This window comes from Coturnix japonica, chromosome 22 (assembly GCF_001577835.2).
Source record: "Coturnix japonica isolate 7356 chromosome 22, Coturnix japonica 2.1, whole genome shotgun sequence".
Lineage (NCBI taxonomy): Eukaryota > Metazoa > Chordata > Aves > Galliformes > Phasianidae > Coturnix > Coturnix japonica.
In genome coordinates, this window is record NC_029537.1 from 3,176,026 (window position 1) to 3,464,383 (window position 288,358).

Below are 288,358 nucleotides of genomic sequence, written 5' to 3' on the forward strand. Positions count from 1 at the left end.
GTCAAAGTAAAGAAACTGCTGTGTTCCAGTTCTCTCTTCTTGCTTTTATTTCACAAAAGATCATTAAAATTAGAGGTATGTGCAACTCCTTCTTCCTCGTGTCCTAAAAAATATTGGCTGCGTTTAGAAAAGCAAACATAGGCACTTTGCTTTGTAATGAGGTTTTTGGAAAATATATTTAAGAAACTATAATCTCCCAGGAGTTAATTCATATTAAAGTTTGTATTTCTCCTGGTAATAAATTGTAGGAAAGGAAGAAAACTTTCCACAGTCCAACAGGACTGAGCAGCTCCTCTTTTTCTCTGCTCCCACTTTCAGCACAGAGCTGCAACTGCTTGCTGCAGGTGTGACCCCAGAGAGATAAGGGATTTCACTGGAGCAGGATTTTCATTCTATCCTCCCACTGTGATCTAACAGAGTTTGTTTAATAACGTTCCTTTTGTTCTGGCAGATAATCATGGGCTGGCCCAGATAGCATCACAAATTTGCTCCTTTCTGATAATAGGATCTTATCAGGGTTTCAGCAGCATATAGCATTTTACAGGATATGGCTTTAATTAAAATGACAATATGGAACAGCAGAGGTTAGATTTCCTAGTCTGGCATCTCTGTAACATCAGACTGGAAAAGGACAAGGTAATAAATGTCTTTCATCTGGTGCCAGAGAAAAGGTAGAGAACTATTTTGATGACATATTAATCATCTGCTGGCTGGAGTAACTGAACTTGGGAGTTCCAAGGTAAGCTGTCTGTTGAAGATGTACAGTACCTATGGACATTGCTGGGAGGTCCTCAAACAGGTTAAAGCTGAAATAGCAGGGGCTGTGTCTTGCTTTTTGTTTGTTAGTCTTGGGAATCCCTGTGTGGAAACCTCAGGTTTTGCAGTGTGGGACATAAGATGATCAGGGTTCATTACAACAATACGATGACTTCTGTTTGAGAGAGGATTTGGGTCAGACCTGGGCACGCTATTATAAGAGAACTGACTGCTGTGAGCAGAAGTCTTCAGATAAAGGGCTGGTATAGAAAATGCAAACATCCCCTTTGCATAGTTCAACAGCTTGGCAATTCAGAGTTCATGAAAGACTGAAGCCTGGCCTCGCCCTGAGAAACAACTTTTACTGTAGGGAAGCATCTCCTCTCCACTATACAGTGCATGTTACCCAAGGAAGTTTATAACTTGAAGCTAGTTCTTCAGTATCTTGCACCAGATTAGTGCTGGTGCTGAGTGCTTACGTAGATGGGAAGCTTTTGGCAGCTCTCTGAACACACTCTTCTATACCCCATGTGGAGTCAAAGCTCCAACTTCAAAGTTCACGTATCAGAATTCGCAGATCAATAGTAGCCCCCAGCCAGCCAGGTTCCTTATCTCTGTGCTGCTCCCTGGTAGCGCAATAAGGGAAGGGATAGTGAGTCCTGCCTTATCTGTATTAAAGGCTGGCTATCAAAAAAAATCTGCTGTTTGCAGAGCTTTGCTTTCTCTTCCATCTGCCATCTTAGCAACTCTCTGCAGTCCCTGTTCCTACTCACCAATTCAGTTTCATATTGACAATAACCTGTTCTCCCTCAGCCTCTCCATCAAAGATCACCAGGAGATCACACTGTAGTGGTGGCTGTAGGACATATTCAGGTACTGATAATGGCAATGGATGGTGAAAGGGGAGGATGTTTTCCAGTGAGAATTCCCTATAAGAACAGGTTGAATTATCACAACCCAGCTTTCTAAGGGGCAGCAAAGGAGACCACGTGCTTATGCAGGACTTGAAGTCAAGGCTCATTTTCAAAGTTGCACATCACTAACTTCTACTTCTGGAAGTTCTCTCCCTTTGAAGGTACAGCTGTGACACAGCAACACATCAAAGCAGGCATCTACCTTGAAGCAAGTTAACGTACCCAGAGTTTTCAAGTACTAAGCATCTTCTAAATGGGAATTTCATTCTCTTAACACCGTAACACAATAAAGGAGAGTTACAGGATGGCCTAAATAACAAGGGATGACAATGGATGAAAAGAGAGATCAGCTGACTTAAGGGAAAAGAATTACTCTTATTCAGCAAGGCTGAAGTTAGAATTCCTGAATTGTTGAATTCCCCATTAAAAACCTTCTGAAAGAGAGGAAATTTTCTCGTTAATTTCTGTGCTTTTCTTTGTTTTATCCTTTCTTGTATTTTGTAGCTTTTAAAAGCTGAACAAAAGTGTTTTATAACCTGTCACTGCTGGCTTTGATACCAGAGGAAAAGAAAATCATCCATTGTGATTCTTTTCCTGACTTTATGATGGTGCCATGTTCTGAATGCCTGATAGGACAGTTGGCTTTGAGGATATGATGTCATCCACGACGTGCTCTTTTGATCTGTACGTGTCGTTGTCACTTGCAACGCACTTTTCCTTTACACTGATAGAAATGGGTTTATGCTTTACTCTGCAAAATTCCTGGGCTCTCTATGATGTCTGTTTAACTGCTGTGAACTGAAGCACCACAGACTCCCTGTTACAGTGGGAACTTTCTAGGAAGTCACAGCTCGCTTCTAATTCAAGCGGTAATATTAGCCTAGTGTCACACTCCCCATTAGAAAATATAGTACCTGGCTTAAAAGTCTGACATCCTTTTATTGCGGTTCATTACAACTACCCTTTAAATAATTGGTAATTACTATCCTTTAACCTTTAGTTCTTTCTTGAAACAGCAATTAATTTTATTTTATCTTAAGCACTGAGGAAAGACAAAATCTGTATTTCAAAGCTGTGTGGGTTTGTATCGTGTGATGTGTGCTTTTAATAACGCCATAATTATTGTTGTGGGCTCTGTCCTATTCTGCCTCACTTTCTCATAAACTTTCTTTATAGCGTGATCAAGGAATTGTGGACTTCAGCTGTTTGTGTGGCAGAAAGAACTCCAAGAGCCTGGAGACTGAAGGAAAAGCTCCATGGTAAGTGCTGCACCAAATAACACCGAACCTGAGTTTTAAGCTGAACTCCTGTGCTAAGGGAAATCACATCCAGATAGAACACAGGATCTGTGTGAAGTACTTCAGATATATTGTAAGCAAAACATTTCCTCCTATGCTTGACAATTTCCATGCATTAACACAGTTGCAACTGAATCCTTAAGACGCCTTGAAGATCAGAGGAAACTGTTTTGAGTAAGATTCCATGTAAAACATCAACATATCAATTGAGGCCTTGATAAATAAAGCCAAACAATCAAACAAAAATGCAACAAACAAACGATAATCCTGAGTTCTACTTGTCCATTTTCAGAGGTTGCTCTTCTCCCTGTAGCCAGAGAAAACTCTCCTTTATCTTGCATGGAAGGGCCACTTCGACTGAGCTACCGACTTCATGGTCTCTTGTGTGATTACTTATGACAGAGTTCATTGTATTTTGTTTGAGAACATAATTAAGTCCTTAGTGCATGACAGCGGGCTGGCTGTCACTGTTACGGTGCTTGCTGCTTCCCTCTACTGCACACAACTGGAACTGCGGGACCCGCTACATAGAGACAGCAGTGACCGGGGATGGAGGTGAGGGTGTACCTGAAGGCAGTGATGGGGTCTAGTGGTTCATTAACCCGTGGGTTAATTGGACTGACCGTGGCTGCTCCCATCAGCACTGCACTGTATTTGGAACTGCCTTGCCTGTGTCTCAGTGCTTCATTATGGTCATTTGGCATGAATTTGATTCCACTTCAAGACAAAGCCCCCCAGGAGAGGTCCTATTTACACAAGCTGCTCCTGGTGTGGGTAATACAGTGTTCTCATCAGCAGGGTTCTGTTGTAGCTCTCTGAGCAGACCGTTGGATCTGCACACTGCAGGGATGGGCTCAGCTGGGCTGGCTGTCACTTGGGAGCATTTATACCCGTACTGTGTATGAAGACTGCTCTTATCACACCGGGGGTCCCATTTGTGCTTCAGTCTGCCAGGTGATGCCGCAGTAATACAAACGTAAGGAACCTTTTGGAGGTGGTGAAAAAGCAGCTGGTGCTTGGTGCTGTTTGCAGGAGAGGTTACTTAATTCCGTGCAGCCAACTCCTTTTATCAATTTTCACTGTAATGTGTGTGTCAAACCTTGGTAAAGCATTTATAGGACTTGTTCTTGACAGGTGAAATAGGTTAATTCATCTGAGAAAGAAGCTATGTTTTTCTTGATGGTAAAGGGATTATTGAAATGCTGAACAGGCTCTTTTCTCCATTCTTTCCTATGGGCTGCGTTTCTGATGCTGCAGGTTGTAACACTAAACTCTATGCTGGTTATTATCAAATGCAAGTATAGGTTAGTGGTTTCCCCTTGTCCACACCTGCTGAAAATAAAAAGAAAGCACATTAAGCAGCCTCTAAACACTCCTGGCTGATAGGGGATATACAGTGGGATTCACCTCCGCTTTAAGCTAAATTACCCAAACGTAGTGAAGTGAATCCAAGACGAATTGGGCTGAAACCATGTGACAGGTTTGTTAGCTGGAGCATCAAGGTGCTGTTCTTCCTAACAGTATTGAGAGCATCGTGCATGGGAGGCAGGGAATGTTGGGTTGGGTTGAAAATGCAAACACTGGCAAAACAGCCCATTAAATCAATGAGTATCACTTTCTTTTTTTATGAGTATATGAGAACATGAAGCTGATACATGCAGATCAGTGGTTGAGCAGTCTGTGTCTATTAGCAGAGGGCATGCTCTCATTCCAAATGGGTAAAGCTAATGTCTGAACAGTTCGTCTTGCTGGAATCTCCCCACAGTGCAGGAATCGGTTGCAATGTTTTTGTAGCTCTTATCTCTCCCTTCACAATCGCATCCCTTGCTCAGTTCCTTTAAGTCTCTTGTCTTTTGCAACAACTGCCTCATCACTGCCACGGAGCGCTTGTTCATCTCTTGCTGGAGTTATACAGATCCTTTGATGTGCTCTTTAAATTACAGTTGTCTGAGATACTTAGTTCTTTTTTTTTTAATCAACGACTCTGAGATTCTTGAGTTTCTCTTCAAAATATTCGAGTGATTGTAGATGTGAGTGGATGGCTGTTATCTGCCATCCTTCCTCCATTGCATCCACACAAGCTGCTCCTCCATCTTTGCGGGTGTAACTGAGTTGGAATAAGGCAAAATCTTCCTGGCAAGCCCTGTGTATCACAGCAAATCCTGGTTAGCACCACAGCAGGACATGTCACAGGGCATCGTTTCTCTGCTAAGTTTGACCTCCACCTGGGAATGATTTATTAGAGTTCATGCTTCTCTGCTGCAGTCACCAGAGCAGAGCACAGGAGGCTGCTCTGCCTTTATGCAGCCCAAGAAGCATCACCAGGGGTCACGCACAGAGCTGCAGAAACATGTCCAGCCATCTCCTAATGGTGGGGTTATCAGGGGGTGGCAAGAGGTGAGCAAAATTGTGTCAGGAGAACGGTGGGAGCTGCCAATAACTCAGCTCTTTGCCGCTTAATCACACGAAGTGGGGAGAAGAGTTTATCTGGTTGTTTGGTGTTTGATTGATGAATGTCAACCGGCATTTCTCAGAAAATGATATAACTTGCACCCGAGTGCTCTCCTATTGTTCCTCTGCTTTGTTGCTGAAATGATGCTTTAATGGTTGAGGAACTGCTGTTGTCTTTCATTCACACCTGAGATCATCGAACAGTTGAGTTTCACATTGTGTTGGTAATTATGAGTAATTCAGAGCAGTAGTTACTGGGTGGTCACCCTCTGCTTTTCTGCCGGAGATTAAGATGAAAATAATAATGCAAAGAGTTCTCTTCCTCTTTTCCTCTCGTTACTGAAGAGTTATTATTATCTGACCATTTCAAAGGCATAATTAGGTAACTTAATAACGTGACACCTGCGTATTTCCAGGCCTGTCAAAATTGTACTTAATTAGGGCAAAAATAATCTCTCATGACTCACTGTGAGGCTTTGGTGCATCAGTTAGGAAAATGGAGAGAAGGGAACAGTGTATGATTAGTCCAATGCATTCAGCAAATCAAAGCAGGGTGAAGTGTCCCTAATCAAGGCAAACATGTTTGCAATGCAAATGCCTGGTGCCTGCTTCATCCTTTCCAGAGTGCAGGAAGCATGTGGCAACGTTTGGGCTAAAGCTCAGACCACCTCATCAGAGCAGAGCATCAGCCTCCCATCTTTCTGGTTAGCAGGTGTTGTTTTTGTTTCTCAGGTTTCATATTAAAAAGTTTCAGAGTTTTTCTGGTTTTATCTTTTTTTACTACTCTCCAGTTATAAAGCTCCTGTATGGGTTTCCATTGTCTTAGGACCTGTGACTGTATCCATCCATATCTCATTACAGAGCTGCTATCATGTACAATCACCAAGCATCCATCAGCATCTCTGACTAATTGCCCCAGGAAGTAATCTGTGAATTTAACTTTCCAGTGCTGTGTAAGTTTGGATGAAAAAAGTGGCAGTAACTTCCCATTTGATGTGAAGATTCCAGACTGGCTCGGTAACAGAGTTTTGAGAGCTACAGCACCTCTGACTGAGGCTGAAGTAGCTCACACCATTCACAATCTTTCTTCCTCAAAGGCAGAGCAGAACCAGGCTCATGGGACGAGTCCCATCCCTTTAACTGTATAACTGTATATCTATATCCCGACCCTCCGACAGCAGCACCTCCCCCTCCAGCTCTGAGCTGCTCTGTGCTCTGGACAGCAGCATTATGATGTTCTAAAGAAGCTGATTTGCAAAGTCCCTTGACTTGAATGTACCCTTTTTCCTTTTTGCTTAACCACAAATTACAAATTACTGAGAGACTGAATTGCTTGTCTGCTGCTTTTGAATGCCTTTGTTTGCTCTCCAAGCATGCATTCTAATCCAAGCACGTCTCATCCTTACATCATCTATTTCTTGTTGTGCCCCTCCCAGCCCAAGTAAAAGTTCAGAGAGGAAGATCTGAGCCAAGATGCTAAATCTGGAATAGATATTTAGTGAGTGACTGTAAGGGATGGGGAGTACAGGTGATGGACACTTTCTATTTGCAGTCTGAGCTCTTCCTACAGAGGTTGGAGCAGGCTGAGGAGCTGTCTGCCTGTAACCCAGCAGCAGTCACAGCAGAAAGGCCTGGATGTGTGACAAGGGAATGTAGGAGGGATTTGATTTATTAATTTTGGTGGAGAAATCTAAAAGGGCACAGAAATAACAGCAATTAATGCTGAAGTAGGAATTCTTTGCCCAGTTGCAGGAAATTCTGCAGGTAACTCTTCAGGTGTAACTAATTTCTCCATATTATGTCTCAAGGAGTGAATTAAGTATTAAGATTATGACATTTTCCAAATGCCTATTTCTTACAATCTTCACATTGATTATTAAAGTTCAGATGTTCGTCCCCATCCCTCCAGTATGTGAATCTACAGTGTTAATGTTCTCATATTCTGATGGTGTTCTTCAGTATTTATTTATTAATTTTTGAATGCATAAGTACAGGAAAATGCAAATAGTTTCATCGTGTCACATCTTAGATTAATTGATTGGTAAATATAGATTTTAACTCATCAGAAATAATGGCTTTTGGCAACTCAAACGGTGACTCCACTGTAAGGAAGTGGGATGGAATCATTTAAAGAAGCATTGTGGGCTTTCCAAGATGTATTTTTTTCCCCATCAGTGAGAATGCTGATGTTTGTTGTTTGGAATGAAAGGATTTTTATTAATGTGGAAACAAAATGCCAAAGTGTGAGAGTGGTATCATAGCAGAAATGCTGAGTTATGGCCTGAAGCAGGGATGGAGCACCTGGTGGGAAGGCAGAGCCAACCCAGGGGAGCTCAGCTGCATGCAATGTAATGTAATGCAATGCAATGCAATGCACCTGATTGACCTGAAGGGCTGGAGCCAGGATCCACCCCTTCCCAGCCCTCATTTAAGGGTTGGCAGTGGAGGCAAGGGGATCTTGCTGGAGATCCCTGTGTACCTGAGGCCTTCTGGAGGTAAGCAGCTTTTTTTCCTTTATTTCTCACTTGCTGCTGCTTGGGATTTTGTTGCCCTGCTCTTGTTGCTGTGTTTTCCATTGTGTTACAGCATTACAAGTATTATCATTTTAAGTTAATGGAGACATAGAATAAGAGAAATAAGTGCACTGTAAAGAGTAAGGCTGCACTATGAAGCAAAGGTAAGCATAATGCTCTGTTATCTTGATGAAAGCTGAAGTAGAAATTGATACGTGTGCCTGCCACTTTCTTTATACTTGCACTTGAGAGCACTCCATTGAGTGATGAGTTGGGGTTGTATCATAGAGCACAATCATACAGCAATCCTGAGATTCTCTTAGAAAGCTTTGGAAAAGTAGATATGGGCTTCTAGACAAGGGATCAGAACAGTGTATTCAGGTATGTGTGTACATACAGTAAATTATTTAGCCACTAGATGTCCTAATGCACAGAGCTGCAAATCCACTATGAGCAGTGGTGTACAGAGATTACAAACCTGGGGCTCAGTGCCATGTATTTGTAGCCCATGGATTTGCAATTCTTGGAATGCTGCTGAAGGGACTCTAAAGCACAACCACAAATGAGACTATTGACAGCAGGTTTGCATGCAGGCTGTGACTGGCTGATTAATTGCCATCATACACGTAGGTTATGCTTTTATACCAGTTTAGCAGATCCTATACCTACTCTGTTAGGGATTGTTTCTTAGTACCATGTGGTCGGATCCAGTTCTGCATCTTACTGCTAAATGTTGTTGCTCTTCCAGTATTAGATCAAATTAGTTTGTGAGACTTGACAAGTTCATAGAAATATGGGTCTATTGCTAAAGGAAACGTAGCACTGAAGTCCTGACCTTATGTAGAGGAGTGAGAGATGTTACAGGAGAGGAAAAGAAAATGATGAAACTTAGCTGACTTTTTAATTCTCGTGTTATAAGCAGTGGAAATGCCATGCCCTTGTCTTGCAGCTACTCTCTCTGCCTGTGATAAACCCCAGCCATTTGCCTGCAAGATGTGTACAGTGAAATTGCACATTGCAGAGAGGGTGTTATGTGCTTAGGAAGAGCTTTTTGAGCCAGCTCTTGTTGTAGAGATGGAGAAATGGCCAGGCAGAAGGAGCACCCAGCTGTTGTTTTTATTGCTGGCTTAACTGTGTGCTGATCAAGCAGGGTTGGGTTGTGGGGCTGTGTTCTTTGACTATCAAGTGGTCCAAAGCTCCTCACTCATATGAATCCCTGAACTGGGATGAGAAAGTTCTGTAGAGTTGCTGATAGAGTCAAACATAAACTTGAAGCCAAAGGATCAGGATGGATTTCAGCTGTGTTTCTACATATTGGTGTCTCATGGAAGGCTGCACTCGGCTGTTACCTCCTACTGGTTCACCTGCCCTGGAACTGTCTGAGAGAAGCAGTGGATGCTGAGGCAAAGCATAGCATTCTTTTGGAGCTTTTATCTTCATCAATTTTCAGATCTGATTTTGTTTGGAGGATTGTTGCGTGTGAGAGAAGGGGAAGGATAAGTAACCAAATATACAGAGAGTAAATAGGGCTTTTATTGGCTTCTGTGTGGTTACAGCAGAGCCCATTCAGAGCGCTTACTGTAATTTCATTAGTGATTTGTTGTTACAGTTGGCAGTTCTTGCCTGCTCATGAATTATTTACTTGTTGTACAGGTGTGAATATTTGCATTAGAGCCAACTGGTGCATGTGTAATGTTCTTTGTGAAGTACATCAATGGGTTGGGTGCATTTATTCTCCTTGTATCATTACATCCATTATGCATACAGTTGTATACTTACACCTGAGGTGGCATTTGAATATGGAATGTTTTTTAGTTGCAAGGGCTGCAAAATGAGGCCGCTTTCTTTCCACCTATTCCTGAGAGTGTTCCAGCAGTGACCCCCCACCCCCAGCCTATTGTCTGACCCCAGGTGATGTGAATTCTGATTTAATTCAGATCACCTGTGGGCTCCTCCAGGGCTGTACATCAAATAAACAAAACGTCATCACCTGCTGCAAACTTCTGTGCTGTGCTTGGGGAGAAAGAAAGAGGGATGGGAGCCCCTTTGCAAACTCAGCTGGAACGTTTTGCTGAGCTGCTGCTGTGGAAGAGGAGTTGTTAATTTTTTCCTTCAGGCTGCAGTTGTATGGTTTATTGGAAATTATTGGGGTATTGACTTATACCAGGGAGAAAACCTTCCTTTGCAGTTGTTTAATAAGTTTGTGTGGTTGAAGGCTAGAAATCCATGGACTCTTCAGCTGCCTCCATGGTGTGGAATGAGGTGCAACCTGAGCTGAAGAGATGTGGAAAAACCACTCTGAGTGTGGTGGTAGAACTCATGGCTGTGGATTCTATCCTTCTGGACAGTGCTTTTGTGCTGTCTGTGTGGCTGGAATCATTCAGAAGGGTTCCTTTGCTTTGTTCCTTTTTGCTTTTTGTTTTTCTTGGTCAGCAGAAGCATCAAAGTTCTTTGAAAGTGTGGGAAGCCAAATGTGAAATATGGACTGTGTTAGAAAACAAATATTACTGCTGAGCTTAAATGCAACGGATGAACAGATTTCTTCCTTCCAGCATTCTCAGCTTCTCCATTAGTGTTTCTCCCACTTCCCCCAGTAATGCCATTGAATCCCCTCTGGCTGAACTCCAGATGCACCTTTCCTTCTTGTTCACTCCCTGGTATCAAAAGGCAGATCCTCCCTTCCCCTCCAACTTCCCTCTGGTTAAACCTCACTGTGAATTGCAACTGTATTTCTAACAGAGGTGGCTCATTGGGCTGCCAGAGGAGATTTAGAGCTTTGTTTCTGTAAGGTGCTGTACTTCCAGTGTGCATCAGTGCTTAAAGAACGCAAGGTTTCATCTGCAGCTCAGTTTCACCAGATCAGAGGTAGCTGCGTTCTCCACATTGAGGTTTCTTGTATAACACTTTGCATCTTTGTATATCAAGTGCTCTGATTGAAGTTACCAGCTGCTGCCCTTCTCTGATTATGGTCTCTTCTTCCCCATCCTAATAGTTCTATAAACTGAGAACTTGATATTTTAATCCAAAGTGCCAAACCCTGACTCAGTGGCACAGGGGGACAAGCAGTCTATGAGCTGAGCTCAGAGCACGTGGCTGTACAGTGTGGATGTCCTTGGAGGTAGGGTTGTGCTGTCAACATGCAAAGGCTTTAAAGAAGTATAGGAGATGCTGTCATGTACAAAACCATTCCTGTGTGCCTTCCTGGCTGTGTTCCTTTGTGGTGTTGTTTGTTATTGTTTGGAGCCCATTGGCCATGGAGATGACCCTCGGCTGTTGAAGAAAATGTATCTTTCATGCATTCGCTCTCAGCCTTCACCACTCTGCTCTTCATTGTGGTCTGGCAAACACAAGACAGAAAAGGAATAAGAGATCTTCTGATGTGATGTTCTCAGATATTGATTTCTTTTTTTCCTCTTAAAATTCTGTTTACAAATTCCTTTTGCTTTAATTATTTGTTTCCAGCTGAAAGCAGTACAAAGCTCGCCTGCAGGACCAATTGGCAAGCCTTCATTTTAAGCCCATGTAACTAATCCCTTTGTATTTCTCCAAAACTCACTGGTCAGGGATTTCTGAGCACTTTGACAGGTGCAGCTGAGCACCTTTAGCATGTGATGCAGGTGGAATAGTGTGAGGTTAATAGATGAATTAGAAAATGAAGAAGGGAATACAGTCCCCCTGCTGACTCCTGTGCTCCTGTTGCCTAATGCAAATAGGGCTCATCTCCAAAAGAACGGAAAACAAAGAACAAATACGTTATCTTAGATTTTGTCTTTTGCTCACTGATGCAACGTTGTGATGCAAAGACCTGCTTGGCTTCCTCAAATAGAATTCAGAGTCACGGTGGTATGAATCCAATCCCTTTACCCTTACCTCTAGTTGTGTATGAGCCTCGCAGTGTGTTAGCATCGCTGTGCTCTATACATCTCCTTTTGTACCCCCGCGGCTGCACCGAGTCCTGAAATGATATCGTGCAGCCGACACGCCGCTTTGCACCTCTTAGTGCTCAAGGAAGGCAGAGCGGCTGTACCTGAGCACACCTGGGCTTGTTGGTCCCTCTCCTCCGTACCGAAATAGGTTGAGCGAACCGGGGAGGAGGAGGAGGGTGCGTGTAACAGTGCCCCCCGCGGCAAGGAGAAGCTGGCTTGCTCCCAGGGCCGGGCACTGTTACTAAAGATGGAACAAACGCTGTTTGCTTCGGGCTGCTCCCCGAGCACCTGTTAAGGGCGGGTGCTTTGCTAAGGGGAGTGGGGAGTGGGGATGGGGATGGGGGGGGGTGCAGGATGCGCTCCAACCCCCTCCTCTCCCCGCTCAGCCCCGAATACCGGAGCGCTGTGGGGGTGCTCAGCGCGTTGCCCAACGCACCTGGCCCCGCCCTACGTGCTGCTAATTAGCGGTGGAGGAGGGGCGGCTCATTAGGGATGCGGGAGTGCGCGGCGCCTCGGCGGCAGTCGGCAGGAGGAGCGGCGGCAGAGCGGGGCTACGGGCACAGCTCCGGCTCAGTGCGTACGAGGGGGGACGAGGGGAGGGGAGGAAAACAGGAGGAGGAAAAAAAAATATAGCCCGGAAAGCGACTTCTCCCTTCACCTGCGGCTCCGGTGGAGGTTTTCAGCCTCAGCTCCGGTCGGGGAAGGAGCGGAGTTGCGAGGCCAGCATGGGCGGAGGGGCTGAAAGGGGCGGCTGCGCCCCGCGCCTGGAGCTGCTGCTGTTCCTGGGGCTGTGCGGCCGCGCTGCAGCGCTGAGAGGTAAGCGGGACCCCCAGCCCATTCCTCCCCGGCAAGTTTACAGCCGGAGCACCGAGCACCGGTTGCTTCTGTGCATGAACAGCCCCCCTTCAGAACCCGACGGGATCGCGGTGGGAGTGGATGTGCCCCGTGTTGGGGTAGGGGGGATGCAGCCCTGCGGGATGGAAACGGGCGCCGGGGGGTGGGGGGGATGCAGCTCGGCACTGCGGGCTTCGGGCTGCGGAACATCCTCGGGAATGCGGTGTGTGCGGAGCTGCGGACAGCATTGGGGTAACCGCTGCGGTCGCGGGGAGTGGTAGAGCCGTCCCGAAATGATGGGGATGCGAGATCGTGGCCTGTTCTGGTAGCGAGAGATTCCAACACCTGGCAGACAATTCGAGTGTCTGCTCTTAGGTTGCGCGTACACGCGGTGTTATTGATGTACGTGTGATATCGGGGTCCGTCCCCACCTCGAGCCTGGCGCTGCGGGCTGCACAGTGTGTGTGTTCCCCCTTCTGTTGTGGTTTTACAGAGCAATCCTGCAGCAGCCTTTGTAGATCCGAGTAGATCCCTCTCTCTGACGGCTCTCAGTTCCTCCGCGGAGGTTTCTCCCCTCGTGCCCACCGGGGCTGCGCCTCCATCTGCTGCTATGGGTTATAGCCGGTGGGTCCGGCACGGGGCTGGGCCACAGGTGGCTGCTGGGCAAAAGAACCCCTTATAGAACTGTAAACTTAACGATGAGAAGGCTGATATTACTTAGTATTTCTTTCCAAAGGTGTTTGTGACCGTAAGGGATGGCATGTGTATTTAAATCTGTGCTGAGGTCGTGCTTTGCTCTATGCATGTGGTAGAACTCTGGCGTGGATCTCACATTGGGATGTGTGGTTGGGATCGGGCCCGGCGAGCCCCAGAAGTGTCACTGCCAACCATGTGGGGTATATCAGGGTTGTTGCTGTTAAGGAGTTTTAGTTGTTCAACTAAAATTTCCCATCTAGGAAATTTCAGGCTGAAAAAGGATGGTTTGGTTTAGATGTTATGAGAAAGCACGGGGTATCCTTGGGATCAGTTGGTGGCTATGGGTTCTGAGCCGTGATGTGCTGTGTTTGGTTGTGGCTTCGGCTGAAGCAGTGAACCCCAATCACCGACCCGCTGAGCTGGAAGGGTTTGGCAGATGAAGTTGTCTTCAAGCCTCCTCTGAAACAAATGACATTCCAGGATTCAGTCTCGAACTGAGTTTAAAGAAAAATGAAATGATTGTAGATAACCTTCACGCTGCATTTGTCTGTTGGAATGAATGTCTGAGCATAGCTTTGGGCTTTTATGTTACAGCAAACAACACATGGGCACTGTGGGAATAGGAAAATGAGATGGAAGTTGCTAATATTTTTATCTCATTGATATATTGAAACTAATTTTAGGCTGCGTGTGTCCAAATAAAGATGCCTCTAAAATGTGAACGCTGGTAGTGCTCTGCAGCTTAATATTAAAGCCTAAAGCTACATGTTTCATCGTGTTCCTACATCTGTGTTGTAAATAAGCACCATTTAGGGATTTTCCTTCTCCTGTTGTAGCGGTACCCGTGCAGTCACCGCGCTGCTTGGCAGCCGCTGCATCTCACTACTGGTTTTATTAGGATAAATGCTCCACTAAGCGCAGGGCACGGCTGAGCAGTGAGCCATAAGAGCTGGTGTCTTAGTTTGGAATTTGGGGATTTTTCTTATTTGCCTTTCTTTTTTTCTTCTTCTTTCTTAATATCACCCAAAATACGCGGTCCAGAGAGCTGTGAATTTAAGGCATTGCTCTGATGTGAGAACCCAGCAGACAAACCAGGTTCTGGGTAACAGAGCTCTTGGAGGAATAACGCTTTAGGAAAATAAAAGCAGCCAATTCTATTGATGCTGAACTGAATCCGATGGCAGAGATAGGACTGATGGGCAAGTTGTGTCCTGGTTGTACCTTTTGTCTGGAATTTAATGCCATCCTTGTGCAAATTAGATGAGCTTATGTTTGCTTCATTACGAATGAGCTTGGAATTTCATTTGTGTATCTAGATTCTCTCCATATTTGCAGTGTACTTCATTGCCACCAGCTTAGAGCAGTGCGAGAGCCACCGCTGATGCTTTATTTGCAGAGCGATGTCGATTTGCTGCGCTGCATTCAGGGAACAGGGAGGTTTTTTGTGTCCTGATTTCTGCATCTGAGAGGAGGTGTGTTACGCCTGGTGTTGCATTAGTTTGTCTCCAGTTCTCATTCTCTGCTCCTTGCACCCTGCTGAGTGTAAAGCAGTTTGATTATTTATTACTACGTTCGCCAGTTTACTACCTGGAATATGTCTCATGTGCCGACCTCAATTGAACAGACACTGTCAGTGTGTGGATTTATGTGATCTTAAATACAAATGTCATCAGGATCTCAGCAAAGTGGAGAGGTGAAATATTAACTGATGCAGGCTAAACAATTGAGGCTGTACGTCTCCACTGTGACTGTATTGACTGTGTTCAGATCACGTAGTTTTGCTGTGTGAAGAAAAAGCATTCATTCAAACAAGAAATCCCATCTCTGCTCTGAACAGTTCTTCTGCTCACCACACCTTTGTTTCTCTGCCAGTGTTTGCATCTACTTCTCAGCTGCCCAGGGAAGAAACTTCTTTGACTTGGGACTGCGGTTACTGAGTAGTTTGTTGCTTCTCTCTCATCTCCGTGAAGATACAAGCTTGTTTTGCTTGTGCTGAGGTCTTGTATTGTTTGTATAGGAGGAGAGAGGAAGGTTTGAGAGATGGGGAAGCCTGGGGGCTCACAAAGCAGCATTTTAATGCTGCCATTACTACTTAGAAGTTGTTGTACTTTGGGACTGATAGCATCAGTGCATGTATTTTAAGTCACTGTTAAGCGTAGAGTTGGCTTCCAGTCAGTCCTGCTCTTCTCTGCATCTATTGCTGTGCTCATCTGTTGTAATGTAGTTCATGAGATAAGGTGGGATAGGTGAAGCGTTTCTTCTGAGTGTAAGGTTGACTTCAGACTCACTGTAGTTCACTGGTCCTTATTAGGATTGTTTTAATTTGTTCTCTGATGGTACTTGGGCATATTACTGCGTTGCTCCTAGCGCGCTGCATTTCCTGCAACCCTTGGATCAGCACAGCAGCCAATGTAGGTGCCAAATGCTGCTCAGATAGAAAGCTGAGGGGCTGCACATAGGATCCCATGTTGGAATTGTGGTGCACACATCTCCATCATGAGCTTCCCTTCAGATGTGTGTATCTCCGGGTGATATTTCATTTTTGGGAAGACAGGAGGGCACCCCTTTGCTGCAGAGCAGCGTGTTGCTGTGCTGCTTCTCATCGTACACATGTGCTTCTCCTTACCCACGCTGTAGAGCTGTGCAATTCCTTTCTGTTCTGATGCAGAGAGTGAAGTTCAAGCTCTATGAGGATGAAATGAGCTTTCCAAACTATGAAAGAAAACGTCCATCTTCACAGAGGCAGGGGACCCTGTATCAGGATGAATTGGAAGCAACGAAGAAGAGAAGCTAATCTGATGGTGGTTTCACAGCGAATTACAGAATGCAAACATCAACAGCCTGATACAAGCCTAGATGGAAAATTACTTATGGTGCAAAGGATCCCGCAGGGCCATCTGATGTATGTTCTCTGTATTTTCAGTCCTGCTTTCTGGGGGAAGGTGGAGTCAGAGGGAAGGAGCAGAATGTTAACACCAGAGGCTGCTGTTTCTGTTGTTTTCAGCAGCTGCCGCTGTTGCAGTGAAGCAGATGGTCAGCTTCGTTTCTATGTAATGGTTTAGTTTTTCAGTTTCTACTTTTAAAGATCCTTAATTGCCGCACTGTATCACAGCACCTCACCTTATAACGTGAATATCTTTAAGTATGCCATTTCTTATACTTTGTTATATCATACGTGGTCCATAAATCGCACTGGAGAGCATCCAGACAAGTAGGCGTTGGTAGCTTTTAACTTATATAGGTGGTTTGGTGATGTCGGCCTCAAAATTCTACCTCCATCATTTTGGTTTGTGGTTTTTGTCCATCTCTCCTTTCCCACCTCCTTTATGAGGTGTTTTTTTAAGCACCAGCCAAGAACAGAAGTAATAAAATGCTCATTGTGGTGCAGTTCCATCTGTATGGGTTAAGGGCAGCTCCCAGAGCCCTCAGTGGGTTCAGGTGTGTGTTTGTAGAAGCCTTCAGTACTTTGAAGGTGCTTTTCTACATAAAATGGTGCAATAAAAGAGCATGGCATATCTATAGATGAAGCCTATTGAGTATGTCTGCAGATAAGCAGCGTAATCAAAATGTGTGCAGTAGGAAGTAGTGTTGGTGGGTGAGTTTTGTTCTTGTAGTTCTTTATATCAGTGCTTGTTGTAACAACAGGAAAACATGAAAATCAGAAGCTTTTTTTATTATTATTCCTGTGCAAAATGTCCAAACTTTGCAGCTGTCAGGAAGCACAGGACACGCAGCACATCTGCTCCTACCTTTATGCTTATGGGCAGTTGCTTCAAGTGGGATGTATATCTATTTTTTCCCAGCAATAAATGCTTCTGTGGATCTCTGTTTCTTCTGATGTTTCTGCACATGGAATTAAATTGCTCGAGTCCTGGCGGACAGTGGATATGAAAGGAGCGAATGTGGGGTTGTCTTATAAGTGCTGAATGGTTACTCACAGAATGGCTTCCATGCTTACAGTGCTCCCAATAATAGATTGCATTACAGAAAAACAAATTTGCTCTATTAATTGAATTCATCTGTCATATAAAACTGCATCTGATCTGCAGTTCAACAGATGTGTCTGTGACTTTTATGGTGACAAATGCTTCAGGTTAGCTGTGTTCTGTGCCAGATTTAAAACCACTGAGGGTCCGTGGTAAGCCATTACCCTTTGAAATATTAATTTCGACTTCCAATTCCAAGGTATTTGCTGCCATTGATTTATTGCGAGATATTTGCTGCTGCTGACATAGATAACAATGGGCTTGAGTTGGAACTTTTTATATTCTAACTTGACTGTAGAGAACGTGGGCTTTTTGCACAGAGTATAGAAGAGTGATGCTGGGTTGCAGCTTGCAGTGCTTTCCCTATCACAGCTGTTGTGCAGCTCAATGAGAAGCGGCTGCAGGATGCTGGGTGGTGCATGTTCTTACTGCGTCCCAGTGAAGCTCTGTGTGTTGTGCTCTTGTGATTCTCAGAGCTAAGTGATCCTGGAGAAATACCCATACATCAAAGTAGCTTTCTCATTTTGAAATTTAATTATTTTTCCTTGATGTTTATGTGTTTTTTAAAGACTTTTATGAGCTGCTTGATATGGCTCATAGGCAAATGACTGGTAATTTCCTATTTGTAAGAGGAAAAGTAGCTGAAAAATGTTTAAGGAATAAACAAAAGTGGAAATAAAAACCCACCACCCCTATTTATCATTATATACAATGGAGCTACATCACGTTTATAGATCTAACCTCGAGTACCGTGATTTAACTTGTGCTAAATGAGGCCACTCACGTTGGGATGCTGCAGATCTATCTCGTGTTTCTGCCTGCTTTGTCCATCTGTGCTCATTCCTTGAGGCAGAAGCGAGGAGGGGCTGCATGGAGCTGCTCCAGAGACGCACCATCCTGACACAAGGAGGTTGGCTGCATGTGTCACCCTGTTATTTAACCACGTATTATGAGGAAAAGGTACTTACTCCTCCATTCCTTTTGTTGTCAGTTCTTCAGCTTTTCCTGATAGGAGCAACTTCAGTGATAGTTTAGTTTCTAAGAAGCAGCGGTGTTGTGTTAAGAGAAGAAACAAGTCATTTTCCTCTAGCTGTCATTTGGTAACAGCTTATGGCTGTACTGAGTACCTAAAGGCTTCTGTTAATACCAAATTTGCTACAGTAACAGCCGAACTCCCTCAGCTCCCACTACATTAAAAACGTAGGACTTATTTTGTGTCAAATGAGCTAACAAAATAAAAGATGAATTTAGAGTATTTAATCTGTCAGCATCAATGAATCTGAGAGGATTATCATTCCATTACTGCTAATAGATTTTTTTCCACAGATAACTCTGCCACTTGACTTGCCTATTTCTGTGAAGATTTTTACAGATCTAATTTTGACTATGACTTAAATATTCCTGCTCTATTTTGATTTGAATGCGAGATAGTAATGTGGTACCTGACTTGTCTTGAGCTCAGGAACTTCACCTCAATGAGAGCATCTTTAATTCTCAATCAAGATTGTGGGGTGTTTTCAGATTTGAGTCATGCTAAGTGGGATCTAACAGTTGGAGCTGACTTCTCCCTTCCTGAGGAATGGCAAAACAAATAGCATTGCCCTTATGATGGATATCAAAAGGACTGATGCAGACCTGCTGCTTACCCATGTGTAGGTAAAGACCCCAAGAATGGGGATTCTTATTCCTATTCCCAAGGTCTTTTAGTGGTCTTTTTGGAGACAAATAAGGGTGACATCATTTGTTACCTTTAAGAATTAGAAAGGGAGCAAATGTGTCTTCCTTCCACCGCCCCCAGCAAGCTGTGGGTAGGAGGAAGAGGAGTATGTGGCAGAGAAACTTCCTGACTCTAGATGGAGCCCAGGCTGTAGGATTTGATTTCATTAACTGCAGTAATGCCCTCACAAAGGTCCTGCAGTCCAATGGTCAGATGTACTGCAGTGAAAGGAGTCCACACCATGTTTGCCACTTGTTCTGCTTGTCAGAGTGAGACCCCTTCACTAGTCCATCATAGATGGAGTACTGTAGGAGGGGTGAGGGGTGGTAGGGCATTGTGAATTGTACCTGAGAGCCCCTAATATCATAGATAAAAGCAATAATTAATGTTTCATAGCTGGATTCAGAGTGCTGCAGCTGGTCAGTGCAGTGGTATCTGGCCATCCTGCAGCCCTGTAAATGAGATCGTAGCCACTAACAACTTGGCAGGGCTGTTCTTGAGAGATTTTTGTGCCTTTGGAATGTCATTTATAGTTAAAGTCCCCTTGGTCCTGTAGGGACAAAGGATACACTTCTTGTGATGGAAACAAATAACAAGCTGTGGTCCCCTTGTGTTTGGCTGCACTGTCATGCAGCCTGCAATATTCCATCATCTGAGTCTGTCATGCTTAACCTCTAAAGCAGCTTAACATGAGAAAGTAGGAGAAGCTGTGAGTGGGGAAATAGAGCTGGGTCTGATGTTGGTTCATAGTTTTAACCTTTACTTTCCTAGAGAGTATACACCATAACCCCCCCCCCCCCACAGAATGTTACTAGCTCACACCAAGATGTTTTTAATCGTGTGGAAGTTCTGTATTTAAAATGCTTTATTAAAGGTATAAAGTATTTTCTATGGAGCTGAACCATTTTTCATAGTGGGAAGATAGGAAGAGACTTCAATAACACAGGAGTTTGTTATGAAGGGAAGTAGAAGGAGGGATTTCTTTTTTTCAGTGCATGATTTCTTTCACAGCTGTGAATAAAACAAAACCCAACAACCCCAGTAACTGCTTTGAGACATTTGGTCCCAGAATAAAGTGTGATGTGTCCAGCCAAGGAGACTGCCTTGTAAATGTAGGGCTGCAATTTGCTTCCCACTGGTTTTTGTTTTTATTTTGCCTTATATGTTGCAGAAGAAAACAGAAGGGTAGCTAAGACATCTGACTCGACCTCAAATGAGACCAATAGGAATCAACTTTGATCAAAGCATGAGGCCCCTGGTCTCTGTGTTGGTTTCTGATGACTTTAGATGGGGCCAAGCTTTGTGTGGGCATTCAGAGATGTTCCAGTTGCAAAGACATCTGAAAGTTGGGGCGAGCAAAATGCACCAGTGTTCCTAGAGCAGCTTAGCCATATTCTTCCTAATTTAGACTCCAGTGTCCTGCAAGAAGGCTGTATTTCTTCATGCAGAAAGCTCACAATTAAGATTTAGCTGATGACGATGATGTGTGGTAATGGCTTGTGATGCTTCTCGTGGGTTAGGCTGATGCAGCAAGTAGCTTCAAATTCATGTCTGTCGTCAGCTGTGAAACTTATTTCAAGCCCAAGCTGTTCTTCTTGCACTTCTGTATATTTTAAATCTCCTACCATTGTGGAAAGCAGTAGGAGAAATCCTCTTGATGGCTGCTTAAAATCTCATCTCAATGGTTTTCAGTAAAACAGATCCAGTGTTAATAAAGACCGAGACTGTTCCATGAATAGGTTCCTATTCAGAGCGCTGAGATGATGTGCTGTGTTTATGAAAACAGGTTTTGACCTCTAGGTTGTCATTAAACAATTTCTGCTGGAGATCAGCAAATCTCTGGAGGTTATTACTGTCTTGGTAACCTGTCCCACTAGTCTGACACTACAGATTTTTTGGTAACATCAGAAAGTAAATTGTTTCAATATAGAGAAGCCTATAATGATGTGACTATGCCAATGCCATTTCATCACATCAGGGGTCCATAAGACTTCACAGGTAGCTGTATTGGCTGCCTACGTGCATCCTACATTCAGTTTAGCCATCAGAAGAGGATAGAGGGATAGGCCAGGAATTATTCAATTGCTGTACGTTGCTTCTGAGATGCTTCCAAAAGAGGTTTGAGTTTTCAGCACTGATATTTGAAACAATACACGTAGTTGAATTTATAGCATCGTCACATATAGTACAGTTGTATTTCTTCTAATCTTTTTGTTTTTTTCCAAATGATAGACATGATTCTTGGTTGTAATATTTCTCTTTGTAGGCTTCTCGTTGTTAAGTAAAATTTGTGTGTCTGCTACAGTGAGCAATCCTGAGTTTACAGTCAGTAGCTGCTATCCCTAATTCAGTGTCTACTTTCCATGCTTGAAGTAGTAACTGAGATGCTGCTGTGAGAATACACAATCTGCTTAGTTGCAAAGAGAAATTAGCATTTACACAGAGAAATCCCATTTAGCCTCCTCTTAGCCAGATTTCTGCCTCATAACCTAAAAATCAGTGCATCTGGATCTGCTCTGATGTGGCTTTTCAGTTTGTTGGGTTCAGCTTACACAGGAGACTTTGGACCACCTTCAGTGGGACACGCAGAGCTCTGTGACAGCCTTTATGGCTGTAAGCCTTTATGGCTTGCCTGAGCTCCAGGAAAGTGCGATGAATTCCCCCACGTCTCAGCTACTTCCTTGTGCATCTCCTTTATTTGTTAGCAATGCAGGGGTAAAAAGCAAAACAAAACAGATCTGATTCCCCAACAGTTTGGCCAAGCTGTATGCTTGTTGGGTCACTTGTTATTCCCAAAGAATGACAACCAACAAATCCTTATGCTGATAAAGAAATGCATTTTGTTGCCCCTCTGAGTGAACTGGGAAGCTGTGGGGCTGATGAAGCATTGAAAGTGGGGGTGGTGTGGCTGCTCTCTGACTTGGCTTCTCCCTTGGACTATTGCTCTAACAGTAGATCACTGTAAGCTACTTGCCTTAGCCTCCATTTCAAGCACAGTGGAAACGGAACAGGGGAGCAAGTTACTTTAACAAGTATTGACTTGTATTCCAGTTCTTTTTTGTTTGTATTTATGTTATGGAAGGAGGCTATTGAAGCATTTGTGACCATGTATCCTACGTGGCATTCATAGGGGAGGCTCAGGAATTGGTTCCATGGGCAGCTGTTGGTGGGAAATTGAAAGCAAGTGTTAAGTAAAAGCAGTAGGCACTTATTTATGGTGTAAGGAAACACCGCACATTGCTTATCTGCTCTGAAAGAGGGAAGCAGGAAAAACACCACCATGTTCGCATAGACCTGTGCTTGTAATACGAACACAAGAGCATAAAAGTCCTCAGTTTCTGGTAGCCTGGAAATGCTCCTAGCATACATTGCACTTGGCCAAACGCAGAACAGTTGATTTAGCTCTGTCACAGCAATGACTAATGAGCAAAGGTGTTGGGTTTGAATGGTGCCACCTCCTTTCTGTCACTTTATAGCAGTTAATAACCTGGAGCATCTCACTGCGCGGGGGTCCCTCCTCCTTCCCCCCCAATTTATTTGCATCTTGCAAGAATGACCTTGTTATATTTCAAAAAGACAAATCCTAGTGAAGGCAGAGTCAGGCTGCCATAGCTGCTGGCTTTCCCATCGGCAGAGTTCTCTAACTCCTAATTAGTTGCAGAAGAAATCTAGCTGACAAAGAAATAAAAGATGGAATTCACATACTCAGCTTTATGTACCAAGGCATAAACAACTCCAGAATATGCATCACCAGGGTCAGCAAGAATGGTTGTATTTTATATTTGGTGGACAAGGAGTGCTACTCTATGGAAATGTGGGAGATGTTCACACAGCCCAATTCTATGCATGAACTAGAATATGATTTTGCCCTATGTTGCTGAGCACCCCCTCTAGAATCCCAGCTGTGTGGGAAGATGAAATACTCTGAATTATTGCACCTCATTCTGTGTTATTTCATCCTGAGTTTTGACCCTTCCCTCTAGGTTCACTGCATGAGTTTGGCTGTGTTGCATGGACTGAATCCATAACAGGTTCATTTGAGTCTGTCACAATGACCTTACATCTGCCTGTTCATGCATGGCATTTCTTTCAGAAACCCTCTTTCTGCTTTTCTCCTTTATCAGAGAACTTGGTGGAAAAGTAATTTCCATTGATACCATAAGGAGGTTATGTGGTAATTTCTTATTCTTTTTAATGCTATATCAGCATCTTGTTCAGCGTTCGCTTTTAGCTGTGGTTTGGCTGTATGTGATGAGGTGCAGTGAGGTGCTTCTGGTGTTGAGAGTTGCAGGGCACTGTTCTAGATAGAATTCAGGCTGTGATGAGAAGACAGGTGAGAGTAATTACTGTTTTGTGCTGTATTCTGAAAGGCATTATCTATAAATATCTGCCATGTTACTACATTCTCTTCCTAAAAATAATTGTTATCTGGAGCAAAGACTTTACAGAAACTTAGTGCTGAAATGACCTTCATGCCACGGTCAGGGTGGTTTCTTTACCATCCTTGTGCATTGGTTCCCATAGTGCTGTGCAGGAGGCAGGATGCTGCCCTGTGCTTACTACACCCAGTCTGTGTTTTGTCCTCTTTTGCCTTAAATTTAGCCCCAATGACACGATGGTCAGGTTTGGTTTACTTTCTGATGTTACCAAGTGTAATGGTGGGGCCTCCTTGGCACACTGATAAATTACGTAGTGTTTTACCAAAAATAATTCAGCTCTTGAAGGCAAGCAGAACAGATGACCTAAATAGGTAGCTACATTTTGCCTATGGATACCCCCATCAGTTCTTTGTATTAGTCTGGCTGGGGAGGACACAAACTGGTGCCAGCTCACATGAGGTTTGGGGAATTCTTAGTAATGCTCTGAGCCGATGAATTATTGCTTATCAGGAATATGAACGTCGTGTCTCAATGCCTGTATCTTTAAAAGAAACTTCCAAAGAATATCTTTGTCTCTCAGATTCTCCAGTTTTTTGTAAAAGGCTGAAAAACATTTTTTAGAACCTTAAACTGCCATTTCCTCTCAAATCTGTCCTGACAACTGTTTAATGGTTTTATCATCACAAATGGACTTCACCAGTGTTGGAGTTATCTGAGCAATTCTAAATGGCATTGGAGTTCGTGTAGGCTTGCTGCCTAGAGAAGAGCTAGATTAAAGGCTAAATGTGTCTGGTGTGCTGTGATGTATCTGATATGGTGAGTGGGAGTATTATAGTCCACAAGCTGAAGTGAGTAGACTTAAGATGGATAGCAAACAGTGCTAAAGACTTCCAATCTGTTGGGATGGATGCTTCAAGGCATTAAAAGACGATCCAGAAGCATGAGTTCAATTTCTGATCAGCGATTTCTGACCAGCATGATTCCTGCAAAATGAGCCTCTGGTTGCTTTTACAAGCTCTTAACTTTTCCCACCACAAGCTTTTGGGACAGGATTTGAGTGCCTCAGGGGAGAAAGGATGCGTGTAATTCCCTCAAATCTTATTCCTGAAATCACTCCATCTCTTGGGCAGCTGCTTTAGAGCTGACTTGGAGTGGGCTGTGAGTGATGCAGGTGGTGGTTGCCTGGTGGTTGTGTGGACATGAGTATGATGCTGGCAATGGAGCAGGTTCCTGTATGCTGCCCAGTGCTGTGACTGGCAGTGATTGACTTCTCTCAATAGGTTTTCCTTTGAAATAGGCCATTTCCGTACAACTGCATAAACTTTATGCCTGACGTGATCTAGGACAGTATGTGAGAAGTTTATTAGCTGTCCTGGTCAGACTTTGTGTTGCAGCCTTAGATCTCTTAACTCTTATGTGCCTTGCTTCATTTAAACCACAGAAATGGCCCACAGAATGTACAGTTTTCCTTAACTGTGTTGTCTTCCAAACCCAAAGAAGGGCTCAGCTCTCCTGCCCTGTGGGCTCTTTCCTTTATCTCATGGTCTGCACTCATTGCTGTGGATCCAAATACATGAACCATTTAACTCTATTCTTTCTGCATTTAATGAACAGACAGGAGACAGTAGCTGTTACAGACCAGGTGCTATGGGCCACCATCTCCTCTGTGGCATTCAGAAAGGTGATGTGAGCTCTGTTGATGCTGTGGGGAAGGGCATTACCTGGAGTTCTAGTAGTGACTCATAGGACTCAGAGTACAGGATCCTCTTTCCTGTTTCTAGAAGGTGAGGGTAGCTTATTGAACACCTCTGCTAATCCTTGATAGTAAGGGTTGGGTGCTGGTAGCAGCCAGTTGCTCTGCACTGATGTTTCTGATGTGAATTCTGCACCTTTATGTGATCTGAAGTCCTGCCTTTTGGTTGCCCTGTTTGTTGGGCCTGTAGATAATTTCATACAAGTGAAGCAGGATGTTTCTAATTGCTATAATGCAGAAGGAGGACAAATGGTCAGATGAACAACTTTTTAAACAAAAAATATGCTTTCATGCTTTGTTAGTATGTGATGTCTATCCTTGTCTTTGCCTTTCTCCCATTAAAACAAAGGCTATTAGTTTGCCTTTCTCAAGGGGGGGAGTGCTGATCTACTCACGAGGAGGTCTGGCTTACAAAGCTTGTGAAATCCAGAGGAAATCCTTTGATTGGCAGCAAAAATTGCCACGGTGTTGACTTAGTGTGCTGCAGCCTCACCAGAGATCTGCTTTGATGCTGCCTTGTTTCCTGCTAACATGAAAACAAAAAGTTGCTGCGCTCCCAGTTCCTGCTTTAGCTGTTGTAAACACGGCCCCTGGGGAAGGTGTTTGCTTGGAAATGATTTGCATGTTTGACAGCACCTTCTTCTCCCTGTGTTAAAAATGTAGGGCATTGTCTGTTAGCAGCAGAAGTCCTCTCTTCGTTTTCCCTTCTTTTCTATGGGAGGATAATTACGTTTGTGGGTCCATAGGAAAAAAATCTGCTGGGATGCAGGCAATTGGCGTTAATTTTGTAATAACTTAATCTGTGCCAAGGAACATAAAATAGATCAAAACCTAAATGTGAATGACTTTAAAAATGATAACAGAATACAGCAAGGCTCCAGTGTGTTATCATTCAAACTTGGGAAGCTGTTAAAGTTGGAGTGTTGTGGTCCATCTCAAAGGGACTGTTTTAGTTTAATATGTTAAATTGCATTAAAGTATAAAAATAGCCTCTCCTAAATTACATCTGCAGCACTGATTTCTCAGACCTATTTACTTTATTTTAATCCTACTGAAGTTATGACTGAAAAATAAGCTTTTCTATTATATACATGATGAAAACCAATTAGTCTTGCAATGCTGGGCCTGGGATCCTGCTGGGGTAATGCACTCAGTCGTGAACAAAAGAAAGTTATTAGGATCATTTGCAGCAGGATGCTCTGGAAGCCACTGAAATATGTTTGATTCATTGAAGGTGGTTTCTGGGAAGGTCCAGTGCTGTATTTCTTCCCCTTCAGGTCCTCCTTGTGAGAACAGGAAAACTCTGGCCCTGTAAATTGGCTGTGTCAGATTGAACAAGGGAACGTTTTGGATAAAAGGGGCTCTTATCAGAAGCGATGGGGAATCTGTATGCAGTGCAGCCCACACCTTGGTTGACCACAATGTGAGCGTTGGGAGGGCTGACTGGGACTGAGTTCTTGAAGTGTGAGTTTATCAGCTGTGTGTGGCACAGGAAGCAGTGGAACAGCTATTAAATGTTCAGCCCTGCCTTGCTAAGGGGATGTGTGCTTAGGGACGCAGCCAATTGCAGCTCTATATCTGCTGCTTTGACCCTCTTTCAGGACACTATTTTGTTTTCTTTCCCCTCTCCAATGACATCCCCAATCCCTGGGGGTTGGTGCTGATTTTGCATGGTGTAATGGCACAGATTCCGGCCTCATTATTTCTTACCTTAAAGTTCTGAACTCATTCTGAGCAGATGAATGGTTGGAGGCTGCGGCAGCTGCCTTCTCCTTGAAGGAGAGCAGCTCTGCAAGGGAACTTTGGGGTTCTGATAGACCCTGACCGGTACCAGATCCTGCCTCTAGTAAATGATTGTCATCCCACTGAGTAACAGGAAAGTGGAAGGATATTTGGTCCCAGCAGTAAATTACAGAAGCATTTGCTGAAAGAGCATAGTTCTGCTGTTTTCCATTTAAATAATGATTTAATTGCATGTGAAATAAGTTGGTTGGTTTTTTTAGACAAATTACTGCTGTCAATGAATTTTATAAACCGTGACCTCTACTCTGCAACCTTCTCTCAAAGGCTTGGAAAAATATTCAGGCTGCTTAACCATGATGCCAACTGTCAAATATGTCACTGTGCTTTGCCTGCCCAAAGCATTTGCTGTCACTTAGGGATGGCAGGAACTTCTCCTGTTGGCTATGCAGGCATTTACTCTCTGTCCACAGGACCTTCTTTGCTTGATCAAACAACTTTAGCCTGATGTGTGAGTGTTGTCTGATGACAAAGGATCGTATCATTCAGCATCCATATGACCTCTGAATCCCTTTACAGCGCTCTTGAATCATTGTGTGGAATTGGATGTAGGATGCTGTATAAGAATTCAGGATGGGAGCTGTCATAATATGTAATTAGAAAGGGCTTTTAGCAGATTATCTGAAGTTGGGAATAATTGGTTGCTTCCCCAGTATAAACATACACCATGATGGCACATCAGAGGGTGTGACTGTCTGGTATCAGGCTGCTCCATCAGTGCACTTAACCTTATGTCCTGATTTGATAGTGAAGTTGCTCTTTTAAGCATAACTGTTAATTAGAAGCAGATTGTTTACTGAGGTCACGTCAGTCACTGCTGTTAAACAATGAGTGCCAAAACCTTTTTTTGGAGACACGTGGGAGATCCCAGCAGTCCCATGCCTGCCTTGTATTTAGCAGCTCGCCCTCCCTGTCTGCTGGCACCCCGAGGTGCTGAGGCACCCATCACAGCTCTGCCTGCGATGCTGTAAGGAGAGGTGTGGATGGCACTTCCATGTCTGTGAAAACACAACTCTGCTGACAGCTGTGCCATTCAGATCTGTCTTTTAAAAATGTATTTTCAGAGCGGTGCTCTTTCTTCCTTGAAAGCAGAAATGCTGATGTGTGACAAAAGACTTCTAAATGGCAGGTTAAGAAATATCTGAGCCCATGTCTGGGCCCTGATGTTCCTTCCTCCATAATAGTTGAGCAACAAGGAGTGGCTGTATGTGACAGTGCAGGGCTGTGGGGTTTGCTGCTTATCCCAACCAAGCTACAGTTCTTGATTTAGTCAATGTAAGAGTTTTGCTCTAAGCAGATTTTCCCTACTGTGGTATTTTTATGTGCACTAACTGGGCAGAGACACTCCTGGCTGCTGCTTCTGATGTCTGTAGTAATCTTGAGTCACTGAAAGTGGCCAAAGAGCTGATCCAGCACTGAGACCTCATGTTCTGCAGTGCTTCAGGAGCTCTGCGCCCCATCTGCACTGCTGTGTGCTGAGACCGAGGGCTGTAAGCAGCCATCCCTGATGGGGAGAGAGGGTATGGAATGGTTTAAGAACCATAACATAGAAAGATTAAGTTGAACCCATCAGGATAAAGCGAAGGGGCTGTTCTGTGGGTGTCATCTTAGAGAGCTCTTTCTGAACTGCCTCTTAGCTTTACCTTTCTGCTGTGGTTTAACCAGTGGTACAGAACCACTGCTATGTTAAGACTTCGAGATGCAAATGTGAAAGCAAGCAGAGCAATGCTTAGTTTTCTGCTCTGCTAAAAGAAGTGTGTTGTTTTTTTTTCTCCTCACACAGCTCCATTTTCTCTCTTTTTAGCGACACACACGTGGTATTTTAGAGAATCCTTAAAAAAGAACTCCTTGCAAGAAGGGCGCTTCGCAGCGTAGCTTTGAAATATAGAGGTAGAAGGAGCCATATGTCACTTGATTAAAACGTTGCGCTGCGATTTGGATCTGCTTCTGTAGATTTGACAAAGACCTCAGGCAGAAGTTTTGCCGTTGTGTGACTCGATTAATCTGAGCGAGGTAAATCTTCCCGGCATGTGCCATCACTCAGCTCAGTGACAAATCTCCCTCCGAGAGCAGCGTGGTGGGGAGTTGGGCTCCAAACAGCTCTGCTGAAGGGTTTGCTTAAATGCATGTTTTGTTAAAAATGTTTTGGAGGTGTTGGCAGTGACTGTGGTTTTTTTTACAGCTTCGTATGAGTGTACGTGATATTGGTTTCCACTCTTCTTTATTCAATGTAAAGCTCTTGGAAGCTGTCCCAAAGGATGCACGTGGTCAGACTCTCAGGAGACTGATGAGAGGAAAATGTTTAGGAAGCTGAAAATCTGGCAATTTTTGGCAATCTTTTTAAAGAAGTTCTGTCTGTTTTATTTAGCAGCAGCTACAGAGGGCTGTGCGTGGAGTTACCCTCAGAGCCTTCAACAGGAGCTCAAGTTGTTTCCAAATGCACTGTAAAATCTCCATTACTGAGGGCATGCTCCATGTTTAAAGCTCCTGTAAGTGGGGCTTTCCCTGGCCAGTGATATTCAGGTTGTTCCCAGGAGCTTCTGCATGAACAGTTATTTAGAATATACGATAATAATAATCTGCACTATTTGAAGCAGCACTATAGGATCAGAAAAACAACCGTACTTTTCCTATGGTGCATTACTGTGTCTGTTCTGCTTAGCAGGGCATGAAGTTCTGCTTCTGTACCTCCACAAACAGCTTTCAGGAATCCTGTTTTAGGAACATCTGGCCTTCCTGAATAGAAGCATTAGAACTCTGGAGCTGTTTTGGGTATTAATGCAATAAATGTTAGTTGGAGTCAAAAATACTCAAAGCAAGACGTGAATCTGTGCAACAAAATACATGACATCATCACTTATTTTGGAGCTATAAGGAGAAAAGACTGCAATTGCATGGTGATATGCAGTCACTAAAACCATCTAGATGCAGCACAGAGCGCCCTGAGGCCCTTATAGCAGATGGCAGCCCTGGACCTGCACAGCACCACCTGGGAGCAGCCCAGGATTACTGCATTCATTGTTTCAGCAGTAACTAATGCAGAGTAATTCCATTAAGATCTAATCTGAAATAGTTTTTCAAGCTCGGTGTGTTGTGAAGGAAAAGGTCCAGATAAGTTCTGCCTGACTTGTGTTTTGAAGGTGGGAAATATGCCTGGGAGAAGGGATTGTTGGAGTTGTGATTCCCATACAGTGATTGTGCTGCAGGCTCCAGTATAAAAGCCTCTGGAAATTGAACTTGATGTGACCCGTGACTCGTTCAATGTGCTGATGCTTCAGCTTTCTCTTTTATTTTCTTTCACTTTATTATACAAAATGGGGATGAAGTGATAAGTGTGCTTAAAAATTATGGCTGAAGTGTGGTGCAGTGTCATCCCATAAAGCTTTTAGCCTGAGGGAGCAGAACATGGGTTGGTATGTGTTATTCCTTCACTTGGAAGCACTGTTTTCTGCAGTTGCTTTTTCCTTGAAGCCATTCTTCCTTTCTTTCTCTAAATCTTGCTGTTCTAAATAGTGGTACGTTGTGAGCTGGTAAGAGGAAGAGAAACACAACTTTGAATATAAAAATATAAAGACAGGCTGAGTATTTGGGATCTTTCATTTTGTCTGTGGTATGAACCAATTGCTCAGGTCAAGATCAATGCTAGAGCTGGCTCTTGCAATAGGGAAGACAGCAGCTAGTCTTGAATCTTTGCCTCTGTGTCCACCTTTGTTTTCTTGTCTTTATTCTGAGAAATCAATCAGCATGTATAAATTAGACAGGTATGAGTGCTTGTTGATTTCCTAAATGATTATTTACTCAAATTATAACTAGAAAATTGTCTTTAAATTAAATAATCTTCTAGGAGAAGGTGCATGAAACAGTGGCTTCATTGGCAACGATTCTGAAGTCCAATGTCAGTCCAAGCTTAGATTTTTGAGCTCTGTTAATTGAGAGTGATATTAAAAACAGCAAAAACAGGAAAAAATCAAGCCCCACCACCACACTGTGAAGCATTGACTTCATTCTGGTATGTGATGTGCTGTGATATAATGCTCTCTCAGTAAAGGTTTGTTAGAAGCCTAGGAACAAAGCCCTTGACTTAATGTCTTTGAAGCACAAAGCATCTTTAATATTGGAGGATCAAAAAAGGAAAAAAAAAAACGCAGAGTCTGTGCAAAAGAATTTGCTGATGAATATATTAATATAGAGCCTTGCTGGTTTGCATTTGGCTTTTGATGAAGCACCCTCTGAATGTTCTGCTTGAGCTCTGTTTGTATGGCGTGGCTGGGGTGGGTCTGTAAGGAGAGGTGGATCAATGAGGAGTGACCAAAATCATACTGTAATCTATTTCTGATGGAAATAATGTCTTTGCAGCATGGTTGGTTTTGAAGGAAGAGATGCATGGAGAGGGAACTGCTTATGGTTGTTTTTGGCATTTCATTGTGCTTTATTCTTTGGGCTGTGCTTTAGTAGTTCTTGTATTTACCTAAAGGTGAATGATAGCTCCGTGTCTACCTATTAAAACGTGACCTTCAGAAAGGTGTTCGAGATCAAATAATTGAGTGAGATTCTCAGCATCTGTAACTTCTTTTGCTAAAATTGGTGGGGTTGCATGGGTGCATACTGCCAAAGGTGCTGACCTCTATTGACTAACACAGCAATGATTAAGAAGTAGGATTGAGGATATCCAGGTCCTCCTTTGTTTTCTTCTGTATGTCTTTTACTTTGATTAAATCTTCTGATATTTATTCACAAGTAGGATGGTTTTTCCCTATTCCAGCTGGGTTTTGAGCAAGGGAAAGTGAGAGGTGATAGGATCAATGAATACATCACTGTAAGTGATTTTTTTGAATAAGACAAGTGTTATCAGATGGTTGTTTGCTTTTTTTTCCCAAGACCTATTAAGCATCCGGCAGTTCTTGTTAAGAACAAGTGAGAGCACGAGAACACTTGAAGGCTGACCCATGTCATTCGAGACAGCTAATTGGAAGGCAAGGTTTTCTTAGAATCCCTGGGTGTTGATTGCAGCCATGAAAATCTGATGTCTGTATAATGTAAGTTGGAAAGAAGTTTCCACACCTTTCACAGAATATAGAGTATAAGTTTTTCCTTGAACCAAGAAAAAAATCTGTCTGCTGTTGCTATGTCAGTGCTTCGTGCTGATTGATTTCTTTTAAGCCCAGGTTCTGTGAAGCAATACGCAGTAATGGCCATTGAATTCAAGTCCTACAATTTCTGTCTCGTAGACTGCATTGTTGTATGTTCAGATGTATTCAGAGGATGGGAAGATATGTGCTGTGAATGCTTCAAAGTAGAGCACTGTGCTAAACGTGAGCAGAGATTGCAGTTTCTATGCTGTTGTTGGGTAAATATAAGAATCTTCATTGATTTCATGAATGCCTTTATAGCACTGGGTTTAAAACAAGCTATTCCTAAGCTGTTGCTATACAGAAAAATAGGAGAAGAATTTCTATGAAGCCCCTTGGGGCAGAGTGTGGTAGGGTGAAAAAAAACACAGGCAGGTGGGCAGGAACAGGAAGAACTCGCCCTCAAAACAAAGCAACATACAGCAATTTGCATCAGCAATGCAATGAAACTAACTGTTACTATAGAGAGGGGTTTAATTGTAAATTGAAACCGCCTTGGGACATCATCACAATTGAGTTTCTGTTTAGAATCGTAGGTTTTGAATGGCTGCAGCTCTGCCAAATGATAGAAGATGCACATCTTTGCAGAAAGACGTGTTTCTCCCCTCAAACGTATAACGCTGCTGGATTTCTTTTTGATGTCTTCTTCCAAAGAAATAAAATGAGATAAATTTCCTTGTTTTTCTGCAGCTGCTTACTGAGTTGATTTTGCTTCTGGCAAAGTCAAACTGAGTAGAAAGAAATGGAAGGGAAAAAAGGAGCTGGATGCTGACAGGGTTAGCAGCGTCGCTTGGGAGATGATGGATAAATGTTTCATGGGATGGCACTGGACAGGCTGCCCAGAGAAGATAGGGATGTCCCATTCCCCACTGGAAATGCTCAGTTTTGGGTTGGTGGGGCTTTGAGCAGCCTCAGTGTGTAAGGCTGGCCCTGTCTGTGGCAAAGGGGATAGAGCTCAGTGTTCTTTAGGGTTCCTTTCCACCCAAATGTTTATATTGATATCATTACATTTCTCTGCATTCCCTAATCGCTTTACTTTTGAACCTTGCCTCTCCTGTTCTATGCTTTTTCTTTTGGCTTTCCCTTTGTCTCCATGTGAAAGTGAATTATTGGGCTGGTAGCATAACTCATGAAAAAATAGCCTGTGGAATCACCTGGAGAGCCAATCATTTATCCTTATTTGATGCATGTAGATTCTTTAATACATTCTAGAGGAGTTTGTCTTACCTGTGTCAAGATTTTCTTGGCAAAAAGCCATTTCCATAGGAATAAATGTACACTTAAAACACATGTTTTGCAGCTTACAGTGTTCATTTGCCTATATTAAGAAGCTGAGTGTCTGTATGCAGGAGCCTGTCAATTTGTTGGTGTTTTCTGTCCCTGCCATTGCCTTCAATGCCAGTTGTCCATGCTGATATGGGCACTTCCATGCCTTTCTCATCAAGAACTTATCCGTGGTTTAACCTTGGGTACGTGGAAGCTGTTTTCCTGTGTGCTGCATATGAGGTGCTGTAACCTGCTGGTTTTGATCTACGTTATCAATATGTTGATTGAAAACCTGACATTAAGCAGCTGATGGTTCAGATGCCAAAGTGTGGGGAAACACTCTGCATGCGGCCACAACGTGCTGAATTTCATGGAATCAGAGAATGGTTTGGGTTGGAAGGGACTTTAAAACTGAAATCAATGATGGGAATGTTGAAGGACAAATGTAGATACACCCAAATCTACGATTCCAGGCTGTGTGCTTATCCAGACAATTGAAGTTGCAATGGTTTGATGCACAGAACCATCTCCTGATACTCAGCTTGATAGCAACCAACGTTCAGTGGTACTACAATTAAGTAGAGGAAATGTTCAGTTTTCCTTCAACAAATGTTGACCAAACCTATCAGAAAGGTAGAAAACACCCATTGCACATCACTGACCGTGCATTGAGGCATATGGAATATTCACATGTACACAACTACAAGTAGGAGACAGCGCAGAGACCCAAAGGTTTGAGCATTTCTACACTTTCTGTGCACTGAAAAGTTTGTAATGCTTAGAAACACAGAGTGCATTACAAGCCTTAATGCTACCTGAGTTATTAAACCTTTTGAACAGCCATGGCCTTTTGTTTTCTCATTATTTATGTCAGGTAAGGCTATATCTGTTCAGGTAATCATGCTATGTAACTACAGAGGAATGTAAATGATGCGTCTCGGTACACTGAATAGCAGACGTGGAATATAAATGATATTTATGAGGAAGTTGGGAGTGCTTTAAATATTGTGAAACCACTTAGTTTGACACATTGGGGATAATGATGCTGAAACAGTAGATGCTTTGTAAACTGGTTAATGGCAACAATTTTCTAAATCAAAGCGATCTGCACTTTCCCATTTACAATTTCATTCCTAAGTGCTGAAGTCTCATAAAAGGGTTTACAGCATCGAATCTGCTGTGAACGCTTACCTGGCACTGTGGCAGCAGCATTATCTGCAAAGCATTTTAATAATTTATTTTTAACATTTTCGGGGTGTTTTTTTTCTTGGCTCTCTTTTCATGCAGGAGTAGAATTCTACCATGCAAACATAATGTTCTGTTGCAAAGAAATAACATTATTTGCTCGTATCTGCAGCAGTGTGCTGTGCTGCCTGTTGGCACTAAGAATGCAGTGAGCCCAATCTATTCTACTCAGACATTTAGCAGAGCAGCTTGGTGTTTGGTCTGCTGAGGCTTCTCTATGAGGGTCCATTTCAAGTTCTCCTGAATAGAAACAGGGAATATAAAGCATGCATCATATTGATCAGTATAAGACAAATGGGTGTATATGGGTGTTGTGTAAAGGTTTAGAGGTGCAGGGTTATGTCTCTGAGTCCCCTTTGCCCTCACTGCATCTGTTTGTTTCTTCTTAATTTCTGTGTTTAGTGTTTGTGAGGACTTGTGATGAACATAAGCATCACCTAACTGAAACCTGTGTGTTTAGTAGCGCCCTCAGTATGATATAAAGGTATAAATGCAATCCTCCAACCACTCCTGTTCCATGAAGGGGTTCAGGCAGCTGCCATAGGGTGACTTGCATGCAGGCAGGTTTCCATTCAGCTGGCTGTGCAGTGGTGTTTGACTTCCTGCTGCCTCAATAGGTGGTTTTGCTGGCAAGGAGTGTTACACCTTCCATTAGATTTTGGAATAAGAAGCTGTGGCAGTGCAGGTGTGGAACTGCTGTTTTTAAAGTAACAAGAATGGATGGGGATCTCTGTGCAGGTGACCTGGCATTGGTTTCCATTCATACCTCTAAGTGAGCCCCAGGGTACCCAGCCTTATTGGCTGCATGTCAGCTTGGATATTAGAAAGTTTCCTGGGCCTTGGCAAGGTGAATGAGAAGTAAGAAGTTCTCTGAGGGGTTTTCTTGGGTTCTGTGTTGTGGGAGGTGTAACACGTGGTGTTGTGTTGGCTGGAGTTACTGCCCATTCCTTATGGAATGCTGCCTCCATCTCCAGGGAGCCCCATGCAGTGCTGTGCCCACTCCTATCCTGGCACTGTGTGATGCTGTCCCAGCTGGGAGCTTCTTGCAGCCCACACGTCGCACATGTGCTGGTCTGTGCTTCTCCAAGGAGAATCATCATCATTTACATTTCAGTTACTTTGAAAATCAGCGTGTGAGTATGTATGAACTTGATAGCACCATTAAAACAAAGCAAACAGAGCACAGGTGTGTTAAAGGATGTTACAGCAACTTTGGGTGTATTATACATTCTTCTCTGGTGTGTGGCAGACAGGAGCAAATGAACTTTAATCACTTCAGATTAATGGAAATGATTTTCTCAGCTCGTGTCATAACAGAGCACATTAGCAATCATGCATACTTCATCACGTTGCAAGGAGGAGAGCTGTAGGAAAGTAATGGAAGATGTTCAGATTGTCTGCAGTGCCTTTACTTCTACTGTGATGAAATGGAGACTTTTAAAGGGAGACAGTTCTTTCTTTCCTCAGGTTTTTGAAACAGCAGTAAGCACAAATAGCCATGTGGTGTTAGAACAGACGTGGTGTATTATACAAACTCATGTTAGAACCTTAACATGGCCTGGGCCTCTTAACAAAGCCAAGATGTGTGTTGTGCTGCACTGAGAGCTCAGTGTTGGTGTCCGATCCTAAACACAGCTTTGAGGGGCTCCTATCCCATGGCATATGGCGACACTGAGATAAAGAAATAAAGGTAATTTATGGTAACAGATGGTTTTGAACTCTTCTTGGATCTGTTGAGTACTTTTTAATTTTTAATTTACAATGAATCTTTCATACAACATTTAACCAACGCTTCTGCTGTCTCCTTTTAAAGAATATGAAACATTTTTGATGCAATTGTTGGGGAAATTTCATGTGGATGCTGTGTGCTTAAAATTAAACAGTTGTTAGAATATGAAGCAAAGTAATTTCACTGACATCTTGATGCTCGTTTCTTGCTGTTCAGGATGTTGCATTTAAGAACAAGAAATTACAGCATGTTACGTTGTTAACACAATCCGTGTCAACAAAGCAAACCTCCAAGCTCAAATGACAGCACAAGAAGCAGCTTCTGAGATACTTGTGCTTCTTTGCTCTGAATTGCATTTGTGATTCCATCAGGTGTTCCATGAATTACGGTCCTTTACCTCCAGTTCCAACCTGCATTGTTTGGCCTAGTGGATGGTGCTTCCCAGCTCATGGCATTGTGCATCCCTGATGCTCAGCCCTGCTCTGTGGGTTGTGGCTGTGGAATCCAACTCCACAACAACGTTCTCCTAATGTCCATCCTGGGGAATTTAGTCCAGATTTGTCTGGAATTTTAATGCACAAAATAATGCAGCTATTGCTTTCTCTTGAACTAATTGCTGTGCAGATTGATCACAATAAAATTATCGCTTAAAATCTTAAGTGATGCACAAAAGCCAGTCGCTCAAAGCTGGATTTGAACGATTGTTTTAATCTCCCATCTGTTGGCTGGGGTCCTTATTAGCTCTGGGAATGTCATCCCAGCTGAAGCTGTCTGTTCTCCTTCCGGAGGTGGACGGTGGCTATTCTGGATAAAGCAAAGTGTCAGACCTACTTAAGTTGTATCTACTGCTCTGAGATGTGGCAGGAATGCTCATGTAGGAACACCTATGACATTCCAAGTTATGCTTCTTTTTCCTTTTATGTAAGCTGGCTTACACCATATCATTGGTGTATCATTGTTGGAAGCAACACCTGAATCAAGGGGCCATACTTATTTCTGGGTTAAGAGCTGCATCTCTTTGCAAGACCTGAAAGAAAAAAGATACCGTGTTGATAGCATGAAAAATAATAGAAAGTTTCCAAACTGTTGTTCAATTCATTCTGTGCTAGTTGGGCCCAAGAGAACATCCACTGCCTCCTTCAGTTGATTATGCAAATATGAATAAATATGTGAATACCTATTCCTACTTTTTATCCTCTGTAATCTAATGTGTCCCCTGACAAAATGCTCTCAAATTATCTTCAGTGAGTAATGACTTGCATTTAGTATTTTATTCCTAACTGTCATATAGATCATTTTTCTGTAATACTTTACATAAATTAGGAAGCCTCCCCCATGGTATACATAGGGCTGCCAGAGAGTTGTTACCAGATTAAAAGTGCAAACAACACAATTCTTGTGTAATTTGGAAACATGCAAACAGAATGAGATGATAAACTTGGAGGTTATGATGAATTACAGTGCCGTCAGTCGGAACAGCTTTGGGAAGCATTTGGCTTTCCCAGAATACAGTTACTTTCTTTGGTGCTCAGTGGTACCTGACAGCCCTTGCCCTGTCCAAAGGCTGTTCAGAAGCTGATGGAGGCCTTGGGCTGGGAGCTGGCAGTCAGATGGCTGCAGCACATCTCATTTGGGGGCACACTCAGTACTTAATGGAATGGGAGGTCTGCAGCCATTGGGTTGCACCGTACTGCTATGGAAGTTCTCTGTAGGCTGTAGTGATGGGAGGTACTGATGGGTATCCCCAAGGAGGAGCATGTGAGGAGGAGACTAGCAAGCCATCCTGCTGTCAGCTCCCCTATTTATCACATTGCTTTTCAGGGCCCCTGTTTAATGCACTTGAAGGCAGCTCTGTAGGATTAGTGTATGTGCAGTTTGTTCCCTGACTGCAGTGTCCTAAGGAGAACAGTTGCTATCACAGCCTGTACCTGCCCCAGGGTGCAATGTCACAAGTGAGTGGTTTATTTCATTCCTGATGACCAGAGGGTGATGGAAGTATTTCTGAAGTTTGAAAAATGCCTTTGCTTGTCTCCATTTTGGACTAATGAATATCAGAGGCAGCAACTCTTACATGCTTTTCGCTCTTGTGCTCCCATCCTTTCTCTCATCCCCACTCAATAGCTCTCAGCTCTTAACCTGGTGCTGGGAGGGCTTTATGACCTGTGTGTCCTCAGCAGGAGGTGATGTTTCACAGTGATAATACAGTTGCCATAAAATATGACTTTTAGAAAACAAATCAGGCCAGGCTTTCTAACTTCTCCTAACAGCAAACGTGGTTAGCTTTTCCTCCTGAAATCACTATAGAGGAAGAGATAATAAAAGAATTATATTGCTTTTTGAAAGAGATAAAAGTACTGTGATTGCTTTCCAGGGGGCAGCAAGGAGGGGGAATAGCACAGTTTTATGGGGTGGAAGGACAAACAGAAGGCAGAGGAAGGCTCTGTGGAGCAGCAGGAGTGGATGTATGGTGGGAGGGAAGGAACTTTGAGTGCACTTGGGGAGGAAATCTGTCATTCTAACCCTGAGTTGCCAATCAAGGCTATGCATTTTCTCAGAACTGTTTGTGTTGTCTACAAAACAGTGAATCCTGTGTTAAACACAAGAACTATTTGGTAGCTGTATCTGACCCCTGGTGCTTGGGCTGAGCTGCCCAGCACTGATGGCAGCGTCTGAAGGGCTCTGAGATGACATTACAAACGAATGGCAAAGAGATTATGTCAATGCAAGGTGAGTTCAGGCCTTGGAACACTGACCTGCAGTGTTTTGAAGTCAAATCTATTTCCTCTCCTCCTCACCTGGAATACTTTTTGTTCCCCTCTCATTCAATTCCTATTTCATTGGTTGTATAACATCAAATAGGTTCGATTGGAATAGTCCAACAGAGAGGGAAGCAAAGCCCATTCCTGACCCAGAAATTGCAGCCTCAACAGATCAGTGTTTTCAGAAGTTCCCCCACAAGCACACGTGTATTTCACAGTCACTGTGCTCAGCGTCTGAAGGGGCAGAGGTGCATCTTACGTTTTTTGACCTGATCTTTCAGATCAGGTTTTATAGCCTCAGCTGTTCTGACTTCAATATTGAAGACCTTTATAAAGCAGTCTGTGCCTGCTCAGTAGGTTTTGTGAGAGAGGTTATAAAGACACAGCAGCTCGCTCAGCCAGGAGATGGGATGATTCCGTTTTTATTCTTCGTGTCTTCAAAATATACACCTCTCACTCTATAGAAGATGGAAGTTGTGCTCAGGTGCAAATGCCATCCTTGGAGCAGAGGTGTGATGAGGAAGGTTCAGTGCTCATTGAATCAGGTGTAACAGTGAATGTGAGCGTGACTGCCTCCGTTCCAAACAAAGTGCTTGAGATTGATTAAAAAACCTGGAGTTCAAATTGAAAAGTAACAAAAATGAGGACAGGATTTGTTAACAAGGTTCTGCTTTCGTATCAGGAACAGCGTGTTGTTGCCTTGAGAAATTGAGTTCTGATCAAGTTTTATATTTGCAGATTTATTTATTCATTTATGATTAATTGGAATCTCGCTGCCTTACTCTTGAAGGCTTTGGCTGCAGACCAGAAGGACCTCATTAAAGACTGCTGAGCAGTTTTTTTCCCTCATTTTGCTACTTCCCTACTGATAGTTTTATTACTTTTCCCTATGGTGCTTGACAATGCATATGCTTTGTGTAGTGCATTACTAAGCATAATAGCAAAGCATGTGGGGAATAAAAAGAAGTTTTTCTTGAAGCATCCATAACATCAGCTAATTTATGTATGAAATCTGCCAGCAGTATAAAGAACTGAAGCAGTTGTGTGTTTTCAAAGACGCTTCTGCATTTTGGGTCTGCAATTCTAGAAAGATATCCTTATCTCGTTGCTTGACAGGGCCAGAAGCAGCTGCAGTGTGATAGTAAGAATGCTTACGCTGTGGTGGGTTATGCTACTCAGCTGTAGCAATGTCTCAGATAAATCCGTGCCTTGATAGTGCTGCTGTTTCCCCATGTGGTCTCTTTGGCGTTTGTCTGGTGCCCTTTGCTCTATTACAGGAGTGTATGTGCTCTGTTGGGGGGTGTAGTCCTGGTGGCTGATAGCAAACCCCCTCCTGTGACAACAGGGCTATAACTTTGCAAATAAACCATCTCTACCCTAGGAATTAGATTATAGTTATGCTGTTAATACCAGGAGAGATCTGCTTTCATACCCAGCGTTGCAACCAAATCCAAAATTTACTTACTGCTTGCGCAGTGATCACTGTTTAATAAGTGGCAGAGATAATGGGGCTTCCATCACATCTGTGCATTCTGTCCTCTGTACAGATTGCTCGCTGGTCTCCTTGCATTAGGATGAGCCCTTGTGGTCTACAGGGAAACCTGCACTTGTCTTATCCGCCCTCCGGAGATGCACTGAGGCATTCTGGCACCCAAAGAGCTTTTGTGAAGAGTCCACGTGCTGTGGTTAATTATGCAGTATTACACCAGACATGAATTGGAGGCAAGAATTAGTAAAAATGGTAAAGGTCATTTAAATGGCAGGGAAGAAGATTCCACGAATAGTGCATGGCTGTCAGCTTTGTTGTGCCTGCCTCTGAATGAGTTGGTGCTAAAAGCTGGCAGGGCGTCCATCTAAATCTATGAATTCAGTACAGAAATCCCTCACTGACTCGTTATGTGCATTCACCGTTGCTGACTTCTTTGCATGATGTCCTCTGTTTCTCCTGAAGTGCAAAATCGCATTTGAAACAATCACATGCATCTATTGGAAGATAAGTTCTCAGCTGTCAGCATCTTCCTTTTATTTGTGCTTGCTGAATTCAAGTTGGAAGAGAAATGCAATCGTTTTCTTTTACCATTCTTTCTCCCCCATCATTTCTTTATTCAAATAAATGATTTTATTTGAGAGGCTCTCGCTGCTGTCGTGTTTTGGCTGATGGAGGTTAAAGTCAACTTCTTCTGTAACACTTTGCATGTTAATTTCTGGGCTCCTCTGTGTTTTCTTGCTCAGTTCTGATGTTTCGCCACTGTGACTGCAGTGAACAAGTGAACTAAAATCTTCATAGCTTTTATCATCACAGCAACCATGACTTGCTAAGGCTGAATATCTTGAGTTTAGGTTGGTTGTGCCCAGACTCATGGCTGGTTTGCTCCAAGCAGTGCCTATACCTGACTCTACCCAATGGTAATTCATTGTTTTTAGGGTCGGTTGATTTGGTTTGGTGTAGCAGAGCTCAGTATCACCTTCAAAGGCAGCATTGAAGTGCTTCTGGGCATGGGGTCTCTGTGCATCCCTTGTGCTGCTTTCCTTTGTTTTGAGGGTAAACAGTTTCAATATAACAAAAACGGAAGCATTTGCCACATAGAATGTGTTACTTACAAAAGCAATAAAAGGTGACCAGAATGGCACATCCTCACAATGATGTAAGAACTCCTTTACCAGAGCTGCTTTTCTTTTCCTATGCTGCTTATTTTCATACATGCTGATTTCACTGTGGTGTTTTTTTATATTATTCTTAATTAAGCCTCAGAAGAAGAGACAGAACGCGTCTTTGGGGGCTAAACTTAATTTAATTAACAATATATTCTATCAGATTTTTTTAAAATATATTATTACACTTTTGCTTCTTGCCTGTAAAACACACATCCCTTGTTTGTATAGCGAAGAGATTAAATAAAACCGTAAAAAGAATTATATTTTCACTCCAGAGTTTCCTTACCCCCACGTGCCCCTCTTAATGTTTGGAATTAAGCAGCAGGGAGATTTAAGGCAGCATTTCAAGGCCGTTACAGTTAGCTATACCTTTGAGATCAATTCAGCAACGCAATGCTCACAGAGCACTTAATCTACGTCACAGCAAAGGCTCCAGGGTGCTGCCCAATGGAAGGCATCTATTTACCAAATTAAAAGCACAGCAAGGAAAGGCCTGGGCGGTATTTAAGCATATTTTATCGACCTATTCTGCTTCTGTTTAGAGAAGTTCTTGCTGATGGAAGATGATGGATGAGCTGATTGCTCGGCTTTCCAAAAGAAATAAGTCTTCTCTGATGTATTCCTCTTACGTTGATAGAACAACTGTGGTGTAAGTGGAGGCTGGCCAAGTCTGGCTGGATGCACAGCACGGGTGGCTCCTATCACTGCTGCTGTGCTCTCACCTTTGTGAATGTCACATAATGGAGGTCCTGTCAGCTTTTGGGTTTAATGTCAAGTCTGGTATTAAAGCCAATTATATTTAAATCTTCAAGTGTGTTTGTGAACAGTAAGATTCAGGTATTCAGTTCTTCACTAAAATGAAACAGTGCAAATTTACACCAAAGAGATCTGATGCATAATTTCTGTGCACGTGATATATAGTTATGTACCCAAAGAACAGATATCACCCGAATCTGATCTATTAAAAGTACTCAATGTGTAACATTCCTTTGGATGCATGCACTGCATTTTGTGTGTTGTGAATCTGTAGTCATTTTTCTTCAGTGGTTGTATTTGCTTTTGATCAGATGCTGATTTAGTTGAGCTGTTCTGGACATGGAGTGGCCCATTGGTTTGATATTTTTCAGCATGTTTTACAGTTGTTCTTGATGAAGAAGATCCTTAAACTACAGCACTGTGGCCATGTGCTCCAGTTTATCAGATAGAGGGCTTGTTTGTCTGAACTCATGTGTTTAAGTTCAACCTTAGGGAGCACCACTGAGTTTACTGCACTGCAAGAGCAAAGACTGCTGCTCATCTCTTACATTAGATGTCTGCCTGTTGAGTTTTCAAGCTCTAAAATAAAGGATACGTAGATGGATTTTAGATGCGAGTTTCTGCATGAAGAACATAAAGCCTATGTTAAACATGATTGAGCATTTCATTCTTTCACAGGACTTTATCTTTCTAGTGAGTCTTTTTCTTACATGGAAATAAGGGTTTCTATCCAGATACCTGGTTTGTCTCCTCCTCAGTTCAAGTATCAGACCTCACCAAGATTCTAGTTGCCTGTTAGGGCTCAGGGCTTCATAAATTCCTCCTCAGACACTGATGTTCACTCCAAGGCTGCACCAGAGCTGTCAGACTTGACAAATACATCTTCCAAGTCCTGGAACAAAAAGCCTTTCAATCACCGAACTGTGATAAACATACTAGATTAATAATGCTGCTTTTCTTGGGGAGAAGATGATTCAAACAGCGTTGAAGTAACAAGTGGTTTTTATCATCTTGCAGATATGAAAAGAATATTGTTCATAGACATTTGAACACAGTTCCTGAATAATCTCCTCACCTTATTGCTTTTCATATAAAGCAGGGGGAAGACATAGTGAATGTGGCTGACTGATCTCTGGGCAGCCCCAAACCACTTCGTGAGCATCTCCTAAACACAAGATACCAGGTTCAGTGTGTGGATATATATCCTTAACTATAGGAAGGTAATTATAGGCTGTCAGCTTCCAGGAGATGCTGTTTCTTCCTTCCTGATGTTGAATTTGACTGCAAGCAAGAGCTCAGTTCTGGGTGCTACATGTTTTTATCTAGTTGGCAAAGCATGTTTAGTAGTACTCTGTTTTCTTTTATTCTTCCTATCACAAAATCCTTAATTTAATGACTTCTCTAAAAGGCTGCAGTGCTGCAATCAGGCTCATGTAAAACTCCCTTCCCTTCAGTTCCCCTTTCTGCTCATGCTACCCATGTTGTGCAGAATGAACCACACACAGCTCCTGCCTGGGAGCTCTTAGCTAACTGCTTAACCCCACTCCCTGATGGGATATGGGGGAAGAAACAGGAGACAGATGGACAAACATCTGCTGGAGGTCAGCTGTTGTGTCATCCTTGGACTTAGCTCAGCGAGTCGTGTACCTGTGCTGTGTTAACAGCCTTTACTCATTACAGCAATAGCAGCCAATGTGAGACTTTAGGGGATCAGCTGGCACTTGGAAGGAAGAGAACAATCTTTATGCTTTCTTATGGCTTAGGGAAGTAGGAAGGCTAAGGATGCTTTTGTCTTGACAAGCAATCTAGATTTGAGCCAAGGCATTGTACATTATTAATGAAAAGACTGTGATCAATATAATTTTCTTTTCCCAGCTCCCCGTGTGAGTACTTGTTGGTTTTGTAGAACCTCTGTTTTTGCGGTTGTGACAAAATTGCAGAGGTTCTTAAGCATCAGAACAAATTTGTCATGCTTTCGTGGTACTTATTTGTCTGTTTGAATGTATTTTATATAGTTGTGAGCTTGGATTTGTGTGTTTATCCCAGCTTGATTCTCATAGCACTGCTCTCTTTAATTTCTACAGTGTCTGTAAATGATCTGACTTGAACCAAGGAGTTTGTTCAAGCCCCCAATGTCCTTAGTTCCTAAAAGCAAAGCAAGAAGTTGCTGTTGGTGAGTGACTATTGGGTGTGCGTTAGAGAAGGGTAAAACCATTCTGATGTGCAAGCCTTGTTGCTTCACATTGTTTCCTCTCCTATAGATCAATGGGATCAAGCTGGGCAGCTATAAGAGGTGCCACAGCATGGACAGGTTGCAGGGAGTCTGTTTCATCAGTGCAGTTGTCCATACTGTGCACGCTAAGGCAATGAGTTAAGCTTAAGTTGTAAGGCTAGTACATGCTTGTATGTGATCAGCTTCTTAAAAGCAATAGGAGTGCAGTATTGGAAATGCATCTTCACTGTCAACTGTTCAAATTTATTTTTAGCTGTTCACACAGGGTCAGGAAAAGGAGGTTCTAGACAGATTATGGATAGGTAGGGCTCGAATCGGAGCACAGACATCATCTTCGCAGGGAATAAATGATGTGTTATGGCTTTAAATGGTAAAGGAATGTGTCAAGGGCATATTGTTGGATCAGCTTTCTGCTTTGTGTTGTGTCACCCCCAGGTTGTTGCTTTACCTGCCCGTGGAGGGCTCAGCAGGTGAGATATGGCAGCCACAGCTGCACAGGGCTTCAGTGGGAACAGCTGTCAGCTGTATCTTATCCATCACAGTGCTAACCAAATGTGGGCATTTATCACAGCTGCTAAAGCACCACGTCTCCTCACAGAGAGAAATCCAGCTAACATATCATGTTTGTGGAGTTTAAAGGAGATGGATTTTAATATCATACTCCATAGCTTTTGACACGCTGGAAAAAATGGGATCCTGCTGGGTTGTTATTGCAGCTTTTTGCTCTAAGAGTGGCTGCTGAGTTGTGAGTGTGTCAATGCAGCCACTTACCCCTCTTCCCCTATAACCAGGTTGAAAATTCCTTGCAGTTTGTTGTTGTGTAAAGTTTCTCTTTATGGATTACGTGTGCCTGTTGTGAAAATATACTGTATTCAGCACAAGTCTGCATTGCAGACTTGTTGATTTAGTCCAGTACTTCTGTTTGCAGACTGTATGACACACAACAGCAGTGCCTCTCACACCACCAAGCAGCTGCCATTGCAGACCTGAAATGGTCCAACTCCCATTGGCATGAAAAGTTGTAAAGCTTTACTGAGTGACTTGACTTGTTCAACCTAATACCGAGCAGCCACTTGAGGGTAAGTTAAAGAGTGCCATGTATTGTTGGACCAGAAATAGATATCAGGTGGGGAATGGATCAGTGGCTGAAGCTTAAGGCACTGTTGGCTTCTTGAGCATCTATGAAGAGATGACATTCACTTTTCAGTAAAGAAGCAGAGCAAGTTCTTCGGCTGTAACTGAAAACTGCATATGTCTGGGTATTTAATGATGTTCTCTGGCATTTATCTGGTGGTATATATACAATAACCTCAGGAGGGGAAAAATATGGTGACTTCTGTAATCTGTGAATAACTTGAAGCCAAAATCCACAGAGAAGATCTATTAAGAGTTGTTTCTGACCTCTTTAGTTTACTTCCCTTCATGGATGTGGCTGCAGTTTGAAATGTAGGAACGTATTTCTGCTTTTTAAAGTAGTCATACTGTTATTTCAATAACGTTAATTGCAGTACAGCCTTTGTACTGAACTTGTGCTAACTCTGAGATGTGCAGCAGGTCCAGCCCTGCTGCTGCCATATTGGTTGGCCTCTGTCTGTGGGACATCTGGTGTTTGGGGTCAGATCTTGAAATCACAAAGCCTTGAATGTCAAACAATGCACTGAAGAAGGAACTGTGAAGTTGATGGAAGCCAACCCCAACTCAACCTCTCACAGTCACCTTTGCATTATTATTATTCATCAGAGTACAGAAGATGTTGTTTAATTTAGTATGCCGGGCATTCTTAATGCTTTATTATCTTAGTGTGGGAATATCCTGTTACAAACATGAACCTTCCTATTGGATTGGAGGGCACTTATTTTGTTATTTGATGCTGTGAGCTTTTGTTATCATCAGTATTGTGATGTGAGTGGGCTCTTGATCTGATTGTCCTGCTCCCTCCTCGGAGATGGGATGTGTGGTATGAGATGATGCCATTATAGAAACTCACACCCTTGTGGATCATTTATTCCACCTGGGCTCCTGAAAATCAAGATTCTTCTGTCAATGCAGAAAAGAGATATTGGTTGTTAATTAAATAGTAACATATAACATTCTAATCTTGTGGAATCTGAAAAATAAAAAGCAAATAAATCCCTCTAAAAAAATCAATGAAAAGTCCCATTTGGAAGCTTGTTTCCGCTGTTGTGTGGAGGATAAGTGAGGGATGCTCTCAGGGCTTACACTTCCTTACCCAAACACAGCAAGGTTTAACATAACGAAGCAGTCTACAGTTTCAGAGCCTGCATTCAATTGCAGTCTGCTTGAAGCTCCTTTGTAAAGCATTCTGTATAATAGAAGATCAGAAAATGCAGTATTTAGTAAAATTGCTTGGAAACCCCCTAGGCAAACAAGGTTAAAATCGATGGAATTCACGCAAGGGTAAACTCTAACACTGGTGAATGCCTTAAGTGGTCTGAAGGGTGGAAGAGGAGAAGGGTGGATGAGCTTTTATTACTTCAAGGTGTGCTTTGTAGATAGGTTTCAGGACAAGAGGGTTTAGGCTGATGCACATAATGGGATAAGCTATTCAAATACAGTGAGATTGCCATTCTCACCCGACGTGTGCATTTCTCGCATGAGCAACTGCTGCAGAGCCAACAGCTGTACGTCTTTCCAGGTCTTAAATATGACAAAAGCTTAAAATGCCCTTTCTCCTTGAAAGGCAGCATTCTGGAGAGCGTAGAAAAGATTTTTCATGTGATTCAGATGGAAAAATGTCAGGTTTTGAACATTATTAAATCTTTGTGCTACACAAATTTGTCAGCTGAAGGGGCGTTTGGTGTAGGAGGTTCTTGAGAGACAGTATTTCCAAATTGATCTTTTTTTGTGTGTGTGTTTTTTATTCCCTTTTTGCTTTGTTTTGGAGTTCTTTGTTTCTCCCCCAGCAGCAGCTGCACAAAGGGGCAGGTGATCAGGACAGCAGCCGCCAGGTAGTGAAAGTGTTGGGAGAACTAATTTGCTGTAAAGGAAAATGCAAGGAAAAAACTATTTAAGCCATTGGTAGGCAGCTGAATGAGGAATCACCCCATGCCATGAGATGACACCTTTCCAGAGCTGTCTAGAATTGCTGTGATTCGGCAACTCTCAGGTTGTTTCTTATTACATGAATAGTTTTGCCTGTGTTGCGCAGCACAGTGGCTGTTGGTGAATGGTATTTCAGTTCTTCCCTTTGAAGGACCTTTTAAGATTGGCTCTCTGAAGAACGTTCTTAGTGTAGGTAAGATGTAGGGTGACTTAAATTCTGCCCTGGTTTAGGAAAAGGTGTTTGGAAGGAAAAGAATGAAGAATTGCAGGTGTATTAAGCTCTGCAGGGAGCTTATCACGTTCTAGCACAGAGAATGTCTTACACAAGCTGCAGTAACACAAATGAATTGAAATACCTCACAGGTCTGTCACTATACAACATTACAGGGTGCTCGAATATCTCACCATTTCAGTTTTAGTTGCACGGATGTTAGGATGGCAATTCTAAAAGGGAGTGACAGTAACACATTATATAATCATAAGTGCATATTTCTTTTTCCTTTGCAACCTATAAAGTTTTCCTCTGTATTTGTTTCGTGTCCACTCTTTGTGTGACTCAGTATTTTGCAATCCTGTATGAATGATGTTTCATAAGTTTGTTTCTTATTAAATCACGTACACGCACCCTATGGAGGTTAGTTCTTTTATTAGGATCTTTTGCAAGCTTTAAGCTTTATAGGTTAGGAAAATAGCCCCTATTATTCCTTGAATTTCACTCAGGTATTAAAGTAGCAAATATTCCTTTGCAGGAAATCATAAATGTGCAGAATGTGTGCTCACTGTAAGCTTACTCAAATCAACCAATAAAAACTCACATGGTATCTTCAGCAGAATAGTAAAAAACAGAGCAGCGTAAGATTATCCTTTGAAAACAGTGATGTTAAGGTGTGTAAAGAAATCTATTCCTTTGGCATTTAACTGCACCCGTTTTCAATCTGTTACCTGGTTGCATTTTTTAGGAAGCACATGGATATAAAAGCTGTCTTTCTCGAGAGATGAGGTTCTATAATACTTAGGAGTCAGAAGGAGGTGTGCAGGGATCCAAGCTTTCAGCTCCAGGTGAAGCTGATATAGCAGCAAATAAGAGCGAAGGCTACAGGTTAATTGGGTTCCATTTGCTTTGGGACATTAAGAAACTGCCAGATGTTGTTGAATCTATCATTTACAGCAGATGTGGCTTTGGAAAACCAGTCTGGTTTTGAGATTATATTGTGTATTTTTTCACTTTACAATTGAGTGTGGATAACTTGATGCGCTACTTTGAAATCTGAGCGATAACTGTGTGGTGTGTTCTTCCTCCAGCTATTCGTCTCTTCTTTCTCTTTGTGTTCTCTGATCTTTTCTTCCCTCTTATGCCCAACTCGGTGAATTCATTTCTTTAATTGAAGAGGGATCACAGAAGTACATGAGTGTGTTTTTTGTGTCTGGATTGTCCTTTGGGATTCTCATCTCAACTGTAATGCAAATTCTGAAGCAGCAGCACTTCCATGGGTGCATGCAGAGCATCAGGGGTGATGCTGCTGCAGACCAATAATGACCAATATGTGACAGGTGGGTTAATAAACTGCCCAGTCTGCAGTGCCATTACACCAAGAGGCTGTAAAACACGTTAGCTTTACCATCTCCCTGTCCTACTTCTCCCTCTGTGGTTATTTCGTTTAGCTGTTGCAATTGGTTTTATGTCTGTTTCATAAAGTGTTTGAATCAGAGGTTTACCTTGAAAAAGCAGATAGAAGGTTAATGGCCAACTCACACATATCCTTTCTGTAGGAGCACAAGTGCCCATCACTCTGGCTTTCTGTTTTTTTCCTTTGTTATTTTAAATATGGTTACTGCAAATACGTCCATAAAAATATTTGTTAATATAAATGTCACATTGCTTTGATTGGTATTTACAGAAAGATTAAAAAAAAACACCTGAGACTCGAGTCTCTCTTAATTACACAGAACCTATCTACTAATTGGATCTTTCCTCTGCTGTGGGATAATGCATACTTCATAAGCTCAGTTATATTGGAAATGCCCAATGCACAGTAGAGTCACAGAATGGTTTAGGATGGGCAGGACCCTTAAAGTCGAATTAAATTTAACGTGTCTCTATTGAGTTGAGTTTAATTTGTGTGAAGTGTGACAAGGAATGAAAACACTTGTGAAGAAAAATTAACGTATGATTTTAATTGTGTTTTATGTGAATTAGGAAATGCAGTGCTCTCATCTGAACTCACTGTTCTGAAGTGCGTGCTCTGTGTTATGGATAGAATGATGTCTATCAATGCCTAATGTTAGGTATTTTCTTAGGTTATTATGTTTGAGATATCCGAAGGAGCACAAATAACTACGGTGTTCTTCAGTCCAGTTTTTAATTAGATCATTAGGGATTTAGAAGACAGTTGCTAAGAATTACACTGTTTTCTCTACTGTTGGCTATTGGATGCCTCATGATACGTGTGACAGCAATGTCTCAAAGCCTGCCAGGAGGAAAAGAAGCTCTTGCTTTCATAGTTCATGGGTTTTGCAAATGAATACTTGCATGTTGTCTTGGTAATTAAGGTCACCTGAACTCAGGTCTCATCATAGGCATAACAGTCTTATCCTACATCGTTTCAGGAGCAGATGAGGCAGTTCAGTGAGCTCTCTTCCTTCCTTGTGTCTTGGTCCATCTCTTCCAGAAGTATTTTAGAGCACAAGAGACATATTTGATATTAGTGAGAATGTAACCCAACCCCCCCCAAAAAGGGGGGAACAGTTTGTGTACTGAAGACTCTGTGCTTATTTCCTTTATGTGACCTGTGGAACTTCATATGATTTGTGAGCTGAAATGTACTTTCCCTTCTCTTGGGATGAATTACTAGCGGTAACGTTGGTTTATGCAGTGAGAACCGCAGGGATAGGAATTAACATGGAATAACTGCACGTAGATATGACTATTAGTACAGTTTGGGATAAAGTGGACTCTAAGAGGTCATGTTTGCTAGCTTGAGAGCAGCTCTGTTTGTAAAGGCAAGGGAAGAAATATGACCTCTTATTTCTCTTGTTGTTGACTTTCTTGCCAAGTGAAGTATAACTGTGCTTCACTGCAGGCCAGGTTCTGGTTTTAATTTAGTTTATACATTTATAAAAGGAATATTTAAGCCCAAAGAAGCCCAATGATTCATGTTTTGTTCTGCTTGTGCATTTGGTAATGAGCTTTGGCAAATAAAGGAATAGGTGAGAGGGGGAAGTTCTTTTTGTATTTGGAATTGTGATAATGTCTATTCAGGTAGGAGTGATTTAAATGTCATGTGCCGTACTGTAATTTACCTCTGACAGTGACTGATATTTGAGTTTGATTCACAGCAAGGTTCCCGTATAAGGCAAAAAAAATAAATGTGCCAACTTTTCCAGTGGGAAAGATATTTTAGGTGATACTATGATTAGAGCTTATGAGCATAAGAGCTATTTCTGACCAGAATACAAGTCAGCATGCTTACATTGCTCTCTGCACACCCCTCAGGATCCTTGTCATCTCTGGTTATCACAGCTCTCATACAGACTGGAATCCCTGGGGCACTGGATGTTTTGGTGCTTGGGATCAGACCGTGACCTTGTGAGGGTCGAAGGCCAAAGCACATTTTTCCCTGAATTTCAAAGCTCTTTGACTTGATGGTGAATGTTTACAACCTACAGGTTGATTTTTGCTCTGAGTTCTACTTCAGATCTCAATCTCTTGAGTAAATAAGGATTCTCTGATACTTCTGTTTCTGTCTCAAAGGCAATATATGTTGCCTTGGTGTGCATTTGGGTTTTCTTTGCTCCCTTCTTAATATATTATCAGCAAATGTACAACAGGCTTATTACTTGCTTGCAAACAAAACAAAGCTCTTCTTGAAGCAGAATGCCAATGGCTCTGCAGTGAGCATCTCCTCCTGCAGCTGCATTGGCTGCTGGGCCCATCAAAACCTTGAACCTTAATAATGACAATGGATGTGTGAGCTGAGTTTATGGAAGGAGCTCTGGTGGCTCATTCAGTAAATGCTGCTGCAGCTCAGAGTGAGCGTTGTACCACAGGTGTGATTATGAACTGGGTACAAGTTTATTATATTTATTATTGCTCTGCCGCTGAGCTGCAAGTGCCTGCATCAGCAGGTGCTGCGTTTTGACCCAGGGCTTGATAAGCAGCTGTGTTAAGTCAATAATTGTACTTGAGAGAAGTCTATTCCTAGAGCGGAAGACCAGACTACTAAGAAATATGCGTAGCTTTCAAGGTAAATGTGAGGTATCTACACACATCAGAATCCAAGTGAGGCTCTTCAGAGAAGTCTGCCTTCACTTCCTCCTCTCATGCTTTGTCATGTGCTTCTGTGCTGAAGTTTTCCAGCTGCCTTAAAGACCTGTTCCATAGTGTAGGAGCTGTAAATAAATACTGACATTGTGATGGCAACCATCGCACTTGGCAGTGATATGAGGCACGTGTAACATCAGCTAACCAAATGATGCGGGTTAATTTATTTACAGTGTATTTGTTATCTTAAAACAGGCCAAGTATCCCAGGCAACAGCAGAGCCTGAACCTTCAGCCCAATCTGCTGAGCCCAGAGGTGTAGCACATCTGGTGGTCCTAAGGCACCATCTGGAGATGTGAGATGAAGTATCCTCCACCTCCTACAACCCACTGACAAGTATAATGTGTTTCCAGGGAGTTCTTAATGTTTATGTAACTGATGCTATTGCCACTGAAGCTGACATCTGTCTGATCAGCGTGTTACAGTAGCTGTGTTGTACCTAGGAAGGTTTTAGGTGTGTTTTGGTCATTCAGCACCCTGGTGAGGCCGTGGTGTTTTCAGGCTGACTGTTAACTAAATACACAGCAGTTGTCCTCATCCATTTGATTCTCTGTATGCATACAGTCTGGTATTACCATGTGTATTCCCATATTCCTTTCAAAGTTGTTTTTTTTTTCCCCGTTTCTTTTTGTTTGCTGTTCTTCACACATTGCATTTGTGTCACTGATTTGTCTCTTTAGAATGCTAGGAGTCTTTCTTCCTTTAAAGATTGGCATTCCTTGCTAATGCATAAAGAAAAGAATGTGCATGTTAAATGTATGAAAGATTCCTCAAGTTGTAATCCACTCAATTTCTAATAAATGGAATATATCATTTAAATATATATATATGTGTAGCATTGATAGGTTTAGAATACATAAAGGTTGTGATAGTGACATTAATCTCTGTTGGCACCTGAAAGACCACTAATGTTTCATCAACGTATTAATTGTTATTGATGGAAACATATGCAGTGCCCTCCCGTCACCCATTAAAAATGTTTCTAGGAACTTACTGCTATGAGTTGTGTGCAACAGTAGGGATGGAGGGACAGCACAAAGTCAGCTGAACATGAAATTCATGGGGAAAAGAGGTGTTACTGAAATAGACTTGATCGAGGGAAAGAGAAATGGAATAAAGGAGGATTGAGGAGATGGCCTGGGTCACATTGGCACACAAAGTCTTCTCAGTGAAAGCCATTGTGCTCACTTACAGAGCGCTACTTCAGAGGCTTTTATTGTTGCAGCAAAATGCTGTTGACATGGTAGGGTTTCTTTCAAATGGATTCTGTGAGAAAGGCATTTGGATTACAGTGTTGTTACTGTTGTTTGGTGAGAAGTGGGGGAAAGAGGGGATTGTTCAGAGAAATGTAAGAAATAGGATCTTGTAAGGAAGGGTTCCCACGTGTTTCTTGTTGGCTGGTTCAGATCAAAGTGTTGGCTCGTCCTCCAGCAGACACAGGCAGTTCTTGTGGGTTTTCTCACCACGAAGCAGTGAATTATTAAAGTTGGCTCAGTTGCTTCCAAGTGCTGCAGGTTGTTCTGTCATTCTCCTGAGAGTTCCACTCTTCACTCCTGAGCCCATAGATAACCTTCTGCGTACAACAGGACTTTCTCTTAGTGTCTGTTTTATCACTGCTGGAAAAAGCATTGAACCTTAACAGCTTTCTAGATGTAGAGTTGGTTACATAAGGAGGGAATGTTAAAGCAAATAGATGAATAGATGTTTGCCTTGATTTTGAATCTTGTTGAAGACAACGTGTTTCCTGACTTTCATTCTCCTTTTCTGCTCACGAGGCCATGATGTCATCCAAAGCCTTCTGAACTACAAAGAAGTATCATATGTAGCTTAGCATGGTTTTAACAGAATGGGAACTTGGGTCAGTGGCAATGGGCTGTTGGCTGCATTGCTGGCTTGTAGTCACAACATCCATTTGTAGACTGACCGCTCACCTTTCTGGAAACTGAAACTACCAATGTTTCGTGCCCAGATTTGTTCTCAGACTTCGTGATGATTTAAAAGGGGTGATCAAAGAAGCCACAGTGCTGTCAGAGTGAAATGGAGAAAAACCAACACAGAAATAGGTGTAAAATGAAGCTCCAAGTGGAAGCATCCAACCTAGCACCCGGTCCTATGCTAAAGAAATAGAGTTCTTTGCAATTCAGATAAGTGAGGTTTGTTTGCAGCTAAAGATTTTGAGCACATTGCTTTTGTGTGATAATATTTTAGATTTATTTCCACAACTTATTGCACATTCGTTTTTTTTTTGGAGTTTTCATTGCAGAAAATTGCCAGGAGGGATGAATTTTGTCTTCCTTCAGCTGGCAGAACAATTTTCCACCTGTCGCCCAAATATTTGATGGGGGAGGATTATGGTACAGCTGCTGGAAGTTTATACTTTATATCCATAGGAAGGCTCAGTGTCTCACATGCTGCCACCTGAGGTTGGTCTCTGAGACATGCCTTGCACTTGTGACTTCCAACGTGTGCTGTTAAGATGGGAAACCCCACAGTGGCTGCATGGCACGTTTGTAAGCAATGCCTGACTCGCTTTTGGATACATTCCTTCAGTGGGAAGCAGTTTTTGTAACTAAACTGGGGCCATTAGTTGGAAAAGCAACTTCAGTGTGATTTGTCTTCATTCTTTTAACCATCTGACCCCACCATGTATGCAGCGATGTGGGGTTTTTGGCAGCCACGCAGACATTGATGGAAATACGAGATTTTGTTGCCTGTGTGAAATCCTTTAATGCCTTTGTTATTTCCTCTGCCACATGGATTTACTGAAGTCTATAGGGACATGGTATTTAGCAAAGACTGACAGAGCAGGAAACAGAGAGAGCGGTCAGTAGTCAAACATGCATGCTGATGAGTCTCACCGCATAATTCTTCTTCAAACTCTATACATTGAAAGTGAATCCAATTATTACTTATTCAGCACCGCTGGTAAATGATACAGAACTACTTAATTAGTATGAGTGCCACACAGGGATTGCATTTGGTAGTTGTGTCCTGTCATTCACTGTTGTGGTGGAACAACTGCCTTCCTTTGAGTATGTATGGCTGAACCTTGAAGGCTGACAGTTATAAATTAAAAGCTGCAATAACTTGAAATCAAAACCCTTATAAAGTTCCAATGGGCTTTAGATGAATGTTAAAACAAGTAAGGTTCTGTTGAAAGAAAAACAGGAAAGAAAGATGTTAAATAAAAAAGCACAAGTAGTAAATGAGTGGTGTCTGTTGTTTGCAGGTGTTTGTCAGTAACCCAATAATACCATGGCTGTGTGTTGCTGTTAAGTCCCAACCCCACCTGTGAGCAGAATTATGCCCTTCATTTCAGCACAGTTTAGGTTTTATCCTTTGTATCTCTCTCCAAACAGCAAATTTAGGGGCTCCCATTGTGCTGTTCAGAGTTCTCTGACCAAAGGGATCCCTGTAAAGTTGTTCACTATTCTTCCCAGTCTTCCACTATTCTTCCTATCTCTGGCAGTGCCCAAAGCCACAGATGGGTCCCTATACAGCCCAATGGAGGATGGATGGGAGTGGTGGGCTTGGAGGTTCCTTCTGTCCCAGCCTTAACCCACACAAAGTCATTGCTGCCTTGTGAAGCACTCAAAGAATTGATGGCAGCGTGGGATTCCTGTGCCTCTCCAAATTCTTAGGAAATAGCAAAAGTGTCATTCTATAAAGCATGGATTTAATAAGGCCTGCAGGGACGCCGTATTACTGAAGATTGACAAGATGAAAATTGACATAACTGTTCGGTAGTAAAACGCTAAGAATTATGATAATATTTTATAAAGTACACTAAAAATGTAGTTTAAAACATTGTGAAAAATGGAAGTCTCTTGGTTTTACTCAGAAATAAAATCATCTCCCACCATGTACATGGCATATAATTTCAAATACAGATACAGAGTGTTAAGCGGGGTTATTCCTATTACAAATTGATGTCATGGGCTTATTATTGTCCCTGAGTGCTTCTGTGTTTGCATCAGCAGAGAAATTGAGAAAGTAGGGTGTGCTGATTGAGTGCCTTTGGATCTTCCTGCCCGTGGTGCAGCCTTACCCCCTGCAGGCTGTAGCCCTACAGGTGCCATTTTACAACTACAGCACCTTCAAGGGCTGCAGGAAGGTGGGATCAGTGTAGGATCCTGCTGAGCATTTCCTCTGAGTGGGTTTGGAAACACAGTTTGCTTATGTCACTGTTGGAGTGCTGCAGTAACACTGCTCACATCAGTATGTTTCTCCGCTCTGAGCCCTTTTAAATGTGCAGCAGCTGTTTGAAGGAAGGTCAGCATTGAAAAGAAAAGGAGCTTTGGTGGTTACAGCTCTGAATGCTGCTCAAGGGAATCAAGTTCAGTTCACCTTCTTCCATGGACATCTTGTGTGATCTGTGGTGACCCATTTAGTCTTTATGAGCCCATCTATAAGACCTGGCAGTACGGATCATGTCCTGGAAGTTCTTCCATTATTGTTTTGTCTTCTTGTGTGCCAAGATTATTGGAAAGAAGCACAGTCCTGACAACTATTGCATTCTCCAAGTTTTTCTTTAATAAAATTAATTTCTAATAAGATATAGAAGTGGTTTATGCTTGGTTTGCAGCCAAAGCAACACATAAAATGTGTTTTTTTTGTCTTTCTGTCCCTTTCAGGAAATGATAACAGCGAAGCCCTTCCCGAGTCCATCCCATCTGCTCCTGGAACACTGCCTCACTTTATGGAGGAACCAGATGATGCCTACATTATCAAAAGCAACCCCATCGTCTTACGCTGCAAAGCCATGCCGGCCATGCAGATTTTCTTCAAGTGCAATGGTGAATGGGTCCACCAAAACGAGCACGTGTCGGAGGAAAGCATGGATGAGACAACAGGTAAAGGCTGTGTCCTTGGGGAGGTGTGATAATGTGGTGTCTGTCAGCACTGTGTACAGCAGAACACATTGTGAGGGGTACAAAAAGAACTGGGGGTGTAACACAGCTCCATGGCAGAGAGCTGTAGGGTGCGCTGAGCTGAAGGCATAGTTGTTTGCTAAGTAACAAAGTTCAGCAGGAGGAATCTATTGTGTGAAAGCGTCTCACTAAAGGAAGGGAAATAAGAAGGGAGAAAGTTGAAAGCGATCAACAGATTTTATCATGCTTCCAGCACACCCTTTATCTTTTCTCATTTAGAAGCATCTTGATAAGTATTGCAAACCAATTTAATGCTGCGCTGTCTTGTAATTTCACAATTCAGTTTTGTTATTGCTTTCCTCCTCTTTTTAAATTCCACCATTGCTAGGCAACTCAATGTGTTGGAAATAGCAGCGTAGGCACAACATCCTCTCCATCAATACAAGAAATTCCTCTTTAAGAGGGGAAAAAAAACCCTCCACGTTTAAAAAAAGAAGAGCCATCTCCTAAAGTGACAGTGGTGTTTGGCATTCACTTTAAGTGACACATTCTGAAGGAATTTCATCCTAACAGCTTTTTGTAATTGCTAATCTGGGTGAGTTCTAATTTCTACAGTTACCTTTTCAAAAGGAATTTAATAGGCGTAACCTTTACTTCTCAAGGCACTGCTGAATCAATATAGAAGAAATGTCGTTCCTAAATGTTTTTCCCTCCATATGGTTAATGAAAAGCTGTCTTGTGAATACTGCAATTATGTTTTGTAAGCCTTGGATTAATAATAGAATAAAAAAAGATGAAGCAACATTAGGTGGTAGGTTTTCTGTTTTGCTTTTAAATAACACCCGGTAACACTGAGTTTTGAGACATGGAGGCACAGGCTTAGCAAATGGGATCTGGAATATAAATGATGCAGATTTGAATTTAGCCCAAGGGCAGAGCTAGCACTAAAAGTATTGTTTGCTGTCTGCACACGGGCGTGATCCCAATAGTTAATGTGTTCTAAAAGCAGCCGTGATGATCCTCAGCATGCAGGAAGGCGCAAGGAATGGCTACGTTGGGTGAGCTGTGAAGGACAGGCCTGGATGCCGTTCTCTCCCAGGGTGTATCCATATCCCCAGACTGCTTCAGAACCTTTCCTCTGCCTTCAGTAAACATCAGATATGAGGTTTTTTGAGGGGAATAAATGAGTGCTCTGACAGTCCTCTCATCTCTGGAGCCAAATCTGGGGAATAAACATTTCTGCTACCCAACACTCCATGTTCTGTACTCTGCGTGGGCTCCATCTGTGAGGAACTGCACTCAGTTTATGGCACAAGTGGTGCCTCTGGTTAATGAGTGTTCACCAAAAGGAAGTCACGCCGCATGAAAATGGGGCTGCCCTTTTCCACTCTTTGGTATGTGATGGAAATCCAGAGAGGAATTGTAGAATAGAAGTGAAGAAAATAGAAATGAAGAAGTGAGGAAAACACACATCTCTGCAAATTCCTGCCTTTGTGTTCTTAGCCAGGCTGTGTATGGAGTGTGTGTGACAAGAGCCAGTATGTGAACCTGAGGAATAGGAGCAACGTGAGAGGAAGGGCATCAATTCTGTAGCTAGTAAGGTTTGTATTTAAACACTGTGATGACGCATGCTGGCTGCCTGAGGGTCTACAAAGGGTTCTATGGGGCTGATGGTTTGCATCTCAGTCTGTGCTTTGGTGGCTTTGCTGATGCAGGAGGTCAGGGCAGGTAAGGCAGCGTGTGCCATGGCTGATGGATGCACTGCCATGGTCCACTGCTCAGTTACAAACTCAATTATTTCATCTTCTACCTTACTAGAGCTACAAAAAGGGCACAGCGATGCATGGTCTGCCTTTTTTTGTTCATTCCATAAGCAATGCAGTGGGGGAACTTTGTTCACTCTATGTGCTTAGAAAATAAGAGCCTGGGCTAATAGACCCTACTGTGATAAGAATATAATAGGTATGGTTTGATGTATTTCCTTCTGCTTTTCTTCACTGTCTTTTTTTCTTCCTGAATGTTGAGGACTGCACCTCCAAATTGGTTTACAAATATCTCAACTTTGGTCTTACTGCAGGATCAGACCACTAAAAGTAACTCGAGTTTTCTTGTCTGATAAATAAAAGGATTACAGCAATAACTGCTGTCAGCGTTTTTCTCATTTAAACAAATAAAGCTGACAAATGCTGAAGTTCTGTGCAGCTCTGTTATGTTTAGTACATGGAGAGCAATTATTCATCTGCTGCCAACATTAGTCTATCTGCAGCTAAACCACCCAATGGTGCAGAAAGCTTATTAGCATCTCAGTACCACAGTCATAATTTTATATTCTGTAAGGCTGTGCTGTGTAACAAAAGATGATGGTTATAATTTGCACAATAATTTAAAGGGTTGACTTGCAGCGCTTATTAGAGTTATTCAAGTTACAGGTAAAATGTTGTTCTTGTTTATGATGTGCCTGTTTATATTTGCCTGGGTATTTTTTTTCTCTGTGTCATTTCCTATGAATGTTTTCTCTGGCATTTTTGAGACACAGATGGTGAGTGAATATATCTGCTGGTGAAATGCAGCGATGAGAAATGAAGAATATATGCTTCTGTTCCCCTGTGGGTTTGCTTTCTGCAGTTGCTTCTAAAATAAGTGAAAATAGGTGTACTTTCTCCATAGACAACACACAAACAACTTTCCCCAAAGAGTGGATGTCCTCTGGAGGTCCCCTCAACCTCAGTTCTATTATGTTGGATGCATCCATTTCATAAGTTGACAAAGCTGGGGCTTGAATTCCTGTCCTGCTTCTCCCTTCCTTATGGCACCTCTCAAAATCTTGTGCTGTTTGGCTGCCTGATTCAAAGCTCATTAAGTGTTGCTTCAGGCTGACATATATCAATTAATATTAATTAACGTGTCTGTGAAAGGAAGAGCTGGGCTGGAGAGCATTCTACATTAACAACCCCAAATCTGTGGATGACTTTATTCAGTGATGACTGTCCAGTGTTGCACAGCATCAGTGAGCCTAGAAATGGTTCCTGCTCTTCCACACCATGATGATTTTCCAGGTTGGTATCAGTAAAGGCTCTGTTGCTTGCACCACCAGCAGCATAATGTGCAGTTCACAACTCTTCCTTTTTATTCACTGCTTCCAAAAGTTCCTTGAATATCTTAGAAACTGGGAGTGTTGAGAAGAGATGGAGTGTATCGAAACCAGGTGGGGAATGGTCAGTGAGGTAGGAGCTAATGGTGGTGAGGGGATGAGTGGGTTTTCCCCAGGAAGATGCTATTTGAGGTCATGGTGGGAATAAGCTGATTGTGGGAGGTACTTGGGTACAGCAGGATGCCATGTAAACTTCTTACCTCTGTAAGTGCATTCAGGTCACAGCACCTTCATGGCAGTACATAGAGCAGCATTGTTTGTAGGCAGCACGGACTCAGGCTGATAGGATGTACGTGGTTGCACAGCAGTGTGCATCAGCTAATTGAGCGCTGGGTGAGTGATCCCTGACCGGAGACAGCCATCTCAGAAAGGTCACTTGTTTGTCAGGGACTGATTGTTTTTCATCCTTGTCAAAGAAGTCTTTAAGTAGATGGGTTGTAACCTCGTTGGATGTGGCTGCAAATTAGCTTGGATTTGGAGGCTTGAGCTTTTGAGGCTCTGGAGCTTTGAAAGCATCCAGGGATTGTGTGCAGCTTGATTTGTCATGGGTACAGTATCAGTAAAATATGTCTGTCAGTGTTATCCAGCATGACAGAATGAAAGATGTTCAGCCACTGGGACCTGCTGTGTCAGGTCACCAGGACTCCAAGGGTCTCTAATGGAATGTACTGTGGCTGTTCTTGTCACCAGCCCATAAACATCACTCTACAGGAAGGTTGTATGGCTGAAAACTTGGGGATTCATTGCTCTCGGAGCAGCCTGCGTGCTTACTTTGGGATAGTGTGGTTTCATTGTACGTCTTATAGCCCATGTCAGCAGGGAGAGGGGGTTTCCAACAGAACTGCTGGATTCTGCAAGTGATGTGTTCATCATTACAGGAAACAAAGGGAAACTTTTGTAAACAGTTTTGTTGAAAAATGCATCAACACAGTAAAAACAAAAGCACAAATAGAAACAACCAGGAAAGCTGTTTATTTATTACAGCATGGATAAATATTTGAGCTACTAAAATGATCTTCAAGGCAACTGAGGAAGCTCTTGGAGGTTTGGCCGTATCTTAAGATGTCCTTGGGAAATATGACAAGAAATGAAAAGAAATAATTTGCCTATTGCTGGAAACATAACAAGAATGTTGTACTGCTTTATAGCATTTAAAGCTTCTCTGCCCTTCCCCACTGCTCTCCAGTGAGCATCCCCAGTGGCCTCAGCTCTTGCTTGTCAGAGGACCAGGCTGAGTTTCTTCCTGATGCCTTCCCAAAGCATATAACCCAGCCATTTGTTAATGATGCCTGAGATTAAGTGTAAGCCAATTTTGATGGAGTTCAGGTTTAGGAACTTCTTGGTGCTTTATAAATTCACAGGCATGAAATATTTTAAGATTGAGTTTTCATTCGTTTCCAGTGAAGGGGAAATAAGTGCCTTGGGACTGCACCAAAGGAGAGAAGGAAGAAAGTAGTAGGCATGATACATATATATTTTTCTTCAATTTCTTTCAAATTAATGCTTTTTTGACTAGCTCTCCTAAGTGATTCTTAATGCCTCTTTTAACAGTGATTTGGATTATATTTCCTCTCCCCAGCGTTGTCATACAAAGGTAGTTACAGATTTAGCATACAGATATAGCAAACATTGCGAGTGTGTAAAACAAGGTTGGAAAGCATCCATTCTTGTTATCTTCTGCTCTGAAGGGCAATGCTGCTGAATGTTGGCTGTGTATGGGGAGTTCTGGAGATGGCAGCAGGAGACTTTTCCCACTGTTACTCCTGGTTTGCCTTCATTATTCCATGAGATTCCTTTCTGAGTTATTTAGATGAACCTGTTTAATTCCTGTCACTTATGCATAGTTCTGGTTGTTTGACTTCACTGGGGGTAATGGATGGGCCCACCAGGGTCCTTCAGAAAGAGTTTCAAGTGCACTGAGTGTGGTAAATGGGAATACAATTTCACTGTATGTTATAGGATGCAGAGTGACAAAAGGCACAAGAGAAAAGGTTTCTGAAGTGTTATGTTCTTGCAAAGGCCACAGTGGGTGGGTAATTCATTTCATTTGATGCATTATGACCTACTCAGCTTTTAGGATTTAATTAATGATAATATGTTATTGTCAAAGTAATTAAAGCTTTGCCTTGATTAAAAATGGAATTGTTTAATTAAAAGAAAAGCGTCGGCTAACCTCAGCTTTATGCCTAAGGAGGACAGCTCGTATCACTTAATTTTCTGTATCTTTCCCCTTCAGGCCTGAAGGTTCGGGAGGTGTTCATCAATGTGACAAGGCAGCAGGTGGAGGACTTTCATGGGCCAGAAGATTATTGGTGTCAGTGCGTAGCATGGAGCCATCTGGGGACCTCGAAGAGTAGGAAGGCGTCCGTCCGCATCGCTTGTGAGTAGAATAAACCTTCTGCTGTTCTTGGATGTGTTGGAGTTGTAATGAATTCTTGTATTCAACTCTGCAGATTTAAGGAAAAACTTTGAGCAAGACCCCCAAGGGAAGGAGGTTCCTATTGAAGGGATGATTGTTCTGCACTGCCGGCCCCCTGAGGGTGTCCCTGCTGCTGAGGTGAGCTTCCTGCATGAGACATCAACAAGACCCAATGTTGATGGCAATGCTCCCAACTGCAAGAGGTTGGGGCTGTGCGTGAGCCGGGCTCTACACGGGGGAACAATGTGTATTGTTCCATATCAACTATTTTGGGGATTTGAGTTATTTTGCTTTCGTTATTACTTCTAAAAAATACAACGTTTAGAGGTGATCGGAGAGTTTTCAGATGCTTTGCATGCTCTTTGAGATCCAAAGAAACAAGCAGTGTGTAAACCTGTTACCTGTTGAGTAAATAGGTGAATATCTACTCAAGCATGGTTTGCTGAGCTGATTACCTGCATTTGTCTGGTTTTCAACATATACATGGTTTAATGTCCATAGAAAACTGACCTTGCTGGAATTTAAGGAAAAAAATCATGAGCACTCTTTAATTTTTACTGAGAATTTTAGATATCAAAAAGCCCTGATTTACTGATGCTGATGGTAAGATTGTTATTACTGCTAATAAAGCCTGTGTATTGTAACAGGTCATATTTGCTCTGGACAATAAAATCTCATATAGAGCCTTCACATAAAGGATTCAAGGCTAATTCTATGCTCATCAAGGTAAACTGTCTTCTGAAAATAATTAAGTGCTCAAATGAGTAATGGTTCTGGTCTGTGGCAGTAAGCTCCATGTTATAAACTCATTTGGTATTTTCAAGTTATTGAGAAATCTACCCTGTTAAGTATGTGGATTAGAAGTAACAGAACCCATAAGGTTTGCTTAATAATTGTTGGGTGTGTGTGGTACCAAGAAACATAGAATGGTGTAAAACCTGAGGCTGGCAATGGTGTGGAAGAGTTTGGATGAAGTCCTAGGTGGTCAGCCTTGAAGTAACTGTGGATGAGGCTGTGGATGTTGGTTTCAGTAGATGTAAAATAGATGCTAACTGTGGTATGGGGAAATTGAACAAGAGACTCTCACCCCATTTGTGTTACTGTGCCAATATCTGTCTGAACCCCTTGGAGAAGATTCTGATTATTCTATTCATCCAGTGCAGCAGTGCCATTATTTCCCCAAAGAACACACAGTTCTCTGCCTGCCATAGGAACAAATTAATCCACCTATGTAGGCTCTCCTCAAATATTTTCACCCAAGTACTTTCAACCAGAGTAGTGATATTTCCTTTCCTAAAGCCGAGTGTAGTGACTGTCAGGATAGTTCTTAGTGTGGCACCATTGTGAGGTTGGTGTCGCCAGGTGTATTTCTGCACCATCAGTGGCCCCTTACTGTGCTTTTGTGCAAGAGAAGATGTTTAAGCAGCAGCATTTGGGTCCACATTGGGGAACTGCTGAGATGTCCCCACAGTCAGCATCTCTGCCAATGGCTCCTCAGTATTACATCTGTATTTTGGGGGTGAGATGACAGTGATGAAGACCAAGCCTTACAGAGATGCGCTCCAGAGAGAATTCATTTAGATCGAGTTTGGCTTTATTAAGAGAAATTTCTACTTTTACACTGTTCCAAAATTAATATGGCTTCAATATCTCATCATTGGTAGCAGTGAAAGTATCTGGATTAAGGTTTCTTATTACTATTACTTTCAGTGTATGAAAAAGGAGGCAGTAGAGTATGGATTAAAGATTTGGTTCTATAGTTGTAATGTATCCAGACTATACATGACATAAGCCCTGGCCTATTTATTAATTTACTAATAGCAGGAGCCAGCGTAACGTCGTCAGTGCTGTGTGCTCACACGGTTCACTTGTAAATAGTCTTTAAGACAGATAACACATTAGTGAAAACAAACAAGCAAGGAGGATTACAAATAAGGAATTGCAGTATTCTAATTCAGCTTTAATGTCACACGGGCACGAATCAAGAGCTCCAAATCCTGCTGAGGCAAGCTCCGGATTTAATGCTGCTTTGAAACGCTCTGTGCTGTCTTGACTCATTTAGCAGCAAATTGCAGTTGCTTGTGTCAGCTGGGTCTGAAGTAAAAGACATATAGAAAAGGATCTCTCTAAATCTGCTTTCTCTTTCCAAGAATGTGATTACTGTCTTCATGGAGCCAAAGTTCATCTCTAGTGCATGAAATGCTATTGAAAGTGTCCAACTGTTACCGCTAATGAACATTCATGCGTTAATACCACATTCGATGCTCTTTAGAGCACCCAGATCAGTGCACCTTGCTACTAGGATGCTCAACCTCTCAGTTTGTGTGCAGGCCCAAGAAGTAGCTGCTGTCAGCCCCATAGACCAGCCTGTATTTCTGCCTCTGCTGCCTTTTCTAGGTTGCCCACCTCTAGAGTTTGCTCCTGTAAGTAGAGGAATGTAAGGAAGTTCTGCTTTGGGAGGTTGCTGAGTGCGTTCATTGCCACAGCAGTATGAATAAGAAAACCCAAATCCTGACACTGGGAGTTATTGCAGAAAGGTTTAAAATCATCTTCTCATGCATTTGCATAGCAAGCAAAACAGAGCTGGTGAGCAGCTGTGCTTGCAGGCATCGGCACCCAACCCAAATAAATTCCTTATTTATTTATTTATTTACAAGTTAAATAACAAAACAATAAAAAGAAAATCCAGCCTTTCAAGTAGAGCATCCGATAGTCCCCTGCTGTGGCAAATGTTGGTTTAAATGTAACAATCTCTGCTGGCACAGACTGGATGGGACCAGAGCCATTTCTTTCACAATTGATGCAGTGTTGGCCCAGAGAAGAGACAGCTCTGGCTCACAATCCCCATAAGAGATTCTCCCCATAGATGTGTTTATTAATTGTCTGCAACAGAGGCTCCATTTAGCTCAGGGTGTGTGCAGTGCTGCAGTTGTGGTGCAGCACAGGAGTTGGAAAGGCTGATAAACCCACATCTGCTGGGAGCTACCAGGCGGGTGCTCAGCCTCAGGTCTGCTGCCACATTTGGTGAGAAAGAACCCTTTGTGTGTTTATGAAGATGTAAAGGAGTTAAACCCAGGTCCCTAAGCCTCATTGCTCTCTTTTTACAAGTCTTGGCTTTAGATCAGTGCAAAGCAAAGGAGGGGCAAGCTTCTGAAATGGATGCTAAGCCCTCATCGTCAAGAAGTATGTGCTTACTGCTCCTTTCTGTGTATTACAGCCACACTATTAACGTGATCTAGTTCGTTCATACCTACTGTTGTGACTATATAAAGCAACTTGGGTAAGGTTTCACATCCATAATGTTGGCTGGTCAGTATCCATTACTGTCATGCCTGGATGTTTTCCTCTTCTCTTGCCATATTTTATTAATTTTAAGAACATACAGAGCATTGGACTCAATGCATCTCAGTAGCACATTCATTTACTTTAGAAGTGGAAATAATGAAGAATTGAACAACTTGATTCTGTCTTTCTGTGCAAGACTGTACCAGTTGGGCTGCATCTGGAATCAATATTACTAATAGATTCTGGTGCTTTCCACAGGATCCTGGAGTCAGCAAACAGAATAAATTACAGCCTTCTCTCTGGTTCATTGATGGCATTTCTTTCCTGTCTGCTTCTTGATGGTGGCGACATTGCACTCTGTGATGGTCATTGAACTGGAGCCTGGAAAAGACTTGGTCAATATGCATGTAGTGAAGTTTAGGATAAATCTCTGTTCTGTATATTTTACGTTCTCAGTGCATCAGAGAGTGGAATTTGGGGTGTGGGATCAAATTAAAACATACCTTTGTAGCTGGTTTTTGCTAGTAATCTTTCCAGGCGTCTAAGTTCACTTCGCTGTTATAGTCAGGGGGCTGTGTTGGGGTGTGGCCACACTAGTGATGAGTCTTTGAACATGATACTAGAGATGAGTAGAAAAACAAACCAACCCTTTTGCTTTCTGGATTCTGCTCACCTTTGCCAGAGCAGTGCTGCAGTGCTTGCGCTGCTAAATGGCAGAGCTGTGGTTCTGTGTTGCATATAGTGTTAGAATGGGGAGCCAAGTCCCAACTGGAAGCGCTGGATGGGGAGTGCTGATAAAGTCAATTGGAGCAGAAGTTGGCTTTGAGATTTACTCTGAATCTGTTTTATTATAAGTGAGATTAAATCTCTGAATAGTTCATATTTGGGTATCAATGACTTGCAGATCCTTCTGCATCTGTTGTGCTGAACTGTTGGTGATGAGTGTGAACTCGTCTTGAGAGCCCTGCAGAGGTCTGCAGAATACTCTAAAATATCTCTACTATTTATATCCAAATGTATATTTAAGGTTTAAATGGGGCTGTATCCAGATAGTTCTTCAAATTTTTAACGCAGATTTTGACACTTTAATGGACTGCTGTAGAAGTTCCACTGAATGTCTGCATGAGGTTCTGATGGCTTATTTACTGCTAAAGCTTTTAATGGAAATATAAAATAATATCTCTTCTGGGTAGCATCCATCCTGCTACAAACACATCAACTAAATGCAAAACCCACATCAAATTCACAAGCTGCAGAGTTCAGAAAGCAGTGAGAGTCATTGCTGCCTATTTTACATAGGCTTGTGTATTTATGGGACTTGCACGCATACTGTAAAACGTAATATGGCAGGATAATGGGATTGTAGTAAAACACTATGGCAAAAAAGGCTGCTGAATTATTGTCTTCAATGAATCTTGTTTCTAGTTACACAGAACAGTGTATGATTACTAAATGCAAACAGCACGCGTCGTATAGTTTGTTATAGATCTTCGACCCTGTGTCTGAGAGATCAATCTCTGCTTTGCTTTTAAGGCGTGTTGGTTACAAATAACAACACGTGCATTTCATTTGATGCTGAAAACGTTTCACTTTTAAGACTGAGCACGGCATGTGTGATGCATCTCAGTGATTATTCATCTCTTCTTAAAGACTGATTTCACTTCAGCAACTACTGCCAACATCCATTTCCTTAAAATCATAAAATGATGGGGAACAGTAAGAAATTCAGTACTTAACTTAGGCATGATGAAATTACACATGGTTGTATTTAGAACGGTGAAACAAGTTCTTTTTGCTTTATGAAGGAATTATGCAAATTCCTCATTCTTAATGTGAACAGTGACAAATAGATTTCAACACTTCGGAGCTCCTGAGTGTTTCCTGCATGTGCTGGAGACACACGCACACACACACACACACACACACACACACATATACAGGGTTCAGTGGGTGCATCCCACGTACTGTTGCTCTGCAGGAAGGATGTCTCAGCTTTAAATCTTCAGGCTGAAGCAGAACTCCAAACTGCTGCAGAGGGAAGATAGTAAAATCACTAATAGGGTCTTCCGAGGTGCTACACATACCATAAGGTGTATGTAACCTTCTGCTAATTTGTTTGCAAAGCCAGCTGATCCATGCAAGACCTTCAGATTCCGAATGGAGGATTTGTTTTGGTACAGATACCCTCTGGAATTTCTGCTTATGAATTATACCATAAAATGCTGATAAATTTCAGGAGGTGGGAGGGGGAGCAGTTTTAGAAAACAATGTTTTAAGGACAGCACTTTACTTGTGGCAGAGATGGAAACCTGTGCTGTAAGTGGGGGTGATGCACGGCACCCTGATCTGTGTTCAGAACGTAGTCCTGTGTAGGCCTCCTACTGCAGGTCCTTATTCCATACAACTCTTGCTCAACTAAGCCTTTGTGTTCCACAGAAGCATGGACAACACAAAAACAGAATAAAGGGTCTGTCTGCTTAATATGCTGTTTCATCTTTGCTCAAGTCCTGTATTCATTCCTTCCCTTCAGCACCCAACCTCTGTGAGCCAAGTGCTGCCTTGTTATCTTTCTGCTAGTTTTTGGTGTCTTTTTTTTCTTCCCTGAAGCTCTTCATCTTCAATCTCCTGAACATTGATTTTCTTTTTTTTGTATTATTATTATTATTATTCTGTAACCTAGATCATGGATGAGGTATTACAACAGCAGCTGTAATGCACAGAGCCTGGAGTCATACTCTTTCCATGTTCAAACAAAGAATAGTTTTCAAAAGCAAAAAAGGCTTCTGATTATCAGCACTTGTAAGAACCACTTTAATGCTATTGCTCAGTACGTAAAAATGAAAAGCCTTACATTTCACTGTTATTCTGTAAAAGTGGGGAATTAAAAAGGACGTGGTTTTGCATACTGGTGGTTTTCCTTCAATCCATTGCAAACGTTATAGAGGGGTTTGTTGGCTGTGGATGTTTCAGTGCATCACAGCCTTTGTGGTTTGCAGCTGAAATGTTAAGGAGAACCCACACTGTTAACTCAATAGTTTTGCCTTGTTGTCCTCTGATGCTTATCCACTTTTCTGCTCCATGTAGCTGACCTGCAAATCAGCATCCCCTGTTAAGGTGTAGCACAGGGAATGGATGGAGCAGTGGCTGTGCTGTGTGGGCTGCACAGAGATGGTTGCTGGGCCTCTGCATACACAGTGTGGTTTGAGATTTTGACCATCTTCTGTTGTAAGCACCAGAGTTAATAGCATTTCTCTCCACTCTTAAGAGAAAATTGAGCTTCTTGTAGGGAAACTCTGAATGCTTTTCATGTATTGAGCATTGCTACTTGTCATAAAAGATCTGCTTATCTCTATAGGCTCTCATAGCTGTCCAAAATGAGTATCTGTGTTGGATTTCAAGCAAGCAGCTGAGCTGGTTTGTTTTCCTCTTGTAGAAAACATGCTTTATTTCCTTCTGAGGTCTGACTTGTGTTCTAAGTATGTCAGTGTGCCCAGGAGCAACAGGCAGAGGTCATGAAACAGAAATGCTGAAGCAAACAGATGTTAGAATGAGGGGGGAAATGTGAGAGAACCTGAACAGAATTGAGTTCCTCTGAATAGGTAATTCCTTTTTCTAAAGACCTCCGCTCTGGGGCTTTTCTTTTTTGAGGTAACGTTTTGCAGCAGTAAATGTATTTCTGGTTCTGTTTTCAGAAATGTGTTCAATTTGAATGTTTAGACGTGAACATAAGGCTGTATCATTATGTTTAGAATCATAAATGATAAAACTGTGTGCAAGGTTCCTAACAAGGATTTTGAAACTTGAGTGCAGTGCATGTTTCTGTGAGCAGAATGATCAGACCTGTTTGGTAGAAGACTTATTAGAATCGTCATAGAATGGCCTGGGTTGAAAAGGACCATAAAGCTCATCTCATTCCAACCCCCTGCTGTGTGCAGGGTCACCAACCAGCAGCCCAGGCTGCCCAGAGCCACATCCAGCCTGGCCTTGAATGCCTGCAGGGATGGGGCATCCACATCCTCCTTGGGCAACCTGTTCCAGTGCATCACCACCCTCTGGGTGAAAAACCTCCTCCTAAGATCCAACCTAAACCTCCTCTGTCTCAGTTTAAAACCATTCCCCCTTGTCCTATCGCTTGTAAGCAGCCATTCCCCCTCCTGTTTCTATGCTTATTGCCCCTGACTGGTGTTTTATTTACCTACATCTACAAAGATGAGACTATCTCAAATGGGCTACTGGGCTGTGAATGGAAGAGCAGGGAAGGGAAGAGCCCCTTGGAAGGAGGGTGTCTCCCAGACCTCCCCTTCATGTGCTCGCAGAAACAGGTGAGAGGTATAGCTGCAAGAACTTAGAATTTAGGACAAAATGCTTGTTGTGGTTACAGCTTGCATGAAGTATAACAGACTGCACTTGCAATTTTCCGTCCACTCACATTAATGCCCATTTTGGTAAATTACACTCTCAAAATCATAGCAAGAGCAGCTGGTTTATTGTCAGTTGTGACTAGTGCTGTAATTGGAAGGGGGAGGTGGGCAGGCAAAATGTGAGATTCCTCTGGAGTGGTATATTTCCCCATCTACTGCATTTCAGTGCAGATTCAAAAATCATCTGCTAGAATGTGTCTTGTGATGAAGTGTAACCCATATGCACGAGGTTTTTCACTGCCTCTGATGCTCTTCCTTCCTATTTTTTGTGACTTCTTTGCAACTGAATTTTCCTTTTACATCAAAGGAAGCTCCTCCCCTCCGTAGTCAGGAACCCCCATATATTTTGATCCATCTTCCACAAGCAAAGGAGATGTGTATATGCCCCAATGATCAGTTTTTGCAGTTCGTTCCCCTGTTTCTGTCTGAATCTTCCATCTAATTGTGTATTTCCAGGCATTTCTATTCCCTGAATCTCATCACTTAACACACATACTGAATGCAGTCCTAATGCAAACACATATTTTCCTTTCATTATGTGTAGATGTGTGTAGTTACAGTGCAGTTGAACTTTGATGTGTATCACAATGAGATCAAAGGAAAGCAGAACAGCACAGTGACTATAAGATGTTGTGTGCTGCTGTACTCAGAACACTGTTGTGCTGTTTCAGAGGTGAAAAGATTGTTAGGAGGCTGAAACATTCAACCTATCCAGCTAAGCTGGTATGAGAAAATTCCCCCTGGCAGGTATCTTGAATGGTTTACAACTTCAAAGCAGCAGCTGCATTTGTTATTGCGCTTTCTAGTTGTGTTTCTTTCTCACAACACGCCTTTTTGTCTAAGCTAACGATTGTTCTCTCTGTTCAGGTTCTGCTGGTGCAATATACTCATGCTAGTCACTTCATCATCTGAAATGAGTATCACTGAAGTACTGTGAGACTGGTACCGTATAACATCACAGGTCCCAGCAATGTTTTACCACTCTAAACATATAGGTAAACATTTAACGTAGTAAGTTGTGTTGCAGGTCTGCTTGGCTGTGCTCAGTGGCACAGCATGAGTAGCTTGTTTGTTAACAATTGTATTTCTTCATATAGAGAGAGTTGGGTTTTAAATACATTTTTAGCTTGTAGAACAGGAGGGTTCAGTAGTGGATAAAAAGGGGTTTCTCTTAGAGATATCTCACAGTTATCACATTCTGGAAGTTGTTGTATCTGAAGGGCACCTCTTACAAAAATGACTGGTATTAGTGTGATTGTGAACACAACATCAGTGCTGTGGGCTCTTTGTTTCCTTCTAAACATCCCACATCACAGCACTGAGGAACGCACACTTTGTGCAGCACGCTTGTAAAACAACATCTGTGGATTGTTATATTCCCTTAGATTTTGTGTTATCTAGAAAAAAGAAAAGCTCTGGCCTTACTAGTTCTGATTCTTTTATTATGAACCATCAAACAAGATACCATTAGCAGTAGTGCATTTAGCAACGTATGTTCTTAGCAGTGGTTTAAAATAGCATGTCTGAGTCAACCTATTGCTCACCTTTGTCTTTAGCATTACAAGTAGAGAAGCACATACAAGCTGGTTATTTTTAGCATCACAGTTATACAAGAGTGTACATGAAATACATGTTTATTTTCTTACTTTCCTTGACACATGAGCCCTTTTCCCCCTCCAGGATTATTCACCATTATCAGTTTTTGGTTGAGGTTGCAATCACACAAACAAAAATGCTTGCTTCATTGCAGATTAGATGTGGCTCTGAGGGTGGGTTCCACAAGAGAAGACAGCAGTGGTGTCTGGCCTGCATGGGAGGACAGCCTCCATGGACTTCATTTGCTGTTTGAGTCTTACCCTCCTTGCAAAGCACCTGGAACAAAACAGGCTGAAAGGAAACACATTAGCAGCACGCTGCCCTTGAGGTTTTTTGCAACCACTGAGAGCATCTCTTCAAAGAGAAGGTTCCTGTGCAGTTGCCACATTGCCAACAAGAGTGCAAGCTGATTTATGAGTTGGTCGGTGTGTCAGATTCATGTAACGAGATTATATATTCAACCTAATGAAGGAAAAATATGCTTACCAGAACAGCATGACAGCACTGTGATTAAATGATTTGGTAACAGTGTTCTCTTGGTGGATTAATTTAAAAACCTTCAGCAGGTAGTTGACCTGCTGCTGCCTGTGTGTTTCTGCAGGTAGGCTCCTTGCAAGGAAGATCAATGCTTTTTGATTGTGTTGATAAAATAGAATGTGGTCATGAAGGTAGATGTGAATTGCTTGGATCCTGCAAATGGGCTTTTGTGGTTATTAATCTCCCACAATGGCTTATGCTGATGGGAGGTTTCTCCTTTGTATCTGTGTGAGTTTTAGGGTAGAAAGCAAAACAAACTAGATCAAAAATCTGTTGCCATCTTAGTGCATCACTATTAGCAGAGAAACTGCCCTGTTTATCCTCATCCATTCTCACTGTAGTGCTAAGGAAGGTTTTCTAAGGTAGACACTTGCATTTTTAGGAGTATAAATTTCATGCTAGATCAAGCTCAGTCTTGAAGGGAATGGATTTCACTGCCTTCCATAAAACACTGTAGGTCACAGTAAAAGCCATTTTTAGTAAGGCTCTTAAAGATTTGGGAATATGAGACCTAAATCAGTGATAAGTTAGAATGCTAGCCTAGTGCTGTAGTCTCCCAAGGTGTGCTCTGGAGTCAGCAGAGAAAAGTGTTGGAAGCCTTCCAGGCCTTCCCTTCATCTTGATGTGCAGGAGAACCTATTGCAAACCTTTTTTTATTAAAAGAAACTTATTTGGAGAGAAGAATTCATCTTTACTTCTAACACATTATATTCTCCTGTTGAAGAAAAGCTGTAAACTGTCTACACTCTAAAAAACGTTTGTGCTGCCTTTAGTCGGGTGTTGACCTTTTCCCATCTTAAAATCATGAAGCATTTATCTAGCATACAGAAAGCAATTGATTCTCTCTTCAAGAGGAGCTGACATTCTAACTATATTATGTCTGATATATGTGTACTCAGGTTATTGACCACACGAGAAAGTCAGATGTTGTGTTTAAAGGGCAGGATAGTATAATCTACAGGCAGGAATACTAAGGTCTTTCATCTTCTGACCTATAAAATTATCGTGTGTGCCCAAAGATCTCTTGAGCTGTATTGCTTCTTCTGGGTGTTAAATCTCTTTGTATTCCCAAGCAAAATACCCTAAAAAGAATAGAAGATGCAGTGATGGGAAGCCAGCTGGCTCTTGGGATGCTTCAATTGTAGCAGATGATGAAGAAGCCTTAAGGCACCAAATCATGACATGAGATGCTTCTCATCTACTGCCTTTTCTCCAAGGTTTAACTGTTAAGTTGGGTATTAGAAACAACAACAAAAGCGAGTAGTTTCTATTAATGTAAATAAGAACTGTGTAAATTTATGCTCCCATAGAATCCACAGCTGTAGCCAAGGCAGCTGGAAAGAGGTGTTCCCATAGAAGCTGTATGGATATATCTGTCGATGAGGATGATATACATTCTGTGTTTATATTTCATATAGCGCAGTAAGACTCCCATCACCTGCAGCAACCCAAATGTTCCTGTGATGTGGAGCTATCAGGCTTTTATGTACTCTATGCAATAGAGAGAAATACAGATGAGTTGTGATCAGCTTAACTTCTGAAAAGGTACAGAAATAAGAAAGGTTTCATTAACTCCCATGGTAACCTACCTGGGATTTGGTGTACTCAACTGATTTCATTTTTATAGGGCTGTAAGCTGGTCTTTGATAATTGCTTTCTGTAATTAGAATAATTTATGATTATGCTAATTCATCTGCTGCCACCCAATACGTGGTAGCTGAATTAATCCATATCTGCCCCTGCACTTCTTCAGGAGATCATTACATGATTAGCCTTTGTTACTAATTGATGGCAGTGTTTGAGTTCTGAGCAGATCTATTTCAGGAGGCAAAAAAAAAAAAAAAAGATGTTTTTATAAGCAGTTATTGACAGGCATCTGAAGTCTAGTTCAAGATATAAACACGTAAGGACTTAAGACAGACTAATGCTTACAAAGAAATGTATTTTGAAATGTTATGAGCAACTGTATGACCTCCACTGGTGGAAAATTGAGGCAAGTTAAATACCAATAGGTTCCAAGTCTGCAGTTCAGAGATGACAGGTTGGCAGTTCAGCCCACGTACCTCATTTCCACACGAAGATGCAGTAACTTCCTTTGTTGCCTTTCTTTGCTTGATTATTTTGTGTGTTGGTTCTGCATATGTTTGTGTGATGAAATGGCTGCACCACTGCAAGTATCAGCAACCTGCTGGCATTGTGAGGCCTTTACAGTTATCAGATCTTCCTCATCTCTTGGCTTTCCATCTTTGAAGGCATTCATCTGCTGAGGTCGAAGCACTCTTTTTCTCTTTGAGCACTGGAATTAGCGATGTGTATTCATGGTGCCATCAGGCCTCCAGATAAGAAGCAAAAGGCAACGCATGCCCCTGTTTACAGATCACTTTTGATCGCGCATCTCTCAACGCCTCCACGTTTACATTCTGTCTGTTTAATGTTCTCCCTTCACGGTGAACATCATTCTTTTAAATGCTTTACATTAACGTAAACATTTTTCATCCACCAAATGTTGCAGTCCTGCATGCAATAAAGAATGGATCAGGATTCATTCTCTCCTGGAAAAGCTCTATAAGAACACAGAGCTAGAGACAAACATCTTACATGCTTACTGGAAGCTCTGATTATAGTTTTCTGGTTTTGTTATATATTCTTGCCTAATTGCACATTGAGAAAAGAGTATATGGAGCAAAAATCTGCTTTCTGCCTGAAATAACACACATCATACTCAGCTCATGCTTCTTTTGACAGGTGAGTAAAATAATCCCTTTATTTACTCCCAGTGTCACTGTGTAAGGCAACGGTACCACAAAGCCCAGCTCATGTCAAGGGAAGCCCCCAGTGTGAGCTGCCCCAGATGTGAGAAGCAGTGGACAGGTCCCAGCTACCAAATGGCTGATGCTACTGGAAGGGAAACCTGCTGTCTGGCATGAATTCTAATTGGCTTTGATGGTCAGCTTTTGCTGATTTGTTTATAAATTGGGCAGTCTACAAATTGCAGGCCATCTGCACAGAACAGTGTGCTAATGAATGTCTGTAGCCAGCAAATCCATAAGCTCATTACCAGGAAGTTACGGGTCCTTCTGCAAGTTCCCAAATGAATTTATTCATGTGAAGGGTGTTCAACTTCAGGTTATGGCCATACCTCCTTCAGGTCTGGAATAACTATTGAAGTGAGTCACATTTGTTCAGTCTTCCAGTAGATTCTGCTTCTATTTTAGTTTTTCAGTTCTGTTACAGCAGCTTACCTTGCCTTCGATATTTGGTTCAGATGTTTCAAATAGAGCAATGCTTTGTGGACAGTTCTGGGTCTGCTCAGAAATGTGCTGATTAGTGAACCAGAGATGTGCTGAAGTGCATTGTACACAGTATTTCACAGTATTTATGTGCCTTGAAAACAAATGCTAATGTTCTCTTAGTTTTGTAGTGTTTATTTAAATTGAGTCAGTGTATTTGCAGTTTGTGAGCTTTAATTGTGAATTATTTGAATGGCGAATGTCATTGCTTGGATTGATATCAAGCTTACGTAGTATTAAGTTTAACTGATCATTGTTCAATGGTTTGAACATGTAAAGTGCTGTGTTCTGCAATGTAATTGTAAATAACTGTTCTTTCCCCCATCCTCTTCTTTCTCATCTTCTTTTTTTCCAAGTAGAACAAACATTTCTTTTTCTTTATAACCCACATCCTTATGAGTCTAAACCAGCTCTCTGCCATTTTCTTTTTGCTCTTACTTTATTTGTTAATTCAGTATTTCAATTGCTGCGTCTTTGCTAATTAGCTCCAGGCTCTTCAGTTAAGGACTGTTTTTTCTCCTTGACCTTGTGAATGCCTGCTTTGTTGGGAAATCTCATCCTACCTTATTTCTATTCCGCTGTTTATAAGAAAGATTGAAGTACCATTTAATAATGAAGTCACTGAAAGATAACTTTGGACTTACTGTTTCCATCCTTTCGTGTGTCATATTATGTTTTCTCCTTCCCTTTCCAGGTGGAATGGCTGAAGAATGAGGAGCCCATAGATTCCAACCTGGATGAGAACATTGACACCAGAGCAGACCACAACCTGATCATCCGTCAGGCACGTCTGTCCGACTCTGGGAACTATACCTGCATGGCTGCCAACATTGTTGCCAAGAGGAGGAGCATGTCTGCTACAGTTGTGGTTTATGGTTGGTGGAAATGCGATAATTATATATTGATTATGGAAAAGCCTGAAGTCTGTACTTTTACTGCCTGCAGTTGTATTTTTAACGCACAACTGGTTCTAAATCAAATGGCTGATCACACTCCTGTTATATTTATTTCTGCTGCTCGAGGCTGAGGTCGCGCCTGTTGTTACAGCGGTTGGAATGATGACTTTCCTGTTTGTGATGGACGGTTCCCAGAAGTTCTGTCAGTACTAAGAGTCTGCATTCCATATACCAATAAGCTAATTCTGCTTATGAATGAAGCAATCTAAGCAGATTTGTTGTTTAGTGTCTCTTAGAGCACTTTGCAGCACCTCAATCACAGTTCTATGTTGCAGTTAACGGCGGCTGGTCATCGTGGACTGAATGGTCCAACTGCAATGCGCGGTGTGGTCGGGGCTGGCAGAAGCGAACGCGGACCTGCACCAACCCTGCCCCGCTCAACGGAGGGGCGTTCTGCGAAGGAATGTCTGTACAGAAGATCACCTGCACTTCACTTTGCCCTGGTGAGACATGCAGAGTCCTGTAAGGAATCACGTTAAATGGCACACTTCACCTAGACCTTTTTCTTTCTGGAATGTTTTGTAGACTGTTGTGCTTTTACTAGCCTACTGAGGTTAAAAGAAACAAAGCAAAAAGAGGCACTTGTATCTGTTGCAAGTGAACAGAGCTGCCTTTACCTAATTCTGGAGTCTCTGCTTCACAATTATTGCTATTTAGTAGGATTGTACGCATTCAAGTTTGAAGACCTAGTTTGCCTGGGGTCACAGCAACAGACCCTTTGGCTCTTAGCAAATCTCTCTTCTAGCTTTGGAGTTTTTGTTACAACGTGTTCTGAATTGGCATTTAAAAAAAATAATATTTTCTATACTTGTCTCTGTGTTAATTTGATTATTCTTCAGTCTTTTGCATGAGAAAAAATGGAGACTCTGGAATCCCTTCTCTTTAGAGACAGGGTCAGGCACAGCCACATATCAGCCAGCAAAGCACCATACTGATCCATTGTGTTGCACAGGGCATTAGTTGGAGATCTGCAAGGCTGGCTGTGCTTTTTGTGTCAGTGTCAGCATCGTTTCTCTGGTAGGTTAATGTGCAGCCTCTTTGCATCAGCCTGTTTTAAGGTGGAATTGGCATTGAAGCGTTAGAAGCTAATAGGTAGGTGGCACCAGAAATGTTTCCTCCTGCGGTTTTAATTGACTACATTTGCAGAGTATTGTACACTGGTGCTATTCTAAAAGCTTCTACGTTGCCCATTTAAGGCGGTACACTGCTATAATGCTGCATTTTAACTTCACATCTGATGCTGTAGAACTCTTGAGAAATAAATACAGCCTTGTGTTCTACTTGGTGCAACATGAGGGGAGATATAAAACAAGTTTTCTTTGTAGGGAAGTTGGAACTACACCACTTTGGTAAGCAATAACAACATTTGCCTTTCTTTTCCCCTCCCCATTCAGTGGATGGAAACTGGGAGGTGTGGAGTGAATGGTCTGTGTGCAGCCCGGAGTGTGAGCATTTGAGGGTTCGGGAATGTATTGCACCAGCTCCTCGAAATGGAGGAAAGTACTGCGAGGGCCTGAGCCAGGAGTCAGAGAACTGCACCGAAGGGCTTTGCATTCAAGGTGGGTAACAGTTTGTGCTCCGTGGCCCAACGCAGATAGAAAATGCAGGTACTGCGGTGGATCTGCCTCACATCTGTGTCAGCAGAGCTCCTGTGGGTGGTTTCGCGGTGTTTTGTAGCATGTTCTTTACCTATTCATTATCAGATGACTGAAAATACAAGTAAAGGTTTTCTGCGATGTGTAATTGTGACCATCTGCTGCAACATATTTCATAGAAAGTACTCCTGAGCTCCCTACTTTTTCATGCAAGGAAATTGGCAAAGCACCAATGTGAATGTGCTTGGTGCAAGAGCTGTTTTGGGTCAAAGTTGACTTCCAGTTTCTTGCAAGTAAAAAACAAAGGCAAACCTACTTGACAGCCAGTTCATTACCTGGGATAGGATTTGCCCTTCTGGAAAGCATCTCATTCATAAAAGGAGGTCTCATTTAGGTCATGTTTCCAAGGAAGGCCTTAATGATGCTGCAAGGTGGTGAAGACCACCTGTTCTTCTCTGAGGGTGATATGCTTGCATGTTGTGTGGTTGCATGTCAGTTCTGCGTTCCTCTGCTATGCTGTGCTTATGCTTTAGCGGCAAAGGAACAAATATGGCATTATGCTCATTCTGGTAACCTGAAAGGAGCATATGGCCTGAGGAAAAGCCATGCTTGTTAAGCACTGAGATGGATGATTTACGTTTTACCTGACGGAGCAGGCTTCATTCCGTGGCAGCAGTCACTGAAACTCCCTGAGTCCTTGTAGCACAGTTTGTTTCAGATACAGACCAGGCCTCTGGGCACTGCTGTGGTATCAGAAACACAGGCTTTTCCTGGCAGCTTCTCCAGCTCAGCTTCTCTGCTTCTGAGCTCATCCAGGCAGGTTTTGGAATGCTCCTATGTCAGCCTCTGCAGTGTTTGTTATAACTTCAGTATCAGCTCCACTTGCTCTCTGATGTTACAGAAGTGCAGTGGGTCAATGTGCTATGCTAGGCAGCTCTCTTTCAAGGACCAGCTCTTCTATTTAATGCTGATTCCATTGAATCCAGTGAATTTTCAGCAAGTATTTTAGGACAAAAGTCTCTGAAGCTTTTTGTATGAACAGAGGTTTCATGCGCTGATCAAATCTCTATCCGTGATACTGCAGGTAGAGGAGAAGGACATAGTGCTTGGAATTCCACTCACAAGCCTGGTACCAACCCACAGTAATTTGGTGTTGAGAACCTTCTCAGTATTTATACACAACAGACTTTCACTGGGACTTGAACAGCATAAGAGGAAGCCAAAGCCCTGTGACACAGAAGCTGTTGCTCCTCCTTTTGCTGGGCAGTAGCAGAGAGAACGAGCTGGCTCTGAAACTTCCATGTGCATTCAATTAGACTATAGTATTGAATGTCTCATTTCTTTCATCTTTGAGCATGATACCATTCCTCCTTTATGGGTCGTGCTGTATACATATACTGGTGTCAAATTATTTTTAGGAGCATAATTGCTTTCTCAGCTAATAGGAATTGATGCAATTACCCTATTTTTTGAATTCTTTTCCCCTGCTCATCTTCCGATATGTTCCTTTCCTTCTCTGCTTTTCATCCCACTGGGAATTGCAAAGGAAATGCAGTGCAGTGCTTCAGATAACTAATCTCTAGGAGGTTATTTATCAGGCACAACTTGTTAACTTTGTTCCTTTCATGAGGCAAAAATAGAAATGAAATATTCCTCTGGTTAACGAGGATGAAGTCGAATGAAAGTAAAGGGAAGAACATCAGATGCTGGAGATACGTGGCCCTGTACGGAACAAGCAGGAACAGTTTTAATCCCCATCATGAATTTTATGACCTAGAGTCAATGAATGAAACAGCCATAAACTGGGGGCTCTGCATTCTCAGGTTATCCCTTCTTCAGTCCCTGACCAGAGAGGCTGGGATTAACAGAAAGAAGGCATCCTTTCAGTCCCAGGAATGCTGCTTTTTCTTGATTCTTGCTTTGGTTTTTGACTGACCATGGATGGATCCAGATAGCTCAGTCCACATTTTACTGCTGAAAACCGCAGCTTGATAATTTCACATCTGTAAATACATGCTTACACGTTCAAGTAGTGCATTGGTTCTGTATGTTATTTTTATACACGTGTAGGTGTCAATAGTTTTGTGTATTTAATAGAGACACAAATATGAGTATATTGGACGTATTGAGGGAGAATACATTTTTAAAATGCCACTAACTTTTTCATATATCAAGCGTACAAAGAAAGAAATCATAACTGAACTATCAAGTGATCCATTTCCATGTATTGAACTTCCTTGTTGGACGCGTTGTGTTCTAAATAAGAGCATCCAAAAAGAAGCTAACAAATACTTAAATTAACCAAGTGAGAAATGACTGCAAAAGAACTTCCTGAAAGAGATTTAGAAAAAGAAGATGAAGGGAAGAAAATATGGACAATGTAAAATATTCATACTGTCAGCTAACACAGAGAAAATGTTTCATTTATAGAGCTAGACAGACGCGATGCAGGAAATAGATATTCTCCATGTAAATTTATTAAGTGCAACTTTCTCTCTCTCTCTCTCTCTCTCTCTGTCTCTTTCTTTCTCTAGATAAAAAACCTCTTCATGAAATAAAATCTCAAAGTAAGTTATTTTCTTTCCTCTTGTAAATATGATTTTTCTCATCTTCTCTGCCATTCTGTTTTATTTGTTTAGAAACTGAATACAGCTGAAGGTTATATGAAAGGCTTTCATATCTACTGAAAGCATCTTTTTAGCAGCCTGGTGATCATAGCTTTTGGACTAACTATAAAAGGAGTGACTGTTCTTCAGTAATTTTGTGTCTTGCTGAGCCCTGCGTATCTTCACATCAATCTCTTGAGGACTTGTGATTAGGGGGAAACTAATAAGGTAATATAGGAGTTTGGCCTTCTTGGTTCCAGTCTGTCTCCACTACTTGCTCTGCTCACTCGATTTATCACTGGTGAAGGGTGTTTGTGTGCTTTACTACTTACCATTTGTATACTGCTTTTCAGGAGCTCCTATCCTGCATAGTTTCTCAGTTTTCTGTTGATTTCAGTGGAATTTTAGTTAAAATAAGAGTGGTGCCTTTGGTTTGGATTGATTAATCTTCCATCAAAGCCACAACCTCGATGAAGCCTGTCCTCTTTTAAAGCTGTTGCTTTTATCTTATAAACCTTATACAACATTTTGAGGATTACTCACTGCTTAATTTTCAACAAAATTTCTTATAATTTTGACTAATAAATAAATAGGTTAATAAATACATTTTTTTGCTTTACTCTTTTGAAGGACTTAGTGTAAGAATCCATTTGTCCTGTGCATCCAATGTAGTGAGTTCTATTGTTTGCATCTCCTTTAAAGAGGGATCCTTCTATGATGTATATGAGTTGTGTGTTTGCCACGGGGATCCCATTATTTGGGATTTCATGGGAGGTGCATCCCATGTCTGTGTTCCTGGAGCTGCCTCCTGCTGGGTCGCAACAACCCATCTGTTGAATGCAACTGACACATTTTTGTATATCCGTGCTGTTCCCATTTAATTAGAGAATCTTGAAAGAGCATTAGTTAAATTGCTTTAATTTCTGATTTATTTAAAAAAAAAACCAGAACCTTAATGGCATTGATTTTAGCACATAAGGTTCCTTGGAGAATTAAATGGTTTCTTTAGCTGTGGGGTTAGAAACATGTCGTACAGCTTGCTGCTATTCAGTGAAACAGGAACTTCATTTAAGACTACATGAATCATCACTGATGCAAAATCAAAGTCAATTATGAAGATAATTGAGAAACAACCTGTTCTACTAACTAGCCTTTACATTATGCTCTGACTTTTGGTTCTTACTCTCAAGGTTTAGCTGAGTGAAGCAATGGATTTCAAGTTGCTAAGGGGCATCAAAAGTAAGAGAGGTGGAAAATAAGGGAGGATGGGAAGCCAAACGAATCTTTCCCATCTCCTAGCAAACTCTAATGGGAGACTGGGGGAAATACATGCCTTGCATATCTCCTGGAAAGCACTTATTGTAAATGAGATAATTTAATCAATTACATTTCCTAATGTACTAAACCAAATGTTTCATTTTCTGCTCCTGCACATCTTAAATTATCTTCAGGTGCTGTAGGAAACTTAATCATAGTTAATAGAAACTTCATTACCATCAAATGTGCTTTCAATAAATGTTGTGTAACAGTGTCAGAAGGTGGAGTGAAATATAGGCTGTGATTACCACAAACATGTGCCCTGTAACTGAAATGTGTGAAAGTTGGAGCCCTTTGCAAAGCAGTCACCACCTCCTTGGGGCTGGGAGGATGCAGTTCTTTAACCCATCTTTAGCCAAGTTGGTGGCGGAGTATCACAGTTAATTCCCTGTAACAACAAAATAGATTGGAAATAGAAAATTGGAAGGATAGAAACATAATTTCTGTGCGTGATGCTAGAGAATAAAATGGAGGTAAAGCAGTGTGTGATTGAAGCACTGGATTGGGATTCAAGTATTCTTGGTTTGAGGTATTTCCCGGGTCTCCCTTTGTACCCTGGTCTTCTTGTGTTTACATTTTCCACCTGAAATAAGAGAATAGAGGCAACTCCCTTTGTTAGTCTGATATGTTTCCGTTGCCAACAAAAAGCTTACTTTCTGCAATTAAAAAGTGCAGAATGCTGCAGGGAAAAACAAAGATATCTTTTTCCCAGTAATTCATTTGGAAGAAGCTTGTTGTAATTGTGAATTTGGATCTGAGCTGTTTACTTCCAAGGTTTCTCAGTTGTGATTACTTGTCGTGAGAGGCCGCAGTGGATGGATGTCTCCTGGAAGCTGATATTTGCACAAACTGAAGCTCGGTGATGTTTTTTGTTGTTGTTTTTCCTTTTCAGCAGATTGCAAATATGTTAAAAATTGGAACGTTTTTCAGTACAAGGTTATTTGAGAACAGCCTCAGCCTACTTAAGAGCAGTGTTTTCCTACTCTGTTTCCTTGCTGCTGCAATTCATATGGCATTTTTACTTGCGTTAGAGTACAGCTGAACTTGATGATTGCGTTTGGCAGCTGCTGTGCCTTCCCAGGAAGTTCAGCTTTGCGTTGTTGTCAGCCATGTAGTTTATGTAGGAAACTGGTGAGCCACAAACACTGGCTTTTCAAGTGCTGCCCATAGGTCATAATTTCCTTCACTTCAGTGGTTTGTGGTTTCATGTTCGTTTTAAAAGTTCAGCTAAAATAAAGTTATCTGACTCCTAGAGAAAAGGATGCACAAGAGAAGGCTCCTCCCATTTATTAAGCAGTTTCACTAATTATTTACGTATGTTGAATTTGACTTCCTGCCATATATATTCACTGGTACTGAGTAGTCTGTTTTTCCTGGTTATTTTTTGTCTCTGTCATTTGTTATAAATGCGTGTTTTGTACCAACGTGCTCCTCACCTGATAGCAGGAAGCAACGTGGAGTGAGATAGCAGGTGATGCACGGGGTGAATGTACAACATTATCTCTTCCTCTAAGCTGGAGTTTGGCATTAAGGGAGCTGTTGAAGGACCCACTATGTACACTTCCAAGTAGTTTAATTTCATGGTACATGGTCCTAAATCCCTGTAGATCTAGAATAGCAGGACTGGATAATTCAATTGCATAATATTGCAGGTTTTATTTGGATTCATTCTTTCAAATAAAGAAATCCCTCTTCTTTGCTGTAAAAAGTTTGAAGTCTTAGGAAAGTTGGTTGTAAGCTTAAAGTGTGGATGTGGTCAGAGGAAAGGCTTTGGGTTCCAGCCTGTTTCCAACACCAGGATTCCACCAAGATATGCAGGGTATTGTCAACCATTCTCCAAGCTTTGAGAGAGTGGATTGTTCGTTCTTAAGCTAAAGCTCGCACAAAAAATAAAGAGGGGAGGAAGGGAAAATCTCCACTAAGAGTTTTTTCAGAGGATTTATGACATCCTGGATTAGTTCTAGAATTGAAAACAAGAAACTTATGTGTCCCTGGAAGCCATCAGTGAATGAGAATCCTGCAGTACATAAAACAACTCTCCCTGGCTTCAGTTCTTCCACGTTCTCCCCTCTAAGGGCTGCATTACCATACTTTAATGATCTCCACTGGGCAAGAATGGGAGAGGACGGCATACCTGAGTGCACAGCCTGAGCTAGCAGCGTGTGCTAAGGAGAGAAGGTATTTAGTAGTAAGCACTCTGCTTCTGGCTGCTACAAGTCCAACTATCCCACTTCAAGAAAACCTCAAATACCACGATGCAGCTCCTAAATCAATATAAGCTTACCACATGGAATGAGGCACCAGGAAATTTGTTCATGCTTTCAAATGCTTGCTCCTCAGTATTCTATCCTGCTGTGATCTGTCCCAAGTTTATGCCTCGAGCTTTACTCCTCTGGCCATGTGTCTGTGGCTGCATACAATCCTCGCTGCTGGGAACACTCCAGGCATTTTCAAGAGCATTTCTGACTCGGTATCCACTTTTTCTCCTTCAGATATAGAGACAGCCAGTGACATTGCCCTGTACTCTGGCCTGGGAGCAGCAGTCATTGCTGTAGCTGTGCTGGTGGTTGGTGTTACCCTTTACAGACGGAGTCAGAGTGAGTACGGCGTGGATGTGATTGATTCATCTGCACTGACAGGAGGCTTCCAGACATTTAATTTTAAAACAGTCAGACAAGGTTAGTGTTGTGATTTCATTTTCTTCTCTCCAGAGCCCCTACTACAAAGAGATACCGAGCTCATATGTGATGACTGGCTGCAGGAGGGCATTCCAGCATAATGCTAAGCAGACAGATCTGGAGCCAGGGAAGGGCAGATCTGCTACATAGAGTGGGATCGGGGGATTGAACCATGATGTAGTCTCTGCTACTGATTTATCACAGCAACTTGGGTGTATAGTCTTTCTTGACGATGCTCTAAGCGCTTCAGAAATACTGTCATTAGATTCTATGCTGATGTTTGTGACTTATAGGAAGTTTTTGAGCTTGAATGCTCCTAGATGGACAGCTGTGATATTTCTCCCTGTATTAGTCTTGTCCCACTTTCAACCAGCCTTCCCTCAAGCACAAAGCTGTCCTTTTCTGCAAGCTCACCAAAAAGTTCTACCCGATGGGTTGTAATTAAAAACAAAAGCATGCACACTGAACCAAATCCAAAACAAAACAGAAGTTCCTTCATGGGTTTATGCATGTTGGAATTGCCTGAAGTACAAAATACAGCGATCGAGTTCCTGATAGATCTTCTGCACTGTTTCATCTCGGTCTCAACATCACCCTCTTTGATTTTAAGGCATGAGGCTGCCAGGAAAGAAGAGCAAATCAAAAAGGAAATGATTGTGAGGTCAAGAAGAGTTGTCTGATGCAAAAGGAATTAAAGCTCAGTTATGTAAATTTCCAGTGCTTACTTTGGTACTTTTATATTGCATAGAATAGAACGAGGAGAGCTTTTACTCTCCAAATACAATTATTTTTCCCAGAGCTGCAGTATGTGCTGAGTGCATCAAACAAGTTAGCATTAGATGCACATCAGCTAGATCTCTTAAGTCTTACCTGTCTAGCTCCAATTTATAGATGGGGAAATCAAAGTGCAGCTGAGTACTGTTTAGGATTTACAAATGCATCTAATGGTTCACTGAAAGTGACAGTGAAATACAGGCCTGACTTTTTATTTGCAGGCAGCTCTCGAGTGCAGAGTGATTTAAGCTTCAGTCATTGCTAAGGAGGGAGGAATTAGCTGCAGTGTGCTTAGTGGCACAGTGCAGGCTGGAACTCGGTCTGGGCTAATGGGGCACTAAGGCAGGTGTGCATGGATTATCATACAGTAGGTAAACAGCTCCAGTGCTGTTTAATAAAAGAAAACACACCACCACCAATCACGATACATGAATCAGATGTAAGTCATGGATCTTAGAATGCTTAAACCCATATATCTATTATTTTTCACTTCTCAATGTAAATGCAGCTCTTGTAACCTAAGGACATAGTTAAAATCAAAGAGATTTATTCATTTCAGGACTGTAACTCGAATTACTGCACGATTAGGAATGCAGTCCAGGATTCCAAATTCATAAAGCACTTCTCTGTGCTTTATGAAGATCCACATAAGTCGGATGGAATGCTCCCTATCCACAGTATCATTTCTTCAGCGATGTGTTATCTAGGTGCATTATTCAGCTTCACTGCACACTCTACAATACAGTAACTAACTGCCTGATCCACTTCATTTCACCAGGTAACTCCCTGCTTTTGAATTCATCCATGCAGCCTGACTTGACAGTGAGCAGAACGTACAGTGGACCAATCTGCCTGCAGGATCCAATGGACAAGGAGCTAATGACAGAGTCTTCACTGTTTAACCCGTTGTCAGACATCAAAGTCAAAGTTCAGAGTTCGTTCATGGTTTCCTTAGGGGTGACAGAGAGGGCTGAATATCACGGAAAGGCACATTCTGGAACTTTTCCCCATGGGAATGCTAGAGGCTTTGGAACAATACAGGCTAGAAACAAGGCTGCGTATATTCAGAACCTGTCTTCTATTTCAACAAGAAATGAGCTGAAGACAACCGCCATCTTTGGACACCTGGGAGGTCGTTTAGTGGTTCCAAACACAGGTGAGCAGATCCTTTTTTATTAATGAAACATAATTGTACATGAAACTCATTTTGCTTGAATGCAGCATTTTATCCATTCATTCTATAAATTAAATACATAAAAAGTAGGAGTTACTGTAATGCAAATTCTGGGAAGTAGAGCATCTTGCCCACGCAGGAGGGGTGACTATGATCAAAACAAAGCTTAGGATTAGGAGTAAAGAGGTATTATGCCTATTTGAACTGCTACAAATTACCACCTCTCTTGATGCCTTTAAGCATGAAAGTTATATTAATCAAAGCTGTAGCTCACTTGGATCCTGATCTAAATGAAGCATTCCCTGGAAAGGAAATTGCTATTGGATCAGGATCTCTGATAACGGGGTCAAATTCAAAGCAGAGTCTACATACATCAGCACCTGACCGCATTAACACTGTCAGACTTAATATGATTGAAGTCTCCAGCACGTAACAATTAATGTGTCTCAGGAGAAATAGGAAAACTCTAGCATGAGTTTCATTACTGTGTTCCTGGCTTTCTGGTTTTCTCTTGCCTTGAGATGAGCAGTTTGACAGATTTCTGTAGTAATCTTTATCAGGGTTCCCTTTAAACTCAGCTTTATATCCAGGTAACTTCATCCTTTGCTCTGTTGTAGGAGTCAGTCTGTTGGTGCCACATGGAGCAATTCCTGAAGAGAGTTCATGGGAAATCTATCTTGCCATCAACTCAAGAGAGTCCAGGTAAGACATATGTAAAAAGCCCACATTAGTAGCACAAAGAATGTGTGGAAGTGGCTAATTTCATTGATTGCATGTTAAGATTATCTAAAAGAATGGCATATCTCTCTTCAGTGGCGCTGGTATGGCCACTCTGCCATGACATACCATGTGCTCATATCAATGACGGAGGTGGCTTCCCAAGGTTCTCCACACTTCAGCTCTGTTGTATGTATGTACTTCAAAGAGAAGAAGGAGAAAAGAAAACAAATACAAGAAGAAATGGGTTTTTGATGAATGCAGGCCATTTTATTCTTGTTGGTGCTTCAAGTGTGTGTGGTAATTGTCATTCCTACAAAAGAAAGCTAGCTGCTTTCCAGATACCCTTACAAGTAGGTACTCCATTAAATACATGGCTTTAAATTCTCTTGCCAGCAGCAGCTGTGAGTGTTTTCATCAATTCTGCTGCAATCACTTCACTGGCCTTCATTCTGTGTTAGAAGGCTGAGGGATTTTGGCCCCACGTCAAACACTTGGGAATGAATCTTCTCCTTTTCTTTTATGAAAAAGCACAGTCAGAGAAGCAGATTATTTTAGGGGTTTTTGATAGTCATTCCCACAAAAAAAGTTGACATCTCAGTGGCTTTTAGCTGCCAGGATTGGTGCAACACGGTCTTCATATTTAGACATGGTGCAGCTTTAGTTTTGTAGTGGGATTTTGGTGTTGGTTTTGTTTTGTGAGGTAAACTTTAAGAAATGCAATTGAAGAGAGCAAAGTGAATCATCCAAAGCTGCCTATGAATTTTAAAGCTTGGAACTCTTTTCCAAAACTTAATCTATTTTAATTTTTCTTCCCTCTGATATCAGAGATCCTTTGTGAGAACTTTCTTATTCCATCCCCATCTGCTGCTATAGGTTTTTTATCACTCCCAGTGGAATATTAAGATATGTGAAAGGAAAGGAAGAAGTAGGAAAAAAAAAAACAACCCCAAACCCACAGCTGTTTTATCTGCAATGGTTCTGCAGAAGTGAGTTAAAATAGGTTAATTAAATACAAGCAGCAAATTTTGCCTACTGCTTTTCCTTTTTGTCGTGGGCAGAAACGGAGGTAGGAAACCCAACTGAAAATTATCACAGGGAGACTGTTTTGCTTCCAGTTGAGGCAATGTTTGATACATCTTTTGCCCATCTGAACTGAGGGAGAGAACAGCTGTGTTGTACCCCACCAGCAGCAGATGTATAACCATTAAAAATACAGAAACATATAAGAATGGAGATTTCTGTAGTTCTTGTAAGGATTTGAGGCCACTATGGAATGTGTTGGAGAGAACAAGGATTATGTTGTTCTGATTTAGGTTATTTGGGAATGGTTTAGCTGTCACTTATTCTCATCTTTGTTCAGATGTTGTAGTAGTTTGGTATGATATATCATGTTGAACAGTGTAGTGATAGGAGGAGAGGTTATGGGGGGAGCTGTTTACATATGCACTGTTTTATTTCATTCCTGAGCCTTGAAAAATCGGCACTGTTTTTGATAGGAATCGTCACCAATGGCACAACTTAACGAAAACTCTGTATTCACATCTCCTATAGGGAAATATTGCCTCCACTACTGTGAAAATATTGTTAATGACATTTTCTGCAGGCAGAATTAGATGGTAGCACTACCAGCTGGGGCACAACACAAGGCTTACTTGCATAGAGTAGTTTCCAGCATTTCATTTTGTTTAAGCAAATCAAAATGTATTTTAAAGACCAGAACCCAAAATGCCAGCCAATGATTTAAGTACATGTGGCCCAATAGTTCTGTTTCACTTCCTACTACCAAATCCTTATGAACATTAGTGCTCTAGTTGGCTTGCTCATCATTTCTGTAACAGATGAACAAAGCATTTATTTGGATTTTTAACTAAAACATTTAAACTTTATATTGCAATAACTGTGAATACGTTTTCACTCATTAAAAAGGCCCTAAGATGTTATTATTTACCTACAGCCTACAGCCAGAAAGCCCAGATGTCCTCCTAGGACCAGAAGTGACGTGTGGCCCTTCGGATGTCTCCGTCAGCTCTCCATTTGCCTTGACTATACCACACTGTGCAGAAGTAAATTCAGAGCACTGGAATATCCACTTGAAGAAAAGGACACAGCAAGGAAAATGGGAGGTGCGTTCATGCTTCTGCTCCCACTTACAGGTTATATACACTAAATGAAAACACAATTGCTGTTAATTATGCAGGTGTTGAAGATGGTACAAGGGACAGAATGATCAGGCATTTTGAAGGAAACATCTTATCTCTAGGCAAAAATCAAACAGAGGTTTTGCATTTTGTTCTGAAGTAGCTGAACTCTGTTCAAGTGCTAAACTAAAAGACAGAGAAAAGGGTCAATGCTTCATTGTGCTGCCGCTGGTGGAACTGTTTGATTCCTTGCATTGTAAAGAAAACAAACAGTCACTAAAACACTTGTGGATACCTTGACTTTATCCTTTTCCTCCTGTAAGCCACCATATTGCTGTGGCTCTTGTTGAAACCATTTCAAATTCAGCTTCATTTTCCTTGTAAAATTCATTCAGTTTTCTGTCAGCTCCATTGGTGTCAGTTACAAGCAGCCCAGAATTAATGAGGAATGTAACACCAGGCTGTAGATTGCTCAGATACCTCATCTTTAATGATGCTGTAATGCAGAACTAAGCATGAAATACGAAAGAGTGGGTTAGGTAGCTTTTTGATGAAGGTAAGCAACTGTAATGGATGTTCTGAAAGGATGTCAAATACCTACTATTGTTCAAGGTTTGCTTATTGACTTCAATCTTCGAAAGTAATTTCTTACCTTGACATTGGGAAAAAATTAGATAGAAAGTCAAGAACACTTGAAAAAAGAAGCTAAAATTGCCTAGGCGTTGTTGTTATTGTTATTATATGCTGTATGCACTGAATTCTGTACAATGTATTGCTAGAAATCTTCCATTTAGGCTTGAGGCAGTAAGAGACTATTCACTTGCATAGGTAGTCTATGTAAGACATTCCTTATTCTGAGATCAACATGAGTTTTAAGGATGTGGAGCTGGCTCCTTGGGAGTGACTTTGCATTCCAGTTGAATATAAATAACCAAATGACATCATGACATCTTATTATCAAGGCCTGTTTTTTGGTGTTTGTTTTGTTGTTGTTTTTTTAACTTGAATTTCATTTTGCAGGAAGTGATGTCTGTGGAAGAGGAAACTACTTCCTGCTACTGCCTGCTGGATCCTTATGCCTGTCACATTCTCTTAAACAGCTTTGGAACTTATGCACTTATTGGAGAACCCATTTCTGAGTGCGCTGTCCGACAGATGAAAGTAGCGGTTTTTGGCTGCCTATCTTGCAATTCTCTGGATTACAATCTAAGAGTGTATTGCATGGATAACACACCTTGTGCATTCCAGGTACGTGGCTATTATGGTTTTGATTCCTTTTCCCCACAGCATATTGACATTCATTTATTCCTAGGGCTACAGCAGCAGTTTAGAACTGTTTGGTGTTCAGTGCTTATCATGTTCATTACCCTTAGCTGTCATTATTCACTTGAGGGATTCTTCTTACAATATGAGCAAGAAGGAAGAGATTGTATTGTTACCTTTTTATTTTTTACAAGAATTATAATTGTGCATTTCTCCTTTAAAAAAGTAAAATAATAATAATCCCCAAGTGTAAACTTCAATTAGTATCACTTTGCTGCATGGCATTTCAAGGCAAAACAATAAGATTTATCAGCTGTTGTAGCCATGATGAATCAAGAAGCTTCACAAAGTGTTTCTCTTTTGAGAGCTGAAATGGAGATGGTTGTAACCAAATTTTTGCTTCCTCTTCCTATTGCACAGAATGAAGACAGATCTTAAGGGAGCTAACATCTTTGAGCTCTAATAAAAGCAAAGGCACTGAAAGGATGGTTAAAGATTTACTATAGCTTTATAATTTAATCCTTTGAATCATTCACACAATTGACGGGCTAGAAGTATTTTCCTGGATGTGCCTGCCTGAAATTCAGAGGCCCAAATTCCTTCTTCGGGTATTTGTTGAGTGTATAAAAGGAACTCTGGCTCATATGTTCACAGTTCAGTGACTCAGCATTGGTTAATGAATAAGCCCTAGCTGCAATCATTTAGTATTCTGTAGCAGTTTTATAGCATTTCATAAAAATGAAATTCTAAGTATAAATTTTATGTTTTGATTTGTTTTTAGTTAACGCTTAATGTATGATTTTATAATGTCCTACAATTTCGGAACTGGATAAAAATCATCTTGTTTCTCAAACTATTGTGGTGTTCAGCAGATCCATCAGAGTTACTTGCAGTGGAAAATCCCACCCTCAACTTGAAACTCTGAAGTACAAAGACAAGCATTAATGAGCTGTAATACCCCTGTGGTTTCCACCTCAATTACTGCAGTCCTAGGGAAGTTGTGTTGGTATTGATACTCAGAGAGTCAAGAAAGTAATCCTCGGTGTAGCATCAAGGACAGCAAAAGAGTTGACATCCCTTTGGCATCCCTGGACCTCCTGTGGTGGAACACAAATGGCAGTGCCCACTCTGTGACAGAAACATTCCACTGCTGCAAATGGACTCGGCACCTTTCACAAAGATGAACTTTCAGCACATTTGATATTTGTTTCTAATAGTAAATAATTCTTTTCTCCTCTGCCATTACAGGAAGTGGTTTTGGATGAAAGGATCCAAGGAGGACAATTACTGGACGAACCCAAACTTCTGCATTTCAAAGGGAATACCTTCAGTCTGCAGATATCTGTCCTCGATATCCCTCCTTTCCTTTGGAGGATCAAACCATTCACTGCCTGTCAGGTAGCTGCTCATTTTATTTCATTGCATTATGATTTTGTCAAAAACAGGATGAAACATTTCAAATGAAGAAGACTTAACATGTATCTCCTAATGGAAAGCAAGCTTGTGCTTTTCCTTATTTAAATTACTTCTTGAGGAAGGCCTATATGCTTGTTATAATTTGTTGCTACAGAAAATGTTTTTGATATTTGTCATTCCAGTTTCAATACAATTAGGAATATATGGCTGAAAATGAGAGGATATATGTCAGTATTTAAATGTCATGAGTTCCAATTACAGCACGTACTTTGTTAGAACTGATGAAGAGCAAATTGTTTTTCCTGTAAGATGTTAATTAGAGAGGCTGTTGAAGGTGGGAAAGCATAGTAAAACATAAGATGAATTTCTGAATGTATTGGTTACTGGAACCAATAAGCCAACTGCTGGCAAATAGAGTGAGGTGGTGTTTTAAAATACAGATGTCTTTCATGTTGAATTTTAGCTAAAACAAATCTTCAATGTAGTGAAGTGGAAGGTTTCCATTAATGCAACAAATCAGGTTTTGCCTCAAGCCATATTATAAAAACAGCCCCTTACTTCACTGCCTTTTGATTTGTCGTTCAATCCTTGAACGCTTTGGGGCTGCATTTGCTTTAAGGAAGGCTTTGGTCACAGCAAGGACTTGAGGTTTCTGAGAGGGGTGTGCAGATCCACTGCTGGCAGAACAATGCCACCATGCTGATACTGAAGCCTAATAAACATTTGCATTTTATAATTGAGTAACATTTGAATGGCAGCTGAGGAAGATGATGATGGTTTCTTAAACAGAAACTGCTGGCTAACTTGTACTGGCTCAGTGAAATGTTTTTTGCTGTATTTACTCATTTCTCTCCCACTTACCACCGCTTTAAGTTTGGGTTGTCTGGAACAACTGAAAGAGCTGATGCAATGAAACCATTGTCAGGAACTACCATGAGGAAAGATTTATGTTAATCATTTCTCAAATTAGCAAAATTCATTTCAAGGCTTGAAGACACAAATCAGCAGCATGTAAAAGTGCAGCGTTAAAGCAGTTCATGGCAGGTGGCAAAGCCCACATAAATTGTTAGTGTCTTTGTAAGTAGGGGGAGCCCTTAAGAACTGGGCTGGTAGAGCAGGAAAGGGTGAGCATGGTGAGGACCAAAGGCACTGCTCGGGGATAAGAGCAGCCATTTTCCTTGCATCTTCACTTATTGGAGGATCCAGCAACTCACTCCCATTCCCCCATTCTTGTTGGATGTTTCTCTCCCAGGAGGTCCCATTCTCCCGTGTGTGGTGCAGTAACCAGAAGCCGCTGCACTGTGCCTTCTCCTTGGAGCGTTACACTCCTGCAACCACACAGCTGTCCTGCAAGATCTGCGTCCGGCAAGTCAAGGGGCACGAGCAAATCCTACAGATCCAGACATCCATCCTCGAGGTGAAGCATCCTTTCCCTTTTTATTTTCCTCAAGCTGTGTAGCATGAGGCAAACTATGCCCTGTTTTTGCCCCTTCTACCTCATTGGCATTTCTCATGCCCTGTTTAATGCTGCAACAAGCACAGAGCATTCAGTTCTATTTCTAGCAGAAATCAAAGGAAGCATTTACTGAGATTCTAGAGCACTAAAAATAATTTGTATGTGAGATGATGGTGATATTTTTCTTGTGGAAAGTTTTTGAGTATCTTAAGAGTTTAAATAAAGGGCAGCTTGCTTGGGTGCTGTTTGGCCACATCTATAGCAATGGTGTTATACAGGCAATGCCTCCAATGGCAAAGGGAACTTCACTACTTAGGTACATGAGCATCTTTGATTGTTTAAAAGGTATCCAGAAACTTCTGGATTAAAGGGGCTACATCTGTGTGCTAACAGCACCATGCAGAAAATATAGATCTTAATAAGAAAACCTCAAAGATAATTCAGGTAAAAACATAGGGACCTACCTGTCCACATGGCCTCAGTGTCACAATTGTGTCCTCAACCAGTCACAGAGAGCTTTGCCATGGCTCTGAAAAAGCAAGGGAAGGAGTGAGGATAATTAGACTGTAAATATATATAATCAACAACTGAGTATTCAAATAGTTCACTGCAGCAAACTAACCAGGTAGCAGCAGCTTATCTCACAAGTGCAGGGTATGAAACCTACCATTGTTCTGCAGGTTTAATTTGAACAGTCAGGCATTGTGATATATCTGCAGCACTACTATTACTCTGCGTGGATGACTTTTGGAATGTGTCATAAATGTTATATGAAGGGACTATAGCATCACTGTTATTTAATATTTATGCCACATTGCACTGAAACGAGTAATGCATGGAAATGGGACTGTTACACAAGACTTGGTATAATTTCGTAGGAACAGAACAGGCCCAGTCTACAAAAAGGACCTGGGTTCCACAGAGCTTTTTGATGTGGAAAAAGCAATAAAATTAAAAGAATTGAGGTGTCTGTCTTGTAGGCTTATGGAACCGACCAGTCATTGCTCCACTGTACACTTAGGTGTAGCAGCATGTGTATATAGACATGTATGTATGTAGACAGGCCTTGCTTGCAGGCTGATCCCTGCAGAAGAGTGTATTCCCAGTACTCTCATACTGAAGGAGCCATGCAAAACTCATGTCTCAGTTCCAGGCTCCTTAACAGGACCATTGATGGTACTGTTTCTGCAATGGAGAGCTGCCTGCAGACCTCTAGATCAGCACAGAACCCGGTGCTGCACTAAACTGCTCTGCTTTTATCTTCTGTATAGAATGAAAGAGAAACCATTGCTTTCTTTGCACATGATGACAGCAACTTCCCTGCACAGATGGGTGCAAAAGCATTTAAAATCCCATACTCCATCAGACAAAGAATCTGCGCAACGTTCGACACACCCAATGCCAAAGGCAAAGACTGGCAGATGCTAGCACAGAAAAACAGCATCAGCAGGTAATGGGAAGCAATTTTAAAAGGTGAACATTTACATGCACAACAAGAATAATCTGCTGCTATTTTGTTATGGGGTTTTTTTTTATTTGCTGATGTTAAGGATGCATGAATAGTAATTGCCTTTCTTACTCTTGAGGATAAACTGTAGTTCGTATATTCTTTTATATCCTACTAGTGACTGAAAGCAGAACCTGCCTTCCACTCTGAATAAACCCATCCCGCCTGCTGTCATCTTCTAAGCTCAGATTGGAACCCACAATAGTGGGGTTGGTCAGTACAGGGCTCAAATGATTGTGAACACAGCAGCTGTTGTGTGGCTGCCATCCCCAATGCTTCACTCCAAACTGAATTATGGGTTTTACAGATTTTTCTAAGGAAAAGGCATGTTTCAAAAGAAAGTTATGCTCTGCTGTTCGGAGCAATAACATTATGATTATTAAAACCGAAAGGCACTATAAAAACTCATTTACTGCTTACTTTGCATTTTCTACTCAGCTAAATGGAATTGGGAAAGGCATTTGACTCAGAAATATGTTCTGATTAGCACTATCTCCATAAGCGTGTGCCCAGGAGGAGAGAGGATGAAGCAAAACAGCTTCCTATTGACAAGTTTCTTTTCACAGGCTTGTCAATAAACCAAAACCGAACCAAAGAAGAGAATTAAGTTACAGGCAGGCAGCAGTGAGTCACAGCACTGTGCTTTATCTACCGGTGTTTGCTATGCACTGTCATGCTCTTCAATCCTGAGGAGTTTTTGCTTTCTCAGGAAACTGAAGGACAGTGCAGAATAGAGATTACAACGGTTTGTGCAAGACTGAGCTTGTGACAGTTCTTCAACTTCTGATTCTCCCTTGGATGCAGCTGGATGATGCAGCATGCATTTCTATAAGTCAAATTCAGTGGTAGAAAAAGAACATTCTCGAGCAGTTTAACCTGAAATGATATGATAAAATGTAGAGGGTAGAGCAAAAATGATGACTGGACTGATTTTCATCTACCTGCAATTTATTAACATCATATTTCCCCATCTACTTAAGAATAATAATACAAAAATGGGCCACTGCCATCATTGTTGTTCTGCTGACTTGACAGGAGCGATATTCTGGCTTTAAGTCCTCATTCTTTCACAGTTCTGAAAGTGGCAGGAGCTTTGCTATAAGTGACTTCTACAAAGCTAGACTTGTACTGCACACACACATACACACATCCACTAGGATTCCCTCTATTCATCCAATTAGATCTTGCTGCAGGTTTCTCATTCTAATCAGTCTGTTCCACCTTTCCCTACCCCCCTCAGGAATCTCTCCTATTTTGCCACACAAAGCAGCCCATCTGCAGTCATTCTGGACCTCTGGGAAGCTCGACACCAACATGACGGTGACCTCGACTCCCTCGCCTGTGCCCTGGAAGAAATAGGAAGGACACACTCTAAAATCTCAGACATAACAGAAACTGAGATGGAGGAGCCTGATTTCAACTACAGCAGACAGAATGGACTTTAGTCCTTCCTTTCCATTGAAGAACCGATGGCCAGCTGACTTTCACACCTGAAAATCTCTTTGGCAGGGAGGAAATAAGGGTTTCTGCACACTGCCCAAAGAAGCAGACGCGTCTCCACAGTGCCGTTTTCAGTTGGAGGAGCAGAAGAAGCCCTATTAAAAATCATCTCCGTAATAAGGAAAACAAGCTGTCCCTGTGCTACAGTCCTCTTTCATTTAAAATTCATGGTTCAGATTCAAAAACAAGACTGCAACATCAATCATTCCCAGGGGCAAGAAGGAGCGAGGTACAGAGCTGTGCAAGGTAAATATTATGACATCCTCTATTTAGAAAACAGTGATGCTAAAGAAGAATACAATGCCTACTAAAATGCAATGCCTAGTGCTAAGCAGTGGATATTTAGAGCCACTAGAGGTTAATCTCGGTGTAAGGGTTTGTGTTCTTGGGGCCCTGAGTCCCCTTTGTGCTGTGTTTCCAACTTAACACACCTGAAAAGTGGATGTAAATGCCGTTTGCTAGCAACGTGTTGACTCTGTGCATTTGCTGTAACTTAGCTAAAGGACAGCTGAAAATCTGACCTTCTCCTGTTCAGAGATTTGAGGAATGAATAGATTGTATAACTATTTAACAGATATCAGTTGTCACCCAAACAATTCCTTTTACAAGTTCAGTCAATGAATGTAGCCTTGCTGCAGATTCTTCTTCCCGTTCTAATAACAAAAGCAGAACGAAGCCCTTCTCTGTGCAATCCATGTATAACCAATGCCCTAAGGATCTCCACTTGTAGAATTTCACTAGGTCCAAACTTGTTTCTTTGGTTGTTTAAATCCAGCTCCAAATAGAATGCAGGAGATTGCCAGCCCTGCTTTAGCAGGCTTACACTGAACTGAAAGCTGGAGGCGAATTCAATCTGCGCAGCTTAATTCTGGTTTAGGTTCAGACCAACAGAATAACCCCCACCTACTGCTGCCAGAAATTGGCCTGATTTACTGTATAGTTTGTGTGTTGTGCAGGAGATAGAGCTGGCTGCATTACCTTTGGCCTGTTTACCACCACATCCAGAACAAAGCAGGTGAATTCTCATCGCTTTTTACCCATCTCATGCAAATATAATTTATTACTTCAACTGAACCAAAAAAGAGCTGTCACTGTGAGTCAGCATCCCGGCACAACTGGTACCAAACCAAATACAACCAGTGTTTGCACTCGTGTAGTCTTTGAGAATTACCCATAGTACTTGTATTGGGCTGAGAGCAACATGACAGGGCAGGTAGTTAGTGGGGAAAACCATATTTATCCAAAATCATTTCTTCATCTGGGATCCCAGATCTGAACAGTACAATCAATAGCCCTCAATGGCCAATTCCATGGCTTTCCCAGCTTGGCAGGCTGTGCAGTCAGACTGACTTACAAACACTTGGACTTTCCCAACCATTTTTTAACGTTAGGATTTCATGCAGTCTGACATCAGCACTCCTGTTTGCAACGTGAACCCATAACTGCTGCAAGCATATTTAAGACTGAGACAAAAATACCAGCTAAGCTGGCAGCAAGCTGTCACTTTCCTCAGCAGCACATGGCTCTGTCTTTGAATTATATTTGTAGTGACTTCCATTCCTCCTCCCCAGAAACTTATTTTTCATTGGACAAAACATCATGAATAAGAAAAAAATAAATAGAGAATGGCATCCATAGAAAAGCAATGGAATTTTAGTGAGCTGCAGTTGTCTGGGAAACCCACTACAGTCTCTCTCCAGCAGTTAATTTGTTCTCAGCTTCTCCTCAGATGCAGTTTGAATTTGGTCACTGCTTTTTCAATCTAACTCCCATTTGCTACCCCAACAAAGTCCCTGTGCATCCCCTACAGAGCTCTGTGTGGGTCTGCTGAGCCACACGTGGGGGTCAAACACTGCAGAGCTCAGCCCTTAGAGCATCACTCAATGCTTGCATCCTGGATTGGGGTAGATGTGAGAAACCACCCAGCTCTGCCTGCCCTGTACTTGTGCAGCAGAGAGAAGCCAGATTTGTCCAGGCTGATTTCTTCCAACCTGCAGATGGGTTGTATACCAAAATCCACATCCAACCCCCAACTCCTATGAAGTCTCCCCTCTGAGTTACGCACTGAAAGGAATAAATGTCACTTTTTTACAATGCTGGAACAAAAGCTGTTCAGTTTTGGGCCCCGAGGTAAGATTTCAATTTTGCTTTACTCAACAGAGAGCTGTTGTTCTGTTTCCTGGCTATTGTTCAGTTATACCAAAGCAGATTCTTTGCTGCTCGCCTTCCTTTTGTGCATCTACACACTGAGAACTGACTTGTAACCTAGTATTGTTTTCATGACCTTTAGTTGTTTAAATGGACTAGAAATGCTAGAATAATATTTATCTCATTGGAAAGGAATTTGAAACAGGAGCTGGACTACCAGCCTATACTTTGTATTGATCTGGCTGTACTGCTGTGTTGTATAGATCTGCCATACTATATCATACAAAACATCCTTTTAACCTTACAGTGTGACCAGGACTGAAAGTTTAGGGAAGTGGTCTAAGAAATGAGCTCAGTATTAAAGGACTTCTTCAGTCACTCCATTGCTGCTATCTGATAGGCAAGCAGCCTCAAACCCCCCATTTCTCACCATTCACACACTCAGTATCAGTCACAGAGGACGAGGATCTTGCTGGAGCATAAAGAGTGCAGCACTCCTGGGATACAGTAACTGACTTTGCTGTGCCAGTCACTCCAGCTAATGCATCATCAGAGAGGATGCGATTGCCTGAACATGCAGAAAATAGAATGGTGAGGAAAAACCCATGTAGCTTAAAGATAAGCATGAGAGGTGGCAAAAAGCACGTCATACCATGAACATTTTCCATAAAGAGGAAATTGTTCTCCCTGATGACGCTGGGCATAGTGGGCAGCAATCAGACAACACGTATTTAAGTCAGACTTCTGAGATCTCTGTTCCCTTTTCTCCCACTCCTGGGAACTTTGTATTTCTTCTATCTTAGATATCTGCTGCAGATATGGCTGTTTTCAGATGCTCCCTTTCTGTTGTTTTATGTTAGCGTCATGGGATGATATTAATAAAACTTAGCACTTTAATTATAGAGAGTTTGCACCACTTCTCCTCCCTTCTTCCTGTGCTGTCCCAGTTTTAGAGAGAGAGAAATGTTAACATTTGAGGGGAAATGGCTCTGATACCATTTAAACAAGGCAGCCGTAAATGGGTTTTGTTACCATTAACAGACAGCGAGGCAATACAACAAGAGATGTTAAATGGTGCTTTGCTTTCTCTATTTTACACTAAAACAAAGCTTTTCTCTCCACCAAAGGCTGCTGCAAGGATGCTCTGCAACACAGTATTCTCTCAGAATAAGTTAGTGTGCAAATATTATATAAATAGATTTGTTGACAAGGATTCACAATCTTAATGTTCCAGGAACGTATTTTTAACATCCAGAAATCCAAATTTGATTCTTTTCCTCTATTTTAGAAATTATGACCTCTGAAAAATAACAGAAGCCTCCTTGCAAACCAAAAGGCAGCAGAGAGAACTGCAGTGCTGCACATTGGAGGTGCCACTGAGCTCCCATGGTGACACAGCCCTGCTGGCTTCACAGCACCAACCTGCTCTATTTGCTACAGTTCTGTGCTGTGACCCCTTTACGACTAATAGTTATATATATATTTTTAATGACTTTAAACACTTTTTTTCACTTTCCCAAAGCTCATTTCCAGCTTTGCAGCGCTGCTTTTGCAGCCCTGTGGTTTACATTACATACGTTAAGCCACAAAGGAAAAAGTTGGACACTGTGGGTTGACATCCTAACTTCATTTACTAGAGCAAGTGCCACAAAACCACCATGCACTCCCACAAAAATGTTATTGGGCATTTTATAACAGATGGAAAGATATCAATGCTATTCTCTTCAAGTACAGAGAAGTATTAAAGTATTGCTGTTATTATTTTTATCCCTGGCAACAGCTGCTCCCCCCCAGGCCTTGCAGGCTGTGAGCATGAGGAGGGGCTCCTGGCCAGCCCACCCCTTAGCACTGCCCTGCAGCCCATTCCTTTCATGCCACTTGGATGGAAGACATCTCTGTGAGTAGGTTTTAACACATTCTAGCTATTATTTCCCACTAGAAAAAATTCTGTGTGGATACAGTGAAGCAAAAATGAACAACAAACTATTGGGGCAGTTCTCATCATCCTCTGGGTTTGAGTTAATGAAACACAGACCTGAAGCAAATGACTGCGTTCCATCTCAGATGGTAATGGACTGAATGAAAGCAGAACCATATCCAAGTCTTTAAACAACTGTGAATGAGCTGCAGGTCTGTCCTTCCAGCCTTTTCTATGCTGAGCTCTATGCAGGAAGCCCTCACATCTTACACAGCAGTAGAGATGGTTGATGCTATTGGCCAAGAGCTTCTTTCATGGTAAACCTGCTGAAAAAGTGTTTTCTGTGGGTTGTTCACGTGTGATATGGGGAAATTATTCCCTTGGCACCATTCCTGCTTGGGGAGAGGATGGCAGCTGTTCCACAGCAGTGTGCAAAATGCACAGATAGCCTCTCCTGCATAGATAATCATTGCTTAACTAAAACTGCCAAGAACTTACAGGGCTCCTGGATGAACACAGTCCCATAAACAGTGGGAGTATAGCACAGGTATATAAGAACTGCAGCAGCAACAACAGAAACCCTCAATCCACTGACAAAGACCACAAAGCATTTTCTGATATCACAGCCTCACCCTTCTCTCTCATTACCAATACTAACGTATACAGTACCAAAAATCTCTTTCCCACCACAGCAAATAGAACAACCTCTGTAAGACTAAAGGATCACTCACAGAAATACTGGATAGTAACAGTGCCCACAATGCAGACAACAGAACCAATGTTTCACTCATGGCTGCAAGGAGAAAACCCTATTGGGCTCCACTTTCACTGTTCTGTCTAAAAGTTAAACAAGTGTTTAGGAATTTGACACTTATCTTTTGTATTAGAGGTGAATAGTACAAACTTTACTAGTGCTTCTTGTCTGGGGCTCGGGTGGGTAGGGGTGTGTTGTAATTTTCAAGCTATTGCAAAGCTGCTTTTAAATAAGCTGTCGAGTTGTGTTGACTAACTGGTTTGTGCTTTACAAGGGAATCCAGGTGAGCCGGGGTTCAATGGGCAGCCTCCTTGCCTTACAGGGTAACTAGAGCTGAAGTCACTTGTGAAAATGTAGCTAAGGGATAGGGAGATTAGACAGCCCATCCCTGATCTGTAATGTAGTGTCCTGTAATTAATGAGATTAGCCACTCACCTACCGTAGAACCGTGGTTTCGTCAGCAGCTGCTTAGTTTGTCTGCCCCGGTGTGATAACCTTGGTTGAGAATGTACTTCTACAGATTTCAGATGTCAACCCTCACCCCGTGTTATCCGGTCTCTGTATATAAATCTTATTGTCTAATCCCAAAGGGAAACGTGTAGCACAATAGGAAGTTAAGGGTGCTGTGCACCGAGCCTGGTGTAAGTTTTTTTTCTGATCCAGCAGGAGGGGGATGACATGGATCTAACAGCAGGTTTGCCTGATACAGAGAACAGGAGAGATTCCTAACAAATCCTCACTTAGAACTGCCTGAAGCTTTGTTTTTGCAGTTTAAAATCATAAGACCTGGTAATTCCCTTACTGAAACTTGGAATATTACCGTAATTGCAGTGATTACATTTGCAAACAGTTCTTTCAGTTTCCCCCCATTTGTGCACTGAAGTTATGGGGGGTTGGGAGGAATATTTCCATATGTGCTTTCCCCTTTTAATCTACAAAGCAGATAGATGCCATTACTGACCCTCAGACACCTCCCAGCACATCAGTAAGCAGAACAAGGAGCCTCGCTGGCCATGCAGCATCCATCTACTTGTGTCTATTTGGGAACAGCCAACCACCATCACACAACTCGTGATTGTGGAAATGCAGCTGCCTCCTCCCACCTCCTACTCAAATCCAACCCCACTACAACACTGAACTCAGTTTATAAATGGGTATAAGAGCTTCAAAAGCACACAGTTTAATTTGGAGGAGGCAAAACATAACGCTGGTCAGTGTATGGAGACTGATACATGACCAGAGCATCTTCCATTGCATTTCCAACTTCCAAAATTACTGACCGGCCTTCTGGCAAAACGAGGGGCAAATGCTTTGACCCAAACACAAACTGCATAAATACATACATCAGTATTAATAATATTCCTCTGTAATGAGACCCCTTTTCTCTTCTGCTCCCCTATTTTTGCGACAAACAGGTTCTGAAATGTTGGCTATTGCTCAGTCTGCTGAGCATCCTTCCCTCCCCCACTTCTCCCCATGGTTTTAAGTGTGTTTAGAACTGAAAAAGGAGCAGAGGTTTGAACGCTTTCTTTAGTATGAAGCTGAAGGAGTAGGAAAGAGACAGAAAACATTAAATAAAAAGCATGGCCTTGGCTTCATACCACACTTTCTGTGCCTTGTTCTATCGATGTAAATTCTGAATGTTGTACAGTAAAATACTTGGGAAAGACTCCTAGGAAAAGGCTGCACTGGCTTCTTTTTTCAGCACATGTACATATATAAATATATATACATATATATATTTGGTAATGCCAAACAGCTGTGTTATATTGTACTGAAGAAGTAATAATGGACAGTTTGGATGTTTTATGTAGAGTTTGCAAAAATTGTATGGCTTTGGCCTTTTGGAAATAAATGTACAGACATAAATTACTGCATATCAGTTATTTATGAATAAAGAGTCTTTTACTGATATCTCAGATGAGGGTCCGAGTGGCACATTGATTTCTGTGATAAAACAAGATGTTCTGACATGAGAGCATCACTGGTTTGGTAAGTGAGCATCATATGGGAGCTTACAATGGAAAGCTGGGTGCTGTGCACCACTGCCCAGAGAAACTGCAAGCAATGCAACCAGAACTGAAGTTTACCCTCTGCTGCCAGCAGTGAACCAACTCAACGATATCTTTTTGCTTTCACATCCATCTGAGCTGCAACCCAAACAACTCAAACTATATTCTGACTCAAAACTTGTGCATATGTGCAGATAACTAAAGAAGGCGCTGCAGCAGATTATCTTAATCACACATTCTAATGCAGGGCAAGTTTTTGTCCTTGGAACCCCAAAACCAGCATCTATTCTGTTTTGTGCAGGACAGGAGAACCTCCAAAATGCAGATGTTCCTTTGTAACTCCCAACATGTGGCTGTGCCTCGAATCCCATCTCACTGGAAACAAAGCAATGAGTTCTCATCCATTTATTATGTCAGTGTAACCTTTTGGTTTGTAATGCCCTTCACTGAGAAGCACCAGCTGGTAACTCATTTCTCAATTAATCCTTATACAGACTCATAAGATCTCTTAGAAGACTGGAAATGGTTGGAAAACAGAGCACTGAGTCCTGCCAGGTGAAAACCTCAGACTGAACCACCACAACCTCTGCATTGCTGGGCACTGCCAGTTTTACTTCACTGCCTCAGCAATGGGGATACCCCCTTACAGTCCTTATTGCAGTCATTGTAACCAGATGCTGTGTTTACATAAAGTCAAAAAGGAGAAACAAAACTCAGCTTCTGTTTGGTGCAATGTAAACCTCTCTTCTAGATTGATTCCATCCACTCTCCAGCTATGGCTGCCACATTAACACATGCAATTAAGTATCATCTACAAATACATTAGCCTGACAAAAATGAGAATGTGGATGTGGCGCAAACCTTAAATGCAATGTTATAGAAGATATCATTACTACGTATTTACCATCATGAAATGCTATGACAAGCCTTTATAAATCAAGACACATTTGAAACAATCCATCACAGTCGTTTTGTTTATCCCCTGGGACAACCTACACCATACAATGTAATGGTCACTACATCTCTCCTATTAACTGCCATAGACGTTCAGTGCAAAATTACTCAAGATCAATTATGTTTGCAGAGAATGATGTGTGTTATTGTGTGAAGTTCACCTCATAGCATCCAAAGCCTTTTTGCATCTCAACTTGTAAATAGAAAGAAAAGATTTTGGCAAGAGAGCTCTGCAGGTACCTTTTGTTCACAATTAAATCCAGTGCCTATTGCGCCTTGAAAGGGTGGTTCTTAGGGCATAATAGAAACTCTGCTTCTCATACGTTCATTTTCTAATGAGGTTGAAAATTCAGTTAGTTACAGTAGCACCCGTGGGGTCAATAACAGACATGCTTGGTTTGATGGAGCTGCAGATACTCCCATACTTATTGTTAAACAATCCATGAAAAGAAGACCTGGGTTATTGAGCAGAACAACATGAGACACGCGAGGTGCTTCATCCAAAAAGAATATGAAGGGAGAAGGAACAAGAATACAAGGGATCAACTGCTGCATGTTCCCAAAGCACTTCCCCTACTGCCCCATTCTACAAATGAAACTTGACTGCCAAACATTGAATACAGGCTGGAAGCAGTATCCAAAAATGCTCCTAAATGCACAGTCCCTAGATATCTTCCCTCTGCCTGCTTTCCCTTCCCCCTCACCCCCATCTACACCTACAGCACAAAGCCTGCAGTGCAGAGCCCTTATTTTATATACATATACACACAGATCTTCATATTTCTACAAGTGGCTTCCTTGGACACTGTGCAAGTGCAAGCACTCCCCATTGCTTCCAGACAAAGCCAGATTAGCAAAGAACCTCAGCGTTACTGGGTAAATCTGTTATCAGACTGAAACTAATTCCTACTTTTCTGAACAGCCAGCTTGTGAACCCAGCAAGAGTTGCTATCTCCCACCTGCCAGAGTCTTCTTAACAGGTCATCTTAACTGATGCAATTAGAGTTAAATAATTACTCTCATTCACCCTCATCTTGTAGATAAGTGGGGATTTTTGTAGGACTAGGGCTTATTAAAACATGTCCTGTTCACAGATACCTGTTTGGAACATGGGTGGGATGTCAGCTCACAAACTCAAGTATAAAAGCACTGATGGAAGAAGGTGGAGGTCTGAACTGAAATGTAAACACCCAACAGCTGTGACTTCCTTTCCCTTTTCACACCCTCCTATAGAACAAAGGCTATTTGAGGGGTGGGCACACAGTACAACCAGCATCCAGCCTTCTAACAAACAGGAGCTCACATGAGGAATGGGAGCACACTTCAGCTCAACACACTGTACAGTTGCCTCAAGTTCAGTCCCGTTCTGTCTCAGAACTGGGAACAAGAACAGAACCTGCAATGAGCAGCACAGAGACCTGAATGGGTCACACTCAGTGACATCCCCTGGGCCCTCCACACACAGCAGAAGATGTTCTCACATCTCTAACAGAGCTCATACAGAAACCACTGCAGGAGGAGCAGCTTTTGGATGGATAGAGGGAAAAAAATACTGAGAGAAATGAGTTCTTTCCCTGCATGTTTTTGTTTAGTTTTAAGGCCATTTGGCTGCTTACTCAAATCCTCAAACCCTTCTGTTGCGACAGGAGGCAGCAATGGAGAGAACTGCTGGTGACAAACATCATGGGCTGATTGAAACTGAACAGAACAAATCCCAATCTGTCCTCTGCTGAGCAGCCTTGTGCTTTTGGGTGGGTTGGTTATTTTTCCCCTCTTCTCTTAGCGAGATGTTTGATTTTACGGAGTCAAGGTTCTCTCTATTTACCTCAGCTTCAAGGCTATCTTCTCATAGTATATTTTTGTTCTTTTCCCCCCCTAGCCCTGTCAGATCTAATAACTAACAGCAGCCACTATCAGACTCAAACCCAAGTATTGGCCAAAGCCTCAGTCCCACAGAAATCTTTGTTCATGGAGAAGAGAACCACAAGGAAGCAGCCCCAGCTACTGCCATGCTGCTGGAGTTGGTGCCTGTGTGCCATCATTCCTCCCCCAGCAGGAGGGGAAGGCGTTATTGCCATACACTTTAGCCCAGTTTAATTAAAGCTTTCAAGAACTTTGTGCTTTTGGAAGCAGCAGTGCCCCAGAAATCCAGAGAGCCGTCCCTCACTTCTCACTCATGCCCATTACAAGCACCACTTTTGCAGACTTAATGAGAAGGGTGGCTGAGTGGTAATTAATGACATGAATGCAGCAGCTGAGAAATTCTCATGATAGGGGGGAAAAAAGTAACACTGGTTTGTGGCATTATGTTAAAACAAAACATGAGGTCTTCTATATAACAATATAAATATATAAAACAAATACTGAGGTCTTCTAGTCTTACTCCATCAGTGTAAGGAGACCGTGAGCTCTGCTCTGCCTGCAGACAGCACATTTCTGTTCCAGGCTGATCACACTAACAGGGCCATACATTGGAAATTGTACGTGTATCAGCCCCCCATGTCCCCATTTTGCCTTGGGATGGGGATACAAACTGTACCAAAAAATCCCTGGGATACGACAGCATTTTAATCCCTCTTTAGTGGAGAACCAGCTCATTAAATCTTAACATGAAGGTTATTTTATTATGAAGTGACAGATCTGGAGATTTACTCCCCCATTCTTCACCTGCCTTCTCCCTCCTGCTTATTCCTTTGTATTGGTTAATGGCCTTTCTCTCGCTATATAATCCTGTCAGGAGTGCAAAGATCTCTCTCAGGACGCCTCATTTGGTGTAAATCATTCAGCCTGTGCTGCTGACAGGAGAAAGCCAACATGCCACGACTGATGCAGAGAAGGAGTTCTGTCCTACACTCCGGTAATTGTCACTGCATGATAAGTAAGTGCAAGATTTAATAAGGTCATAAAATGGGATGGCAAGAGCTGGTGTGAAAGGTAGTTTTTTTTCATTAACATTGTGAAAACCTGGATTCGGAGGGACAATAAATTAGAGCAGTTGAGCAGAAATGACCTGTTTGATTATTCAACGCTTTGCAGCATCCCAGTGAAAGCAGGAGGACTGGGAGCACCTCTGCCATCACAACACAAGTAAATACCTCTGGAAGTGTTAAAACCGTTATTCCCTATGGCACCAAGCTGCTGTTAGTGATGTCAAGAACTAGAATCATACCCTGCATTATTAAGCAAGCTCGGTTTTTGCAGCTAGGTTAGAGTTTTCAATGTGATATAATTAATGACTCATGCAGAGGGCCAGACCTGGGATTCTGATGGCATTCTATTTAATGGATACACCCCCATGTTCACACAGCCCCCGCAGCCCCATAAGAGCTGCTGCTGAGTGACTGGGAGGTGACACAGGGAGCACCATAGCAAACTATTCAAGGCCAGCATCACTAAACCCTTTACAAAAGTCTCATACAGGAATTTCTGAACAGCTCTAAAGTAAAGCATAAAAATACTTCTCCATTAAAAAACTCCTTCCAGATAAACCTATGCACCATAAGAACTCACTGTCTGCAAGACTGGCCCCAGCAGCTTCACATGGAGGGAGTGCTCTCCAGCACCTCTCCTCCCTGCTGCTCCATAACATAAATTTCCATTGGCTATAAGCACTGCAGTGCCCTCTCAGATACCCCTAAAAGGCTTTGAAGGCTGCATTGCTTTTCCTTTCAAGTCAAAACCCAAACAGCACAGCAAGTCAGTGGAGCACAGCCCAGATTAAAGGCATTTGGGGACAACGCCATGGAAGAACACAGCATAGTGCCCACTACAGCAGTTGTGAAAGCAGAAAGGAGCAGTGACAGCCCAGAAAGCAGCAATGCTGTGGTCCCCTATCAAGTCAAATAGTAAGCAAAAGGAAGGAGGCAAAGCAGTTCCACAGCCACTGAGGTACACGGATCTGTCTGCCATACCTGTATCCATCACTACCTGCAGGAGGGACCTTCAGCTCTGGATACCAACATGATACCTCAAACCTCTTACACACCTTGAAACCACACTTTCCCCCCCATCAAATGACAGCAGAGTGCTCACCAACAGCCCCGAGGTTTGCACTACATCCAGGTCTCCCCCATCAATGTGCTAATTAAAAGCAGAGGTTTTTGAGTAATGACACCCTGTTTGTGGGTGATGAGCACTTTTGAAAGCTTGGCCCTCAGTTTCTTTATCCCTATTTCACACATAGAGGCACTCAGGTAAACAGCACTGAGCTGGAAGAAGTAGAGACCAGAGTTTTATGGAAACACCAATACCATTAAAATTCAAAGGAAGGAAAGCACATTAAGCCTAAGCTTGATTTACAAACTTTTCTAGGAAGCAACGGTTGTTTAAACAAGGTGTTATGATCAAACTAATTTATGGGGCTGTAAGACAGAGTCGTGAAACCTCTGTACTTAATATTTATGGGGAAAGAGGACTTAACAGTTTTGCTGCCTAGAAATTCAATTAAAACGTGACTTAGAAAAAAAGGTGCTGTGTTTTCTCCTTGCATTTTGTCCTTCACTAATTACTCTTCCTGCTCAAAGCCCTCTGCCATCTAATACACTTGGAGAAAGATCTTAGCAAATATCAGCCTCATTAAAACCCTGCAGTACGGAGATTACCAGATGTGTACCAAAATGGGTGATGGGCTTTAAAATATACATATATATGAATTTTCCATTATATTTCTGGAAGCAGAAGTAACACGTGGAACAGAATGTCATTTTTCTGGATGAGTGAGTGAGCCATCATAAAATATCCCAGACAACTGTGCACCGTTTTACCCCTCCTTATTTTAATCCTACACTATACGGCACTATTATACATGCAAAGAAGTAATGAGGCAGGCAGAGGTTATTGCTAGGGACACTTCTGGGATGAGGAGGGGGGTTCCAATGCAGGAGACTAACCTCAGGCTATCTGAAATTGAAATTTTTGGATAAATTAATAACTCAATGTGAGACCAGACGGTGATGCTGTCTGTCCCCTGCAGGGCTGGAAATGTCTTTTGGCATTAATATAAAGAGAAAGGAGGAGGTGTTACCTGTGAAGACATACAGAGAGGCAGCGTAGCTGTGCTGATGCTACAGAAGAGCAGGAGGAAGGAAATAAATGGGAAAAGACAGTGCCCTTCCTCACTGCTGACAAGCCAGGTGAACGCTCCTGCTGCCTGTGGGGAAGCAGCAAGAAGCACTCAGTAACTCCCCCCATTCCTCCCAATGCTTTCGGGATCTTTTTTCACCATTAACAAAGGAAATTGCCTCATTATCCTCATTATTATTCATAACAGCGCCAGAAATTTTCTGAGGTGTTTTTACAGAGCAGATTAAAAAATAAACCAAACTAAACAACCTCCTCCCTCCCAGAGCTGAAGGGTTTGCAGTGTAATTTGCACATGCAGCTCCAGGTCACAAACAGCATCTCCAAAGATGGGTGAGGAAAGATGAAGATGAGAGCAATAAAATCACACTGTTTGCTATTTCTGCATGCAAACCAAGTGCAACATTTGGATGAAGTGGTGATACCTGAACGGCCAAGAGAAAGGGATGGGGAGGGAACAACAAACAGAAAGGGAGACAGTGGGGAGGAGCAAACTATTGCAAAACATGAAGAAATAACAGCATGTTATAGAACCAAAGCCAGAACCCTCTGTTTGGTCAGAGAGGTGGGATACTAGCACACAGACAGCAGCAAGGAAAGCCTACTTGTTAACAGCAGCAAAACCAAAGCTTGGCCTTGCATTGGTTTGGCCCTGAGTTTCTTAAAAGGGAAAGAAAGGAAAATGAGAAATGAAAATACCTCACTGTAAGCATCAGGTAACCAATGGACTCCATTTCTGCCAGATCCATCTACCATTTGGATGTGACTTATCAACTTGAGCCTCTGAGTCATGGCCAAAGCAGGGGATGGGATCTCTACTACAAGCAGTGATGCACTTTGCAGCACTGATGTTGGGTGTGCATGTCAGCATCACTAAGCAGCCTTTGGCTGCCTTTAGTACAGTATGTGTGCGCAGCCTCTGAAGTCTCATTATTCTATTAGGCTTTAATGGCATTCATAGGTTGTTTGGGATTAATGAGGCAAAAGTCCTCAATCAAGGAGCAATTTAAGAGTACACTGCTAATTCCACAGAGTTCTGTAAATGAACTAATTCAATACAAGTTGACCTTTTTATCTTGGGGAATGATTGGTGTCTGTATTTTCCCTGTGCAGAGCCCTTAAGCAGTGGTGATTTGGAAGGGCACTTCTGGCCCTTCTGAAATCAATCACATTCCAGGTGTTGTGAACACACAAAACACTTCCTCAAGTAACATGCAGGGGATCCCACAGATGTGAGGATTATGGCAATGTCCATCTGGCTAAGCAAGGAACATGGTCCCTTCAGAAGGCATAAGGAAAGGAAAAACAACCCAGTGGGTTCATTTCTAAGTCATGGAATAACGTTTCAGAATAAAACCACTGCAGAACATTTCTTCCTTAACACTTACAGATCCCATCCTATTGCAGCAGCATACAGACTCCTTCCCTTGTCATTAAGTCTTAGGATGAGATAATGACACATCCATTATGTTAGCCATACAAGTCACAGTACAAGACAGAATAGTAGAAGGCATTTGGAGATGTGTGTTGATCAGCACTACACATCAAAAAAAATGAAAATTCATCATAAAAATAAGAACCATCAGGTAATCTGTGCCCTATAACTACAAAAGCAATAGCATGAGCTCAGAAATAAGTTAGCAGTGTATCCATCCCCACATGAAAAGGAGAAGCAAAAGTGCAACATAAGCCCCTGGAAGGACTGCTGTTAAACAGCTTAGGAAGGGAATAGTTTTGTCTAATTTGAAATGGCTCTTTCATTCTCTCTTTTTCTCATTTAATTAAGATGAGATCTGTTGAAATAATGGCAATGGATAACCAACATTTGTGCCAGTTGCCAAGAACACAAGGCACATTATTGCTTTGTTCACATTTAGTTTTCCTCACAATAGTGGTGAGGTTCTGAAATAACAAACACAATTAGTGCTTTTCCTTTCATTTTATTTTCTGAATATGATAAAACTTTACAACTATTCATTATTCTGTTAGCAGACAGTTGCTAATTTTACTCTAAATTAATGTATCCCTGTCGTGCTGCAGACTGTGTTTTATAATGCAGTTTATCAGGCTTTCTCCTTCCATCCCTTCACCCATTGATTCCAGCAGCCTTTGTGAATGCTGCCACTCAAGTAAGAAAAAAAACAGTAGAAATTGAAGATATGCACTTCTACCTATAGGCAAATGTTTGTCATTACAATCTGTTCTTTCGCAACCTGAATGTCAAAGCTTAAGTGTGGGCTCAGCTCCCTGGACAAAGCAACTTTTTGGGCTCCCTACCAACACACAGCAGCTACTTGAGGCCCAGAGGAAAACCAGGAGCATTCAGTGCCCTGCATTGCTGAAGAGGTGTGAAGGGAAGAGCAAAAGATGGCTTTGGAAATGGCCTTTGAGTATTACTCCCTTCCTTAGAACAGAAATGTACCTCAATGCCAACCTGCAAGCATATTCCGAGCACCACTTCACTAAATTGCCTACTAAAGAGGAAAAAGCAGCCTCCTACTTCAAGGCAGCTATTGACTGGATTAGAAGACAAAAGCATGCGATTGCATTGTTTAAATGACATTTTCCCATGAATTTTACCAGTAAATTAAACCTCCAATCAGTCGTAAAATCCCATCACAAACAGAAGTTAATGCACCAAAATAGTTGCTGTGGGCAAAGCACTCACTGTAGCCATTTATCTGCTGATAACAACTCTTAACATCATCACAACTGGGAACTCTAAAGGCACATCTGTGCAGCAGCTCTGTCCCAAACTGCCCACCCTTCCCTCAATTCCAAGCATGGCACCCAGTGTCCAACAGACCCACCAACTCCTGCTGCTGCTACATATGGATCCCCCTACAGCTGGGCATGGCTACACCAACAAACTACCATCTCTGGTTAAACTGAACAGATATTTTACAGGAGAAAGAACAGAATCCTGTGCAAAACATCCAACACAAAGAGAAAAGAAGTTCCAAGTATGGCACTCATACTACAGCATTGGTTTTCCCAGTGGGTGATTAAGTGCAGTCGACTTTTAGGTATTTATTTGCCTCTCAATGCTGAATACCATTGGCAGTTTGTATTTAATCTGTGGAATCCAGTGGTCAAAGAAAAACATTTTTTAAATACAGAGGAGATTTTAAAGCTATTAACTGTAATTTTTGTCCTTTTTACTAAGCTAAATACGTTTAATGTCATGCTTCAGGGCCAGATGATTGAGAGCTGGAACAGGAAGAACTGTTGACCTATCCCATTACACACATTTACACAGCTGGACTAAGCTTTAAGAGACTCAGGAAGAAAATTCACTGCAACTGGGACTCAAAATACACGATTTTATTCACTTGTTCCCATCTATGTTCTTTCAGAAGCCTTTATGAGACTTAATTCAACAACAGCTTCTCGCAATGCAGTCAGATCACATTACTACTCCTTGAAGACTTAGCTAATGAAACGGACACATCTCTGTTTTCTTTCTACATTCTTGCTTTAATTATACACACATTGTCCGTTATGAAACCTTGCCATGTTGTCACAAGTGGCCTCTGAGCTGAACTCTGCCTTGTCAAGATAGCTTTATCATTCATAAATATTTCAATGAGAACCAAAGACTGCTTATGAAAGATTGATTTCTTACAGTTCACTGACCCTTCCTCTGAGGCCTTTTATTAAAATTAGAGTAAACTCATTCTGGAAATCTGAGAATTGTTAATATTACAGGCTGCTAAAACACAGAGTCCCCCAAGGAAGAGATGCATTAACACCTTAAAGTGATACATCAGTCTAGAAATTAATGGCAATCAACACAGTTTAAAAGTTTAAATACCTGATTCTGAATGTGAGAATTAAGGTCTTTAATGGACTTTAAATTAAATTGAGCAGGTTCTGTACTTCAGAGGCCTCTAGTCCAAATATGACTTTGGAATATTGAAGAAAAACTCCAGTTTCATGTTTGGGCACCCAGGAGGTTTGGTAAGGTCATCAGCTGCTACTTTGTGTGCTGTGCAGATTCCTCATTTAACCATATTGCTGGAAAAATGCATCTGTGCCATTGCATCACTTTGCAGTACAAACAGATCTCCTTTAAGATCACAGAATCACAGACAGGTTTGGGTTGGAAGGGACCTTAAGGAACATCTCATTCCAACCCCCTACCCAATACCCTCTACCCTTTGATCACACTGCCAAAAGCTCCATCCAACCTGGCCAAGATCCAACTTCTGATAATGATTTCTGTTCCTATCTGGTGCCTCACGTGTTTTAGCATTTTAAGTTAACTTCCTCCTGGTTGGTTTATCGTGCTATCTAGGTGAATATACACAGATTACTTCATGTGACTGATGGAGCACCTGCAACATGAAAGCATTGCTTTGGGTGGAGTCCCAGAGCTGCTTCCCTGCATAGGAGGGCATGTTGTTATGATGGTACAGAATGAGCACAATACCAATGAGGTCATTAAGGGCCTGGATCTGAGGAATGGATCATTCGTGCTACAAAATGGCTTAAGCTCATTCAGCTTCATGAATCAGCACGTTCTTTCAAGAAGCAGAACAGTTGGCAGAAGTGAGTTTGCTGCTGTTGCCTTTGCTGACAGCATTCTGCTGTTATCTTGGCAGCAGTGCAGAAGTAACAAATTGCATCCGCTTCTTTCTGCTGTTGTCTTTAAGGCAGCTGCGGACTGTAATTTAAACCTGGTTTGTCTTCTCCCTGCATGCACATCTGAGCACATCCATGCAAATTTTGGTTACTTGCAATAGCCTTTAGCATTATAAAACACATCCTGGATGTCATGCCAGATCAGAGAGATTCCCCCAAGCCACCTATGAAGAAAAATAGCAACTGTTGAACAGATGTCATAGTCTTAAAGTCTGCTGTATTTTCCTCTGTGACTTCCAAAACAGAGACTTTAAACCTATTATTTTAATTAATTCAAATCCAGTGGTTAGAAAAACCACTCTGCCCTTCCTAGCAATCACACAAGAGGCCTCACTCAGATGCGACTTCCAGCTCAAGTCTAAAGGCTAGGTCTCAAAATGAAAGAGAACAAGAACATTGTGATACACTTTCAATCTGTCATTGAGAAGGTTACCTGTTGGGGAGAACCCAGAAAGGTCAGAGAGTGGCAGAGAAATTTAGAATAACCTTAAAATTCATGAGCTAAACTCTTGATCCTGGGGGGAGATGAACTTGGGTCAAGTTAAAGAGAAGGGAATAACATCATGACTGCATGAGAGCCTTGCTGCAGTGACTATCAATGAAGCAGACAAACCCGGTCTAAGGAAACCATATCAAGACCCATCACCCTCAGACTAATTTAGCACAAGCCATCAGCCACCTGTGACAGAGCAGGTCATACATAAGAAATTGGACTAGATTCTAGTTGGTGACTAGCAGGAAAAATAAACCCTACAACAGCCACTGACCAAACCTTCCTTCTGCTCTGGGTCCCTCTTCGTTGCCCACTGATGAGCTCATTTTGTAGCCATGAGGAAAAACAACCAAAAACACACAGAGGGAGGTTTGTGTGTTTGGTTTTTTTCTTAACCTTTTCCCAAAGTAGTTGACAGCCATTTAAATATTCAGCAGCACGAGCATTTAGGCTGACTGCATTGCTACACTGCGGGCTCCGTTCGTCGCTTTAGATTTCCCAGTAGAAATAACAAGTCTGGTGTGAATGGAACATTTGTGATATGCAAACTTCTTCCTGCTGTTCACAAATAGAAACCTGAATGAGATCAGCAGCTCACTGCCTCCTCATTTCTCCAAGTAGCTGTTGTTTCCTTGCCTTTACAGAGATCAAAAGCTTCAAGCCTACACACTTGCTCTCTCCTCATTTGCTAAGTTCTGCCCATTACAGCTACTCCTAAGAATATTCATTACATCAGACGTACAACATAACGTTGGTCTGAGGTGTGAGCCAGAAGGTAGGAGAGCTGTTCCTTTGACTGTTCCAAATGCCAAGAAACAAAGAAAATCTCTGGGACTGAGCACAAGAAACAGTTTATATACAACACAGGAAAGCACCATTTTTACTCTTAGCAACATTTATCACTTCAAGTCTCACCAGCAGCAATTGCAGCTCCTATATTAGGCTGACATCTGGCAGAGAGGTTGGGATAAAAAGCAAATGGAGAAGAGCCTAGTGAAAAGCCAGCAAGAAGACACAGTCATTCATTTCTCACACAAAACCAAGCTTGTCATTAAGTGTCACTGCTACATCAACCGCTGCACAGGACCAGATCTCTGATTCAACTTCTAGGCTCTAAACAAGACATGGTGAAAATCCTCCCCCAGAAACATTGCCTATAAATGGCCTCTTTGGTTTCAGAGCACAGTTGGGCCAGTAGTGGACTTGCACACATGTGCTGCTGTTATCCAGAGCACCAACAGATAATAGACATTCAGAAATACCAGCTTGACAAGGATGAGCTCACTAAACCCATGTCACCTGCACGCAATGTAAGGAATGAGGCACGACCTTGCAATGGGAATTCCTGATTCAGGTACTGAGCACTCAGATCCAAAGCTCATACCCAACCAGTCCTACATCATTCTGGGGCATTAAACTGAGAAAAGGAAGTCAGAAAACAGTTGATGAAGCCAATTGGAAAGGCAAAACCAAGTAGTACATGGATGCAGACATATAAGGGATTTCTCCTGTATTTTACAGATATACCCACTCCCACTGAATGGAGGCAGAAACTTTGCCCTCTATCATAAGGTCAGTTAGATACACACCTTCTCTGCCTTTATATTTCCTTACAGGTGAATGGAATAAACAATGTAGGAACACATTCAGCTTTGCAGTCTCCCTGTTTCTACTCCCGACACCAGCCTGAGGCATTGCCTCTGAACATGCAGCAAATGCCATAAAAATTAAGATGAACTTTCTAATTTTGCCTTCTTCCCTATTTTTATTTTTAAACAAGGTACTGAAATTCAACATCCATCTCATAGAAGCACTTTGATGCTGTGTGACCTTTGTGTGACATTTCCTTTGCATCTGTGTACCACAAGAGACCATTCTGCCATGTAACCCCCTCCCAATACAGCACCATGCCTACAGCAGGGAATGATAAAGACTGCTGTGATGAGTGCTAATTCTCGTGATTCTGGAAGGCTCTTTAAATCAAAGCACTGAAACTGAGAAGTGAGGGGCATAACTATGAGGTTTATTGATTGTTCTTCACTACATGAGCATAATTCTACCCTGGCAATTCTACAAAGCCCCTGTGTTTATGCCTTCAAGGCACATTTGGGTTGTTATCAAATAAAAGTAGCAACTGTTTAGCAACCAAAAGTGTTAATCTTAGAAACTACTAGCTTAGCATATTTAATAGGTTTAGCTTTACCTTACTGTTCTAGTTCAGAATCAACGCGAAGCCTTTTGCCCTGCTTGTAACCAAAAGGAAATGAAGCACACAAGCAGAAAAAACTGGAAGAGAACCCCATAGAATCATCTATGAAACAGATAATAAGAAGTTGGTTGCCAAAACTGTGGCCAGTTATAGCCAGGCTGAAGTTCATATAAATGCTGTAGAATTATTGTATTTAAGAAAGATAATAATTCAAAACCAAACCTTTATAGCACCCACAGAGTGGGTTTTCTGTTTGCTATGTTGTTGGGTTTGGTGGCTTCTTTAAAACACCTTTGTAAGCTGTGTTATCTGCATCACAAATCTTAAATTCACCGGTTGAAACTCTTGCAATTTCCCACATTATGAACATCTGACCTCCAACATCAGGAAATAATGAAGGATTGATGGATCCAGATGTGCCAGCCCCGCCAATGGGCAGATGTTCATTTTACACACCATTTAGAAATCCCCAGTGCATTTGATTACATGATGATAAAATGACTAAATAATAAGAAGAAATGGAATAGTGCTTAGAAAGTGAAGTTTGCACTTTCCCACTATGGAAAAACACATAGATTCGGGCACGCAGATTACACTGAGATTGTGGGCAGATTTACTTCAGACATTTCTAATAGGACAACTGGAAGTTTCCACTATAGGAGACTGCTCCGTCAACTTCATCAGCCTTGCATCTCAAGATTCTAACATGGAATGCTCACAAACCCTTCCTCCAGTAGGTATTTAGCCAATGGGAATTACCTCCTCTGCCACTGAGTAATACCTCAGTTATTTCCCACTTGATTCTAGGGCTCTTCTGACTTCTTAAGAGATTATTTTTCCTTCTGTTACCCTTGTCCAATATGGCACTTATTGTTCGATGCAATGCACATAAAACTGTCCATGTCTGCCTGTGCTTGTCACGCCTGGAGAATGCTTTACAACATCATAAAGCCACAAAATGCCTCAGTGCTTAACAGAGATCTGTCATTCTATCATTGGATCTTACAGGCTCCTCACACAACTCTTTGCAATGCAATGAGATCCCTAAGCTGAAAAAGAAAGAAAATAAGCAGATGCTGCACATTCACACGTGCTTCCACCTTCATAAATGCTGATGAATTATTGCAGGTCACAACTACATGCAGTTGTTATCAGCCATAACCAAACTGTTGCTGTAGGGTCTGGTTTTGGGACTGCCAAGTTTTAGGTGCCAGTTGTAGGTGTTGGCCCAACTGTCCAGTGACTGCTGTTCCGCCTGGGATTCCAAACATCCTACTCTTGCAGGGGAAGCTTTCAGTCTGCAAATCTGTTTGTGTTGCTGTGAACAATTAATTACATTATATTCTAAAAGCATTTTACCGAGGAGTTTATTTATGCGCAGTGCTCTGATAATGACTCTGATGAACAAGCTTTCAGGAGCAGACTTAAAATGGAAGCCGATCAGTTTTGAACATAATTTCATAGCTGAGTGCACAAAAGCTCATTCTTTCAGTGGGATTTTGCCTTCACCCCTTTTATTTGACAAACCACTGACAAAGGCAATTCTATTGACCAGATACATTGGATTAAAACACTGCATGATATATTCGTTGGGTTCTCACAATTATGTTGTACCATCTCAGTCTGATATTACAGATTCACCTCAGTTACTGGAACACAGACCAATTCCCGGCTATATCTTGCTCAGTGTCCCTCTTGTCTCTCACATTGACTGGTTCCAAGTATTTCTAAGAAAAAGAGTTTAAGCAAATACTCAAAAACCTTTCAGCTGCCACTGCAACAGAAGGCACATGTCAGGCCACAAATAGCACACAAAGGAAAAGCTTGTCTTCAGCGGAGCCAGCAATGGGCTTTTAGAGCAAAAAACAGGAAAGCCAATGCCATTAAAAGAGAAACGAAGTCCAATTTTAGGGTTTGAAAAGGATTCTGTTAAAGCTCAAAAGTTTGACTTTCAGCTCTCAGTGGAAACGTCTTGTCTTGCTGCATGCAATTTTCCTCCCTTGTGAAATGGAGTATGTAACAAACACCAAAAGCAAGCTATCTGCTCAGACAAGCTCCCTTGCTTATATTCATCCACTTTCAGCGCTGCTGCCTTCTGATTTCAGATGCCCCTTTGCATAAAAACCGCAGCAGCAAGGAATTAGTTCTCTGATGCATGCAACCCTTCCAACTTCGATTGCAGCTTCTCATTAGGTAATGATTTCTACCCTAAGACCATCCATCTGTCTACAACAGCATAAGCTGTTGGGCAGTAAGGAATTGGATAAACCTAGGTGGTGTTCTAGAGAAGCTGCTTCCAAACCAATGAGAAGCAAAACCAGTCAGGATTGAGATCACACACACAGGTTTGTGCTGGAGCTGGGAGCAGACTGATGGGAGACTGGCTGGGGGAGTGGGACTGCAGAACTGATAAGCAGCAGCAGAACGCCCATGTTACATTACCTACAGGGTGACAGATAGAGATGAATGGACAATGGACCAGTTTGTTGTCCTCACAGCCCTGAAAACACAAGAATGCAATGCTGGGTTTCTCACTTAGCATTCATTAGGTCTTCAGTGGATGCTAATTGCCCCAAAGAACAAGAAAAAAAAGCCCAATTTCTGAGCTGATATTGGAAGAAAAACAGAGGAAAGGGGCAAATCCTTCGAGCATAAACAGATTGTACTATTTATACATGAAAATGTTTTCTGCATCTACAAGCTTACCATGCCTAAGTACTTTAATTAATCGCAGCGGTTGCTATGGTAACCTTTCTAACTCAATTACGGATCCACAAAGAGGTGCAGAGTGTTTATGAGAGAAGCAGGTAACTCTTGTGCTGAAACTGAAGCACAGAGCAGGTATCACAAAAACAACAGCACTGTGCAGTCACTGTCGCACAACTGATGCAATGGATTTATGCTTAAACCACATCTGAGCCCTGTGGTCACCACCAATATGAATTATCTTACAATTCTACCCAATCTGCAGCCTCTGGAGGGCTGATGCAACAAGGGAGCAGCAGCAATAGATTTATGCCAGGGTAATTGACACAACACAACTGATTTCATCAGCTCCATTCTGAGCTAAGCAGAACAGCAATGTGACAGGTGCAGAGGGTTTGGGTGAGAACTGCAGCTTTGCAATGAACGAATGAACTCATAGGGCCTGCAGCTAATGCAGATCACAGCTGTCACAGCAGACTGACCTGCATGACCTTAGCAGGTAGAGATCAACCACCTGAACTTAACAGAACATTCTGTTCTACCAGAGGTTCTCTCTGACACTACACAAAAGTCACTGTAACTGTTGTTTGTGCCTCAGTTCGCAATCTGTAAGAGCAGGACTGTAACTCCTGGTTGATTCCTAAGCAACTTATACATCCAAAACATCAGCTGCTCCCATCCATTGATAAGGTTTGTATTGAGGTTACTATCAAATTAATTATGCCAAAGATTGATGGGAGATGGGATGGGCAGCAAACCATCAATTACTGCAGGAGCTGCTGCTTTGCTTTCCTGCATCAGAGCAAACAAATGCTTTGCATCACAGCCTCCAAGAGCGATGCAGACATTAGCAAAAATCAACTTGCCATGTGAACTGGCTCCCATTCTTTTCCACACCTGCACTGCTCATACCCTCACTTCTCTACTGGCATTTGCTCAGGAAGAGCCTCACATGACAAGAGACACCACTTTTCCAGCTCCTGTGCCTGTCACTGCTTGTCTTAAATGGGACTTTGAGTCTCAACAGCAAGATTTCCCCTCCTGGATCCTGTCACATCACGCACCCTTTTCTCCCCTTTCACACAAAATGTCTCGTTAGTTATTTCTAAAGGTGTCTTTAGTGAGACACAATGATATTTCTTTGCCTCTCTGCCCCCATCCTTTGAGGTCACAAGCAGAGACTTCAGCTTGTTTCTTAAAGGTTAAGTTCAAGTTCCAGGAGAGCAGCTTGAACTTTGGAGAGCAAGAGCAGACAAAAAAAAAATGTCAAAACCTTCAGAGAATACAATGCCATTACGTGAGAAGCAGTGAATGTGAGTGATGAACTAGAAGGTGGAAAAGCTGGACAGCAAATAGCAGCTCCCTTTCAGAGGAACAACTTTGTCTTTGCAAACCAGCTGCTATTTTGTCAATGTTGGTTTTGCTCCTTTTTCCTCCCTGCTTTGCTTTGAAGAACCCTGCAGGCTGCAGAGGGGCAGTTCTTATTGCAGCAACAGCCCCCACCAGCCCTGGCTGCACTCCCTCAAGGATACACATTAACTCTTTAGAGGTGGATATTTCCCAGCCTGTCCCACAGACAGATGCCCAATCCAAGTCAGAGTATTCAGAGCTTGAACAACTTTTGCCTTCCTTTTCCATATGCACTTTGAAATTATGAATTTCAGCTCAGCTTTCTGCACTCATGACTACTAGTGCATCACTTCTGTAGGCACTGTGATCACTGAGATGATCACAGTCCATCTTGCAGCCCTGTTTTGCATCAGGATCTTATGTTATTCATAGCTATACAACAGACAGTGTTAGAAATACCCAAGTATGAATAGGAGCTAAACAGCCCCTCCTCATTCTGGCACGAGTCCTGGAAAAGTATCACTTATTATCAGTATTGCATTCACTCTGTTTGGATCCATATTTGCAAGGCACAGGTGGAAACTACTTGAAAAACTGCTTTCATTTCAAATCTCATAACTGAAAGTGTGTTTTCCCCATGCATAGATGACCGGTACTAAATCTGAACGCTTCATTTTCTTCCACGTTGAAGAATTCCTATTTGCACACCTACGGATGGATCTGCCACATCCATGCAAACACCCTAACAAATGAGTCTGAAATATTAAAAACCATGAGCTTATTGCTAAATAATTAGGAATCAACAGGCTTTAACATCAGATATTAGCCAGCCAGCTCTAGATAATACAGAATCAGAACTGGGCTGGGTTTATAAACACCCAGAATGTTCTCCATCCAGGCTCTTTCATAGAATTTTCCACTGCTCAACTTTTGTACACACACAGCTGTAGGCACTGGACATGATTTTTTACCTTGGCAGCATTTGTGGAACAGAATCTGATAGGGAATTAATCCATGTCTCACCAGCACAGTGAGGGTCTCTAAGGGCCTGGATTATCAGGGTTAGTTTAGCAACTTGCTCTGCTACAGCACATTATACATGAGTGGACATCTCTAAGGGGCAGAAAGAGCTGCTGAGGAATCCCAAAAACATCTTGCAGAAAAACAGAGCAATAGAAAACCATTCTGTTTTCCTCAGCACGTTTTGGTTTAGGCAATAAGAAACAGCAGAGATCACCTATTGTCTGTGTCAGCTACAACAGTGCTCAATGATTTTAGCAAATTCAGGGATGCTTGCAAACTTGCAGCTGTTGTACTAAACTATCCTAGATGTCTTTTCTTCCTATCAGCAAATTCACAACTGCATTCGAATCAGCAATAAAAATAATTGTAGCCATTTTTCTATTTATTCTTACATATACACAATGCGTCTGCATGTATGCGTACAGATGTTAATTGTATGTAAAAGAGATTGGATTAAAGAGCACAAGTAATGGCAGATGAGACACTTCCATTCAAAGCTCTCATAGTCAGGGAGATGGGGGACTGGAAACAATGAAAACAAAGTCTAGGATTCACTCTGTTGTGCCATGAGTTGTACCAAGAAGCACTAATCAAAAGAAATAGCTGGATAAAAAGAGAAAAAAAAATAAAAAATCAAGTGATTTATATATACAGATAGATTTTTCTCAATGTCTGCATAGAGATTTAAGGCAATGAAGGAAAACCAACCTTGCTTCAAGGCATAAATCGACCTCTAATGGATTAGGACTTTTCCTGCAAACTGGTCTTCATTAGAAAGTGCACAAAATCATTTTGCAACGTAATTATAGGTGCTAGCCACTATTGGAGATGTTATTAAACTGAAGTTCTACCAGGCCTGATAGCACCATATGGCCGTTCCCATGCCACTAAAGAAACACTTCTTTCACATCCAGGGTGTAAGTGGATTACAGCAACTGCAATAAAACACGGACAAAACCCACCTGACCATCCTTTATATGTATTCCCCATGAAACTGCTGCTCTAAGAACTGCATGGAATTCTTACAGATAAGGAAATAAGGGATGTGAGAGACTCAAAGTGGGAGTGGATCTAACGATTGGCTAGGAACCAAATCCAGATGCTCCTGTAATGTAAAAGCAATCCATGTTATTCAATGCAACAACGATGGACTTAATGACTGACAAACAGGCAGCGCACAGAAAAGCACAAACAATCATTTCTGCTATTTACAGTTTATCTGTTCAGCTTTCCTCTATTTCTGTCCTTCTGGCTTTGCTTCCAAGGGAGATGAGATTCGAAAATCAACATACTGACCTGTAACACTGCTGTAGCCCTTCACAGAACAGTTAATTAAACCTATTGTCCCCCCCAGTCCAACACAAAACAACATTCCTAGCAGTGCTGATCCCATTCTTCTCCTAATTGCATCCTGCACAATGCATTCTAATAGTTCAGGGCATCTCAATCAGCGCTGCTTCTGAAGCAAAGGGAGCTCTGCCAATTCACAGAAGTTGAGGTTACAGCTATATTGGGTCAAAGATATTTCTTTGAAGCACGTAGAAAACGATTAAGACTATTACTGTACAAAGTATTCAACACACTGCACACGTTATCAGGAAGCTTGGAGAAACAAATATTGAGAGCATGAGGAAACAGCTGATACCTCTAAAAAACATCATTAGGAAGCTGAGATATCACAGCCCGTGTAGGGATTATCCTCCTTCTATTCGTCACGTTTGGCTTTATTATCATTATTTTGTTTGCTTTGAAAGGGAACTGAAGGATCATGAAGCTCCAACCCCCTGCTGCAGTTAGACCTGCCAACCTCCACATTTAATAACAGCCCAGGCTGCCCTGGGCCCCATCCAACCTGGCCTTGAACACCTCCAGTGATGTATGGAGCATCCAAGGTCTCTCTGGGCAGCAGTTCCAGCACCTCATCACCCTCATAGTAATGAACCTCCCCCTGACACCCAACTTAAATCTTCCTTCAACTTCAGACCATTTCCCCTTGTAAACAGTGTTAACATGCACTAAGTCTCTATTCTATTTTCCATGGAAATAAATAGGAAGCATTACTTTTGGAGCAAGCTAGTAGTATCAATCTTTAACACAGAGATTTATGTCATATAAATAGAAATGTGGAATCAAGCATTAGGTTGAGTTTTAAATGAACAGCATCACCTGCAGATTTCACCAGGTCTTGTAAAGGGATTTTAAGCACAGTCAGCCAACAGCTGTGCAGAAATTGTTTTTACCTGAGCTCAAAACAACAGCACGCATTTCTAAGATCCAGTAACAAACACTGATAACCAGGAGAGCATTCGCCCTGCATGAGCTGACCTTATTACACACAAACAGTTCATCTATAATGCATTTAACTCAAGTTCTTCTTGTTCTAATGAATTAACTGCACTCTAGTGGACTGCTGCTGAGAACTTGTTTGGGGAAAATAGCTCCAATAAAAATCACATCAATAATAACACCTCCGAACCATTTAACAGTCAGGAAATACTCAAACAATGATTTTCTCTCTTCTCTTGTCAGGAAGTCTTCAGAGGATATAAACATACCACGATAATCTTCTGTAAATTGAGTGCAAGCAATGCTTTTAAAAATATAGCAATCAATAAAGAAGAAAAGAAGGCCCCGCAAAGGGACACAGTTTCTTTAGGCTTCAAACACGATGTCCTTACGCCATTTAATTACTCCAACAGAGGAAATTCTCTCTTAATGGTTGCTGACAACAGCTGCCATTTTGCATTGCAATTCTGTTCGAAACTTTTGAGAGTCCCTGAAATTCCTTGCAGGCGATGCTCAGTGTTTAGACAAGGCTATCTATAAGGATGGCACAGTCTGTTTTCATGAGATCACCCTGTGAGATTCTAATGCATTATTTATATTACTGTACAGGCAAACCACGGTACTAAGCGCTACATGAACATGCAATTGTGACAGTCCCTGTCCTAGATAAACAGGGAAGACCTCAACTGGAGGATGCATTTAAAACATATGCCTAATGCTAAAAGCATATTTTAAATCTCATTGAAGTCAGTCTTCCTTTTGTGCAACACACCAATTATCTACCATGCAGGCTACAGTGTATCTAGGAGAATTACAGGCTGCCAGCTGCTAACTACGTTAACACAACTATGTTATGCCCAAGGCACAACAGCTTTGCTACCATATATATCTGCACCATCCCAACTTAGCAACGGGTGCAGGAATCTGGGCCCATGACATCAAACAGTGCTACAGGAATCACTTTAATTACTAATGGAGAGCTCATTAATCTGAAGCTGCCTCCTATAAGAGGCTTCTCAACAGACACACAGCCCATAAACACTGCAATAGGAAGGTGGTTGAGTCACCATCCCTGGATGTGTTTAAGAGCCGTTTGGATGTGGTGATCAGATATATGATTTAGCAGAGGGTTGTTAGAGTTAGGGTACTATGGTTAGGCTGTGGTTGGACTTGATGATCTTTGAGGTCTTTTCCAACCTGAGTAATTCTATGATAAACCAGACCTGGGAGAGCATATAAACCAATTTCTCTTGCATGTGCTGTTATGCTTCATAAGGCACATCAGACTTCTGCTCTCTTCCAACTGCGGATGCTCTGTGATTCTAATGGGACCAAAGACATTCAGGACGTTAAACCAAGCCTACCCAAACATTGGGTTAAAGCAACCAGCCTGAAGATCATGCACCAAGTGTTGAAATGGCAACAACTTCTTTGGTTTCCTAGCTGAATACAGCACTATTTGCAAGATTACTTGCTCTACTACAAATAGCTTTCCCCCTTACTCATGAGCTGGATTTCCATGCACAGGGGAAGACTTGCATGATGCCCCAGTCTCAGCTTTCATCAGTTAGCATGGATTTTTTTCCTCCATGAGAGCAGTTTCTCATTTTCACATACGGAGCTTTCATGGATCACCCGGAACCACAAGCCATGACATGCAAGAGTAAAACCTGAGCAATGGGGGGAAGGGCAGGGTGGCAAGGAATTGATCTGTGGGTCAGCCACAGAGTAATAAATAATGAATCAAAAGACACAGACAGTATTTTATCTCTAATCACTCAACCTTAGAATGTTTCCCACTGTGCTCGAGTCTTCAACCACCTTTAAAGAAACGCATCACGATTTAGTCCAATTCTTCTATTATTTTCATAAAATTAGCTTTTCTATTTATAAGCAAGTTGCTGCACCTATCTCAGTGCCCTGTCCTTAAGCACCTCCATCCATCCTGCACATTATCCACATGCTGCTCTGCATGCCTGCATAGTTTACCAGTTCTAGTTCTTTACAATTGCAAAGTAGTATTATGCTTAACAGCGTCAATCTCTGTTTGCAGTTTTAAGACAAACTTCCTTCTTGCCATTGGCAATATGCAGTTTAATTGGATGCTGTACAAAGAAAAAGCATTTCAGAAGCGCTATGACATTACAAAAACAACTCATTCACTGTGCATTTAGGCAGGCAGAGACTCAAAACTACATTGATTTGCACTTTATATTTTGAGATGGGTGAAAAATAAAATGTAAATTGCACAACCCATCAATTCTGGTTGCACCATGAAAGTCTGCAGGGCTGCACTGAGACCTCTTCCCACTGTCCATCTGCTCCTCATTCACCTCCTGTGCAGTGCAGCAATGGGGAGGACCTGGTAAGCTCACTGGGGAGCATCTGCTTTGGGCAGGAGACAACAGAACTATGGATTGGCAATGATCCTACAGTGCCAAGTTTCCCCCCTCCAGCTGTTGAGGATTCCTCACCCAAACATGGTGAGTTCTTGCCAATGCTCACACAGCACTTTGCACAAAAGATTATTTTCCCTTGACACAAGGAACCCAATGACCACAGCTCCTCACCACGACACGACAATTCTAGTTTCCTTCCATCCCAACTGATGCAGTTACAGTACAAGTCATGAATAATAACTATTAGTAAATAAATAGAACCAAATGCAATGCATGAGCCAGCAAGGAGCAGAAGAGCAATCAGTGAATAAACTTGGCATGAGCAGACCTGGGTTTCATAGCTATCCCTCATCTCTCACATACACCCACCCCAAAGCTGGGTGATTTCAGAAACAGATGTAGAGTTCTAGAAAGCCAATGAATCAACATACAGTTCAATTACACAACCCATTCAAATCAATGGAATCACAAGATGTAACACCAGGATATAAAAATCCTACAAACAATAAATAAACCAGACCTGTATTTAGGGACCAGCTTGTTACTTGAGTCTAAAGCTGAGCTTGAGCACATTGTCAGCACCTTAGCTAGCCAAAAGTAAAAGCCAACAAACACAACATGTCCAGACCTCACAATTCCCTTAAATGCCACATATTTCCAGGTTTATAGCCATTTCTTTTACACACTTCAGGGTTTCTGAATGCAGCACACGTGTTTATCCCTGCACCTCAGAAAGGCTGTTAGTGCCTGATTACACTTTTCCCCACTAGGACCAGATCTTGAGGGGATCAAATACGCCAGGCCATCAAATCAGACTCATAGGACTTATACAACTTTCAACTCCTAAAATATTTCAGAGTGATTAAACTAAACCTTTTCTTTATTCTTATGCCATTTCCTAGACAATGAGAGAGCAGACATAACTGCAAATTATCAGATATCTATGGAACATAATGATTAAACCGTTTGCTCATAACATATCATTTTGGTCTCCAGAAACAATATGCCCTTAAAGGACTCCATTTCTCCTGCACTGATTCACCTGTAACAATTTACTCAATTCTGTCTCTAAACATCTCTGTGGTCGCATGGGCTGATGTTGGGCACCTCATTCCCACACACATCCATTTTGCCTCTCAAAGTTGCTATAGAAGTGATGAGTTTCCCTCGTTATTTTAGAAGACCTTATTATACAGAGCATTCATCTGAAAGTTTCACTGCCTGGAGATATGCAAATCTATTATAAAACCAGTATTCACTACAAAACCATTTCCAGAGATGGAATACAATAAGTGACAACACTGGGTGTTCTTCCTGCATCTGTATAAAGATGCTCACTTTGCAGCATGTTCAGACACCCCTTGGTTGCCAACTATGCTGACAGAAGGCACAACACTTTCAGATGGTTTAATTTTGGCCTTCCAATCAGTGCTGGTTAGTGTGACAAGCACTGGTTTAGCACATGACAGCAACTATGCAACCCCAACCCTTATGAAGGAGGTTCCAGCATTCACTCATCAGCTCCTGTCACCTAAACCAACAAATGTTTTAGGTAACACAGAACTAAAAGACCTAAAGATTAATAGCACTGAACAGCCCCCAAAGCCTACATTTGGCTCCTGGCTTCCTTACTGCTCCTTCCACAAAGGCTCCCATTGTATATATTACATCTGCACAAACATACTCTTGTGCTTGCATACACATCCTTCAGAAACACAACGGAAATTCTGGATCCTTTTCTCATTATCATTTCATAACTCAGCCGATTTAAGGCTTGTTTGTGTTTTAGCTGCTGATGTTAAAGTAACGCTTACCCTGAAGCTTTCATAAAACTTTCAGAACTGCTATTATTTTTAACCTGCTGCCGGAGGCAAATCCTCCAACAGAACGCACTTAGAAGAGGTCATCTGTTTCCTCCCAGTAAGCAAACTCAATTTCCTTATCAGGGCAATAAATACCACCACCAACAGCAGAAGTGCAGAGCAGTTCCCACTTCCACTGCTGTTACAGTAGAACATTGTTTAAGTGATTCAATCAAAACCACCCTTGTCTTATCTCTATTTTTAAAGCAAAAATATTACAGTAAAATTAAATACCTCCCCATTCAAAGACTAAGATTATTATTACTCTTTTTACATCCATACAGATTGTTGTTTTTCTTATAAGCAACACTTCAGTACCCAGCATTCTTCATTTCTCTCCAATTGGTCTACAGAAACTGAGAGTTCATTTTATCTGTTGGGGGAAAAATAAACCAAGCATCTAAATTTGGGGCGAGGTGGATCTCCAACATAGGAAAATGACAGTGTTTTCCACCTTAACCTCTTCAGCTAGAGTTGCTAAGTAACCATGACAAACCACTGCATATTCTCTGCAGCATCTTCTCTAAAACCTGACAGTTTGATTAATTCTTCTGACTACCAAACCTGAATGGTGAATATTCTACATACTTACCCATTTATTTAAATAAATAAAAAAATAAAGACTGCATGTGATTTATAGATTAAGGTTTATTACTGAGCTGCCACATTTAGGTGGGAAACTAAAATCCTCTTACAGCAGAGAAAGGTGGAATGTGGAATAGTGGCTTCTTTTTGACTCCCATGCCAGTATATTTCTCCATCTTTAATACTGTACGTATTTGATTCTGAGCCCTGCAACTCAGTGCTGGCAAAGATAAAAAACATCAACATCGATTTCGTTTTCTTCCAACTGCTGACATTCCTCCACAAGGAAGTTCAAAGCATCAACAAATATTACTTTCAAGCAGCAGGAGAAAGGCTTCAGGTGCATCAGCACACACGGACAGCACAGCTCCCTTCACTTTACCTCTATAGACCAACTGTATGGATTCCTGTGCTTTGTATTGTAGCTCATCAGATGACCAGGGCACCTCCTCCAGCAACAGGAAACGTGTTCCTGGTATAGAACATTTGCTATAAACAAGTCAAGTTACTTATGCATTCATATCCTACTCTGTTGTCTCAGACATCTATAAACATTGACAAAACCAAAGACACAATTAAAATGTGATCCAAATGATATTTTTGGTCTGTTTGTATTTTGTCTCTTTATCAGAACAGCTTAATGTTATCTGCTGAAAGGAGAAGAGCCTAATGTGTATGTAATTATAGCTAGAAATCTGCCCTTTAATATTAGAGAAGGCCCAGAAGCAGAAACACTATCTCTATCAGAGACTGTTCATTAACAGAACAATATAAATGAAGAGCTGCCATTATGCAGCTTGACTACAAACCAGTGCATCTGATACCAAGCAGCATTTCCTGCCTGTTTCAGATTTCTATCTTGAAAGAAACCCACCAAATAACTCCAGCCCTCCTGCAGCTGTGGGCTATATAGAGCCTGCAGACTCTATATACCTATATATATATATATATACACACCTTGAGCCCACTCACACTGTTACCCATTCCTCCCTCAGGGCCTTCCATCAGCTGCAGGCTCTTTACTGACTATGAACCTCTATGAAAGCTATGATATGGGATATTTTAGAGGTGATTGAGCTTTATCATCCAATTCCAAACCCTTCTCCAGCGTGCTACCATGTTAGTGCAGTTAGCATCAAGCATTTAACTTTTGTGTTTTAACCTCCTGAGCCAAACACTGTGCTTCTGTGGCTTTAATCAAAGCACGGCTTTATATTTGCTTCTGTAACTGCGTGATAAATTATTAATAACTTATAGCCTCAGTGAAGCCAATAACGCACCAGTTAATGGCATTTATGAGAAGTGACATGTTTAAACGCATGTAGTTTCAAGTCATTCTTTCCTCTTTAATGGGATCGTGCTGAAGGCATCTGTTGTACTGGGAAGCAAATTACTTTCACAGGACATGATCAAAAGCTGTGGAGGAACGCAAAGCCTAGAATTCTCCAAGGAAGAACACAAATTAATAGCTCCATCGGCAGACTGATCTCCTGACCAGTCTTACCAGCCTATTCCAAAGGGTGATATTACAAATACTATATGATCTTCAGCTATTCCTTTTAAAACACACCAACAACTGAAGTGCTGTCATGCAGCGTTCCTCAATTCCTTCCCCATCAGCTTTCTGAGCTGCTTTCTGGAACTGGTGCTGCATCTCACTTAGTATGGGCAGTTCACCTCTGTCAACCTCAGGCTGACCATACTTCACAGCCACCTGAAAGCCACCTCTTTAGACTGAAAACTGACCATGCTGCAGCTTTAGCTCACTTTATTGTACTCAGGATGAAAAGTTACTTCCTTACTATTTGCTCCTCTCCACACTCACCCTGCAGCTCTTCTCACAGCACAAAGGTGCTTCACAACCACATCAGAACTGCATGGATATGAAAGATTACAAACACTGAGTCTCCTACTTGACAGGCTTCTAAGTCTTTCAATTCTGTTTTCTAATATACATATTTACATTCACACCAGCCTGATTGATCTGTAGTAAACAGGAATTTCACTGCAAAAGTTTCATGAACACATAGGTAGGATATTATCACATAGTTTTATCACAAGATCAGCAATAAATGCTATTCATCTGAAGCACCACGGCAGTGAGCTCCTCTGATTAATGAGGTGACAGTTTTGTGCTGTGAGATGGCAAAAGGACTTGACAAGACTCACAGTTTTGCTCATTGACTCTAACAGCTGGAATGATGTTTCCTAACATTCTCTCACGCTTTGTCAGTAATATATTGTTCTTGTCACCGTCTCTTCCAAATGGATTTGCACATCAAGGTGAGCTCCAGCAAAGCAATAGGAAGAAAAGGAAGAAATGGAGATATGACCATCCAACGTAGAGAGCCTTGCCCAACTCCCTCAATTAAGCTATTTCTAGTTAAAGTAATAATGGCCATATTTCTCTATTTTCTTGATATTTAACGAGGTACATACAAGCAGTTGCACTGCACAGCTAAAAACAGAAACACATGCCATATAAGAGATTGGTCAGTCCATTCCCATTGCCATTTCTGAAAGGTTTCCATGACTTTATACAGTGGACTTCAATCCCAGATTGGCTTACAGAATTGCAATCTATTTTTAATATACTTTAGTCTAAGGAACAGTATGCTGCTAGTACAAATACTTGATTTATACCTCTGTTCTCCACATCAGAATTTCTCTCCATTTTTAAGCCAAAAATCCAATTCAACTCTGGCTGAAGAGGATTTTAACCCTAAAGTTTCATGTGTGAGTTTTGGCTCGTGGGGTATTTTCATTGAAAAAATAAGCAATTATAAATGTAGATTTCCAACCCCGTGGAACTGATCCACAGAGAAGGATTTCTCAACTTGGCAACATTTGTAGTAGTTATTTGTATGCAGGCACAATTGTCTTTTCAACAGGGAAGCAATCTGGCAGCCATTACAGCTAACTCAGAGCAGGCCATATCCTTTCATAAAGATGACAAATCTCGCTTTACAAGGACTTAGACATTAATGAAGCCAGCTGCCTATTACTCTATTGCTGTGGCACAAGTAAAGTCCACACTTAGGCTGCCCACAGCTTTCCAAGGGGGCATTTTAGCAGGTAAAACCTGAGGTTTCATCCCAAACAGTCTCAACATCCATCAGAACATACGTCCAAACCAGTATGTTGAGAATGAGTCTAAAGTGGAGGGAACAAAGGACAGATGCTAATTAAAAGAAACAAGTTCATAACAATTGAGTTCAAATCAAATCACTCTAATCACTGGGCTAACAAAGCAAAATAAAGAAAAAAAATCATTCATGGAATTCAGTATTTATTTATTTCCTTCTCCAACCCCATGAACTACTAAGAATTCAGCAAAGCGCTTAATGTCGGTAACTGACACACAAGAACAATCACAACATTTAGATGGTACAGGAAGAAGAAAAAGCTCTTAGCAGGACTCTCCATTCTACTTATTATTTTCACCCTGGTACCACTTAGTGGTGCCTTCTTGGATAAATCAGAGTGAGCACGAGAAGAACTAGACTTGATTTCATTGGGCAAGATCTAATGAATGAAAGCAAGCTATTGGAGATGGCAAGTTTTGGTTACTTCATTAGCAAATTCTGCAGTATTCTAACTATGTGAAGTTAGGTTTGGCTTCAAACCATTCAGTGCTTGCTTCTTCAATAATCTTGAGGGTTATCCCTGAAACCCCACTGAGTCATAACCCAAAGCACAAGCTGCACTGTAAGGCATTAACACTCATAAGCTGCAGTGCCTGGGTCTGTTTCTGAAGAGCAATTAAATATTTTTTTCCCCCAAAATTCACAAGTAAATCACAGAACTCAACACCCATCACTGTACAGCCAGAAGTCTACAGAGGTTTATTAATGGAGTACAATGGCTTCATCAATATCTATTAGGTATACTAACTTTGAAGTCTATCAAAGGCATGAGGGAGCTCAAAGCGTGGTTGTTCTTATGCTGGCTTAAGAACATCATATCTGTTACAAAGAGTTGAGGCTGGAATACAGGACAGCATTTAGCTTTGATCGGGTCTGATTCAATATGGCAATCCTCTATCTTCCAGATGAAACAAACATAGTACAAACTACTACTGAAAATAAAATATCTGTTAGAAGTCCCATCTACCTTTAGCAGAGCTGCATTCAAGCAGCAAGAATCCTTGTGAACTTCTGCATGAGAAAACAGTATCAAAAGTACAATAAGGTGTTTCAGAAAGAAGATGGGAAGAAAAGGGGGGAAGGTGGTATGTTATGTTACAGAGCAAAATAAGGTCATTTTTATTCTCAAATGTTCAGCTTGAGAAGATTCTTAGCAAACATTTCTTCATAGCCTGTGCAATTCAGGACACAAAACATCATACAGTCCGTGTTCAGATTGGTCAGAGAAGGGCTATATATGTACGTGTGTGTGTAACAAATGCAATACTACATTAGACTGAAAAAACACACCAGTTAAAGCCTTCAGACTGCAAGGCAAAGAAGCACCCCCATCCTGACGCAGATTAGGGCACTAATCCCTGCAGTGCTGATCATTCTGTAGAGCTTTACAGCAGGCTGCTCTTTCCCTTTCTGCTAAGTATACATTGCTATCAAGATCAGACTGGGTTGCGTTGTCAGAGATTCCTCTTAAACCCCCATATCTTGTTTATTAAGCCGGCTGGTCAGCAAAACTCTGGCAGCTCACTCCTTGTGCCAAGGAACACACCACTGGGAAGCTGCAGAGCCAAAGCAGATATGTAATTAGGAAGCCCTGCCTTTGACTCCATGACAAACAGATGTTTGCCCAGGACTGGTGACTTCTAATGCCTTTTCAAAATAGATTTATTGAAGCTGTCATTCCCTGGCAGTTTATCATCTGATCTAATTAACAAAATCAAAGGAACATTTATTAAATTTCATGACAGCAACAGTTTAAAGCCTTCTCCACCAATCAGCAATGTCAATTGACTGACAGATGAGCAGAGTTTCTGGAGCATAATCTGATAACGAGTTGTCCACTACTCATAAATAATAACAGTATTATACTCCAGCAGCAAGAAGAAAGGCAATACTCAGTGCAGGCAAAGTCTGTGCAGGTGATGTGTGGGCACAGCAGAGCACAATGGGCTAACAAGAAACCACAGCCCCAGGAGAGGTTCTTGCATCTTTTTAGTGGTGCCTGGTGGATGCTAATATAGCTTAGAAGGTAGGAAGTTCAGGATTTAGTTCATGCAAAACATTCACAAAGAACAATAGAAACATTTCCCTATCATTGCTTGCATTGAAGAAGAAAAGACTCAAAGTAATTTATCTGCTACTTAGATGTGTTTTAAATGAATTGATTCCCCACCTCTCCTTTTCTTCTTAAAATCACAGAATACACCATATTTAATGTTATTCTCAGATGCTGCAGACCATCCCTGCACCAGTGGGTGGCCACACATCTCCTCAGGGCAATGAAGAAGAGATGTGTAATTCATTTACAACAGCTGCAGGTAAAACCCACATAGTGCCTTCAGCTAAGAAGAGCTGAAGAAGCAAATCATGTAGCACTGAATATGCTGCAGTCCTTGACTAATTGTAAATGGATTAATAAAAGAATAATTAAGCATCCCAGACATGCTTGTTTTCAGTGTGCAAGACATGATTTCCTTCCAGGTCAGCTCCTACTGATGCAGTACTTCTGTAGCGATAATAAAACTGTCTCTTGGTGATCCAGTGTAGATCTACCAATTAATTCCACTTCGCCATGATTCTGTTTTAGAACTTCAGTTTTAAGAAAAACCGCAACTTAAATCTCTCTGCAATAACTGATGATGATTTTCTGGTCTTCTCACTGGTGGGAGGGAATGAACAGCAACTACTCTGACTTTTTCCCTAATCTAAACAGCTTCAGTGCTTAAATTCTTTTCTATTGGGGTTACAAATACGATGTAGTGAATAACTGCCTTGTGTAGATACCCTTTCATCTCTACATAAACCACCTTGGATTTGATTGAACAGGACATTGCACATATAAGCACACATATAAAAGAATGAGTTACATGTGTCTTATTGCTCTCCTTTATCCCACTTTCTGATAGTGTTTTCTAATCAACCCATTTTCTCTGGTGCAGTCTAATAACAAACCCCTCCCGAACATCCATGCTGTCCCACCCAACCCATTTCATGACCCTATGACACCACACTGTTTGGCTGTCAGAGCAACCACCAAGGCCACATGAACCAGAAAAACAGCAAAGAATGTGAGTTTAAGTTAACTAATCACAAAACCCTCAATGCACTCAAAACTCCTGATTATGAAGGACAAGTGCTGGAGTAGCTAATGCACAAGCAGGCTCAATTAACCCTAATTAGTTCAGAGTCACGCTACAAAAGACGTAATGAGCAGTTACTGGGTACAACTAAGAAAAGAGGCATAAATAATGTTTGGTTGGAAGCTGTGTTTAAGAATCTCATGACTAAATGACACTAAAAAGAGGGAAAAATGCAAACAACTGTTCCTTTAATGGGGGGGCAAAGCAGCAGCAGTGCTGCAAATACCTTTCTGACAGCTGGGTACACCCAGGGTTATCAAATACCATCTACCAGCTTATTTTGGGGATCCTGTTTTTCCTGATTTACTCCTTTGTGTCCAACTTCATATGTTGAACAATCTATTTATCTCACAAGCACAGAATTCACCCAATTTGGCTTCTTTTGCCAGAACTCTCCATCTGCATGGCCTGATTGCACCCACTTTTATATGGCTGCTACTCATCTTAGCATCAAAGCACATCTGGTTCTTACAAGGTGAAAACTGATGATTACAGAAGGAAACTGTTTTTCACTCTGCTCAACTGATACGTGTTCCTTTCCATCAGTGGTTAGGTTGACAGAAGAAGCCACGCTTCTATTTGTCCCAAAACACCTCTGTTTTTTAAGCAGTCGGAAAAATAGAGGTTTTCTCTATTGTTTTATATCTGTCAGAATTCAGGCTTTTAATCTTTTCCCTCGAAGTTGGACAAGTGCCACATTAAAGAGCAAAAGAGAAGGAAACTCTCAGTGACTAAATGTCACCAGCTAGCGACATCAGAGTAAGGACCATCATCTAAAGCAGATCATAATACCTCTAAAATCCTTCCAGCCTCAAGAGATCTTTTCTGCTTCTAGCTTGACCTGCCCTGCTGCTTTCCTGCATTTTCACTCAAGTCCATATTTCTTATTAACTTATATTAAACCATCTGAATGTGATTTTAGGGTATAAAAAGCTTTTCATGAGGTAGAGATGCCATCTGTAAAACCCCTTGCTGATAGGGCTGCACTCTGTTCATCTCAATGCCCTTTCCTTAATCCTATTCAAGGCTTTTGGAGATCTCCTCAAGGCAGCAAATGAAGCATTTTAATGAGATAAATTTGCTTTTACCAGCTTTAGATTTCAGCTCCATCTTTTCTGCCTCTTTTCTGGACTTTTAAATGCCACACCAGGGTTCATGTCGTTCTATCAGCAGGCTTTACCCTGAGGTGATCCAGCTTTGGAGGCTTATGCCATCTTCTCTTAAAGACCTCCTCAATTCAAGCTGAATGGATGTCTGCTTTTGGACTTCTGTAGGCCCACACTTCAGCTTGATAACCAAGAACAACACGCAATAGCCAGGAGGACCCTTTTCACCATGCATCACCATGCAATCACACTCAGATTCATTTCCCCACCTTCTGCAGCCATGGTACAGAGTAGCACGTGTATTGTTTTGGGCACATGAGCCTATTTAGGCACCCACATAGCTCCTCATGACCAGACACTTCCCTCTCAAGACCATAAAAAGACCGTACAAAAGCACTAATGCATGAGAAACACAGCAACCACTATGCAGAAGCAATTAACACTACTGCCTGGATGGTGGACTTCAATTTAGTTCCACCATCTTCCCAAGATAAAATAGGAAGAAATTCACTGGGCTCGTCACTGAAACAGCAAAGGTGCAAACTCAGGACATAGTGGCAGTATTAATAGTGAGTTCTTCTATGGGGATAATCTACCGGATTATATCTCAACAAACTAATTCTGCTCTGGCTGGTACATTAGCCTAGTTACAGAAGCACAACTGATTCCAGTTTCAGAGTTAGCTCGGATAGTATTAGCACACAAGGCATTATCTCAACATGAAATTCCCAAACTTCAGCTCTAAACAGGACATTTAGTACATCCATGGATCACAAGACAAAGTGAACTGTGTTGTCTCAGCATCTCAACTGGGATTCCACTGAGAGGAATAGCAGCTTCTTTTTTGGTACAGATCTCCCCACTCTTGAGGAAGCAGCTTAAGAACTTTCTCCTGTCACTGTGCTTAATGGTATCATAGAACAATCTACTTACTTTAGGTGTAAGTTTCTACGTTTTCAAGTTCTGTAAGTAATCAAAAAAGCATCAGCACATTTATGACATTAAGTCAATACTCACTACGCCTCGAGCCACAGTTAAGACACTGCAACTCCCTCCTTGCAGGAATGAGCTGCCTATATAAAAATGAGGGGGACCAGCTGGGTTTCTATTAGGAAAGGCACTGTCAGTCCTGCAGGAAGCTGTGGATGGGGATGGCCCCAGGGTTTGGATGGGTGGAAGCAGCACTCCCTCCACAAGAGAAAAGCTCCTTGTAGGATGGTTGCAAAGGAATTCCAGCATTAACTAAATCTAAACAAACCATGGGCTGAGTGCAGACCTGAATTTAAAAACCCAAAGACTGAATTTCACTTCTGGGTTCCCTTAGCTTACATGCTCTAAGAGCTGAGTCAAGAACTTTCAGAAGTTATATCACATGTACCTGCCAGAGATTTAACAAAGCTCTTCCAACTATATCCATAATTAACAAACACGTGAGGTGGTGTCAGCTTTAATGATCTCTGACTTCCACAGTCTTTATTTATTTTTCTAAGGCCTTCCCTCTTCAGTGACTGTCTGTCATCCTATTAAAAATCTCAGTTTATAAATGGGATGTGACAAGGTGAAATAGAGCCTGAAGTGATGGCTATCATATGTGAACGCACTGTGCAGCTCTGCAGCTGCAAATACATAAGGAAAGCTCTGATAAAGCCCCAAAATGTATTTTGCATGCAAAGTACAAGAATTATGCAAATTTGTTTACTCCTACCTAACCCTATCCTTCTCCACTCCTCATTTACTCAGTTATGAATAATCAGCTTTGGATTACAAGCCCCAACATCATCCTGTCTGATCTGAGTATTAGAAGTATGCAGACACAACAGACCTGAATTTGTGTCCTGACCAAAGTTTTGTACCAGAACACCAGAAAGCAGTAAAAGCCACATGAATACAACTAAGACAGCCATGTTTTGCCCCCTTTTTGCCCTTCATTACACCTGAGCAATCCCATTACAACCGAGGAAGTAACAAGCAGGTAATTGAAGGCATAACTTTGCCTGAAGGTCTTCAGGTACCAAGGGACTTCAGAGCGAGCTGAGCTTTAACCACATGGTAAAACTCTTTGCTGAGCTAAGATTTTATTTAATGGTTCTGCTGGAGATATACCAACCAGTAGATTCCAGGGAAATGAGGTGTGTAATTCAAGTGCTTGAAGGTTCAAGTATGCAGAATTGCATTCAGTGCAAAACATAAAGGCCCATCTGAAATAATATCTGTAAACAAGATGAGCAAAGCTGACCACAGAGTCCTCAAGGTCTTTGCAGAGCTATCCCAGAAATATCCATCATTTTGTGATTCAAAAGCTAGAAAGCTTTACAGTTTACCATTTTAATGGTTTTGCTGTGAGAATATCCTACAGCTTCCTGGTAATAAATGAACATCAAAACCAAAACTGCAGCCAGATTTAACACTGAACATTTATTCTACCATCATCCACTTGCACTCAGTGTTAGCACATTTGGGTAACATCCTTGTATAACTCCTCCAAATACAAAAGCAGGTTGTCCTTGCTGCTCTAATTGTCTGACAGGAGATCACGTTCCTTGCACTCAGACACCCTCAGGTGCTGCAAATGTTCCATTTCACTGGTTGCTAAATGGAAACCTGAGTTCTGCTGTACCAAAGCAGGAAAAGCCTCAAGAGCCAGAATACAGACAGCCTCCCATGTAGGCACATGTGCTTCTGATCCATCTTCCACCACTACTATTCAAGACCCAAACTGATTCCTGATGCAAGACCCAAACTGATTCAGAGCCCCACATCTAGACTTTGAGATATGACAACACTCTGCTCACATGCTTGCAGAAAGGGACATAAAAGATTCTTCCCAAAACACAGCCTAAGTGCTTGGATATTGCTTAGCCAGCAGCACAACCACAAACATCCTATCCTGAAAAATGCATTAGCAGAAGGAAACACATCCAATCTCTGTCACTGTACTGCAACCATTTCTATGTTGGCTGTGAAATCATATGCATGGAAATCAATGAGTGCTGTTTTCCTGCAACCCTAAGAAAAAGAATCCTGATCTATTCCTTTTGTGTGTTGCTCAGTCACACCCAGCATCTCCCATACCCACTGCAATGCAAAAGTACAGAACTGCACTTTCAGGTGCTATTAGACTAAAAATACATGATAGCATTACTGGGTGGCAGTAATAGAAGGGAGGATTAAGACCATACAGGATTTCAGTAATAATATTATGCACACATGCAAATCCATAGCATTCTCACTACTTCTCTATTGCTACTTGCAATAGCAAGGAACCCCAAGATACTCCAGATCCTCAGCAATGTGTTTCAATGAGCCCAAGTCTGTCACACACAGTACAGTCAGTCTGCTTCACCCTTTCTTCCCTAGAACCTTAACCAAAGGGTTTCCCAATCACAGCTGAGCACATTCATTATTGCAGTTTACTGCTTAGTTGTGCTTCACAACACAGAATTAGTTTGGTCCTTTCCTGCAGGCACCTTAATTTCTAATTTCCAGCAGCCTCCCTCCAAATGAAAATCACTATCAGTATGGGGAGCATTTGGAGCTTTAGTATTGATTTATGCCTTAGGTGAAGAGGTTAATTAAATGTGAATTTTAAGCCGACAATAGGATCAGGGCAGTGAGGAAATGTGAAGCCATGAATACTTCCAGAGCTGTTAAAGCCATTCCAAAGGCACAGTGAATGGAGGAGTCCCATGCTTCCAAAGTACCACCAGGCTGTAGTTCAGCAGGGCTGGTTTTGCTTTGTATTTTTATTGACACAAACGCAATTTAACGCTGTTCATTAACTCCTCAGACTGCTTCTATTTCTTGCCTTGCACTGCCTTTTCCCTTTTAAAACGGGATGCAGGGACCATACAAACCACTGGCTGCACTAACATGGCACCCAACCTGGCTGCAGGCAATAGGGGAGCAGCACAGCTCCATGCAGCACCTGCTTATCAAAGCCAGAGCAGCTGCCTCCCCTCCTTTGTTTTCAATGGGACTGTGTGAAGATACTCGAGTTCCACCTCTGACACAGACACTAGTGGAACACACACTGATTTAAACCATTTAAACTCCAATTCAACCACAGCAGGAAATACTTCCTATTATTTTTAAGCTCACATACACTTCCCTCTCATAGGTCTATTCTGTTTTCTTGTCACATATTTACAGACAACACACAAATGATTGCTTACATATGCAAGCAAGAAATTATATTCCACTTGGAACACAGTTGCAGCAAAGAGGTGAGAGAAGCACAACATTAAATAGTTAAAGGAACACAGAAGGGGCAGCCAGCAGCACCAGCAGTTCAGTTGCTGTCTCCACTCTGCCACCCCCTGCCCTAAAACCCTCCCAGCCAGCTCAGTACAACCACACCAGCACTGCAGCACTGATTCCAGATGAAATCACTGCAACAGGAGAACGATTCCATTCCCAAACTGATTGGCATTCACCTCCATTGGATTCATCTATACTGTGAATGCACCTGTGGCACAGTTAGTCAAGAAATTGCACCTGATACCATTCATTCTGAATGACCCACAGTAAATGGTCACTGCAAAGAAAGTGATCAGTCTGCAGCTGCTTGGACAGCCCTGACTTTATCTCTCCATCCTCCTCAGCAGACTGCAGTTCATAACAAAGGGCAGAGAGAAGGCAAAATAAAGAAGATATTTATGCTGTAACATTGCCTTAACCAATGGACACAATGATGTGATCCATTACCATATCTTTTCCCCTTCCATGAAACCACAAGGCTGTAGAAGTTCTTTTATTGGCCGTATTTGCAAATCTCTTTTGGAACATCACACAACAGCAACCCACAATGAAGTGCTACACTCAGTCCTTGCTCTTGGCATACTGTGTATGTCTTGAGAGAGAAAAATCATGCCTGAACCACTTCCAAATCTGTAACAGGCTGTTGTTGATATTTGCTTTCTGGTGACTAATGGGGAGGGGGAAAAAAGCCAAACATTGTTTTGCTCTTTGGGTTATTTATTATTTCCCATCCTTCTTTCGCACAGTGACAATTATCTGTTATTTTAAAAGGTTAAACCAAGAGAAATTAACCTGTGAATAAGGAGCAGCAAATCGTTATCTGCCAGAAAAATGAAGACTTGCATTTATTTGGGGTAAAAGACAGAGGTAATACAGGCAGCATCACCACAGACAGAGGCAAGAAAGCTTGAACTCCTCTGCCAGTTGTGTTGATGTGGATCCTTTAGTTCAGAACCTTACCCATACTGATAGAATTACATTGAGAACATAACAAAAACAAAACACACTCCCCAATAAACCACCCCATGCCACCACCAGGGAAGCTACAGATGGGAACAGCTCTGACTTCTTTTACCCCAAACCACAGGCAACCCATTCTGACCCTGTGCATTGCTGGTGTTGAGCTCACTGTCATGCAACACAAGCACCAAAATCCCTTCTAAGCCAGCTCCCCAAGACCCCACAGCTCGGGGTACACACAGCCATTGAACCAACACAGAACACTTGGGGAAATACCCTCACTTCAGCCTAGGAGAAGTGGACATCACTTCTAGTTTGAATTCAGTATTAACTTCCTTAACTTTCAATTAATATAAAGAGAAAGGTAAGATACACAGCTCAAGGAAAACAGGCTGCTGAAAGCTCCAACTTGAAATAACAGACTGCAGTTACTTCAAATTAAAGAAAACTCATTTACACATTATCCCATTATGCCTCAGCTTTCCCCATCAAGCTGGCAATCCCTGCATTTGTGTGCTATTTCTGTATTATCTGTTCAAACAAAGCTGTTTATCTTCCCTGAGCCAGATCTGTTCAAAGTTACACAAAAGCTGCCTCAAATGCTTCCTTCCTCTTCTAACACCCAATGCTGCACAGCCCAACAGCTTCATGCAGTCCAATGCAACCTGTGACCAAGCAGCACATGGCTCTGCAAATAACCAGCACTGCTGACCTGTGTTGGAAGAAACAGAAAGCCAGGATCCTCTATTACTGTGCATACGTATCAATTTGTATGTCAGTATGAGATGACCTCCAAAAACACACGCAAATTAATTTTCAGGGGACCAAACAGCTCTGAACACCTTTGTTCACAGCTCTTGTATATTAAGAGCTTCTCTGGGCTGAGACTGGTAGGTTAACTCAGCAAGATAACACAGTGAGGGATACAGCATCACTCCAGAGCTCATAAACTGCAGTAAGAGATGAGCACAGCAGTGAAACTGTGTGCATCATTGTGCTGCTGTAGGGCAGCATCAAAACAGCCAAGGAAAGAAAGGACAGTAATGGAATCCAACTATGAAATTATGTTGCATATATCTATATACACACACACACCCTATTTCTGCCTCCATCACTGACCCATAACAAGGCTCTGTGTGCCTTTTATAAGGGGTCTTGAGCACTTAGATTGTAACCTCTGCAGGATAGGAAACCTTTCTTGGCACAGTTCAGCAGATCCTGACACAAAGGGAGGAGCAAAGAGAAGCCAAGAATAGCAGTTTGTTTATCTAAACAATTAAAGATGAATCAAGGATCCAGTAAACTGTATCGTGTTGTTTCTAATACCCACTGAACCTTCATGGCTGTTTATTTATTTATTAATTTTGCAATTAATTTTCCACTGTTTTCTTCCCCCTCAGATTTCTATCACTAAGATAACTTCCCATTATATCTTCTGCAGCCTGCAACAGTCAGAACTTAAGCAAACAACCACGAACTACACATCAAAACACCAACTGTTAATACCCTGTGAATAGATGACCAGATTGCTCTCCTAACAAGAGGGTCACAAGTTATCTACGAGGGTAACAACTTCTCATATGTTTTTAACTGTTTCTTTTATGCGCATGATGCCACCAACAGTGGGAGGAGTTTCCGTGGGCTTCTGTTCTGAAGGGAGGAAATTGAGCCCATCTGGGTAAGAAAACTATTATGAGTCTGATAACGACAGCATCATATGGATGAGTTCATTGCTGGTAGCGCAGGGCAGCCTGGGAACATTGGGAAGCATAAACACACATCTGAGAAGGAACACAACAGCCCCAGCAAAACAACTTGACATAAACAGCAGTGAGATGAGACCTGCTCTCATTTTCTTTGTGCATTCAAATCAAGAAGAGAATAAGACAGTGAAAATGTTCCTGGTTAATTATTTGAGGAGTGTTTTTTTTCAGCTGGGTCCATTCTCAAACACTGCTCCTAATATACCCTATTATATCAATAAATTAACTTAAAGGCACTTTGACTCCAGGAAGGAATATAAGTGGAAATGATTAATTAACACAATTCATCCCCTAAGATTCAATGACAATAATCAGGAAGTAGGTGGTGACACATAAACCAGATGTTTAAACATACGCAGACACCTTGCTGCTGCTGAAGTGATAAAGAACAAACCACTTGTATACATGCATATACTAAATACTCTAATTTCATGTATTTCTTATATCTTCCCCCAAACACACAGTGCTGGATAACAAAGCTGCATTCTGCACTAGGTAAGATTTCTATGTAGGTTTCATGCTGAAGTGAGGTCAGTTTTTCAAGCATCCTCCATGTCAGCAAAAACAGAGTAGAATTATTAACAAGGACTGGCAAACTTTTGGGTTTTAATTTCCCTGAATATTTATTTGAGTCACTATCATAAATGCCCATCACCTTGACGACGAGGCATTCATTTACGCGTCTGGAAACACAAGATGGCATAAAGATACTTATACAGACTATGGAAATAGCTATCCTTGCTGTTTGATCCTTCATATAGCAGAGAGATCAAAACGTGAGATCTCAGTGCATCTCTTCTTGCACACTGCTTATGGATACCTCCAAGTTCAAAGCCATCTGTAGTTATTAGGGATCAACTTGTTAGTAATCCATTGAATGCCATTAATTCTCTCTTCCCACCCCACAAAATAAGTTTGTTTTCTAAGCAACACTTTAGACTTGTGAAACACAGGTCATCTCAACAGCATTTTGCTCTTAAGTCTTCATAATACAAAATGCTTCATTAACTGTGCAAGTTTACCTATACAAATAAAGGTCACTTCCAAATGCCCATCAAGATTAGCACAGAGATGCAGGCAACATATTCAGGGGGCAACTAAAGCCAAATCTGCCTCTACTTTTAAAGCTGTATCTTAAAGGTATCTGAGCCCATCACAGCAATTAGCAAAGGGTCTCCTGAGGGAAAGACATTATGAAGCCCTTATGGCCATGAAGCAAACAACCACCTGTGAGCAGCTCAGCAGCATACACTGAGTTAAAGATGGAGATTTTAATTGCACCATCAATTCCCTCCGAGGCAGAAAAACCTTCCTAAGATGTGGATGTGCTCACATGAGGCATTTCAGTCATGCAAACATCTGTGCTCCACCTCAAACCTCACCTGTTTTCATAGTGCTGTATGGTAGGCTGGAATGTCATTGAAATCTGGTGGGCATTCTCAGGCTTTGCCCTGTGTGCTTAAAAATACCTCCTGCTGTCACTACCCCTATCCCAGCAGCTCAATAAACACAGAAGATTGGTGAGCTTGAAGGGACATCTGCTGGAATGAGCAGATATCGCACCAACTCCACTTCTAGTGCTGAGCATCGGTAGAGTAATAGAACCACAGGTGATGTTACAGACTGCAATAGCTCAGGGATCAATAGCCCAGAGGAAATAAAGACGGTAATGACTGAAATACAATAATCATTTCCTTTCATTCAGGATTTGGTTGCGACTGCAGCAGGTTTATCCAGCAGGGGCATCCAGCTGGATGAACTGAATACTGCACCTGCAAAGCAGAGTGTGTGGTTTAGCATTGCCGTGCCCTGCCAGCAGAGCACAGCAATGAGATGGGAAGGCAGGGATCTTCACTGGCAGCTTCCCCTCAGCACAGGCAATGCATGGTGAGGATCAATGTGCAAAATGGGAACGCTTCACATTCTGCTGGTGCTTTTGAGGGACCAAGGCAGCTCCTGGTCAGTGAGACAGGGACAGAACTCAGCCCCTCATATCCAGCAACCAACTTCAGTATACCCAAACCCCACAGAGCTGATTGATGTTTGTAAAGTCTGGGATCAAAAGAGCAAACCTAAGTGTTCCAAGCATTTAACCCAAGGAAAAGAAAGCAGAATGTTTCCTAAGACTTTTATTTTCAAAGGGAGGATTCCCTGCCACCCCTTCTACTTTTATGCAAAGCTTTTCAAGTCCTTTTGCTTCAAGCTGATCCTCATAATTAGAAGAGCTGATAAAAAAACAAAAAAAACCCCCAGCCTTCATTAATGGGATCTGTGCATATTAGAGTTCATTAAAATGTAATTCCCAGAAAACAGGACGTTTTAATCCATCCATACTTGGGAAAAAGAGAGTGAGAATATTAATTTTTTCTCCCTTGCACGTATCTGTAGGCCATATGTGTTAATTACAATTTACTTGTATAAGTGAGAAAATTACACATCAGCAAGTGGTTAACTAGTCATTAACTCAATTACTCTTCAGAGATTAGGGAGAAATACTCCCAGCTAAGGTGTCCATTCTCACTCTTTAATCAAAGGAGAAGGTAAAAGAATCAAAACCTTATTACAAACATTTAAGTACACAAAGTGTAACTTACACCTTCCAAGTTACTGTTCTAAGAAACATTCTCTAACAGATTGCAAAAGAAAGTATCAAGTCAGACCCAGTAATAGCCCTTAATTTCCATCTGGAAATGATAACAGCATTAGCAATCTTGCTCTTTAAGATATACCAATTAAAACGATGACATAAGAACTACATACAGCTTTTTAAGAGTCTTTTCTACGTAGCTATCATTGCCATCATACTCATGAATCAACCATTCTTAAACAGTGCCAGAACTATCCTAAATTATCTGTAGATAAGGAACGTCAGTGCATGAAGTTGCTATTATAGGGTGTGTCCTCCTGTTATCTTTGTTCCTACTGAGTAGATTGTGGCAAGAACAAATAAAAAGCCAGGATTTAGGGAGACCCATCCTTTTGGTTCACCTTTTACACTCAGTGCTATTGTCCAAAAGGTGATTACTCAACCTTTCTGTTCTGCTTTTCCACATAAACCCTCAGACCACCAGAGGTCATTTCAGCAACAGAAAGAATCCAACTTCCATTGTAAATAAATCCCAGGCATGAATGGGCTGCTTCCATCTCCCTCCCTACCCAGAGTGAATTTGGCTGCACTCCCAGGACAAAAGCAGAAGAAACAGACTAATAATTTGGCTGAAGAAATGGGAAAGCTAAGGGAAAATTACTCAAGGAATATCAGTTATTATTCCACTTATTAGTGGAAGAACTGAAACAAAACACTGTTCCAGTGTCCCACATCTACCTTGTACTGGCATGAGTCACTACAGATAGCAGAACATCAACACAGGGAGCAGAAGATGGTCCAGAATTGGACAGGTCTTCCACCAGGGCAAAGCGATCCCTTGGAGTAGCACCATTTCCCACCAGTCTGTTGCTTGTGCAGTATATCAGCATCACTTGATTAAAACCCATTTGAAATGTCACTTCATCTTGTAGAGAAGTATCTTTACATGCAAAGTTGCTGCTTTTTTCTTTTCAAGGTGTATAACAGTGATGTTTTTCACAAATGCTGTATCCTCTGTCTAACTGCTACGTAATGAACTGCTGATAGATGACAGCAATCATGACTGACTGCTATTATATCTTATTCTGAGTGGCAGATTGAATAGCATGAATTCATTTCAGAGAGAATGAATACCTTCAAAGTGCCTTTCATAAACAAGAGCCTTCAAAGCAGGGTTACCATTTCTAACAAAGATTCAATATTGCTTCAATTTACTTTGCAGATGGAGGGCCGAGCCCATCCTCACTTTCAAGCCTTTTGAAGTCAAACACCAGAGCTGACTTTGGTTTGCATATTTTAATTTCAAGGATATGGCTTAAAAAACAATTGTTACTGTACCTACCAATCAAGCTGCACTGTAAAGCAAGCACAGCTGCATTGCTGCCCACTGGGGAGTCACCCAGCACAGGAAGACTGAACACAATACCACTCTTATGCTGGAATTTGTTGAAGGCAACAAGACCTTCACCATTCTCTGAAATCTAGGTGAGATTTCCCAGTAGAACAGCCAACAATATTTGTTATATGGCAGTATGAACCTTGTCTGGGTCATAGGACACCTTAAAGTACCTTCTGTACTTAGTAAAAGTTAACATCTGCCTTACTTCTACATAGCATGTTAATCTAGCAGTAGAAAACAGTTATAACCAACCATAAGCTATATAGGTCACCAGTTACAGAGTACTCTGACCACTTTCTCCCAGACAGATATCATAGTTTAGATGCTCTCCAACTGCAGCTTCATCTCATAAGGGGTTTTGGATTATGCAGTATGCACTGAGAGCAGATCTGAAGTAATCTGTCTCTACAAGCCAGACTGAAACAGCAGAATGCAAAGCAAAACACTTCCTAACACTGTTAACACACACAAGACACTAAAAACAGTGGGACCAACACAAGGAAAAAGGGTTTTGTTCTCATGGTTATACCAAGCTTATTGATGTACATGGAGTACAGATCCCTTCTTTCCTATCCTGCTGAAGGCCAATGTAAATAAGTAATCAGCAGCAGAAAGTGAAAGCCCAGGAAAGCAAGTTGCAATGCTCAATTTTATCTTCACATCAGTGAAAGCATGTAACAGCTGTGTACAAACTGGGAGAAATGGTCACTTTCATACACCTGATCTGCAGGACAGGCACAAACAGCATCTGGCTGCAGCACTGGCATCCTACAGGGCTTTGGTTCCAGCATGGAGATACACACACAGCCCTTCCATCCCAAAGGGCAGCAGTGCACAGAGCACAGCTGCTCCATCATTGTGCTGCAAGGGGGGGAACAAAGGATGGCACTGGGACACTGTCACAAGGCAGGTAGAAGTCTTACACCCAGTAGTATGCACAAAATCTGGGCCAGTAATGTTATATCATAAGAAAACAATGTTCAGAAAATTGAGGTCCTGCTCTTAGACTTAACCCTGCATATATGGTGACACACTGAAACAGGTTGCCCAAGGAGGCTGTGGATGCCCCATCCCTGCAGGTATTCAAGGCCAGGCTGGATGTGGCTCTGGGCAGCCTGGTCTGCTGGTTGGTGACCCTGCACATAGCAGGGGGTTAGAACTGGATGAGCATTGTGGGCCTTTTCAACCCTGGTCATTCTATGATATCCAGGTATCAGTGTTCACTACAGCTGCAGCATGCATTGGGGCTCTCCCTCAGCCTGCATAGACAAGAGATGCACACAGAGCACTCAACCGCATGTTTATTACATGAGCTGCCTGTTCAGATTTGGTAACTTCCCACTCCTCTCCTACAGTTACTTTCTGAAATCATCTTCCAACCACAGCAGTGAACCACATACACCCTACTGAGGACCAGGAAATTCACCTCCCACTGAGTATATTGAATCCTAAATGACAGAAATAAATAAATAAGCCCTCAAGTTTCCCTCTGAACTGCAGAGTAAATACTTCTAAAGAGTGGAGCAAGTGGTTTGAAGAGCTTGTTTCACTTGTTCCATGCAAATATCAAGATTAACAAAGAGATTAATTATTTCCCATTTTTCTTCTTACAAAGGATGCAGGCAGATTTAGAATAACAAAAATAAACCCCCTGGATAAATATTCATCACAGTGCTGAACAGTACAAAAGCAACTCATTTTTTATGTAGAAGGGGGGAGAAAACAAACTGTCAGGAGTGCTCCAGAAGCATAAATCCATATTAAGTGAGGACTCTCAGAGGATGCACTCAGTGTTGTAGGAGGGCTGGGGGCTCAGAAGGGCCGTGCAGCATCTGAGGATCTCAAGGAATTAAGTCAGAGAACTCCAAATCAAAACTGGAGTTAGATCACATCAAAACTCATATTTGTTCCTATTCGTCTTTTCATTCTATGAGAGCTATAATCAAGGGTTCAAGTTGCTTAACAGCTTCAAAGCTTGGAAGGATTTTGCTTTGAGGTCCTGTGCTGAGTTTTGTTTGTTATGAGTTGAATGATCGTGCTGTGCAGGAACAGAAGACAGGCTCAAAAGAGAAGCAGCACCAATTCTACATTCACTTTTACACACACTGGTGACAAATACGGACCCATCTTCTGAAACACATACGGCACCATAGGTCAAATGCTGCCTGAAAAATGAACTGGCACTGCATTCTGCAGATGGTTTTGGGCTAAAGTGGAAAACTCCTTATCTATTTTGCATGGAGTTCCCACTGCAGCTGAATGAGCCCTTAGCACTGCACATCAGGAAGGCAACAAAACCACACTGTGACACTGAGAGATGCTCTGCCATGCAGTAACAGCAGCACCGACTCTGGGCAGCCTGACAAGAATTTCCGAGCTTTGCAATACGAAACCCTTGGCAACAAAATGTGTTATTCAAAAATTACCATTATACTTAATATCCTGATCATTAAAGGCACTGAATCATAACTTCAACATGCCGATGGTCTATGAGGCAGTGTTGTGTGGGTGGCTGAAGTAATTCAGTTCAGATTAAAAAGAACTCTCAGGTTACCCACAGTCATTAGATGACTCTTCAAGACCAATCAGTTTAGGAAGCTGCTTATTTGGGAGAAGGAACAAAGCTCAACAGCTTCAAATACCAACTACTGCTGGGGCAAGTCTGGAATATATAGACATAGGTATCTCCATCCAAGGCTGGATGTGGCTCTGGGCAGCCTGAGCTGGTGGCTGGCAACCCTGCACATAGAGGGTTGAAATGATATGATTATTGTGGTCCTTTTCAACCAAGGCCATTCTATGGAGCTGGAGGGAATATACCCCATGTCCCCAATTCTATGATCTGTACATATATATATGTATATATGCACACACACACATTACATATAATCAAGTAGTAAAATAGAAAATCCACAATTCCTAATGGCATCCCTTGGGTTCTTGTAGGCTTCTCATCCAGTTTTGTAAACACATCATTAGTTAATGAACCTCAGCACAGGTACTGAATCATAGAATTATATAGGCACTATGAATGACACTTAGCCTCCAGTGTAAGAAATAAGTTGACATTATTCTATATGCCATGACCTCCACATAAGCCAGCAGGACAGTACTAGAAAAGAGCCTTTCAGTTATAAAGGATTTCTAACACTCCAGTGAAGATCTGTGCTACCAGTATAAGGCAGAGGGATTTATAAATGAAAACATACATAAATACATGGACATTGATTTGTTGTTTTCAGCTCAGCGTCTATTTCAAAGTATACCCAAAATTAATAAAAGATTTATTTGGAAATGGTTTTTGTTTCACCTTTCAGCAGTAATTAGAGGGGCAAAAAAAAAATATTAAGGAAATCAAGGCAGACCTTTAATGACATTTTGACTTTTTTGGAGCAATTTAAGGACACTTAAGCACACTTCATATATTGGATGCAACAGAGACAGAACTTAATACGTATAATTATGCAGTTTGCAAATGTGACAGCTCTGATGTTGCTGCAGTGCAAGTCCATGCAGTTAAATTAGAATCATAATGACAGTAATTACACTAATTAGCCTTTTTTTCTAGTTTGTTACCAGCAAAGTTTTGCATATTTACGTGAATAACAGCTACTTCAGCTTCCCCCTGAAAATCCACCATAACCAATTCACTAAATAGCTGATTTATCACAGCCATGTAATACACAAGGAACATTTAGAGATGAAAAGGCAGATGCTAAAAGGGTAAGACTTAAAATCCATACAATGTTTTTCATACATTATTCACATGCAGTCTACAGCTGCAATGCTTAGAAGTTTAGACAGGCATAGGGTGAAATATTTAATGCAACCCACAGGCAGCAGCACAACTGACATGTAGGAGTACACAGAGCAGCCTCTTGTTGTGTGTAAGTGACATGGAACAGCAAGGCTCCCAGTTCTCCAGCACCCAAACAAGGCTTTAAGCAGCGCCTGTTAACCAAAGTGCTTTCACACCACATGTCACTCTTCAGATGTGAAAAGCTGAACACGCCATGGTTGCAAAGATCTCAGAGCCAGACTCTAAATACAGCTGAATCCTACATACATGGTTCATCTGATATACCTGAGAGGTATATACCTGAATACCCCCTTAATATTAACTGAATACTAAGCACACAAATAGGGTTGTTTCCCTTTTCTCTACAATGCCAATATCACCTTATCCTTAAAATGGATACAGTTCTCCTAATAATAGATTAAGGTGACTATCATAGCTATAAATGATCCCAGCAAGAAATGTACATATATATGTACTGCACAGAGACAGGATCAGCAGTCACATCACATTAACTACCAGGCAGCGCTCTCAGTCACACCATCTGATTTTGGGGTGGTCCTGACCAGGCCAGAAATTGGACTCAATGATCTTTATGGGATCCTTATGGGTCTTTTCCAACTCAGGATACCATCTCATCTGGCACCAACTACATCAAATTCTGTCCTCACTCTCAACATGAGGGTCAGAGCAACACAGTTATTTAGCTGGGTTAAAGCACAATGAGAGAGAGACTAGGAAAGCATGGGTCTGTTGGGTATTGGTTATTCTGTTATACACCAGACCAAATTACACCACTGTACTCCATACACTACATTTCAGGAAAGTCTATGAATATAGCACATTTATGATGAACAGTTGCTCTATGCTCTATCTTTTTGATAACTCTATTACTTGAGTTCAAAGAAGGTTTATGGACTAAAAAGCCTCAGGTACAGCCATGAATGTTTGATGCCTTCGCATATACTATTATTGCCGTGAAGTCACTCCCTGTTGGAATTATTGCATTCTCACAGTCTGCAGTCATTACAGGCCAATGGGAGAAGGATGACTACTGAAAATTATACACCTCCTATATTACAGGATTGTTTTTGCATTGAATACGGTACCAACTCATTCACAGAGCACAATACCAGTGTATTGCACTATGCCAAATACACAGTGAGGAGCCTGCAGTCTTTTTTGCAGTCTATTCTGAATGACTGAAGAAGAGCAGAGCTCCCAAACCACATGGGGTTATTACCTGTCAAACATACCAAGAGATTCACCATCAGTGCCTTTGTCACATTGAACCAAGCACTGCCTACTCTGAAACCACCATCAGCCCATCCCATTCCAGGGATGTAAACAACTCGCTTTCTATTCCAGATACACCAATGAGAAGTGATTTACAAAGGTGACAAGACAAAAGGAATTTAATAAAGCTATAGTGGTCCCAAGCAATTCCATTCTAAAGCTCTGCAAAAGCAAATCAAAACCCTTATTGGAAATTTTACATGCAAGTTTGGCCCATCTTATTACAGCAAATCTCAATAGGGCAGCTATGCAAACAACACCCAATTGATTTTTCATACACATTTCACCTTTCCTGAGGTCTTAGGTGTTTGTAATGAGCATCAATAGTGAATTCTGACTTCAGAATGATATCTTACCTGAGATCTTATACACAGGGACTGGATTTGGGCTGATTTCAGCTTACAATCCCAGTACTCGGGCAACGAAATCAGCTGTGCTGACACCACTATCAGCACCACAGGGTCATAAAGTTTAGCAGCCCCAAAGCACAATAAAGGTACAGAATATAGTGAAAGAACAGCAATAACTAAGGAACTTTTTAAATAGCCCCGTTACTTTTAGCTTGTAGTTCCTAAACACAGCAGTCTGGACACCTGCAGTTTCCCATACACACATTCAGGCACCCTTAACTTTGCTTCATTTCCTTTACATTTCTGCACTGGCTACTGTTTGTAAGTTCATGAATAAAAAATAAGCCTGCTATGCTGCTTTGGTTTATACTGTGGAAGTGAAGTGCAGTGAAGCAGTTGTGCCTATTAACAAACAAGCCAACCTCACCACATCTCACCCACCGCACTCACAACTGGGCTCTTTCTGCATCCTTCTAATCCTCAGGTTGCAGTATACAGACCCCACAGATCACTCACATACATGCAGACACAGCAGCATATAGAAGCTTAACTTTGAGGACCTATTTCAAGGCTGTCAGCTCTTGAAAATGGGTGGGAAGGGAAAGCAAAATAAGAGATGTATTCAAAGCAAAAATCAAACTTTATGTTCTTTGCATGCTCACAATGTCACAAAGTAAGACGAGAGTCCAGAAAGAGATTATCAGATCTTAAGAGAAAGTAAGAGAAAGGCTCCACATTGGCTACATCTAAAATTAATTGGGATGGAGGGGAGGAAAACACATCCACACCCATAGGAATCACCTTTAGAAATGCTGAGTGATCAGCCTGCAGTCCAACCCTCCATAGAGCAGGAATCTCTATTAAAAACAATAGAGAGGTGGGGGAAAAAAAGCTCCTATAGGAATCTGGGACCTTTCTATAATAGCTTTATTGCCCCATGTGCATCACCCAGCTCTCACACTGTTTGTGCATCCTGCAAAGCACCCACTCAGCGCCGATGCTCAATTATAACCAAGCAACCCACAGGATATTTTTTATTGTAACATTACCTTTAAAACGCTTCAGTCATTTTTTACCATTATTTGTCATGGCAACGGCAGTTGAAGCTTTTCTTCCCTGGTCCTCCCATTAGTTTCACTCTAAACTCTGCTCATTCTGCTCTTTGAACTAGAAGGGTATTGATTTGCTGTCCTATCGGCATCTGGGAAGGGCCTCAGCTCCCTGCTTGTCTTCCTGCCATTCATTTTCAGCCAGATGCCAGCGGGTTTTCCTCCCTACCAAACACAGGAGCTAACAGGGAACAAGCCAAAGTATCAGTGGGGCAGGATAACAGACCATGGGAGGCAATGGGAGTGAACAGCCTTCCTTCTTCCCACTCACTGCCCCAGGACTTTCCACTGTGGCTCCATTCCCAACCTCAGCCCTTCTCTCTCTATTCCCCACCATGGGCATGCCTCAAGGAGGATTCTCCCTTTATGATCTCAGAATTAGATCACACTGTATGGCTCGGGGGCAATTCAAGTAACTTTTCATAGCCATCTCTTTATTTTCATCTTTATTCCGGCACATAAAAAGTTACCATAGCATTTCATCTACACAAGCTCACCTTTTTCATTCCTAATGCTTTAATACCCAAACAGCATGGTATTGTTACAAGCCAGTGGCCTAAAACACTGCTTATACTTTATGTAAGTGTTTCTTCAGTCATGGCTTTTATTCTTGAGCACTGCTAAGGAACTTAATCAGATCAAAACAAACAGGATTATCTGAGCATGCAGGTTAGGAAACAATCAAACCCAGCAGCACTGAACGCTGACTGTATCCAACACAAGTTATTAAAATAGTACAACAAAACAAGCCACGCCGATCACTTCTATATGAGCAACACCCCAGAAAGCTGAATCCCATAAGAAATGAAGCTGAATGTGGGGATACAGCAGCAAACAAACACATTTGGGTGCTGCATCGTTGCAGAGTCAGCACGAGGAAAAGGCGCTGAGCGCTGCCCATCCGAGCAATAGAACAGCGCCCCCTGCCGGCAGCACCGAGTCATTGCACCTGGAGAAGGATGCGGAGCTGCGTTGCAAGCGCTGACCGCAACCATCCAACTCCGCCTCTTTAGGGGTCCTTAAAGCACTCAGAGCTCAACATCAGCAAGAAACCACCAATGCTGCCCCCACCTCTTTTCTCTGCACTGCCGAGCACGCGAAGTTTCCACGACGCGAAGTTCCCGACCCGCAAACACCCCCCCACCCCCAAATGCTCCCCTCTGAGAGGTCCCACACTCAAAAATATCCAGCAAATCCACTTTAAAAAGACACAAAAGACACGCACTGAACACGCTTTGAAACAAAAGCCTCTTACCTGCACTCCGCAGCGCTCCGCGAGCTCCCGCAACACCGCGCGCCCCTAATTGCTACCTGGGGGGTCACCGACAATTAACGACCTTTAACGGTCATTAGGGATCATTAACGCTCGCACCTGCGGCCTTAGGGGCGGAGCTCGGCTGGCTGAGATGTGGGGCAGGCAGCCCATGGTGGGGGATGGAGGTGGGAGTTTGTTACAGCCCCCTGTATCTCCAGGAGTTCAACGCTTCTCCTTGTTGCGGGACGGCTGGAACAGGTGAGATCATAATGAGCTACAGGTGGGGCTGATAATGCATTGAGCCTCAGCTCCTCACGGCTAATCCAGGAGCAAATTGCCCCTTAACCTCACTGCCATGTTTTGCTATGGGTTGTGCCAGCAGCGCTGCTTTTGGCTGCAATACCCCTTTTCTCAGCCCTCTCCCCTGCCAGCACTTGGCTTTGCTCCCACCTTCATGCCCTATGCCTGGGATACACTTAAGGCCAAGCTGAACGTGGTTCTGGGCAGCTTGGTTTGGTGGCTGGCGATCCTAGCAGGGGGTTGGTACTGATGATCGCTGTGGTCCTTTTCAACCCAGGCCATTTTATGAGCCCTTAGTGCAGCACATGCTGAGTGCTCTGGGGCACTGAGTGCTGCCTCCAGGGCTCAAAACAGCCCTACAGACCGTCTGCTGGGAGCTCAGATCATCTCAGCACCTCCAGAACTGTGTGCTGGGAGCGAAACTTAAGAATCATTACATTCGTTGAATGCAGAAACTAAAGGGTTAAATTAACGCAGTATCCATTCTCAGCCGCTTCAATTTAGCTCCTTGCGGTGCTATTGAGCCCATTTTCTTCAAGGAAGTTCCAGAAAGAAAAATACTGTGGCTTCTTTTATGCACTACGGGAGACTTTTAGTGCAGCTGCAACGCAAATCAAACCGTTGTGATCACCAACAAACCGATTTTGCTCTTTAGAGATTAACCCCCCCCCCCCAGAGGCAGAATTATCTTGGGATGAATTGGACCGAATGGGTCCATCAGGACTTTGATGATCTTCCTTGTGGGTGGGTGTGTTTGGGGGGGTCGTGTGTCATTTTCTATCCACTTACATTAAGATAAATGAAGAATAGGAGATTGGGATCGTGGGCACAACTGTGTCAGTATAAACATACTTTATAATTAGATAGCTATGAGTATAGAACAAGGGGAGAGCTAAAGCGATGCAAATCACTTTTATACTAACCTAATTGCATCCGCCAAAGAGTTCATAGCAGCATCATTCATATATATATAAATATATAAAATCATACCCCTCACCAACGTTATTATTCTGGTGAGATGTAAATGCAGAGCAGACCGTAGATACCAATTAAACCGCACTTGGCAGAGGTGCTGTTCCCTAAATAGAATGGATGTAACAGAACGGAGAGCAAAATAAATAATGAAATAGGAAATAATGGAAGCATATATCTGTGATATTGTCAGATTGTCCGATGAGCCAACGGGGAGATCAGGGGAGAAATTATTATATAAATCATTGAAGCAATTTCTTGCTACTGGTTTTGGAGAGAATCTATTCATTCTAAATGCAATGCAATTAATCCTTACAGTCTTTGGTGTGCGTATCTCTGTGTCTCAGTGTGCTTGAAGCTGATAAAGGATCTCCAGGGGCCACCAACCAACTTTGCTTCAATGACATACAGTTATTCCACAAAATAGATGTGGTACCTTTTCTATTAGAACTCATTGCTTCCATTTACCCTGAGCATAAAGTGACTCTTGGAATCACTTCCTAAGATGTGCAGGACCAAACCTGTTACTGATGTCTCCAATGTCACTGGAACATGTTGCCCAAGGAGGCTGTGGATGCCCCAATCCCTGCAGGCATTCAAGGCCAGGCTGGATGTGGCTCTGAGCTGGTGATTGGTGACCCTGCATATAACAGGGGGTTGCAACCGGATGATCTTTGCAGTCCTTTTCAACCCAGGCCATTCTATGATTGTATGTGATGTTAATCGGAGCTCATTTCCATCACAAAAAGCCTTCAGCAGTTCTGAAGTTTTTGCAGAGCACTTAAAGAGGAAGCAGACTGTGTCTGAAATTGATTCACTTCTCGTGTTTCTTTACTTTTCTTCTTGTTCCTGGTCGGTTTTTAATTACTGTTGGATCTGCTGGACTTTGTCACAGCCAGGAGGGGAAGAAGAGGGGAAGGGAAAGGGAGGAAAGAAAGGGAAGAGCATTAAGGGTCATGGAAAAGGATGTCGGTGAGATTTATGGTTCATATATTGCTATGGAAAAGCTGTGAGTGAGGAGGAGTAATCTGTGACAGTCATTTATGGCTCCTTGCTGTGATGGAGTCCTGGTCTGGAAATGAAAAAGGTGCTGTTAAACACAAGCAGGCTATCTGGGATGTTATAAACAAGAATTCTCTTATCACAGCTGCTACAACCATTGGCTGATAGTTTGCTGGGAAATTAGTGAAGCTGTAATGGCTCCTGGGCTCAGCCCTGGACCTGCTGTGTCAGAATTATCTGCTTGTTTACACCACCTCCCAAGTATGGCTAAAATGGGGAAGACAGAGTGGAATGAGGATGGTTTTGTTACTTTGCTATTCCTCTGAGCCAGGAATAAAAAGAGGCTTCTATAAACTTCTAGTCTTCTGTAAGTAGGAGGGTACATACAGATTTACACACAGACTATTTCTATTCCACAGAGTGACTTTGAAATAGGCTGATAGTAGTTGCTTTAAAGGTTCTTTTGGATCACTGCACCTCCCTACATCCTTGGCTTTTGTGGCCTTATTTCCTTGGTGTTTTTGGTGTTTGCTTTGTTCTCCACCTGACTCTTATTCTTTATCATAGGGAAATCTGGGGAACTGCTGCACTTTCAGCTCTTAACATAAACAAATGTGATGGTAGCTGAAATCGGAGCAACGAGGAAATGGTTCTTTGCCAAATTAAACAGTATTAGTTACCTATCCCTGAAACAGAAGGTAATACAAAGAGTGAAGTCAAGGTCACCCCTTTTGTGTGAAGGAATACATCTTTCCCAAATCCCAGCCCACAGTGCAGTATTCTCCTATCTGTTGATTAGATCACTTATACAGCCTTACATCTTCCTTTTGAATGGTGTTTTTAAATCCACAGACAACACCCCCAGGTAAGTTTGGAGCTTGGCCTTACAGAATTCATTCTAAAGTGTCCGAGGATGTGTTGTATTCTGGTGGCTGTGGCTGTGTTTGCTGGCAGATAAGCAGAGGATTTCATTTCTAGCCTGTCAATCCAGCACCTTTCTACTGGCATCATATTCCCTTTAATTAAAAGTAGAAAGCTCTGACAGTCTGTTAACAATGGAAACACTTGCAGGCAACTCTACTATTAACTGAGAGCTGTTTCCAAGTCTCTATTGTTAATTATTATCATTACTAAGTATTCAGAGCAGAGAACACATTTACACTCCTGCTCTGTACTCAGCATCAGTCTGCAATTAATTTCCAAGACTAAGTTACCACTGTGATTAAAATGAACTGGATGTATACACCCACATGTCTGTGTTGTTCCCTTGATGTCCCTCCAGCAGAGTGATGCTCTGAGGTGTTTGATGCTATCCTCTTCAAAGCCAGGTCTCTCTGAAACCAGACCTTCCAATTGCAGTTACATTAATGCAGCATTCAGTAGATGTCCAGCTGTAGTTTGCAGGCTGAGCACTCAGTGTCTTCTAACCTGAATGACAGAGGGCATCTTGATTCCATAGTGTAGATATAGACCCTGATCCTATCCCATAGGCTCATCACTTCCACTATTTTGTCTAAATCCACTTGTGGAATTGGGATGCGCATCCTGGATTTAGGAGTATTATTTCATCAGAAAAAGTGAGAAGAATTTCCAGAGGGTTCCTAAAATGCCATCACAGCCATCCTGACAGCTTAGCTTTCAAGTCCTTGCAAATAGTGTAAGTAACAGCTCTGTGCATTTGGGCGTGAAGTCCACATCTCTAAAGCCAAAACTGTCAATTGAAAAGAGCCTTGAAAAATATTGCTGTAAACTGGAGAATAAAGAGGATTTGGAAATGCAGCACTCCAGTGCTTCTCTTTCTCCATCCCATTTTCTAACAGGCAGAGTTGAGGCACAGCAGATGCCAGCTAAGCCTTATAGGTTCCCTGCACACATTTCTGCTTCGTGGCTGGAAAGGAGAATGCAAATGATGTCTGTCAGAGTAAATCAATTTAAGCAATGAAGTCAAACCCAGACTTGGGTACAGGCTTAGAGTTGTGCTTACCTGTGACAGTGTTGTGTGCTCTTTGTCATCATGATCTGTATGGTGTTATCTCCTGCAGTCATTAATCCCTTTTGCCTCCTTGTAGGCTATTAACAGACCACGTTAGCAACAGATGATCTCATTTCTTCCATAATCCCCAAATGGAGCTCCCAACCTGTCTGCATTCCAGATTGTAGCAGGGTACACCTATGTGATGCTTTGATATGACCGTGACGTGTGACAGATGGAAGTCACACAGTCACTCTCTGATGCTAGGAATGAAGTCCCCTTTTTTCAGTACTTAAGGATCAAAGAATAACTAGATTGGATTGAGCCACACAGCCTCCAAGAAGGCTTTATCTGAGTGTCTGGTATTGGTTTCAATTGGAAATGCACACCTGGTCACCAGCCAGCCCAGCTAACAAGACTCATTATTGCAGTTCTGAGTCTGAAACGTTGCTTCAACAGCTGTCTGAAGGGAGATGGTTTAAGCATGGTGAATATCATTCTGTAGTAATTAAAGGAAGAGAAACCTTGGGAGGTAACTCTCAGCCCATAGAATTCATGAGAAAGCAAGTTAAGAGTCCTGTCTCTCATATGGGACTGCATATATAAGGGACTGCAGGTACCTTCTTTGGAAGCATCCACTGAGTTGCTCTTCACAGTGAGTTATCATTATGAGTCTGTCACTGCTTGTTGGAAAAGGAACTTCTTAAATATCCCTTTAGCAGCAGATTTGCTTTTCCATTCCGTTACCTGCCCACATTCACCCTCGCAAACTGACTAAAGACTTCCTGATGTAGATTTCTCCTCTTTTTCCTCCTTTTGTTCTCTGCTCAGCTGCGGTGTGACAGTTAACTTAGCCTAATTTTCCAGCTGCCATCGGTAATAAGAAGATAGACCTTAGCCACTAACATCTAATCTTCAGCAGTATTGGAGAAAATGTGTAAAGAATGCTTAAAGAGAAACTCAAAAGGTCTGCAAGTGGATGAGGAACTGGAAAAGCTGAGACCATCCATTCTCTATCCCTGAAACACCTTCTCTATAACAAAGAAAGATGCTGAAATGCAAATACAGCTCTTGTCAAGAGGAGAATTAAAACTTACTGCTGAGCTGAAGCAATTATTTCATGGACTTACAGAGTAAGGGTTCATATTTAAAGGGCAACAACCAAAGGAAGAATCACAGCTTAAAGAGCCTCTCAGAATTTCTCTTGCGTTGATTGAGGATTGAATGGGAATACCTTACATGTGATAGCCTATTTGCTATGTTTCAAATGGGAGAGGACTGGTATTGCATCTCAGGATCCTGAGTGAGCCAGGGGACTGATGAGCCTCACCTGGGGCTGAGTGAACCCCATGGACCTTTTAATTGCTTTGATGAGCCTCACCTGATGCTTCCACTCACACACCTGCTCCCTGTTGGCCCAGGAGCTCCATGTAGCTCAGGCCCCATAGAATACTGCTGTTCTTTGGTGGTTGGTCCAGTTGTACCCTGTTGCTTTCAGACCTAAATTCCAGCTTTAGTTTGTTGGATGCTGTTTCCTTGGCTGTTCTGTTGCACCTTGTTGGTGGTTTTCTGTTATGTCTCTTAGCTCCTTGCTTGCATTCCTTGTGGAGCAGAATCAGCCTTGCTGCTTCATGATATTTTTATGGCTACTTCATAAATGCTTGGAACAGGCATAAGCTTGAATCAACATTAGTGATGTGGTGAGTAGTGTTTCTCGAACCACTTTGCTATTAGTGCAAATGATCTGTTGGAAACCAGGGAAAGAGGGTTTAATTTGGGCTCACGCAGCCCCATGCAGTCTGAGTGATTTACATTAAAGTTTGTTTTGCTAAGCCTGTCCTGATGTTGTGGGTTTTTTTTTCTCATGGAAGTATAGAGGAGTTATGAAAACTGAAGTTATTACAGTACGGATTTACTGTAGAGATTCAGTTAAGTTCTCCTAAAGACCCACTTTGCATAAACTGCTCTGATTCAAACATGTAATTATTGCCCAAATGGACTTCAAGATTGTTCAGGTAGCCAGCTAATAACAGTGTGATATGAAAATAACTTTGCTTTTTAGGAGGCTTTAAGCAATTGCACCTCAGGGATGCTTTGTGAGCATAAGAACATCATGGTAGTTTTATTGAAGGCACTATAAATCATTTCTCCCCATCTCCTCCCATGTACTTCTTCTAGTCCTTACAGTTGGCCTATGCTCCAAATGGGTCACATTCTGTTTTCCTTTGCTCTCTGGGCTTATAGCCTGATTTGTTCTGTGTAAGATGAAGAGGAGATGTCATATGGAATACAGTGAGTGCTTCATTGTCTGCCTCTGCTCCCTGTTTTTCTCTGCTTTTAATGCTCTTGGTTCTTCTCAAGCCCATCAGTACTGAAGCAAACCTTATTTCCTCATCATCAGGTCTTGAATGTTTTTGTTTTCTGCGTGGACTAGATCAAATAACTTTTCTTTGTTGTTTCATGCTCTCTCTTAGATAACAAAGTGTGAGCTCCCAGTCCTTGTAATTATTAGTATATTCCTGGAGAAAATTGCAACAATCTATATTAAAGGACTCCCTGCAGAAGCTTACACAGCAGGTATCCAATTCTGCTTTAAATAAAAGGCACTTGGAACAGCCAGGGGCTTAGAATAGGAGGAGGCAGAGGGAACAAACAGGGTTTTGAGGAACAGCAGGGATGATTTGCAGTGGACAGAGCAGATAGTCGTGCTGAATTATTTGGATAATTAGTCTTCATTAGCAAATTGGGGCAAATTATGATAAAATGCTAAGATTGTGTAACTCGCTGGTTGGAGAGATTCTTTTTTCCCCCCTTTCTTTCTTATATTATGCCCATATTAGAAATAACACTGGCATTGGGTTTCAGTGTTCTGCCAGCAGGTTAAGGTAGGGTGCTTTGCAACCTACTACTGCCATTTTGTGTGCTTATATCTGCTAGATTTAATATCTCCTGTGTTGCCTATCTTCACTTTATGCAGTATTCTAGGGATGGAGAGGCTTAAACAATGATCATGATTGGTTTGATACGATCTTTTTCTGACCCAGATGGACAAAGCTTTGCCTTAGAACAGTTTCTGTTCTACCTTTTGTCAGGGAAGGATGTATTACACAGCATGTATGATGATGTTACTGTATGTGCTTGTCCATTAACCCATTCTGATGGATTCATAATGCGTTCATCACAACAGTACTCAGCGTCAAATCCTTATTTCACAAGGAAGTGCAGTTTACCATGCAGCCAGGCCTAAGAACAGTGATGTTATTTGCATCATAGCATTATATGGCTGATATCATACAGCTAACAAAGGCTAGAATGGAATATTAGAGGTCCAGTAGAAGTGTAATAAGATTCCTGGCTCATGATGTGCTATTTGTCTAACACAAACAGGATTCAAACAACAGGGAAAGAGTAGGAGGTGTATAATTTAGTTACTAAAGAATCCTTGTGAACTGCAGAAGCTCTGTAATTAACAGTGCCAAATGAGTAAAGTCAAGAATCACATTTTGTAGCCTTCGTTAGCAGTTAAAAAGAAAGGAATGGAGGGAAGAACCCAACAGCCAGCAGGTTAGAAGTTAATTAGGAGAAGTTGTAAAGGAGTGCTGCTTTACTCCGAAGCTTGCAGAGTAATTTAAAGCTTTTTAATGCCACTATGAAAGTTCTTGTGCTGGAAAGTCTTCTGACAAAGGAAAACAAATTCCTGGGTAAGTGCAAGCCAGGCTACTGTCAGCTTTGGGGGTTCTGAACTGCAGGGTTTCTACATCTGCCCATCAGTGTGTCTTAATCCCTGCATTTAACTTATTTAACCAGATTTTGTGGGGGTGAATTGGTCAGATTTATGCTTAGTCAGCATAAGTGCTTTAATGTGTGCTGTGTTGTTTTTAACAGTTGATATTGAGGAGATCTCAGCATTATAAGCAATGTGAGTTGGGAAGTGTTTACTTGAAACAGATACTAAAAAGAAATGAACCAAAAGGTGCTTACCAACAGTACAACAGAACCTGGTGCTGGTTCTGTCCTTTACCTCACGTCAGTTTCTTACCTAGTCTGGTGATGCCACCATTCAAACTATGGGAAATCAGTCTGCTCTCCTTGGTCTGTGGTAGAGGTAGGTCTGTGCAAGCCTATCTGTTGTTACAAGAGAAATCAATCTCTAGATAACTTGGCACTTAACAAACTTCATAAGCTTTAGCCTCAGGCTCTTAAAATTCTACTTCTGTACAACAGCGAGCATCTAATAATGTCAGGTTAAGATTCTCTTTCCAGTAATACCACATCTGTTGGTTACTGCATCACTTGGCAGTGATACCAGTTTGATACAGGTGTGTTCCTGCAGAATTAGCTTGAGTGCTCATAAAAGCAGGAGCATAAAGCACTGATCCTGTCCTGCCTGTGGGATTGCACCATGACTTCTGCATCAGGAATGCTGGGACTGAAACCAGAACCTTCATCTTTCTTTCACATTGTCTGTGTTCACCAGTGATTTGCCATTGAAACTGGCTCTGAAACCTGTCACTGAATTAAATCTGAAGTACTTAATGTGATTCTTTAATTAGAAAAGCAAGGGGGTAACTCATCTCACTTGCAAATTTTGAAGCATTATAGCAACTAGAAACTGATGTTTATATCCAGATGAGGATTCCTTTGGGAAACAAAGAGCAGGTACAGCATCATGTAGTTTATGGCTTAACCAGTACTTTATCTTCTGAATACGGAGAAGTGAATGAAACTTGAAGGGAGTTTTGAAGTCTCTGCTGCCATGGTGTTCTACAGCCTGTCCCTCTTGTGATGCTGTGTGCACTACATGAGTGTGTTGTCTAAAGGACAATGAAAGGATAAAGTGCATTCATCTCTGGGAAGCTCCATTTGTAGGGTATGGAGCAAGCTGAAGCCTCTGGTGGGGGAAATAGAACTTCTGGCTGATGTGATTTGATACCAAACTGTGGCTTTCTGGCTAGAAGAGCCATTGTAATAGCCATTGTGAGCCACCTGCTTGAAAACCAGTGTGCTATGGACAGTGTTTTTATCTGTTTTCTGCAAGGTTACGTGTAAACTTGCTGTAGTCCTCATGACTTTGATCTGGATGTTATCCTCACCTATTGCATCCACATCCCTCTGCTGTTTGTACCTTAGTGTTTTGGTGGTGGATTCCTATGGACTTGACTTTGTCTTAACAGAGCAGTTGGGTTTCAAAGGGAGAATTTGGTATTTCACAAGTTCCTTTACAATATCTACATAAAAATGCTTTTTGTGTGGGAGGAATTACGGGCATAGAGCTGCGAAAGGGTTAATGAGCCTAGGTGAAGTTAACAAGGGATGGGCAATAAATGGCTCCAGCTGTGTATAATTAACTGTAATACTGTGAAGTAAATGACTTTTATTGGCAAGCATGTCATAACTTCATTAAAAGTCATATTTACAGCCCTCTCACATGGAATGAGTACTTGTGTAGTCTGCAATTTAATGAGCACTCATTTTCACCTTGTTCCAATTATCTCCCACCCACCCCTCCCTCTCAGTGTGGGGAGCATGAAGATGAAATACAATGGGAGTGTAATTAAGGCTGGCACAGATCCTTTTAGGAAATGTTTTTCTATTCCAGCACAATCGCTTCTATTGCTTACTACTAATAATACTTTAAGTGTTTAAAATACATAATTTTCTTTGGTCCCCAAAGCATGGTTTAAATAACTGTTATTAAAGAATGTCTCTGTGGGAATGGTTTCCCAGACCCGGAACCCCTGGTAGTTGGGCACCTGAGATGCTGCATCTAATGAGGCATGGTGACCTAACCGAGGCAGTGTACACAATAGGAAATTAGTATCACTTAAAAGAGGAAATTTGCAATTTGGCTTAATTACAGCTCTATCTGTGTGTTGTGAGAGCTGGTGGAAAGCCCCCTGTGCTAGGCAAAGAAAGGGCCTTTGTTTCTTCCAGAGGGGGTCGTTCTGCATAGCCCTGTGCTGCCTCCTATTGCTGCCTGACATCTATGTGCAGTGAAAGCTATGTGGGTTGAGATGTTCTTGGAGCCATTGTGTTTCCTTCTTACACCAGGGTGGTACCAATGTTCCTGATAAAACAGCTGTTGTGGCAGCAAGTTCAGATCTAAATTCTCTTATGAGGCTTGCACGAGTCTAGAGAGCAAGTCAGACACGAGACCTCAATGTCTGCTGTGCAGTCTTTTCTCCTAGCATTTAAAAAGTGATGTACAACAGGGTATCTCAGTTTAGGATGTGACTCAAGCTCTTGCTTGCCTTAGCAATTTACAGCTCAGTTCCCTTTTACAGCTGACCAGATTGTGAGCAAAATTGTATTTTCTGGGTCAGATTCTAGCTTTTGTTATCTAGGCTTTTCTAACGGGGTGTACATTGAGTATAACAAGACCTTTTCCATCTCCAGCCATGCCATGTTACAGTTCATGACTGAGCTCATACAGAACAGCGCAGTGCAGTGGAAGCTTGCAGTTGGCTTCCCTGTGTGCTCTACAACAGCAGTCATTGCAGGACACCTTTGGGTGTCTCAAGGCAGATGATGCTGCCTGTTATGGTAGCTGAGAAAGCTTTCGAAAGAAGGGGATGTATTCCTCTAGTGGATATGCTAGCAATTAGTATCCCATGGGACCTACTCAGGGGTTTAGAATGAAATAAGGGTTACAGGAGATTAATTATCGGGCGCTGAAAGTGACATGATTAGAAACACATGATAAATGACTTATCTTATGGCACAGTACAAAAGCAGTGCAAGAGTGTTATTCTTACCAAACACACATGTTAGGCTCGCCACTAAGAAAATTAATTAGAAGTTAAAGATCAAGGTTCTTTGTAGCTATAAATCAACTGAGAAATTACAATTCATAGTAGCTAAGAATTTGCAGCAGATATTTATGAATGTCCCTTTTTGCAGAAAAGCCTCAATAGAGGCTTTGTTGTGGTGCCTGTGCCAGCAGTTCTGCTTGGGCTGGCTGCCTGGTTAGCAGGATGTTCCTGTTTGAGTGATGTTACAGTGAGGTGATAAAGCAGAGCTGCTTGTCTGTATGGGCAGCATTGATGGAATGCCCTATAAAAAAATAAAACTACCTTGATGTTGTACTCATTTCCTTCCACCTAGGGGGATGATGAGGGCAATTATTTTTGTAGGAAATGCCTAATAATTAAGCAAACTGGCTATTTGTAGGGTGCTGGCAACGCTTGGTCAGCAAAGACTGGAAGAGCGTAGTAAAATAGAGCACCTGCAGGAAGAGTAACCTGGTTTGATGACTTGTTTGTCGGGAGCTGAGCTGTTCTCACCCTAACCCTCACCTTTTCTTAGGCTACAAGCTATTAGCTGCTTATGTGACTTCTTTCTGGCACTAACAAAAGGCTGCTCATTATTCTTAGGCAAAAAGATCAGATGAGTCATGTTTGCATTTTAACAGCTGATCGGAATATGCTATTGCTCTTCAAGCTCTGTAAGGCTGTGTTATCTTAAGGGGACTGTCATTTCCCGTTTGTGTTAGTAATGCCTGAATGCCTCTAAAGCATCCCTGTGCAAAGCCAAGTGGTGACAAGCCTCTGATTTGTGAATGTTGTTGCCCAGATAGCAGAGGGACCTCCTTACCCCATGTTGGCAATGGGTGGCACTGCTAAGAGCAGTGGCAGGGAGCTGTACAGTGGGAGGACAGCATTTGCTCACCAGTGGCTACGTATCCAGCTGCCAATATGTTTACAGAGAATGATAATAACCCACACTTTTCTAAGGAATTAAGGATGAAATCTGCCTTTGGAAAGATCAGTAGTGTTTCTCAAATGGCTTTTGCTCAGGTTATCTTCCAACTGCACAAGCACATTGCCGTAAAGAATGAAAGAGTGCAGTTCCAATGTTGTGTCAAGCACCTGCAGCAGCTTCCCAAGGGCTCTTGGCTTGGCAGAGCATGCACATATCTATGCTGTATGCTCAAAGTGTTTTCTCATCCACTTGCTTTCCTAAGGAATGGTATAGTTACTATACGGCCTTGTTTTGCAATTAAGATACCCCCGCTTACTTTACATCATGAATATCATAGATAATTGTGTGATACACTAATTGAAGAGAGCAGTGATTAATTCCTGCGATAAAACTTGTCCTTGGAAGGATTGATTTTACTGCCAGAAATGTACAAACATCCTGATGGAAATACTTTCACATGATTATCATTATTAGTTGAAGCTCGTTGGGAGGAGGGAGAAATGAAAAAATCAATTACTTTGGATTTGTCATCACTAATCTGTTATGATCACTTTAATGCAGAGGCGTTGTAACTCAAGGTATGGTTTTTCCCATTTTATGAGCTGTTAGGAAAGCTTTCAGGAGTTGTAGAAGCTGAAGGAACTGAACGTCGTGAGGGAGGTTTGCTGCTGTTGAACTGCAGGGTGCTTTTCTTTCTAATGCACCTGTCTTATTGAAAGCAGAGATGAGTGAAGGGGACCATCAGCAGCCTGCTTGTTTGAGTCCAAGGTTTGTCCAAAGCGGAGCTCTAATAATGGTTGTATGTGAATGGGTTTAAAAGCACTTTTTTGAGGCATTATGAGGGAGCAGTTTTCTGAAGTTCTTTAAGTGTGAATAACCAACGATTTCAAAATGTGGGGGACGGGGGTGGTCAAAATGGTTATTTCTGCATTCATTTATGATTTAGAAGATCAGTGAAAGTGTAAAAAGCAGCTCAGCTCTGCATTCTAATCAGGGAAACAAACTGTAGCAACCACAGCTATAGCAGTGCATGAGCTCCAGATCGTAGCAAGCAGTGATGGTGTGCTGCTGGGGCAGGAATTAAGCTGGTAAATCATCAGTGCATATTCTGGAAGGAGGCTTTTAAAGAAAGTCTTGGGAGCAAGAAGCACGCTGGTAGAGAAAAGGATTTTTTCCCTTTAATGGTCACTGGAGGAGGTATTCATTAGGAGCTGTAATCAGAGCTGGGAAGGCTATAGCACAGGAGTGCCTTAGTGAGGCTGATGCTGTGTTGCAGCCCAGGATGGATTGCAGCTGAAATAAAGACCTGGCAAATGACCCATTCATCCTTTAGTCGAGAATGGGAACTGTATCATAGTTCTGCTCTTACAAAACAAAGTTTTCCACAAGCTGAAACCAAATGGTGGGTGAATATGATGGTTTCCTTCATCATATTCCCTGCTGAAAACGTTTGTGCATGGGGGGAGTTGAGTGGGGTGCACTGCTCTGTAAGCATCTGATCCACTGAGCATCTCCAGATATGCTCTGGTCTGAACCGTATGTAAGACCTATGTGTGTTTGTAGGTGTACCTGAGGCTGGTACTGTTTCTTTTCCTGTATGAATCTTGTTAGAAATCCTTTTAACTACAAGAATGCTAAGCTGAATCTGATTATTTACTGAGCTGGTAAAATGAGCCCTCTGTCTACTTGGTAACGAGAGCACACGAGGTGTTAAGGTTGTTATTGGCCCTGTCAGAACTTCTTTCCTGGATGTAAATCTACAGCTGGTTTTACAGTGCTGGCGAAGGAGTTTCTGTGGTTAATCAATGTTTAGTGGGCAGTGAGCCTATGATAAGGCCAAAGTGTTGAGCAATGAGAAAAGCAAAGAAGGTGAAGTCAGTGCTTTGAAGTTCCACTGTCAGCATTAAGATTTAGGATGTTGCAGCTGACCTGCAAATACTTAGCATTCAGGTCTGGACGGTCCTGATGGGGGAACAAAAAAAACTTAGTGAGAGCAGTGGTAGCAAATTATATATGAGCATTGAAGTGAGATGCTGTGGTATTGTTACGGACATCGTTATAGATGACAGAAGATGATGTTGTGTTAAATTACTGGATAGAGTTGGTTCTTACACATGGTTGGCCCATGCAAGACTGGGAGATGACTTAATTAGTACTTGGATGTACTCAATAGAAAACCCTGTCTGGGTCCATCAGCTTCAAGGTTGACAAACTGAAGCTGAGTTGATGACTCTACACAGAAACTCTGGAGAACAGGGGAACAATTCTGGTAGTTAAGGTTGTGCTGTGTGGCTGTACAGGCATCCTGCCTGTCTTCTCCCAGTTGGTTTCCTATGTTTTGAAATCATGCTTTGTAGTCACTAGATGATTTGGCACGTTAGCCCTAGTGATAGAGACTAAATGGTGGCGTCTGCTTTGTAGTGTCTCAATTGTAGTTCCTCTTCTAGGTATGCTGTTGTATTCCTTTGTTGCTGATATTTCCATGGGCGCATCACTACATACAGTCACCCCAACAAGTCTGCTCAGCTGTAAGTCACCCTAATATCTTGCTTAATGAACCTGTGGTGGCTGTGTGAATAAACTGCCCTGAATGATGGATCTGTGTTATCATAATGTGCAAGACTAAAATGCTCTCACTAGGGCTTAGTGAATGCATCCCAGTTAAAAATAATTAATTCTGCTCTCAGGGATTGATTTGGACCACAGGATCAGTAGCGTAGCTAAGGCTTCTACCCTGTGCCCTGAAAGCAATTTTCCCAGCAATGAAGATTAATCCCTTTTTATTGTGTTGATGAAATAACAACACGATCATAAAGCATAAGAGAACAAGGGGAAGTTGACAAAGTATGTCTTTGATTAATTGCTGTAATAGATTGCAAATTGCTGACTGAGGAAATTTTTCCCACTGTTCATTTTTCAGTGTTTAAAACCTCAGTGTGAAAGGGGAAGGCAAAGAAGAAACAGCTACTCAAGTGCCATGAACAGTTCTGTGCATGTGAGCCATTGAGCAATGCAGTCTGAAGAACAGCTGCTGTTGTCTTGGCTGGAGTGCTGAGACAAGGGTAGAAGGATGGGATGATGCTCAGAGTGGTAAACTGGAGCTTCAGACCTTGCTGCACATCCCAGCTCCCACTTGGGTATCTATTATACCTAAACTGTGAGCTAAGTGCTATAACTGGTATTGAAATGGTTGCTTTCATTGTAGTGTGGTCATCTTCAAATTGGGAAGGGGTCTTGGTTCATTGGGGAGCTCCTTGTATGCTCAGGTTGATGCTGTGCAGAAGGATGTGGTCCATACCCAGGTGAGAGAATTTACTGCTGTGTGCTGAAGGTAGCACTGGTTTGTTGAAAGCTTTCTGGCAAAAATAGAACTTGGTTTTTAATTCATTATTCAGTCTATTCAGTCATCCGCTGGTAGATTATTGGCAGTCTATAGGAGATGAGACTGAAGCATGGGGAAATGTAGAATTTTAATGAACTTAACAAATTCCAAGCACAGCCTTAGAGTTTTCCAATAAGCTTTTTCACTTCTGGCTCCAGCAGTGGCTGTGACAGCTCAGAATCTGAGCTCACACCTCAGAGTACCACTCCTGTAAAACATTAACGAAAGTGACTTGTTCAACTTATCAGAGAATCAGTGGTGCAGACAGGTCTAAACCTGGGGTAACTTGACTCTCCCAATTAGTTTGGGTAATTAGGGGAAACAGTGGTAGTCATTAATTAAGAGTGAATTGTTGCTCAGTCAGACAGGATGTGGTACGTTTCCAAAAGAATAGAGGAAGGGTCCTCAGGAGGGACAGATACTTCAGTACAGATTCCAGCAGCTGTTCCAAATGATGCACCGTAGACCTGTAAATTTAGTGGATTGTGTTTTCTTTCCTCATTTTGAAGCTCTTCAAAGTGCTGTCACATTAGAGTTAGCTCAACAATTTAAAATCTTCCCCCAGAGAGATTGGTAATTAAAGTACATTTTTTTTCCCCCTTCAGTTGCCAATCATACAATTCTAAAGTGGGTCATCACCTACCTTGTTAAACAAAAATCCTCATGTTCAATAAGCAATGCAATACATCTCTGGGGAAGAGAAGAACAATCAAAATCAGCAGCCTGAGGTGTGAAAGAAAGTGCCTCTACTTGGCTTGGTGGACTTCCAATCTCTTGAAGCAAGCAAGTCTGCCATACTATGCAGTGCTTTCATGAGCTCCATTCATGCCTCTACAGAATGCAAGGAGATGCGGCCTATTATGACTAGTGAGAATTTACTGTCAGCATCTCTTCATTTGGATAGAGAGCATACAGATAGTATTGCATCTTAGCCAAGTCAGCGTGGTCTGGAGAGCTGCTGGAACTCATTGTGTAGGCAAAGGTCTTCTAGGTTCCATGGGAAAGCAATTGAGAATGGGAGAGTGTGCACTAATAACCAGGATAATGCTGAGTGTAAGTGGTGCTGCTGGTGTGTATTAATGCACTGCATGGGGTGAGCTCCAGTGCTTAGGGACTGAGAACATCTCCCAGCCATAAGAAAGCATGTGGCTGCCCTCACCTGTGTAGCAGTGGGAAATGGCACTGTCAGATGCTTTCCCCTGCCCATCCAGGTTACTGAGACAACTCATTCCTTCAGCTCCCTGAAAAGATGACTTTTTGCAGTTATTTCCTTGGTATAATGAGCTGCCTGTCTCCTGACATCAGAACTCAGGGAGAGAGCAGGCAGAGCCCAACTGCTGCCACAGCTCTGGCCCAACAGCTTGACATACAGCAAGCTGACAGCAGCTGCAGTATGGCAGCCTGCAGTACCATCTGCTGGCTGACACCACCTCTGCTCTGAGGTTTCATCTTTTTTGATACAGGTAGGAATGCAGACCATGCTAAATTACTCCCAAACCACAGGAGAGAGAGCAGTTTAGCTATGGAGGAATCAGCACTCTGACATGCTGTTTTCATTGCACTGTAGGATGGAACTGTGTCTAATCATCAGGCCTTAGATGGTGCAAGTTACCAGGTACTATGTACTTCCTCCAAGTATGAAGCCTATCTGAATGCCTTAATTCCTCCCACTTTTCATTTTGGTTTTTGAAACTGATTCTCTCTTCCAACTTCAGCTCTGGTTACTTTAAATATGCTTGCAGATTTTCTCTAAGCTGGCTGAAAGTTGTATTAAAACTTGTCTGTTCTGCCCATATGTTACAGATCTTCCTTGACCTTCAGCTGGATGAAATGGGTCTCCACTATTAGTGCTGCTATAGTATTGCCTGCTCTACAAACATTTAAGCTTCACGAGCCCTGTTGGTGGAGCTCCATAACAACAAAAATGTCAGTAATGTTAAGCTTCCATAGATCCTACTGTGGGGCTGATGTACCTACCATGCAGCAATTGCTTTGTTAGCTGGTGGTAGGTGCTGAGTTGCACTGGAGGTGAGATATCAGACAAGGAGCTCCAATATGGCCCTTGATAACTATGCTGTGCTGTTTTGTACACACAACTGTGTGTGTGGATGTACAAGGCATTGGAAGTTGCTTCCTGCATGCATGAAGTTCCATGCATGTGATGGTAACTGGGCCCTTCTCGAAGGGCTCACAAGCTGAAGCTGCTCTGCTTTAACAGTGGCACAGAGCTGAGGCTTTTATGCAGCTTTAACTTCATGCTTAGATGCACAAAAGGATTTCTGCTTTGGTTTTCTTTTTATGTGATGAAACACAGTATTGAAATTGCCAGTGCTATCCCTATACTTCTCTGGCACACAGCTAGACATCTTACCATTATTCTTTGTTTAAAATGTCACTCTTGTTCTGACAAATCATGTGCTTGGTTTGAATAGCTTCTCAGGTGTCAGTCTGGAGTTGTCAGATAGTGATGAAGGCTGCATGTTTTGTCTCCTAAGAGAGCAAGCATAAAGAATATTCTTGCATGGAAAGGCTGGATTGAGGTGGTACTGCACATCATAGGTTTTCCTACACACTGGGATTTCTCTGCAGTTAAATCCAGGGAAGACCATGTTGCCTAAACTGGTATTTGCTTTTAAGCATGATGGTATTCTTCCTGTCTCAATAGAATGCTTTCTGTTGACTTACCATCTATTTTCTACCCTACTGGGCAAGCAGAAAGTATATTTACAAGGGGCCATAAGGGGAAAATGCATATTGACTGCTCTATTCCAGTCAGGTGCCCATATCAAACCTTGTCACTCTGCTCTCCAGAGATATGAGAAACACTTTGGTAAGAATCAAATCCTAAGGAAGCGGTTCTGGGTTATGGAATCTCAGTGTGGAAACTTGGATTCTTCTTCCATTCCTACTTCTTACACCCCTCCAAACTGAGCACAGATGGTGGGGATGGCCCAGGAGGAAATTCCCATGCTACAAAGTTGGGCACAATTGTTTAAAGTTAAGTTTAGCTTCTTGCTGAGCACCAGGTACTGGCTGGAGTCAGCATAATGGGCAAATTGATGGGTAAATGAGCTGATGTAGTTTGCCAATCTTCTTTCATTCACCCCCTGGTAATAATACTTGGATGTCAAAGTTGGTTACTACAGCAAATGGGAAATGGAGATTGAAAATAGGCTACAAGTCTAAGGAAAAACAATCAAAGAACATTGTTTCTTGAGAGCAGTGTTAGCTGTTGTCCCCATAGGGAACTGCATGTCATCTGTATGCAAGGGTGAGGCTGTGATTTTCCTTCACTTACCAGGAAATGCTTCTTATTGCCTCATATTCCCATAGAAACCCCAAGCACTGTAAGAGGGGCATTCATGGCTTCCAGTTAAGAGCTATGAAGGGTATCAGTGAGAGAGATGTGAGTTCTGAAATCCACCCATTAATCAAACACTTCCAGTGTGTGGATCCATGTAATGTTGTGCTAAAATAGTGGTAACTTGAAGAATTGCTTCAAACGTGAAGTCTCTTTTCTTGTTCTCCCTGCTGAATTGCATTAACAGCAGATGAACTGATATAGGCAGTAAGAGCTTACTAAGGTAAAACAAATCAGAACAAAAGGCAATTTAAAAACCTGTGTAGTTTCCTTAATTTTTTGCACTTGTCCTGTTTGCTGATCCTCAAGGGACAGCTGTGCTGTCTGATCAGTTTTAACCCAGAATTCATATTTGTTCGGGCTGTGTGAGAAGTGATGTGCAGACCCTCAGGTTGGAGTAAAAGCAAATCATGTATTACAGGAGGCCTTTCCTTTTTGAGTGGTCTCAGAAGTATGTACGATACATACATGGATTGGATGCAATTATGTGCAAACTTATTGCAATCTCCTCCTTAGACAACACAATCAGAATGCCAACAGTGCTTTTGGATTGCTTGGATCAAGCATTGCATTCAGAGGTTTATTTCAGTTTTCTGCATCTTTAAGTTTCCAACCTTGGTTGTGTGGGGCTTGCAGGTCTCTGCCATATGCTGAGCTGCATCTGCACAGACCTTGAGTGCCCCTCATCCTTTGAACGGGTGCTGCAGTGGTAAAATGTGGTTCCTGGTGATAAGGAAATGGTTAATCTATATCTGACAGATTATATAGCACTCATCTTGCTGAGTAACCTGAAAGTTAATTAAAAGACCCTCAAAGAAATACAGAATTAAGGCTGTCCCTTTCTGATAAGGTACCAAAATCACTTTAACTCTTTACTAGACAGATATTCACATGATTTCTTTGCATGCAGAGTCTCTCAATGTGGAGTCCCAGGATGAGAAAGAGACTCAAATAGTCCTGGTGGAAGGCTGGACTCTCTAAACTAGCTTAATTATTTTCTGGTTAGAGTTAACCTCAGTTAAAGGAAGCTCTCAGCTGAGGAAGAGATGACAAGGGAAGTCTGTTATCCACAAGTCTCTTTATCTATAAAACATCTAAGATGTCACTGCAAGCATCTTTGCTTTACTTGTATTTTATTTTTTAATGATCAAAGCACTTTGTTCTCAAGTTCTTGAGGAATCATTGTGACAGCTCAGGAAAGATCTAGATAGGAGATGATCATTTTCATTAAGAAATGAAGGAAGGACTGAGGTGCAAACCTCTGTATGAGCCATGGGAACCTACATACTGTCATAATGAAGTAATGGTTTTTCATTGTATGTACATGCATAATACAGAGTCAGAGGGGAAAAAAACAAACTATGAATTGAGACCAAGACCTATTCCTAACATTTACTCTCATGCTTAAGCCCTCAGTCAAGTTAAAACCTAGTATGTCTGGATTCCTCTATGGAAAGAACCTAACTGGTTAGCCTGAAGTCAGCTGGAAGACTACAAAATCCCCATCAGCTCAACACCCAAAGACAACAGCTGCTGTGCAGAGGAGCGTAGCAATCACTTGGGTACCTTGATGAGGGTTTTATCAATAGATGCTGAGTTCACACGGAGACTGTGGCTGGAAGGAAGGCAGCACTGCTGGCAGCCCTTCCTGTCTTGCTATCTCAGAACAGACATGGAATATTGCTGGAGAAGGGGGAGGAAAAGCCTCTCTAGCTGTGCTGTTTAATACCTGGCATTGCTGCTGTTACCTTCATACCACAAAAGCTTAAGTTTGATGGCTCAGTCCCTTCCAGCATATGTTCCTCCATAGGTTGGTAAGAAACTTCATTCTACAAACTGAGATGCTACAGTTCCTGTTTTGAACATTTTCTTGCTTTTCCAGGAGCCTTCACCAGATTCTGCTGTATGTATTTTCTGAAAGTGGAGGCTGATCTGTTTGCTAAAACACTCTCAGTGAGAACAGCTGGTCTAGAAAGTTCTCGTTGGAGGAAAAAAAGTAAAATTAATAGGTCTGCTTTTGAGCATTCATGGCAGATCTGTCATCTGTTCCTCAGCCCAAATGACAAGTGAGTTATACAACGGGCTTTGAAAAGTTCAAACCATATTGTATAGCAGATGCTCTGATACTATTATTCAGTAGCTCCACACAGATTCCCCATTGTCATATCCTTCCCTTGAGGCAATTTATGACCAGCTCTTTGCAGCGTTACGTTATGACTACATTAATCCTAAAGATGCATTAACCTCACCTTTGGCTTTACAAATCCTTTCTGAAGTTCAGCTCTGCTTTTTCTACTGCTGTCACATGCTGCATTTGTTCAATGCTGTGTTTTCATACCTACTTCCAAAGGTGATCAGACTGCGATATTTAATCACTTTTTTCCCCTTAATTCTCTACTTTTTGCCTTTACTTCACCCATAAAGCTTACAGCAGCAGTAGTATCCGCAGAGGGTAACGAGGGTTCCTTCTGTCCTATCTCCTTTTCTAGTCAAAATTAATCTTTCTTTTGGCACTTCTCAGTATAGAGAATATCAGGTGGTGCCCACAGCCAGTATTTCAGATCTGTTAAATTACAGGTATTTGGCTGACTGTTCACACAGGAGTTACTATTTTTTTGTTCTCCTGACACTTCTGGCTATTTGCTTTTCTTGGGTGACTCTGTTTCCTGCTGCCTTTATCTCATTACAAATGCTGGGATTAATAATTGACCTGAGGTTTCCCTACAGGTGTCACATAAACAGTGACTGCCCCTGAACTGTGTCACCCATTCCTCACTGAATCCCTCCGTACCAACACTTAGAGCTGAAATTTAACGCACTGACCTCCAGTTGATCTCAAGAATGATATTATCCTATCCATTTCCTAGCAAATTACAGTTCATTGCAGGAATGCATTAAACTATCAGATCTTACTTATGGGCTTTTAACTCCAAATGAGCATTGAGACCAACTAAATCTCCAGCGGAGCTGTAGTCTCCTTTACTGTGTGGAATGAAAGTATATCTATGCTATAATGCGAGGATAGTTTTATGGGGTTTGGGGGTTCTTTTGTGTGTTGGAGGTTTTTTTGTTTGAATTGCTGTTTGGTTTGGCTTTGGATTATCGTTGCATTCAAGTTGGGCAGTATAGGTGCAGGTTTCTGTATCTAAGATGGAATCTTTCCTTTTCCTTCCTGGAATTGCCTGTAAGAGAATTATTGGGGTATTTCTGGCAGTCCCAACTTATTTCTTCTGGTTCTTCTTTGCTGCCATGTTAAGGGGTGGTTGTGTTCAGCAGAGGAGTTTAGCAGTCCCCTAAGTTCTGAAGCTACCTACAGAAGTTGTCCTTCTGTTCACCATGAGTTGTTGTACAACTTCTCAGTGCAGGTTTATATTTGCTTTAAACAAGTTACAGAGCTTTGGTTTTCACCAGCAATGCTGAAGCTAATATAAAAAATGTCCAGATAGAAAGCTGTTATGTTTTTATGGGGTAAAATTGAGCTCTGCTTTAAATGAGCTCACGTTTGGGCACAGGGAAGTTCTAAGCATTGATCCTTGCAGCTGATGCATCAAAAACAACCAACCCAACCATTTTCCCCTCCCTAGCTGTATCAAATTCCTATCTTTTTATCAAGCACAGAGGTACTATGTGATGTCTTGCAAAAGGATGGGGTGCTGCTGATGTTTGCATGAAAAAGAAGGTAGATCCAGGAGTGGTTATGCATAAAAAGCTGTCAAGTCATGGGGAAACAAAGTTGCTGTGTGTACAAAGCTGCATGTTATAAATTAAGCGGCTCTGAACCACTTCTCATTACACAGCTGCTTTGTCCAGACACTGAGATCCTTCACTGTACTGAGCTCTCATCAAGCTGATGGGGATGCTCAGCTCAGAGCTGCATCCCACACACAATTCAGCTGCTCCACGTTACAGTTTGCTGATCCCATAGTAAAGTTCCAAGGCTTGCTCCATACCAGCTTCCTACTGATGGGATCAAAGCCCAGGAAGCTTGGCTGTCTTTCATAGAGTCATAGAATGGCTTGGGTTAGAAGGAGCCTCAAGGATCATGAAGCTGGATCCAATGCCCCCACTGCAGGCAAAGCCACCAACCTCCACATTTAATACCAGCCCAGGCTGCCCAGGACTCCATACAAGGTGGCCTTGAACACCTCCAGGGATGGGGCATCCACAGTCTCTCTGGGCAGCTGTTCCAGCACCTCAGCACTCTCATAGTAAAGAATTTCCCCCTGCTATCCAACCTAAATCTTCTCTCCTTCAACGTAGAGCCATTTCCCCTTGTCTTGCTATTATCTGCCCTTTCAAAGAGTTGAGTCTTTGCTGAGGTGCACTCTGCAGCTTGGTGTGTGATGGGATGCAAAACATGAATGTGTTCAGATTGCTAAAAGATACGTTTGTTCTGCTAAATCACTGCTAAGGTTCATACATTTGTAAACAGATCTTATCAGGCCATCAAAATGAAGTGGAAAGGAAGATGTGGCATATAACTCTATGGTAACTACTTACTATATTACATTCTATATACATCCTATTCAGAAAGCTCCGTTTGAGGAATCTAAGAGCTCTGGATCCTCAAATTTAGCCTTGGACTGTGATTGTGGTATTTTACAAACAGATTTTCTGAATCTAAAAGCAGAAGAGAAGTGGAATGTGGAGCTTTTCCTTCTAGAGTCAACAAAAGACTGATGAAGTAGTGGATAATCTTTAACAAAACAGCAAGTGAGCCTGACAGCAGCCACGTATCCATCCAAAGGATACAAGGGCAAGAGTGATGCATTTTAAACATACTCCCAACTGCTCTGTCAGTAACAAATTAGACTTGTCACATTCTCCAAACAGTTTTAGAGAGAGCATTAACAATGTTAATGACCTGCGGTCTCTGTAGGAGAAAGAAGTTTGCATCATGTTCCAGGAAAGCATGGATGGATTGCAATTGTTTCCTTCCCGGGCCTGTCGGTTTTTCACAGGGTATATAATACAAGCAATTGTTTGGTTTAGAAAGTTAGAATAATTGGTGGTCATTATGCCCTTAAATGTGTCAGCATATGCATAATGTGAGTCACTTGCTATCAGATTGCAAAGAATATAGCCAGGTCCTTTCTGAAGATGGCGTGCTAACAAGAAATCCTTGGCACTCAGCTCTGGGTACTGAGATGTTATGAGAATTTGGAGCTTTGTGCACGTCCATGTGTGGTTTTTAACTTACAGAACTGAATCAGACTGTGTATGTATGTGTGAGAATGAGGGAAGAAGCAGGGTGTTGTTCCCCACTGTTGTGGAATTAAAGCCTGTTTTAATGTGGGTTTCTGCCAGTTCATTTGGAGGTCATGGATGTGTACTGGTTTATTTTCCATATCTAAGCATTTATCAAGGAAAAAGAATACTGCTAAAGCAGAGCACTATATGAGAACTCCCATCCTAATAGTACATGGAAGATCAAAATGGTGTTTTCATGGCATGCACTGCCTCATTGCTCAGCTTCTCTGTCTGTTGGAGGAGGTTGGTAACAGAACTGTGCCCCATGCAGAGCAATGTCAGTGAGAGGCTGATGTACCCACCTGGAACAACTGCCTTTAAATGTTTCCCTTTCAGGAGGATGCTCCTATTTGATGCCTGCAGGACATTCTTGTTGTGATGAGGACATTGTGCTCTACCATGACTGTATGACCCACTGTGGTGAGACCCTCACGTAGCCATTGCAATAATGTCATATAGTTTCTATTCTCCTTGTTATTTTTCTCTCTCTCAGCCAAAATACAGGACAGAATTTGAGATATTAATGCCCTGTATACCCTTTCAAGTGCTTAAGCCTGTGAAGAAGGGGGGGGGGGGGATTGAAGCAGTATTTTGTTTTTCTTCTTCTGACAGCCTTATTGCGTTACCTTCCTTTGCTCAAGGTCTAATTCAAAGTAGAATACTTGATGAGGAAATATGTTCATTGTCAAGTACACAAGAGAATACAGAAAACAATCTACCTGTTTCCCCTAATCTCAGTAATTATGCCAATGACCCAGACATGGAACACATAGCTGGGAGAGAGAAACAGAAGCTTGAAATGATGAGTTGTTCAGGCTGAAGCCAGCTGGTAATTAATTCTGCAAAGCAAGCACTGTAATTACTAAAAAAAGTAATAAAACTTTACCTTACATTAAAGACCATAATAGGTTTTCTAAAAGGATTCTATTAAGTTTAGTGCTTTAGGAATGCGCTATTTATAAATGCAAGCCTTGCAAAATGTCAGTAGCTTGGTATGTACCTAGGAAATCAGGCAGCTACATAAAAAATAAACACATTTAGAAACACATTTAGAAATTATTTCGTTGATTAAATTAATTATGTTATCTTAATAAGGCTCGCTGTGCATAATCATTGCGATTCAATGGAAAATGAGGGCACAGATCTTTGGAAATCTGCTCGTTTCCACTTCAGAACCAAAAGAAGGGGGAGTTCTGCCCCTTTGAGGGAGAGCTTAGAGCTATGGGTCAGGGCTGTGGGGCTGCAATGGGGGGATGCTCTCAGGTAAATACACAGCTGCAACCCTGAGCTGTGGTAACCCATGAGTTCTGGCTGTAGCTGTAGCTCACCAGTTCTATTTTGAGCTTAAAGTGTTTTGTTGATAAGAAATGGGACTATCTCTTTGCTGTGACGTCTGCTCGTGTGACAGCAGCAGGGCTGAGGCTGCAGCACAGCCATCCAGCAAGGTACCCTTATCTCTTGTTCTGCTTGAATGGGGCTTTTTGTCTGGGACTGGCTGGGAGAATGAGATGATAGAGGTACAGGTGTGGCAATAGGGAGAGGATGCTTCTGAGTTTAACTGTTTCATATCTAAGCAGAAGAGAAACTGGGAATTTCTGGTTGACAAAGGAAAAGTAAAGCAGAGAATTTGTGTGTTAGATGGAGGAAGAAGTACAAGGAAGTTGTGTAACCTGCCAGACTCCCTTCTCACATCCAAATGGAATACTGTGTAGCTCCTGCTTGAAGGCAGTAACTGCTACAGCTTTACAGTGAGAAAAATGAAAGCAGCCATTCCCAAGGGACGGGAAAGCATCTCGAGGTATGACAAGCAGTTAACAATACAGATAGCATCTGTCTGGGTTTTTATCATGATTTTAATTTGCTTTCCATTCACAAGACTCAGTTGCAGGCGAGTGATATTGGAACTCGTGTGAACCATAGATACAGATTTTATTACCAACTCTGTGGTGCACCTACTGGAGAGAGAAGTTTATGAGAGGAAGAGAACACACACTACTTCGTCACCTCCAGTGTCTGTGCTCCAGATTGGAGAAAGTAATTGCCTTTTCTAATAATAGAGGAAATTCTTGGCTGGAGGCATGGTGTTGTTTCAGCCTATATCTGAGTGATGCGGTGTGTGGAGTCAGAGATCTGCCTTACACTGCATGGCTTGCAGGATTGCTTCCTGACCATCTTGCAGGTGATGTATCAGTGCTGGGGGCCTGGTGACCATAAGGCTCCTTAAAAATAATGCACGGCCTTTTGTCATGGCTGCAGTTTTGGGCACCTTTGTTTCACCCTGCAGTCCTGGTAGGTAAATGCTATTAAATATCACCGAGCTGTGGTAACAAGAGAGACTCCCTTCCTGCAAGCAAGTTGGAACTGAAAACAAGCAGAACACAAAGATCTGAGGGTCTGTTGCTCTACTAGTTCAGTGCAGGTATTACCCAAGGCTGTAGAGCACTGTGTCAGTGATGGGCATCACTGCCCTTTGGGGAAAGCTGCTGCTTGCTCATGGTAGCACTCCCCAGCCCTCCTTGGAAAAAAAAGAGACTTCCTTGGTCTTCAGCTGCTTTTAATAATACATCTGGCTGAGCTGATGTAGGCAGACACAGGTCAGAAGTACAGATGTTCTGATAACCCAACCAAAGAGATGGTAACCCCTTCAGAGGGAAGTGGTATAAAGCCAAGGAATGGTAGATACGGTAACATCCCATATGTGGCAGCCGTCTGTCTGGATTGGAATAAGAACATACGCAGCAAAGCACTTTGTGAAGAACAATGTGCAGTGTTTTGTTTACTTTCCTGCATGCAAACAATTCACGTCCTTCAAAGTGATAGAAGATGGCAGCTGAGAGAAAGAGCCTGCTGCCTCTTACTGACTGCTCCCAGCGTCTGGGGCACCAGTCTCAAAAGGCACATTCCTCCTTTTATTCTGAATTTATTAGTATTCAGGTGCAACGAGTGTGTGTGCCACGTTACTGAGAAACCATCTCAGCTCAACTCGGTGACATTCAAGCAGATTCTGAAAGGACTTTATATGAATTTCAAAGGGGTTTGGATCACGTCTGCCATGGACTGCATGAAAAATGCAGTTGGGGTCACAATGTTTACATTTTTTCACGATGTTTATATTGAAATACTGCCCTGTCACTTTGTTGTTAGTTAAGAGATGGGAGCTGGAGCCTGGGGATGCTCAGAAACTTCTGATTTTGCTGCAGAGTTATCACATTAATTCTCTGAGTGAATCAGAAGGGGAAAACCACACAAATAGTGTCCCAAAGACACTTTAAGCCTCTAATTATGAGATACAACCCAGGTGATTTGATTCAGTTTTCATTCCTGAGGAGGTTATTTGGCCCTAAGTGGGAACTGTTAGGTTCCATTCTTTTAGTAACCAACTTTATTGTCTATCACTGTGTTTAGCAGTCTGTGAGAGCAGAGATCTCCAAATGAGGGCCCATGGTAGCAGCAGGCTGGTATGGTAACACTTCAGCCTCAACTTATGTCTTACTCAAGGGGTGTGAGACTTCTCTGCCATTTTTTATGGTACAGAGGATGATCTTAAAGATGGACCCCTAATTAGGGCTGTAGAAGAGGAGGCAAATGCAGAGTAATTGAAAGCATTCCCACTTGTAAGGTTGGTTGATTTACAAGGTCCCACTTGTAAATCTGTGCTATCAAATTGGGTTTGGGTGTGAGGGGCAGGTGTTGGGCGAGCTGCAACTGGGAAGAGAAGACCTGAAAGACATCAGCTCATGGGCTTCTGCCTGTGATTACAGAGCTGCCTTGGGACTGAGGAAAGGAATCCCTTGGTGAGTCTGTGTGGGTTGCAGCAGTTTCAGTTGTTGTTCTTTACAGAAGCCTTTCTCTTTGTCTCTGCTGGGCTGCTGATGTTATGTATGGCTGTTCATGTTGTGTACCTCGTGCAGGTTGCTAAATAGCCATGGAAGGAAGCAAGGTGTACCATATCATATAATTCTAACTAATTTTGTCCATGATCCATTCAGAGAGCCAACATACTAAGGGATAAAAAGTCCATATGTATCTTATTGGTGGCCCTGCTAATGGATCGAGATGTATTTTGAGAACTGTAGGAAGAAGAAAACACACTTTGTGGCTGCAGTCACTTCTAACAGCTCGGCAGAGTCACAGCAGTACAGAGCTCAAAGGTCTCCATCTGTGTTTCCTTGTCCCAGCCACAAACCTCTGACTGCAGGATCTCATCAGTATTCCTGCTGTAGGACCTGGTGCCAATATGGTCTTTGTTCCCCGAGCTTAAAAACCAGCCTGTTTTCACTGCTGACAGCTTTATGGAAGCTGCTATAAAGTTTTGCCTGCGCTCCCTCTGCCTGCACCAATGAATCTACATTTCCCACTACAAAAAGATTGATAGTGGGCTATTTTTACATTCTCAGCCAGATTTATGCATTCTGCAGTATTGTATGAAGCTAACCACGTAATAAATGCATGTATCGATGAATGTGCACAAATGGATGCCAACTCTTTCTGAATCTCTCCCTACATGCCACTAATTCTGCAAAAAGAGGAGTTTTTTGGAAGGGAAATAACACCTTTTATTTCATCTGGAAGAGTGGTTCTACATGGGAGGGTTGTATGCGGAAAGGTACATTAAGCTCAATCAGAAGGAATGAGTTCTGGCTGTCAGACAGTCCCAAATTGGAGTAGTACTGCCCAGAGGACTCAATCCCAACTGAAAAACCCCTTAGCTCTGACAATGCTTCTGCTTTGACAGATCCTATAGATGGAGATCTTCCAAGAGGATCAAATGGATGAGAAAATAGAGGGAGAATGACAAAACATTCTGTTTTAGTTTGAGCTACTTTCCCATTGCCACGTTTCTACAGAGATCTGTTGACAGAAGCACTGCAGCCAGGGATGAGAGGTTTTAAAACAGTCTTTGGTGATGTAGCATTTCTACTTAGAAAATAATTATTCTTCAAAGATTCCTGAAAAAAAAATAGAGTTTAGGTGTTTAATGATTAAAATCCTGGTGTCCTTGAATATAAAAGTTAGATGAAAGAACTGCCAGGGTTCTTAATGCAGCTGAAATGCTAAACATAAAGGGAGCGGTAATGATCAAGCCTGAGGTGATTACATTCTGTAATTAGAACACATGTATCATTTAGGCATGTTAATCTTGGTCTGTCTAATGTGCTTTGGTTAGAATAACCTACATCCAGAGCAAACTGCTTTGATCAGAACAGCAGCACATGGAGCTTGTATCACACCTGCACTGCCTCAGTCCTTAACAACAGAGGGGTGAGTGATGATGCTGAGCACAGCACTGACGGTCCTGGCTTCTGTTCCAGGGCTCTCTGGCAGTGGATGGCTGTGGGAGGATCTCCAACCTCTTTGCAGTTCTGTCTCTGTAAGAGAGAAATACTGTCGGAATTCTTCATCCATCTAAATAGTGGGTTTTACTCCTGGCAGTAACAAGCCATGTATTTAATCAGAGAAATGTTGAGATACTTGTTTCCTTTTATCCATAATTTTCCTGGTACTGTAAATATGGGAATGCTTCAGAGCCTGTAAGTTTTAAATAAAGCTGGCAGCCTCCAAATGTAGGCTAGACAGTTGTGAGGAGAGAAAGAGAGAACACTTCACAGAGAGCTCCATTTAATTTACAGCTGCAACACCACTGAAATTAGCTGCAGTGGATGCGTGGAATGCAATCGTATCTCTTGGTGTCTATTGGTGCCTTGCAGTGAATGCCATAATAAAGAAGTAAGCAGGGATCTGGCTTCCAACTGGTACTAGAAGTAGGTTCCTTAAAACAAAAAGCTTTGGGTAATGGGAGGTACTGAAGCACTGTCGGCATAGATTTCTGCAGGGAGAGTTTGATTGCAGAGCGCTTTGTCATCACTAGAGAAGGGAAATGGGAACTAGGGATGTTTGGGCAACGTGGTTTTGATTCCACTCATCTGCAGGACTCCTGCATGGCTTGGGGGAGGAACAGAAATTCATGTAATCTTCCTTTTGCTTCACCTCCATCTTTGCAAAATGGGGTTGTGTAATTTCCCTCCCACGTAGGCATGCTGTGCAGAGAACTCTGCAAATAACTGATATGCTGTGGGACAGCAGAGATAAAGACTGGACCAACAGCGAGGGCCCAATTTATCCCCATGTGACCCATTTCAGACTCCTCCCTCTCATCATCCATCCTAATTCCCAGACTGTGCCCCATGGGGTCTGTTACACCTGGGGATTATCCTGGAGAAGATCCTGTCCTACTGTGTCCTTGGTTGCTGCTGGATATGCAGGTGTGGAAGCACTTCTTGCAGAGGGAGAGCTGTGAAGGGCAATTGATTTGCTTTATGCTGAGAGTAATTCACTACAGTACTTGTGTGCACAGCCACCAGAAAATGGCTGTGGCACAAGAGTGACTCAACCTCCAAACACCCTCCTGAGTCATGGGTCTGGGTATAGAGTTGACTTGGAGAGTGATCTGAGACTCCTTAGGGTATTATGGCTACCAAAACATGAGTATGACTTACTTGTGTACCTGCCCTTATGGACCTGCTTGCCTCCAGGCTTTGGGAGCCCTCCTCTGCAGGGCATTTGGTACATGGGCATCCTTTATCCTAACAAATCTACTCCCATTGGGTACAACATGGCTTCCAAATCAACATTATCGAGGCAAACAAAATGAATGTGTAAGGCTGTTAAAAATCTTTTGTTAACCTCAAGTATCCTTCAGTAATGAATGCTGTGTCTAAGAATACTTTGAAGGTCACTGGTGAGCCGAGCTTTGAGATTGATGGGCTGTAATCTGGGCTGTGTTTAGAGGCAGTATTGGGGGAAAATGAGACAGGCCAACAAGGCAAATATGCCTTGAGACAGGCTGCTGAGAATGCCAGCTAAATGCAGAGGCCCCCACAATGTAAACCCTTGAACCTAATAGGATCCTGGGTCCTATTGTTTGAAGTTTAAGGCACAGTGACCTTATATGTGCTGATGTAGAATGCTATAGCAGAAATTGCATCTGGCTGCTTCAGAGACCCTGTGTGTATTGACTGAGCTCAGAGACATCACCCGTTAGAGCCTGAGAAATGCTGATGTCCACACAGGTCTGTGTTTCTGAAGACCAAGCAGGGCTGCATGTAACACCATGAGCATTTCAGCCTACAGAATCGCCCTTGTTCAGACAAAATGAGAAATGATTTCACTCATAAAACATGTGCATTGTGTAAGTAAAGAGAATTCCTGTACAGTATCCATAGGTATGTTTGGCCCTGTGTTACATGGAGTGTGTGTGTGTGTGCATTCATATTAGGCAGAATAATGGCCTTTCTAAGAAGGTATGAGTGGATTATTTCACTCTTGCTGCAGATGCCATTAAGTGAGAGGCCTTGGCTCTCTCACAGTCAATTTGTCTAATGATAATTAGAGGAGCAGGTGATTTCCATTAAAGGGAAGTGACAGACTGTCCATTAGATATAGATACGTGTTTATTAAATTGGAAGCCCAGAGGAAGCAGCCTGGCTCACTTGCTTCCAAATTTTGGACCAGTCTGTTTTGTTTTGCACCTGGAAGGTTCAGATCACAGTGAAATTGGGAACCAATGAGGACTGCAGTGGGAAGGAGGCTGGGAGAATGGATGTGATGTGTTCCTTTGTTTAATTTCTTAGCTCTCCTACCTGGACAGGCTCAGAAACAGAGAGAGAAAGAGATAACATAAGGATTTTGCCCTTAAGCTCTCTGTTTCTTCCATGTGTGTATGTCACTCTATAGCAGACAGATGAGCAACTTATTCTGGTCTCCTTAATCCCAGTGTTCTGGGTCTGCTGGTAGCCAGCTGCTTCAGTGGAGATGTAAGCTCTCCACAGTGAACAATTATAGAGAAATCTACCCAAAGGAGCCATTTATTTGTAATCCCTGCCAGCTATTGGTTTATGCTCTGAAGCAACAGGATGTATCTTTATTTTAATCCAGTCTAATGTGCCCGTGGATGTTCTCATTACTCAGAAGTTAAATCCTTTCAGGATGCATCTCCTCAGTTTGGTGCCTCTTATCCTTCTTTCCTCTCAGTCAAGCTGGTGCACTTTATGATCAAGAACTTCCTTTCACAGATCTAATGTAATAAGCTTACCACCCCCATCCACCCCCGTTAGCCAGATCTTCACTGGGATAGCAATTCAGGTTCTGGCATCTGCACATCAAAGAGGATGCTGATAAATTGGAAGAGTTCGTAAAAGAGCCATATAAATGATTCAAAGTCTAGGAAGCATCTTTCTAGTGCAAGATATTACGAGCTTGAACCTTGTAGGCTATAGAAGAGGAAATAAAGAGGGGCTCTATCACAATGCAGGGAAGGTGACTTCTGATAACAGATGGCTCCTGCAGCAGTAGAGAAATAGACAGAGGGATTTGGCTGGAATATTAGGAGAAGAACGATGAGATGAGAGGAGGTTCACATTTTCAGGGGAAGTTTAAAATGTTAATTAACCATCGGAAGGATTTGTTCTCTTTTAAGAGATCTGTAATGCTGTGTCTGATGGAGAGCATTATTTTATCCTACTTCTATTCTACTGATTAGAGATGAAACAAAATGATATGTCACTGTGAATGCTGCCCTTGGAGAGTGGCTGAGCATTGTACAGACTCATTGCAGTGGTGGTGTTCGTGGAGCTGCCGAAAGGACTTGTGTTAAAGCACAGCTTCTATGTCTGTAATGCCTGGAATCAGGTTTCTACCAGCCAGCTTAATTCTTTTATGGCCTTAATGTTTCTCCCACAGTTTTCCTACCTGCAGGTATTGACAGCACTGGAGTGTAACCCCTGGGGAGGCAGGGCTGGAAATGCTTTCATTCAGAGCACTGTGAATTCCAGGTGATTTTGGCACCAAAAAAAGAGCAGTGCTTGATGCCTCCTGGTGAATTTCCATAATTTATCTTCTAAACATTTGCATCAGCGCAGCATAAACTACAGCTTAGTCAGATTAAAGAAAATAAGTCTGCTTTCTGTTGTGAGCTCCTTATACACCTCGCTGCAGACAGGGCAGTGTGTCAGTGCATGCTAATAAATCGCTTCCTTCCTGCAGCTTTGAGCTCCTGCTGAGTGGCTGTGATTTGTTGGTCTGTTTCTGCTCCGGGGAGCAGCTGGACTGAGAAATAAGCTGAGAGTTGTGGGCAGCACCACAAAATGGGCAGAGGCTGCCATCTGCAGTCGGAGATGCCCTACAGCAGCAAGGGAAGGAAGGCAAAGAGCTGGAATCCTTTCTGTCCTTGACTCGAGGCATCCTGGAGCCTTAGATGAGGAACTGATTGCAATTGTGTCGAGCTGGGCTCTATGAAAACAGGGATGATGGCTGTCAGCTGTCAGGCTGTCCCCAGGACCACCCTCTCCATTCAAAACATCCCACTGGCTTCAATCATTCGTAGGCTCCTCTTATGCTCAGCATGGGAGGAAAGGAAAGAGCAGGGCAGACGTTCAGCATTACTGTATTTATTAAAGGCTACAATAACACGTTCTTTGCCTCCCAGCCAGCTATTTGCTGGGCTATTATTTCACCATTCTTTTGCAATTATTTTTTTTTCTTGGCACATGTTTTTTTCCCCAATTCAGGCAAAATCACCACTTCCATACTCAGCTGTCCTGATTGCATGAAGAAGAGTCTGATTGCATTATTCATCTGCGGTGCTCATAAAGACTTTAAAACTCTCGACTAGACCAAAAGCTTTTGAGGACGTTCTGTTTCAATAGGAGTGGGGACGATGCTGCATGAACTGATCACACCACAGCACTGTGGGTGGGATATCAAGGCCTGGTGGGGCAGGGTGAGCTTTGGCTTTTACATGGCACTTTCAGCAGACAGCTTGTTGTGCTGCTCTGCTTTGTTTTTTTCCTTTGTTCAAGGCTGCAATGATGCTGGGAAGCAAATGGGTTTTATGTATAGGCATGGAAAGGTGGCTGGACTCCAAGGGAATGCTGCCACTTGTGGGTATTACAGCAAATCCATCCCAGGGTGCTTGTGTGCACAGACTGGGAAACTTTGACATATCTTATTGCAATTCTTTCTTATTAAGAAGTTTATTAAACCAGAAGAAGGAAGAAAAAGGGTTATCTAGTTAAAGACTGTAGGGAAAAGGTCAGACTGTCCTTCATCATCAACAACTGGGTGCTAACAAGCTGGACAGCAAGCTAAATGCATCCCTTGTGTGACTCATGTGGCCAGTCTCGTGTTTATTCACTGTTTCTATCAAAGCTCTCATTATGATATCTACTCTTTCAGTGCCAGGACATCTTGCTTGTATTTATTTTTGAGCGGTATCAGGACTCTATCCAAAAGTGGAATGGAAATTCCCAGGAGAGAGCTGCAGTATGTCTGTGTTTCAGCTCGTGAAAGGAAGCGTGAAGTGGGGTCTGAATGGATGAGACTTGAGTGCCATGTGTGAGACTTCACAGGTCTGGATAAGCAACTTATGTTTATACAGCGAGTCTATGCGAGAGCCAGCTCTATAAACTGAGAGATTCCAGAGAGAAAAAGCACCTTGGTAATGCACAGACAAGGTTCTAAATGGGAACCCCCATTCAGAAGCCCCCATTCAGAAGCTCCCAATGGTAATTGGGGGTTCCCATTTAGAACTTTGTCTGTGGTCATCTCCAGACCTCAGCCTGAGCACTGAGGTCGCTGCAGCATCACAAGAGCTGTGTGTGTTCTGGAAGGTCAGGACCAGAACATAACATGGCAGAATCTGAACTCAGCTGTGCACTGCACTTTCAGTTGGCTTTTATTTCTCCATCTCTTTTTGTTTTCCTTGGAGGCCTGCTTACCATTCTGGCTTTCAGGTTAATTCGATGCATTTGTAGATTCATTCTTAAGAAAATCTGGAGAAAAAAGGTGAAGGTAAAGTCTCCTTGGCTCAGTTCATATTGCCCTAAGGAGCTGTTTTTCAGTACAGTGGGATAGGTGCTTTCATGTGTTCTGCCCTGAGTGGACAAGGATGGGGTTAAACATGCTGGAAAGAATCCACCTCCAGATCTCTTGTCCCAGTCTTCTCTATATGCACTATGAAGCTTTGAGTAGGTATTAATAGCTCTGCAGGGTAACACCAGGATGTTCAAATGACACATCCAGGTCACTTATTTGCTGGGTTACAGCATCATTTGTAGGACTGATGAGCTTTCTCCTTGCGTCACTTCACCTTGCTTCCAACAACTGTCACAGCCCATTTCTCCCCATCACTTCCAAGGGAGGGCTCAATGTTCTCATCAGCTCACCTGGGTTGTATGGGCAGAAGATAAAGGGAACACCTGTGCTGCTGGCAAGCAGTAAGCAGCTCTGTGTGCCAAAAAGTTAAATTAACCTGACCCTCTGTTGTTCTCTTGGCTGCTGGAGCACAGGCGGGGTTTAGTTCTTTAGTGTCAGCTCTTTGCAGGCTCTGATAGGAAACTGAATGTAAGAGAAGAGGGGCCAGTAAAGTATTTCCCATTATGAGCAATGTTTTTACTGGTGCAGGTTTACAGGTTTTCTGTCATTGAATAATCAGTGTCAGTTATTTGTTATGGTTATCAGTAACTATATCTGTGAGAGCACAAAGTTCTACTTGGAGCAGAAGCTCATCAGAATTAGCTGAAGCTATACAAGAAAAATGTAATCAAAACTACATAAATGGATTCATTACTACCATAAGATGGGAAAGGGTGGGGAAAATAGTGGAGAGGCATTATTATCCTCTTCCTTTCAGACTCAGGTTACGAAGCAATCACTTCAAGCTGATGAGAATCAACGTTCATTGATGCAGCTAATAAAGTGATGGTGCATTTGTGGTGGGAAGATGATAGTAGATGTCTGCACAGTATGTCCTCTGTGAAGTCTGGGAGAAGATGGCATTGTGGTGCTTAGCTGAAGGAAGACTTGCTACTCTTGCTTTCTTCAGTCACTTCAGATTTGTTGGTGGCTGGCTGTGTTTGCTTTAGGAGACTTGGGCAACGGTGTCTGGTATAGCCAAGGATAACAATCTTTGTTTCTCTGTTAGAACAAAGATGTCTGGCGATCACGCAAAAGGAAACAAAGATTAGTCTACTATGTAAGAATCTTCTCTACACAGATGGAAATGATGCTATCAGCTCAAACCTACATGGGACGTGTATTGGTGAGTAGAGCAGTTAGATCTTCTAACTCAGTGAAGGGTGTGATATGTGTATACATAGAACTATAGAATGGCCTGGGTTGAAAAGGCTCACAGTGCTCATCCAGTTCCAACCCCTGCTATGTACAGGGTCGCCAACCAGCAGCCCAGGCTGCCCAGAGCCACATCCAGCCTGGCCTTGAATGCCTCCAAGGATGGAGCATCCACAGCCTCCTTGGGCAACCTGTTCCAGTGTACCACCACCCTCTGGGTGAAAAACTTCCTCCTACTATCCAACCTAAACCTCCCCTGTCTCAGTTTAAGACCATTCCTTTTTGTCCTATCACTGTGCAGTTCACTTGGTCTAGTTCAGACATCTTCCATGTACAAATGTATTTGATCTGGAAGATGACTCTGAAAGTCTTCAAGTGAGGAGACAGTGTATATCCCAATTTGGTGAATGAGTCACATGTGTGGATTCCCTGGCATTTCACAGGGACAACCAGGCCACTGGAGCTGCATGGGAACCATTAGGTCAGCTGCACGCAGCCCTCAGCAGTAGCAAATCAATGTGACAATGTGGGTTTGTGTTGGTTGAGTTGTTGGTTCATTGTGAGCAGGCCTCACTAAAATGCCCTTCCTGGAATCGTTGTAGAGTGCAGGCAACCAAATTGTTCCTTCTGCCTTTCTGTGAGCTGCAGACAGACAATAAAGGAAGTGTTTTAGATGGAATCTGTATCACTACCAGGATAAGCCTCTTAATGTCCTTTTTAATACATGTGTTTTCAGATGACACTGGTGTTTTTTCTGAACATTGGCACGCTGGTCATTTATTTTATCGACATTGTTGAGTAAGTACATCACTGATGTTTATCCCAAAAGCTTGTTTAAACAAACAGAAAACTCAAACTGATGTGTTTTCTTAGAGCTGTTTGTTCTGGCCACAGGTATTAGATAGATAGGGGTGCCCATGGGTGCTGTTATATGACAGCATGTGTCTTTCTGTCACAGCTGTTCACTGTTGGTATACGTAGTTCTTTGTCTATGCTTTCAAGCCTGGATTTTCAGAAGAGCTGTGGGACAGATGACCGAGTCCTACAGCTGGAAACAGGCTTTGAAAATGGTCCCAAACCCATTTTGAAACAGACTTCTTCAAAGTATTCAAAGCCCAGCTGTTCCTATTGCAATATTTAGAGAACGTTAAGCTTTTAATAAAGCTCATCACGCTCTACCCAAAGCTCGTTTGAACATCCAGCCATCTATGTTTGGTACCCAAATGGGAATGGAGCTCTTCTCTAAAGTCTAGATTTCTGTAAACAATTTGATGGGAGGAAAACAACAAAACTACCTAAGAAAGCACATATTTACCTCTACCAATCTTCACCTAAACGCTTACATCTTATAGAACGCGCTTAGGGGTAAGAAGATATTAATGTGTAAAACCCTTTGATTGATTTAATTTGCCAGAGCATTGTTCTCAGTGCTTTGCTTGGACTGGTGCACACCAGTGGAAAAAATAAAATGGAATCATAAAATGAGATAAATAAAATATAAAAGCTGCGGAGCACTCTAAGCTGAATTCAATCAGCAGGGGTAAACCTGAGAAACAGAATTATACATCAAGAGCAATCCAATATTGTGTTCAGTCCCATGGCATTATAAATCTGACGAGCAGCTCGGAATAGCTTCAGAAGGGAAAGAGTTTATATTTTAAGGAATAAACAGGCAGTTAATCCTTTCATATGGAGTTCTTTCCACGAATAGCATTGCACCTGTAGGTGAGAGTAGGCTGATCTATGGGACTGATTTCCTTAATTGTGTTTGTGCTTTCCAAATCTTCCCTGCATGGAGGAGGAAGAGGAGTCTAAGGGCTCAATTGATGTGTGTAGCTGATTGCCTTCCTGGATGTCACTGAATGCACTCAGTCCAATATCCCTTGCTGGACCAGGTAGTGCTGGTGGGAGAAGCTCATCCATTGCCAGGTTTTGCCCATGATGTCAGCCTACACCATTGCACTTCATGTGCTCCATGGGCCTCTTCTGTGCAAGGCCATAGGGTTGGCCTAGACATTTAAATGGGCACTATGAGCTAACTCGGCTGACTGCTGGAAACTCTTTGGTGCTACGGCTGCTCCTTTGGCAGATAGAACTCCATGTTTAACAGAGGTTGGGTGAGAAATCGCTGCAGGAGCTCCTGGTTCTGCTGACAAAATGGAATGCAAATGAGTAAAGCAGCCCACATGGGAAAGGTGAAACAGTTTTCCTGGAGATCAGAAGGTTTTTTTGCTTAAACACTCTATGAAACCCAAACTTTCCAGTGAATTTGCATGGTAGATAAATAACACAGTTTTAACATGCTCACAAAAACCCGCTCCTACCATTCCATAACTCAGAGAGGAAGGTGGGAATTTAGATTACACAAAACTGTGAATGTGATTAACTTCTGCTTCAGTCAGTATTTCATAATCAAAATGTAAACTCAAACCGAATGTTACTCAACAGCCAACTCACTGTTTTCTTTTTTCACTCTTCGTTCCACTGGCTGTAATGTTGGCTTTCCACCCAGAGCGGAGCAATTGCACTTCTCCTTTCCGCACAGACTCATTTATGTGGATCAATTCTGCAATGCTTTCTTCGTCTTTTACTTTGGATTACGGGTAAGTGCACTGCATGGGAAAGGTGAGTTACAAACAAACTCTATCTGGGAGCAGTTTGGTTCTTTTTATCTTTGTAATTATGTTCTTCTTTTGGGATGTGATTATCTTCAGCGTTCCTGCAGCATCTCCCAGCTCACTCATTAGCCATATCCACATCTTTAAAGCACTGAATCCATTGGTCAGGTCTCTCTTCAGCCTCCCTCGAACAAACCATCAAGCTGTGTATTGTGTTAAGATGCCATTAGTTACATTAATGTAGAATACATTTTGATTGTAGCTTTGGTCATCAGAATTTTTAGCCAAGTCACTGGGAAATGAGGCTTTCTCTTTTATAGCTGGTGGTATTGCCTGTCCTGAGCTTTCATGATTTATTACCACTGATGCAGCAGTTGTACAGAGAAAGGCAGCTTAGAAGAAGAGATGAAAGGGGCAGATGAGAAAGGGAAAGAAAGCATCATCGTACCTCTGGGTGCAACCCATCATTGTGCTCTCAGGGCTCCAGCCCAGGCCTTTCTGAAACGAAACAGGAATGTTAAGTTGGTGTCCACAGAAGGCAAAGTTATACAGGATTGAAATACGCTGCAAAAATGGATTTCTGCCTCAGAGATCTGCTTTTTGCTCTGATGAGGCTAAAGATCGCACACAGAACTGATGCTCTTTGATGTGATTCATCTTCAGTTTGTGGCGGCTGATGACAAGCTGAGGTTCTGGCTCGAGCTGAATTCTCTCGTGGATTTCTTCACCATTCCTCCAGTGTTTGTTGCTGCTCTTTTAAAGAAGAATTGCTTTGGTAAGTTAAGACTTGGAGATGCCACTTTCCTTAGTTTTCTGCATCCTACACAAGAGACTCCTTTCAAATCTAGTTTATCCTGGGGAGGTTTAACTGCCCATCTGTTCTTTCATTGTTCCAAACTCTTCCTTGGGAGCAAAGTTATTGCTTTGAAAAAAAAAAAAGAAAAAAAGCCTTTAATTTTGTGGGACTTCTGAGTTACCAAACTCTGCCTCTGTTCTGTCTGCATGGCTTTAAGTATCTCAGCAATCTCTGTGCCTGACCAACAGGATGAGGAGCCACCCAGAGGGGATGTAACTATTGTTTGCTTAGCATCAGTAGTCCAGTGGACCTTTATGTCACTTAAGCCTTCAGGTTACAGCTCAGTTAGTCCACGTTTCTTATTTTTTCTCATAATTCTAAGTGCCTCCGAGGACATAAATGGAAATCCAGTGTTATAAAGGCTTTGAATACAGAGCAACGTTATCCCCTCTTGCTAGGTCTGAAGAATTGTTGAACATATAATATGTGGAGATGCTCCACTTGTGTAGTTGGATTTATTTTTTCTCATGGACTTTCCTGTTTTAATGCAGGTCTGCGTTCTTTGAGAGCATTGAGGTTGTTGGACCTTCCCCGCATACTGCAGATCCTCAGGATCACCAAGGATGAGTGAGTTAAAGCTCTGCTAGGTACCCTCCAAAGCCCGGTCTCCTCCCTGATGTCTGCGCTTTAGCTGAGTTGGGTAACAAAGGGGGAAAGTGTTGAGTATGAGGGTAAAGCTGACCATCTTACACTGGAAATAACTAAATTGGAGATAAGGAAAAGTAGTAAATCAAGATATCTTAAAGGTTTTGAAGACAGATGAATGTGAAAAATGATATTATCTGTCACGTTGCCTGTGTTAGAAAGGGCTTGGATGTAGGGAGGCTTTTTCTGATTCTAAATCCTTCCTGTGCAGTGTTACAGTTACTAGAGAACTCTGTTCATTGAGCGGTGCTTTAGGAAGCTTCAGCCATTGCCAGTGCTGTTTTACATGTTTAACATCCTGGGCTTTCTGCCTTCTTATCTCCAGTAACTCCATCAAGCTCTCCAAGCTCTTTGCCGTGTTTATCAGCACGTTGTTCACAGCAGCAGGACTTGTTCACCTGGTATGTACCATCAGCTGTATGTCCTTCCTTGTCACCTTAAATCAGTATGGCCACGCAAGCTTTGGGTTTCTGTTTTCTGTAATGAATGCAGTGTTCTCTTTGGAGAGAGAGAGAACAAATTTGTTCTATCACTTAGGCCAGCATAGTTTACTTGCATATATTGCCAGATCTGCTGGCACTGATGCAGCACCACTCCCCACTGTGGAAATGGATCACTCTACAATAAAATAAACAGTGCAGGTTTTTTGTTCAAATAGCTTTTAGATGGGAGATGGACTTGAACCAAAACGACTCTAAACTTCTTTCTCTTCTCTGCCCTGGACAGGTAGAAAACAATGGAGATCCTTGGGTCCAGCCTGTAAATTCCCAGACTATCCCCTACTTCAGGTGCATGTACCTCATCATGGTGACTATGTCCACCGTGGGTTATGGTGATATTGTGGTTCAAACAGTCTTGGGCCGAGCCTTCATTTTTTTCTTCATTATTGGTGGTTTGGTGAGAAACTTATTTTTCTTTTCTGAAAATGGCAGCTGGGGGTAGAGAATGAAAGGGGCTGTCAGCAAAGCTTTGAGGGGTTCCAGGTAGGGATTAGGCATCAATGAGCAAAAGCAGCTTTAACATTAGATCCTTACTGGCATGGCTACAGAGTAATTTCCTAAGAGCTGGCAGGGCTTCTGGTACGCTTTTCTTCCTGGCTAGAGTCAAAATACTGAGCAAGATGAATCCAAGACTATGACCAGCATAAATCCATTGTCACTGAGTTATACAGTTATCCATCCTTGCCAGCGACTTTTAAGAATCCAAAGTAAATTTGTAGTTGTTGTTCCACGTAATATAATTCCCTTGAATTAATTTATCACGGTTAGGAGATACAGAATTGGCTCTGAGGAAGGTGGTATTTCTTGATGCTTTAGGTCCTGTTTGCAAATGTGATTCCTGAAGTTTTGGAAGTTGTTCAAAGCCGTAAAAGTTACAAATCCTCCTATGAAGTGATGAGTGGGAAAAAGTAAGTATGGCGGCTCCTTGGAAAATAAAAACCAGCCCCCTTTCTGGGTTAGGAACCAGCTCCATAAGAAATTCCTATAGTAGTTTAAATCAAATCCTGGAATGTACTTTCAGTTGTTCTTTACCTCAGATGTGCCTGATTAAACCTCCTCAGCTGCACTCGTTAGTGTGGGTTGGTTTACAAAGGGAGAGAAAATGTAGGTGACACACCAGCCTTGGTTATAGATGGAGATCTACCTCCTTGGTGATTTTTAGCTATCAGTGTCGTAGGGGTTTTGTGTGTATTTTTGTGTTGTTTTTCCTTCACTACTCATAGAACCAGACATATTAGGTACAATTATTAGATCTCATACCATTCCTTTTATGACCTTTCACTCAGCAGATCTCCACCATTCACCACTTCCTAACACAGCTCTCCTTTCCAGAGTAACTCCTGTAGTCCATATCCTCAATGGGTGAAATTATCCTCAAACCAATGATACAAACTCTCTTTTTGCTGCATTGCTGTGTTTAATATGCTACAAGCAGGTTGTGTTATACAGTGTCAGACATGCTACAACCACCGCTGTTTTCTAAGTGTCAAATCTTTCCTTGGTTCTTCCTCTAGCTATATTGTTGCCTGTGGTAATGTCACTCTGAAGAGCGTTACTACTTTCCTGGAAGACTTTTTGCTTCAGTACAAGGGGAATGTTTGCACAGAAATCCTTTTTCTGGGAGAGTAAGTATTCTTCTTTCTCTGAGATATTCTTCTTTGATTTCCTGATCTCTTAGGGGAAAGGTGGAAGGTCTGATATGAAAGGAAGGCAATGTTATGCAGTTGATTACCTGATGATCAACACAAATGAGAGCAACAACAACAAAAAAACCTAGAATGGGTGGCCATAATAAAGACTAATGACTGAAGTCTAAAGCTGAGCAAACTCAGGCAGGACACAAGGCATGCATTTGCAAAAATGATTAATAATTACTGAAATAAATCATTAGAGAATTGGGGGGAGGGGAGGGGGGGATTTTCTAACCCATCCTTAAACCAAGGCTGGATACCTTCCTATGGGGTTTGCTTCCTCGCTGAGGTCATTGCACAATGTGTGTTTCACAGTATGTCATAGAAGAGAATGTTACCAAAGTTCCTGGGTGAAATACAGTTTGTATACGCTGGATAGGAAAACAACACTTGAGTTGGAGAGAAAGTTGAAGATCAGCAGTTCCATCTGAGCACAGAATGAAGCCCTGGGAAGTGTCATTTCCTGACTCTGTGCAGTAACAGCGAGCCGTGCAATTACAGTTACATGCAATGACACTCATGAAAAATTAATGGCAATAGCAGAAGACAGGGAAAAAAATATCCAGGAAACATTTTCACGACTGTTAAGTTTTATAAAAGCTTGTTTTCATTAAAATCTAAACTATGCGCTTTGGCTGAGCTGCCAAAATCCCTGTAGCTCTCTTTTAAACAGTAAGTAGTTACAGCAAATGGCTTCTCTGAGAAATGGAGAACTGCAGAGCATATAATTACGAGAGATTGATGGATTATTACTTCTTTTTCTTGTTGTTGTTTATACCGAATAGGTCTCTTCCCAGTCTTGAGCTGGAAGCTGTGTTCAAATGCTATTCACCCTACACCACTTTCTTTTATGGCTCCGCACTGAACTCTGAAGATCTGAAAAGAGTTCGGGTAAGAACTTCTGTATCTGTATCTTCTGTATTTTGCCCTTTCTTGTAGATGTGTCAGTCTGGTGAAAATCTTATCCCTTATGAAAGGATGCATCAGCTCCTTTTACTCCATTCATGTTGTGATTTACACTTCAAGCAGTTCCATTTACTGCAGTGGTACCTTTTGCATATCAATATAACACTCCTGGGAACTGAAGATACGAGAATTGACTAAAAGTATTTCTAGCACCGAAGCATGAAAAGTAAAGGCAAAGCCAAAGTGATCAACTGGTTTTAAAGCAGAGATATTTGGGGCAGCAGCATTTCTGGAAACAGTATCTAAATTATTGCAATAGCCCTTAGTTACCTCTTGCAAGTGTGCATCTGTTTGAGTCACATTCATTAACATCCATGATAGAGACCTCATGTTTTGAGATGCTGAAGAGTCACTAAAATATTCCAATAGAAGCAAGCGGAATGGAGCTGGCATAAAGGAAAAACAAATGAAGCCAGCAAAAAACCACCACTGGTTTTAATTTTACTGTGGTTCTTAGTGGTTAGTAACTGAAATTCAGTGGTGAAACACCCCATCCAGTTTCAAGAAGACTATGAGAACTCTACCTTAAATTGAGCTATTTTTTTGTGTTATCAGTTTCACCATAGAGCCCAAATATTAATTAGATGGCAGAGCCAGAGTTCTGACCTGCCCAAATATTGACCCTTGGGAGTGCTTTGGTTGGACTTTGCTGGGGAAGAACACAGCTTTGCTGTCTGGCTTTTGTAACCTCTTCTAGGAAGATGTTAGCAGAAGAAATCATAAATTTCATGTGTTCCAGCACTTTGAAAATACAAACATGTATTACACGCTGTACATTTGATTGGAGCTGTGTCACTGCTGAAACATTCTGGCATGTGTACAGCTCCAAAGTAATAGGATCATGATGACCTTATGCAAGTCTTTAACTAAAGACACATGCCACTGTTAGAGATTGTTGTACTTCATATGGGACTAAACCTTGACTTAACTTTTCTCTTGTGGGATACAGATGGAGTCTGCAAATGCTTGTCTCATTCTAGCAGATGTTTGCTCTCCAGAACCCTATGCTGAAGACATTTCCAATATCATGAGGTAGGATGAGATACTCCAGTGCTTTCATTCTCTGATTGATATTAACACTGACACAGATAGTGCAGCTGGCAGCAGAGCATATCTGTCCCATCATGGGTTTTTTTTTCCCTGTCAGGAGAACTCTGAAAGCCAACTGACTGCTTTCTGCTATGGTTTTATCAGATGCTTTGAAGAGCTGAGACAGGTAGCAGCTGTGCAATCTTGCAGCCATCCACAGAATATAATATTACTAAATATAGGGTAATTATTTCCTTCACTATCCTGAATATCAACAGTCAAGGAGTCTCACTGCTTTACTCTGGAAAGAGTTATGCTCAGCTGTCAGGTCTCATATTCTAAGTATTCTTGTACCAGTCAGACTTGAGATGAGTTCTTTTGTACTACTACTGGATTTTGTGAATGTGACGGCCCAGGTGGTGTAAAATTCTCCCCCCAAATCAGTCCAGAAGTCCAAGTTCCAAACTGGATCATTTTTGCTTCCCACTTGTAGACTGTCTAAAGATGCAGAGAGTCAGGTCAGAAACTCCAACTTGTTTAGCTGGACTTGAAAAATGAGGGGCTGTTAATATGGCAAGCATATTAACCTGAAGTTATATCTTTCATACAGAGTGCTGTCAATCAAGAATCACTACCCCAAAACAAGAGTCATTTTACAGATAATTCAGTCACGTAACAAGGTATGGCCATGGTCTGTATCAGTGGGGGTGTCACAATTGGAATTCTGGCCTTTTTGGAATTAAAGGCCCTTATTTTGGGAAGGCAAAGATGTTATCAATGTCTCTTACAGGCACTAACCTTGCTGGGATATCTTTGTTGTTAAAAATAAATAGCAACCATTTCTTTGTTGTTTTTGTCAAAGCTGCCAGTAAAAGCTGGTTCAACATTTAAAGGGAAGACAAAACCAGAAGTCAGCTTGGACTTTTAATGTATTCCAGCATGGATTGTCAAACAATGCAATGATGAATGCAAAAAAGACAAGGAGGACCGTTTTACAGCAACCCTGACCTTGCCCATCGCTGTGCTGTGCTGACCTGTAATTGCTTTCCTACACTGAAACAGGCTTACCTGCCAAACATACCCAACTGGGACTGGAGGATGGGAGACAGCATCATCTGCTTTGCTGAGCTGAAGTTGGGCTTCATGGCACAGAGCTGCCTGGTTCCTGGTTTGTCCACTCTCCTGACCAGTTTGTTCATTGGGAAAGAGAATACAGAGGTAAATCTTTGAAGTGATTTAGACAAGTAAAAGAACACGAATGGGACTGCTGGGCACGAAGTTGCCTAAACAGCTCATCCTAAACTGCTAGTCCTGCAGTGGAAATGCTTTTGCTATCACCTAGTGGCTGTGTGTGATATTTCACTTTACACTCCAGAACAAAACATTACATTGGACTGCTATTCCTGTATTCGGGGGCTTTTCATTTGCAGAATTGATTTAGGCAAACCATATAAATATCAGATGCAATAAATATAGAAGTTGTATGTAGAACTGCTGTTTGTAGTCAAAGTGCTGTTTCATAGATGCGCTGTTTCTCAGGTCCATATGCTTCCCTGGGTCACAGCAACACCTGTTCTTCAACAGGGAAAGGTTTTAAATGGAGATGGGGAGGTTTAGGTTGGATCTTAGGAGGAAGTTTTACACCCAGAGGGTGGTGACACACTAGAACAGGTTGCCCAAGGAGGCTGTGGATGCCCTATCCCTGCAGGCATTCAAGGCCAGGCTGGATGTGGCTCTGGGCAGCCTGGGCTGCTGGTTGGTGACCCTGCACACAGCAGGGGGTTGGAACTGGATGAGCACTGGGGTCCTTTGCAACCCAGTCCATTCTATGGTTCTATGAGTATGAACTGGAAGTGTCCAGAAGAGTTAAGACTTTCCCTGGTCTGTTGTATATGAACTCTAATATTGTTTCTGACAAGGTACAGTTGATGTCTTTCTGCTGCCAGTAACTGAGGGCCTTTGATCAGATATCATATGGTATTGGAGCAGTGTCCCAGCGTTAGGTTACACATCCTTTTTGCTTTGCCTTGAATAGATACATCATCTTTATGATCGATTCTTTCAGACAAAGAGAAAACATCTGAAGGACAAGATGCTTCTGGGAGACAAAGACTACAAAGTAATGGCTCTTCAGCTCTCCAATGATTTTGCAGACATGACTTTTATAGAGGTTTGTCGGTATGTGGTACAGATGTGGACATGTTATTTCCTTCCAGATGTACCTTTCCTCAATGCAGGCTGATAGTGTGGCTGATTTGCTCTCTTTCTCCAGGTTATGCTTTGTAAAACTCAACCTTATCCTCTTGGGGATTGAGCTCAAATTTGGCAGTCGAGGAGAGAGGTAAGTGGGGGGATAATAAGAAGCCAACATTCCAAACTGATGCTTTCCAAAGAACTCAGATTTGCCCACAGGTCTGCACAGACTTTATGCACCTCTTCTTTTCCTTTGCACACTGTTCTGTGGGATAAGGATGTCATTCCTGGTTGCTTACGTGCCAGGTTAATTTACTGTATTTTGCCTCCTCTCTTCTCACAGATAATCAAGCAAGAGATGGGGGATGAGACACCATTCTCACCTTCTGTTCCAAACACAGTCAGCATAACCATCATAGATCTCCCTTTGATTTGGAGCAAACCCATTTGTATTTGTATTATATAAATTTGTATTTATTTGCATGGATAATAGAAACGCCTTCTCTTATGTTTTTTTAACCACATGAGTTTTAGCTCCTAAATGCTTTAAAGCATTGTCATAAAGGAATAATTTGTCAATGCTGGCAGCAAAGTTTTTGCTGTCTGAAGCTGATCTGGTCCTGGGCCAGATAACACTCTCTGTCTGTTCTAATGATGAAATACAAGACATTCTAATGGGGAAGCTGGAACTAGTTCAGAAAGGGGAGTAAATGAGTGCCATAGATCTTTACAAAGCTTGAGAAATCATCCAGAAAATGCAGACTATCGAGTGCAATTATTACTCTTTTCACTTTTATAAAGGAAATGGCTGTAGAATAGAAACTCTGAAAACAAAGGAGTTGTAGAGAACTGCTGTGAGAAATAGGTTGGGAGTCCTGTGCAAGCGGTGAATGAACCCTATGCTGAGAGCAGACAGTGCATGTTGTAGGTGCTCAGTGCTAACGGAAAACAGGCCATGGCTCCATCTAATATTTCTTGAGCTCATATGCTGTCTGGATGAAGATAGAATGATGGAAAGAGAAAGCAAGAGGGAAAAAGAAACTCACACAGGTCATAGAAGTTATAACAAAGGGAATTAAAAAGTTAAGGTGGGATGGGACTTCTATGAGCATTGAGTCTGAATTCCCACAGCAGAGGTGGTTAATGTCAGGTAAACCATCATTACTCTTTGTATGGTTTCTCCAAACAGTGCCATCCTGATCAATCCATCTCCACAGATAAAGCTTCACCGGAATACAATGGGCTTTTTTATTGCTCATTCTCTTGCAGAAGTGAAAAGGTAAGGTGCTTTATTACTGTTTTGTGGAGAAGAAGTTCTAGAACAGAAAATACCTCCAAGAGCAGACAAGTGCATTTATTATCCGATCAGTTAAGCATAATTCATTTCTGCCTGATTCTCTTCTGTTTTTCCAGGGCACAATTCTATTGCAGAGTTTGTCACAGTGACATCCAGGATCCAGAGCAGATTGAGAAATGTCAGTGTGGAAGCAAATCTCACTCAAAAACTTTCTCAGGTGTGTTGTTTTAAGTCCATTTCTGACTATAAAAAGGGCTGAATCAGTGTCTTTTGGTTGTATATTTATTAACTACTTATCACGGTTAATGAGGATTCTAAGAATAAGAACAGGTTGGAACAGCCATTATCTGGTAAAACAAGGATCTTTCTGGTTACACTAAATCTTACAAGTAGTAATTTAAAGGCTTCATTGTGCTTTGCTTCAGGAGTCAAAGCCACTTGGCTAGAAAAGAGTAGGACAAAATACACTGCAGTGAGGATTTTCACTCCAGTTATTAACAGGTTTATCACAAAATGCAGATTTTTAACTGCAGAGACCAAAGCAAACGTCTCATTAGTGTATATATAGTTGAAGCAAAAGGTAAGGCTGGATGAAACAAGAGCTCTGTGCCCAGTTTGTAATAGTTTCTTGGTCAAGGAAGTGCATCTATATCTCAGCCATTGTGAAATGTGAAGTCAGAAAAACACTGTGGAGTTCATGCAAGGTATGTGGCAGCATCTGGTGGTGTTTGCTCTGCAGACTGCAACACTTAGGAGAGCTGAGAGAACAGATTAATAGTAACATCTGACCCAAAGAAGAGCATCGTGTGCTGTCATCACCTCAGACTCCACCTTCAGGGAATTCCTGGGCTTTGCTTTGGTTTGGGTTTCTGCTGGAGCACAAAACGTGGCCTCTGATTTATGTTTAACTGCAGCAATGCGAGGCACTGAAGGCCAAAATGCACACCTATGTCCACTTGTGATGTTTTCCTCTTCATGGAGATGGTGCTTTGCTTTAAAGAGTTAAGGAGGAGTTTTCCATTAAATATGGGCTCACACGTGCTCCTGCTCGTTTCTAACACTTGCAAATAATTTAAACAGCAGATGGCAGCCAAGCCCCATTACAAAACATGCCTCTGAGCTGAAGGTGGCAGAGGCGAAGGCAGAACTCATTCACACAGTGAGCACAAACACACTGACACCTGGAGGACTCCATGTAGTAATGTCATATAGGAAGGGAGGCTGGAGCCCATTTTCAGTCCCACACACTTATCAGCTTAGATGCAGCTGAGGTCCCTGAAAGCCATCAACCTCTCAGAAAAGAGAGTTCTTTAAGTGTAGAAAACATCTTAATAAGAGTCAGTGTCAATGGAGTAGAAATACATTGATGCTGTGGGAGCTCTCTCCACCTGGGTGGTTTAATTCTGGTTTCCTAGGCTAGCCTGGGTTTTAAAAGGACAAGATTACATTTCAAGATATGTATTAGTGAAGAGCAGTTGTTTGCAAACCTGTTGTTCTGCACCAGATATGCAGCAGAGAGGATGGCTGCCTGAGCTGCATCAGGAGTTTTGCCAGCCAAAAGACCTTGCCATCAGTTTTCCCAGTGATTCCAGATGGGTTGGAGCTTAACTGTAGTCGATTTGATTCCTCCCTTCTCAATATAACCCAGTTGAAGCAGTACTCTGTGTCCTGGATGCCTCCAGACTCACTGCAGGAAGAAGGGAAATAAGGAGGTTAGATGCAGGAGACCCCCAGCTAGTGCAGGTGAGGATGCCTCCTCCCTGTTTCCACTTCAGCTACAGGTGTACATGGTGAAGACAGAGTTCACTGCCATAAGAAACTAATACAGGGGCCTGAGACTGTGAACTTTAGTTAAAGGAGCATCCATGTTGCTATTTTAACAAGTGTGAATGGTTTGCTTGAGGGCCATAAGTTAAAACGAAGTATCTTGTTTTGGGAGACATTTACTTATTACTGCCCATGTAAGACAGGTTGTTAAGGATCTCCATTCTTCTCCTTGTCTTATGATACTTTAATGAAGCTTGACCTAGCAGGATTGATTGGGTGTCACATGGCATCCTTGGAGTGCTCCCTCTCTGGCCTTCCAGCTCCCACCTGGTTGAACTCAGGGCTGTAAAAAGAGCTATCCTGTTACCAAGGCCAAATGCACCTGTGTTCAGCACACCTGTGCAGAACAATTACAGCTCAAGGCTGACAAATCACCTATTCAGTGATGTCCCTTTGTCTGCCAGGGTACGTTTAGAATCACTAGCTGTTCCATCTGGGTTAGTGTGCTTTGGCAATAGCTGCAACCAAACAAGGAAGCTGAAGGTATAAGAGGGTTCACCTGTCAGTTGGTGAGATAGAGATCTCTGTGTCTGAAAGTTCTTCCAGTCCACCCTTTCCTTCCCTACCTGAATGCATTGGACGTGTTTGGACACATGTGATGTGAAAAGCTTTGTGCCTCCTGTCAAATGCTGATAAGGGGAGGAATGCAGATTAGCAACAAAGATACAGGCCAAGGGAGTGCAAGGAATAGCTTTGTGTGTTCTGAACCTGCTGCATCACTGTGGAAAGCAGGAGGTGCAGGTAGGGGCTTAAAAACCTCTGAGGGTGCTGCTGTACATCTTCAAATCACTGCCTGGTGTTCTAATGCTGGTCTTAATGGCCCATGACCTCAGATTATGGCCCAGAAAGGACTCGATCAAATGTCAGAGAAAAGATGTTCCAGCTGTTAAATTGCTGCTTTAGGATTTGGGGAGCTCAAGCTCATTTTCTTGATCTGTTTCCTTGGATTCAGTCTGGGACTGTAGACCACCCAGCCTTACTGAAGTTTGGTTTCCTGTTGGGAAAGGGTTGCAGCTGTAACAGGTTCAACTCTCAGAGACATGAGAACAGACTAATTAATAATTTCAAGTCAGGATGGTACAGTGGTGAGGATGAACTCTGCCTACACTCTGGCTTCTTTTTCCTTTGTAGAGGACCATACTTCACAAAGAAAAGGAGCCCTTGTGGAAGGAGATGGTGCATTAAGGATGTGCTCACCACTTTTAAGACCATTTAGTCTTAGTAGATAGATATACTATAGTAGATAGAAATACTCTTTTATAGCACTGCTGTATTTCTCACCACTTGTGTGAATAACCAATTGAAGAGCTCCTTTGCCCAGCATTTCTGAAGCCACGTCTGAAGCTTCAGATGACATTGTGGCCATTTGCAGACACAGTCTAAATACAACTAAGTGCTATCCAAAAGGAACCCAACTTTGTTTCATTGCCTTTGTTCCAGAGAAACTGAAAATCTCCATAGAATCGCTTATTTTGGATGGAGAGCCTGCAAAGTCAAGGTTCGTTAGTACCCTTCCACCTCAGAGCTCTGTTAATGGGTAAGAAATGTTAAAGCTGTGTGAGTGCTGAGCAGGCATTTCCTGAACTTATTCATTGAGAATCTGTGTAGGAAGCAGGAACAGCCTGTTTCCTAGTTCTTTTGCTATTGTTAGTGGATGGTTTATGGCTTCTCCCTATCTCCATTAACCGATCAGTCTAGAAATCACAACTATTTCTATGCACCCAAATCCTCAGCTCTATCACTCTCCTGTAGGGTCAAGGCCTTGAAGTGTACATGAGATGCAATGAACTTGTGATACCAGTTTGAGGAACAATGGAAGAGTGAAAGGAGGGATTGGTACACCTCAAGAAAGTGCTTACTGCACTCTAGATGGAAGCAAAATAATACAGAGGAACCACAAACATGTTTATTGTGGTGCTTTGCAGAGGATGGGTTGAAGATAAGAGCAGCTGGGTGTAGGACTGTGAATAGCCAACACTGAGTTTTGCTTGTTCTTCAGATGCTTAATTGCTCTGTGCTGTTGCAATATTGGAAGAGTAATAATCTCTGCTTTGCTCTAAAGCCAATTGGTGATCCAAGAGAAATCTCACCCCATAGCCTTGTTCTCTGGCATCAGCAGTGCGTGCTAGGAGTTCCTTCTATGACATCTGAATGCTTCCTGGCTGGAGGAATCTGGTTTCCCAGCAGGTTTCACAGAGCAGTGTCAGTGTAGTCATCTTCTGTCTGAGTCGAGGTGTGAACTGCAATGTTTTAACTACAGTGTACTTAGTTTGCTGAGCAGTCCCACTTGACTTGCATTGGAACTCCTCATAACCTGAGCTGCTACATTCAGCATAAGGAAGAGTATCATGGTCTGAAACTGAGCTGTCAGTGACAGCAAGCTGTTACACTTTTCCTACATCCACTAGAGAAGGTGACAGGACATATTGGCAAATAGCATCATGCTAGAATTTGCAGTGAGTAGACAGGAACCTAGCAGGGGAAGAGATGCACGAACCAGTATTTCTTTCCTCATTTCTGCTTGTGAGCAATTTGCAGGCACTGTAGAACTGAAGAGGCTTAATAAATAATCTCTCCCCTGCCTGCAAAATCCCATCTCGTGCTTCAGCAGCAAAGGCAAATGTCAGTATGGCAAGGATTGTAAGGTGTCCTCCAGAGAGCTTTGCATCTCAGCAGCTGTCCTCAGCACATACACGCTATCAGGACAATAAAACGTTGCTCAGTGCTGCTGTCCTCCAACCAATTAGGTCAGCTGTAAATATTGGGACTGCATGGTAAATACATACACACATACCAGCAGATTGTGCTGACTTGTTAAATATAAACGGAAGCATAATTAGAATTATAACGTGGCCCTCCCCCTCCTCGTGCCCAATAACATAATTTACCAAAGGGGGGGGGGGAGAAGAACAAACCCTCACAACCTGCTGAAATGCCATTATTAACATGCGCATGAAAAGTCAATTATGCCAGAGGGAGGTATTTAAGTGAAGTGAGTTTCCGTACTCTGGGATTACACCTTGGGGATTATACACTTCTTATTTATTTATTTTCCCAGAGATTTCTGCTGCTGCTGCTGCTTAGCAGTAAGGAATAAAATTGTTACTAAGAGAGATCCTGAAATCCCCTAAAGAAATGGCCAAATGTGCAGATAAATAATTGTTCCCATCCCCATCAAGATTCTCCCTCATCACCATATCAAAAAGACACCATATCCTCCCCAGTCAGGGCAGGGATGTTTTCTGGTGTTTAGTTTTAAGTGACGCCAGGGAATGGTCTTCCAGTGCTTCCCTGGGGAAGGGATTTTACCATCCTGTTATTAGTTGCAGTATTTATTATTTATATTACAGCGGTGCCTTGAGGCTTCTACTGGAGCCCTATTGGGCTGGATGCTGGATGTGTGCACTGTTAAAAGGATTTCTGCCTTAAACAGTGGCAAAGGGAAGGAGGGAAGGGTGAAGTGAGGTCTTAAAAGGAAAACTCAGTGCAAAATACAGCTGTTTGGAGCCAACCCTTCATAACATTACAGTTCTCAAATCTATCCCAAGTCGTTTTCTGTTATTATTAAAACCCAATTTAGAATTGGATGCAATTGCCCATTTTCAGATCATTCCCAGCTTTTCCACCTGGGGTGTTCTGCTAATAGAAAAGCTAACTCTGACCTTTTGTATCCAAATTAGGATGGCTGGGACAGCAGCCAAGGGGAGCTCCAAGTTCATATCTCTGCTCTGTTTGATTTAGGATGGCAAACCACAGTGTAATGCAGAGGATGGGGACTGGAATACAAGTCCCTGAGACATTGGGTTATAGCCAGGGGATTCAAGGGGATTAGGACTGGATGAGCTACGAAGTTCATCCAGAATGGAATACAAGAAGACCTCCCTGGGCTTATGGGGCATTGATACACTTTGCTTTGCTACTCGTGGCACCTCCACAGCTTTGCCTGAGGCATGGCAAACTTAATGGTGTATGTTCTGTTGCCTCTTGTTCTTCATTCCTGCTCAGTTTCTGGTGAAGCATAAAAAGGGTGTTAGTGAGCAAGGCTCTGTGTGCGCAACTCTGCAGCATCTCCTTCCCTTTTGTCTTAGTATAGAAGCGCTTCAGCCAGGAGAAGGATTAATAAAAACTGAATTAGATTAAAGGGGAACCCAGGCTGAAGAAACAAGTTTTAGCTCCGTCTTAATTGTAATTTATCTACTGCCAGGATAATTGCTAATAAATACCTGCCGAGTTGCCAAGCCTATGTTAGGGCTTGTCAGTCCCAAATAAATCTTTAAGACTTAAGATCCCACTTTGACGCTGCCCATCACTTCCCAAACCAAAAGCAGCGCAAAACAAAGCAGTAATGCTGAGTGCTCCAGCTCAGCTAATCTGGCAGAATGCATCACAGCCTTTATAAATGTGTGAGAAGGGCTGTGCAAGAGCTCCCAAAAAGGTCATTGGTATTTTTGGAGCGATAAATCAAGGAGGGGAAAGATTTGCATTACGGCTGTATAAAATCCAGGGCCGGATTAGAGAGAGAATACTTTGCAGTAATATTTCTCTCCTGACTTGTTTTATTAGCTTCCTTTAAACATGTTACATTATTGCTTATAGAATTTCATTTACTTGGATTGGCAGCTTGATAAATATGTCTATTGGCGATGATTTGGATTGCTCTGGGCATTAATATTATTAAAACCTGTCACAAGGAAATGTCTGAAAGATGACTTACTGTAAAGATTACAGCATGAAATAAATCATACAATGGTATTTGTTACCGTTTATGGCCTCTTGGAGCCGAGTCAATCCCTTTTTATGTTGCATTATTTTTCAAGTTTTTATAGCCTTACATTATATATCGCTGTCAGAAATGAACAGATGGGGTGTCAAACACGAGCCTTCTGAATAATTCCCACCCTCGGGTTATTTGTATGAAGGACAAGTGTAAAACTGTGTTCTCAAGAAAAAGGAGCTCGATAGAGGTGGAGGAAGTGTTGTTACAGTGAGCGAGATCCCTTTGTCAGCAGGCACATTGTGCTTTTGCTCACTACCTGGTATTTACACGGCAGGGTGGGGGCTCATGGAAAACGTAGCAGTCAGTTGGATGGCAAAGAAACCTCACTTTAGAAGAGTTACGCATTCCTTTTGGATTTACTTTTATTGCTAGAATGGGGAAGACGTGGAGGGGTTGTTTCAGTGATGGTCAAACCTCAGAGGGGTTCATAGGAACGTGGAGAAATGCTGATGCTTCTCAAAGGTTTCAAGGGTGGAATGTTACAAAGAATCTCTCCTGAATAGCGCTGGTGGTGTTTCTGCACTTTGGGATGAACAGGGAAAGAAAATGGGCAGATACTTCAGGCTCTGGAAGGTCAAACTGGGAGCTCCTCCAGTAAGAAGAGGAGGTTTTGCATTCTGCTTTCTGTCGTGCAAAGCCTCTGTGTCTGCTGTGTGTTTTGGGGGAGTCCTTGCTGGAGTCGGGAGGCCAGATTGGATGAAGTGATAGATGTGATGAGCTGATAAATACACCCGCAATGAATGAGGTATGTCTGGGTTAGAAAATCAGGTAGGGACGTCATCCATGCATACTTTTTCCCCTGTGCTTTCTCTCTTTAAATCTCCACCCCCTAAATCTCCTATAAGTACACAATGTAAATCAGCATTATATTTGGAACGTGACTCTTCTCTGTCTATGTGACTCTATAGACACCCAAATAAATGGAGATGGCTCTGGCGGTGCAGTCTGGCTGCATCTTGCTCATGGAACAATAACACCTTTCTCTTGCTGAAACTCACAGCTCAAGGATCAACATGATGGATCAGGTATTTTAGCAGAGCTCTGATGGAGCAAAGCTACTTTTTGCAGTGTGCAGCATATGCCCAGACTTGCTCTGAGCTCTCTTCCCCTCTGTTCACATTCTTTATTGTTCCTCTCAGCCTTGCCATTATAGACCTTAATCTTTGCAACTTCTACTTCTCCATGCATTCCTCAGTTTCTTCCATATATCACATGAAATCTCATCTTTTCTCTCTTCCCCGGGCCTTATCCCACATCCATCATCAAGCTTACACAAGAATTTTAGGGGCTCACACTCACCATGCACAGTACAGCTGTGCTGTATATGGTAACTGGAGTTGCACCCACCTGTACGCACTGATCTGATTCCACGTTATACAATAGTATAATCACTTAAAGAATTTGCATGACTGATAGTGTGAGCTCTGAGTGCATAAGGAGAAGTTTCATAATTAGCTTTCCCTGTGAACTTGTGCAGACCAGTCTATTTATAATTTGGTCAGCTCTTGATTTTTAATGAGGTGCTGAGAGTGACTGAAGCCTCTGGCAGCATGCATTTTGTATTTTAATTACCCACAGTAATTCTGACAATTACACCGATGCCATAAATCACATCATAATGACCCATAAGAAAAAAAAACCACCATATTTAATGATTGGATGGGGATTTGAATTAAGCAGGTATGCAATAGCTTACTAAGGAGCCAAAAGCTCCTTGGAGGTAAAGACTTCCAAATCTTGTTGAGCTGTGGCTCCAGCAGGTGAGGAAACTTGGTGCAAAGTTTCTTTCACAAGCCAAGCCCTGATCTACTCAGCAGAGGATTGCAATTTCATGCAATGGAATCCATCCTTGTGTGTCTAAGCAGAAATGGAGTTCTGTGCAATGTGGTTGTGGTTGCTAACTGGCCGTTCTGCTCAATAGGGGTTGTTTATCTTTGGCAGTAATTGCAAGCATCCTTGGATGTCATGCAGTGGTGATGGTCCTGGTGAGCTTGAGTTTTGGAAGGGATAGGACAGCAGTACAGCTCATGTTTTCCATTCTGATGGATAGATTTGTTACCATGTCCATGAGATGCAAGCTCTTCTATGTCGTGTGCAATGCACTGCATCCATCTTAGCACTAACCATACTGAGGAAGGCAATAGTAGGCAATGGTCAGCATCACGTTGCTGTGATAGCATTTCTCCTATGGTTATTTCTTGAGCAGTTTCTCTTACACAGACTTGCAGTGCTAATGCTGACTGCTCTGAGAAGCAGTGCACGCATTTCCCAGCTCAGCCCTGGTGTGCTGTCCTGCATGGCCCTGTGTTCCAATGGGTCCCAGCTCTCTGCTTTTGACCCTTAGTGAATATCACTCCTATTATCTAAGATCTCAACTAAGCCAAGTTCTGCTCTTGAGATTATCTTGCTGTTAATAATGTCACAATAAGTGGGTGGAAGTAGCTAATGGCTCTAAGCCACAAATGATCCCAAATGTTCTCAGTCTCCACTCTCCTGTAAACCTTGACAGATTGGGAGTGCTTAGTAAAATATTGTAACACTCAACACGCATTTACAAGGCAGCGATCTGTCCCATGACGGCTTCCAGATGTGTAGTGTGTGCAATTTCATAATTCAAGAGCAGATTCTATTGCCCTCTGCAGATCCCCCATCAGGCTGTTCATAAACGCTGCTCATAATTAAATTAACCCACTAACTAGCCATGCAAATTTTGATCAGCGGTGACCAAAAAAAAAAGAAGAGGGAACTGTTGAGATGCTCTCAAAAAATGACAAGGTTGTCTTTAGAGATTAGTTATCATTAGGAGAAGGTTTGTTGTTTGTTTTTTTTTCCCTTCCCGTTTGCCAAATTCCACTTTGTCCCTTCATACATGACAACTGCTTTAAGGCTTTCATCTGATAATTAGGAGCTGAATTTCGCCTCCCCTTCCTCGAGCTGCCTGCTGTCCTACTCTCTGCTCAGCCTTTCTGGAATTGAAGCAAGGCACTGTTCTGTGTGTGGGTAGCAGGATCAGGCTTCAGTTTTAAAACCCAGCTCGTGCCCAGCCTGAGGAGCAATGAACAACACATGCATGCACTGGAGCTGATGAGAGGCTGTGCAACCTCAGGGGGAACCTCAGCAAGGATTTCACCAGGGATGCTACGAATAATGGGCTGTTGTTTTCTGTCAGAAACAATGGCTCAGAGCTCTGACACGTGAGGTCTGCCTGCAGTATCCAGCTCCCCTACAATAAACTGCGCTATATTAAAAAAGAGCTGGAGTTATGACACCTGGCTTACATCAATGGCTGAACAATGGGTCCTTTTACAGTGGAGTGCTGGCCAGGGGGTGGGTTGGGAGGAGGTTGGGTGTGGAAGAGGAGGCTGAACAGCAAAAGCAGAAGGCATCTCTTGGAGTGAAGCAGCCCCACTGGTCTGTCTGGGTACCATTCAGGGCACTCTATGAGTTCCTCTTTCATTGCCAGCTCCTCGTTTATTTTTGAGGTTCCATCACTCAGAGCTATCTGAGGATCCTGGCTCCATATGAGAATGCAGTGTAGGGCAATGCCTGTTAGATTGGGACTCGGCCTTTCTGTGTGTTGTAAGTGCCTACGTTGCTCTAAGCTGTTAGCTCAGCTTAGGTTGATTTTGTCATTCACATCTACAGCCCTAAATCCAAAGGGGGAACCTCTGAGTACTGCAATGGTATAAATGATAACTACAGCCTATTGTACTGCAGTGAGTTCTGTACAACCACTCTGACTTCATTGGGATTACATGTGCACTGCTTAGGGGCGGATTTGGTTCAGTGGATGTAATTAAAGAAAATTAACTACTCATTTTTAAGATCGGTTTTACCTGTTGCCTGATTATTATTTTTTTTAATTATTGGACGGAATGCTCTAAATTACAACACTTTGCAATGATGCATAATACCTCTGTGTTATTAATTAATTGAGCCTCACAGTTCCTTGTGTTCCTTTGATGCTTTGCGATCTGAGTGATATAATCCATGGTGATGAATAAGCTGAGCCCAGATAAGCACTGTATTCTCATAGTGCAGGCCTGGGAGTGAGAAGGGAGCTTTGCAGCAGCCCCACAGGCAATGGCAGTTTCCATTGTATGTGTGTGAAACTCTGCTTCTCCCTAAAGGAGAAGGCTAACATATATGCAGATCTAGGAGTGATAGCATTGACATGGCAAGGCACAGCATCATCCGAATGCCACTCGTTGCTTTCTAGACTCATGGAGAGCAAGCATGCATAGCTGTGCACTCAGCACAGTCAATTTGTGACCCAGATAACCTAATAGCTGTGGTAAGTAACTCATGTAGCTCAGACAAAGACTATTTCTGTCTGTAGAGTACGACACCATATCAGTTCTTGTGCCCCCATCCTCAAGCTGCTCAGAGTCCCAATGCAGAATGATTTATGAGTGTCTCAGGAAAATCAGATTTCTGTAAGGATCATGTAATCTGCAGAGTTTGTGACAGGAGAAACCCCTAACTAAAGAATGGTTTGTTAAATGAGAGTGTGCTTGGCCTTGCAAAGCGGGGGTGCTGCTATGATAAAGCAGGTCTCTTGCTATCTTCTCCTCTTTTCCCTGCCTTGGGGATCCACGAGGTGTTTCTTCCTAAGCGTTTATATTTCCTATAATATTAAAAGAAGAAGTTGTCATTTCTGACAAGTTGTGTATATAGATGATGTCTTTATTATGATAGAGATATATACACTGATTGATTGGTGAATGTGAGTCAAGTAAAGAGAGCTCGTGAGAAGAGTCTCCAGCTTGCCAAAATGCCATTTAATCAGTGGCCTGAAGATTCATTATCTGAGGAGGAGACATGTGGTGAATGGATGTCCCTTAGTGCAAGACCTGGGGAGTAAGCAGAAACCACCGGGAAGATCCAGCCTGATCTGTCAGAGTCTGATGTGGGATAGAAATGTTAATGGCTGTGCAGAAATGACTGACTTTTAACTGCTTATGTTGAGCACTGGTTAATTGTGTGGCAGTTGTTTTAATTGTGGCGTCATGGAGTTCGGTAGGAGCTGCAAAAATGGGTAAAATCTCAGTTTCCTGCTGCTTTGCTAAGTGTTAACCTGTGCTTCTGTGTAAGCTGGTTGGTCCAGGGCACAGCTTGGTCTGCCTTGCAAGCCTTGCAGTGAGTGGCACCTTCCCCTAGCAAAGCTCCCCCTTCTCTGCTAACCTCAGTACTGCATTGACAAGATAAGGATGATTTGGACAAGAAAAATAATGTCAGGACCGAACACTTGCCTGGTCATATAGCTCCTCTAAGGCTGTTGTGTTCAGTGTGCATTGTAATCCTAGATGGCAAGTTTCTTTTGTTGCTGCTATTTCAGTTCCAGAGCGATTAAATAAGCTTTGTTCCTAAGACAACTGCTCAGGGCTCCTTCTACCTACAGTAAAGCTGAAGAGAGAGTGCTGAGCAAACAGGTCTTTTCCATGAGCAAAAGAATATCCTGCAATGTGGGCCTTATTTAAAGTTGCTGAAAATGAGGGGAAAACTCCTGCTAACTTCATTGAGGGATTGATAACTGCAATGTCAGTGAGGAGGACATCTCAGCAGCAGCTGGAGATGTGATCTCAGCTTAGAGGTTGTTCTGTAGCTCAGAAGCTGCTTTCTCTCTATTTCAGGGTCCCACATGCCCAGGAGAAGAAGAGCAGCAGTCTCCCCTTGTATCTAACAGGAAGGTTCCACTGCTGTGATGCTGTTCCGCTGCACGAAGCTCTTCTGGTAGGTGTTTAGTGGTGGCCTTTGGTATTTCACATGTTCCTCCTCATCCTCCAAGGAATAAACAGGGGCTCCAAAGTGCTCACCTGGGCAGATAACACAGCACTTTGTAGTTTACTGTTGTTTAAATGCATTCCTTGAGCTGACCCTGCTCCAAGGAGAGACACTGAGACCACAACCCCCTGTTCAGAAGCAAGTTGCAGTTAAAAGTGTCTTGACCAGAGTCTGATGGGAGCTGAAATCTCATTCCATGGACATATTTGCTTTAATTTAAGCAGTAACCTGGGAGCAGAGAAGGATCTCCAAGGTAACAAGGGATTGGTAATGCCTCCTGTATTCAACTAAAGCAAGGTAGGCATCCAATCTCAGGAGAGCATTTCAGCAGATGTGCAAAGGAAGCTCCAGTTGATGCCTGTTTTGTTTTTAAACCTTGCACGTTGTTCCCCTTGCCCTATTGATGTGGCTATCTTTAATATTGTTTGCTTTATTTATTTCATGTGTCTAATCCGTAAAAGAACAAATCCTATCTAGAAATGGCAGGCTGTGCTCAGAGCTGCCAGAGAGCTGAGAGTAGGCAACCAAATCTTGCAATGAGGTGATCAAAGATTTCATCAAAAATACAGAATGTTCAAGCTGTTCTGCCAGCTGGGAGACTTGTAGCAGGCTGGAATTCATGCTGCTTGAAATGCTGCAGCTTCCTTCCAAGCAAATAAAAGGACCCTATTGCCCAGCAACCACCAAAATAGGATTAGTCATTACAAATGGGCAAATATCCCAATAGGACTGGGAGCTCAGCTCTGAGAATTGAAGGGTAATGTTTTGAAAAGATCTTACAGGCAGACTTACAGGGGGAAAAGGCTTACAACTGCTAGCGTGTCCTAATTCCCCATGTGCCACTTTTGTATTGTACTGGTTCTGTGTAGCTATGCTAGGCTGTGCAAGAGGCTCTTTATGAGGTTTAGGAATGTCCACAAAGAAAATAAGCGTGTAATAGCTATTGCACTTCATGCTCATGCAGTTCATGGAAAATTAGATCATATACCTTACAAAAGTTCCTATAGAATGTCCATACAGAACACAGGGCATCCAAGAACATACTAATGTAACGTAACCTCTTTGAGGTTTAAAACATAAAACATACATCCTTAAATCACATAAATGTTTTTAGTAAATTTTAATCTTCATTCTAATTCTGCTTCAGAGCTAATGGAATCTTATGGTCACCTTCCTGGCCCCAGCTCGGTAGGATGGCCTACACCTTTCCATAGTGTCTGCAGAATGCCTTACCTCTCCCTGCTGCTCATTCACTCATCAGACTGCTCCTGTTGCTCTTGCAGTTGTGTATTTCCTTTGCAGAGTTCAGCAGTAATAGTTTTTCCAATTGTTCCTATAAAATAAGCTATAAAATAGATTGTGTTTTTAATTGTTCAGCTTCATTCAGTAGACTAATCGTTGGTCTTCAGGCATGTTACATTAAATACAGCTAAAGGTTTCATTATTCAATTTAAACTAATCTAATTAGTTAGAGACAATCATTTAATTTGGTTATGATTCTAATCTCTCATCAGGAAACTTCTCCCTGACAAAGACCCTTGTTTGTCTTTGGAATAAAGCTGCCATAGGAATGAACATAATGGGAACGGATCCCACAGTTCCTGGTTGGTGGATGTGGCTGTCATTGCTGTGCCTGGCTTTGGGGATTGCCTATCCCACCTACCAACCACAAGACAGCAGCCATACATACAAAGCAATACCTCCTCCCAAGCTCTGCATTAATTAGTTAATTTGAGAAGCATAAACAGATAGATAAGCAGGAGGAAAAACCAGGACAAAGCAGTTAGTGAGCACCTGGAATTGATATTGATTATTGCTGATGTGCTGTGATGATTTTGATGCCTTATACCAACATACCAGCTTTTTGTAGGATACGTTTGGCATCCAAATACTTAAGCACAAACCCTTTGTTTGGTATATATTCTCATTCTACCTGTAGATGTTACAAGGCAAAGAGGTATTTTAAATCTGATAACCCTATCAGCTGCCCCATCATCTGCTTCCTATTTAGAGCTGCAAGAACCAAGCAGTGCTGTACCTGCAGGACCACATCTTGGTCTGCGTCTTTGGTGATGCAAAATCCCCATTGATTGGGCTGCAGGACTTTGTGATGCCCTTACGAGCAACAAACTTCCTTTACCGTGAGCTGAAAGACATTGTTCTCCTTGGACCATTGGAGTACCTGCAAAGAGAATGGAAATTTATTCAGCATTTCCCAAAGCTGTGGTTATTCTCGGTAAGAATCTTTTTGGATACTGCTTCTCCTTTGGAAGATGTATTAAAACTGTTTGTTAATATGAGGGCTGATCCAAAAGTAACGCCTCCTATTTTATCATGCTTGTCCATGATGCCAGAGGCAGATAGTGGTGGCATGGCACTGTGGTTACCCCCAAGAAGATAATCATGATTAGGAATGGGGAATTGTCTAATGAATTGCAAATTTAGACCCTCAAATTTTCTTCTCTGACCAAAGCTTCTTGTATTTGAAGATGCTTCCAAAATGCAGTTCAAGCTGGGCTTGAAAGAAATACATTTGTTCACCTTTTGCCTTTAATGGTCCTTAATGTTCAGTTTTCTCAGATTTCTCCTTATCACTCTTTGGTTTGACCAGGGCAGTGCTCTCTCCTGTGCGGATCTGAAGGCAGTTAATGTCCAAGGCTGTGCTGCTTGTGTCATTCTGTCTTCCAACACCCCCATCTCAAACAATCCTTCCCTGGCGGACACAGAAAGCATCCTAGCCACTCTCAATGTCCGATCTATGGAGGCTAAGCTCAACTCATCCTCACTGGGTAAGCGTGCTTCCCTTTGCCTGTGAGCTGATGTGACAAAGGAGGAGAGAGGAGGGAGGGATGAAAGCATCACTTGTCACTACTCTGAGCCACAGCCCATCCATCCTGACTATGTCAATGAATATGGCCAGAAATCCATTTCAGCTTGGCTGGCTGGACAGCCTAGTCCAATTTGTGCAGCTACAGGTTCGCAAAGGAGAGGTACACCAACACAGCTTCTGGAAACAGGCCAGTTCCTCCCGAAAGCTCTAAGTGAAACTTCAAGGTTTCCAGTAAAGAGACAATTGTGGGAGGCTAAATGGCAATGAGAGCTGGTTAACTGCTGCATTACTTGCAAAAGCATGTGTGAGTGGAGTCCCTATCCATCCTTCCAAAGGAGAAAAACAACACCTTTCCCTTGAGGCTTGAGAGGGTGGGCTCTGTTCTCAGCACAAAACTGCAATGGAAGCAAAAACAGCCTCAGCTCAGCAGAATATTTATTGTGTCTCTTCCTTCCTTAATTTGGCAAAAGAGCTGAGATTTGTCCTCCTCTTGAGAACGTGGAAGTATTAATTAACTGAAGACGGGCTGAGAAATGGATGGCTCTCTTAAGTGTTTCCCATATACTTTATTATCTTTCTAGGCTTTTAAAGCAATGGCTGTGCCAAAGAAAATATTACAGTGAGGCAGAGACAGGGTGTTTTAATAATAACTAGGCAAAATAACATCAACATACAGCGTGTACTGTCAGAACAGGAGAGTAATGATTTAGAATGGGATATTTGAGTAAGGGATAATTGTGACTTGAATAGATTACTCTTAACTAATGTATTTATTGCTATATATATATGGAACTCATTGATTGTACAGAGAGGAAGTAAACAACGGGTACTTAAATGTATGTAATTTATGTACCTCTGTAATGGCAGATACAGATACTGTACCTACTGCATCTTTATACCTATATACATCTATTTATAGCTATATACACGATATATATATATATCATAGGTATTTCTCTATACCTATGGAAAAGAGAGGGACTAGAGGCAGACAGGGCACTTCATCCTCCAGCATTATCTTTTTTTTGCCTAATGACTCAAAATCACAGTACATTGTGTGCAGAGCTCTGAACTACAATGCATACATGGAAAATAGAGATGTGAGCATCTGTTCATCAAAGCCTTCCCAAGCTGCCTTGCAGAGTTCCTATTTTGTGCAAGAAGACAACTGCAGATAGGAAAGAGCCGACAGATAGAGAACAGCAAGGAAATTTGCCAGGCTGGGTAACTGTCAAGTTAGCTTGGAAACGGTGAGAACAGTAAATAGCAGTAACAGAGCCAGGCAGTGCTTGTGCTGAGCTCAACTTGGTGTCAGTTCACCTCCTGCAGTAGCTGAAGGCAGCAACCTGTAGCAGTGAAATCTGCATTTCAGATCTCAGGTGCTTTGGTAAACGCTGCAGCAAACGTAGTCTCACTTTGGACACTGTAACAAAACACAAATCAATTGCATTTCCTGTGGTTTTAGATTTCAGGGTGAGGATTTCAAACCCAATCAACCCCTGCCCATTCTGTGCATTACTTGTCCCATGGGGTGGAGAATTAGGCAGCTCTTAGAGAACCAGACCCACACTGTGGTAAACATTACTTAGGCTCACAAGAACGTTTACTGAGGTCGTGCTGATGCCAAGGACTTCTAGTCTTTCCCATGGAAAATTTTAGGTTTTCCAGTAATGCTGTAATTATCACCCTGTCATGTCACCACACAAACAGGTTGGCAAACCTAGGTACCGAACTAAATAATCTGTGGCATAATCTAAACATGTAATGGTAATTAAATCTGACAACTTAATAAGCTACTGAAATTCAAACGTACAGAAGTAATCTGCAATTAAGTAATCTTTTGTAATAGCACCCTGCCAGTCTGTAGGATTTCAGGTGGAGCGCTGTGTACTGTTCCATAGGAAAAATATTGACATAAGGAAAAGGTATCCAGGCAATGATCAGACACATTCAAATCAACCTGTGCAGTGCATGGAAAGGTGCACTGCAGGCAATGATTCACTTCAGGCATTCAGTTGTGTGTATTCAGAGATGCTTTGCTGTGTTTGGGGAGGGCTTGTTCTGCTGCTTCGAGGTGTAGTGTCTCCTGCCCATCTCTAGCGAGGTGTTTGTGGGTCCATCTCCTAACCTCAGGGATGGATGATTGGAGCTGTTGATCACCAACATTCAATTCAAGGGGAGAAGGAGTCATTGCAAACTATCTGAATCTCAACAAGTTCCATTTCTTGCAAAATGGAGTTCAGATTTCATCCTCTTGGCTGTGATAATACTGTGTGATGCATGTGGTGTTCCTGACACTCGGTTACCCCGATGCTGAGCTGGGTTACAAAGGAGAAGCTCAGGCATAACAGGAAGGGAGATAAGATTGTATACAAGAAAGTGAGAAAGCAGATTTTGGATTGGGGTTGCTTCTGCAAGTCAGCTGTCTGGAACACTTGGGAGCAATAAGGACACATGTCTATAGGAACTTCTGGATTTTTCTTTTTCTTGACTATCAGGTCTTCAAAACTCATAGTGTATGCTTTGGCCTTCATCTGTCCCATCCAGTCACACACAGCATCCTTGAAAGGGAGGGATAAAACAAACCCCCTTCCCTCCACATGTAACTTATTGGGTACTCGGGGCCAAACTGGAACCATCACTGCTACACCACAGAGGATAATTATATTCCAATAACAATGTCAATAAGCAGCTCCCAGGAGAGCTTTTATTTTTCTCATCCTTTGAAGCCCTGAATGAATAAAGTAAGCCTTGAAAAAGCAAGCCAAGTCAAGAAACTTTCTAAATATAGGAGATGCTTTGGGATTTTTTGCATGACAATGACATTATTTTTAGGCATAGGCAAAAGATTTCCTGCATTTGTCAGTCTGAACTATTGTGTCTTGGTTTCATTTTTTCCCCCTCTCCCTTTTCTGCTTCCACAGACTTCCCTCTCTCCTCATGTTGTTATTGACTGTTTCTACAGATGCTGTTTTCGGAGCAGGAGCATTGGGGAATCAATCAGAGCCACGTTATAAAAGGATCCCCATCACTACAGAGCTGAGTAAGTTATTCTTTAGGAAAGAATTTCACAGCAGCAATATGCGTGCTGCATTATTTATTTAGCCCAGGCCTTTTTAGAATTCAGAGGCAGAAAGCGACACGCACTACATGTCCAAGGAACATTAAAAGGTTTGACTTAGATGTTAATTCACTGCCTTTGAAGGAGTCAGGATGGTTTATCGGGAGAATAAATAAAACAAAGTGTTACAAAGGTCTCAGTGTGAAGCAAAACACCGAGGCATCCATTTAGGATGAAGATAATGTCCTTGTTCTGTTCTGCTAGACTGGATCTCAGGAGATCTGTGTTCTGGTCACGTGGCCCACATTTATCCCACCTTTGGGTACAGACTTGACTATGATAAATCAATCAGAAGCCTGTTTTCCTGCTTTCCCTTTATTTTCAGTAAAGAAAGAGACACCACCAAAAGCAGTTGTGCACAGAGGGAATCTGATTTGTCCTTTGGCCTTGCTTCCCTCTCTCTGGTGATTTAAAGAAAGATCTCATGCCCAGTTTTCATTTCCCAACAAAACGAAGCAAACCAAGGCCTGATTCTCTACATTTCAACCCTCCCGTCTCTGAAATACTGTGGTGGTTCCCTCTTCTTCTCTGGATCCTGGTGGTGGCTGCTGCAGGCTTCCTCCATTTGCCTCTCTAACCTGTGTTCATAACTGGGACAGCCATGGAGCTCTTCCATTGCTGCTCTTGGCTGGTTTTCATTTCTGCCTTCGTCTCCTGATGGTTACAAACTAGATCCATTAATTAGGAACACGAGCACTGATTAATTGATTAGTAACGCAGCAGTCAGTGTCACAGCAGAGTGGTGATGCTGGGCTGGCGGTCCCCAGTGACGTGGATGTTTTGCTGTGTTCAGAATGCTGACACAAGAACATCACATCATCACAGCGTGCTGCTGGGTGGCATAGCTGACCTCTGAGCCATGTGCTTAGGTTTGGGTTCTCTTTCTTCCTCCTTTGGAGCAATGTTTGTAAGCAGGCACTACACATCTGAGGGGTGGGGATGGGACAAATGCACTGCTGCCTCCATACAGCAGCAAAGCACTGCAGTGGGCTTCTTGATCCTTACACTGAAACACTGCATTAGAAACTGATGATAAGATAATGCCTTCTTCAGGATCCTTCAGAACTGTCAGATTCCCCAGAGCAATATTTGGATGCTCTCTGGTGCTGCGGTTTCAACTTGTATTTCTATTGTGTCCAAAAGCCTCAGAAATATTTTGAGCTGGCTCCTGAGGCCCAGAAAAGGTACTGTGCTGTCACACTAATGTCTGCAGACAGACATTGCACCAGTGTGATTTCCCTCCAGGATGTGGTGTGTCATGGAGGGGAAAACATCTGTGATCTGTTGACATAACTTGGGTTTTAGTCATGTCATCTCTTTGACACAATAATGAATCGAGCCCGGTCCCTCAGCACATGGAGGGCTGCCCCACTTGTGGTCTTCAGCAGCATAGAAACATGTCCAGAGTTACAAGGATGGGCTAAGAAGGAAAGTAACCTCCAAATTCTTTACTTTCTAGGTAACACAGCCCTGGAACAGACTGCCCAGAGGGGTGCTGGAGTCTCCACTGGAGATGCTCAAACCCACCTGCTATGGGGAACTTGCTTTAGTGGGACCTGCAGAGGTCCCTTCCAACCCCTGCAGTTCTGTGATGCTGTGGTTTAAAACCTGGCTGTACAAAAGCAAGGCCAGTTAAATAGCAGCTGCACATGGAGGTGTGGAAAATAGAGCAGGATCCGTACTGTGGCTGCAGGACTTTGCTCTCTGTGCCTGGGTGCTGCAGACTGGCTTAGGGAGCCACAGTGATTAATTCCAGTGCAATGCCAGCTCCTAAAAGCCAGGGTGGGTGAAATATCTGTATTGAGAGCACATGGCTGAAGGATGGCACCGACACTGCAAGACAACAGGAGGCATTAATAGCATGGGGATTCTGGCTAGCTTTAGTCATCTTTAAAAATGATACACTCAAATGTATTCTGGACCAAGGGGACGTAATAGAAATCAATCATTACTCACACAGAGTTCCTTGCTCTCTCTGTTTTTTAATGGGAAGACATGGGTTCTTGATCTCAATTCTTTTCAGTCCTCCTGTCTCTCTCTAGTCGTGCTGCTGTCATTCATCAGAACTCGATGGCAGTGCTGGAGTGCCAGGACAGATCCAGCACGTCCAGGAACACTTCTGGCAGGGCACACTTAAACAGCTCTCTGAGAATAGAGCTGAAGAGGAATCACTTTCTGAGTGGGGGGAGGGAGGGCAACTCTGCAGTACTACCTCAGACAGCAAGAATAGGGATCCTCACTTGTTTGTCAGCCTCGTAACAGTAGGACAGCCATGTAAGAACCTCCAACCCCAGTTTAAGCCAGTAGAAAGAGCCATTCCATTTAAGTCACAAAAACTAGTGGAAGAAATTAAATTATTCTTTCTTTTTTCAATACAGGTAAATGAACTTTGGCTTGCTAACTTTAAGCACTTGCTTGGAAAATCCATTTGAGGCTTCTGTGTCTTTTATGTCTCATTGCACCATTGCTCAGCAGCACTGAGGATTTTGTTCCTCTTTCCAAATGCAGCACCCTGTTCTTAGTGCTGGCCTCAGAATGGCAAGCTACATTTATTAACTTTCTTTTCTCACCCTACATGGCTTCCCTCCATTGCTAAGATGGTTCCTGTTTCTTCTTTGCTTATCCAACAGAGTTTTCACCAAATGCCCACTTCATTAATCAGGCTCCCAGCAGCAGTTCTGACAACCCAGATGAAGATCTGCTTTCCTCCACCGCTGCCCCCGCAGGAGCTATTTTCTCAGATAGCTTCTTTCATTCTCTTTTGTCTATGGTAAGTAGATGTATCTCCTCCTGTCACGTTTAGTGGCATTGGAGTGTTAACAAAGTGATTATCAGCCAGGGTAAACCCACTTAATCTACCCTTAACAATGGTCAAGGCCACACGCGTCAGAAACGCACAAGTCTCTGTGCCCTCAGAATTAAGCATGTCTATTCCTGTTTATTTGCTAATCATGGAATTCTGGACTGGTTTGAGTTGGGAGGGACCTTTACAGACCACCAAGCTCCTACCTACTGCCAATGGACTGCTCTGTGGGTCTGTGATTTCCCAGTGTAGCAGATTCCATAGGATAAAAGGCAATTTGGGGCTCCAAGAGACACACCTGAGTGATGCTGTGAGCAGCAGCTGCTCTCCCTGGTTTTGATATACCACACCAGGAAGACTGGTGATCCCACCCTGGTGATGTGATCATTCTAAGATGCTGTCACAGCTGAGTACTGTTGTTTTTGATGACACTTAGGTGTAGTTAAGCCAGGATTTGGGCAGTAAAACCACAGTGCAGCTCACAAGCTGATGTACCTAAATTGCCTTCTCTTTTTTTCCCAAAGCCCCTTTCTTTCTCTTCCCCAAGCTGGAGTTGAGTTTCACTTGCATCACTCTCAGTTCTTGTCCAAGGGGATAGTGCTTGGGTGGCAATTTTGCAGAGATTGAATAAATACAAAACAAATCTATCAAAGGGATAAGCAGTCCAAAATAAGCGTGTCAAGTCCAGTTATGGTTTTCTGAGAAGGTGTTAGGGAAAGTATTATATTGCTGCTACTCTCTGATATGTCAGTCAGACAGATAGTAATTAATGGCTGCTTGTGTCAAGTGAAAAAGTAACTCGAGACTTAGCATGACCTGTCTTAAAGGATAAAATTTCACTCCACCATAGATTCCAAGTCTGTCCAGGAATGATCAGCACTTGGCTCTGCTTTAGAGCACCGGGGCACCTTATGTTAGGTTCAGTCAGTCTGTGTATCCATAGAATCATCATAGAATAGCTTGGGTTGAAAAGGACATAAAAGATCATTTAGTTTCAACCCCTCTACCATGGGCAGGGCTGCCATGCACCAGACCAGGCTTCCCAGAGCCACATCCAGCCTGGCCTTGAATGCCTCCAAGGATGGGGCATTCACAGCCTCCTTGGGCAACCTGTTCCAGTGCAAATGGGACTACAAAGCTGCTTGGTGGTGGGAGATGGATTCTGGCCCAGGCTTTGTGTGCAGGTCCATCACTAGGAAGTGTCCTTATCTCCAGCTGTACCCAGACAAGAGCTGAGAAAGAAACTAACTCTTCATGGGCACACTGCAGAAATGCTGCTGCTTTAAAGCCAGACCCATTGTGAACACAGTGTGCTGCATCCCGGTGTGTACGCACACCTCTGTCGTTGTTCCCTGCCTTTCAAACCCCTGCCGTGTAACTCAGCCAAGAAAGTACAGAATGAGGGTGACATGCAAATCCTATTAATTCATCCAAGTATGGAAATGCAATCCTTTTGATGTCAAAAAGTACAGCAATGATATGTTAAAGAGCTCAGCACGCTTCTGTTAAATATGTAAAGTGCAGATTCCCCTGAAGCTGTATCACTCCTGGATAACCCTGGACTATAGCTCCTTACTTTAAAAGGCTGGGAATTACTCTAACAGCATTATACCCTTTAGCCCAACAATATGGTCAGAAGTTCTTAAGCGGATTTGAGCTGAGCTTGGATTTAATAGCAGCGTTCCTTCTCTGAACCTTGTTGAGTTTCTTTACTCAGGTGAGCGCAGGTGACAACCCCTCTAAAGTGTCTGATCACATTCTCCAGGTTTTCAGTGGCAAAAATCTGTTTGTCTTTCAGCAGTCAAAGCATCCTCTTTAATCTTTACATCTTCCTTGCTTCTTCCTTTGCAGACCTACTACAACCATCACATCCTGGCTTTGCTGCATGCTTTGGTGACAAGCAGGACGAGCCCAGCGTTGGAGCAGCTGGAAGAAGAGGACAGCAGAATGAGCAGAAGTCTGGACGACATGGTCCAAAATCCCTATCATGTCAGGTGCAAGCTGGCACTCCTGCCACTGTCCAAGAGGTGGTTGCCAGGGGTCATGGTGAGTCATGGCGAGTCATGGCATAGATTTGGGTTGCTGGGATCAGGCTTTCATCCCCACTGCTTTCAGAAAAGAAAGGCTGGTTGTCATTACCTGAAGCTTCGTTTCATTCAGCTGAAGGTCACTGTGTAGCTTAAGCCATATTTTAAGGAGACTGAAGACATCGGGTAGCTTTATATTAGATTCTAACCTTCTGGGGAGATTAGTCATTTTGTTTTCTGTCTTTCTTACCAAATACAATAAGACTAAAAGTAATGAATAGGGATAGCAGTGACCGATTCAGTGCTGGGCTGAGTTGTCCACTTTGGTTCCTTTGAGGTAAAAGAGATTTTGCTTCTTTCATAGCAGGAGGATTCCTTTGGAGACATCTACTGCAAAGCTTTAGATACATTTGGAATACTCTGCTTTGGCCTCTACCGACTGATGGATGAGCCCAACCCATACAAAAACAGGCAAGTACACTTCATTTTAAGTTGAACTGTAAGTCAAAGGATGCCAGTTGTGACTTCGAATGTAGGCATCTGTGGAAGGCAATACAAATTCCTTACTTTTGTCTTCAGTTTAGACATCCTTGTAGGCAATGAAGGCAATTGAGGCAAACTGGTGAGTAGTCTGAACGTGGTTCTCTGATTATTTCTGGAGATCCGGTGCTTATTGGTGCTTTCATGAGGTTTTCTGGAGTTCATTTGAAGTGTGATTTATCTTTTCTTCACTAGAGAGCTGCTGGAGCATGAAGTTATAACACTGCTGAGGGCAGAGAGAATGGCTTCATCCTTGCCCTTCTGCTCCGATTCTTTCCATTTCAAGGTTTTCATGATTGCTTGATCTCCAGATCTCAGAAAGACACTCAGCTTTGAATTAGAGATTTTGAGCAATCAAAAACATTGTCACACATTTTGGCAGCTATTTCAGAGACTCGTGAGTTTTGTTTGTGATAAGTTGGCCACTCCTACGTGCAAAGATAGGTGCAATAAAACCCTGCGTGTTGTCTTTCCAAAGAGTTCTGCAGTTGCAGTCATTACCCATACAAAGAACCTGTCCTAGACTCAGTGCAAAGGCCCCACCAAGCAGCCTGAATCTCACATACAAGTGCATTTCCAGGTTTGTGATTCCTCGGCCTGCCAATGATTTGAAGATGTTGCCCACCGATCTTCTTTTCTCCATCGTTCCATTCAACATTGCAATAACTGAAGACCTATGAGAGGAATTGGAGTCAATTACAAAGCAAGAAAACAGGTACCACAGACACCTCCATGCCAGAATTGATAGACTGCAAAGTGCCCTTCAAATAAAGAGCTGTAGAAGCAATTGAGATCCCACAATCAATTTGCAGTGTTCTTATTTCGTAGTGGGCAGCGGGTAGTTTAAATTTGGCCAACCAGCATGAGATTAGCATTGAGAACAGTATCATGAAGCTCTAACAGTGCCTATCAGAAAGCAGAGTATTTGCAAAGAGCAAAAACTTGAGTTTCTGCTGAGCAAAGAACGGATCCATCTGTATTCAAACATGATACTCCACTAAGTTTAGAGGCACTGCTGAGCAACTCAGTTCAAAGACTCCAGCACTCTAAAGTGCCCTTTTCTTGCATACAGAGCTGAAGATTTTGGATTGATCGACATTTCAAAACAAAACAAACAACCCCAAATAATCCCCCATTTACTTATGCCATAATTCAGGTTCCACCCTTGTGTTACAGTCAGTGGAGGGAAGCAGGAGAATGTTTTTTGTTTTTTTTCTTCTCCCCTCTCTCTTTCCTCTAACACTAATTAGGTTTGAAAGACTGCAGCTTGAGTCCAGATACCACATGCCGAGAAGAAAGGAACCCAAACAGCTGATGCAGAGTTCAGACTAAACTAACTGCAAGCTCCCCAGGGACATCACAAGGTAAACCTGATAGTCTCTGTCATTTACAATCATTATCAGGCAGCTGAGTCTCTGTAATTTTACTAGGGAGCCAATTAACAGATCCCTGAAGCTCAAGAGTATGGTCTTGGTCTTTTTTCTGTTTCAGACAGGAAAGTGGAGAAAATAAGCCTTTGTTGCAAGAAAAATACTCCAAAAGTTTTCTCACCCATGGGAATGGTTGGGTCTGGATTTGGGCTTTTCCTCTTGAGGAATAGAATAAAGCTCTGCAGTTAAGTGTCAAACACGAATCTGCAAATGGGCTGTATGACCCTGGGTGAGTTATTTAACTATTGCTGCCCACCGAATGTAGGGGAAATAATGACATACTTGTTAATTTAGGTAATTAAGAAGCATGGGAGGGGCTGTCTCTTGTGATTTGTTTAGCTGAGCATAAATAGGTGCTGATTTCGGATGGGACATATAGGAACTCAGCTCAAATAATGTGAGTAATAAGTAAGGAAAAATAGCTTGGACCAAAACTCCAGATGGAAATAAATCCACTCGTGGGGAAGCCTGGGGTTTGGATTCAGTCTGCACCTCAATGTGTTGGACTCATCTTTCCTGGAAGAAAGTAATCATGCAATCTATCTTGAACTGTAAGTAGGAATCAGTGAACCACGCTTAGAGCAAACAAAATAGCATGGAAGTGCTTTCCTATTGCCAGCCTTGTGCAGACCTGAACCTGAACGGCTGATCTCTTGGTAGGAGGTTTTTTGGCCTAAAGTTGCCCACTGTACATAAGAACTTAGATAACTGGTTTTGTGCACTGGGATCCACTCATCCTCTGGCAGATGGAGGTTTTGATAACAGTGTCCTCAGTCCATTCCTTAGCATGTAATATTTTAAGAGTTAAAACCCATTAAAAGGTGGAATGAAGAGCCTGGGCAGACTTTGCAGGCCCTGGTCCCATTGTAAGTTTCAGGAGGGGGCTGAGATCTGACTACAAAGGAAATCTGGTGCTGACACTGCAAGCTTTCGGTATTGTCATCACCTGAACCCTTCTTTATTTGCGTCTGTAATTCAGACTGAGCACAGAGTCTGTGCTTTCCCTAGAAATCATATATAAATGTTGTGTCTGATATTCAGGACCTGCTGGGTCCATCTTTAGGGCACCAAACGTTGGTAATGCTGCTGTGTTACTCCAGAGCTCTGCATGGTGTAAAGCTGTCAGAGCAAGGGGGGATATGCCTGTATGCAGTTATAGAGCTTCTCCTGTACATCAGATTTCTAGTGGTGTAACCCATGACTGCTGGAGCATGTCGTGCTGGGCTAAGGTGGAGCAGGGAGAGATGACAAGGTGATGGAGGGACCACTTTCACTTTGCTTATCCCACCGTTTTGTTTAGTTGCTATCTCTGAGCAAGCAGTTCTGCTTCTTGTAGAAGGAGGGGGAGAGAAATCCTAAGGAAGGTAAAAGCATTAATGGGTCAAGGCCTCCTTTGCATAATTCTATTATCACCAGAAGATTCTGCACTAATCATGTTAGGCATGTGCTCTGGAGCATCAAAGTGACTCGTCTTACCTTTTTGATGTTAGACAGGTTTAAATGCTTTGTACAGATGAGGCACCTCAGACAGCTGATCAAGAAAGCCTGTGCTGTTCAAGCAAAGCAAAGGCCTGTTTGCTACTCCTGCTGCTTTCTTTTTTTAATGTCAACAATGCCACATTCTTCCAACAAGGAATAATCTCTGTTGTCACAAACTGTGAAAAGCAAAGGTGTGGGAGAGAATGTGTGTCTGGGTGCATGAAAACACGCTTTCTGAAGCTGCCACCTTTGATTCTTCAGCAGCAGGATCTTGCATATTTGTTGGGTCATACATTTATATAGCTGTAGTAGAAATAAGTTCAGCTCCTGCATTGAAAACCGCAGCGTGGTACTTAAAGCTGCTATAGGATCACAACCTAAGCTTGCTCAGCACCAAAGTTTGCTCACCTGCACCCTTCCTGAGCAGAAAGACCTCTATGAATATCAATCCCTATGCACAGAGGTTTGGGGTTTTAGCAGTACTGGTAGTTTCAAATTGAGTTCTGAAAATCTGGGGTTAGAAGCAATTAAAAGTAGTCTCTGACCTCATGAGCTCAGGTGATGCATACAAGGAGTTACCAGGGAAGCAGCTGAGAAACATATAGCAGATCTGTGGCATAGACAAAGGCAGAACCCATGTCTCCTTATTATCAGGGCATGCACACGCAAACACAGAGCTCTGCATTTGCCATTAAGGAGATGAATATGAATGCCCCTTCCTGCAGCCAGCTCCAATCCAGCATGGGGAGCAGTGAGGGCTGTGCTGGGCTCTGCAGGGCAGACATGGTGAATGACATGAAATGAATGAGCTCTGAGGAGAATCCAGAGTCTCTAAACGTTGGATAGGGCAGGGTGGCCATTGATGAAAACAAGAGGTGGCTGCAGACAGTGGGTATCATTGCTCTCAGAGTAGTGATGGGGACAGACTGCCCGTGGAGATGAATCGCTTCCCATCTGGGTGATGTTCTGTCTGCTGCCACAATGGGACATGGAGCTGTCCTGGGAGGAAGGGCACAGCAGCAGGAGCTCAGCTCTGGAGAGCATATGAACTGGCATCTTATCTGAGATGCATTTTGACTCTACTGCAATAACTCCAAACACCCAATGGTTTAAATTAATGCCAGAGCAGAAGGCGGTCTCTCTGAATCAGTAATTGGCAGTGGGTTCTCTGGCTGCTTCACACCAAAGGAAGGGCTCTGTTCTGCTTTCCCATCCATCTCCATGAGCTTATTCTCTTGACCTGAAATACCATAAAACTCATTCCCCATCTCCCCATCAACCACTTACTGGGACTACAGCAGTTGTACTGCTGATTGCTTCCGCACATGCAGCAGGAGGCCATGCAGAGCGAATTAGGTGAGCTAACCATATTAAGCAATCTGGAAGTGCATCATTAATGCTTCTGACACATTTCAGTGGTACACATGTGCCAACTAATAAGCATTAATGGCTGAAGTTATTCCATTTCCCAGGAAACGCATGGCTGGAGCAGTGGCAGCACCAAAGCAGCCTGCTGGGCTCACTGTCTCACTTTCAGGTGCTTTTCCTACCCAAGGATGGGTGAGAGGCACATAGAGTATCTTTTATCCAAATATATATATATATATTTTCCTTACAGAATGTTTCTAAGGTTGAGATTTGAAGTTTTCCTCTTGTTTTCTTCCTTGAATTAGCCCAGACCTTCTCAAAGAAAGCTTTAAAGGAGAGTAGTGCAGCCCTGACTTGGTCTCATCCCTCTGTAAGGTATCAATCTGAGCAGCAGTCGTTTCTCTCAGTGCTGTTCTGCATGGCAGAAGGGGTCCTACCCATCCTGCTGCTCTTTCAGGTGTGCTGAGGGCCCATGTATGGCAGAGATGAGCATTTTGCCTCATCCTCTGTCCTCACTTCTCCCTGCAACTCCAGAAAGAAGCAGAAGTCCTGAATGCCAGACTGACGCATCAATCATAATTCCTGAGCTGCCAGCAGTCATGTAACTGCTTAAAGACCTCAACAGCCCTCTGGCACTTAAAGAAAAAAATCATCTAATTAATCACAGGTGAAACAGCTTGGACCTGCTCCAAAAGCCCCTGAATTTACTGCCAAGCTTTGATGCTAATTTTCCTTCTAAGTAACCCCCTAAAGAAATTTACGATTAGGTAATTAAAGTGATGAATAAAGAGATACTTAGAAGAAGGAGGGAAATGAAAAAGAAGAAGGGAAAAGAAACCCTTGAGTCAAAAGCCTTAAATCTCCTCCCCTCCTCAAAGAACAGCGTTAGTCATTTTTGCACACGCGTTGTCTCTGGAAATTGGGTTGGATTCCCACAGGAGGATTGGGAAATATTCCTTAAAGTAATGTTTGCGTAACTGAATGAAGCAGGAGGATCTCCAAAGCAGATCGTGGTTGAGGAGGAAAAGAATTTGTGGCTTCTGCCTGAGGATCTCACACTACACAGCTCCAGTCTGCAGCTGCCTCTCGGCTTTCCCACCCATCTACCTGAGGTCTGATCATTGATAGGCACATTCATTAGCAAATGTGCTGGTACCCAATTAATAACCTGAGAGTGTCTGAGCAACTTTTGAAGTCCATTATGGTCCTTTTCAACCCAGGCCATTGTATGATTCACTTTTCAAGGTCCTGTTGAGTTCTTCCATTTGTTTGGACATGGAACAGGAACATCCCTTTATCTGTGCTTTACTTTCAGGCTACACCCTAAACTTCTTCCCAGCACTGCTCAGTTCACCTTCCCCTATCCAGAACCTCCCTCTGATCCCATCACATCACCCATCCCCTACCTGGCACCAAGGGAAGCACTCCACAATGATGTTCGAGGGGAGCAGAGAGGATAAAAAATGAGAAGATGGGCAGATTAGATCTCGGGTGACAGAAATGAGAAATAAAAGCCATTAGAGCCCATTTTCAATGTGCCCTCGTCGAGTCAAGTTTCAAGGTGTTTTTCCAGATAATTAATAGCCTGACAGCAGTTTTTGTACAGGCATCTGATACATGAAATAACACTCGTGTATACAAAGGGGAAAGTGGAGTCCTCTCATTTATTTACTTGAAGAGGTTTGAAATGTAGCAAGCCAGCCAGCTGGGTTACAGACAAAATAAACATTCTCTGTTATAATTGTGGCATCTTCAGACACATGTCTCTATAATAATGCAGCACTATGAAAGGAGCTCTCATAAGATTCTGTGTTTGCTGTCTGCGCAGTCTGGGCTGTGTTCGGAGTAGCCCTGCCCAAGTCATAGTGTTCTTTAATGTGGAGTGCACTGTACTCAGGCACTTCAGTCTTGAACAGATCTGTCTCATCTCAGTCCTGCTCCTCTGAATTCCCTCAGTGTGATATTCAGGTGAAAGGAAGGCCAGAAAGAGAGGGAGAGAATGAGATTTGGGTGTGTGGGAAAGAAAAGATGAAGGATTCCCAAAGTTCTCCATCAGAGCTGCACACCTGTTAGAAAGAAACACCAGGTGGATGGCTTTGAACTTCACAGGGCTTTGTAGCACTAAGTTGTTAACTATGAGTAATTGCAGCTTTCTTCACTTGCAGAGGGTGCCACAGACAGTGTCTGAAGTAGCCCACAATGCCCATGGGCCAAACAGACTTTGGGCTGAAAGAGAGAAACTCTTCAAGCATCATTAGATGCTGATGTCTGCTCATCTGTGTCTGTTGCTTTCTATTAAGCTTCCAGTTCTTACTTCCTCATCTCACGTTGCAAAGTAGCTCTGCTCATGAGAATTGCTGGGCAGGAATCACAGACTCTTGATCTGTGTTGCATAATGTGTTGTAGAGGTAACCAAGCCAATCTTCTTCTGAAGCCAAAAAAAAAGGAAAAGTAGAGGCCAACTTTACCCATTTGTTCTCCTTTCTAAACTGTCTGCAGTGTGCAGCCTCGGCAAAGAGAACTCTGCAGGTGGGAGTAATTGCATTATTGGATCTCCTGCAAGAAGGTGACACAGCCACCACCTGCATGGGTTGGTCTGCAGGGTGACACAGATAGATGGCCTTACTGGGATGCTGAGATGAGATTAAAACAGAGGTAGCAATGCCTCTCTCCTGCTGGCTTTCCTTTGCTTTCATGGTCTCACCATTCATAATGTAACCATATTGCAGTCTGTATGCTGGCAGCTTCTTGGTGCTCTTACGAGCTTCTGCCTGCAGAAGACAGGAATGAACTTCAAACACTCATTGGCTTTCTAACGAAGCGGTATCCCTGCCAGCAGGCCTTTTCCAGGAGACAGATGAGACAGCCTGGAAATGCACTCCTGTATTAGGATCAATTACCTCCAGGGGATCCACATCACCTACTGTGCAATTGAGCTTGTGTAGTTCCTGCTTGGTTTGGTAAACCTTGTGGATGCACATGTATTTCCAAAAGACAAGTCATGTGTCATTGTTGAGGAAAGCAATGCTTTGGCAGAGAGCAAGGCTGAGGACAGCAGTTGCCTGCTAGCTCTTCCTTTCACACCACTACAAGTGCTGCATAACTGCTAGGAAGTGCTGAGACACATTTGTAACTCCTCGCTCAGCACTTCTTGACTTCTTAGACTTCACACATAGGCTGTGAGCTGCCTGGGGAGCCAACAGGTTCTATAGCATCATAACTTCTTGATCCAGACACTGGAAAATAACAAAGAATGAACATCATCTCCAACGGGCAGATCTGCAGCCTTTAAAGTACATTGCTGTCTTTCAGGATGGAAAGTGCCCATGCAATAGTGAGGCATGATTAATGTTCCTTTATTGCTTTGTACGTGCATAATTTACTGACTGCTATGAAAAGCCCTGGTGGAATGCCTCTTTGATGTCGTTTGCCTTGCTTAAGTAGTGGTTGCTGTTTGCTTCTTTCCTACCCAACTGGTTGCAATGCTGCCCATGGCAATTTCGTTGGCTGAATTCCTTCCTCCAGTAAAATCTTAACTAGTTGAACTGAACCTTGAAATGGTTCCACATCTCCCTCAGTAATTATCAGAAGGGAAATCCAGCTTAATATAAACAGGGAATAGCAGAGTGGTGCTATATATGCAGTTCAATTTCCCTTCAGGTAAACCACTAATGGCACATATAACTCTCATAATTAAAAGCCGCATCTGATAGAACAAAGTCGCCTGTGCAAGCAAAGGAGGAGGGAGATGAAAGCACCACGGTTGCAGAGCAGCAGTCCAGTGATGGGCCCATGCATGTCTCTTTTCCTTGCTCTGAGAAGCAGCCAGAGCCTGAAACCTCTTCTGACAAGCAGCTCCTCTGATGACAGATGCTCCCTGCAGCCTCCCCAGGCTGCAAACAGACGCATTGTTCTTGCTGTCAGCTCCCCATTGAAAGGTGATTCCAGCAAGCAACAATTGGCATGATTTGTTAGCATTAGTCAGCAAGTGCGTGGATCAGATTTGCTCCCAAGGAAAGGGAAAAGCAGGTCTGAGACTGAGAAATCAGAGCTCATAATCAACAGCTTGTCAGGGAGCAGGGCTTGCTCTTTGGGGTGTGAATAGGGATGTGTTGCTAGCCTCCACTTCAACTCCTTCACACTTCAGAAAAAGGCCCATTTCTGTTGGAATGATATGGATGAACTGACCACATCTCTCTGTGGGATCCTCACCTCGTGAGGTGAACTTGCATGGTACAAAATATATATATCCCCATACTATTTGCTCTGAAATATCTCTGCATTAACATCTCAAAGGAAAGAGATGTCAGCTCCACGTGGATGGTTCTGTGAGGGTACCAGCTCTGTAAGAAGCTTGTGGGGAAGCACTGGAGACCATTTTGCTCTTTATAGCCACAGTGTATGTGTGTCCTCAATACTGTGTGTGTTTCTGGTCCCATTTCTGGTCTCCCTGATCCATTAGGTGTACTATAAAGTAGCTCTGAGTGTTGCTGTATTATCTGCTCAGCTACAACTGGAACACAAGGATGGACACTGTTTCCCAAACAGCAATGAGCAATAGGAATAAGTGCTGCTCTCATTTTCTGACCAAGTTATGCTATGTACTTGGGTACATCCAACTGAGGTCAGTCTGATACAGCAGTGTTCAGCTCACTTGTTTGATTCCAACTTTGGCTTGGAACCACTTGGGTATAGAATCATAGGATCATAGAATGGAATAGGTTGGAAGGGACCTTTAAGATCATCTAATTCCAACACCCTCCTGCTATAGGCAGGGATACCTCCTTCTAGACTAAACTGGGTATCTTATGTCTCTTCCTTCCCCAAGCTCCCCTCAGGCAGCTGCAGGCCCTACAACACAACAGCTTCTCCCTATACTGGGCCATGGGTAGGAAGAAACCTCATAACACGGTGCTAATTCTACATTCAAGCATGTCTGTACTTTGCTTTTTCCAGAACATCTGAATTGCTCACAGTGCAAAAGTGTAGAGCAGAGATGAAGCAAATGATTAACACTAAGCACGCAGCCCGGAGCTGCAATTGCACCTGATTCTTCTTTTATTTTTTTGAAGTACATCTTGGCACATTTTCCCCACCCTTCCCTCTCCCCCAGCACAGCTAGAGGTAGTCCATTAGCGTGAATGATGCGTGTCACTGCATGCTGATCTAGGACAGAGCTCCGGCTGCTTTTCAGAGCCAGTGCCTGGGAGCACAATTATACACCAGCCGAGATCCTCAGAGGTGATTGAAAACAGAACTTGATTTTAAAGGTGCATCTGAAAAGCACCTGGTTTTCTAGAGACGTAAAAGCAACTCAGTTCTCACTATCTGCAGATAAGAAGCTCTCAGATTAGGTACCTAAAAATAGAGGCATCCTATAGTATTAGTCACTGCTGGAAGTGCTGTTCACGCAGCTCCACTTCCTTCCAGCCTGCAGTGTGTGCTCACTGCTCACTGCACAGCGCCCATGATGGGAAATCCGGGCCTCCAACATCCCAGCAGGTTGAGTTCATACATAACTCCTTGCATGTGAACTTTGCTTGCATGCTGTACCACAGAGCTGTGCTTCCCAGCCCTGCTCTTAACACAGCTGCTCATCCCACGCTGCTTTTGGTCTGCATGGCACATGAATCCAGGCTCTATTCCACACTTGGCAGGAGGCTGCTTTCCCAATTGTCCCCCCATCCACCCCTCAGCAGCCCTAATTCAAGTCCTCATCTCCTCTGATCGCCCCTCATTGCCATCTCTGCTCCTGACCATTTCCCTCACTCATCTCTCTACTTTCTGTTTATAGTTGGCTCAGCAGATGTCAGCACTTTCTGATACATGACAAAGCTGCAAATATCAAGCCTCTTTTTCTTTTTTGCCTGATATTCCTGCCGCTAAACTCATCTGTCTATAACTTGCAATGGTTGTTACAGGGGAGAGGATTCTATTCCTCAGTGATAACAACCTCAGAAATACCAACCTGAGGAGAGTTACAGCTGCTCAGGACCTTTCAGCATTTGCACTTTCTCCTTTCTATTAACGAGCTATTCAACAAGTTAAGCCTGAGCAACTGCGCCTGACCCCATGGCCGGAGTGTCATCTGTGACCGTGCTCTGTCATTTGCAAAATGGAACGGCTCTGATCGCTTGAGCACACCGCTCTGCGGTGACATTTCCAGGACATCCACGCTCCAAAGGCATGCAGTAGCCTTGGATTAAAGTCTAAAATAGAAACATGTTTGCCTTTGTGTACGGCATGGGATTGCTAGGGAGAAATAGCAGTGAGTGCACGCAGCTGGATTGCACGACCTGCAGGAGCTGCTGGGACTCGGTCTGCTTGTCACATTACAGCCATTCTCTGGGCGATTTATTCAGCTGAGTCAGGGAAAGCCGCTGCCTGCTGCTCCTAAGAAACTCTTTGCACCTCAGTAGAGGCAGCGCTAATTAACACAGGTCTAAATTAGAGCAGAACTACGGCTAGTGCTTGAAAAACATGGGGTGAACATAAAAGCATAAAAGCAGTGCTGTGTGAACCCTGTTGAGATGCCTGCAGGTGCCTGAGCTTAGGGCTGTGCTGGGGGGATGGTGGCAGTGCTGTTCTGTGTTGTGCAGGCTCAGTGGGAGCTGCATGAGCCCTTACTGCCCTCGTCTGCAATGCTAAGTGAAAGTGGTCTTGGTTGATCCTGGCCTCCGAATGGCAAGCTTTGTTAACTTCGGTTTCCTAACAAACAACAGCTGAGATTCTTTTGTTTGTTTGTTTTAGGTATAGTAGTTTCCAAACACTGACACCAAGCTGCTGTTCATCTGTTTGTTGGTAAATCATAGCCGTCAACTTCCTCCTAACCCCAAGCTGGGTGGTGAGCAGAGCTCATCCCTATGGAACCTCATGAAGGCAGTCACAAAGGATGGGAGCGCTGCAAGCTCTTCCATGTTTTCCCAGCCCCTCTCTGCCTTCCCCTCACCCTCTCCTCATGCACCTCATGGTGCCCTGTGTGCTCTCCTGCTGTGCAGTGGCAGCTTTCAGCTGTGTCATAGGGAGCATCCAACTGATTTATTGCTCTTAGCATCCCTTAGTTTGTAATAAAGTTTTCAGCAGCTCTGCTGAGGCTGCTCCCCACCCCCGCGCACGCACACATCCCCGCGCTCGCTTTGTTCTTCTCACACATAATGTCAACTCATAAACCTTTCATCAAGTCAACCAGGTGGAAAAAACCCATTACTGAAAGAAGTGTTCATTCAGGTTCGGGGGGGAGGGGGTGGAAATGGAGGAGAAAGTTCCCCAATGGGAAAAAAAAAAAAAAAGAAAAGAAAGGAAGAAAAGCTGTGTGTGCTGAGCTGAGCGCTGGCTCTGTGGCACTCCCAGGTGCCAGGCCCCAGCAGATCTGTCATCCCAATGACAGGAGGTGGAAGCACTGAACACACATCCAAAGAGGCGGTGGCTTGAGCCTGATCCCCACTGATGAAAGGCAACATCAGCACTGCTGCTCTCTGCCAGCACCAACGAAACCACGCGGGCGGTTGAGCAGCGGGAGGACACCAGCAGATGGGTTGAAGCCATGTTGGCTGAGGATTGAGTGCTGAATGGTGCTGCATGCTGCCCAACATGGGGCTGCCATGGTCAGCAGGGACATGATGTGCAGCACAGGGCTGCAAAGATGGTGGGGGCCTGGAGCACCTCCTGATAGGGATGGGCTGAGAGCTTCAGGGCTGCTCACCTGGAGAACAGAGGGCTGAGAGGGGATGTAAGCAATGCTTAACACTATCTGAAGGCTGGGAGTCAAATGGATGAGCAGGTTCTGTCAGCGGTGCCCAGCACCAAGACAAGGGGTGCTAGGCACAGACTGAAGCCCAACGGGTTCCATCTGCACATTAGGGTGAGATTCTTTACCTTGAGGGTGCCAGAGTGCTGGAACAACCTGCACAGAGAGGCTGAACAGTCTAGTTCTCTGGAGAGATTCAAGATCCACCTGAATGCATTCCTGCTGTAGGGAACCTGCATTAGAGGAGCTCCAGAGGCCCCCTCCAGCCCCTATGGATATGTGCGGTGCTGAGGAGGTGTGTGAAGGGAAGGGATGGAACAACTGGGGCTTTGAACTGGGGAAAAAGAAAGAAAAAACAATAAAAATTGACAGATTTTGAATGGAATTTCAGTGATAAAGGGTGGATAGATGTGACTTTGGGAACATGCTTTGAGGGTTTGCTGGATTGCTTTTTATACAGGGCCATGGAGAAAGTGCTGCCCAACATTTAATAGAAATAGTTTTCCAGAGCTTCTACTCTGGAGAAGGGAAACGAAGGCTCTGAGATGGAGAAAGGATGGGAGACAACAAAGGAGCACAGGCAGTGACATCTGTCACTGCTATTTGATAAGTTAAAAATTCAGCATAATCTCCTGCCACCCTGTCCGCCGTGCTGAGTTCCAACAGTAACAGAATTGTCATGATTTCTACATGAATTAATTCAAATCTCTTTTTGCATGATATGGTGTAAGAAAGGGGCCATCTGGTTTATGTTCTAGGTGTCAGAACCACTCATACCAGCACACTCTCTTAGTGCAAGATGTATGTTGACTGCACATATTAATGTCTCCTTACCCTCTGCCTCCCTGAGACCTGATGCTGTTGTCCCATTATGGTGCTGCCATTTATACTGTCAATAGCAATAATAATAATAATGCAACACTGGCATGCACACGGAACCTCCAATTACAGATGTGGCTGAGCTACATTTGTACTGCTTTCTTCACATGTGGGAAGCTTAGAGACATTAAGTGGGAACACACTGTGATAGGGATAGGAGTGGCCCAGTCCACCATAGAAAGTTGGCCAGAGGGAGAGAATGGGACCAAGAGAATGGATCTGACTTTCTGGGCTCTTAGAGGTGCTTTAGGTGTCAGTTTTTATAGTGACCTTCTGTTGTTGTTTGCTTGAATGTGCCAAATCTGAGCAGAACCGAATCACTGGGAGAGGCCAATGAGCCACTGCCCCTATCCCTGCACTGCAGAAAGGAGCTCAGAGCAGTGGGAGAAGGAGTCCTGCCGCAGAAAAACTCATCTACTGCAGATTAGCTCTATTTATACTGTGAAGGCTCTGGCTTAAGCGAGCTGCTTTTTTTCCTTAGAAATATTGTCTTAGTGTGAATTATCTCAGAATGAACTTCGTGGTAAATATAATTTAAGCAAAAGCTTAAATTCAAGGTCTTATTTAAGTGCTTTTCTACTTTACTTGCCAGTGTAGGATCCAGCCTGGGCTTTGAACATCTTTAGGGAGAAGAAACAGATTAATGAGATTAGAACGTTTTAAATCACTTTTGTACTTTTCTGGGCTGCATGATCTTTATAATGCCACGTCTCTGTAGACTCCATGAAGTGCATTGGCTGGGTGCTGGTAGGCAGGGATGAGGGAAATGAGGCTTGCTTGTGCATCCATTCAGATTTGGGGAATGTATTCAATGGCCTATGGGTATGTTCAGTTTCATACGTCAATGTGCATTTAATCTCCTTGCCTGCTATTTGAAAACCACCATTTTAGTGCTTAACTCTCAGCCTTATGGGCCTGATTTCCTCACTGAGTTTTGTACCACCAGGCCAGTAACACAAGGAATGGGGTCATGGCTGATGGTGAGATGGGCACAAAATGTTCAGAGCACACAGGGCTCTCGGCTGGCACCTGTGGGACCTTCTGCCTGCACCATCATATGTGGGCATACACACACATCCCTGCAGTTCCATCTCCAAAAGGCAAATCCATGACACTTTGAGGTATGCTGTTGTTTTCTTCCATCCTTGCAGCAATGCAGGAGTTGGAGCCATGAGCTCAGGTTTCCCCAGGTGTCATTGGGTGGTTTCCATGTAGCAGTGATGCAATGTAAAGTGACCCCGGTGAGAGCAATGGGTGTAATGTGGCTTGTCAGCCTGCGGGGTGCAGGGCTTTGTCAAAGGGAAACGGAGCAATTGCAACAGACTGGAGTTTCCTGTAGCTAAAGTTCCCCAGCAGACAAAGTTAATCTGTTCCTCAAAGGCTTTGTGTGAAGGAGAGCAGCGAGAAGCACAAATCCCATGAAATATTGAAAGCCTCAGGATTTTGTCTGCCCTGAGATTTTCACCAAGGCAGGTTTCCCCAAGGGTTTAATTGCATGTTCATCTCTTGCAGCCCGTGCTGGCTCAGGCTCTGAAAAGCTACATGAGAAGGAGCAGAGGAAAAGACATGAGTAGTGTAAATGCTGTTGCTGGTCACACCTGGTCAGCATCAGCCCATCCCTCCGAGCCCAATGGAAAGCTCAGAGTGTGGGGATGGGGATGAGGATAGGGGTAGGGATGGGGATGGGAATGGGAATGGGAATGGGGATGGGGATGGGAATGGGGATGGGAATGAGAATAGGGATGGGGATGAGAATAGGGATGGGGATGAAGATAGGGGCAGGGATGGGGATGGGGATGGGGATGGGGGTGGGGAGTCAGACAGAAAGCACAGTGTGGTTATGGCTGTTTCCCACGTAGAAGTAGAGAATATAATTAAAAATAAATCACCGTAGCTTTTAGTTTGATGAAATTACCAATTATATTAACGGCAGCTTGAGCTGACTCTAAATCACTTTCTGCAGAACGTCGCTGTGGGATTTAGAATGTTTGATCGCTTAAAGAATGTGTTGCTGCTGCATTTGGGGAAGAAAGGAGTAAAATGTGGATCACACAGGTGTGAATGCAGGAGGTTTTGATATTCTCAGTGCCTGAAGTCTGTGAGAACCAAAATATGCCCTTCTATAAAATGGGCGATTGACCCAAAGCTGCTGCCAAGCTCCATCAGCCCCACTTGCGTGTGGATCAAAGCCATGACTTCTTATCATAAAGCATTTTCTGATGCTATATTCTGTGTTGCAGTTGTGGCAGCTTCAGAAATCACAGTGTGAACTGATGAATCTTGGAAGTCTGGGGTTTACGCTGCTGCAGAAGGGCTATTTGTTGAATACAAGGCCTGATCTGGAAATGCATTTAAGACATGCATGACTTTGAGCATATAAATAGTTGCACAGAAGTCAATGGGACATAAATTTATGAATTTGCCTAAGTGCTTTGCTGGATCTCTGCCTGAGGAACCACTTACCACGAGTTTGAATAACAGAATCATGGCCTCATTAATGAGCAAAGCTCTGGACCAAGAGCATCAGTGAGATGTGAAGTCCAACTCCATGCCATATCTGTGCTACTCGCCTTGACTTCGTCTACGTAAACTCATTCTGCTGTGCTGACATTTACGTCCTTTGCCCTTTCCAAAATGCGATTTATAAGTTCCATTTTACACTTGTGAGGGCAATGGGATTGTGCAAGATGTAGAGCAGCAGTCACAGCAATCTGGAATCGGTGCAAATCAGAGCTTGGGTGCTCAGGACAGGCAGTGCAGCACCACAAGGGCACAGGCTGGCTCTGTGCAGATCTGTGTCTGCGGTGCCATCTGAGTGCTGTTCTCTGCACAGTTCCTCTGGGGTCAATCACAGCACCTGCTTGAAGCTGCTCTGTGAGCTGTTATGGGTATCAGCTCAGACAGTGCAGGTAGCAGGAAGAGACATGGTCAGGTCTTTGCTGAGCAAAGCACTGTACAAAACACTACAAAAGTAGGGTTTGCCTTCAGAGCATTGCAATGTAATTAAAAGTAGGAGCATGGTGGTGGGATAGGGCTAAAAGGCTTTTTGCTACATTGGGGTTTCTTCTAAAACACAAATTAGCTGCACAGCCTGGGAGACCATGGAACAAACCATGAGGTAGAGGTCATTTGCTGAGCACCACTTTGAGCTGTTTCAGCAAGTAAATCCAACTCAGGAGTCTTACACTCCAAATAGCATTGCTATGAGTTAAAATACTTGATGGTGTGGTTCTATGGCATAGTTAGTGGGCATGGTGAGGGTAGATTGATGGTTGAACTTGGTGATCTCGGAGGTCTTTTCCAACCTTAATGATTCCATGGTTCTTCGGTTGCTCTGTTGTTGCACACAAACATTTGTTCCAATTGAATAAAGATCTCCAACTGGTGAAAGGTTTAGTTGAGCTCTGGGCAGTGGGAGCAGCTGCAGAGCACAGAGGGTGTGCAGGGGCTGGGGCTCAGCCCGTGGCATAGCACAGCCCAGCAGCAGCAGTAGCAATGCATGGACATGCACAGAGATATAGCACAGACTGAGCCTGCACCTCCACCTCCTGCCCTAAGTACATCCAGTAAGCAAACATTTGGAAGGTTTAACTTATGGAGATTAATGTGTCAGACATATTTGGAGGAAACTTTGGGACTGTTTTCCAGAAGTGAATCCCCAAAACTTTTCCAGGCTTTCCAGGCGCTTTGTTGTTTAAAGGACCTTCAGTCCTTCCCATTCTCACAGCATCCTCTGCTGTGGTTCACACACAACTGTGCTAACATGAGTCTGGAATATCTCAACACGTAATTATTTATCCTTCAAAAAGGAAAAAAAAACAAAGAAAACCATGTCTGAATTTGACTAATATCCCTTCCCAGCCTGCCAAGTGGGGCCTTGTGTTTTCAGTATAGAAAACCAAGCCTGACTTGCTGCATATTTTGTGTTACCGTGGTTTATGTCCAAATGCAAGGATTTAATTTTGTCCGTCATCAAGCCGTGGTTTCCATACGACACCAAGACATTCCTTCTTCCTCCTGCTGTTCTAACAGACAACAGGATAGAATTAAGCACTGCCACTACTGTGCTTAAAACACAGGAGTTTATGCTCCTTTGGCTTTGGAGATCAAAGGGCAGATCTTCAGTGGGTAGAAATTGTCTTCATCAGAGATAGGAACGTTCACATCGCTTATCCCAACCGAGGTGCTATCTCAGATGTATTGCTCGGATGTATTTATGTATTGCATGGTGCCATCTGAAGATTCACTAAGACTGAAAATAAGATTGACTCTCCTTGTCTTCTCTGCAGAGCTCTTATGAAGGATGACTGTTGTGTTTCCATCTGGAGCAGCTGAGCAGCCCAACTCATGCCTCTGGAAGTTGGTAGAGAGAAACCCCTGTGCACATTCACCCCTAACTGCAGCCTGCCCTCCCTGCCAGCAATTTCAATGGAGCAGTCCCGACACTGCAAAGAGCCAACCCACAGACTCCAAACTGAGGCTGAGAGGAGGAAGATGAGCATCATTGACTGTTCCATCAGAGCAGCTGATGCTGTAGGGAAGCTGCAGGAGTGATGCACGAATCTCACATTGATATTTAAGCTCTGGAGCTTGAGAGCAATAGGGTTGTTCCACAATTTCCCACTCTGAAAGGACTGCTCAGTGCCTGGGCTTGCTGTGATGTCATTCCTTTTGAGAACCTTTTCAGATGAAGTCAGTGCAGGTGACTTCCACGTCCATCAGAACACCACTGGTGTGATCCTGGGCTGCTTGGTTCTCAATTGCTCGTAGCAGTTTCCTTGTCTGTCCATCAGTTGTGCTCCGTCAATGTGCTGAGTTACATCTGAGGGCTGGAATGCAACTGAGCTGAATAATCCCTTGCGGATAGGAAGAGGAGATGGATGCACTCCCCTCAGGAAGAAGAGTCCAAGAGGATGATAGCAACAATCCAGCTGGGCCTGCAAGTCAACACCATTCCCAGATTTAGCCAAGAACTTTGGCAGTTTTTGAGTTGCTTGGGATTTTGCCCTGGATCCACAGTGTCAGGAGTGGCTGCTGCCCAGATTAGCAAGTTGTGGTACGACCACTGTTGCTGATGCCAATAGTCAAAGAGAGGGGAATGAAACCTGCTGAGACTTGGGGATAAAACAAATCAGTATTAATTAAAAGCAAATGCTGTCTGTTGACTAAGAGGTTCCAAAGCAGATGTTTGTCAAAATCGCCAGGAGATGGGTCATCTGAAAGCAGAAGTTATAAATAATGAGAACTAAGTTTTGAGTTATTTCGTGTTTTCTCAGGTCAAAACCAGGTGTCAGTCAGTACTGGAACTACCGCAGACTGAAACACGTTGTGTTCTTACACTGCAGGGAGCTCCATACCATCATCTCTTTGTGACCCATGCATCCAAACCACTGTGCACCTGCAGACCTGTGGCAGCATTACATGCACAGCTGGCAACATGCTGGGCAGACCTTCACATCACTCCTGCAGGCAGAGGCTGGCAACCTCACTCCACCTAATGGCTCTTTACAATGTTATGCTCAGGTGGATGCATGTTGGAATGGCACCTCTGTGGGTCTCCATCCTTCTTTGGCAGCAGCACAGAGGAATCCAGGCAGCTCACTCTGTTCTGTTCTGGGATACATCAGAAGAAGTGTCCAGCTGTGATGCAAACCAGCTTTTCCAGGTAAGATTTCTGCTTCTTATTCAGCATAATCTAGGATGCCTTATTCCTGCAGTGCGCTTTTATAACTTAATTGTGGCCTTCAGATCAGGCAGGTCTGCACTGTGCAGTCTGCAGGTGAGGCAGCAGATCCTGGAAGGCTCTTCCTATGGTCAGGGCTACAGTATTAATATGTGTAGGGCCAAATTCACTGCTGGCACAAGGACACATAATGCACAGTTTTCAGAAAGATATACCTGCTTGGTCTTGAAATGAGCATGACCCGCTTATTTCCTCATGTACCACTATATATAATATCCTCATAGAAACATAACTTTGACCAAGTTGTAGTATTTATATACGGTGTGGTATATGCTGTATAAATATCCATGGGTTCAATTGCCAGCACATAAATCAGCACAGTTAAACAAAGGCACGGATTTACACTCCCTGCAATTCTGATGTTATAAATGGATCCGTGTGAGCCAACCCCCAGCCTGGCACTTCACATGCAAATACCAGTCGTGTCTACAGGCAGGAGATGGTAGGGATGGAAGTGTGGGCATTTAAATCTTCATACCAGGATTGCTGCATTCCACACTCATAGAGTCTGTGTGTGGGGGATGTAAAGGCAAAGTCATGAGGCTGGGCTAACACTCAAACTTCATTTTCCAGATGAAGTGAAAGGCATTTTCTTTTTCCCATAGCTTTAAATGAGCAAAATTGTATCAGATTTCAAGAATGAAACCCTTTGTTTCAACTGAAGTTTGTTTACAAGGAGTGTAGTAAGGAAACATTAAGGAATTAAACCTGTGGGTGTGTTGTTCGACTTGGGATGTGTCCCTGGGGTTCTCCATGTACCTGTGTAGGTGTGTGTTCTGCAGCTCTGAATACGTGTTTGATAAAGCAAAATAACCCAATGCTTAGAATGAATTTGTCCAAGTACCCACCATGCAAAGGTACCCTGTGCACCCCTTTACTTGTATATGGATGTGACAGGATAATGTTTGCATACACAACCACACACAAATTATGCACAGAAAATGAAGCAGATGCCCATTTCACCCTCAATAACGCATCCCTCCAAGAAACATCCAGCTTATTGGTGTCAACAGACAGACCTCCAAACCAGGGAGGCTCTAATATAGATGCTCAGTGACACCCAGAATCTCAGCCATCAGCTATTGGAGCACTGTGTGTCCCCCCTCCCAGCTCCCCATCCCTCCCAAGCAGGCTCTCCCCATCCCGAATCCTCCGATCTTTGCCCTCTTTCCCTTCAAATTAAATTTCAACTTGTTTTATTCGAATCTCTGGCAGAGTGACAAGGCAGTGCCAGAACTGTCTTTTAATACACAAAAGCATAAATAATGCCATCCATCAGAGCTGTCACTCACAAAGATAGATTGCTGCTTGTCCAGACACCGGAATGACACCAAAGTGAAAGTTAGGAACCGTCTCTTTTCTTTGCTCTCTTTCTTTTTCTTCTTCTTCTCTCTCTCTCTTCTTCTTTTTATTTGCCGGACTGCTTGATTCTGATTAATGGTGCTGTCAGGGAGGGATTCCGCTTGCCCGGATAATGAGTCAGGAATGTATTCCCTGTCACAAACACAGCAGATGTCAGGGGCAGAAGGGCCCGGGAATGCCAGAAACAATATACAGTTTCTTCCTAGTCCCCTGACAGGCCAATATGCTGCACAAGGTCTAATTTATGTAGACAAAACGCAGGCAAGGGGCTGAAGCAGCAGAGAAACTGTGCTGGGAAGTCTGAACTACAATGCAGCAGGGGAGAGAGCTGAAGGGAGGTAATGAACGCTAGCAGTGGGACTCAATAGCACTGCATCAAATGGCCTTAACAAGAATGGCCCAGGACCACTTTGACTCCATTAAAGTGCACTTTACATCATTACAGAGAGAAATCAAACAGGGCAGAGGGCTTCTGTTTCCTTTAATGGCTCGATTAGGTTATTCACTCATCGAGGTTTGCAGCTGTCATAGTAATGCAGCAACTGCCAGCAGAGGTACAATAGCACTCGTGGCAGCACGGGGCCGTGTGCCCTCTCAAAGCAGACTGCAGTGCTTCCCCACATGCACAGGATGACTGTGCAAAGGCAGAATGAGAGGGCATTTGCCAGGCCTGGTAAAAGAGTTTCTGAGGGCTTTGTCTTGAGTTGCCTTTGCTTTTGGCTATCTGGAAGCCTAGGAAAGGGGCTGTGGCTTTGCCCAAAGTCTTTGGTGAGCTGGGGGCCCTGGAGGGGTATTCCCTGAGCTGGAAAGAAACCCATTGCTTTCCAGCTATAAAATGCTGATATCATAAAACTAACTCACACATTGGGAAAATAAATTAGCATTTTGAAGTGCATGCAACCGCGCTGGTCTGCTGCACACTCAGCTCAGCACTCTGGGGCAATGCAGGCTGCCAGTGCTTGGTCAGCACTTGGGGTAATGAAGTCCTGGTCCAGGAGGACCAACTGGTGTGTCTCCATCCTACAAAGCTTCCCTGAGGTGCTGCCAGCCTTCCTGTGCTGAAAATATTCCTTGCAGGAGATGGAAGAGCTGCTCCCAGGTGTAATTATAAGATAATACCACCACAGAGATCAGCTCCTGTGCTGGGGTATATGTACTCATCGCCCTAAATCTGGTGCTAGACCATTTTTCAGTCCTAAAAAGGTCACCTTATGGTGTTCTCATCTTTATCTCATCTTTGAGCATTTCATATTGGCTTTTAACATAGTGTTTGGTCAATCTGAACCAAATAGGACTAAATGCTGGCCCCCAGAGCTACCATGTCTGTGTAGTACATGCATCCTGAGAAGAAGATCTGAAAGTGATGCTGTACTAGTGAAGCGTGCTCATTCTACATAGGAACTGTGCTGCCATCACGTTGGCTGGGCCCACGCACTGAAGGCACGATGACATTTTTAGTCAGATCAGTGCAAATCCAGCTACTGGGCTATATTTGATTCCATTTGCAGTGGCAGCAGTCCAGAGCATCTCTGCTGCAAACACCAGCCTGTGTGTTCCGTGGGTTCAGTGGCTGTCATATATATATATATATTTATACAGGTTGACATAGTCGTGCCAGCATTGGTGGTGAGGTTGGCTGTAGGGCTGTCCCATTGCTGCCCCTTTGGCTTTATGGGGCTGTAAGTACAAGCACTGGGGGCACTGGCTTGCATTGAAAAACCATTTCTCCCTGATTGAGTTGTGGAGTATTTTTCCCCCTTAAAGCTCAACATGTTTTTTATTTAAAATAACTTTGTCTCCACTCAGAATGCTCCATAATCAAAACCAGCACCTAACCGTTAGCCTGAAAATGAAGGAAATAAAATTAAAGCTATCAATTGCCTTGGTTTTACAAGCTGGAGGCATGGTGAGGCTTATTTAAGGAGAGGAGGGGAGAAGAAGGGCTCCTTTTTCTCAGTTTTGCTTGTATTACACTGATCAAAGCAGAGTATTGTTAAGTAAGCATAAGTCTGGATTTGGATATTTAGTGCATTAAAACAGCTGTGATTGACATCAGATTGCAGGAGCCAGTGCTGAAGGGACTGTAGAGCACAGGGCTGGGTGCAGGGCACATCACTGCTGGGTGGGATTGGGCACAGAGAGTGGGCAAAGGGGCTGCTTTGTTGCTGCAGGTCAGTGTGGAGACAGGCAGGAAGGTGGGAGGACGCTGCTGCATGTTGAAAGTAAATGTACTTAATGTGGCTTGCATTAAAAGAAAAGTTAGTTTACCCATTGTGGTCACTGCAAGTGTGTATTACCAGCATTTAGAATGTCCCCTTTGCTTTCTTTTCCCCTTTGCATGATTCCCCCCACCTTAACTGAAACTGAAGCTCTGCTCTACCTCCCTCCCCACATCTCTCTTTGTAATTCAAAGAGGAGCTGAGTCTGAGCTCCTGCAGGACCCAGGCTGAACTCCTGGCACCTTTGGCATGCAGTGATCCCTGGGTGTGATGGACATCCTATGGAAGCAGCTGTGACATGGACATTAATAACAATACAGGGAGTGCTCCACAGGCTGAGCTGCGTTATGTATTGCCAGTGGTGCTGAGAAGAATGAGCAGTGCTTAACTGCTTAAGCTTGGCTAAGTGATGCTGCTGGGAAGGGAGAAACAGAGGTAGGGTTGTTACAGCATTCATCTCTTTGTGCTTTCCATTGCAATGAAGCTGTGCTCTCACTTGGACTGGAGTTGATAGCGATGTTACTGAAAGGGGACAGTGACACAGGCAATGCCATGGCTGTTTGCATCTGTGTAGATTAACTACATAAGTCTGAGGCCAGGGGAAGGAGAATGGGACTTTGATGGAGCCAGCAGAGATACCAGGCTGTCTGAGCTGGGAAAGTACAGCAGTGGGAGAAGAGAAGGTGCCCTCCCAGGCCCTGCCGGCCCTTTTGCTCCACTGTGCATCAGCATTCAGAGCAGCAGCTGAATTTAAGTTGTTTAAGCTGTCACCTGCTGAACTCTGCAGAAGCTGCAGCCCAAAACATTTACGGTTATCGGAGTCAGGAGAGCACTGTGTGTAACCTGAGTCCTCGTAGGACCAGGTCAAAACCTGGTCAGTGCTCAGGCATCTCCTTGGCATCCCATCCCCACAGCCCCACGAGAAGGGATTGGATTTCAAACGCGCTGTGTGTCGTCTTTAAAAGACATAATACAAATAAGTGGCACCCCAGGACCAGGCGTCTGCTTGGGGAAGGAAGGGAACAGAATTCATCTGATCAAAGATGCCCCGACCGCCTCGCCGAGCCACGTCCCTCAGGAAGGAGCCTGGAAAGACCAATTTTCACAGATCTCAGCACCAGGAAATAGGCATTTCATCATGAGTTGAGTCATGGGGAGGAGGGCTCGGCCGAGCTGCTGCTGCTAAGGCAGAGACAAATGTAATTTATTACCCTGCAGCCTGCTGAGGCTCGGGGAACTCGGGAGGAACAAGCAGCGTTAAGGAGGCCTGGCCCCATAGGAGGCCTTTTTGAGGGAGACTAATGGAGGTGGGTTGTTCTCATCCATCCGAGCACATTCTGTCCTTTCACAGGTTGGTGTCACTAAGCAAACAGCACATAGGTGTAGGGAGAAGGGCTGCTCTGACCTGAAAGTCAGGGCACCCAGCTCCGCTCACAGCTCCTGTAGGTGCTTCTATCACTCAGCAGCTCCATCTTTTCCCCTCTTAGTTCCCCATCTCTGAGAGCAGCACAGCACACTCAGGTGCCATAAGGAAATAACACGTTCCTAGGGGCATTCCCCCCCCTCCATGCAGAGGCTGTGCTGTCAGTGCCTATCTTGGATTAGCAGAGCAGAGAGGTGATGCTCGGAGATGGATATGTGACGTTGCAGGAGTGATTTCATGCCCATGCACCTACTTTAAGGCTTATATTCCCATACTGTCACTTTAGGGGGGTCATTAACAGTTTTGAAATGTGCTCAGGGTTTTCAGGTGTGTGGGGGCCCTTCCCAGCAATGCAAGGTAATGGGTTTCTTGTGTGTGTGGTGATTAACTGATAGTACTAAGTGCTGAAGCCCACCACTTCCCATATGTGCAAGCACGCGTGCGTGTGTAGCAAGGCCAGGCAAATGACTAATGCAAACCTGAAGAGAGACAGCAGAGCATATTGTAAAGATCAACCCTATTTCAGCTTATGTTCAAATCGGAAATGCCAGAGATTGTTTCATAGTCTTCTGCAATGTTCATTATAAAAGTCCCCAGATGGCAGATGGCTATTAGCTCACTGTGACCTATATAAATGTCAAACGTAAAGCTATTGCCCCAGTGAAAATCTCAAAATAAATAACAACAGGAGGGATGCTGTTCCGCTGCCACTAGGATTTATGGATTATGAATTCATGCTAATTCATCCCAAAGCCAGCAGAGATGTGAATGCTGTCCTTATGGAGGGATTCACTTCACACCTGCTTGTAGATGAATGTGGGTCCTGCACGCCTGGTTCTGCACTGATGTCCTCTGCACTGCATCCCAGTGTGGATAGAAGCAGCACACAGTGAAGGCTCTCCTTTGTTTGCCAAAATCATGTAGCTACATCTCAAACAACAGTTCCGGATTGTTTTCTTTACCCTTATTGATCACAGTCAGAAAAGGTGGATTTCCCCCCAGGTTCTCAGGAGGTGGTGGCTCATAAGGGCCAACCTGTGCTCACTGTGTGAAGCAAGGTGGAGGAAGGGGCTTTGTTTGCTCCTTCCTTCTGTCATTGCATCCTTACAGATCAGTAATTGCAATTTCCGTAACGAAACTTTCCCAGCCCTTCTTTCTTCCATCAGAACAGTGCGTGATGGAACAGATGCAGTTTGTAGAAAGCCCAGAGAATTAGTTGTTATACCTCCCCCTGGTCTCATTTGCATCATCATCCATCTGCGGTAGCTGTGTCACCAGAACCCATCCAGCCCAGGTCATGCTGCAGCACCCAGCTGGTGGGTCAGGCAGACCCCACGTGTCCCACTGAGTTGTGGGGCTGCAGGTGTGGGGCAGAGCCCTGTGTTGGTGCCCCAGCATCTCAGCTGGATGGCAGCAGCTCGTGCAGCCCACAGCTCCTCAGTGTGCCCGGGGCCTGTCTCTGCAGGGAGCCGTGAGGAGTAACTAATTGCATGAGGCTGCAAACAGAAGCTCAGCGCTATTAAAGCCCCATGTGGCTGCTCCACTTCACAATAACACGTCTGCAGCTTGCTGCAGTTTCATCTAACCATGGGGCTTTGATGTACGCTTATTAACTTCATACCTTGCCTCCATTTGTCTCAACTTTTCTCAATGTACCCAGTAGACGAGACCTTTGTAAGGAAATGTATTGCATTCTTGAGCTTGAAGGAATTTATCCTAAATGGCCACTTTAGGATGATGGGCTCCGCAGTCACCACTCAGTGCCTCCCTTTATATTTAGTTCTATGGTGGTCAGATGATATCGAGGACACACAGCGCTCAGAAATGAGCAAAACCAGAAGAAGATGGTGGAAAAAAAGTAAGGAAATAGTGGAACTGGAAGGTTGTGTTCCCCTTAAGGAACACTTCACAGAACAGGTAGTTGCTGTCAAAACACTTTAAGTTTCACCAACACAAATTCCATGTTGTTGTTGGTTTCTTAATATATTGCTCAGTGAAAACATAAACGAGCTGATTTGAGAAATATTTCATCCACATGAAAGACAGTTTGGTAAACAAAAACACAAGTGAATATTTTATTAATGCTTTTGATAAAGACGTGATCGCGGAGTGATATCGTGCAGTGAATGAATCAACTTATTAAAAAATTAAGAGGGAAGGAGGAATGTGGGTCAATTGTATCAATGCAGGAACAACTTCAGTCACGTTTTTCTCACAGAGACAAGATTTCATTTTTGAACTGTTGCAATCAAAAACATTCCTGAGGAGCACAAATTCACTTCCTTCATTTCATTGCATTCTGCTTTGCATTGGCTGAAAGCTTGCAGCCCTCTGAAGCTGAGCATCTCTTTCTATGCACAAATCCTATGTCCCAACTGGGGGTGCACTCCTGCTAGCAGTGTGCAGTGAGGTTTGTTCCATGCATTCAGTGTGCGCTGTGTCAGCACAGCAGTCAATGTACAACACAAGGAATGGGCCCATCTGAAATGCTGGTCCGTCCAGCCCAAGGCTCAGAGCTGCACCCCCCTTCCTCCAGCACTGCATCCCACGTCATCCATCCCTGCTGTGCCACAGCGTTACATCAACAGGCGACTGAAATTGCACTTGAAAATTAATTTCCTGCAGAGGTTTGGCCAACAGCTGACAGGTGACAGATTGCTCCATTGGTTGTGCACGTATTGGTTCTGCCCTAACGTGAAATGGAGGTCTTGGAACAATGTCTTTTTGGTTTTCTTTTTCTTTTATTAAACCTGCAATTCCACCGAGTCAAAAATTACAGCCACCGGTTGGTGCCACACAGCAACCTCTGTGCTCATGGTGAGCCCACAGCTCCAGGACCAGCAGGACTCTGCCCCATGCATTAACTGGGCAGGGAGGGCTGATGAACCATCCCCGTCCATCTCTGCTGCTCCTGGGATGGAGCCTGGATGTTTGCATGGACGTGCAAGCAGCACTGCTGAGAGCAAAATTAGTTCTGAAAGAAAGGGCAAAGAGATTCAGTTCCATCCTCTTCTTACACAAGGAATAAAACAGGAGAAACAATGGTGTTAGAATGGAGCAGGATCCTTAAACTGTGCTCCAACCCGACCCTGGGGGTTCACTCACTACCCTGAGCTCTGTGCTGGAACTCAAAAGATGGCCCCATGGATGTGGCATTGGTGGGAGCAATGGCAGAGTGAGGGCTGTTGTTGTGCCAGGCCTGCAGAGAGAACAGACAGCTTGGCTGAAAGCAGCTCTTTCTCAGAGGCCCAGCTCCAGCTGCCCATGGAAGCCAAGGAAATCTGTGCGAGATGTCGGTATTTGAGGAATTGCCATTGCAGAGATGAGGGTGCCTGGTGAACACCAGCATCCCTTGTTCTGTGCAGCACAGCAGGGGGAGAGTTAACGTGACCTAGAAGCAGGAACGAAGGCTTTCCTTTTTCATTCTTTGGCATGCGTGTTTCTTGCTTCTCTGAGTATTTGCATGACCATAAATTCAGAGCTCTGGAGGATATTTTCAGCCAAAGACTACATGTGCAGGATACCATAATGTAAACTGCATATGTTGTGAGAAGTTGTTAAATGGAACCAGCAGATGATAATGTGCCCAGCATTGCTGCTAACATCACTCGATTTCCTCCCACCATAGGTAAAACAAGCCCTCTTCCCAGTCAATTCCAACCCTCTGACAGGCCCATAAATTAACATGAGGAAGAGAATGTTTTTGGCTACCAGACCTCCACTGGAGACCCAGGAGTTGGCCCCTTCTTCCAAGAGCAGCTCTGGTTCTGAGGAGATGCAGACAAATGGCCTTCGTCTGCCATTTCCCATCTCTGCTCTCTGCCTTGCAGGCAATGACACGTGTTGGAAAAACTCTGGCACAGCCAAGGACATCTGCCACCTTCCCGGCCTCTTTCCCATTTCTTTTCCATAGTGGCTGATCCCCTTTCAGTGTGGGTTTAGGGCTAATGGGAGCTGCAGTGTTACCTTCTGGCTTGAGGACCTGCAGCTGTTGAAGCCACACCAGGAATGCAGCAAAGCTCCATCAGCTCCACCAAGAATCAGGGCTGGAGTGGACAGGACACTGTCGTTCTACCTGGCAAAACATCTGGATGTCCTATGGGGTTGTTTTTGTTGTCGTTTATAAGTCTGAAATGTGGATCAGGCAAAGATTACTGTGAGTTTTTCCTATGCAGTATCATAACCCTCTTGGTGACTTCAGCATTGCACTCTGCCTTTTGGTGTAGAAGAAGCAAACGGTTCCTACAAACAGGGAATGCCATCACCAGCAGCTGCTCCCATTGCCAGCTGCATTGTTGGAGCTCAGACTGTCAAATAACCAGCAGGTTTTCTCTCTAATGGTCCTTACTTAACCCAACTACTGGTGCTTCAATTCCTTCCCCCTAGTTCTGAACTTTGGGGCAGCATTTGTGTTGTCTGTCTGCTTGGATGGAGCCCAGTGCTCAGCAGTACAGCATGGTGGGGACTGAGAGCTGCCCAATCCTCAGCTGCTTCAGAGCAGATTGTGTGCTTTGCTAAATAATGTTCATACCCAGAAATGCAACACTAAACTGTGACCAGGTGTACTGTGCTTATACTGAAGCATAGGGTTGGAGTTTGTGTTTGTGTACGACTTTGAGCTGTCAGGGAAGGATGGCCACGAGGGATGAGTGGTTTTGTACTCGGGGACATTCCTTTATTGTTCTGACATCCTTCCATGGAGCTTCTGGAATTGCTTTGCTGAGATGTGTGAAGCAGGTTGCTGTCACAGGCAGGATGTGGGGCAGATGATGCATGTGAGCCATCCTGGAAATGCTGTCATTTCTCTATTTCAGAGAGCAGATATGTTTTTTAAAGTGTTTATAAGTGCAAATTACAAAAAAAAAAAGCACTTTTATTTGGAAGCTCAGCAAGATTCCAGGGCATCAAAAGCACCTCATGCAGCACAGGCTGAAGGGAAAAGCTCTGCTCAAGGTGTCTGAGATGTCACAAACTGTTGCTGAGCAAAGACAGAACCCTCAGCTCGAGCTGAGCGAAGTAATGCAGCCGCAGTGTCCAACTTCCCATGTGGTTCCATGCGCTCCCTTTCCCTTCACGTTCACTTTGTTTCATTTCCTCCGCCATTTTTGGCTTGAAAACTTCACCTTCATACATATTATTTTGGTGCCTTTTGTCACAAAGGCTTCTGAATTCCTATTCTCTTGGGTCAAACATTGTCTGCGGGGCTGAAGGACCTTCTAGCCCCAATCACTGCAGGACAATTGCATCAAATCACTGCTGCTGGGGATGCTCTTCATAGAATCATGGAATCGTGCTCTTGCTCTTGCTGTGGTTTGTGTTTGTGCACAGAACACAGTCCTGGAGCTGCTTTGCAAAAGGCCTTGTAACTCATAGCAATGTCCCTACAGACCTATGGAGCTAGCCAAAGAAAACTTAAAGCAAAACCAAACCACAGCGGAAAGAAAAGCATTTTTGCATGCATGTTCTGCAACATGGTAGCACCTTTTGCAGGAAGGTAGAAAAATGGCTCTTGTTCTAAGGAAAGGATTAATTAGGAAGCTGCTTCTGCTATGTCCTGCAGGTTTCCCCATAAGGGCAGGTGCTGAGCATCCTGATGGGGCACAAGCAATGCTCTAACCATCTAAAACTGATATCACAACTTGATAAAGACTGGGAGGAGGAACTCTTAGAATTGCAGCCTGGTTTCGATGCTGCTTTTGCCCTGGAAAAGTCAGATATGTCTTTATGGGATGGCAGACAGCAAGGCTCATATAGGAAGCCCTCCTCTTCCCTCCTTCCCCTGGAGGAGCCCTTTTCATTCCCCTCTGCCAGGTCCCTGTGATTGAAATTTGAAAGCATGTAGCTGTTAATCTGGGAGTGATTAAAGAGCCTCATTTCTTGGAAGAGTCAGTACTCATCATCTGCCGTGCTGAATGAGCCTCTAACATCCCCTGATCCCATTATATTGTGATTAATTGTGCCAGTTTAAGTCAATAATTCATTTGTTAAAAATAGGCCTGCAAAGTATCATTTGTCTCTGGGGAGATATCAGAATAAAGAAAAAAAAAAATCATTTGATACTTCTCATTAAATTAGTGTTGGGAGTTCTATTGAAGGGTTCTGTTCATGAAACATTTATTGCAGGCTTATTTGATAAGAAGTTGTATTTGTCTAAAATTATGGCTGCTAACAGATGTAGCGGCCTGCATTTTCCCATTGTTAATGAAAGGATAAAGAGTCTAAAGAAGTGCGTGGCGGGGAGAGTCGTCTGTGGTGACAATAAAGGAGATATCTGAACATGTGTTCCACAAAACAGGCAGAAATAACATCCTCATCTTTCACTACAAAGTGGGGTCCTCTTCTCCCCATCCCCTCTTCAGCGTGACAGCGCGGTAATGGGAGGTTCTGTGCCTGCTATGAGAGATGGATGTGCCCCAAAGTCTCATATGTGTAAATGGTTATAAATGTTGCATTCATATTCATCGAGCCATTAAAAATGTTTCAGCTGTAAACGGTTCTAAAAGGAATATATAGGGAATAGTAGCTAGTCTGCTAATGATAATGGCCATAACTGACAGAGACACATGCTTAATATCTTCATCTCTCCAGTCAGTCACACTCTGCGCCACTTTGTGCTGCTGGATGATGCTCAGGTTTTGGGCTCAGAACTTCTGTGTTGGGTGCAGTCCAGGGGGAGGAGGGGGCTGTGCTGCCCTTGGTTGGTGTCTGAAACCTGGGCCATCACCCCTTTCTATCTAAGGGCTGTCCAGTGGCATGACGCCAAAGGTGGTTGCAGTCACTCCACACTATCCAGCCTTGCTGTAAAGGGCAGCACAGGACTCTCTATGCTCAGTGGGTCCAAGCAGGGAGCACTGAAGAAAGCAAGGGAGCAATGCTCTGATTAAGGAAATGCACATATTGGACTGAAGCTTGGTTTGGAAACACAAGTCCAATGCCAAGGTTTGTTCTAAAGTATATACCAAAAATAACCCAAGCCCCTACAAACCACAAAGCTCTTTGCAAAACCAGACTCTGCACTTTTTGCGTGCATCTTTGAGGCGTTTTATAGCTCTTGCATCAGGTTACCTGGTGATCTGCCCATCAGCCGTGCCGCACAGTGTACAATCCTTCCATTGTTTGAAAGCCTTCTTGTTTGACAGCAAATTCTATTAATGTGATGTGCTTGGCCAAAAATGTGTCACTGCTGCGGAGGGGAGAGCAAAAAGCGCCTTTGAAGTCTGAGTGACAAGTTTCATATGGCTGCGTGGGGCAGAAAGAACGTGAGTTTGAGCAGCAGTCCTTGGGGAGGAGGGGGACGGGGATGATGATAGTCCAGCAGTTGTGGCTATGGGCTCTGCTGTGGGGTTCTTCTTTGCAGAGGCTGCACAGTGCTTTTTGGAGGAGCAGGGTGGATCTTGTTTACACCCAGCGGCGTATTTGGCTCAATGAAATCAATGAAGCTCAATGGAGGTCAGTTTCTGTTCAGTGAAGCTGTGAGCCTGTATAAACAGTGCAGGTTGTGTGTGTCCCACTGACAGCCGGCTCATGGAAGGCAGGGATGTGCTGTCACTTTCTCACACTTTGGCAATGTTCTGTGTAGCTTCTCCTGTCAATAAAAATCTGATTTGGATTGGTCTGAATTGACAGACACCCATTGACTTGAACTGGAGATGGATCCAGTCAATAAGCTCTCATGCCTCGCAGCATGAGGCAGTCACTAACTCAGGGTGGGCTAGAAGGAAATATCCCTGATGTGTTGATTATTCCATAAAATTGTCCACTAGGAGGATTTATGGACATTTGGTTGCTCACAAATACAACGCACAGCGCTGCAGGGACCATTAACCTGTTCTAACCCAACAGCTCTGGGGTTCTGCAGCTCTGAGTCTCCCTAGAAAGAGTGCAGAGGGAAGACTGAGCACTGTAGTGGTTAAAGCACAGGGAGGAGAAGATTTTACTGCTGCATCTTAATCTGGACAGCAAAGCCTGAGATGTTCCCTATGCAATCCCTGTCCTTGCAGGATCCTCCAGCCAGCTCCACCAGCAGCATTCCTACAGCGCTCCTCAACTGGTTCAGCACATGGGTGATCTTTGAGGTCCCTCCCACCCCAAACCATTCTGCCATTATGTGATTGACGTATGTGCAGGGGGGGTAACCTCCTCCATCCCCTGGGCCATGGGTGGCTCATGGGCCAGCTTTGTTGTGCAGAGGTCAGCAGCTGTCGGTGCGGCCCCTTTAAGCCATCCCTGTCCCTTGGTTCCCAGCACTGTGAGGCTGCCTGTCAGCAGGGAGCATAAAACAGATTGTGACACAGGGCAGTGATTTTTTTAACAATCCTATTATGAAAGACAGAGTGCTCCCATTTCCTTTGCAGCTTTTATCAAGACTTAAATTGCTGCCAAGGGAGGGGAAAAAGAGGGAAAAAACGACACACAAAAAAACCCAAACTTCACTGCTTTTATTTTTAATTTTTTTTTTTTTTTTAAAGAAAAGATTTTGCTTAGTTACTAAATTCCTCCCTAAGTCTCCTCCAAGCAGAGATCCAACAGTATCCCTATTAAATTATATAGAGCGAGTCCAGTCCTTGGCTGTCAGCGGGACCCATCAGTCCTAATTTATCGCCCCAGGAAACACAGTACAATTATGGTAATAAATAATAATAGGATTCAGTACATGACAACATGAATGATGGAGCCTCTCAGAACTCATTTACATTGCTTTGTGTTGCAATCACCCTGCTTCTAATGTAATGCCAAGCAAATGAGCCTTTTTGAATATTGTGCAATCTATTGCAAGTCAACTGGCACAAAACTCACTCAATAAATCATGTTCAAACACATGCCTCTAATGACAGGTAAATCAACAATGAAGTAATTGCATTTAATGTATTGAAATACTGGACAAAAACAGTGACCTCGAAGTGACTTTTTGTAGAAGGTTTGATATAGTTGCAATGGCAAATGGGTCTTTTTTATCGGGCCCTTCTTGCTTAGATGCACACATGAGAACCGACGATGCTGTTCCATCACACAGCCGTATTTACAGCCCTCCTCCTCCTGGCTGCAGTGCTGGGCTCACTCCTGGGCCCACGTAACCCCTTACTGAGGATGGATGTGGTTGACAACCAGTGAGGCACTGCAGAGCAGTGTGACTCCATCAGAGCCATCTGATGCGCTGGGGTTCGGCTCTGTCGCTTTCAATTGACTTTCTTCTGAGTTTCCCCAGTTTCCATGTTTCATTTGTTGCAATAGAAGAGAGAAAAGAAGGGCTGGGCTGCAGAGCAGAGGCTTCAGTAGCACCTCCTGTCATCCCTCCTATGCTTTCTTATGGGTTATTTCTAGCTAGACAATGCACTCCTCCAAGTTCTGCTTAACCAGAAGCTTTGTGTTTGGTGGCACAGCCAGCATTAGAATTACATTTCTGATTGCACATGGGATGTTTCTGGGCAGAACACAGATCTGATTCCCCAGTGCTTTGTGCAAACATTGACACCTTTGCAGAATTTGCCTTTGGGCCCATTTCTGTGGTCCTGGTTGCCCTGGTGGCTCTGTGTGCAGAGGGGAGATGAGCCAACAGCATTGAAAGGAGAGCTTGGAGCAAAGCAGACCTTCCATGTTGCCCCATAGAAACAAGGTATTGTGGCAGTGGAACATTTTAAGCTTCTATTTGAAGGCTAATGAAGAAATGGCTTGACAGCTTTTGGCTCCAACTTTCTTCCCTTACCCTTCCCTTGCAAGGGAATTTGTCAGGTGTCAAAGGTCTCCTTGGATTCTTCAGGCAGTGGAAAGGCTTTACATATCCCCAGGCTTGACTGTCTCTGCTGATAGCTCCCATATGATGTGAGCTGATTAGCAAAACGTCTAGAGTCAGGACAAAAGAGCTATTAGCTCAGGAAAAAAAAGAAAAGAACAAGAATTTCTCCAATTTTAGTAAATTGTTACCACTTGTATTTTACCGTCCCATTTATTCCTCTGCAGCAGGATTGCAGGGATGCAATAGCCCCGTTTTCCTAGACACAATTCCTCCAGGACTTCACTTATAAATACTTCCAGTGTTGATCTTCTGGCATTTCTGCATTTGTTTGTTGCTGTTGGTTTTGTTATTTATTTAGGGCTTGCTATTCTCCTGACTCTTACAATGGTTTTATGCCACACAGCTGTGCATTACAGGGCTGTGCATTACAGGGCTGTGCATTACACACCTGTGTGTTATACAGCGCCATGTTGCAGGGCTGTGCATTACACAGTGGTGCATTACACATCCGTGTGTTATACAGCTGTGCATTGCAGGGCTGTGCATTACACAGCAGTGCATTACACGCGTGCATGCAACAGCCGTATATCGGCACGCGGGTCCTGCAGGGTTTGCTTGCACAGATTCTTTCCCCACTCCCCCTCCTGCTGTCTTCCCCGAGCCCCCTGGTGTGAATTAATGTCAGCAGTTTGGCGGCAGGAAATAGACTCACTCCCCTTGTCATTTTATTACGCAGCTCCCAAGAGCCAATAATCAGGCTCTGGCTGTGAAAAGGCCCCAGCTTAGGCAGCTTGATTAATGACTGGGGGTCACCGCGCTCCACCTTTCCCACTGGATCTCCGAGGCACACATACAGCCCAGCTGGAAGTGAACAAGAGTCTGAAAGTGAGGAATAAAGAGGCTGAACAATCAGGAACCGAAAACAGCCGCAGCCAAAACAAAAGGGAGGAAATGCTGCTTCATCCCAGAGCTGTGGGTTTCTTTTTTCTTTCCCTGCGGTGAATTGAGTTGAGCTGCATTAAGTGGAGGTGGGGATGGGTGCAACCTGCAGGGGTTTGGGAAAGTTTTTATTTTGGTGTAGGTTTTGGGTAATCTGAATGCTTCTTTGCCTTTGCTGCCCCTCCACCATCCGTTCTGCTACTGAGAGCAAGTCCCGTGCTTAGGAAACACCAGGAAAGAGGGAGGACTAAAGCAGGAAAGGAAACTTGAATGGGAGCGAGTGCTGCAAGCACTGCCACATCTGCAGGTTCCAAGGCCACCCCTGCAGCCTTCCCTGGCTCCTGGGGGAAGGGCAGGGCAGAGGGTCCGCGTTTGTACATCATTCCCCAGGAGAAATCCCTCCTGGTGGAGTCATTGGTCTCCATGCTCTTTCATGAGCCACATTAACCCCCAGTCTCTTCACTTCCCTCGTCCAACACCTGGTTACAAATTACCCGCTGACCTTACAGATGCACCATCCTCTTCCCGTGACTTCACCAGTTGCTCCTCTTTGTAAGCACAAACACAGTGTGCTCAAAGTAGAACGTTTCTTATTGAGGTTTAACTTAATACATCCCAACTTTTGTTCGCTCCAATAGCAGTGAGTGGCTCAGCTCGCAGCGATGGCGTTCAAGGCTGTGCAAACGAGAGATGAAATGTTGCTGTTGCCCTACTTTGCAGAACGAGGAGCGATAGTGGAAGTGGGGGAAATCGGTCCAATAACACTCAAGAAACTGGCAATAAGGGAGGCATGTCAGTCACTGGTGAGAACAGAGGGAGATTTTGGATTTAATTCACCTCAAATTTCAGTTGATTCTGCACAAGTGATTTTTGATTCACTGCAGACAGGAAAAACGCTGATTTGCTGGCTGAGTCAGCTCAAGGAATCTCATTTGGATACGACAAGTTTTGTTTTGTTGTTAAAATAAACAATGAGAATGTCTTCATCAGAAGAAAAGGTGAAACGCTGCCCTCGATTGAACTCCTCAACTCAACTCCTGGTCTTTAGGGAGGCAGAGAAAAATTGTGCATGTGATTTCCCACCATGCTAAGCAATTCTATGTAAAACAATCCAGGTTTTGAGATGGAATGGGTGGGGAAGGAAAATGAACTGATGAAACTACAAAGTTTCCCGGACCTTCTGGCTAGCCATAGCAAATCCTCGTCCATGATCCCCGTGCTATGCTCCCTGTGCCCTACCAGCACCTTTCCCAGCACTCTGTGTTGCACAGCTTTGTGCCAACACTTGGGAGAAGTTTGAGCAACCTAGTAAGAAAGACACCATTGTAGTCATTCCATTTTCATTTGGTTGCTTTCATCCCATTGCTCATTAGCTTGAACGCATTGGCCCATTCCCCCACAGTGACATGGCCTTCCCATCGCCTCCTAGTTTCCATCCCCCCCAACCTCTCCCTGTTGCCCCAGTTGTGTTGGTATCACCCAGCTGGATTCAGGGACCCCAATGTGCAGAGCAGGGAGGTCAAGCTCAGAACTCCACGGGGCTTCAAACAACTCTGCTCAAGATCCAGCAAACTCAATACCCGAGGAAATTAGGTTGCTAGGATCCCGAGATTGTTTATTATGCTCTCAACTTTAATTAGCTGTAAGTAACATCATGTCAGTGTTCTGCCACAAATGTTAAAGCTGTCAAGGCAATTTTACTGAGTCTGGCAGCTTAAATCAGAAACAAGAAAGTCAACATGTCAATAATGGATCTAGACATGATGGATATATTAAAGGGGAAACCTAAAAGTTCTGGACTTCATTATACTGACTTCAGCTCGGAAAATGCATGCCTGAGAAATCTGCACCTCATTGGAAAAGCCCCTTGGAGGTATTGTTCTCAATTATGGGGCACTTCTCCTCACCTTCCTGCAGTTGGTTTTTGCAGTGTGTGCCTTACGAAATGAATTAAGGAAAAGAGCAGGGGGTGGAAATAACCCATTCAGCTTCAATTTCTACCAATATACCTGCAGAGGTGAAGAGGGTGCATTGAACCTGTGGCTCCCCTTTGAAAAAGACTTTAAAATCCCAAGGAGAATGCAGTCAGGTTTAACACCAGCCATTTTTTCATAGCGGGTGAAGCACGAGGGAGCATTTCCTTGCTGGAATCCAGGAGCTGGTTCTTGGTGCAACACCTGAGCTTAGCAACTGCCCCCAGGGAAGAGTCTGCCTCCTGCCTTCATTGAGACACTTGGCTTTTCCAAAGCATTTCTGTTCCCATTTGCTGCATTTGGTTTGGGATTGGGTCGGTGTCATCCTTCCCCTGCTGGCTGCTCTCTGTAGCCCTACAGATGCTGCTCACACTCTGCAGCTGCCTTTCCCAAAGCTCAGCAGTGTGCTAAGGCCATCACAGAATGACAAATTTGGCCCCCGTGCTCAGCTTGCTTTCCCTTCCATGTTTGGCTCCCCCAGATGTTGTTGGTCATTTCCGGGTTGTAATTAATAACAATAAATCAAGCGAGTCCATCAGGGCTGGCTGTTTCCTGCCACCACTTGGCTTAAAGGGCGGTGTGTTGTTTTCTTTCTTCCAGATTTTCCAACTGTTGGTCAAGGGAAGCTGTCAGATGGGGGCTGTTGGTTAATAATAAACCCCACCACATTTCCTCCCTGGGAAAGTAACATCTCCACATCTGCTTTTGGGTGGAAACATCTGTTCCGTCCAAGCCCTGTCTGTCTTGAGAAGAGACAGGCATTCTGGGAAAGCTTTCCAGCTGGGTGCGATTTTTGCTTCTTCTTTTTTTTTCCCCCCTTGCCCAGAAATCTTCCTGACATTGCAATGCGCCAACAGCCAGCAGTATCCAAACGTTTGCCAGGCGTTTGTCTCTTTACACAAAGCAGTACCAGAAACCCAGGGAAGTCATGAAAGATGCGATGAGATGGAGGAAAAGAAGAACAAAAGTTCTCTCTTATGGATGCAAGTATGTAAGAAAGGTGTTGTCAACAATGTGAACACACGGGAGCACAGCAGTTGGGGCCTCGCACAAATGGGAGTCTTGTTCTATAAACAAGTGTCAGTCAATATAGCAGCAAAATTAGGTACATATTGCAGTACACGTAGTGGTGTTTGGCCTCAAGGCATCTCAGCAAGGAGCAGAAATCCCCACTGCCACTGTCTGCATGCTGCTGTGGGCTTTGATTCCTCCAGGGAAAGGTCCCCATCTTGTGTTGCACTGGTACTGTGTCAGCTGTAGTGACATCTCCAGCAGAGCTGAACTGTGGTGTGCTGTGCTGGGGCACACAAGCAACGTTTGACAGCAGTATTGGCTCAGGTGCATCTCCAGTCTTTACCTTCTTGGCCCAGAAGCGGGTAGATGAGCAGGGAATGCTACCATCTCACTGCCACGACCAAGCAACCCCCTCCTCACTGGCGCTCCACTTGTGGTTTCACTCTGCAACCACTTCAGCTTCTGAGCTCTGCTTTCACCACTTCCTTTCTAAACATCATCTCCATGTGCTTCTGTCCCATCTGAGAGGCTCGCAGTGCACAGTGAGCCATGAGGGCTGCTCTTTGCTGCCAGGCACTCTGCTCAGAGCCGGCATCCCTTCCTTCCTTGGGAGTTCTGTGCTGTCAGCAGCAGGCGCTGCCCATCCTCCTGCCCAAGGCTGTGATGGAGATCCTCTGGCAATCCAAGCTGCTGTCCCCAGCTGCTGCCCTCTGCTCTCTCCCCACTCAGAGTGGTGAAAGCAAGCAGCCACTGCCAGTGAGGCTGAGGCTCTCCTTCCTCACCCCGTGGGCGCTTCCTGTGTTGCATTGAACATTTGTTCCTTGTCGCTTGAGGGGAAGAGCACAATGTGTATCAAAGCCAACAATGTTCCAGCAGTGAAAATGTGAGGAGAGATGCTAAACAGCTCAGGAAAGGGATTGCGAGCCTCAGAGTGATGAAGTGGAGAACCGCAGCAGCGTGGCTGCAGAGGATCCGGGCCAATTATTTATTTTCCTGCGGTCTCTGTTGCTGCAAACAGAGGTGACTGTGGACACATCCATGCCCCCAGCACAGCACTGTGGTCCCAACCCTGAGCGTATGGCAGCTCTGTGTGTGCTGGGAGAGATGTCACCAGGAGCTCCATGCCCTGAGGCCCAGCAAGAAGTGTGAGGAGTCAGTAGGAGCCCTGCCAGCCTATTGCCTGACTTTGGATTTTCTTTCATCACCTTTTTTTTTTCCCCCCCTTCTTTGGATTGCAAAGGATTCCGGGTGGCAGAGATTGTGCAAAGAAGGGAGGGTGTGGATCAGGCAGGTCATGCACAATGGCCCTGGGGTGGCCCAGCTCACCCTGCATGCAGAGCAGAGCTGCTGGTGTATGTGCAATTAGCCAGGACTGGATGTAATGGGAAGCAGAGTGGGAAGTTATGCAGCACCAGCAGAGAGAGTGATTGCCCAGGGCAGCAACACAGCAGCCATTGCCTCTCTGTAGGCATTCTCCAGTCAGTACTATGCTTTGCTTGAGCTGGGAGCTGTGCTGCTGTTGGGATATGGGATGCAGAATTAACCAGCACAGGGAATGCCATCTATTTCCTGGAGTGGAAGGGAGGGATGCACATTACCTTAAAGAATTAACTCTGGGAGCAGGAGGAAAAGCATCCTCAGCACATCCCCACCAGGCGTGCCTTGATAACACAGCACATCATCCTCCCACCTCTTCCTCTGGGAGTCCCAACTTGCCTCCCAACCTCAACAGATTAAATGCTGCCACAGTGCTATGATCACCTCCAACGCAAACCTGGGAAAGCTGAGGTGTTTTGAGGTGCTCTATTCTCCAAAGAAGCTGCTGGAAGAGCAGAGCTGGAACACTTTACACCCTGCTGCTCCCCCTCCATCCCCAGCCCCACCGTCCCTGCACTCTCCCTGCCTGGCATGGTGAATTCCATAGCAGAGGAGGATCTGTGTGCAGCATCCTGCTGCCTCCATTCATGGAATAGGACAGGCCCGCCTGCTCCCCTGCTCTCCAGCCATGTGTTGTACCCCATGAGCTGGCTTGTGGCATTTATTAGCGGAGCAGAAAAGTGCTTGCCTCATCACAGAGAGCAGCTGGAGACAGAAAGGTTTTCAAAGGCATGTGACTGACCTCTACCTCGGCTGCTGGGGGCCGCGGATCGCCGACTCAGTGGAATTTTTTCTTCTTTCCTCCATCTCTCTCTCCCTCTCCCATTCCTTTCCACAGTGTCCTGACCTTGCGAGGCCGTGGTCTCCCCCCGATCCATCTCCCAGCTCTCAGTCTCTCCTGTGAACTCATGCTGGGAGATTAATTGCCACTATCGCCCCTAATCCATCACACTTCCCAATGAATGTTTTGACATCCAGTTAATTTTCTGCTGATGATTTATCAAATTATAATTACCATGCTCTGAAGGGGCTCATTTATTGTGTTGATTCATGGTAATGATAAAGGGGAACCTTTTTGAATTTTAACTACATTCCCTCATGTTCTTCCCAGCACAGCTGAAGAGGAAAAAAGGGAAAAAATATAGCTGGGGACTCTTAATTCCGAGAGTAAAAAGGGGAGGGGGAAAAAAAAAACCTATACTCCGTTATTTGTTTGAGAGCCAAAAGTCCTAAAAGAGGTTAATATATATTAAGACATATTTTTAGAGTTCTGGTCTGGACTGTGTTTCAAGAGCATCCCCCCAAGGCTCTTTAAAACATTTATTGCCCTGTAATATTACCTAAATGTCTACTACCATTTTATTCAAATAGAAGTTAATGCTAAATGATGTCAGTCATGTACCAGTGGAAATGTAAAACATGTCTCTCTGCCAGTCCATATGGCAATTCCAGCTTTTAAAAGTACACAGAGAATTTTCTGCAGCCCTCTATGTCATTCCCCCATCTTTGTTCCCACCTATTTTTAATTTGCTGCGCAGTTTTTAATAAGCCCAGATGGTAAAGGAAACACAGTAAATGTCCACTCTCCGTTTCTCTCCAGGCAGCTCAGGGAATTGGAGCCCTTAAAGGAGGGGAAGGAATGTGGCACCAGTTTGCTGGCTCCATGGATGGGTTTGGGGTTGCAGAGCTGCTGTAGGGTGTGTGCTGGTCTGGTGGGTTGGGGTCACAAGGGTGAAGAGAATGGGAGGGATGTTCCTGTGCTCAGAGCACAGCCCCAGGAGCCTGGGGGAAAGCTCCTAGCTCTGCTCTGGTCCTTCCCTTGTGATTCCAGTGGTGATGTGAGCTCTGCATCCCTCAGTTCCATATGTGTGAGTGGGGAGGATAATCCAGCTCTTTCTCCACCTGCCTGCACCATTAACTGAACCTTGCATGGCCAATGGGGTGGAGGATGCACTCAGGACAACACTGCCCAGACCTGGGACAAATTGGCTGGGAGCTCCTGGGGGTGTTTCATCAGGTGGGGCAGCTTCCTCAGCAGCTTCCATTGAAAGATGGTGGTGTTAAATGGAAAAAAATAGGGCAAAATACCCTGGACAATATCTGTTTTCATGTTTTCCTTACAGAAAGTCTCAGAATTTAACAAAAATAATGATTTGAAAATAGTGATGATCCATTCATTGCTTCTAAAAGCCAGTTCCTACCCCAGTGCTAGGGTAAGCTTGAAGTGGGGTGGAAGCTCCTGAGAGGCTGTTCACCTGCATCGTGTGCTCTATCTTTTATTTTTCTTATTTCTCTCTTCTTCCCCTCCTCTCCCTCCCTCTCCCTCCCTCCCCCTCGTCCTCTGCGCCTCTCATTTTCCATCCCTTTAAATGAGGTCACCCTGACTGAATGAAGGACGCAGAGAGCGGGAGAGGTCACGCATTAGCACTGCTATAACTGCGCTGCTACTGAAACCAGGCAAGTCATCCATCACGGCCTCCACTACTCCATTAGGCCCCGCATGAAATATGCCCTGCTCTGGATCGCACGGCCATACATCTCCCCGTCTAGACACCTTCCTGTTGTGTGAAGATCAATGCCGCGCAGTCATGCATCATGTGTCATCCAGTAGCCCTCACTCTAATAATCGTGTCTATTCTCCAGTCTGCAGAATAAATTATGGGCACTGTGAAAGTACTATATTATTCAGCAACCTTGGTCACTAATGGATTATTGGTTTATTGGCTGATAATGTGAGCTCTTTTCTTTTTTCTTTTTTTTTTGGCTGGATCCTGTCTTTATTTATTTATTTATTTTCCATGTTTATTATTCTGAATGATGGCCGATTTGGGTTCTCGTCCGCAGGCTTTCACCCTCGCAAAGCAATTGTAATAATAAAGCCCTTTGACCGTGGGCCTACTGCACTGGCTCATGCTTAATAAGGATGGCTTTGGCTGGAATGGAAGTCACATCTCTCTCTTTACCACTTTGGTTTCCCCTTCCCATTGGACTTTATTCCCTGACCTCTTTTTGTAGACTTGTGGAACGGTTGGGTTGGAAGGGACCTCAAATACAAACAGATTCCAACCCTTACCATGGGAGGCTGCCAATGGTGGGCCAGGGCCCCATCCTACCTGGCCCTCAGCACCTCCATGGCTGGGAATGGGACAGTGCCTGAAGGGACTGGGAGCAAAGAGCCAGGGTGTTCCTTCCAGGTGCCTGCAAGCACTGCTGGTGATGGCACCCATCACCCACTGGGCTGGCAGGTGGCATAGAAAGGGGAGGAGGAAACCCGTGGGGAGGAAGGGCTGGGCAGGGTTGGACAGACCCGTCTGGCACAGCGTTAATTGCCTGTAAGAGTGCTGCACTGCTCCGCAATGCCTGCCTCAATGTCAGCTGCTAATTTGTTGCTGTTTGTTTGTACATGACAGTAATGTGTTTACCTCATTAGGGGATGTCAAAGTTCCCCAAATCTGTAGCTGGGAGATTACGGATTTCCTTTGCTGACACGCGGAGGAAGCACAGCAGACGAGAGAGAGGGGTTTTGGCAGTGGGATGAAGGCAAAGCGGAAGGATGCGTTAACCCTTGGAGAGCTCAGTCTGAGCAACAGAAAGTCACAGCCTTCCTGGGAAGGGGCTGCTGCTGTTGTTACCTAAACCAGAGCCATGTGTCAGGCTGTGGCCATTAAATCCCCTTGGACAACACAGCAAGGACTGTGATGTAAAAGCTGTAAAAGCTCTTAAAGCAAGGACATGAGAAAGAATGGGCATATAAAGAGAGATTAGAAAACAGCCTCCATACATCGCCCTCAGCTGCTCAAACCACTGCCAGGTCTGCATGCAGCTACTCATTGAGTGGCTGTTTTCCATTAGTTATGATTAAACTACCCTGCAGTTAGTTGCTTGTTCACTCCTTTCCTCCAACCAGTTCTAATGTTGGCCATAATTATTGCAGTGATGGAGGAGTCCCTCAGACAGCCCTGCCTTCCCCCTCAGTGGTTTGAAGCTGGCCTTGGCCACATCCAGAACCTGCAATGGGCTCTGGTTAAGAACACCAGAGGCTGCAGATCTTGGTGTTGCCCTCCCCTGTTTGATGACATTAGACCTCAGTGATTTGTGCCTTCCCTTATCCGATGGCTTTCACACCTGGCTGGTTTACGGGATGGCTCTGAGAATTAACTAGTTAAGATTTTGCCAATTATTCTGAAGCCACTAGGGGCTACTGCTGCCTGTGTTGTCTGCCAACGCATCACATTCATCACCTTCCATGTGAATGAATTCCTAGGATGCTGTCCAAACTGACAAGAGGAGCAGGGAATACCTCCTGTGAGGGCAGAAGGAAGGCATTAGGAAACTAAAGGAGCAATTCAGGAGCCACATCCCACTCCCACATCCTTGTTTTCATGGTCCTCTGTGCTGCTGGAGCCCAACGGTGCCATGCACCCATCCCTGCAGCATTGTTGCTGCAGCTCTTGGAGGAGGGAAGGGAAGGCCGAAGGAATAGGGACAAGGGAAGGTCTGCCTTCACTCCATGGGGTCACTGCAGCACATGCTGGGAATTCCTCAGCAGCTGGTGCCTGACAGGCAGAGGGAGTATCTTAGGGAAGATCTCAGCAATCAGCTTGACGGGAGCGGCTGGTTCTACTTCCTCTGAGACACAACTCCAGCACCACATTTGACTCTGCTGATCAGATAGGAGCTGCATTACAAGGCAATATTGTGGTTTCCCTTAAAGTCCTGCCAAACTACATTTGTCTTCTCATTCCTTCCCCACCCTGCCAGAGCTGCTGATGTCACAGCATGGAGAGAAAGCCTTCCTTGTGAGGAGGAGGATGGAGCTGGGGTTGATCAGAGCCATAATGTAGAATCGAGGTTGATGAGTGTGTTTTATATTAGCCAGGAATGAGGCAGAATAACAGAGGTACTTTAACTGGCTCCTATAGAAAGATCTTGACTTGAAAGGATGCACAAAGAGCTCTACAAGACTGAAGAAGCAGTGGTAAAATCCTGTAAGGTTTCCCATTAGTGTTTCCAAAACCATCAAGAACGTAACTCAAAATAGGTAGCCTTCCAAATATGTAAATCCACAATGAGGAGCAGGGCGAGGTGATTGATTTGGCTGAGTGTTGTTCAAGGTCTGGAATGGTGATGTTTGGTGGGCTGAGGAATGGCTGTGCTCAGGTCTTGGTGCTGCAAGGCGCAGCCCTGTGTGGGCAAAGGGCAGGAGTGCAACAGCCCAGTCTGTCCTTCTTATCTCTTAAAATCAGTGAGGAATTGCAGCAATTTGTTCTTGTGCCTAAACACTGCTGCTGAGGTCTGCTCACAGTCATCCTGAATCATCTCAGTGTAGAGGAGAAACCAAGTAAACAGCAACAGCCACATCAGACCCTGAGCAGCACCAGCCAAAAATATTGCAGCATGGCGGTTCCAAGTGCCATCAAGCATATGGCTAGCAAGGGCACTTTGTCATCTCTGCCTAGCAGGACTGAAATACTGTGCCGTCAGCTTCCATCTGCATCTGTCAATGGAAGAAGGCTTCCATCATGCAACCTCTGTAGGTAGCAAGGGAAAAAGGTACTCCAAGGTACTCTGTTTTCTCTAATGATTGGTAGAAAGGCTGGGCAGTGGCTTTGCTCAAAGCATCAGGGTATACAGGTGGTAACAGCCAGAAGGTGCTGTGGCCATGGAGAGGTAGGCTGAGCCCCGAAGAATTACATAGAAGCTTGTGCTGATTTTAATTATACATAAAAGCAGATGGAAACACACACATACACACATCTGGTTGTGCAGTGGCATGAGCACACGTGGCCATTAGCACCCAACACCTGCACACATGGCTAACAACTGCCAGCAGGCATGGCCATGGGTCTGCGCTGTATCAGTGCGTGTGTGCATGGGGAGGAGAAAGAAAACTGAGAAAGGAAATGGACTGAAACCTCCCAGCTTTCCTCTATCTGCTGCTCTAGAGATCTCTTCCCTTGAAATTGCTCCTTGCCACAGTGATGTAGGGCTCACAGGGCTGCCTGGGACCCTCTATCCATCTTCTGCAGTCAGAGAGAGAGGAGAAAGGGGGAACCCCCCAATTCCTGAGTGCGTTTCTCCATTTGTTTGATCCATAGCCATGGCCCTCCACCTGCAGAGTCCCTCAACTATCACATTTCTCCTGCTCTGGCCGATAACGAAGATAATTGTTTCATCCACTTTGTCAAGCTGAAATGAAAAGAGGGCAAAGCAAAATGATGCCATCATAAATCATCAGGCTGAGACAGCAAAAAAAGGACAAGATAGTGACTTCATTAAGGGTTATGTATTGTGTCATTAAGTTGGTAGGGGTCACCTTTCATGTCACGCAGCAGCCCCATGATGCATTGCCGGCTCCTCTTTCCAATAAAATTAAACGTAGATGTAAAACTGATTAGGCCATGTTTGCTTCAGCCCAAGGCAAGGGAACTGCACGGGGAATAATTGATACAAGATCGCGACTGATTTGTAATGGCAGCGATTTCTCTTCCTGGTCATTTCTTCGCTGACCTTGCCCATTAAAATAAGCCCAGCTGCCTCAAGAAGAGAGACGCACGTTCCACCCGTCCTCCCCCTGCCTGGAATTCATTTCCTCACTCTGCTTCCTCGGGTTTCTCACTCAGCATCACTGCAGGTTGGCGGTCCATGGCTCAGTGTGATGAGGTACAGCCCCTTGTGCCTTACTGGTGTTACTGGTACCTCCATACTCACATCACTCCCTGGCTGTGGCACTGCGTTCCTGCCTGGAAGGCACTGCTTGCTCCTTGGATGCCCTTTATTTCCCCTTTCCTTCCCCTACAGCATCTGTCTGACTGCACAGTGCCCACAACAGCACTCTATGGAGCCTCCCTGGTGCCCCATATGTTTTGGTGCCCAAGGAGCCTCAGCATGCGTTTATGCTCCCACCACTCACAGTGCTGTCAGGGAAGGTGAGCAAAGACCAGAGGTGAAGGTGGAGGCAGCACCAGGATTTTAACTTCTGTTTGCGCTTCCCTGCAGGGGGATTGAAAGATGGAAAATACAATGCTCAGCTGGAGCACAGCACAGAGCTGGAAAACGTTCGACCTGGGTGGCTTTCAGAGGGATTACTTATCCACTTAGAGCTAAATATGTGTTTACATGATCTGATGGAGCAGAACTCTCACTTGCAACAACTGTGCCTCATTCTTGATGCCTTTTGGCCAAGGTTTTCCTAAGAGGCTGCTGGATTCAGGGCTCTCAGTCTGAGAGAGGGCTCCAGTTTGTGAGCAATGCCATTAAAGCATGCTGGAAAACTGCCTCGAGGGATGGTGGAGCAGATTCTTCCTGAAGCCAAAGAGCCCTCTGCAAAGCCCCAGACCTTACTTGGGGATGGGTTCAGGGCCCCCCTGCTCCCCTCCTTCACTCAGGTCAGGGAACCTCCCAGCTCTCAGGCAATGGGATTGATTGAACCAAACGCTCGCAGTAATGGCACTGGAAAGAAGCAGAGTAAATAACCACCACTGGATCCCCTTTGCAATGAAAAACTATTAGAGAGACAGAACCAGTAAAACAAACACCATTCCATGCGTCAATCTGAGACATATGAGCCAAAAATACATAGAGGGAGAGAGCATGCACGAGAGAGGGGATGCAAAAGCCTTATAAATGGCGAAGTGAAAAACACCCGTTTCCCATGCAATAACTAATACAGCGTGGAACAAAGGAGCTGAGGAGCTGAGACCTTCTCGCCATAAACAACCAATGGAAATATAAACATTTTCTGGGGCTCAGATGGCTGATGCTTCGATTTTATTTTACTTTTCTATACATTTGACAGCTAAATTCAGTCATTTGTGAACAACGTGGCCATAAAAATGAGTAACAATGATTGGAGGTATCTTACTTCTGTTTTAATGGGCTCTGGAGTGATTCTCCGGAGATGCTCCAACCCATGTGGGGAGGAGGGGGTAAGATCCTCCAGCAGATCCTCAGTCGCTGTTTGCAGACCTCACAACAGCAGAATTCCCCCAGTTTATACCACTGGGGATGGGGCCTGGAGGGCTCCTGCAGTGCTGGCTCCAAACTCTAAATAACACTGTCCTCATCTGCACTCTTTGGGATTTGTTTGCAGAGCCCCATTGCAGGCAGCTGTCTGCAGAGCACTGCCTGGGACAGGCAGACAGGCACAGGGCTGGGCTGCAGAGATTTTATCATCTCTTCAACTTTTCCCCTTCTTTAATTGTTTCAGCTGTGTCAAACTGGAGCAGGGGTTTTTTTCAGCAAGCAGAACAAGTGAAGTGTTCCTTGCCAGCCTTATTATCTGTATAAAAACTGTGAGATCAGGGGGGTGAAGTATATCTGCATGAAAGCTGGAAGGGGCCCTGGCCATTGCTGCAGCAGTTTCAGTCCGTTTCCATCCACAAACTGGCTATAAAATATAGGTGAAGCTGGAAAATTCCCTGTATTTCTCTTTACCTGCCTGCACAAGGTACCTCGCCGACATGAACTGCTTTGGGATCCTGGGATTAAGGAAACCTTAAGGTTTGCTTTCTGTTCTCAGCAATGTAAATCTTTATGGGAGTTTGTATAACCCTTCTATGGACACCTGTGCTATGGAAGCACGAGGGGATGAGCTTTGCTCTGTGTCCATCTCAGTGTAAATTAGCAATTGGGCCTCAGGTTGAGGAATTTCCCCAAACCACGGGTCCAACGTTTGCAGTGTGTGGAGGAGAGCAGGTCCTGGGGTTGAGTTCCCCAGGTACCCAAGGATTACTTGGCTGGGAACTCGTTTATGGGAAGATCCTAAATCATACAGCCCTGTGCTGCGCATCTGCTCTTCAGTGATGTGATATTAGGTGATATTTAAAGCTAAAGCCGGCTCTGGTGGTGAGATTTACCAGGTTAGAAAGCGGAGCAATAAGGCACCATGAACGGGAGCTTCAGCCGAAGGTGGAAATCAACTGCTTTGCAAAAAAAAGCCAGGAGAAAAAAACAACAAATACTATCAAAAGTCCCATCAGGAGGAGTTGTGCTACTCAAGGTGAGGATTTCCATGCTCAGGCCCCAGGTCCCAAAGAGCTTCTGGGGCTCAGGATAGTCCCAGTAAGTGCTGCAGTAACGGAGCACACCGTGGCACAGGGCTGCACTCCATCCACACCTCTGACCTCCCAGCATTTAGAAAAGACATCTTCTGAGATGGATGCACACCCACAGGGATGGTGAGAAAGGGCAAAGCGCATTCCTGACGCACTCCCCTGCGCTCCGCTCGGAGCCTCTCCCACCGCCAGTGATCTTTTAATGCCAATTGTAACAGAGCCAGAAGACACGTTGGGAAAAAAACTGGGGGCTTGTTAAGTAGATCAAATGTTAAGGTAACATTATGTGCCACAGTGTGTCCTGCAGGCTGATGGGGATGGTCACCAGAGGTGGCTGTGATGAGCTCTGTTTCTGCTCCTTCACAGAGCTGCAGGAATCAGTGCTGTGCCTGAGGCTGCAGCAGAGCTCCCTGTGCACTGCCCTCAGCCCATGCACAGGGTGTTGTGCCAGCTGTTCCTAGGAGATGTGGGCTGTGTGAGCTCAGAGGTGCCAAGGTGCACCAGGCACTGCATAGAGAAAGCAAGAGGAACTGAGTTGATTCCTATTCCCAGCACCGCATTGCCCAGCACCTCCATTGGCTTCTGCCCAGCTCGTGCCATGGAGTGGGGATGGTGAGCTCTGATCCCAGAGCGATTTTTCTTAATGTCTTTATATAGATGAGTTAACTCAGAGCCTTTCCAACACAAGCATGTTTTTCTGTTCCTTCATCCTGACCTTGGCATTTTCTTTCTCCACTCCAAGTTCTCTGCTGTCCTCTGGCCAGCTTTGCCTCTCATTTGTCAATGTTATTATTGAATTTTCAAATGCCAGTAGTGCACATAAATCAATGGCTGGCTTCTCCCCAGTGGCATATCCCTGCCACATGTGGTCATTCATTTTTTTTAATAAGTCCTCCTCTCCTTTCACCCATTTATAAAAATGCATCTTGTTCGCCTGCCGCCGTCCATCATCCGGTGAGTCCAGCTATTTGTTGCCCCTGAGTGCTTATTCATCAACGTTTTCAAAAGCAAAATCACTCTTCGCCTCCTGCTCTTATTGTGCCATCAATCTCGACTGGGGATCAATAAACCTCACTTGCACAATTTTATCCCCCCCATCGTCCTGCACTGGTTTTCCCAAAGTCTCGTGGTTGCATTTACATTTCCAACTGATCACCTGGAGCAAGGCAATGACAGAGCCGAGCTGCAGGATGCTTTCATTTGTTCCCAGCATGGCAATAACTTGGCTGGCATCGCTCATCCCACTTGTAGACCCCAAGGATCAAACGTTCATCTCCTTCCCTCTCTTCTCAGCCTCAGGATTCCAAGCGGGGTGAAGATGATCCCTGGCCATGAGCTTCTCACAGCCCTGGGGACAGGGAATTGGGTGAATATTCTTCTTCTAAACTGAATTTAAATGAAAAATAGGTTTTTGCTCAGAACTGAAATTGCCATTGAAAAGTCATTTTTATGGGGTTTTTTTCTTTGTTTTTCAACAAAAACAATCAAAACTAAAACTTTCCAACTTCAAAAATACTCTTTAAAACATGACATTTATTTCTGAAGCTGTTTCCAAGAAAACAGACAGTTTTCTTTTTTGACCAGAAATGTTTTCCAAAGCTGAATATTTTTCACCTGCCTTCTGAAAAAGCCCAACATTGCTGTTATCAGCTTTATCTTCTTGTTGACTTTCTAAAACTCCCACCTGAAAACACCTTCAGCTTCTGAGATTTTCCACCCCGTGCAGATAACGGGACTTTGGTTTGTGGCAAGCACAGCTGTGATGGAGCACGTGGAGATGGGACTCAGCCCCATGGGTTGGAGGTGGCCGTGCCTCCCCAGCACGTTGCACTTCCAGCCCTGTTCTGCAGTCATTGGTGACAGAGGGGAGCCTGCCCTCCTCAGCCCTTCCCTAACAAGGCCAGGGATAGGGTGTCCTAAAGTTTTCAACCGGAGAAACCTGCACAAAGAAGAAAAGCAGCAGACAAAAAGCATGTGCCAAGGCAATAAATTCCAGCCGCAATCACGAACGTTTTGTGGTTTGACACTTAATTGATTAACTAATTTGAGGCAACAAGATTTAGTGTAGCTGCAGATTAGTGTGGAAGGGCTGATGAGGCTGCACTCCCATCTCCAGGCAGCGTTGGCTGCAGGAGCAGCAGAGGAGATCCCCCATGGTTCAGCACCAGGGGAGCAAAGCGGAAAGGTCAGGCGCTGACTTATCAGCATAGACAAAATCCCTTCCTATAATATATGTGTTTATTCTCAAATTAAATATATTAATGTATTATTTGTTCTTAAAATGTCATTCAATAGATAGTAGGCTTAGGTTTCCTGGCAGACCTTTGAAGCTTAAAGAGTAATGTAATAATAGTACATTAATCCATAAGCTACACAGCCTTCTCCCAGCAGACCCCAAACTCCAGAACTGGCTCCGAAGTGCTGAATTTGCTGCATCTGTTTCTAGGAATTTCTATCTAACAATAGTGGGTTTGTTGGAGGCTGCTCTGCCCATTCCAGCATGAAATGCTGCTTTTCTCCTCCTCCATCTGTTCGGCATTAACATTTGGGCACCTGTACGTGGTGTTTCTGGGGGCAAAGGCAGGTGTCCCTCCCCATAGCCACTAATGTCATGGTTCCCCTGAAGCAGGGTGGGCTCCCAGCATCGGATCCCACTCCCCACAGCCCTGCAAAGAGTGGAGCTGCAGAGCCAAGGTTTGGTTTGGGCCGAGCCCCAGCTTGAGCTGGAGGAAATGCTGCATTTGGACTTTTCCCCAGGCTGAATTCTTGGCACAAGGAAATCATCTCTTGGAAAGAAAAAAAGAATAAGAAAAGTCTTGAAAGAATGTCTCCATCTTTTCCTCCAAATCATCCATCCATCTATCTGTTTGTCTGTCTAGAGATGATAGCTTGATAGCTTTCTAAATGCCAAACCTGATGTTTTGGAGAGCTTGGAATCCTTCTCTGAACCGCTTTGATTTTAATTCTGCAAGTCTTAATACTTGATTGACAAATACAGCTAAACAATCCATCACAGTCGCCTTATCTAAAAAATGTAACCTTTTTCTGTTTATGGAACACGCACATGTGGAACATGTTTTTCTTTTACTGTCTATTTATTCCAGACAGTTCGGTGCATTTTTGTTTTCGTATCTCGCACTGGTTTTGCTGGCTCCTCCCGCCTTCCCCAACCTCACCTTTCACCTCTGGTTCCTGGAAAAGAGGCTCAGTGCAAACAACCCTGGCTGTGCGTGGATGTGGGGCTGAGAAGAGGGACCATTGGTGGGCCAGGGAGCTCCATTTCTGCAGGGCTCAGTGCATACTCAGGTCATGGTGGTTGTATTTACATCCCATTTACATTGGGCTGCAGAGCGCTGTGCGCTGCTACAACAACAGCGGTTCTCATTGCACTCCTCTTGGAGTGCTGTAAGGAGATGGGAACCCTCCCTCATTTCATGCGATGTTGGTGGGCTGCCAATTCAGTGGGAGCACCTGACAGAAATTGATGTTGAGGTTTTGTTCGCCGCTGTGGGTGTTGTTGCTGACGGTGTTGACAATTATTAAATTATGGCTGCTGCTCTAATGATAGTCGAAGTAATGTTGGTTAATTGCTAAGGCAAACTAACAGCTTTTGCAATTCCGTGTTTGAAGAGAAGCTTTGGCAGAGTGGTGATGCTGAAAGAGTTAATGCTATGGGGAGGAACCCACGCAGCCCCACCGCTGCCCCACTCCCATCCCAACCCCACCCCACCCAACTTCGCGCTCTCCAGCCCTGCTCACAAATGGCAAGTATGGATATAAATCATGGCTGGAGGGAGCGGGTTTGGCAGGAAGGAGATCCCACCCCGCTCTGCTTCCCAGAAGCTCCCACTGCCCCACAGAGCAGAGATTTCCTGAGGTGACCCCAGATCCCAGAGGCACAAAGGTCACTGAGGGAACATGCTGGGATCCTTCTCCTCAGCCCTTGTAATGGTATTAGCAATGACTGTTTCTTACTCAATCATACTCCCAAAGGATTTTCAATAAACTTTTTATGTGCCATAACTGTTACATTAAATAAAGCTGAAAGTATTGAGTAAACTGACTGTAAATCACTTTAGATGCCTTGGAATTACATTAAGTGTGAGAATTATGGATCTTTTGCTGCTCGCAGAAACAGAGAGACGACAGAGCCAGAAATTTTTACGCTGCCAACCTTTCTGAGGGTTTTTTTTAATTATTTCTTCATGCCACACAAGAGTGTTCTCCTTCTGTCCGTGGCTCCTCCAGGAACGCTTAGGGGCTGAGCTCTGTCCCTGTGCTATAAGATCTGATGGTGCTAAGGGAGACTTTCCCTTCCAACCAAGCTGGGTTGTCTGAAGCCTGGAGCTGAATGCTGGGGTAGTGGTGTGGAGTTGAAGAGTTGTATTGCAATGAGAGTGGTTGTTTTCTGTTGGTAACTCAGCAGGCAATGCTGCATCCACACAAATATATGTTTAGATATAAACACCCTTAGGCACCCCAGAGTCAGCTTCAATGCATGTTCCATTCAGCACCCAATGGAGAGACGATGCAATAGAGCAGGCAAAGCAGGCAAAGCACTTTCTGCTCCAGGATAGGGGAACTGCTCCTTTCCCCATCCAACCCCCTCTCCCAAACAGAGCACAGAAAAGCCCTCTCCTACCCGCAGCCACCCGATGAGAAAACAGTGAGCAAAGGGCTCCCAGTGGGCAAACCTCCTGCTCTGCTGATCTTGTAAATCAGCTGAATTCAGCATGTCACAGGCACGTCCTACAACACACAAGACAATGCCCAGATTTTTGTAGTGCAAAAGCATATTAACCTTTGTGTACTCTTGCCGGGTTTCGACAAAAGATGTCTGTTAAGAACTGCAGGGCTCATTGTAATTGCTTGCCATGTGGGTAAATGATCCGGAGCTGTGTGAAGATAAGAAGAAATTGCTAAAGGCAAATCACCTGGGTTTTATTATGCTTGCCCTAAAAATAATTAGCATGGCCTATGAAATCATACTGTGAGGGGGTTTGTTTTAGCAGGAAACCATAACCTCTGCATTGTGGCTTTCTTTCTGGGGAGCTGATCTTTGTAGTGGTGTCGATGGGTCTCTTTTTAACTGCAGTAAAAGAGAAATGAAGGGGTTGGGATTGCTGTGAATAGCAGCGAGGTACCCGGTTGGCAGCCTGTGGGATCTGGGCCTGACCTGAAGGAAATCCCTGTCAGCATCCATGGGGATTGCATCCCTGTGCTGCTCCCCCAGGCACTGCTTCTAATACAGAATGACGGGTTGTGTGCTATCCACCAGGCATAAATCCACCTCCTCAGATCAAAATGTTGTTTTCCATTTGCTGCATCTATCTGGGACCGTGGAAATATCAAGGTCGTGAGGGAAAGCGGGGAGTAAAAGAGCAACCGCACACCAAATTACAGGCTTGCTGTTTTCAGTGCTCGCTGCTCGCGGTTCAGGGTGGGTTGCAGGTGATCAGAGCTCTGAAAAGCATTTGTGCACAGACGGCATTACCAACCCCAAGCACCGGGAGCCCTGAGTCAGCTGTCCTCAATATCACGTGCTGGGGCTTAAATAATGAGGTATCCAGGAGCAGTAAATACGGGGCCGCTCGCCTGAAGCCTGCGGGGATTTTCAGGCTGTGTTCCAGCAGCTGTTCTATGGCAGCCTATGGTTCCCCTACACCTGGGCACAGCCTATGAGCCAAATGAGAGCTTGTGGTGCTCCCCAGGCTCCCACTGCTCCCACCCCCCATCTCCAGCTGCACCAACGCAGTATAAAAGCCCCCATATTCCTCCCAGAGTGATGTGTGGCTCCAACAGTAACTCCCCCTGTGTGACATAAAACCCATCAGTGCCGGTTCTCCATTTCTTGGTTCTGATACAGTTGTTTTTCTCTGTTTCATTTCCCGGTATTTGCTGTAATCCTTATGTAATCCTGGGAGATTATTTCTCATGGCACAGCCAGTAATTTATGGAGTTCTACTCTGTGTTTTCTCTATGGAGAAGATGAATGGAAGAAGGGCCGCTGCCTTACCAAAGCTGGTTCACAGTGTTCTAGTATAGTCCTCTCTTTGGACTGAATGCTTCCATGTATCTCTGATGGATTTAAGTAGGTTTCCCAGACAAAAAGTCACTGTTCAGAGCTTCTCTCAGGTCCTGGGGGCTGTGGTGTTTATTGCCTTGTGATAACAGTGCACAGATGTGGATCTGATTTTCTCTTTATGCATCTGAAGTTTGGGTAACCGCAGTTCTCCCACTTGATTCTTCATAGTGTTTAAGGTGAAGCAAACAAACAAACCCCCATTGACTTGCTGTTCCAGCAGCTCTCCACAGAAGCACATGGTGGTTTCCCCAGTGGTTGTCTGCACTGCTTTGCAATGGGACAACCAGTTTTGCTTTTGTTATCTGCTTTCATTTGGTTGGGTCAGTAAGCACTCAGCATGTTCCCCATCAGCATGAGGTCTGTGGGTGATATCCATCTTGTACAGAAAGCAAAGCTCTGGAGGGCTCAGGTGGGACATGAGCTGAAGTAGGAGTCAGTTGATGCATTGAGACTCCCATCAGTTTAGATGAGGTCAAAGGAAATACAAAGGAATCAACATGAAGGCAGAATGTGCCACGTTGCCCTGGAGCTCTGTAGGTACTGCTCATGTACCTCCTATATCTGAGGGCTCTGCTTTGTGATATTGGAACTTTGGTACCTCCTGGACCACTGTGAATGTCAGCAATCATTTCCATCCCTCTGGGGAGGGAGGGCTGCAGGTTCTTGGGCTGCTTTTCTCAGCTCAAAGGCTTGTAATGCTGTGCTTATAAGGGGAGCACCCACTGCAGACAGCTCCTTCCTGAGGTCCCTTCGTGTTGGCTTTGCCCAGCTGCTTTCTGAGCTTTCTTCTAAAGGTCATAAATGTGCTTTTCTCCAACATTACACATTCTAAAACAATGGATTCCCTTCTGCAGTCAGTTGGTCTGGGATTATTAGGCAAGGAGGTGAGATCCTGTAGCAATATTCACTTGAAAAACAGATACATGCTGCCCAGTAATTTGGGTTGCGCTGAAGGCAAAAATACAAGCAGCCTTCTGAACATACACAGAGCAGCCCATTTCCAAAGAGACTCCATTTCCATCAGTGGGATGAGGTAAGAAACTCACATAGGTGAGCACAGGGAGGCTGGTGAGCTGCCCTGCGTGGTGCCCCAGCCTGAGCCAGGCTTGTTCTGAAGCTGAGAAGCTGGGAGATGCAGCTCTTGGTGTGGAGGCAGGAAGATTGATGGGAGCTGGTAGGCTTCCTCTGACACAAGTCCCCCTGTGCTATTCAATGCCTCACTAAGCTCCCAAGTCTCAGAAACAATGCTAGCTCAGAAACCAGCCAGGGAATCCCTTTCCTTGCCGATCATGTATTTTTCTGCAGTAAAACATTGTAAGAAAGGCATTAAATTATATAAACCACAACAGTGTTCAGTCCTTATAGCCCTCAGTGACTTGGAGGCACTAAAGACAATGTGATGTAGCTGTAGAGCAGTTTCCACGCTCTGGATTTGTGTTATTAAATACCAGAATAAATAGTCATTTCAAACCCACATCATTTGTCAGCTCTTGAGTTATGGCTGCTTTGGTAACTTAGACACCCTCTCCTGCCAAGTTCCCATGCTCTTTGTTTTGAATATGTATAATTTTATGTGTTTGGACTTAAATAACTTCTGCTGTTTCTCCAAGATTCCTCCTGTGCTGGAACCTGCCAGATCCCTCCTGGGGAGGAACAAAGGCAGAGGCACTTCCAAGCAGGATGAGAAGGAAAGGGACAGGGGGTTGTGTTCTGGAGAAACACATTGTTCAGGGCTTTTTTTTTTCTCTCTTTTTAAAGGGATTGGAAAGCAATGCAGAAAGTGAAACAACTTTGCTGTTAAATTTGGTCGTGGATCTTGGGATTGTGTCTTTTTCCCGTGAAATCCCAATGGCTTTAGAAGGTGATGGGGGCTAAGAGGTCTACACAAAACTCAACATGTTGTCAGATTCCATCTAAAAACAGCTCCTGCTGGTTGCCTCCATCACCTGGGTGCTTTAAATCCCTCTATGTGTCTATGAGCCTTTTTATGTATTGAATGTCAATCTGGATTTGTTTTGCATGGATGAGTTTGGCAGCATCACTTAATGCGATCTCAGTGCAGACAAGGATGCTGTTGGTGTAGCTGCACCATCCCTGCCCTGCAGCACTGCACTGAGGAGCACTGAGTTGGGTGAGGGGGGGATTCCTTGATGCTGTGTGGGTCCAGGGTGGGTTGGTGCTGTGTTCACAGGTGGGATGAGTTTGGCATCTCTTAGCTGCCACTGATTAGCTAAGAGATGCATGACAGAAAGGCCATGAAGACGTGGGGGCAACAAGGGATCTTGTGAGTTAAGAGTAAGAAATAGCAGCGTTTAGAACTGGCTGCAGGCTTCAATATTTCAAAATCAGGCTGGGGTAAAGCAGAACTGATATTTCCTTTTGACCTTTCAGAAACACTCTGAGAGGCTTCGTGTTGGAAGTGAAAGCCTTGGGGTACCTTGTGCTGTCCCCATGTGTGTGCTGTTTTGGTGGTGTGATGGAGCAAAGGGAGCTGATATAAGGAGATAGCATCCACCCATCATCTCTGGAAGGATGTGCTCAACTCTGCCAGGGTGAGTGGGGCACATGGCATGTGCTCTTGGTACAGGTGAGCTGCTTGGGCTGGTGAGAGCACTCAGGGCATAGGAAAGGCAATGGAAAGCCCTGTCCCTGATGTGTGAGGAGCTGTTTGAGTGACTGTTAGGGGAGCCAGAACTGCAACAAGTCCTGTGGAATTGGCTGTTGAATTGAATTTATTTACAGGGGAGGGGGAAGATTATTGGTGCCTAAAATAGATGGGTGTGAAGTGCTGTGATATGGAGGGCCTGGAGGGGATCACTGTAGATACCCCCCCTACCATGGGGCAGCCAGCAGAGCTGGGAAGTGCACAGTGCACTTCCTCACTGTCAGCATCCCTGTAGGCACCCAAAGCTCTGTTATTTATTATTATTTACCTATTTATTGGGAAAACACTGAAGGCAGATGGATAATGGAAAGGTTAAGCAACAAATTGCAGTGCTTCAGCCTGACCAGGGGACACGGGGCACAGCCTTCCTAACCTGTAATGGAAGCCCTAATGGGAGAGGAACATAATTTTGCCTTCCACTAAAGGGCAATTTTCTGATCAGCTCCTGGTTTGAAGCATGAAAAGAGGAGAGAGAGAACGGAAGGAAAGAAATATATTTATATATAATATGTATTAAAAAAAAAAAAAAAAGAAAGGAAGAAAGAAACACACTTTAATGGAAGCTCATTTTGGTAAAGTACCCGAGTGGCCCCCATGGGCCTGGAGAATTAAGCGCTGTCATTCATAGCTTGAAAGCGGAGCCATCCAGTTTGCAGACACCTGTCATAATTAAACTAATGGCTCTGAAAATGTGCCTTGATATTAAATCTATCTTCCGCCAAGGAGCAGGGCTGATTAAAACCGCTGTTTGACAGTTAATGATGAACCTCGCGCTTGCTGAGCTCTGTAACTGGAACAGACCGGTTCAGCCCTCCCTGCTCTGATTTCCCGAAGCCCCGGGGCCCATGGGGTGCTGCCTTCATCCCTTCCTCTTCCTCAGCACTGCATGCAATGGCTACCAATCCCACACACGCAACTGTGAGCAGCAATGGGATGCAGCTTGAAGATCCTTAAGGTCCCTTAAGGTGATTTGCTGGGTCTGTGCTCTTGGGATACTTTGAGCCCTCAGCCCCTGCAGCACAGTCAGTGAAGCTTCCTTGTTTGTTCCTTCCTTTAATTACTGCAGAACTCATGGGGTGCACAGCTGTTCCCAAGGGTTGGCAGCACCCAGAACTGCTTTTAGGGTGTTGTATTGGCAGTGCTCACATTCGTAGGTGAGGATGTTGTGGGGGGGTCCATGGAGATGGATTTGCTGTATGTGCGGAGGAAGAGCCACTTGTTGGAGCTGCGGATGGCGGAGCCGTGCTGACACCCAGCCGGGCTCCTATCTGACTATCATTAGCTTTCTTACCCAGCTTTAATGCCATCCGCTGCCACAACAGTAATTACCGGGAGATTAGGCGGCATTAAGCACTCTTTAATTTGACACATTGCAATGATCTCCATTCAGCCTTTCTGCTCGAATAACTCTCCATAAATATTTTGTGAGGCTACCAAAATAAACAGAGGCTCGGCTGTTTGCACAGCTGAGGTCTCTGCAGCTCCATTGGAACCCAGGTAACAGAGCAGGGGTGGCATTGGGGGGCACCCAAGGCATCCCTGGGGTGTACACAGCACCCAGGAGGGGGAGGCAGCCTCATGGAGCAGAAGCAGAAGTAATAATGATAACGTATGCCTTGCACCAATGGCAATTTAATAGGAAACATTTATTAAACAACAGCCCAATAAAGAGAGATGGGTATTTATGTAAGAAGTGGCTGCATTAGAAGAAATAATAATTACACTGGAGTTGTGTTCTTCTTCTTCTTCTTCTTTTTTTTCTTTTTTTTCTTTTTTTTTTTTTTTTTTTTTGGTGTGCTATTAGCTTAGACATTATTCATTAAGTAATGCAATGGAAAACCACTGTTAATACAGCAATAAATCCCACGGGGCCCCATTGCTTCTGAGATAGGATCATTTGGTAATTACAGTGCATTAGAAGTTCAATATTCTTTCATTTTTTTCCCCTCTGCTTCTCGCCCAGATGAGTGGTGGGACACACGGTGTGTGTCAGGAGGGTCTCTCTGCAAGGAAATGCACTCCACGTGGTGCTTATGGGCAGCACTGCCTCCATGCATGGGAACCCCAATCCTCTGTTATGGGTTGCACACCACTAGGAGACCTGCAGCCCTCAGCAGGTGAATCTTCCTGTGCTCAGAGAGAACATCCCCATGTGTGTCAGTGCTGGAGCCATCCCCATCCCAGCCTTTGCTGTAGTGGGAGTGCTGTCGATGGATGTGTCAGTGGGGCCATTGATCAGCATAGGCGTTTCGGGGTCACCGGTCGATGGGAACTCTCATCAGTAGATGTAGGAAATGAATGCTCGTGAACACAGGCAGCAACGTGAGCCTCCCCAGGGGGCACTGATACAACTCAATTTTCCCTATCCTGTTGCTCTGTCAATTTGCCCACATCTGGAGGGGGAGGAGAGGGAACGACACCTCCGAGTGTGGCTGATCACTACTCACATTGCCCCATGGCTGCTCCTGAAGTGCCATAGAACTGCCCAGCAATCCTCACCTCCAGGTGGTATCTTTTGAATTGTGGCATTGCTTTTCCCTTTCCAGCACCTGTGGATGGTTTCCTGCTCCTCACACCTCTCCCAGTATTCTGGTTTTGGTGCTTCTTCTGTTTCATTCCTGTTCTCAGTTGTTCATATCCAGTGCTTGAAATGACACCATCCCTCTGTGATGCAAATAGATAAGAGAAACCATGCAAACCCCATGCATCCATCTGCAGAATCCCATTCTGCTGAACCCATTCTGTTTCGTTCCGAGCTTAGGCAGATGTAAATCACTAAGAGCTCCTTTTAAACCAGTGTCAGCAGGAAAAAGCTCACAGAAATAACAAACCCACCTCGCCCTGTGTGTTTATCACTCTTCGAGGTAAGATAAACTTTGAGCTCGGTGGTGATTCATGCTCTTGACTTTCCCTGGAGGGTTCCTCCTTTGCTTTGCAGCTCTCAGCAGCCATCTGAGTGTGGGCAGGGGGGAGCGGGATGCAAGGAGCACCAGGAAGCCTATGGAAAGGGACAGAGAAAGCACAAAGAACTGCAGCTTCAGGGAGACCTCATAACAGGCTCAGGGCTCAGCACATGCTCTTGGTTCTGAGCTCCTGTGGGATATTGGTGGTGTGGAGATGTGCTCATGAAGGAATACAGTGACCACAAGTGGCACCGGCACAGGAGAGGGGGAGAAAAGATGGCAAGCAAATAGAAAGAAGCCCATTTGCAAATATTGTAAGGAATGCATGTTCTCATACGTGCTGCTATTAAGTCCGTTCGTATCATATCAGCTAACATCGTGTCAGCTTGGAGAGGTTCCTGCTTATTTCTTTTTTCCCTGTGAAATGTTTTTCAATGCCTGAGCGAATCAAAATGAATGTAAATGAGGTTTATTAAGTCAACCCCACACGGCGCTGTATTGTCAGCGTTTGTAGGCTGTGACAGGTTAGTTATTGCAGCTTGAAGGGAATGTCACCAGCACAGCAGTCTTCAGAAGTAACTTTTTAAAAGAATAACAATAATAATAACAACAATAACAACCCCATCTCGGGGCTATCTGGGATTTTCTGAGCAGTCCTTCTGCAGGAAATGGTGCATCCTCCGAGTTCGTGTCCCCCCAGTCTCTGTTGGCATCCACAATATACCCCTCTGTACGTGCAGCCCCATGGAGCTGTCTCACAGGCTCATTGAACCACTCTCATTTTTGCTTCAGCCTGGGCTGTGCCACAAGACAACAACTCATAGCAGAAGCATTAACTGAGTTATTTATTTAGGTTTTAAACAGGAGACACCATTCAAGGGACTGGGTCTTCAAGACCAGTTTGCATGGGCATGGGGCAACCTGATGTGGTGCCCAATTTGATGGCTGGAGCTTTATGGTCCTTAAGGTCCCTTCCAACACAAACCAGTGTATGCTAAGAGTAGGTTAGCACTGATACAAGATGACCACAGTCACTGTGGGAGGTTTTCCTGTTCGTTGCAGGGCAGTTGAGCTAGCTGACCTTTAGAAATCCCTTTCAACTTAATGATTCCATAGTTCTGTGATTGTCACTGAAGGGAATTTACCGTACAGTCAACATACTCGGTGTCATTACTACCCCCAGGCAGGCAGCCAGCACCCCATAGGCATACACTTCAACCCCTTGCAGAGTAGCTGGAAGCCACCAGACTCAGATCCCTGCTCCTGAGATCCTCTTGTGACCTGTCCAGGCACACTGCACTGGGATGGCATGGGGAGAGATGCTTCTCACCCTGAGGCTGCTGCCAAGCTATTCTATGGGACCTTTGCCACCTTGGCTCTCTGGATTGGCTGCTGTTGCTCTTAGCTGAGGAACCGATCTAAGAGCTCTTAGCTTGAGGACTACAGTCATTCTGGGTTCTAAAAGCTGGAAAATGGCCTTATTTACAAGCACCTGCTAAATGAAAAGGAATGAATGGCACAGCCTCGGTCCTGAGGCCAGCAGGCAGAACCCAACCCTCCCATGTCTGTTTCCAGCACTGCAGGCCTAGCAATGATCTCTCAGCTCCCAGCACTGTATCTGCTCCTCCTGGCTCTGTATTAGAGCAGAGGTGTTGGGGAGTGTCACATCAATGTGTTCACAAAGCACCAATGTGAGTGAGGTGCCTCGCAGCCTATCTGCAGGGAGAGGAGCTGCAGGCTGATGGAAACCTGCTCTGGTTTTGCATAGTTATTCCACCTTTAAATCATTTCCGAACCACTAAACCATTTTACAAGGACGAAGGAAAACATCAATTACAATTAGAGCGAAAAACTCCTTCAAGGCAGAGCCTGGTAGGCAGCAGACAGAGCCGTATGGGGGCAGTTCTTCCTCAGGTTCCTCCTTGCACTACGATGTGAGTGCATCCCCATGACCCCAGTGC

General features: G+C 43.3%; 2 protein-coding genes and 1 long non-coding RNA gene across 9 annotated transcripts; 2 read left to right on the top strand and 1 right to left on the bottom strand.

Moving 5' to 3' along the window:
• Positions 1-12,371: 12,371 nt before the first annotated feature.
• UNC5D (unc-5 netrin receptor D) lies at positions 12,372-103,588 on the top strand. Of its 3 annotated transcripts, none has more exons than XM_015883166.2 (17): positions 12,372-12,674; positions 56,814-57,032; positions 62,438-62,581; positions 62,655-62,758; positions 76,444-76,624; positions 76,981-77,148; positions 78,100-78,264; positions 80,835-80,867; positions 84,716-84,901; positions 86,454-86,831; positions 87,467-87,551; positions 89,524-89,692; positions 90,728-90,955; positions 92,219-92,368; positions 93,639-93,803; positions 95,114-95,292; positions 96,590-103,588. In XM_015883166.2, exons 1-17 carry the CDS (start codon positions 12,584-12,586, stop codon positions 96,792-96,794), a joined length of 2,850 nt encoding a protein of 949 aa, XP_015738652.1. In that variant the 5' UTR covers positions 12,372-12,583; the 3' UTR covers positions 96,795-103,588. The 3 variants fall into 3 exon arrangements, with proteins under 3 accessions (XP_015738652.1, XP_015738654.1, XP_015738653.1); XM_015883168.2 differs by having other exon boundaries at positions 84,716-84,820; XM_015883167.2 differs by lacking the exon at positions 80,835-80,867 and having other exon boundaries at positions 12,373-12,674.
• Positions 62,548-156,399, bottom strand: LOC116654330. Its single transcript, XR_004309500.1, has 3 exons — positions 155,433-156,399; positions 94,307-94,371; positions 62,548-62,648 (listed from the first exon to the last, which is right to left on the bottom strand). It is a non-coding gene; the product is annotated as an uncharacterized LOC116654330 (long non-coding RNA).
• A 33,639-nt stretch (positions 156,400-190,038) lies between these two features.
• Positions 190,039-245,564, top strand: KCNU1 (potassium calcium-activated channel subfamily U member 1). Of its 5 annotated transcripts, none has more exons than XR_001559342.2 (29): positions 190,039-190,220; positions 191,353-191,469; positions 192,235-192,296; positions 194,011-194,101; positions 194,780-194,891; positions 195,464-195,539; positions 195,943-196,018; positions 196,344-196,514; positions 196,934-197,025; positions 197,632-197,742; positions 198,594-198,699; positions 199,724-199,806; positions 200,414-200,483; positions 200,866-201,021; positions 201,869-201,981; positions 202,076-202,144; positions 203,186-203,275; positions 203,410-203,510; positions 206,561-206,657; positions 215,531-215,630; positions 217,693-217,917; positions 218,293-218,470; positions 221,477-221,554; positions 224,263-224,402; positions 226,287-226,481; positions 226,827-226,933; positions 227,583-227,717; positions 228,253-228,366; positions 244,195-245,564. XR_001559342.2 is itself a non-coding variant. In XM_015883182.2 (27 exons), the coding sequence occupies exons 1-27, from the start codon at positions 190,059-190,061 to the stop codon at positions 227,680-227,682; spliced, it is 3,078 nt and encodes a 1,025-aa protein (XP_015738668.1). In that variant the 5' UTR covers positions 190,039-190,058; the 3' UTR covers positions 227,683-227,793. The 5 variants fall into 5 exon arrangements, 1 of the variants encoding a protein (XP_015738668.1); XR_001559345.2 differs by having other exon boundaries at positions 206,561-206,618; XR_001559344.2 differs by having other exon boundaries at positions 190,039-190,214.
• The last annotated feature ends 42,794 nt before the right edge of the window (positions 245,565-288,358 follow it).

What these genes read in the sequence shown, in the direction of transcription:
- UNC5D (XM_015883166.2), top strand. Translation starts at nt 12,584, where the DNA reads ATGGGCGGAGGGGCTGAAAGGGGCGGCTGCGCCCCGCGCCTGGAGCTG. An exon ending in TGCTACAGTTGTGGTTTATG is followed by an intron (nt 76,625 to 76,980) that starts GTTGGTGGAAAT and finishes TCTATGTTGCAG; the next exon opens with TTAACGGCGGCTGGTCATCG. An exon ending in TCCAGACATCCATCCTCGAG is followed by an intron (nt 93,804 to 95,113) that starts GTGAAGCATCCT and finishes TCTTCTGTATAG; the next exon opens with AATGAAAGAGAAACCATTGC.
- KCNU1 (XM_015883182.2), top strand. Translation starts at nt 190,059, where the DNA reads ATGGCAGAATCTGAACTCAGCTGTGCACTGCACTTTCAGTTGGCTTTT. An exon ending in TATTTTATCGACATTGTTGA is followed by an intron (nt 192,297 to 194,010) that starts GTAAGTACATCA and finishes CTTTCCACCCAG; the next exon opens with AGCGGAGCAATTGCACTTCT. An exon ending in CCCAACCCATACAAAAACAG is followed by an intron (nt 226,934 to 227,582) that starts GCAAGTACACTT and finishes GTGCATTTCCAG; the next exon opens with GTTTGTGATTCCTCGGCCTG.